The sequence below is a fragment of the Marmota monax genome, unplaced genomic scaffold (genome assembly GCF_021218885.2).
Source record: "Marmota monax isolate L192 unplaced genomic scaffold, Marmota_monax_Labrador192_F-V1.1 WCK01_AAM20220418_F8-fsc00018, whole genome shotgun sequence".
NCBI lineage: Eukaryota > Metazoa > Chordata > Mammalia > Rodentia > Sciuridae > Marmota > Marmota monax.
The window spans coordinates 18,990,945-19,279,302 of NW_026692201.1; the positions used below are offsets into that span (position 1 = coordinate 18,990,945).

General features: G+C 33.4%; 1 long non-coding RNA gene across 1 annotated transcript; it reads left to right on the top strand.

Annotated features, from left to right (window-relative positions):
• Positions 1-91,325: 91,325 nt before the first annotated feature.
• Positions 91,326-217,436, top strand: LOC131423580 (uncharacterized). The gene is made up of 3 exons (XR_009225309.1): positions 91,326-91,458; positions 143,098-143,178; positions 217,076-217,436. It is a non-coding gene; the product is annotated as an uncharacterized LOC131423580 (long non-coding RNA).
• Positions 217,437-288,358: the final 70,922 nt, after the last annotated feature.

Sequence of the window (288,358 nt, forward strand, 5' to 3'; positions counted from 1 at the left end):
AGTGGGAAACAAAATAAATAGATAAGCAAACAAATAAGCAAATAAACAAACAACAAAAAATAAATAAATAAATAAGAGTCCTGATAGAATGTTAAAACAGTCTAGAGGAATCAATAGGAAAATGAGCTAGAAGAGTCCAGTTATATAATATCTACACAAAGGCAATTACACAGGGAAAGTATAAGAGCAAACCGTTTTCAGGAAAATAAACCAACACACTATGATTATGTGGATTTTAATTTACAAATGTAAGAATAGCTCAAGATCTCAAAATATGCTGAGGTAGTTTCTTAGCACATCAAGCACTTTCTTACCCAGGACATCCCCCAACCCTCTCACAGTTTGAAGGCTTGAGCCTATCATCAGGTCATCAGGTGTCTGCTATTATGTCCCCTCTGCAGAGAGGTTTTAATGGACTTCCTCTGCCATTCTCAAGGAGCACTTCAACATCTCTCTCCAACCCATTTATCTGCATATTTTCTCGTCTAACATAATTGCTACGTAACTCTGTACCATTTATCTTTATATTATTTGTTCATTATTCCTCTACTGAAATCCTAGGTCATAAGAGTGGTGACTTGGGCTCTTTTAATAATGGCTGTTATCACCAACATTAGAACAAAATGTGGCATAGAGTGAGCATTCAAAGTAGTTTTGAATTATAGATGTGTTTACCTTCATAAACATGCAAAATGCAGCTGCTATAATTTTAACACCTATTTTAAAAATAGGAATCGATGAGTAATTTCTTATATATTATTATTCCACAAGTCAGCCTCAAGATTAACGAAGAAACACTAGCAGTATTCCTATTACAATTAAAGTCAAGAACAAAGTAGAAAAGTTGTTTTGTTTTTTGTTTGTTTGTTTGTTGTTTTTTGCTTCCACACTCATTTTTCCTTTACTGGAGCAACTAGGCAAAGGAAAAGGGTATGGAAATTGAAAAGGGTAATTCATCTGGAAGATCTAGGGATAAAAATGAGAAATATTACAACCAAATAAGAGCACTTAGAATTTCTAGATATTAAATTATTAGTCAGAAACCAATGCTTTCACTACATACATTTAATAACAACTTTAAGGAAAAAATTGTATGAAAGATGCCATCTTTAAATATGAAAAATGAATACTTATGAAGGAACCAAATATAAAATATTTAAGATATATATGAGAAATGTTTTAAGCTACTAGAACTACTCTGAAGACAAAGAGAGAAATGCAAATGCATACCAAGTTCTTAGGAAGATGTACCTTAAAGAAATGAGTTCTCCTTAACCTATTGATTAAAATTTATTTCAATGAAAATACCAAACTATGATTTTTAAAATGAGGAATAATGGGGTAAAAATATCTATTTTTCCTAAACAATAAAAAGTTCATGGTGGAAGCCAGCAAGCCCTATCAGATAATACATAATGTTTACATTTTCCCCTTTATCTAGCCAGTGATTCTTTTATTAATGTTTACTACCTGGAATTCTTCAATGAATTACATATTTATATATCTAATTTTCCATTCAATCTCCACTTTGATATCTAGAAGGTATGCAATCTTAATTGTCCCCAAATAAGTTCTTAACATTTACCTAACCCAAAATATAATCTTTCCACCATCTTTCCCATCTGAAATAATAACAAAATCATACTTCCAGTTTTTCTGACTATAAACCTTGAAGTAATCTTTTATGCCTTTCCCTCTTTCACATCTAGTCTATCATCAAGTAAGGTGGACTCTACTATAGATAAATAAGTAGTGAATTTTGATGATCTTTGACCATCCTCACCACTGGTCAAAGTCACTATCATATCTTTCCTGAATTATTACAACTGCTCCCTGGCTTATTTCCAAGATTTTACTCTTTACCTACCCTCTACAACCATTTACCTAATAATCTACTGTTAATACAGTGTTCCAGTAATCTTTGTTTTGGGACTAGAAAACTCAAGGTAAAATTGGGAAGAAGAGTGCATTTCTTTGGAATTTGTAGATTTAGGGGAGGATATTGTAAAACAGTATGTGTTGGCTATTTTTGCCTAAAATTGGCAAGACACAAGAGAAAGTTAAGCTCAGTGATGAATTATCAAACTTTCCAGTAGATATGAAAGAGAACAAACGTAAGTCTTTGGTCTTATGGATCTTAACAGGCTAACTGCTTCTGGAATGTAAATGGCAAGTGATAAATTCAAAAGTGTCACAGTCCAACTAAAACTTTTTAGTTGGATAAAGTAATAAGGAAAAAAATATCAGATTCAGGATTTCTCTGTGCAATAAAGGGACCAAGTAAAAAAATCAGATCAAGGGGTACCATCTCCTACTATTGTTCCAGCTAGTTTGGGTGTAGCCATCATTGCTTCTAGTTCGAGAGGAGGCAGGCAAGAGGTAGACAGGGAGGATGGGGAAGGAAAATGTATGTGACTAACACAATTTATATATTATTAAAAGTAAAGCAATGAGATCTCTGCTATAATGTCACAGAAATAAACTGACTTTTAAAAAGTCAAGTTGACCTTTTGAGACTTAAAAAAACAATTATGCCCTAAACTTCCATAAGGCTTTGAATTCTGCATAGCATGCAAAGAAGTCAAGCTCCCAATATCCATCTGTGATGAAGACAAGTAAAAGCTTTAAAAAATGACAGATATTAGAACTACAGAAAGTAGTGGAAAGTGCAGAATCTTTACCTCAGCATAAACAAAACAAAAGCTAAGCAGTACTTTGAACAGTATGGCTCTAGCCAGAAAAGAGAGATCTCTGGAGTCCCTAGGATGGGGTAAAGACTATACCCATAGAAATGTCAACAACGAGATGAGCCCTAACAAAACCAAAATCCAAAACTCAACCAAACTATCCAGAAAGGCAGGAAGTTGGAAGTAGAATTCCACCAAGAGAAATGCAAGAAAAATATTAGGGTTTCTACATTTACACTATTGGAATCTCTGTTCAAGATATTAATTAGAAAATAAATAAATCAATAAAACAATTTTTGGAGAAATTAGCTGATGTAGTATCTGAAACATTCAGTATATAACCAAAAAGTATTACACATCTACTAAATGGAAAAATATAGCAATTTGTTTTAAAAAATAAACAAAAATTGACTCTAAGATACTTCAGATGCTGAATTTCATAGATAATAACTTTAAAGCAACTAATACACATTGTGTTGTATGCTAACATGATACTATGTAATAAATAAAATATAATATTATATATTTAAAGAAAAATATGGTATTAACAAATGAACAGACTGAAACTTCAGCTGAGAAATGAAAACTATTAAAAAAATTCAGATGTGAAATTCCAAACTTAAAAAATGTGACAACTGAAGGGGGAAAATAGATGATGACCTGATTATTTAATATCAGATTAGAAATGACACAAGAGAGCTGATAAATTCAAAATATCCATGTAATTATTCAATTTTGAATATAGAGGCTTAATATTACGCTCTGTTTAGACTGGTTCCACCTTATTGTTGCTGTTTAGTGTTTCCTAGATATTCTTGCAGGTTTTTATTTAATTGTTTGGGATTTTTGTTGTTGTTGTTTAAGTAAAAATCAAAGTGTTTCCTTTTCTGTAATTTATATCTTGCTTGCTGGGTTAAGAATTTTTTATTTATTTATTTTTTAATTTTAGTTTTATTTTTTATTTTGTGTCTGGAATTAAATCAGGGCCACAGACCACTAAGCCACATCTCCAGTCCTATTTTGTATTTTATTTAGAGACAAAGTCTCACTGAGTTGCTTAGTGTCTCACCATTGCTAAGGCTGGCTTTGAACTGGAAATCTTCCTGCCTCAGCCTCCTGAGTCGCTGGGATAACAAGCATGCTCCACTGCCCCTGGCCTGGGTTAAGATCTTTAAATATTTATACCTGAGGAGAGCTTTATGTCAACTGCACCAGGTACAACTCAGTTTATCCCCAGCAACTTATTATTGAGAAAGAGAAGTAACTATCCCTTGCCATGAACTTTCCCCAACCCATTAGGGCAGATGCCTATGTGAAATCACAGGACAAAGATAAAGCTAAAGAGGCTCAGAGAGTATATTGTTTTTGTGAAGAGAATCTCCATCCATGTATGCTAGGGACTAAATGGTGCCCTTCCAGAAGTCATATGTTTAGGTCTCAATCTTTAGTGTGATTACATTTGGATATGGGGATTTTAGGAAATAACCAGGATTAAATGAACTCATAAGGGTGGGGTCCTAATTCAGTAAGATCAATGGCCTCTTATTCTAGGGGTGGGAGGTGGGGGAGTAACCCAGGATTGAACTAGGAGCACTTGACCACTGAGCCACATCCCCAGCCCTATTTTGTATTTTATGTAGTGACAGGGTCTCACTGAGTTGCTTAGCGCTTCACTAAGTTGCTGAGGTTGGATTTGAACCCTCCATCCTCCTGTCTCAGCCTCCCAAACCGCTGGGATTGCAGGTGTGCACCACTGCACCCTGCTCTATGGCCTCTTAAGAATAGAAAGAGAGGGCTGGGGATGTGGCTCAAGTGGTAGCGCACCCACCTGGCATGCATGAGACACTGGGTTCTATCCTCAACACCACATAAAAATAAAAATAAAGATATTGTGTCCAACTAAAACTAAAAAAAAGAAAGAAAAAGAAAATAGAAAGAGAGTGTTACAGTGTCTGTATGTTTTTTCTCTTCCTCACCTTCCTTATCCTTTCCCTCTTCTTCTCCATGCATACACTGAAAAAAGGCCATTTGAAAACACAAGACAGCAATCCATTCCCAAGAACCAAGTTGGCTGATACCTTGATATTTTGGACATTCCACACTACAAAAGTGTGAGAAATGAATTTCCATTGTTTAAGCTAATAGCATAGAGTGTTGTCTTATCATAGTTCACTAATAGAATGTCTTCCTGGGATCAAACTAAGCATCTCAAAACATCTTGAACCACTTGGGTATGTAGTAGACTTCCTATATATATATATATATTTCTCTCTATCCTCCTTTAGGTTATGAATGTGGGTTAGTTATTATCACTCACAATATGTGCCTTTTATTAGCTATAAAAATACATATTCATAGTAACAAATCTAATACAATTCAGAGAAGATGCCTCTTTACTCTCTCCTCCCCAGGCTACCTTCTTGTAATAGTGAACTCAGCTGATCCTTCCTCTCACTGAAACTGAATCAATAAATCAATTTTGTCAGTTTCCCTTTTCACACTTTGTTTGGATTGTTATTCCTTATTTGAACATTTTTCCACGTTTAAAGCCATCAGCTAGACTTGAACAATTGAATGGAGCATGTTCTCCTCAACTCAGCACTCCATCACTAAGATTAATTTTACTCATTATTGAAAACATCTTTAAACCACTTAAAAATGACTTTAACAGTAAGATGTTTCTGTGTTTCTGTACTTAAGAACATCCACTTTTTCTAGCCCCTTGTTGACAATTTTCTAGACTTTCCTATATAGCCAAATATTTTCACAGTTTAATAATATCAGTTGTGATCCAGTTCTCAAAACTGATTGTTCTTATGTTTGAAAATTATCTATTTACAATAAATTTATTTTACTTGAAACAAAATTAGCCAAAAAAAAAAAAATTATTTTGGGTCAAGGTATTTATTTCAATAAACAAATTAATTACAGAAAAAATGTGAGAGATATTAATATAATTTTATTTAGAATTAATTTTTGTTAAATTCTTGATTGACATATATGTGCTTTGTGTTAATTTAAAATACCATTTAAAACAAATGTTGTTTGATCTTAGAAATGAAATATACTTTCAAAAGTTCTCCTATCTAACCCTATATCTTTAAATTGAGATGTTATTATAAAGTATCTTAAATCAATTAATTTGCTTTATCTAGCCATTATTGAAAAGCCAGGTTTTCTAACATCTCATACCACATGTTGAAAACATACTTAATAATTGTACAATCTTTCGGTATCAACAAATTCTATTCATATTTAGTTCTAAAATTCAATATTTGCAGAAAATCTACTCTTTATAAAAATCACCTTAGAATTCCAACTAAACCAATCTATTGAAAGTATTATTAGAAAAGAAGACTTAATGATGAAAGATGTTTATATTATTTACAAAAAGTATTAAATTCCTAATGTTTATAAAAATTGTGAAGTTATGTATCTGGGTATGTGTATTCACACACAATCTTTCACACACATATACACATGCTGAGCTACAATGTATTTGATGTATGGGGAAATCAATACAATCAATGGATTGTATCAATTTAAAGTGGTAAGTTTATTACCTTATCTAAATGTTTCTTGTCCTAAAGATCACACAAATTGACACTATTTATGCTTAGTGGACTTGGGAGTCTAAGGGCTACAATTAGTGACTCACATAGTCTTTAGGTCATTAGTTCAAATTCAATTTAAGATGTTACTGCTTGAATTGTCACTGAATTTGAAAGTTATTCAATGCTCTATTTCCAGTTAAAAATTTAGTGCTTTAATTTCATTTTAAGCTATGTTTTCACAAGGAAAGTGCATTATTTTTTCTCCTAATCATCTTTATCTGCTTCTATATTTCTCACATAACTAGCTACACAGAAAATAAAATGTAATCAATAGGCTTATTCTGTAGTAATAAAACTTTCTAATTCCTTTTTTAAAAACAAATCTTATGAGAGGACTGCAGATAAACTTCTTGCACTTTCTGGATTGCTGGCAGGGGTGAAAAGGTGGGGGAGGTGGGCTAGTTGTTAGCTTTTTCATGTGGTAGAACTATGTTAGAGGGTTTTTGAAACTCTACTGAATATAAAACTTTTTGGAGAGGTGACAAAATGTAGCTGAGTTGGGGAGAGAACAATTCTTCATCCTCTCAACACGGATCATAGCTTTTGTACTCTTGAAAACAAAGGTGACTGTAAAGAGTACTATTTTTCCTTTTGCATGGAGAATGGGAAGGAGGGCAAGACTCCAGGAGTACTACAATAAAAGATACTGAAGAATGAGCAACCATGGGGGAAATGGAAATGCTGGCCCTCCTCTCCACTGTATTTAGAAAAACTGGGCCCCAGTGCAAACTAATGTATGCAATGAGTAGATGTTCACTTGGTGGTCACAGAGTTCTATCAGGGTGAGAGAGCCAACAGAGCAAAGATTCCAAAAGTACATGTAAATTCACAGGTGTTCCATCTCAGTAATAGTATAATTCTTTTTTGGCTTTATAATAGAAATTTATAGCAGTCAAGAAAAAAGAGAACGACTTTTTTTTTTAATGTGGAGTAAGTTTACGTTAAAAAAAAATTGTTTTGACCAAATGTGAGCTACTTTTTCAGTTAAAAGTTCAAATTTTAAAATGATAACCACAAGAATGAGATACACGTCCTGTCTCTTTTTGAACAAAGAAGAAGCATGCTATGTTTTTTGTTGTTGTTGTTGGGTTTTTTGTTGTTGTTGTTGTTGTTGTTGTTTTTTTTTTTTTTTTTGATTTGCTGGGATGATAAACTTATGTTTGTAAACTACATCCAATCCAAATCCAATCCAAATGTAAATGTGTAATTGGAATTCAGCAGGCCTCAAACTGCTTTATATTATATGAGTTTTGTTATATACGATAGAAACTTGTCACTTAATCTTTCTTCTTTTTTAAATTAACTTCCTGTTTGCATACTGCTGGGAAAAATTATCCTAGTAGGTGTTTGAACAGCTTGAGATCTGTTGACCTGGGAATCATTTTCCTGTGATCTAAGCACTTGGCTTAGAGATTAAACATTTCAATAGATTGTTAACTAACATCCTTTCTCTAATCTTTTGTCCTTGTCTTTTTCAAAACTGGATATATAACGGATTTTGAAGGTCTATTTGTTTTCAAGTACAGTGATTTTTTTTTTTTTAAATGGCACTCTAAATTTACATTGGCATTTCCAGTCACAATAGCATAGTGAATCTGTAAACCACAATTAAAAAATAATGCCATGGGGCTGAGGTTGTGGCTTGGAGGTAGAGTTACACATGTGAGGCACTGGGTTCCATCCTGAGCACCACATAAAAATGAAATAAAGACATTGTGTCCACCAACAACTAAAAAATAAATATATTTTTTTAAAATGCCATAATTTTATAGTGCAAAAGTCTCAATTTTCTCAAGAGATATTAACTTCTGCCAAGAAAGTCATTAATTTTAAATATAAATAAGTGCAATAAATGTAAATAAAAGGTTCATTTGAGGCTTTTACTGAATGGATTCAAATTATCATCTTATAGAATAGAATTTTAAGTAAAAATGTGCCTCTTTGTTCTATTTAGAGTTATTTTTTTAAAGTACACACTTAAAGACATAACTATATATTTAAAGTGTAATGATGTACAACAATCACTGTAACAGTGAGTAAAGCAATAAAACAGGGAAAAGATTATTTAACACATGGAGAAAGTTATTTTCAAAGCCTGACCCATTAGGTTGGAACCAGAAGTTTCCAGATATATGCCCACATTTTCATGAAAATAAATATTTTACATTATTGTGGTAGCTTGGTACTTATTTTAAAATGGATGGTAGCTTTGGATCTGAAAGAAATGGGGAAAAGTGACCTGCTAAATTATATGAAGTCAAGTAGCTTGGAGAATAGAAAGCATATCTTTACCAAGGACACAGCTACCTAATCTGTGTTCTCACCAAAGATCCACTGATGCAGGGCCCACTTGGGATATTGAAGCAAATTCATGCAGCTGGTCCAAAGTCAGATTTTTTGCCAATTCCTTCTTCTTTTACAATATGCTTTCATCATTGGAACCATGGCATGTCTAGATGGAAGTTAGGCACAAAATTCTTGGGCGGAAAGGACCACATTTCTCTTGTGAGCTGCAAAAATCTTTCTCACGTTCAGTGCTGCTTTTCTACAGGTTCTAAAACTATTTTGGAAAAGTTTATTACATTTTAATTAAAATTAAATTACCAAAGAGAATGAAAATATTGTTGTTATTTTGCTTAAGTCTCCTAAACTCAGATTACTATACAAACATTCATTTTCTTTAGTATTTTTGCTTCACAGGAGGGTCAGTGCATGAGCTTCAATAGGAGTTGGCAAACTTTTCCTGCAAAGGATCAGCTAGTAAATATTTTAGGCACTGTGGGCCCTGCAATCTCTGTCACTTGCTATTCAACTCTGCTGAGTCCGTATCACAGACACTCAACTTTGCTGTTTTAAGTACAAAAGCAGCCAAAGACTATCCATAAACAAACGAGTGTGTCTATGTTTCAATAAAACTGAAATTTGAATATTTACATGTCAAAAAATTGCCGCAGTCCGGCTGCAGCAAAATAACGGGGGGGGGGGGGGGCGAACAACTTGTGTACGTTGATACAGCAGGAGTGGGAGCCGTTTATTGTAGGACAGGAGCGGTATATATACATTCCACACAGCTTATCTAATTAACATAAACTAGATACAGCAGTCAACCAATAAGGAATCTCCACACTTAATGGCTCACTGGTGTCACCTCACAAACCACTCCCTCTGGCATTTTGCCAGGCACCATCCAGACTTGTTTACAGACTCTAACAAAAAATAGTCTTCTTTTATCAACCATTTAAAAATATAAAACTGATACTTAGCTGGTGGACTATATAAAGACAGGTGGCAAGCTGAATTTGGCTGCTGGTCTCTGTCTGCCCACCCAGGAATAGAACACCATAGTGTTACAGAGATGAAAAACAACAAAAATATTTCTTATAAATCTGTACTCTTTTGATTAGGTATTTAGTCCCATTTGGATTTGTTTTTGCTAATTAACTCCTAAAATGTGTCATAATTTTGGCTTGAATTTCAGTTCATAAGAATCCCAACTCACTGAAGCAGTTAGTATTAAGTTGCAATGTAAAAATGTGAAACTCACCTGAAAGACTCAAGTTAGAGTTATTAGGCTAATCCATTACATTAAATGAAGGTCATTATCATGTTTATATATTTTGACATAGAAAAAAAGACTATTTGTTCCTTTTGTTTTAAATATGAAATCAAAATGTTTACTAAGATTACCTAAATTTAGAAGAAACCTCGACCCTTAGCCATCAATGAGACTGCATAATTTTACTGTTTTGAATGTTGCATTATATGTCCAGTGTTTTCACTGATGAAGATTCTCTGCAGAGCCTTCACGATTCTTTCACTTAAGAATTACTTGTCACTATGCATTTATATTTGTGATTCTTCTTTCCTCATTACATTCCTGAGACACATTGAAAGCATTAGAAATTACAGTCTTTGCTGGAAACAAAGGCAGGAGATGGTGTTAAGCCAACCAAGCCAGGAAGCCACTTCTGAGTGGATGACATTGGCTGAATAAATCAAACCTAAGTTAATAGGGGACAGGATCCTTGCTCTAAGTGTTTCGCCGGGCGTAGTAGCGCATGCCTGTTACTCCAGCTGAGGCTGAGGTAGGACGATCAGGAGGTTCAAAGCCAGCCTCAGCAACTTAGAAAGGCACTTGCAACCCAGCGAGACCCTGTAAAATATAAAAAGGGCTGGGGATGTGGCTCAGTGGTTAAGCACCCCTGAATTCAATTCCCAGTTCCCAGTACAAAAAAAAAAAAAAGAGTAAGGGTCCTGAAAGGATTAGTCAAGTACTTTACAAAAGTTTCAGCATTTTTAAAAGTTTTTAACTAGGTTTGTAAACTAAAATCAAGGTGCATCTCTACCTATCAAGGCTTCTATAACATGTTTGCTCTGATGTCTGTTTTATCAAATTCTTAGCATATATTACAGGCTCAAGGAATATTCTTTCATTTTTCTTTCTGAGATGAAAACTGCCTAGCAAGTTGTTGCTCACACAGGCCTGGCAGATGCTCTATGATTGAGCTACACCTTTGGCCCCAAGGAATGTCCTTAAAATGATGGATTTCTTTATTGGAGTGAGTTATTAATCATTAACAGGAACAAATATATGTATTTATAGAGCAGAGTGAAAAATAAAAATATGGAGCATATTGTTCAAAGAGCAGAAAAAATTGCCTAAAAGGTACTTAAATGTTAAATTTCTTTCCTGTCTTTTAATTTCTCTGTAGACCTCTCATACTGTTTTCATTTACTCTTCTGTGTTATGCTTCCTATCAAATGAGATATCTGGGTGCAAACTTCAAACCCCCAAAGGTTCCCAGGGATCCTTTTCCCCATCACACTCGCTGATGCACTGATGCATGATAGGATGAAAATGCCCCTTCCCATGGGCGTGATGCCCCAATCTGTAGCAGACAACTACTGGATCCCAATGGGATAACAACTTCCACATTGGGATGAACTCTGTACCTGGGTAAGGGTGTCCATACAGCCTGCAGTGTGCTGCCATACAGGGATTCTGCTGCCACCACCCGCCAGAAGCCACAGTGCTCTTGACTAGTGCCAACTCTCCTCACTCTTACACCCCACCAAGGACTGTACAGGGGATCAAAGACAACTTTGGAATGATGGTTGGGTGTATTAAGCATCTGTCGCAGGGAGCTAGGGAAGCTACAGAGGCACTAAGTTTCCCAGAGCTTGCCCCATTATCCCATTGTACTCTAGTTACAAAAACAAATTCAAATATAAAATTATTAAGAATTTCACAAGAGTGACCCCAATCATGGCCCTTTTATGAACAGTGGTCATTTGGTTGCACTTGCTGTGCACCCAGGAAATCAGCCCTAAGGATTACATGTTGGAATCCTATCTACTAGCAAACTAAACTACTCATTCCATGCTATACCTAATTCTCACAAGTGCTTCATCTTGTAGATATCATTAACAGCATATATTGTGCAGAGAGGAAATCAAGTCACTAACACATTTTTAAGTAATGTTCCTAAAGTCATTAAGTTATAAGTGGTGATGCCAGGATAGTACTGCAGGCAGTCTCGCACCAGGATCCTCATAAACCAGCTCAGTTTCTCATATAGTAACATAGCTTTAATAGCCATCTGTGATTTTATGCTTGTACCCCACATATCCAGGAATTTTCCTTTTTCATATGTTCTTCATATGACTTTTTGAACCCTCATTAAAATGTACTAGTTTCTTAGTCACTTAGAATATAGAGAGTGCTCAATAAACTTCTTCAATATACAATAATTCTTCTTGAATGTATGATAATTCTTCTTGAATATGTAGTACTTAAAATAACTTTATGAGGTAGATACTTTAATAACACCCATATTGTGTAGACAACAAATCAATTCACAAATAAACTGTCATTTTGTAAACATTACAGAATTGGTCCATGGCGACGCCAGGATCCTGATGCAGACAGTCTGATTCTCGGGTCTTCATTCAAAGACCGCACAAGATCTCACATGGTAGAATCACTTTTATATTAAGTGATTAAGTCTTTTGATATCAAAAGACAAATTAAAGTTAGAATTCCATATAAAATGCTTGCATTCTAGCCAGTAATTTCAATCTTCTTTAAATTCTCTGCCGTATATGGGATAATGTTTTAAGAACTTGTTATAATAAAGATAATCAATATGTAAATATAATTATTTTACAAAAATGATTTGACATCTGACATCGAGTCAAATAAGATTGTACCCCTGTTTTTAAGTACCATCATAGCATCTGATAATGGGGTTTTCTTTCCACATATTTCCTTTTTTTGTTTTGTTTTCTTTTTATTTACTTTTTTTTTTGGGGGGGGTGCCGGTTATTTGAACCCAGGGGTGGTTAGCCACTGAGCTACATCCCCTGCCCTTTTTTTATATTTTATTTAGAAACAGTGTCTCACTGAGTTGCTTAGGGCCTTGCTAAATTGCTGAGACTGGCTTTGAACTCCTGATCCTCCGGCTTCAGCCTGCCAGCCACTAGGTTTTCAGGGACAGCCACAGGGACCAGCTCTCCCTGCATGCCCCCCCAATTGGATACTGAACCTAGGACACTTTACCACTGAGCTACAACTAAGTTTTTTTTTTTTTTTTTTAGTATTTTGATACAGAGTCTTGCTATTTTTTAAGTTTGTTAGGGCTTCCCTAAATTGCTGAGGCTGCTCTAACTTGTGATCTTCCTGCTTCAACTTTCAGAGTCACTGAAACTATAGGCATGGACTACTGCGTCAGGCTTTTCTTTCTTTCTTTAAAAAACTCCTAACCAATACAATTTAGCACCAGCTAAAGTGAATTTCAAGCAGCTGCCTGCCCAACCCACAATCACTCTTCTGCCATAACCATGTGGTATCACTTTCCCTGGAAGAAGGAAGTTCTATTATATGGAGAGCAGGGTAAAAATCATTCTTATTTCCATTGCCTGTGATTCTCACAACTTCTCAGATTAAAATCCACTTCAATTTTACTTACCCCATTTAAAAATTAGACACAATGTAAAATGTGAAAATATTATCACTTTATGTATACTTTAATGTGCTTAAAATTTTTCTAAATTAAGATAACAGAGAAAAGTTCACATTTAAGTTAGTTGAGTTGTTCACTTTGCTTTGTTTTAAGCTTGGGGAAATGTATCCTTTCAGAATGATTCACATAACCTTTTTCTTTTCCTAGAAGATAGAAGACTTTCAATGGAAAGGAAAATATATTTGAATTTCAAGAAACACTTTTAAACAATCTACACAAATAAAGAAATCAAGTTATTTTCATTTTATTTGCAGTTAACTTTTATATGATTTACAATTTGAGATAATGCGCAATGATGCTGAATGGGTGGGTCAGTGTGTCCTATCTAGAGACCAGTTTGGGATTCTGATTCTGAAACTTTACAAAAAGGTAGTCTGAGGCTTTTTAACTAAATATCTGAACCTTAGTTTGACTATGTGGAAAAGAGGGATAATGATATCCATGCATATAGAGCACTTGACATACAGAAGTACTTTTTCTGTGGTAGATACTGTTATTAATCTTGAAAGAGTTGGCTTTAAGAAAGATAAAGAAAATTTTATAAAGACACAAAAATATGCATTCCAAGAATGTAGGTTTTGTGTGATTGCAAAATTTGGCAGAAAAATACACAGTGATAATAAACTTATTAAAAATGACAAGATATCTGAATATATCTGAAGAAGTGAATCAGATTGTCTTTTGAAAATCAACTTTGGGTCAGATACTGTTAGGAATTTTTTCATATGTTCTTTCAGGTATTCCTCAAAATGAAACTGAATCACACAGCAAGTAAATGAATAGAGCAAGGAGATCATGTGAAAATCTGCATGTCCTCTTGTGCTGTTGGATGTGCAACTATTAACAGGGAATAAGAAAAAGTGCACTACACAACAGTTAAAGGGATGAAAAATGCTTTGTTTTTGGGAAAATGATAATCATTATAGTCTTAGCTAACCAAGAAAAATGTACATTTCATCACAGTCATCCTGATATTTCCATTGGGACAAGTTATTCTAACATGAGTCTCTTGAATATCCCTTGTCTTTGATATGACAAGAAAGGTATTTGCACATGATACTTTTCTTGCCACTCATTTAATTATTATCTATTTTCATAACAAAGACATTTAAAGAAAAAAGACAGAAAAATCAGTATATCCTTGTATAGTGCAGATTTTTTAATGCATCTATTCTAAAAACCATTCTTCAGAAGACTGGGCTTCAAATGTTCTTTTTTCTGTCAATTTGTAGCCATTTTCTATTGCAATTTCTCTCACCTATCATTTTTTTTATATCTTTGACAATATTTTAAAGTGAATTGCCTGGTTTGTAATCATTCTGTTTTAAATCTGAAATTATGGAGAATATTATAAAATAAAAAATTGAATTATTGATGAAATTATATTTTACTATGCAAAACTATTTCCAGCATCTATATTAGAATTTTATTGGATAATTGTTTGTTACCAATATTCTTTTCGTATTTCTAAGCATTATAAAAATTATCAAAACATTGTCAGATTTTGTTTGTGCAGATTTACTCTTTATTTTTTAAAAATTTGCATGACATTTGAACTGATGACAAAATTATGCCTTTTTTTTTACTAGTTTGAAGCCAATAGAGGGTGCATGAAAATATTTTCTTTCATCATAATTATAGCTTATGTTATTCTTTACAATATTAAATAAAAGTATGCTTCAGAAAATATAGGCTCAAATTTTTAAAAAAGGATTAATTTGAAAAGAATAAATATCTGTCTTTATATACTTTCAAATTTATTTGAGTCTTAAAAGTTGTTTCATATATATACATATAATTTATTTATATGTGGTGCTGAGAATCAAACCCAGTGCCTCACACATGATGGGTAAGCACTCTACCACTGAGCCACAACTCCAGACACTCATATTTTTATATGACACAAAACAACTCATCTTTGATTTTATGGCATCATCTACCCATGTGTTCTACACTTAGGGAGAGACCAGAAAAGTAAGGACTTATACTTTTAAAATAGCTTGTGGAGGATGAAATTGTATGATTGTGTAACTGAAAGCTCGGTCCTCATCCTGGATGCCAATCCAATAATGAAGACAAGGTCTTGAGAATAAGAAAAAAGAAGTTTTATTGCTTTGCTAACAAAGGAGAAACACAGGGAACTCCTGTCCCAAAGGTTGTGATTCTGCCCATCCGCTGGAACAGGGGGCTTGTATGGAAGTGATTCAGAGAAAATGAGATTAGGGAGGAGAGCTCTGGAAGGAGAAGATCAGAGAAAAGAAGATCAGGGAAAAGTTTAGGAAAAAGGAGATTGAGATAAAGAAAAAAAAATGTAAATTTCAAAGCCAGAAGGGATATAGTCAAAGCATCAAGTGAACCCCTGTTACAATTTTACCTCTAAACACTTTTCCCATTAGAAGAGAGACCTTGAGAATTGTAAGCAGTCTAACTTTCTTGAAACAAATGGAATTATCAAAAATATAAAATAGGAAGCTGGAGCTGTGTATCAGTGGCAGAACACATGCCTCATACGTGTGAGGCACTGGGTTCGATCCTCAGCACCACATATAAAAATTAAGTAAAATAAAGGTCCACTGACAACTAAAATAAATATATGAATATATATATATATATATATATATAAAATATGATTATTAAACTCTACATGTATGTGTACAATATTGTACATCTACTAATAAAACAAGCTTGAGAAAAGACATGGACATGGTGGTGCAGGTTTGTAATCTCAATGATTCAAGACAGCTTAGTCAGGAGGACTGGAAGTTGAGGTCAGCCTCAACAATTTAGGGAGACCCTGCCTCAAAATTAAAAATAAAAAGGACTTGGGAGGTATCTCAGTGGTAAAATGCCCCTGGGTTCAATCCCCAGTACCCAAACCAGTACTCACCCACCCCCCAAAAAAATATCTAATCTCAGCCTTAAACTTTCTCATTAGTTAACAAACATTTCAGGAATACTCTGGAAGATTCTTAGTTTGTTCCTTTTTCAGTAGAGTTGCTGGCAGAATATTTCTGAAAAAGGTATTAGATATGAGAGAGAACAAAGGGAAGGCAAAAGTACTTGTGTATTTTTATTTTAAAAACTACCAGATCATTTGTAACAATGGTCCATATATTTTTATGCTTTGAATGTAGACTTTGCTACTTTGTCACTGCAATTTATTTTTAAAATAGACATGTTTCTTTCCCTTCCTCTCTCTCTGCTCCTCCCTAATCTCTCCCCTTCCCTAATCTCAGGGGAAAACAGGATTACCTTTCTTCCCCATTTTAGCAGATTTATTTCTGCTTCAGCACACATCGACCACAGGAATGAAGTGATCCAGACTATGGGGATGGGACCAGAAGATCTCAGAAATGAGTATCTCCCAAATTAACAAGTGAATTACCACTCCAGACAGAGAACACATGTAATATAGCTTTGGAATCACTTCTGTTTCTCCTGGTGAAGAGAATCACAGCCTGTGGGACAGGAGTCCATGGTGTTTCTCCTTTGCTAGCAAAGCAATAAAACTGTTTTCCTTTTCTCAAAATTGTGTCTTCATTATTAGATTGGCATCAGGGACAAGGACTGAGCTTTCAGTAACAACAATTAGATAGCATAAGAAAAACAATAAAACTTATTTTCTTTCACTAACCATGGAATGATTTCATGATCCTCTACTAAGAAACACAGAGGAAATAATAATATAATGCACTTATTTGCATATATATATATATATATATATATATATATATATATATGCAGAGCAGGGAGGGCTATATTCAAAGCATAAAGAAGTGTGTGTGTAAAGATATCTATATCTATATCTATATCTATATCTATATATATATATATATATATGTCCATAGTGTGAATAATGAAGTATTATAGGTTAAGTAATATGGAATAAATGGAATAAACCCTAATATTACAAAAGTTTTTTCATTGTCCATAATTTCAATCCAATAAGAAGGACACAGTTTTGAGAAAAAGAAAAAAGGTTTATTGCTTTGCTAGGAAAGGAGAAACACAGGGGACTCCGGTCCCAGAGGCTGTGATTCTGCCCATGGTGGGGACAGGGGACAGGGGGCAGGGCGGGAGGGGGACGCGCATGCCTGTGTGGTGTGTGTGTATGTGTGTGTGTGTGTGTGTGTATATGTGTTAAAGAGCTGATTCAAAGGGTACATTCCATCTGTTCTCTGGAGTTGTAATTCACTTGTTAATTCAAGTGCTAGTCATTTCTGAGATCTTGTGGTGCTATCAATCCCCACCCCTCCAATCTGAATTACTTCATTCCTATGCTGGGTGTGTACTCAAGGAGAGATAATTCTACCTAGGATGAGGAAGAAAGGTTATTAGGGAGGGGGAGAGATTAGGGAGGAACTGGGAGAACAAAGAGAAAGAAACATGTCTATTTTAAAAATAAATCACAGTGGCAGAGCAGGGAGGGCTATATTCAAAGCTTAAAGAAGACCACTGTTGCACTAACTTTTAAGGCCTATTCCAGATATAAGATGCAGTGTATTTCTAAAATAATAATTTAAAAAGAAAGACTAAATCAACAATAGATTGTCCACAGCAAACTTTGGAAACAGGAAAAAAGGTAACACATATAAAGACATAACTTCTTTAATGTTGATATTGAAAAGAACTTAAAAGTATTAATCACAGGGTTGGGGATATAGCTCAGTTGGTAAAATACTTGCCTCAAATGCCCAAGGCCCTGGGTTCAATTCCCAGCACACACACAAAAAAAGAAAAAAAAAGTAATAATCAATCGCAGTATGCTGACAATTTTATTATTTAGATTATAATATTTTCAATAAAAATTATTCAAGAAAATAAAATTCAAGAATGATAAAAGTATTGAGAAAACATGTAGGTCTGAAAAGGATTCTGCATAGCAGCACAAAGCAAAATTGAGTCCTATTCTACTTAATCTGCTTTTTGCTTTATATTAAATGTTTTATTTGGAATAAAATTTATTATTTAATAGGTGGCTATCAACTGTTTCAAGAAGCAACATAATTTACAATTAGTAACATCAACTGAATCAGCATTTCCATATTTTGCATCATCTTGATATAATATTTCTGTTTCTTCATAAAGCTAGAGTAGCCTTTCCTGGTAACCACAACACCACAGAAATGTAATATGTGTGTTCCGTATCGTTTCCTGCCTTATGTGTGTGGGTTGTGGTTGTTGCTTGAGTTCCCATGACTATTGAGTGAGGAAGTTGGGTATAATTCCTGGCAGTGTAATAGTTTATCCATTACATTAAAGAGCAGATCATATTTCAAAACGTTTTTCTGAGATCATTACAAAAATAAAAAACAAATGGCAGGGTTATCAGCTCTCATTACCAATTGCCCAGCAAATGTTTAAAAACACAAGCACACTAAAAATAACCACAGGAAGCAATAATTTCTATGACAAATTGTTAGGCTATTTACTTAGTGTGCTAAGTAATATATTTTTGATCAAAGATAAACAGTTTAAAAAGTTACATTTGGGTTGTTGTGGAGAGGAGAGGAAATTATTATTCCCTGAGGGCTTATGTACCTTGTAAAATAATCTGTCTTCAAACCCAGAATGAAAAAGAGCCAAAATAGCTCTGAATTACATGAAGGGACCCTGGAGATGTCATTCATTACACAATTTGCTGTAGCAGCTTGCAGATGTCTCATTTTGTGGGTCAGATTATGCACTTTGTTTTCTGTTTGGTAAATTGTGTTGGAAAGCATTAGTTATAAGTTTTTTTTTTTTTTCTGATTTCTGTCACCATTTCTATCTACACAGCACAATGTCTGTTTTGAACAAACTGATACATTGCACTCTGTGCTGTTTCAAAACTGTGACTGATGAGAAGAACTTCTGCACTGGTTCTGAAGCAAGTAAGGTACTTTGTAGAAAATGGCCCTTTTATATAGTGCATCCAACTATAACATCGGAAGACTGGACTTGTAACCACTTTATTGAGAAAGTACCCAAGAGTACACGGTGAGCTGATCAGCAAAATGCCAAACTCTAAGCTGCAATGAGGCGGTGATTTCAAATGACTCATTTTGGCACATTTTATTTTAAGGATGTAATCCTGTAGTGCATACATAGTCTTTGTGCTAAAGTTAATAAAACTCTGTTTAAGCTGAGAAGTCTTACTCTGAAAATACTGCATTCACAGATTTGTTCGAAAGTTGAGCTTCTGATTTTAACTGAGGTCATATGCAAGCAATAAAGACTCTAACAAGGAAAGCTTCCTTTTTTTTTTTTTTAATTTGGGTAAAATGTCATTATGCCTTGGGAAGTATTTTAATATTTTTGTAATCATCTGCAATGCTCATTAGTCTTCTTATTATATCTGAAGCACTTGTATTTGTTGAAGTAGAAGCAGCTGAGATAAAAGAAATTTGAAAGTGAAATCATTACACATTTGAGTCAGTGCCTTTTTCAAACTGGAAGCCTGCTCTATTACTCCTAATGAGCTGGTGCCCCAAATACTGAGAATGGATTTATATTTTTTTAACCTCTTTTGAACCTCTGATTAAAAACTATGATGTGAATTCATAAGGAAAAAAAGGTCAATACTGATTTTTAAACTGTCTTCATTTGGGAGACCAATGGACAATCTTTTTGGGGAGGAGTGGGGAGGGGGTACTAGGAATTGAACTCGGGGGCACTCAACCACTGAGACACATCCCCAGCCCTCTTTTGTATTTTATTTAGTGACAGGGTCTCACTAAGTTGCTTAGTGCCTTGCTTTTGCTGAGGCTGACTTTGAACTCATGATCCTCCTGCCTCAGCCTCTGGAGCAGCTGGAATTACAAGTGTGCGCCACCGTGCCTGGACAAATGATAATCTTTACAAATTAATTGGGAATAATATGTAACCAGGTGTAAAATATGTAATGAATTTATTGAGTAGAATTCTAAAGAAAATCCATTTTTGTAGTATTTTCATGATAAACTACATGTAATATTCATAAGCATTTACTAACAAATGTTTAAAATATAAGAAAATATGTACATGTTAAAATTGAATATCAATAATAGTTTACAGAACTAAATACACATACACAAAAATGAATACAAGTAAAACTGTGGAAAGCTGGATAAAATTGGAAGATTGTTTCAACATCAGCATCCTGATTGAATATTATACTATGGTTTCTCATTGTTAAAAAGTAGGTAGCGGTGGAGCTCATACTTAGTAGGCACAAGGTATTGGGTTTAATCCTCAGTATTGTACACATAAAAAGAAACCAGGCAAATTGTGCCCATGATCTCTGTATATTTTAATCTGCATGTAAATATACAATTATCTCAATCAAGTTTTAAATTAAAAAGTAAATTATTTTATTTATCAATATACTCTCTATTTACATAAAGGATAAGTATTTTATAATAATTTTTAATAACTTCTAATTTTATAATCACTTTTAATTTTTTATAATAATATCTTTGGATGTTTTGGTAGATAGTCCACAGTAAGAAGATTAAACCCAAACTTAGGCCACAAGAAATCAGGTATGCATAGATCATAAAATTCTGTAAGCTAACAAAACATAATGTTAGTTTAGAAGTAATGGAGAAGGTGGGTTTCCATATTTGAAAAATAAAACTTTCTCATTCCTGGATACATTTTTACTGCATTGTAAAATCATTGTTACAAATCACTCAAAGCTACCTAGTAGTGTTGATTTGATTTGAAGATAATGCAATCCAGCTTTGTATCCTATTTTATAAATCAGAACAAACATGGGACAGAGAATGCTTTCACTACAGATCCAAGTAGGAAGATTTCACTCTTAATTAGAAGCACTAAAGTGATATACTGTGCTGCAGAAAAAGTACAAGATCAGAAATGAAAACATTTATGTTTTAGTACTTTCCTTGTGATGACCTTAACTGTGCTAATTTGCCTTTGACAAATTGTGCAGGTGATATCTACTAAAATGGTCAATATACTCATTATTTAAGCAATACCACTTTGTAGTAATAATCTTGGATACGTTTAAGACATAAGCCCTTTTCAGAAGTTAGAGTCTAATAAGCTCTACTCAGATCCCTAGAGTGTATAGTGCTTAATGACTAGATTCTGGATGGGATTACAATCAAGTTCTATGAGAAAGTTAAATAATAGACAAATTTCAGAAATTTCAGAAACACAATCTACTTTGATTACATAATAATATTATTAATTCTCATTTATTTAATATGCTCAAGTAAGCTATGTACCTAAATAGAAGATTCAGAACCTGTAGTATCTTCTGGTGTTTATATTTCATTACTCTCTCTATTACTAGCACAAGGATGACATGCTGACCCAATTCTCATGCTAAACCAATAACATCCTATTAACAGCAACAAGAGCTGTTATATCTATGGTAAATCCACAGGTTGATATTTTATAGCAGTGTAGGAGAACAGAACCAAGGAATTGCCTTTTTGGGTGGGCATTGACATTGAGTCCACACAACTGGAAATAACAATCAGTTTTGTTTAGATGATTTCACACTGATGTTTACTTATAGTTAATCTCCTTTAGAGGTTTCAAAGATTAGACCAGGCTGCATTTCCCTGGAAAATTACTGAGGAAAAAAATTGTAAATCAGGAAGATATTATTGACACTTTGTAATGTGTCTGCAACTATGCCAAAATTGCAGAAGAAATGCAAAGAAAAAATCCAAACAAGTATCCAAATGATATTCAATACTCCATATCTAGATACTTTGGAAGGTTCATATTGCAAGGTTTACAGTTATTAAGATTGCTGAAGTTTTCAAAAATTAAATAAAATATTGTAATATATATGTATGTGTTTATTAATGTATACACATACATACTCTTTGAACTTTCAAAAAATTTTGTTGAAATAACTCTTTTGAGACTAAAATGTTTTTTCTTTTAAAAATAAATCTATATTTAGCATCCTACTGATCAGTCATCCAGAAGATTACATTTACTTTCAAAAATAAAAAGTAAAAGCCTATGGCTTTCCTTTATGGTGTCCTCTAAATTACAATGGTTTCTTTATACCTCACTCCAAAATAGGCTTTTTGAAGATTAAAAAATATTCCTTATTTATCTTCCAAATTTTTAACACCCTGTAGCAACAGTAGTGTACCAAGCTGTCAGTGGTAGCTAAAGAAAATGTACATTCAATTTTAAATTATATTTGTGTCACTGAATACCATCTATCAATCTATGTGTCATACTTCAAATGTTTATTTAGCATGTTAGTGATGGATTAAATTAAATTGATCTTCTGATTTGCAAAAATATTCTAGCATCCTCATGAAATTCAAGCATTGTTTCACTTACCAATATTTGACTATTACTTAAAAACTATCCATAGAGGGGGTGATTAATTGAAATGTAGTTTTCTCTGATGACCCATTAGCATTGACCTGTTAGTTAATTACCTGTGTATATAAAGACATTTAACAAAACTTGTTGTTAGGTTTGAACTGTATTCCCCGAAATGATGTCAAACCATTGTACCTATGAATGTGACCTTATTTGGGATAGGGTTTTGGCATATGATTAAATTAAGATGAAATCATTAGTCCAATATGACTGTTATTTTTAAAAGGAGAAAGTTAGACACAGACATAGAAAAAACACAGTGAGAATGCTATGTGACACCTCAGACACCTAGAAATGCACTCAAAAGCCAATAATGCCAACCATTGCCAGAAAACTGACAGAAGCAAGGAGAAAGGCATGGGACATATTCCCTCACATTCCTGTAAAGAAATCAACCCTGCTGACACCTTGATCTTTGACTTCTAGCCCCCAGAACTGAAATAGTAACTTTCGGTTGTTTAATCCACTAGGGTTTGTAAACAAATATAACTATAAACTAATATTAAAAATAAGTATTTTCTTAACCGCTTATTATTTAAGGAATATATAAATGACTAGGTTGACTAAAGTCTGAATAGTTTCTTTTGAAAGACTTCCTAGAATTAACCATCATTAGGAACTTGCAAAGAGAAAAGTCCAATTTGGGGAGAAGGCCTATGCAAAAGCAAGCACCCTAGCAGGAATGAGACTGGGTGGGTTTTTATGATTGGTTTTAGCATAGATTGGGATAGCATGAAATAATGACAGGTAAAAGGATAGAGAAGATCCTAAACCTTTTAATTGTGTCCTTTTATTCTCCCCTCACTCCACCATTGCTTTTTCCTACCATGATACCTGCCAGAGAGATCATATGGGCGAAGCCTCTCTGCTTCTAAATTAGCCCAGAAGTTAAAAAAAAAAAAAAAAAAAAGATTCCTGGTTTGCTTTCCTATGAAGATTTAAGATAAAATGTAAAGAGCAAGCAAGCGAACTGATACAGTGATGATAGAAAGACTAGACTCAGATTTTATATTTTTTAAAAAGGAATTTTTAAAACACATATTGTACATGAAGAGATGTAGCAGGGTACTAATAGTGTAGGCCTTTTAGAAATCAATAATTGGTGTTAGTAATAAGAACTGTGCTGACAACCAGCTGTGAAAGTGCCCTCATTCCTGCAGAGCAGAAGGGAAAGGAACCAGCCGATGATTACCAACTCCAAGTATTGCTTGCAGTCAAAGCTTCATTAAAAAAATTAGTAAAATACTCTTTTTACCTTAAAATATGTGTCCCAGTATTGAAAGAGGTTCTATATAAAGAGTTCAGAATAGAACTGCTGCAAACTGTTCAAATCAAGGGTATTTCCCAGTTGGGCTACCGGCCTACATTGTGGAACTTACTCTTTAGCAAAAGCTCTTCTCCTCCCAATTAAAGAAAAAAGGTTGGGATGCCCACAGGTCTTTGCAGTATGTTTGGTGTGACTTTTAACCCCTCATTTCACCTTCTGTATATGGCTCTTCTTTATTGCACCACCTGACACAGGAGCCAAATCTAGTCTGTACTACAAATTAGGCTGTTAGCATCTCTTTCACAATTTTTAAAAGTCAATGTAGAAATTCACTGCTGGCCCTTGCTGGTCTCCTATGCATGCATGCTGCCTGTGAAAATCCAGTCATTTATTTTTATTCAAATCAAAGAGAGACATTTTTGTTATGAAATAAGTTATTCAAAAATGTGCAGCAACAGATTTCATTTCTTAACAGCATATTCCTGCACGTCTGAAATCCTACATGAATTATCTTAATGAGGAAATATATCTAACTACTGAATAAGGAACCTTACTTACATTTCCAGCTTTGACTTTTAGCTGCAGCTCACTTGCTCACGACCTTACAAAATCCCTTAAATCTCCAAGAGCCCATTTCTCATTTTCCTCTGTGCTCCCATGGAGTTGATCCAATGGCTTTTAAGGGAGCTCTGAGCTTGGACAAGCTCTGAAGGGCATGGGGCAAGGCAAGCAATGGGCCCTGTGTTCCCTGCTTATCGTCCTGGAAAATAGGTATGATAATATCGGCCTCACTGGGGTCCCATTGCAATTAATGTTTGGAAAATGTTTTGAAATCCCAGAGTTAAAAAAGGCAATGCTAGTGCAAATTAGTTAAGTATTTTATTTCTAAAAAATTATTCAGATTATTCTAAGCCACTTTTGAAAAGAATTTGTAATGTAAAGGTATTTATAATACCTGGAAGCTTAAATTGATATAGTAACTTAATGATCTTTTGAAAATTGCCACAGTAAAATATTTCTTTGATCTGAAGCATCTTGCTACATAAGGCATCAAAATTTTGTGGACTTGTCTCATCACTTAAAAGCCAAGGAAATGAATCCATGGGAAGGATGCTTTTCTTTGTGGATCTTGATTATAATTTCCGAACTTTCTGGAAGGTGGTGATGCTTCTCTTGGCTTGGTTTCAAAGTTGAGGAGGAAAGAACAAACAGTGAAAATGTTGGAGGGAAAAAAAGAAAAGAACTTAATTTTACATTTTGTTAAGGAAAGAGAAAAGTTTTACAACCAATGGCCTTACAGAAGTTCTGATAAAAGATTCTTGTTTTGATAATGGTACAATATTGATGTCTTAAATTTTTGCTGCATGTGTGTGTCTAAGTCCAACATCCTGGAATTAAAAATTGTTTCCAAAAATGTCTCTAAACAGTGTGTAAAAATGTTATTATTAGGAGTCTCTGAATATATAAACACCATATTAAGTTTAAAACAGGGAAACCAAATTGAGAGCAAGTGGTTATAAAGATGAATCTATTATTTGAATTTATTATATACAAGAACTTATTATTTTAACTACAAAGGTTTTCATCATACTTGGTACAAAATATAATTGAAAAGTTGACTTACATGTGCAGTCTATTATATGTAACTAGGAATAGACAATGCTAGGTGCAAGGTAAAAGAGGTCTTTGAAAATGTGTCTATTAATGCTTTATTACTGACAAATGTTCAGCTACACCATATAGTGTTCATATATCCTTGTAATTTAGTGTTCTTTTTTGCTTTATTTGCAGTTTATTTAATATTTGAAAATACTTTTTGTATCAATTAGCAAATTAGCAGTTTATCTGGGTGGAAAAACCCCATCTGAGTTACTGAGTTACAAAGTGAATTGTTCTGCAGCTGCAAAATCAAGTGCCTCAGCTGAGTTAATGCTTTTCATTTCTTTTGCATGTGTCAGCATTAATGGAGGCAAGCTTCTATGAAGCCTTGCGTGTGAAGATGGTGCTGAGCAGACTAGATTCAATTCTGTTAGATTCAATTCTGTTAAATGCTTTTTGCATTTTTTTCTTTCTTTCTTTTTTTCTTTTCTTTTTTTTTTTTTTTTTTTTGGAATAAGGCACAAAAGGAGACTTCAAATCAGGCTGAACTTCAAGCAAAAGTTAATGCTATTCTCTTTTGGGTTCAACCACCCACTTTGCTTAAGGTCACTAGTTGAAGCTAATGCAGCTCAGAGGGGCTGCAGTAAACTTGGCATCTCCTTGATTAGGCTCCCTGCTGATCTAATACACATACTAGCTCACTTGCCAAGTCAAATAACACATTTAGTGAATTGGAAATAAGATTTAAGTGGGCCAGCACAATGCGGCTTGCCCTCTCATCTTTTTACCGAATCCTTCTCTTTGTATGCGAGGCTGTGAAAACTGCTCTTGTTAGAGGACTTAATCTTCATTTTTTTCCTGTAGATTATTTGGAAACAGGTCAATTGAATGTTGGAGCTGCTAACTCCTCCCACTAAAGAAAGAAACTGCTTGTGGCATACTGATTGCATCATTTAAATGAAAGGCACCTATTATTAAAGAGAAAATACTATAGTACGAGGGTCTGTTAGAATTAATAAAAAGAAATCCTGATATTAAATGCACCCCTTTTAACAATGTGTTTATTTCTTTGTCTTATAGACTCTTTTCTAAAGTGTGCCTTGTATTAACTGCTGGTGAGTAATGGATGGGGTTGATCACATCAGTATATATTCATCTCCCGTGGCTGTTCTGCTGCAGTTAATTCTTAAATACAGTAGGTTATAATAGGGTGACATTTCTATAGTGCCTTTCATAAGAGTAATCTAAAGCATGTCACATAATGTTTGACTTTGAACTATTCAGTTTTTTAGTGACACAAATCTCAGGGTAAATTTATGCCTTTGAGGTTTGTTTTCTTTTAAAAATATGAGTCATTGTATTTGTTATAGTTTGAAATTTATCATAGATTCACCATAGATTATCAAGCTATCCATGCCATAATAATCTGTAACTGTCCTTATCTCTGTGTTAGATGTGCTGGGTTATGATGTGTATGGACTTTTTATGATCTACTTATCTCTTCTGGTCATATAGATTTATGTGTATCTCTATTCTGACTAAATCTGAAATCAGGACTTGCATTCTGAAGAAATAAAATATGTCTCTGTAAAATCTGAGTATTATTCCCTGACATCTGAAAGTTTAGAGAAAAATGAACATAATATCCTCTACAAAATGCAGAAATATATATTAATTGCTTTCTTTACAAAGTAAAACTTTAAATATGAGAAATATATAACATACAATTAAATTAAACAATGTATCCCCAGTTGGTTTTTTTTTTTTTTGGAATTATAACAACTAAACCTTATCAATGTCAGGAAACATTTTAAAATTTAAATATTTGCAACAGTTGTTTCTGAATAGAAAGGATTTATTTACCAACACAACATAATGAAATGTGAAACATATTATACTATTTATATTGTTTAATCATTACATTTCATCCATCAAATTGAAAACCAGATCTCTGTACTGTATAATATATTTATCTTGAGGGTCTGTAAAACAATGTTATTAATAATAATGAGGAATTAATCCACATAGCATCCCAATCTGGACTTCAGTTTGCAGTTGTTTCTAAAGTATTTTTAAGTTCTAGGTAACTACACAAATATGAAATCATTGATGGTGCTTGTCATCTCACTCACTATATTTGTGCTCGTTCTTTTATTTATTCTAAATCCTGGAAATGTGAAAACTCATTTTTGATGGAAAAGTAGGAAAACTGACAGGATTATTCATTTGAAAAATGACAGTTAAACATGAAAATAATTATGAAAATTAGAAAATTCTCAATAGTCTGGGGTTTTCCTTTTCTTTCATGCTGAAAAGAATTGCATTGCTTTTAATGCTTTAGCTACAGATAGATGGTATCTATATTCCAAGTAAGATCCTGCCCCCCACTTCCCCCAAGGTACTTTTACCTCACCATACTTTGTCAGTTGAGATAAAATGTAACAGAGGTATACTGATGTTCCACTGTTTAGAAGATATCTTTCTCCAAGCTTGTGATTTTTCCTGTTTTCTTGCAACTACCTTGAGAAAATTTGGGGACATTAAGACATCAGTAGGAAACAAAAACTGATGATTAATGTTTTTAAGTACCCATCACAACTCTCTTTTTTTGGATATCTTAAAAATGTGTCTTCTGTTGACATTCAGATGGTCAAAAGGCAGATGACATTTTAAACTTTTACACTAAGAATGTTCAGGAAAGCAACAGCATTAAAAGAAAAGACAAGTTTTTATGCCTTGGAAGGAATTAACAATTAGTACCTTAGCTATCTCTTTCTCACTAACACACATCTGCCAACATTTCACCTATTTAATTCTTAGCATCCTAGCAAAACAATTTTCATTAACTGTATTTGACATATTTTTCTTCCTTTTCTTTTTTGAGATAAATATTATAATGTGAATAGAAATAAATACAAAAAATTGCAACACAATTACAAAACAGTGATTTATTTACAATTGTGTTTACATTTGTTGACCTTTCAGACAATTAATTGCAAACTTGCCTTCCTAGACTAACTCCTAAACTTCGTACATTTAATCTAAATCTAATTCCTCACAGTATTTTTTTCTCTTTTCTATCCCCACAGAACTACTCTGTTTTTTGTGGTTTAGAAAAGGGTATTTCAACTTTATTTATCTGTATAATTTTTCACTCTCTCCAGAGGCAAAGTATGAAATCATATTTCCTAATTGGTATGTATGGCCATCATGTACAAAGCAATGACATCAGGATTGGTATATGATCTACATGTCCTTAAAAGGAGCATAGGCCAGTAAGAATATACTTCTTTCATACATGATTTGAGTCCCTAGCAGCAAAAGAGCAAAGATCTAGAATTATACTCTCTTGATTGCAAAATTCACAGGAGCAATTTGAAACAGTCTGCTATTATCATCACCCCTAACCAATTAGTTTGTGCAAAAAATAATGAAAAATTGCTAAGATAGTGATGTATATTTTGTACAATATGCAAAAATGATAACCCCCCACCAACCATGAATATGGTTACTAAAAATATAGAAAGATGTATTATTAAAAATAGGACCCAAACTATAGGGTTAATTTTTTTTTAACTAGTCGAGTGTTGATAAAGCAACTAAAGTTTACAAAAAGTCAAAAGTGAAAATGTTTAAGTTCTCCTGCCAAGAATGAGTCTTCTAAATTACAATTGGAAATTGCAGGCAGTATGTTTGTGCTAGCTCTACTCTTTTATAACTCTATAACTCTTAATGACCCTAAATATTACATAGAATAAAGGTTTATGCAAAAACACTTTAAATGATTCTTTTACTTTCACCATTAAATTGGGAACAAAGCATGTATTTTGGTAAATGTAAGATTCCTTTCACCTTGAATTCCTTTATTATGTCTCAAAATTGTCAAGTAGACATTTTGGTAATTAAGGAAATGTTTTATTTTCATGGCAACTATTTGTTTTATCTGAAATATGTAATAAACTGAGTCTAATAATAAAAAACATGTAAAATATAGTTATAATATTTTCAAACAGACTAAAATATATAAAGATTGAAAAATATCATATATTGCTCTAAACTTCACTTTTCATTTTATAGACATCTATTGCATATTCATTATGATCTAGGTACTGGTTTTACTTCAGTTTTTTTTTTTTTTTTTCACAGTAAGGTATTTAGGTAGACATGTAGAACAAAACCTGCTTGACTGCAGTGGCTCTATCTTCTTATTATTTATCTAGGCTTCATTTATAGTAAGTTCTAGTCTCTGGTAGTTACTCTGTATACTATTAGTTATTTGAATAGTAGTTGATTATATGGAATTGAAAATTCTTTATTGGAAACACAGTATTTGCCTCAAAACTATTCACAATTTACCCTGAAAAGAAAAAGAAGCATAAAAGTAGTTGAACTGAACTCTAATGATTTGTGGGGGATATATGAAATAATAAGACTAGTTTTTTAAGTGTTTATCGTTTAACTTAAAGAAAAAAAAATATTAACAATTATAAATATAGACTTAAAAAATTATGACCAAAACCACTGCATTTCTTATTCACAAATTGAAAACTTCTTCAATCCAGAGTTCTGCACTGTAAGAACTCATTATAGCTGGGAGCAGCTATGCATTCCTATAATTCTAGGGGCTCAGGAGGCTGAAGCAGGAGGATTGCAAGTTCAAAGCCAGTTTTAGTAAGGTCCTAAGCAACTTAACAAAACCCTGTCTCAAAATAAAAAATAAACAAAAAGGCTAGGGATGTGGCTCAGTAGTTAAGTGCTCTGGGTTCAATGCCTGGTACCCCATCCCACCAAAAATCCTCTTTACTTTTTAAAATACAGAGATATAAAATGCATATCATATGTAAAGAGTATGAAATAAAGATCTTAACTCAAACTCAAGCAATATTCTATGCAGCAAAGAATCATTTTTTTCTTTGGTCTGATCTATAATAGTGCTTTTCAGAACTTAGGGTTTTTTAATTTATGAAGATTTCTAATATATGAAATAACAGGAGTGATATCTTTCTTAACACAGAATATCAGAACAAAAATTGAGCATGCTTCCTTTGGATTTTATTCTATTCCTGAAGTGGATTTGACATTTAAGAACATTCTAACTACTCAGAAACCAGTTTGAAATGCATATATTCTATCAATTCCAGTGTCCAGTTTTTCTATCATCTGTTTTATGGAAAATCATGCCAATAATCTGTATTGTACTGATAGGTCTACTTTAATACAAACTGTATACCACATTCATTTTTCATCAAAGAGCACAACTGGCTAAAGATGGGTAATAATGAAAACGGATATGGCATAGACAGCAATAGAATTATAATTCTCTCTATGCAAAGGAATGACCTTCTTTACTCACTAATGGAAATATTTTATGTCATAACACTTTACCCTATTATAGATGCACTTATTTCTTTCCTCTCTCGCCATCTATTCATATGTGAGTAGTACACATGCTAGCAATATGAACTCTTTTCAATTTACAGCACTGTAAAAATGTACCTGCATTTCTTATTATCTGAGTCGATGGATTAATTAGAACTAGTCAAGGTTATATCCATGTGTATCTATGAAAAATGTTTCTAATTGGCCCTGAGACTAATATTCAATTGCAAATCTTTTCCATTTGATTCATTCCTTTCTTTCTTAGAAAGGATTATGTTGATGGGATTCAGGTAATGGAACTTGGTGGCTTAGGATAAGCATTAAAACATCCTTCCAGCTTTCAAATAATGTGATTAAGTTTTATGAAGTTTGTTTTTCTTCTTAAAATCTTATTGAGGTCAAGTGTTCATGTGATTCTCTTAGAGTAGAGCTGAGAAGTTGGATAAGTTGAAGAGGTGTTACTAATCTTTTAAAATGCACTCATTAAAGTTCTAAAAAGATTTCAAATACTCATTTCCCAGTACCACAATACTTAAGTTAATAAATGAAATACATAATTCCTCTTACTGAAGTCCTCATTATAGACTTTGAACTGATATGTTCTACAAAATACCTAGAGAGTTCATGTGTACAGTGATTAATGAACAAAGAATGATTAAACAAGAACTTAGTTTAAAACTAAGATAAAACAATATGTGTGTTGTCAGTAACCTAAAATTTTTCTCTAGTTATTTATCAAGCCTATAAAAATAGGCTTGCATTGTTTTTTTTAACCTTTAAAAAAGCAGCAGAGATGTAACTTTATATTTAATTTTATGTATGCACTTAAAATTTGTCAAAGATGTTAAGCAATACACATCGTTCAATATTTCCATTTTTGTGTGCAAAGAGCTTGAATTGCACGGTATCTTCTTTCCCCTTGAAAGATGAAAAAACAACGTATTAGGTTACAACTGGAACATTTGAAGATTTAGTATCGAGAAATTAAATGTATCATGAAACGATAGGTGGAGTTTAATGTACACCCTATCAGTGTGGGTCAGTGACCTGGAACGTTTTCAGGATTAGTATGAATAGAAAGTATTCCCTTCTATTTTCTCTCCTTATAGGAACCTATTTTAGTTTCTCTCCCAGTAGGTCAAAGGCTCTTTCCAGTGATTCTAAATAGGAAGAAATTTCAGAAATCAAATTATATTAATGAAGAACCCCAATGCAAAAAGCTGTATGAAATGAATGTCACATTTGAATGTAAATATTTATATATAAATTCATCTATAATTATTACATATCAACATTATGTGCCATATGATTAAGAATCTATGTTTATGCTTACACATATTCTTTTCCAAAAATGACATATTTTTAGAAAGAAAAATATAGAGAGATATTGGTAAAATTCTTAACTGAAGCATATGTGGTGGATAAATCTGAAGATAGGTGCAGATATATTTCATGAAGAATATTTAACTATTGGTCATATTTATAGGAAACCTCAGTGTTCTGATTTATATTATATATGCTGTGTATAGGATCACTAGAAATTTTTTTAAGCCAAACATTCGTGGAGCTTGATAATTACCTTTGAGTGAAAGGAGGTACACGTCTCAGAGGAATACCTCTCTTGCTTTAGAGGAAATATTAATTGAAGTCAATTTTGGATTAGACCCAAAATGTTGTAAAATTTTCTGCCTCCAAATCCTGATTTTTAAAATGAGGACCATTCTAATGATTTCCAAAGCAAGGTGACACATTAATTACATTAGTGCAGTACCAAGCAGCAAAACTGGTAAGCAGTTTAATACTTGAAAATATAGGGGTAGTAAAGTAAGAATTTTAATTGTATAATTTAAATGTTTCTATTTTCCAGTTTTTTGAATTCCAAAAATAAAATAGTTTATTTTTCTATTAATTTTCAGAAAACTTTCTGTGATTGGTTTACTTATAATGCTAGTTTTTCAGCTTAGAAAGATATTTCTAAGAAAAGTAACAACTTTGAACTTTGATCTGAATTAGATTCTGACAAACTATTGCTTTCATTGGAATGTATTATATTACCTAAATAGTAAAGCGGACCATGGGATATATAGAAAAAAGAAATAATAATTATTGTCTCTAAGCTGTATGAATTGCCTAAGCATTTAGCAAAATTAGCAAGTTTTAGATGCCTGTGACTGTTGAGCCCAAATTTTGACTCCATCATGTAGGCCATATTACATAAAATAATAAAACTTCTTGTTTTCTCAAATACAAATATTTTTGAAAATTTCGTTTTTAACTTTGTGAATCTTCCTACTTACAGTTTCTGCAAAAGCCAATAGCTTATGAATAAGGCATGTTTCTCACTAACACTTGCTTTGGAAATGGACACTGGAGAACTGATGACCTGGAAGATTGCCCAAGCTGCTGTGACAGACATATAATCAACTGTTTGACCACCCTGTGTTTGCTTTAGATCCCATATTAGTCTTGTGTTTTTTTCTTCACAAAGCTGTAGAACAGCTGTTCTTCAAAAGAACATATGTTGAGGACATGGTAACTAAGTTTGCCTTCACTAAAACTTGAATTCTTTGCGAAAAATATGCCAAATGACAGTATTAATCCTTGAATCACCTCTGGAATCCTCAGTGTCACGTAGATCAAAGAGTTCAGTGTGTAATGTTTATTTAAACTTAGCCTTTTATTTCCCCCAGCAGAAAGTTTGTATACTGTCAATGTTTTTGACCCTAAGGGTGGGGGAGAAAGAAAGAAAATTTGAATGGAATGTTTTTACTCTCATATATGAGATAACAAAGAAGAAATAAAGTTTAGATTTATTTTTCTAGGATGTATATTTTGCTTACATCTCTCTCTTTGACAATCCATTTTTTGTGATATTTTGTTTGTTGCCTTGGTGTCATGCACTTTCGTGACATTAAACATCATTTATTTAAGTTTAGGCAACATTTTAGCTACAGATAAGAAAGGTATTTAATGACATAGTTTCTAAATAAATGCAAAACCAAGCATATCGAATAATACTTTAATAAAATTTTATCATCAACTAGGACAAGAAGGCATTAACTGCTTTGCCAAATCTAGACCCATACATACTGTGTGTGTATGTGAGCAGAGACATATATACATATACACACATATGCACATATGCATATACACACACCCCTGTAGGGAATGGTTATGGCAATGAACAGAGTTTGCATTCCTCTTGAATTGGGCTTCTAGGCACTAATTTTACCATTCACAATATATGTTTCATTTTGAGTAAATAAATCACGACTTTAACATCCTGATTAAGTGAGTTAGGTTGGAAAAAAAAAAAAAAGAAATCACCTGTTTCTTATTGTAAACTGTTAAAATCTCTTCCCCAGCTTTTGGATGTAGCATTTGTCCACAGAACCTTTTCCTATTGATCTACTCAACCTCCTCGTCTCATTGCTGACCATTTCATAAAGTTTACTGTATTCCTAAATATTGTGCCATGGACATATAGTAGGTGATTATAAACATTATTTTCAGACTAATATCTAGGGGTAAGTTATTGATAATTATTGGTAACTTATTTTATATTAACAATTCAAGAATCCTGTCAGTGCCATTTTTCCTTGCTCTTTGGGGCACAAGTTTGGAAACATGAAGATTTGTGTACTTTTCATGTAAATATAGAGCCAGGAAGTATGATGATTATTTACTGTAATTTAAACAGCCTTGGCATCATCTCCATATGAGAATACCTTCCCAATCTTCCTTGGAAAATTTATACATATTTCCAAAAATATTTGAAATTTCCTGAGCATTATCAAGTAAAAAATAAGGAAAAACAGAAATGAGAAGCAGAGTGTACAAATCAACTTTGAGATATTATTTGTTTGAAGAAATCCATTAACATCCAGTTAAAAGCAAAAGCAAGACAGCCAGGCAGTCAGAATCAAAGGTTAAAGTTGACATTTCCTGGAACCAAAGCAAGAGCACATAAGTAAGAGGTCACAATCTAATAAGTCAGTCTTGCTTGTGGTTACTGTAATGTGAAAAGTGTTTATTCTTGGCCCTGTTGGCTGCTTGCAATAAGTCATCCTTTAAAATAGATATCAATAGGCTAATAAGTTAATACAGTAAACTACCTCCAAATAATATGAGTGGTATTCTAAAACACTGTATAGAAACAACCATTTTGGAATTAAAATGAGTTATTAAGTTAAACCCAAAATCTGTGTTGCTATTGACCTTGATACAAGATAAAAAGGATTTTAATGTTACTCAATAATGTGCACTGGTAATTTCCAGTGTTTCAGTATTTGCTATAAGTTATGTCTATTTGGAATATTTTACAGAAGAAATTTAAAGGAATGAAGATAGGAATGTCATAGAATCTCTAAAGTAAAATAAAAAACAGACCTAAACTCTGAATTAGTAAAATTAATGTTTATTTCAACAGCAAAATCAAGTTCAAAGCAAGAAAAAAATGCTTTTCATCATTAACAAAAAGTTTACATCAACCCAAAGTAATTTCCAGACTTAAGGCCATCCTTATCAAAATGCCAATGAAATTCTTCATAGAACTAAAAAAAAAAAAAAAAAAGCAATTCTAAAATGTATATGGAACTACAAAAACTTTGAATAGTCAAAGCCATTTTGTGGGAAGAAAAAAAAAGCAGGAAGAATTTCACTAACTTCAAAACATGCCACAAAGCTGTTTTAATCAAAATAGTCTGTTGTTGGCATAAAAACACACATAGATCAATGGAAGTTTTAGAATAGAAAGTCTAAAAGTAAACACAGGAATCTACATCTGTTTTTTTTTGTTGTTGTTGTTGTTGTTGTTTGTTTGTTTGACAAAGATGCTAAGAACATACATAGGAGAAAAGAGTCCTTCAATAAATGGTATTGGTAAAATTCAATATCTGCATTTAGAAGAATGAAATCAAACACCTAGATCTCACCTGTTATATGTTCAATGAAGAATTGATTAAAGATTTAAATGTAAAACCTGAAACTATGGAACTTCCAGAAGAAAAGATAAGAGAAATGCTTCAGTTCATCGGAACGAACAGGGGATTTTGAACAAGACCCTGAAAGCACAGAGTGAAAAAAGAAAAAATAACAAAAGTAACCAAATGGGGTTATCAAACAAAAATACTTCTTATTCTGCAAATTGGCAGAATGCAGGGACAGTCTATAGAATGGGAGAATATATTTGTAAGCTACACATCTGACAAAGGGTTGATATGATTGTCAAATACTCAATATCAACTAAACAAATAATCTGATTACAAATGGACAATATAACTAGAAAGATACAAATGGTCAACAGGTACATAAAAATATCACTGATTATCAGAAAAATGCAAATCAAAACATTACACAATGTGTATTTCAAAACATTACCTGTTGACACAATAATATATACATTATTTATCTTGTCATGTGTCAGTTAAAATAAATTTGAAATAAAAAATCTTCAGGAAGCAACAAGTACTCTAATGCCGAAGTTAAAAATGCTTTTAGAAACACTTTCAGTAATTCAGTCAATGTCAATACAAAAATGAAAATTTTCAACCTCTGGAAAGTGGATCTTGAAACAAGAAAGGAAAGGAACAAGTAGGGAAATAGGTGCTTTGTGTGTTTAAAAATTAATTTGATGACTTCGAAATATTAAATATTTTAGCTATACTCATTTTTTAATGATTTTTATTTGGTGTTGGTATTTCATTAATGATGGATAATAATTAACAGGATAACTTTATCTTATTTATTATCAAATATCTACCGTTGATAGACATACATTTAACATTATTGAAATTTCTAATCTTATTACAGTGTATTTGTGCATAATCATAAATGTGCATTTCTTATTATTGTTTATTTCATATTAAAAACTTTTGAAACTTCTAGTATAACTCTAGAACATAAAATATTTCACTGTTTCTTATTTTGTTTAACCATTAATACTTAAAATACTTAATTGATATGAATGACTCATGATCTCAGCAATCCCATGAATTTTTTTAGAATTCCAGTGTTTTGTTCTTAAGACCTGAAGATTAATATCTGTTGGAAATGGAAACACTAGACTAGGATGAGTTCCAGCATTTTGTTTGTGACCTTGTCAGGTTCCTTAAGGTAAAACATGACTCAAAACGATAACTAGTTAAACAAGGCCAGAGGCTTTTTACACAATGACCATGGTTGATTCATTCTGCTTCCGAGTTGTAAGGTTCTGAGTTTACAAGTTAGAATTTACCTCTGCTATGAATACTTTCTATATGTTATCTTCAGGTAGGAATCCTATTTATTTCAGGTATGCATTTCTTTAGTACTTGCATACTGTTTCATGTTAACAAATGATAGCAATGACTACTTGTTTTTCTAGTTATCAATGATCAGAGACAATCTGAGGTTGGAATCCGAAATTGGGTTACATTTTATGTAAACGTAAACCAAGTTCACATTATTATTCATAAAGATTTTAATCCTATTGTACATATAAAGTAAGATGTATTAGAAGTTGAAAATTTCTCCCTGAGTTTACAAATCCACTATTTTAAAGAACTGATTGCAAAGTTGCATATCCATCAAAGAGAAGTGATAAATTATCATCTCGAATATTTGAAAGCTGCCAAAATGTATCCTTTGATTAGTCCGAACAATGGAGTAAACACAGTCATTTCACTTTGTTAGTAGACCATTTTATAGTTTTCAACTTAGTATATAGTTATTAACCATACAATTTTCTTCTAGTTTATACTTCAAAGAACCAAGCTATGATCAATTTATTTTCTTGCATCACAAAGTTTTTAAAAATGTCTTCAAGGCAATTTTTATGATAATAAATTTACTTCATAAGAGAGGTAAACCTAATTAATGATTTTCAGAAAATTACCAAGATAATTTTCCTATATTATGTTTATCATTATAAGCTCTTCTGTAACAAAATATGCATTTGGATTAGAAAAAAATGATATATTATAGTTCTTCATAATCCACAAAATTTGCATCACAACAAACAGAAATTGGTACTATGATTGCTTTCTCAGGTCTGCATGTGTTCTTCTGGAGTCAAGATTGAGATTCATTGACATTTCAACTTAAAAATGCTTGATATTTTACCCTATTTCTGGCTCAAGCCATTTTACCCCTCTCCCCAAGCCCAATTCCATCCCCCAAACAGCAAAGAAAAACAAATAAAAAACAAAACAAAAAATGCTATATCTGTATTGTTTAGCTTATTAATCTTAAACTTTTCTTTTTCTTTTTTTTTTTTTTCTGAGAAAGGAGCTCACTAATTTCCTGAAGATCTCATGAAGTTGCTGAAGCTGGCCTCGAATTTGCAATCCTCCTGCCTCAGCGTCTGGAGTTGCTAGGATTACAGGTGTGCACCACTGTGCCCAGCTATGATAATTTTTATTCTTGATCATCTATTAGATGTTAACATGTCCATTTCAAAAGGTATAGGTGCTATCTTTGTAAATCTCACAAAACCCATCTTCTTTTCTTAGCTTTATTTCACAGTCAGCCAGAGTCAGGCAGAGTAAACCCAAATTCCACCACCCATGTGGGTCATGGGTAAGAAATATTTGTTTTTAAATTTAAACAATGGGGGTTGAAATTGTGGCTCAGCAGTAGAGCACTCACCTAGCATGTACAAGGCCCTGGGTTCCATCCTCAGCACCACATAAAAATAAAATAAAGATATTGTGTCCAATCACAACTAAAAAATAAAATTAAAAAATTTAAAATAAATAAATTTAAACAATGATGCTGGGTGCAGTGTGTACATCTCTAATCTAGCAACGTGGTACACTGAGGCAGGAAAATCACAAATTCAAGGCCAGTCTTGGCAACTTGGCAAAACTGGTTACAAGAGGGTGTGGCTTAGAGGCAGAATGCTCCTGGGTTCAAACTCTAATAAATACCATACCACAAAAAAAGAAAAAAAGAAAGAAAAGGATAAAGAAAGAAAGAAAGAGAAAAATTCAAAGAATATTTTAAATAGAAAATCATCAGTGAGTAATTCTACTATAAGTGTGAAGCATATCTTACATGTCATCAAATTACTGTTTTCCTTGTCCTACTTAAGATAACCCAGATACCTACCACAGACTAAAATTGCAACAGCTCCCATCCTTATAGATGTAATAGTGTTCATGCCAATACAGGGCTAGTCTTTGGCAAAACTACCATTATCAAGTCAGCTATCATTCTTCCTACAATTTCAGAATACCCACCCCATGTGATCTGTTCTTCAGATGTATCTTCTATATTTCAGAGATTCATTTACTTCTTTCCCCCATTTTTTTGGAGAGGATACCAGGGATTGAACTCAGGGGCACTCGGCCACTGAATCACATCCCCAGCCCTATTTTGTATTTTATGTATAGATAAAGTCTCACTGAGTTGCTTAGAGCTTCATCATTGCTGAGGCTGGCTTTGAACTTGAGATCCTCCTGTCTCAGCTTCTCAAGCCACTGGGATTACAGTCATGTGCCATGGTGCTCAACCTCATTTTTTTTTTTAATTAGAAAAATATTTTTCTTTTAGATTCAATTCTAATAGACCCACATTCACTCATTTCCATGTTATAAATGGCTGCTTCAGAGTCATATGATTCACAAAACCTCAAATGCTTATTTTCTAGGCCTTGCAAAACAAGACAAAAGATGTTTGCAGATGCCTATCTAGACCGGTCTTCTCAAATTTGAGTATACATGAGGGAGAGAGCTTAGTATAATGTAATTAATAAGCCCCAGCCACATGGTTTCTGATCCGGGGCTAGGTACAAGAAGTTATATACCTTACATTTCTAGGTGATTCTGATTTTGCTGGGGTAGGGACTCCCACATTGAGAATCACTTTTCTAAATTGTGGAGGTGATCTCCTCTTGTGAAGAAATTGTAGAGGTGCTCTGTGCCATACGAGCCAGTAGGAGTCACTTTGAGCAGATGGACATGTTGGTTTTCTTCAAATAGCATTTGCCCTGCCTTCAAGCCTGAAAAGATAGCATTACTAAGAATAATCTGAAATGTAACCTATAAGAATTGAATTTTCAACTCTCTTCCTTAAATGACTTTAAGATGTGTTTTTGTTTGTTTGTTTGTTCAAACTTATTCCATAATAAATGCACTCTCTTAACCTTGTAGTCAATTTATATATTTATGACATGGTGCTAGGCACAGGATCATGTGAATGACTGTAATCCCGGCTACTAAAGAGATTGAGGCAAGAGAATCACAATACAATGCCAGGCAATACCATTTAGGGAGACCTGTCTCAAAATAAAATAAAAGAGCCTGGGGATATAGCTCAGAGGTGGAATGGTTGCCTAGCATGTACGAGGCCTTGTGTTCAACCGAGAGCACTGAAAAAAGAAAAAAAAAAAACTCTTTGAGGTAGATTTGTATCCATTTTATGAATGGAAAAGAAAAAAAAAATAACTATAGAACTTGCTATACTGAAGTGATTTACTGATTAACTGGGGAATACTATATGATTTGAATGTGTCCCCCAAAGTTCATGTATTAGAAACTTTATCCCAAATTCAAATGTTGAATTTGAAAGTAGGTCCTTTATAAGGTCATTAAGATTAGATGAAGTCATGAGGGTGGGTCCCTCATATTGGTGTTCATAACCTTGTAAGAAGAGAGACCTAAGCCCATACTTTTGCTCTGTCCTGCCACGTGATTTCCTCTACCATGTTATGGTGCTGCAAAAGAATCTCATCAGTTGCCTGCCCCTTAATATTAGACTTTCCAGTCTCCAGAAACATGATTAAATAAACCTTTATTCTTTATGAACTCCTCAGTCTGTGGTACTCAGGTATAGCAACAGAAAATGGACAAAGACAATATATATAATTTGAATATTCTAAATTTTAGTCTGGTATTAGTCTTCAGTAGATTTTACTATTGTTCGAAACTGATCTCTTAAAACAGACAAACATATGTGCCATCTCGGTTAAAAATTATTTTTAAAAATGGATTAATACTGAGCTGAGTATTTGAACTTTCAGTACTAAAGATACTAACCTATAACAAATATGAATCTCTCATAAACTATTGCTCTTGCAGAAAAAGAAAGGAAGTCAAATACGAAAGTGTGGTGGCTGTGGTCAATGAAAATGTGGTTTTCTACACTACGATGTGCAATTGGGACCAATAGTTTATTGTTATGATAGAAGCATCCTTTTGCTGGATATTAACCAAATGTCATTAGGCAAAAGCAATTGTGGAAACAGCGGTAAGATGCTCACCTTGGTTAATGATTTGGAAAAATATCCCTAGAGATTGAAAAGTGGGTGCAGTATATCCGTTTCTTTTATTGACTTTGATGCACTATTGGAAATTGAAACCACTTCAGATGAATAAAAACCAGTCTATTAAAGTATGATGGGGGGAAAAGGCTTGAGTGAGATTAATATTTAAAGTGTTCACAGCTGGTAAGTAGTTTAAAATACACTAGCAGTAGCTTGGTCTCAGGCTCTTTATTTTATTTTTTAGGTTACAAATGTTGCACTTTATGAGACTATCTTGAGGTAACAGTTGTATAGTAAAATTATATGATAGATTCTCCCATTAGTATGTTTTCTCACAGATATGTATAGAAATCATTATAATAGTGGGGGCTTTCTGCTTTGTGATAGCTTTCAAGGAAGAATAAAGAGTTGTTGTTGTTTTTTTTTTTTTAGAGTTTTCCAATCTTTGCTTTATAATGAAGTGAAAATTATAATAAACTAAGAGAAATAAGTTGTATTGATATTTTAAATTCTTTTTTTATATGTTTCACCTTTAGGAAAATGCAAATTAAGCAAAATTTCATTAGATAATTTGTTCTATTGATTTGTTATTTGTTTTGAATACAGAATAAAATATACATTATTACAGTAATTCTAAATGAAATATGAGTAAGGCAATAAGAAGCAGTAGAAAATATCTTAAACAAGAAATCAGAAAATCTGAACTCTTCAGGTTTTTCCATTCACTGAAATTATAACCTTAGAAAATCACCTAGATTTTGAACCAAATCACCTCAATTTTTAATGTTATTATTTCATTATTTGATGCCTACAATTTCCTTTTAGAAAAAAGTCTTGCGATCACATGAGATATGATTCTGTAAGTTCCTTCTTTATGACCTGATATTAAATTTGCAGTATTTTCTAAATACGGTTTTAGAGGTTAGTTTTAAATATCATAAAGTATCAGTTAACTTTCCAAAGTTGGATACAATATTCCCACCAACTCCCCCAAATTAATTTTACATTATGAATTGTCAATTTTCATGCAGAATTAGAATTGTGGATCTGGGGCTGCACATGTGAGCTGCAGCTGGTCTCTGGCCAGCAGCATATGTGTCCCCTTGTCTGGTATCCCATGGTGTAACCTGTCTTTTCCTTTTTCTCAGTGGAACTGGTGCCAAGATGTAGATTTTTGGAAAAACCCTTCCAGGGAAGACCATCACACTTGAGGCTTAGCTCTCCAATACTAGAAAATGTAAAGGCAAATATCCAGGATAAGGAAGAGGATTCCTTCTGATCAGTAAAAACTGAACTTTGCTGATCAGCAACGGAAAGATGATGCACATTCAAAAAGGAGTCCACCCTCCATTTTGTGCTGAGGCTTCATGGCAGTGCTAAGAAAAGGAAGTCATCTGTATCACTCCCAAAAGAAAAAGGCTAAGAAAAGAAAGAAGGTAAAGTTGACTGTCCTGAAATACCATGAGGTGGGTGAAAATGGCAAAATTCATCATCTTGATCAGGAGTCTCCTTCAGAAGAATGTGCTGCTGGAATTTTTATGGACAGCCACTTTGACAGACATTATTGTGGCAAATGTTGTCTGCCTCCTTGCTTCAACAAACTACATAACAAATAATTGTGTATTAATTAAAAAAAGATGTGAAAAGACAATGAAGAATTGTGGATATGATGATATGAAAATATATAAATGCTTATATATATGTCAGTGGATATATAAGTACCTCCCAGATATATATAAAGCCTGTAGGATAGTGTATACCACCAGCAGTAACTTCATGACCCATGAGATTCTAAAATTTACCATGTGACATTTAGAATTTGATGATCTTTCTTTTTCATTTTTCTCTTTAGATATAAATGACAGTAGAGTGTATGTTGTCATATTATACATACATGAAAGAATTTGATGATCTCTCAATCTTTCCTTAGGTTCTTCAGTATCTAATGAGTAGTCTTAGTTCTAGAAGCTCTCAATTTGGAATGTAGAATCACAACTGTGTATTCATAATGATTAGTGAAATATACATTACTTTCATTTTCTAAAATCGAGAAATAAAAATTATTTTGTGCTGGTTTATTTATTTGCAGTGCTTGGAATCAAACCCAGTACTTTGTGTATACTAGGTAAGAATCAGACTTTAAATGAATAATCAATGATGGAAGATTAGTTCTTATTTTTCATGATTAATTCTATTTTTATTCATCCATTGGGTAAGAATTAGCTAGAAACCATAGCTTTATTTTATTTTCTATGTTTCAAATACAACTCAAGGCAAGGTATTTACAATCCCTGAAATATTCTACCCAACATTGTGACATCTTTTAGTATATACATATTAGAAGCCTCCATAACACTCATAGGGGAAGAAAATGGCTCTGGTTCCTTGTTTGTGCCTACTGTGGTGTGTTCTTCTCTGTGTTGTCCTGATTCTAATGTGAATCCTCCTGCCTTCCTTTTATTTCCCTCAGTAATCATGAGCACAAGGCTAATGCATGTAACAGAATTCTGCTGAGGATGACCTTGTTCCACAAAAACTTACAGGAAACACTGGACAATCTCCACGCCTTGTGAACTGCAAACTAGTAATTACTCCAAGTCTCACTCCGTGGCCTCTGCAAAGGTCAACTAGGCCTGTTAGGGTCTGTAAACAAGTCAAGATGGCGCCTGACATTTTGCCAGAGGGAGTGGTTTGTGAAGTAACGCCAGCGAGCCATTGACTGTGGAGATTCCTTATTGGTTGACTGCAGTATCTAGTTTATGTTAATTAAGATAAGCTGTGTGGAATGTATACATACCCCTCCTGTCTTACAATAAACAGCTCCCACTCCTGCTGTATCAATGTACACAAGTTGTTCGTCACCCCCCCCCCCCAGGTTATTTTGCTGCAGCAGGACTGCGGCATAGGCCTCCCTTTCTTCCTCACATTCGACCCCCTTTTCCTTCTTGGTCCCAAAGCTGTCCCCTATTTCTCAGTCCCACCCTTCTCACATTACCTCAGATGGTCAGAATTTATCATAAGGATTGACAGAGAGAAAAGAGACACCAAAAAGGCTTCTGTAGCCTATGTGTTAGGCTTTATGAAGAACTGAAACCACTCAGCAAGCCCTCAGGGGTGGGCCACACTAAGCCCTACTCTGGCAAAGCAATCATGTTAGATGCTCAGCTCTTCTAAGGTCCCATCTACTTGGCCTGTTCAGCTCCATTGTGAAACTTTTCTACCATTTTCTCTAGCTCATGTCTTAGTCTACTTTATGACTTTCTAACTTCTCTACAGAGCTTTTAGGTCTATTAATTCCCTCTGTGTTATAATTTCTGTGCCCCCAATTGTGAATCTCAATTCTGTAATCTCTTGAAAATGAGGTCTGATTGCCTCAATCATTTGCAGTGACATGGAAAACATTCCTTTTTCATAGAATTTTCTTTCAAGGCTACTTTGTAGGCTTTTTTCCCTCTCATGTCTGGAATTTGGGGCACATTTAGTTGAACTAATACTGGATCCATTTGTTGATGTGTTCATATGATGAAAAACATTGCAATATGTACAAACACCTCAGAGCGTTTGACTTACAGATAAGTGACTGACTTATTACTCAGTGTTTCATGGATTTTCTTCCATTTTAGAGTATAATTGGATTGTTCAACTCTACGTGAGCTCGACATATTTATATTTTTTCAGAATTTTTATTTTAAAATCACCAATACCTGGGAGAAATTGTATAGTTATGTGAAAGATATCTTTCTAATTTTTAAGAAAATAATTAAAATTTCAATTACTTCATGAGCAGAAGTAAACTAGATTTTTATAGAAATTTACTAAATTCATAATTTGCTGTTTCAGCATACATTTATTTCTTCTTTAATATCTCATTTTCAAAATTATGAATAAGGACCTTAGGAAAGTGCTTTATTGTATATAAAGTGGTATTTAAAAATATTAATGAACTCAAAATTTTCAAGATTTAACTAGCAAAATTTCATAAATAAAAACAATTATTCTCATAGAAAAAGTAATAAGAAAAATTAAGAGGTTAGTAATATGTATTTGTATCATTATAAGTCTCAAAATAAAGCTTTTAGGAAACTCTAAATGAAAAATTCAGTGAATGTAAACATATCATTATAAACTTCTGAATAAACCAAATAAGTGGTAACAAATTGGATGATAATGATGCAAGTAACTGCGAAAAAAACTTGTACTGCTAAAAAGTAAGAGAGCTATTGATTAGAATTCATGTCTAACTTGAAAATATTGATGGTTCACTGTTCGACAAATATCATTCCAGAGAACTACAGGAGTTTCTCAGTTTGTTTGCAAATTTGTAGCATGAACTTTGACATGCCATGTGTTTTGAGCAGCCACACTTAGAATTCAGGATAAACTTCCCAGAAAATTCTATGACTATTTTAATTTATAAATATCAAATTATTATTATTTTAAAACAATTAAACTAATAGGTTAGTAGGAAGTAGCCCTTACTCATATTTAGAAATAAAAAAACTAAGGCCCAAATTGAAGAAATGCTTGTTTTTTTCTTGTAAGCTTTGGAGCCTTATGAATAGGATCCTCATGGCTCAGCAATGAGCAGCAGAGATTTGGAACTTTCATCTCTAGTAAACGTTATTAGATCAAGAATGTCTTCTTTGACAGCCTTCTAATTATAGTTCTTCAAATCAGAGATGTTAATCAATCAATAGAGGTAGAGAGAGTTTTATTTCTCATCAGCCCTACATAGTCTTTTTAAAAGCTTTTTTACATTTCTCAAACTTACAAGTGTTTTTGACTTCCATAAAAGCCTGTAAACCATGCTTTCTTTCTATTCCTGCTGTTGTTTAAATCAGCAGCTTACAAAGTGAATTCTATGCTTTTCTCTGAGTCCCCTTTCCTGTTGAAAAAATGGCCAAGATGTACCCTAAGGAGAATTAATTGGTAAAAACCCATGTTGTTGGTCCTTACTGGTTTTAACAGAAAGATAGAAATGATTTGCACTGAGACCAAAACTAAAAAGCTGGCAAAGAATATTTTTCAAAGAAACACTTAGATGGGAAAGGAAGTAAATTTCCTTGGGAATGTGGTTCAAAAACATTGCCAACTGCATCTGGTGATCATATGCCAAATTCCTCCTCTACTGTGAAAAATCACTTGCAATTGACCACAGTCAATTCTTCAGAAATGTTCCATTAAGTTTTTCTTAGAAACAAACGCTTGACCAAGTTGCTTATTCTAATGACCTGATCTTATGCTTTTCATGTGATATTTAATCTAAAGATATACATTTTAACCTTACTTATCTAGTTATAATGCAGTTTCTCACCAACCAGAATGAAGGACATTTTCCTGGCCCTTCGCCCGAATGTGGTTCTAGTGTTGGAAGGAAAAAATGCTTTGTATTTTTATAATGTGCTCCTTCTTTGTCACATGTAGAGGTGATGATTCATTTGTTATTTCTACAATTGGGGACTTTAAAAATCAAGATGATGCTTTGTCTCCGTGCTCCTTCGCTTCCTGGGATTCTTAAACACCTCTAGAAGAAAATTGGGTTTCTTGTTAGATTCAGTGGAAGAGCCTGAGGGATCTGTTTTTCAAGGAAGTCTATTGGGTTTGCCTCTTCTACCCCTTTAGGCAGTCCAGTAATTGTGACATTCTAGTTCAAGACAATATATTAAAACTATTCTCCCTCTCTTATTGCACTGTATGTCTCTCAATGTACACTAGTACTTGACCATTAGATTAGGTGTCTGGGAATATTATTTGTTGTTCTACATTTTCTCTTTTGTAGTCAAGGTTTACTGGTACTTAATTTTAATTTCAAAAAGAAAAAGAAAGGAAATAAACATCAAAATTAAGACCAGAATAATGTCACAGATTCCATAGGTAATATATATATATATATATATATATATATATATATATATATATATAATTCCATAGGTAATATATATATTCCACAGGATATATATATTTCTCTTGAAAGACCTGTTCTTTTCTAGAGACGTGTCCTTGAAAATATTTGACAAAGGTTTGTTTTTTTCCTTGCCACTGAAGTTTGATTCCTGTAACTTGAAATCATTCCCTCACCAAATATTTTCCTTGAGTTTTGGTTCTAGAAACTTTTCTAAAGAATGAATTACACATTATTCATGTGGCCTTTAAGCCTTTCAAGTGCCATAACTCAGTGGAAATATTTAGGGTCACATTAATGTGCTATAATAGATATATCTGTTGGCTGGCTCCACCTCTTCTCCTCCTTCACCTCCATTTGCAGTTTTTAGATTGATGGTCATAGAGGTCAATTTTCCCAACCATAAGAATCTTTGCTTGATTAATTTTGCCTAAAGAATGCATGATAATGATATATTTGGACTTATATGGAATTTGGGCATTAATAAATATATTTCAAAATAAGGGTATTTTACCTGACAATATAAATGTGCTTTAATTACCTGAACAGAACTATAGTCAGATCTTTGAATCACTACGGATTAAAACATCATTTCACAGCCAAACAGAAACATGTTCCCAATCACTGCACTTGAATTATTGTTATGTAGCTTGAGGCTTGTATTAAAATCACTGAATAATTGCAATCAGATTATTATAATCAAGTACAGGAACAGTAATTACAGGTTACAGTCACTTTAAGCTTCCCTGGAAGTCCTATATTCTGATCATATGCATATTAAAAGTTTATGTTAGTGATAAAATTAATGAACAGGACTGTAAGCATTTGTCAGTAGGAAAGATGTCACATATCTTACCATATAGGGAGTTATGTTTTCACATCAAGGACAAGTGTATGCCTACATTATTTTTTCTTTTTTCTTAAGTTAGATTACAGAGAAAATAAATCAAAGCCAATTTTACAATCCAATAATGGTTGTTCTAATATTCACCTTTAATAAATTTACCACATTTTTTGGTGATTTGTATTTTTAGTTCATTATTCATTTTATCAATTTATAATACAAAGGAAATTATGTGGGCTGTGTATGTGGAAAGAAACTGTGTTCTCAATGAACTATAATCTTATAAGTCCTTAGCAAAAGGAAAGTTTGTCTTTTTATTCTCTGATATCCAAGCTAGGGAAAAAAACAGAAAAGTAAAATGTATAATATTTTTCAAATCATCTGATCTTGTATAAAAGAAACACAAAATAAAAAGGTCTTCTATAATTGTCAAAAATAGGATTATCAAAGACAGATATCTATGTTGTGTCTGAGTTCCAATTAAAAGACCAATCTTTTTTTTAAAAAAATTTAATAACCATGTTCTTTGATTCAAATAATGATATTGCACATAAGATATGACTTGTATGTTGATCGTCAGGGTCTAAAATTAGAACCTGAAACAGAAAGAAGCCTTAGAGCCCTAGGGGTCCAACCACAGGGAAACGGCTCCTGCACACATGTGCCAACCACTGAATCATTTTATTACACTTTCTGATTCACAGTGGAAATGAGAACTAGGGTGAACACACAACCACAGAAAGTAAGTAGAAAATATATAGCATTTGATTGGGCGGAGAAGTTAGAAGGGGGAAATGTGAAAAGGTTAAATGTGTAAAGTGACTTCCAGAAAATTTCATTAAGGTTTCTTTTCCAGATGTATTGTGGAGGAAAACTGCACAACACCAAATGAGGATAAATAGGAAGTGACATTTTTTTTTTTTTTTTTACAGAGAAGACAGGCCCACAGACAAGGAGACAAATTCTGTACCAGGTTCACAGACTTTCTACAGCCACCATGACAGACAACATAAGCCAAATAAAAGGCCAACCAAACACCCAGATGCTGTTGCTGGAAAATTACATACTGGAGCTCAGCATCTGGGTCTCACAGCTGCCAAGTTCACCCCATGGGTGCCCATGCTACTTGGCTTAGATACTGGGCCAGACAGAAGGGGGGTGGGCACCACAGAACAAGCTGATCACCACAGTGAACAAGAAAAAGATAGACAGCCAAGTGTATAATAAAATAGCATGAACCTGCCAATATGGTTTCAAATGCATAAAACCACACTTTGTGTTCCAAACATAGTGCTGAGTGCAGGCTTTTCCTCTTTGGTGTAGAGATGATTGAAAAGGCATTGATTGCGGGCCTGTGGTTACACTCTCTTACCAAGTGAAGGATGTCAGTCATAAAAGAAATGATAATCATAACTAGACAATGGATTGCAATGCCCTGCCTTTATATCTAGTTAAAAATACCTAGGAGAACAGCTAAGCTGAATGAGGAGAGGCATTTGGTGTTAGAGCCTATATCAATAGGGTAAAAATGTACCAAATCAATATATAAAACAGCATGTAAAATCCAAGATGGCAACAGGGTAATGAAGTGAGTACTGCTGCCTCCTCTGGTTTCACCTCAGGATTCTAAAACCCCATCAATTTATAGCAAATCCACACCTCACTGTAGATTGTGTCCTTAGGAATCTGCAGCAATATAAATGTATGATGAAAGAATATAATGAGAATCTTCTTTCCAGGCGTGTGAAGCTTACTATGTAGATGTTGATCAATAACCAAAGAAAGTAAATAAGTGAATATGTTTTCTGACTGATGTATTTGTTTTCATTAAATGATTATTTTTCTTCTCCTGATTTAATGCTTTGTTTTCTAGCCTTAGAAATGACCTAAAAATATCTTATGTGTTTATTTTCAGAGTATTTGCAACCAAAAATGTAAACTTTCACTCATTTGTGTATCAGTGTGTAGACTAAAACTTCATATCATCATATTTATATTTCTAAATATTTTATTTATTTATTTACTTGGTACCAGGGATTGAACCCAGGGGACTTAGCCACTAAGCCACAACCACCACACATTTTTAAAAAAATATTTTGAGATAGGTTCTCACTAAGTTGCTTATAGCTTCTCTAAGGTGCTGAGGCTGGCTTTGAACTTGGGATCCTCTTGTCTCAGCCTCCCAAGTAACTGGTATAACAGGCATGTGCCACAGCACCTATCTTAAATATTCTATATTTAAGGATCTGAGATATTATCTGTCAAAAACATAATAAATAAATTAAAAGTAATCATGTATTTGACTATTTAAATAGGAAAAATGTGTTCATTAAACTATTAATCATAATGGGTATTTTTGCATATTATTAGTTTTCTTGTGATTAGAAATTTTCTTTTTAAAAGAATTGTGTGCCTTTCCATGTTTTATACATTACATTTGAATTATTGCTTTTAAACATTAATGTGTCTGACTTTATTTATGTATTTATTTGGTTATTTTTGAAGCTGAAGTTCAAATACTTGGGTATAGCAGGGAAGTATACTAACACTGAATTATATCCCCAGTTCCATGTTTCTGAGTTTTAAAAATACTTCAATATGGTTACATGTAAGAAATAAAACATGAATATTCATTATAAAATATGTTAATCCATCCAACATTAATTCAACTATGGCTTTCCATAATATCAGATTATTCTAATTATAATTAATAATGCTGACAAATTAAAACTTTTAAAATATGATTGCACAGTTGTTATGATGATTTGGAATTTCTGTCTCAGGGCATAGGCCAATGGTTGTCTAACAGGGATAGGGTTATGTATTCAGTTTTCATCATTGCATCCAACTTCTTAGCAACATACCACTGTGCCCAACACATAGTAGAAGCTCTATCATTTTTGGATGATGGAATAGATATGTCTTTTATTAGGAAAAAGCAAAATTATCCATATCATTTTTTTGTGATATATTCTGGACCTTCTTGGGTCTCTAATTATATATTAAAAATATGTATTTCCCAAAGTAGCAGTTGACAAACTCTCCAGGTTTTAGGACTCATTTCTGTCCTTCAAAAATACTAAGACTTGCAAAGAGCTTTTGTTTAGGTAGGTTAAATCTATTAATGGCTACATATTAGAAATTAAAACTGAAAATTTTTGATTTTTTTTAAAATAACAATAATAAGCCCATTAAAATAAATGAGAAGAATGAAATCACTTTATATTTTCTCAAATCTTTAAAGGTCAAATTTATAGAAGACAATGAAATTCTCATATTTGCCTCCTCATTTGATCTGTTGTAATTTGTTACTTCAGAGGAAAAATATGAAAACAACCTGGCCTCACATAAATCTATAGTTGAAAAAGGGAGGACCTTGTAAATACCCAAAACGTTTCTGGAAGAACCCACAGTTCCTCAATCACACAACTTCTTCACTCAGATCTCACTGAAATCCATGCAGCAACATTTCATTCTGTATTAACTGAATTGAAACTTACAGGTGAGAAAGTGAAAAACTATTTTGTAAGAATTCTCATAAATAGTTGTTTTCATTATAAACTTATAGCTATTATGATAAATGGATTCTGTAAAACTCTAACATTTCCTTAAACAGTTATGTAAACAGGTATCAAAAATGTTTCTGTTAATAAGTGGCAGCCACTTGAGGTCTTTGGAGAAGCAACTATGAAGTATAATACCTTTATTGATATAGAGTGTTTGTATATTGCAGATAATAACCTTTGAGCCTTTGAGGCTCTTTTATTGGAAAATTTTCTTCTTTAGTTTTAACAGTGTTACTCAATATTTTCAATTTAAATGATCTCATTGTTTTTCTGACCAGGAAAAAGCCATCATCATCAACAACAACAATAAAAGATTTAGTAGGCAAGCTAGACATGTCAAAACACTCAATGCATACATGTATGTATTTCAGTGTGAAAGTTGAAAAAACGAACTATGGATTGATGGGTTGTGATTGCTTTCATCATAAACATTTATTTTTAGGATTTTCTATCTATTTTTAGGGATTTTAGATACATACACACACGCACGCACACACACACAAACACACACACACACACACACACACACACATATATATATATATATATATACATATAATCTCCAAAATATTCTTAGGGCATACAGAGAATAGATATTAAGGTCAGATTGATCAATATGTATTGAATGAATGAATGAATATGAGTACCATGATTCAAGGACCAAAGATGGTAGTATATTGAAACCCAAGGATTATGGCAAATTTGATTCTATGATCCTGAGAAGTGTACGTATGTATGTATGGCAGATGTATACATGCACATTTTTTTTCAAGGAGCTGTGATAAGTGTAAAAAGAAAAGTAGAACAGATATAGAAACTTATGGAATATTCTTCTATATTGAGTGCTTATATACAAGCAAAATTTTGTGCATATTAACACATACAATTTACCTAGTGAGCCAGCACTATCATATGTCACTATTCTCATGATACCGAATAACCAGCATTATACTGATTTCAATGCTGCTCTAACAGTACAGCAAATGAAATGAAAGTTGTGAACTTGGCAATCAGAAAAGTGTGGAGCAAAAGTGAATTATGGCATGTGCTGGCTAAGTAGCAATGACAAAAAAGCTTCTACTAGATTGTGTTTTTGTGGAATATTATTTATTTTGCAATTTTTTCCAATAAATAACACTATAAAAATCATCATGTCTCCCATACACATGTATGTGAGATTGTGTAGTCTTGTCTTTGTGGGAATTCTAAGGAGGAAAATGCCCCCAAATAATTTCAGGAACAGAAATAATTCTGAATTCCACATCAATTTGTGTTTTATCTTAGAGATACAGTAAACTATGCAACTAATTTTTGGTTTATATTGTCAAAATGCACAGAGCCAACTTGGGGTTATACTTCTAATCAATATGGATCATTGAATTCATTTCTTTTGTAGCAACCAGGTTTCCATCATATATATCTATTTGTATTTATCTTTCCTTTTTTTTTAACCTACTGTAATGTACTCTATTTTACTGTATTCTATTAAATCAACCTAATTTCTTGATTCTAAAAATATAAATACATGTAAATAATGACTTTATCAGGCTTTATGTCTATTGTTGCAGGTAACTTGCCCCCTTATCTCCATCCAAGTATTATGGTAGAAAGACTCATTTTGCTTGTGTTCGTGTGGATGTGTGTGGGTGAACCCTCCCCCGAAGAGGTGTGACTCAACCAATCAATTAAGGTAACTGAAAATAAGCTAAACAAAGGCTCAGTGTGATGTGAAAATTTATCATTTGTCTGAGAGTATATTTGTTCAATATGGACTGTCAAACTGTATAGAAGGAAAAGAAAATTAACTGTAAATAAAACCTTACCTAATATATAAACTAAGGACCAGTGGTAGTCTTCTCAGCACTAAGAAACTAGTCTGTTCTGCAAAATGTCTTTTTAGAAAGGCTTAGAAGTTTCCACAATTTTCCTTAAACACACGTAATAGAAAGACTTTTGAGAGACAACAATTTTTTTCATTAAATCTGCAAATAATAATTATATTTATGCCCTTTTTCTGAAGCGATAAAATAATTTTCTTTCACTTTGCCAGAAAACACATTCTCAATCTCCAGCTTTTCTTTTAAAAATGATAATAGAAATACTTTACATTTTAAGAACACTATTATTTTTCTTTTTAGTGCTTTCTTCTAAAGAGCTCAAAGCATTGTAAAGTGCTCTTAAAAAAGTTATATTCACATTTTCCTTCCTTTGATCCCTATGATGAAATGCAACCACCTCTCTAGTGAAATACGCTACTGCTTATGACAGTGAATAACAATTCCATACAATTCACGAGAAATAACATACCCAATTAAAACTGTAAAGGGGTCTTAGAAAGACAGACTTTAATTAGAGAAGCTGGAATGTAGCCAAGCAAAAAAGTACCATGAAAAGTGGTCATGACCTCATTTTAACACTCTGTCTTATTCAGAAGACCACATCTAGAGTAGCCCATTGCATCAGGCTGACTTGGGGCACTGATTGATTCAGCACTGAATAAATGGGAACAATGTCACATACTTAATCATCATCTGCATTTATCAAAGCAGTCGGAGATTTTCCTTGGCAAACCTCCTCCATCAGTTAACGACCCTGTGCATGTCCATTCATGGGTCATGGAAAAACACCAAATCTACCTTTTGTAACTTTCAGGAGATAATATGTATGCTATCAAACACAAAAGAAACACAAATTTTTATATAACATTGTAAGATCAAAAGCCAAAGTGATTTCAATATAAACATTAGACATTCAAATATAATTAAGCACTAAAGATTTTAGAAAACCATTTTTTAAAAAATGTTACAAGCTAAATCTGACTAATTTCTCAAATCAGTCTTCCAAACTCATTAATTTCATGTCTATAGTAGGTGAAGCAGCAAATGCATCAAAAATAAAAACAAGAAAGCTAGTCTTCATCACTTAAACATAATTCAATGATATCTTTTATTTAGAGAAAGTATTCTAACCTGCTTTCTTAAATAATAAATATACAATAAAACCTAATATATTTATATACATGCTGTATATATACAAAACTTTCTGTTATTGGATTTTTGATGTATTATAGAATTTTATGCCAGTTTTATTACTTAAATTGCTATTGTAGAACCAGTTTTCATATTTTTTTTTCTCGTTTGTTCTCATGGCATACATCGCAAGGACAGACTTATAGAATATTTCAGCATATTTATAGAAGCATTTCCAGCTGCCCCATTTTTTATCAACTTTGCCCTCAAAAATAATAATTCTATATTTCTCTATTCAGCAATTACTCTCCTAACACAATGAAGGAATAGGCTGGCAATATCAATGGTTCACATTCATCTCTTTTGCCCAAATATTTAACTATGTTAAAATATACCATACTTCAACAACCGCATTTTTATATTATGTAAAAGTGATCTGAAATTTTATTCCTTCAGAAATTAAGTTTGAGAACACATGTGGCTTAAATGCCCAAAAGCAACTCTATAGTCAATTCTTTTGTAATTGACTTTATTGAAAGATAATTTTGTTTCATTTTCTACATCATTCCTTTTCCCATTGGGTAATAACACTGAGTGTCGTAGGCTCAGGGGCTACCGGTCTGAACACCCTACTCTTACCAAGGATTGTGGATGTTATCCAGAATTAGCCAATATCATACTCCGTAGTTTCCTTCAGATGACGTGTTGTGAGGATGTGTTCTCACGATTGTTAGCAATCATGGCCTCATCGACATAAGTATTTGAAAGCCAAAAAGATATAAAAGAAAAGAAGTACAGTATATGGACATTGAGAAATCCCTGAATCTTGGCCACAGAGAAACCTACCATACCTTTATTTCTCCATGGTTGACTGTTCAAGCCAATAGATCATCTTTTATTGTAATTTGAACTAAGTTCTTATCTTGTAAAACCAAAGAGGACTGACCCAAATGTTAACCGTGTATACATGATGTGTGAACACTGCTCAGAATGGGTGTGTACACGGTGTGCAGGACAGTATGATATCCTTCCTCATGGAACTAATACTCCAGAGGTAGGGGGAAGATCAACAAGTAAATAAACAAACACATAGTTAATGAGAAAATGAGACATGTTGGAAAGAAAATAAACATAGTGTTGGGATAGTGATAAACAAGGGAACATAGGCAGAAGAAATGGTCAAGGAGACTCACTACGGAGAGGTCATACAGGACTAATATATCAGATGTTATATAAAGTTAAAGGAACTTTTAAAAGGATGCTTTTGTTCAGATCCTTTGCAATCTTTTGAAGTGCCTACTCCTTTTGAATACTAATAACAAATGACACTACCTTTACTAAGTAATATTTATTTATACCTGCTATGTCTTAGTCACCACTGGATGACTTTTATATAATTTATCCCATGTAACCTTCAACACTTAATAAAGTTAGAATTATTATCATATTTAGCAGAAGGTACTTATATTAAATTCCACCTAATCAGAAGAAACAATGCTTGACCCCCAAAAGTCTGAATATAGAATGTGTTCACTTCAATACTATCTTCAAAGAGTGAACCACACTACTAAATTTCTGTATTATATATATTTTTAAAAATATTTTTCTCTTATTGTAATTTCTTTCCTTTGAGATAAACATTCTTAAGCATTTGGGGCATGCAGTAAAAGACATGTCTGTAATTTGTTTTCTCCCAAATGATGTCTTTGACATACATAGTTAATTTTTATGTTAAAAAACTCAATGTTATTCAACCTCAATGCTTATTTTAAATGTGCACAGAATTGTGCACAACCATATCATCCTTTCTGATGGCTTATATACATTAATTTTTGTAATTCTAGAATCTCTCAGCAACCCTTCTTTCTCCTAAGGATTCCTTTCTTGAGGTTTTACACTACCTGAACACTAAGATACAAGTTTGCCCAAGAGTAACACTTCAAAATTAAGTGGAGCTTTTTAACAAGAAAGACTACCATCTTCTTTTATTTTGTCTTTCCTGGCCTCTGATTATTATACTCAAGGGAAGCAGAGCTTCTTCTTAGGTTCTCAGTCTGAAAGAAGAAAATAAATAGAAATTGTCAATATTTACAGAGTTCTTGCTATGTGGAACTTGCACACAGCACGCTCAGCCCTGGACTCAATGGTAGGTAAGGCCAAGGAGAGTTCATGCCTGAGAGAACTCAATTATGAAGACAGAAAGGAGCTTGATTTTGTAACTTTTCCCCCATTATGCTTACTAGAATTAAGAAAAGGAGGCAGAAAAGGCAGTATTATTACTTTTTCTCTGTCTTTTTCTTTCTTTCTGTTTCTTTCTTTCTTTCTTTCACCTTGCTTATTTATTTTTGTTGTTGTTGTTTTCCTATGACAATGTAAAACTACTGGCAAAATACTTTAAACAATGATTGAGGAAATTCTGAGTTTTCCTTAGCTATATTTAAATCCAAAGAGCCCTTCATATATAATAATGAGTTTGATTTAGGTGAAAGGGTGTTTCAGCTTGAGTGGCCAAAGCAAATGTTCTTGATATCTGGTTGGACTAGATGTCATTAAGTGTAAAAGTCTATTGCAAAGCTCTCAAGGTTATATTATGGCAGTGCAAAGCCTTGGGCTGACAAGAAGAGAGACAATTCACAGAGGGCTTTCAGATGAGCACATTATACCGACTAAAGTGGGAGTCTTCAGTATCATTTTCTCCACAACTTCAAATCACCATGGGCTTCAAGATTATATTTGTTACTCAACTTGTGAGGTGTAGCCTGTATGGTTAAAAAAAAGAAAGTGTTAGTGATTAATTTTGTTGCTCTCACTGTGACTACTTGCAAACTTTATCAATATAAGTTCCTTTCTCAGGTTAGTTTTTTTTCCATGAGCTCTCTGGAACCACTTATTTCATTTTTTAAAATGCAAGATAACAAGGAACACATCACTTCATATCTATATTGTCACATGTAGTTTCTTTGATAAAATTACAACAGAAAGAAAAATTGCCTCCACATATGTACCCATGGCAGAGGCATCTTGTAGTACTTTGATATTTCATGATATGAAATATCATGAAATATTTCTGACCTTGCCATCTAAACACCTCTTAACCTATTTTAATGCTTTATTAAACTCTTACTATGTGCCAGGGAAGAATGTGTACACCACCTCCTTTCAGGTTCACTGTGAACAAGACGTACGTGTTATTATTATCTTCCTTTACAGATAGGAAAACAAAAACTTAACAGGATGATCTTACCTGTAAGACACAGAGTTACCATGTACAGAAACAAGGACATAAGTCGAGCAAGTGGAGTCCAAGTGTAGTTCCGCTTGCTACTAAGAACTGGTTTGAACTATTACACAGGTCTGCATCTAGCAAGTATGCATATAACTTTCTGAATGTGTCTATGGAAAAAAAGATATGTTTTAAAATATTTTACATGAAGAAGTTCTTAAAAGAATGGAATTAAATTAAAACATGGAATTTTAAATGAACATTTACTATTATTTAATCAAATACTCATCAAAGAGGACAGTAGTAAATGGACAATCTAAATTCTACTCCACTCACAGCTATTTCATTGATCTTGGGTCACTGGGCCCACATGTGTAAAGTGAGGCAGTAGACAGAAATTTTGGTTACAAAGACCCTTCCCAAACCGAAACATAAAATTTTAAATTAAATTACTTTAATCTCATAGAACTTCACTATTCTTAAATCTGCAGATAGCAGCAGTAATAGGGAAATGCTATAGGGAATGAAGTTGCACCCACTCAACATTCTATGGATATGAGTTTACGGACCCATATTAAAGAGCAAGATTATTGCACTTATTAGAGATGGTTTCTATAAGCAAGTAAAATTAGGAAGATAGAGGTTGCCTCTATTAGAAAGAGTAAGAAATAAGGAACCAAGCTGAATTCCATTTATTTTAGCTTACTGATTTTCAGGTTTGTTTACTATGTGCCAAACACAACTTAAAATTAAAGTAATAATTTAGAAGTTATTGCTTTAAAGCAAAGGAAGAAAAGGGTCTCTGCGGGAAAGTGTTTCCCTAGAGTTTTCCTAATACTGATTAACACTAGTTTTTGAAATGTTAATTAGTTTTGAGCTTAACAGCTAGTCATTGTCTAAAAGGGCATGGCGCAAAACTTTTTCAAAGTGTGGACTAAGGAATATTTAACTCTTTAATGCCAAGGACTGGCCATTTACTCCATTTCTGGCCACTGAACCATGGGAATGCCAGGACTGATTAGCTGTGGTGATTAGCAGGCTGACGTTAGGACTAGAATCACTTGTCATTCGCTTACATTGAGAGACTACTCAGGAATTTTCTAACTTTTATCAGAGCAATGCATTCCGTTTAGCAGTGTTATGGGATGCATATTTTTAAACCTTTACAGACTATGAATAGACTTAATATAATCTATACTACTTTTGAAATAAGATCGAAAATTACTATATTTTAGTGATTGGCTCTGTTATTTAATTGGTATAATGGCAGAAAATAGAGCTGCTTGTTTCTTAGGCTGTATCTTAGAGCCCATATTAATACTTCTTTTAAATCTGTGCCATCTAAATTTCATATGTTCCTATTGTTTTTCAGTGAAGCAAAACACTCATAAAAGTATAGTCACTAAAAACTTCATAAAAGAGAAGAATACTTATGGAGAAATATGTCTTTATAAACACCAGTTAATAATCAGAATAAGACAATGGAAATCAGAAAGGGTATATAGTAACAAATGTTTGCCCTACTTCATGATTTTATTTATAAAGCAAAATGGCCTTATGTCTAGGTAATCCTATGTATGACTTCACCATCATTCACTCCATTTTACTACCCAGGAACAGAGTTAAGAATTTGCACAAAGTTTTAAAATTAAGTAGTAGTCTGTATTTGAAAATGTTCTTTCTATTACTATCATCATTTTAAGATTTAGTAGCAATCCTTCATGAAGACTTAAAAATACACAAATAGCCAGCTGTGCTGGCACACACCTGTAATTCCAGTGACTCTGGGAGGCTTATGCAGGATTGCAACTTCGAGGCTAGCCTCAGCAACTTAGTGAGACCCTGTCTTAAAATAAAAAGGGCTAGGGATGAAGCTCAGTGGTTGCATGCTCCTGGTTTCAATCCCTAGTACCCCCCCTACCCCCCCCACACACACACCATAAACAAACAAAAAAACACATCCACAGGTATTTTCCCCCTTGGAATATAAATTTTCTTTAACCATATTTGGGACAAGAATCTAGTCTTCTGCAAATGGAAAACTCTACATTATGGCATGGAAAAATCTATTGTGGAACATGTTATTGAAGTAGCTGCTTAAGTATTAAACTATGAAAAATTAATACTTTATTTTTTTTCAAAATAAGGCAACATTATAGTACAGAAATTAAGGCAAAAAAACAAAAAAACAAAACAAAACAAAAACCCTAGGTGGACATTTTTGAGAAACATCTTAATTCTGAGAAGGTATACAGCAAAGCTAAGGTCACAGATAGTGAGAAATAAAATAATAACCAGAGTAGATTGTCATCCAGTGAAAGTGATGCTTGTAGGAGACTATTCTGCCTGATAATATAGCATTTGCAGAAAGACCAAAGTCTGTGAGAAAAATAGGGGAAGCATAATTGGTACTCTGAGGGAAAGTTGATTCAGGAGCACAGTAATGCAATAAAAGGAGAATCTTAAGGATGCTATTAAAAAAAAAAACCTCAAATTTAATTTTGATATTAGTCTTTTCACATAACATTCTAAATAATGTTGTTTTTTTTTCTTTATTTCTAAATTACATTAAAGAGAATCTTTTTAAAAATCACTATCCTTTAGATTTATTTGACATTATTATTATAATTTTCCAGATTCCTCCATAGCCTTTTGAATCATCTATTCCTGATTCTTTTCTTTTGTAGGAATTAATATGCATTGTTCTTTCATGTAGAATTCTTTTCTTTCATTTCAGTTTACTTGTATTTTTCTCAGCCTCCCATGGAATTTGATAAATTTATTAATATTTTATTTCTTTTTAATAGCACAAATAAACATTTTAGTCATCTTTTTTGCTCCTGTGACTTGAAAAACCAGACCAGAACAATTGTAGAAGAAGAAGTTTATTTGGAGGCTCAGGATTTCAGAAGTCTCAATGCATTGATGACAGGCTCTATTTCTTAGGGCTTTAGGTGAGACAGAACATCATGGCAGAAGAATATAGTGGAGGGAAGTCGCTCAAATGATGATCAACCACTGGCCAGATACACAATGTGTTCTCCAAAGGCATGCCCCAAGGAACCCAACTCCTTCAGCCATACCCTACCCACCTTCAGTTACCACCCAGTTAATCCCATCAGGGGATTAATTCACTGATTGGGTTAGGGCTCTCATAACCCAATTTTTCCTCTAAACCTTGCATTGTCTAATGTGAGCTTTGGGGGACACCCCACATCCAAATCATAACAATAAAGGAACTACAGAAACTAAACCAGGCATGAGAATAGGGCCTTAGATCTCAGCAGCGTAGGTGGTAGCCACCGATGAAGAGACCTGATAGAATGGTTAAACCCCTTTTCAGGAGTCTCTCAAAGCTGAGATGCTCAGTAAAGGAGCCAAACACACTTAAAGCAATTTGATTGTGTTACCTTACCTTCCACATCTTGTCATAGAGTTTACAAACTACATTACTTATGTGTATGGTAAGCTATTGCTTTTATAGAAAAACAACAACAACAACTACACTAGAAAGACCAAATTATTCATGAACTAAGCTATAACCTGCACAACACATTGAATAAATGGCAATTTTCTGAAAAATCTTTTTAATTTACACCAAGCACATTTTCCTCACACCAATTAAATCCATTAGCCCACAGTTTGTTGAGTTTAACATAATAACATAAAGAACTACCAATGATATACTAACAAATCTGTACAAGGAATGAACATGTGTATATGAGAATGAGACACAAAGCAGGGGTCTGTATAATTACATAATTAATTAAATGTTTCTTTGATTTTTGCAGTTACCTTTTAAAGTTATCATTAATAAACAGATATTTCAAATGACTTATCATCAAGGGGAACATTTTCCAATCAATCTTATATTCACTGTTATTGGAACTAAAAGTATATGTAATGAGAAGCCTTTGATGATTATCAAAGTGGAGACTAAGTACAAGTCCTAACACTTATGCTCATGAGACCTTGGGCAAGTACCTCTCTGATCAATGTCTGCAACTTGAAGATAAAAGCATGATTCAAAAAATTTAAGTCAGCAGATAGTTTTGCATGCACAGACATAAGGGGTTCATATTTTGCCTTCTGGGGATAGTGTTACCACTCTCACCTAAGAGTGTGACCATCATAGTCCAGAAAGTGAACACTCTGCTGTAAAATCCATTTTCTTAACACCTCCAAAACAAATTAATATTTTAGGACATTAATCACATGTATGAAGCTTTGAAGAAAGCTCTATATTAATTAATTAACAAAAAATAACTGACATAGGGAATCATTATATTCTGTATTTAGATAGCCTGCCCAAACAATTTCTCCTTATAGACAGATTTATGAGTCAATTCATAAAAAGAATATTTATTAATTTACAATGAAATAGCATAGGTTTCAAGTAGAGGTCCATTCCCTATCTGCAGATTAAAAAGTGAAGCAAAACAACCACTGAAAATTTCCTTTGTGAATATAAAATCAAAGCAAGGGGGAATTAGATTGATTGAATGCTTTAACACCATCATGCTAAGACAGCATGATAAAGCATCTATGTCTTAATAGAGATGATTTTAATAACATTAGCACCTAACACTTATGGAACATTTCCTATGTGCCAACTATTTTTCTAAGTACAGTGTATGCGTTAGTTCATTTAATGTTCATTAAGTCTAGTGTAAGAAGTCCTGTTATTATCTTTGTTTTATAATGAAGAATCTAACACAGAAGGGTTTGTTAACTTGCATATGATTGCAAAGCAAGAAATGGTAGAGAGAAAACAAACCAACCTAGGGGACTTAAATTATCAGTGTCTGTTGGATAGAATGAGTTGCTGTCTTATAGAATGCCTTGTAAATACTAACTTAATAAATAAAGCTGTATCATTTTCAGACTAAAATGGACTGAGATAAAAAGTATTTTTAGTGATAAGATAGGCATTACACACTACTAACATTTTTTAATTAGCCAGGAGGGTACAATTGGCATATCCGATCTCATGATTCTCATGCTCAGTATTTCCCTAGAAGTAGCCTCTATTTTCAAATTGACATTGTTTCTTTAAAGGTGGTTTATTTTTTTTTTCAACCAATATTTATAGTGTGCCTACTGTGTACCTGGATCTCTATCAGGTACTCTGACTACAATATAACAGAAAAGACAAAAATACCCACTTTCATGGAACTTAGTCTATTAGCTGTAAACACTAAGTGAATGAACAGATAAAATTAATACAGAAGGTAAGTGGGTAGTGAAAGAAAAACAAGGTGCAAAAATAGAGAATACAGGTGGGAATCTATTTTCTACAAGGCAGTCGAGGAAGATTTCTCTATAAAGTTACATTTGCTTTATTAAGCAGCAATCATACAAAGATTCAGGAAAAACACTTTCTAGCAAGAATGAACGGTGAGTTCAGAGAGCTGGGTGCAAAAGAAAAGAGCAAAGAAAAGAGTGGAGTGCATTCTAGGTGTGTTATATCTATTCAACTGGTTCACAGCCAAATGTTGCAAGGCTGGGAATCACTGTATCTTCTTGGCATATCTCTACTCTGATTTAAATATTTTACTATCAGAGAAAAATTATATGAAAATAAAGTTTGCCAAAATGGGTAAAATAAATATGTTGATTGAAAAAGACAAACCTAGAATATAAGGAAATCGGAAACAGGCAGCAAAACGGATGGGAAAACATATCACACAAATACTAACTTAATAAAAATGAATAAAGCTATATCATTTTCAGGCTAAAATGGACTGAGACAAAAAGTACTTTTGTGATAAGGTAGGCATTACACACTATTAACATTTTTTAATTAGCAAGGAGGGTATAATAATTCTCAAACTACTGTGAAAGTAAAATGCAGATTCAAAATACATGCAGAAAAAAAAATCAAATAAAACTGATGACAAAAATGTTAAAACCAGTGTGGCAGTGGGTGATAGTAACAAATCTCTCAGTGATAGATCAATAGGCAAAATTCCTAAAATGGTCTAAGAGTTAGAAGTAACAGCAGACAGATGAATGAAGCTAAATGCCAAGCTTCTTTCAGCAACTACATAATAACCCACCCCTGACCAATATGGAGGAAAGTTTTGTAAGAATTGATCATATGTGAGGCCAATAGCAATTCTAATGGAATTTAAAAGAATTGATATCATACAGACTGTATTCTTAGAGAATCAGCAAAGCATATTAGAAATCAATGAAAATGAAAAACCTTAAAATATATTAGAAATTTAATTAAAAATATCTCATGCATCAAAGCAGAAATTATAATAGAAATTAGGAAACACTTGGATGTAAAAAAAAATGCAAATAGCACCAAACACCAAACACTTGTTAGAAGCAGGAAAAGCAGTAGAGAAAGGGAAAAGCATTTGCTGAATTATTTATGTTAATACATCTAAAAGAAAAAATACATTAAGAACTTAGGAAAAGGAAATATAATAAATGCAAAGAAGGTAATCATAAAGAGAAATTGAAGAAAAGATATTAATGAGATAGAAATTCAATATTAAATGGACAAAATCAATAAAGCCAAAACCACTACTTTGAAAAGGATAAAAATACAAAAGCCTCTAGAATCAAAAATAGGAATGGAGACAGAAATAAGTCATTTCTACAATGATAAAGGAAACATAATTTTAGCTTCAGTCAAGATTAGAAGTATGGAGAAATATCAGTGATGTCATTAAATTTGAAAACTTGTTGAAAAGGACATCTTAGAAAATCATACATTACTACATCTGACTCCAAGAAGAATGGGAAAACTTGAGAGGCACCATAGCAGAGTAAATAATTTAAACATCTTCCCATTTCAGGAGAAATCCCTTAGAAGGTTCCTGTATGGTCCCTGTTTTAGTCAGTGCTAGTGTTCTGAAAGAAAAAAAAAATCATCTCTGTTTCCTTACACTATGAGAGTGGCAGTTAGAAGTTCCCCAAAACGATTTTAGTTTTTGCTTTTATTTTGTTTTAAAGTCTATAAAAATAGTCCAAGAAATCAAGAGCCAACTTTAAATATCTACCTAACTCTGTACACAAATCATGTCATCTTATAAGATCCTTTCTTCTATATTATTCTTCCCACCAGGAAAAAACAGTGAAGGGATCAGAAACCAGTTCCTTGAGTGGGGAGAGGAGCAGTTGGAGCAAGCAAGGAAAGAAGAGTTGCAGTTTTCTCTGTCTCACTATGCTCAACTCCTTCTTTCCATAGCTTCCTCAGTTAAAGGAGTTATATAATTATGCCCCATACTGGACATTTTAATTTTTGAAATAATGTTACTTTTGAGATGAATCTAAAATCACCTTAAGTGGTAGTGGGGTGAGGGCAGGAAGAAAAGGAAAGGAAAACATAAATAAATAAATAAGGACCAAAGTATAAAACAATTTTGAAACTCTGATCAAGACTCCATCAAAGGGCTAAGGAAAAAATATTCCAGAAAATTGGTTTATAAGGTCATTAAAACCAGAAAATATTTTTCTTGTATTTATTTTAACAATATCATCTTCTTTAGTAAACTTGTATTGGCAAGGGGTTTAATTGTGTTGATCCCAAATTCTTATGCTCAAGTTCTAATCCTCAATATCCCTGAATATGACTTTAGTTGGAAATAAAATCCATGCAGATGTAATTAGTGAAGATGACATTATACTTGAGTAGATTGGGCCCTTAATCCAATATGACTGGTTGTTTTTATGAAAAAGAGAAAATTTGAACACAGGCAGGTGGATAAGAAGAAACCTGTATAAAAATAAAGAGACCATCTACAAGCCAGTGAGAGAAACCTGAAACATATCTTCACCCACAGCTCTCAGAAGGAACCTGTTTTACTCTGTCTAGGTTTATATAACAAGATACCACAAACTGGTTGTCATAAAGAGGAGAAATTTGATTCTCCAAAGTCCTGGAGGCTGGAAGTCCTAAATCAGGGTTCCAGCAAAGTCTGGTTCTGGGAAGGGTGCTCTTCCTCTCTTGTAAGACAGCTGCCAGCGGGGCTTTCACTCTCTCTTATGTAGAGAGAGAGGAAGTACTGGTCTTTCATACTCCTTAGCAGGATACCAGTCCCCACCTTTATGATTTTATCCAAACCTAATAACCTTCCAAAGACCCCCACCTCCAATAACATTAAATTAGGGGTTAAGACTCCAACACATGCCTGTTGGAAGGACACAAATTTCTTTTTTTTTTTATTGGTTGCTCAAAACATTACAGTGGTCTTGACATATCATATTTCATACATTTGATTCAAGTGGGTTATGAATTCTTATTTTTACCACGTGTACAGATTGCAGGATCACATTGGTTATACATCCATATTTATACATACTTCCATACTAGTGTTTGTTGTATTCACACAAATTTTGAGTCAGAATAGAAGTATCCTCCCAACATCTTAATTTCAAATTGCTAGCCTACAGATCTATAAAATCTATTAATGAAGCCTCTTAGTTTGTTATGACAACCATAGCAAACTAATCCAATTGGTTATCCAAGGATATGATTGCTTTTGTTTTAATTATTAACTAACAAATTTTAGCCATTTTCTTTCCTATTTTTTTAAGGGATAGAGTCTTGCTATTTTTCCCAGATGAGCCTTAAACTCCTGGGTTCAAGCAATCCTCCTGCCTCAGCCTCCCTGATAGCTGAAACTACAGGCCTGTGCCTCTGTACTCAGCTTATTTTCTTTTTTAACTGCTGGGAACTTTGGCTCAGTAATTTTTATCATTTTGCTCAATATTTTAAAAGGCCTATGTATTACTTAACCTTTATGAGCTTCAGGTTTTTATTTGAAAGTAAATTCAGATTGTTTGACAACCATACTCAAAATCCCCTAGTGGCTTCTGATCACAGCAACAATATCAATATTAAAAATTGAGCTTGTAGCAGCCCACAAGACCAAATAATCTGGATAGTGTCTATATCTCTAAAATCAAATTCTTCTTTCCCCCTCCTTTACATTAATCCCTTCATGTGTATTGCCCAAACAACCCAAGTTCATTCTGTTCTCTAGATTTGCACACATAACTTTCCTTCTTTTATTTCTTGTTACCAACCATAGCTATTGAAATTTTATCTTCCACCACTGTTAATGCTACCTCATCATCCTGTCTTCCCCTCTTCATTTGTTCTGGCCTAAAATAATCTTATTTGGGGTTTGAGTATTATCTCCTCTCCTAGAAATTAATCTTGAGGATAGTGACTCATCATTTTTATTAATCCCTATATATCCTTTTGTCCCTGAGTTCTTAAAAAATGTATCAAATTGAATAATCAAGTATTTATTTTTCTGTGTTTATGATGTTTTACAAATCATGGCTACATGGACCATAATCCTGAAAGACTTGAAGAAAAAGCAGATAATATTGATAAATTGCCTAACATAAATAAATGAAAATATCATGCAAAAAATAATTTTTAAAACACTTAAAACTTTAAGAAAAACATAGTTGTAAAGGTCATCTTTTGATAATTTTTAAAATGTCTTAAAAATAAATAATCCATACCTTTACCTATTCAAAAGTACAAATAAGACTTGAAGTTAGTAGCCTTTAAGAAATGTTTTGACTACAGTTAAATAAATAACATTTATTTGTGAAAGCACACAAAGAGAATGAAATAAGCTTATTTTATTAATGGAAGTATTTGCAAAATACATGATATAGAAGATGGTGCACAGAGGTCTTCAATTGTAAGCCTCCCTAAACATGTTAGTTCTGCTAAAATTAAATTCACAATAGAGGAAGGAGAGCTTGGGCAGAGCATTATAGCCCACATTTGAGTAGTCTCCAGGTCTTTTTAAAAATGTCTAGTATTTCTGGCACTTTGCTGACCTAATGCCTTCTCCACACATATGGGATATGTAGACCAGTGTTCCTGTCTCTCAGATCACCTATCCCAAGAAAGCATTCCTAAATTCCTGATCCTTTACCATTCCAAAGCCAGGGTCTGGGCTGGAATCTCCTGGAAACTGCTCTCTTGGGCGAAGGTTTTGAATTGCCTAAATTTTCCCTGTTTGCAATTTGCTTCTTGAAATTAAAGTATTATGAACTGCCAGGGGCCTCCAGTAAAACACATGGTGACTTGGAAAATGTATCTCTCTGCACTGTACATTCACTGGTTTTCATGAATATTTGAACCAAAAGCAGGAAATAGTAAAGGTATCTATCCTAAAATCAAGCTAAATAGCTAACTATACATCGCCAGTCTCAAGGTAGCAGGGTTCTGGCATAAAACTCCATTTTCTCTTAGAATAAGTTACATTGGGATTATGGGCTAAATGTTAGCAAAGTGTCTAAGCTTATATTATATTATATTGTATATACATATATATGTATTTATATATATATATATATATATATATATATATATATGTATGTGTATATATATATATATATATATATATATTTTTTTTTTTTTTTTTTTTTTCTTTTGGTACTAGGGATTGAACCCAGGGGCTATGATTCTTCATGAGACTGCACTTTGGCATTTAAGTGCAACATATGCAAGCCTAACTTGTAGGCTATGTCTTTACATTTATCCAAATTCTCTACATGATGGCAGCCAACTTTTAATGAAAAGCATTGCTGCACAACATGATTTACTTGCTCTTTGCATTTTTTTTTCTAGAAAGATTTTGCTTTACATTAAATAGAAACTGAACTTTTACTAAAGCTTCTGCTGCTGATTAAAATTTGTTTTATAAACCAACAATCTATCCAAACACTGAATCCTATGAAAAAAATAAAATGATAATCAATATAATTTGTTTTGTTTGATGCTATAATAACTGTTTAGACTACACAAAATTACCTTCTCTTTGTACGAAAATCATATTTCAAAAGTCACTGGATTTGTATTTCTTGTGGTGAATCATGCAGTATTTAAACAAAGCATGGAAAGACAAAGAGAACAAGAAGGGAAATCTTAAAAAGAAAACAAATTTAGTAAAAACAAGAGGAGGAATAGAGAAAAGGAAGCCCACTAGAAACTGCAGAAGCTGCATTATCTGTATATAATGTGGCTATAATACTACATTGGTCAGCAACTATAATGTAAAAGGTAATGTGTAAGAGTCTTTATATGCTTTTCAGAACTATAAAGGGAGTATGAGTGGATTTTAAACATTTTGATTAGCACCACAAAGATTTTAATGCTTTATTTAAACAGTTTGCTATAGGGCAAACACATTTGGTAGACAAGTAAAATGAAAGCACAGGCATCAGTTTCTCTGTTTTCTATTAAGTAATGTTGCGAAGTAAGCAGAAGTTGGATTCAGATATCAGATAATTATCTCCACACTGTGTGTCACAGTAAATAATTTTAATTGGTTTAACTTCAGGGACCATTACTGGCCTAATTAGAAACATGAAAAGGCTACAAGTATTAGGAAATATCCTGAAGGAATGAGAACATTAGCAATTCTGTCAAGCCATTTTTAAAATAAGTACACAGTAGCAGCCACATTTCAGTGAAAGGCAGGGTACTTGAAAGGTGCTTTTAGGAAAACAGTGCTTGTGAGTTTGTAATAAGACACTGTAATAGGAAGCATAGAAATTGGGTAACAGACTGACATGTATGCTATTTCTGTGTTAAAAACATTCTAATCTTGCTCAGATTGCTGTTTCTAAAAGATGCAAGTTAGTGTTTTCAAAGTAAAGGAACAATAGTTGAGGTGAGCTGTATGCATATCAAGAACATATTGACTTGCTAAAAGAGAAAAGAATTTTTGAATAAAATGACTTTACCTAAACATCTTCTGCATACAGGGAGATGTTCCGAGTGAAGAACTACATTGAACTCTTATTATCATTTGTTTTTCTCTTCAGTTCTCCAAAATTCATTAAAAACACATGGCTATTATTCTGGGAAAGACACATATATGTGTTATAATTACTACACTGGATACCATAGTTTGTATCTAGAAAATGGCTATATTATGAAAGAAAATTGAGATACTGTGACCTTTGAGCCAAAGATTATACTAAAGAAATCCTTTTTACTTTCAACACCAAGATCCCCAGTTAAGTGAGTGAAATTTTGACATTATATAAGATACCTAGAATTCCATAACATTTTTAAAGGAACAAATAATACCAGGAAATTTTTTTCTTTCTTTTATGGTATTAGGGATAGAACCCAGTGGTACTTTACCATCAAACTACACTCCCAGTCCTTTTAGTTATTTATTTAATTTTGAGAGAGGATCTTCCTAAGATGCTTGGGCTCCCACTAAGTTGGAGAGTCTGGCCTCAAACTTGTGAACATCCTCTCTCACCCCTCTGCGAGTCACTGGGATTATAAGTGTGCACTATCATACCAGGTATACCAGGAGCTTTTAAACAATAGTTATATTGCAAAATTTTGATGTTTATGATGTAATCTAGTTTTTAGTTTTCCATTTTCTGAAATGGCTGATGGTAATATTAGACCATGTTATTTGGGATAAATAGATTTTAAGTGGACCACAATCTTGAAGTTATGAGAATCAAGAACATTTGGGGGCTGGGGTTGTGGTTTAATGTTAGGTGCATTTAGGAAAACAGTGCTTTTAAGTTTGTCTGGCATGTGTGAGGCAATAGGTTCGAATCTCAGCACCACATATAAATAAATAAGTAGAATAAAGGTCCATTAACAACTAAAAAAACATTTAAAAAATAGTCAAGCACATTTTTAACCTTTATTTATTTATTTTAAATACAAAGGGTAAGAAAGGAAATAGAAAAATAGTATATGATAAACTACAAATAATTTTGAAGAAAGGACATATTACTAAATATGAGCAAATTGTGTAATTTCATTCCTCTTGATAATGTGGGTACACTCTCAAATATAATATAGCATCAATGTAATTGAGTATTTAAAAAGTTGAGAAAATCCACAGCTCCACCAAATCTTTAAAAAAAAAGCCCAGTCTGCCTAAGAATTCACACTACAGATTTTCTCAGGAATATACTCCCAGACAATTCCTCATGGGTCCATGCTTATTTATGTGTGCATAAAATCCCATTTCTACCTTTTGCAGTACCTTTACACTGAACATTCTAAAATAATACCACCAATTATCATAACTATATATTTGTATGTTGCTAAATTTTGGCAAACTTATTTGACTGATGCACATATAGTAATTTAGACTTGAATTTTCTTAACGAGCTTATAACATATTCTCTCTGCCTTCATGAAAGAATATATAACATATGCACACAAAGAAAATGGGAATAATTCATATGGAATAATGTGTAACTACAGAATAGATAAATTGCTTGTAGATTTGCTAAGGGAAACACACACATAATTGTTGATTATTATCAAATAATACTTACTGCCTGCCCACCAAACACATGTTCCATATTTCAAATATCTTCCAAATGTAGAGGGGGTGGGAGGATGAGGGGGAGAATAAAAATGTGGTTGCTTATACAAATATACATGCTCATATACGTACACAAACATACATACATATGTTCATATATTTCAGCTTTGCCCATATGTTCTGTAAATAGCAGCCCGGAAAATTTGTACCCAACACATCCCACTCTCAGAGTGAGGATACAAATGAAGACAAACTTTCCTAGTAGTTTACCTAAGTTACTCAACTGCATAAAATCCCTTAGGACACTGCATTCTTTTAGACCACTGAATGCTGTCTTCATACTCACTCTATTTTTCAAAACACCAGTTTGATCCCTTAAAGAAGTCTGAGAATATTTTCTTTGATCTCCTGTTCCACAAAATAAAATATCTGTCCCCACATTCAAGGATCCACAAAAATGAGTAAAGAAGCAGATTGTCTCATGAGCCTCGGTTTCAGAAGTTTTCTTAGAAAACATTGAGAGGATCCCTGGGTGAAGGCAAAAATGATTCCATCATATTTCTGTGCTATTCTCTGATAATTTGCATAGTGTCTGATAATGTAAATTATTAAAATAATGTTGTTTTTGCTTTGGAACACACCACTGAACTCACAAAATATGAATCATGTAATGGAGTAAGTGTGTCTTTTTAATTAATATTCCTGGTTTAGATGCCTGACTTCACCTCTTATGTAGCAACTAAACATAAATTTTCTTATTTATGCAATGGCGGTAAAAGTTGAGCTGCTGGGTAAAATCACTGTGTATAAAACACTTGGCTTACAATCTGACTAAAGATTCCCATTAATTCTGTTATGCTGTGTTATCTTTAAGGATCTGTTTCTAAAATTTAGATGCAATCACTCATTGAGTGTAAAATCCTTGCTCATGCAGCACAGGCCAAGCTACTTTAAATTCTTCCATTTTATCAGGTAACCAAGTTTCCTATAGAGATATCATTTCATAAGAGAAGCTTCATAGTGATTTCTTTACTTTGGTCTTGGCAGATCCTTCCTAAATCCCATGACATCCCATGCAACCATGTATATACCATTCCATCTCTATTTACCTCCTGATTCCTCACTCAATCTCCTGCCAGTAGCCCCCATTCAGTGGTCTAAAGGTGAGAATTAGATCCCAAAGTGACAAATTCAGTTCTCTCTTTCAATCTTCTAAGACCTGAAAAAAAATTATTAACCCAAGAGAAGGGTTGTCATTTCTGAAGGAATATGTACTTTCTCATACACATACAAACCACACACACACATACATTATATATATATATACATAAACATTATCCAGAAAGGAAGCAGTTGGCTAGTCAGGAGCAAAAATAAAAGGAGAGTGTATTGTCTTGGGGTCCCTGAAGTATTCCTGCTCAACTGTGAGACTGTACTTGTCTCCTTATTGTAAGCTCCAACCCCCTTTCACTCCCCATTTTTTTCTGCTTTTGTTTGGTTCTTGCTAACTAAAGAATTTCTGCTTCCATAACTATATGTTAAACTTTAGCATAAGTATCAATGAAATAATTCTGTAAAATGAAATTAATTTACAAAGTAATTTTAATAGCAGAAATAACCTACTTTCTTTTTATAATGGTTTGGTTTATACTTTGCAGCCAAGTAAATATTAAAATAGAATTCTTAGGTTAAAGCAAGAAACTAATTGACCTCTAATGTAATCTCAAGTTTTCTATGGGGTTTTCCCAATTCCTTGAGATCTGGAAAACTCATGGATACCAGCATCCCTGTAAATTTAAGTTTATAATAGTATGTTAAACTTTTAGGATAGAACTTAGTAGCAACAGAATTTATTGCATGGGGCAATGAAGCTTCCCAATTAAAGACTCTCTTGGATAACTTAGCAACTGCGTTAATATAAGAGTCTACAAACTCTTCTCTGCTTCTACTCTCATCTTGTACAAGAAGAAAGGTGATGAGTAATTTGAGTTATAACCTTCTTGAAAGTCTGCTTCTTGTGAGTTTTAAAAATTGTAACCAGGAATTTTCTTATATTCTTCCAGATTTGAAAAAAAATCTTATTATTTATTTATATATACAACTAAGCTCTGAGTTCCTGACTAGGCATCTTGCAAGAATACCTTCTTGAGCACTGAAACTCAGATTTCAGATTTGACTGTGCACCAAGGATTATCTTAAAAGTTTAAAAAAAAATCAGATATCTGAGCCCTACAATCACAGATGATCTTTCATTATTTTGGAAATGAACCAAAGAATCTCCAATTTTCAAAAAGTTATTTAAAATCCAACACTTTACAAAACAGTAGAGTATCTAACATGATGTTGTGAACACTTGAAAACACTTCAAATACTATATAAATTACAACTAACTATACATAAGACTTTGATTGCCCAAAAGAACAAGTTCATTGGTTAAATAGAAATTTTAAATCTTGGCACATATTTTCATTTGATGCCACTCAGTTATCTAAACAAAAGAAATAGCAAGATTTGTTCTTTTAAAAAGGATTTATAAGATTATTGTGCTGCAGTTAAGGACATGAGTGCTATACTTATGTTACTTTCAACTGACTTCATTATAAATAATATTAATCTTAAAAATAGAAGATTCTTATTTGATCTAAAGTTTTGAAAGATGATATTTAGTTACACTTTAATACTACAAAACACTGTTACTATTATTACTATAATTATCAAAATTAATTATTTTATTTATGTATACAAATTATGAAATATAAAAATAAAAACTACCATTTTAATTGTTTTATCAATGGGTGACTTCTATTCCTAAAGGAACTTATTTAAATCATCTTTTTGGTTGAGGTCTATATTGCAGTAATAAAGTTATGCAATAAAGTTATTAAGACTTTAATTTCATAATCCCTAAATAATGAGTTAATGTAGAAGTCATAGTAATGTACTTTCATTATATTATCTAAAAAGAAATAGAATTTAATTTAAATATTATATTTAATATATTAGACTTACTTTAGAACTTCATGGATATTCAGCAAACTAGTTATATATTCATATGCCACTTAATAATTAATAAATCAGCAGCATAAATTGAATCCTTGCATTAGGTCAATATTAAAGTGAAAACAAGTAAAAAGTTACTTTTTTTAAGTTGATTTTTAAAAATTATAATCCATGGTTACAGTAAAATAACTTTGAAACTTAATATGAGGTATGAGCACATTTCTATTCCATGCTAATGTTTAAATATAACTTAACTCTAAAGCTTATTCACAGCAAATAAAAAAATCAACAGCAAGAAGAGAGAGCCCACAGAATGGGAGAAAATCTTTGCCACCTGCTCCTCAGATAGGACATTAATATCAAAAAGCCTGACACCAAAAACAAATAACCCAATCAATAGATGGGCAAAGGAACTAAACACATACTTCTCAAAAGAAGAATTATGAACAGACAACAAATGTATAAAAAATATTCAACATCTCTAGAAATTAGAGAAATGCAAATTAAAATTACATTGAGATTTCATCTCAATCCAGTCAGAATGCCAATTATCAAAAATACATTTAACAATAAATGTTGCTGAGGATGTGGAGAAATGGTCACTCTTAAACTTGGTTGGTGGGACTGAAAATTGGTACCACCACTCTTGAAAGCAGTATGGTGATTACTCAAAAACTAAGAATGGAACCACCATTTGACTTATTTATCCCACTCCTTGGTATAGATCCAAAGATTTAAAATTGGCATTCTACAGTGAAACAGCCACATCAATGTTTATACAAGCAAAATTCACAATAGCTAAGCTATGGAGCCAACATAGTGCTCTTTAACAGATGAATGGATAAAGAAAATGTGGTATATATGCACAATGGAGTATGACTCGGACATAAAGAATGACTTTATGGCATTTGCTGGTAAACAGGGTGAATCTGGAGACAATCATGCTAAGTGAAATAAACCTGTCCCCAAAAGCCAAAAGTTGAATGTTTTCTGTCATATGTGGAAGCTAACTCTTAATAAGGGAATGGGGTGGATGATAAAAATCCATTGGATTAGACAAAGGGGAATGAAAGGAAGGGTGGAGGATGAGAAAAGTAAAGACAGTGGGATGAATCTGACTTAACTTTCTTTGGGGCAGGGGTGTGCAGAGGCAGTTACTGGGAATGAACTCATGCACTTGACCACTGAACCATATCCCCAGCCCTATTTTTTATATTTTATTTAGAGACAGGGTCTCACTGAGTTGCCTAGCACCTTGCTTTTGCTGAGGCTGACTTTGAACTTGCAATCTTCCTGCCTCAACCTCCTGAGCTGCTGGGATTACAGGCATGTGTCATTGCACCCAGCTCTGACATAACTTTCCTATGTACATGTATGACTATACCACAGTGAATCTCACCACTATGTACATTCACAAGAAATTAATTTAAAAAAATAAATTCAACAACTATGGGTAAATGGCAGAAAGAACAATAGAGAGAAGGGAATAGGGGATGAGGGGAGGAAAGGAGAAGGAAAGAAGGAAAGGTATTGGGGACTGAATTAGAACAAGATTTATTCCATTCTTTTATAATTATGTAAAAATGGATTCTACTATTAGTCTAACTAAAAAGAAGTGATAAAAATTTAAAAAAATTGAAATCATAAAATCATTTTTAATTATCAGGTACGATAGTGTTTCTTGGTTTTTACTATCATAAACAGTACTGTAATGCGCACCATAAATGTATACACTTAGGCAAAACTCACCTGATTATTTCCTTATATTCTAGTAAGGTATTTACTGCATTAAAATATGACTATATTTTAAAAGTTTTTGATTGCTTATGATTGGAATCAATTTTCATCTTCTTAGCTAATATTTTAAATGAAACTGGTCTATTCAATCAATAATATATGTTTGTGTATCACCTCTCTGCTGAAGTTCTGGGTTTATTTATTATTTTATGTTTAAGGTGGTAGGGGCATTTTCTTTGTGAGATTGAAGATCATTCTTTTTTTTAGCTGCAGAATCATGTAGAGTATTTGACATACACTTGTGTACACACTGAAGTGTTTATACTTCAAATGGTAGATTCAAAGCCAGGGGCAGTCACACATACCTGTAATCTCAGCAGCTCAGGAGGCTGAGACAGGATCCCAGCAGCTCAAAGTTGAGACAGAAGTATCCTAAGTTCAAAGCCAGACTCTGCAACGTAGCAAGACCCTGCCCCCCCCCAAAAGAAAGGCTGGTATATCAGTGGTTAAGTACCCTGAGACTCAATCCCCAATACCCACCCCCCCAAGAAAAATGGTAGATTCAAACATGAGGAAGGTGACACCCCTATTACCCTGGAATGTGGTCTAAATAAGGCATGCTTGAAGGGGAGTGAATGGGTATAATTCACTGAAATAAATCATGGGAGGAATAATTAACAACAAATTTAAAAAGTTAGGCAACTGCCAAATTACACAGGGCCCAAGTGCAGGGTAAAGGCTTTAGTTTCATGTCCCATGTCTTGAAGGTTTTTGAGCAGGCAAGTGATTTGTGATGTTTTAGATAGATGATTCTAACAATATGATAAAGGGTATATTACAATAAGGAATAGAATAAAAGTGGAGGAATTACTTAAGCTGTTATCAATATAATACAATTACAAGGTAACTAAAAGTAACAAAAGTGACATTGATGAGAGGAAAAGTATGGATAAACAAGCAGAAAGACAAACTTGGAGGCATGCTGAATAAAAGATTGAGAGAAGGACAGAAAGTAAAACATGATACACAAATGATTAATGTGAGTAAACATGAAAAGGAATATAACCTGATCACAAATGGTGAATCAGGCCTGGGGGCAGATGGACTTGCTTTTGACCTATTAATTTGAAGCAAGAATGTGAGCCTGAAGTTGGAGTTGTATTCCAGAGACCAGAACTAAAAGAGGAGATCAAGTCTGTTTCTCCAGAATCACCCTGATCGTACCACCAGCAGACTGAAATTACATAAGATCAGCAAGAGAAAAAAGGGAGTTATATGATTAGATCTGAATCTGGAGAAATGCTTTGGGTGATAAGTAGGAAGAAAGAATCAAAGAGGTGGGAAGATGACTACAGCATGTGCAAACATGAGTGATTCCTATCAGGCGATTCAAAGGCACCCTGGAGATGAATTTTTCTGTAACATGTGAACAAAACAGTTACTGGCAAAAGTAATTCTGCTACAACTGTATATGGGCCAAAGCCACCTTTTATTGCTTTCACTCCCACAAAAGAAAAGGTCTACCTTCCTGGAGCTTAGTGTATGATCTCGGACTATCCGAAGCATATCTGCAGATCTTGACTAAATCTTGAGTTTCTCTGATTGTCAAATTCCATGATATTTCTCTTTTTTTCTATTTTTCAATATTGTCAATGAATTAAAGAGGAATTCAGATTATTCTGAATCTCAAATTGACATTCAAAAAGATCAGAGACGCTGGCAATTTAAATAATCTGGAGATGATATAATGACACACTTTCACTAATGGAGGAGGACCTCTAATTTGTGAAGTCTGACAGATGCATCTTCGAGCTAGAAATCTATGGTCCAAAGCCATTTGTCAATATAGCAAAGCATAGCCAACATTAGAATAGTGTGTACCAACCTTCCCACTACGTTTTACCATATCAATCCTACTTGGTCCAGTCTTGTTATTAAAGTGGACCATATCTAGAAAGGGCTTTGAATTACTACAGAACTAATTTGGGGGGCAGGAGTAAACAAAACACAATCAAAAGTAACAGAAACAGGAAGAGAAGAAAAGGTATAAGCCATGAAAAATTTAGGAAATAATGGCTCCCTATGAGACAGGATATTCATCCCTGAAATGACCAATCATGGAACTCAAGCTGGACAGTGAGAAAGTGCAGAATGCACTGGACTGGTTGAAAGGTACTTAAATTCAAAGTTCTTCAAGTGGGTACTGTGCCGGTCATTGCATGTTATCAGTGGAAGTGTATTAGGAAAAACAATGGGAGCTGAAGATGAGAGCTTTGTAATTGCAAGTACTGTTTTAAGGTAAAGAAGTAAAGGATGTGGTCATGTTGCTGATAGGCAGAATGAAAATAAAAGCTGAATTAAGGAAAGTGAGGAAATATGAATATTGGGTCATATGACTATCGATGGAAAGCACTAAGGGCCTTCCTGTGATAAGATAAACTAGGATGTATTTCTTCTTTATTTATTTGGTTAATTGTTACTCTAAGACAATAAAAGCAATGCTTTTAAAATAAGTTTCCCCAAAGTTTCTTGGACAATGCATAAAAGTAAAAGCTTATGTTTTCCAATGGATCAGAAAATAATGGGATAACAAAGAAAATTAGATTGTTTCTGTTCTACTTTCAGCACTGTTAATTAATTAACATTGTGAAACTCTAAGAGGAAAGGTATGATTATATTTTGCTTAGCAAAAACAATCATATATATATGTATACATAAAGGAATTATATATATATATATAACATATATATTCTTCTTTTTTTTTTTTTTCCTTTTTGAAGACTCCAGCTTCTGGGGTATTGGATGTTGATACTTTCAGAACACTTCCCCCTACCTATGCTAACCATAACCAAAATGTCACCTGCCTCCGAGGATATTGTCCCACCCAGCAGGGAATTATTTATGACTATTCCCTGGGTGGCTCTCCCTGAATCGCCCCTTTCCCACCTTTTCACTTGATGGGTTGATAAAGGGAGCCGACCTGAGATGTAAGAAACCTGGAAATCATAAAAGAACAGGATTCATCCCTGCCTGAACACCTAGTTTTGGGCCCCCTTCTCTGCTGAGAAGTCTGTGTTACTATTCTTTAAATAAAACTTGTTTTCTACGACTGCCTTGGAGTTTCCTCAGTGTTCAATCTTCACACTGGGGAAATGGAACTTGTCCTCACCAGTAACATAAATTGCTCTGAAGAGGTTGAAGTTTGTGTCCTCCATAAGAAAGGACAAAATCAAGGCTCTCATGACAGAGATCACAGTAAGTTTGACATTGAATCTAGGGAAAATATATAGGAAAAGGTAAAACAACAAAGGCAAGTTTCTACTCCTTTGCAAAAAAATGAAATAATTTTTTGGTCACTGGGCAAAAAAGAAAGATGCAGTGGAGAGATTGCTGGAAAAGAAGGACTGAGGAACCCAGGAGGCTAAATAAACTCTGTTCAACTGAAAATGTAGGTAGCAAGCATCAGCTATGAAAGTTGATCGAAACCTAATTGGGTAGAAGGTATATGAGAATACACCGGTCCAAAAATGATATCATTGAAAGCATGACGTGTTTTTTGACTGAAAGATTATATAAAGTACACTTACCATTTATTTAGATTATATAAAGTACACTTACCATCTTATTAAGTAATTCAGCTACCTAAATATATGCTTATGTCTAAATCACTTCCAAACTTATTGTTTGGAATAGCTCTCAGAAAAACTGGGGAACAACATTTCAGGTCATTATTATCATCGGTGGATATGTAACATAATTCGATCTTCTGAAGATCAATGCTGAGAAACATGTTTTTCAGCTTTGTAAAACTGCTAACTCAAATAAAAGATTTTACTATTTGATTCTTGTATTCAAGTTCCCATTTTAAAACATAAACATTACGTTAGTTTTCACTGCTTCTTTGAGATCATGCAGTTTGCCTCTGTAAAGTGATTCACGGTTTTATGCAAGATTTTTCCAAATGCTCTAGCAGTGTCAATTGAGGTTTATATCTGTGACTATCTCCAAGTTTCTTTATCTATCCTAGGCAGCAGGTTTCTTATCTGACAGCCTTATAATTATGGAAGAAGCTGCATATTAATGATTCAGTACTTATATAAACAACTGGCCTTGGAGAAATCTAACAAACCAATTTTGTAGGATTTGATTTTGCCTAATTAAATGTAAATAATGTCAAATGTTGTATATGCCAGAATTTCTTTAGAACCTTATGATTTTTTTATATACACAAAGCATTATGAATTCAGAGTTTTTAACAGTTATCTTCCAATTCAGCTATTAAGATAATATGCTTTGACATCAGATATGCTTTATGAATGTGAGGTATCAGCACACATGTGCACACTAAGTGTTTATGTATGCAAGGTACAATTCTCAATTGTTGAGTTTTATTTTTTCCTCTTATCCTTTGAAGTTGGCAGTTTGTACATTTTTATCTGAAGGTTTGAATCTACATCATGCTTTGAAGGAACAAATGGCCTCCATGTGGTGTTTAGCTTTGCCTTGCCCATCTCCATTACCCCATATCAGTATTAAATGCATTCTGACACGGTTTTTTTCACTTAAGCATATGCACCTGATCCTTTCATTGGTCCTTTTCAAACACATGCCTCCATTTAGCATTATGTACAATAATTAGCTTTTAAAGCAAGAGAGTAATGTCATTTAAGAAAGAAAGTGTACATTAAGGTTCCAGATTATGATAAATACTATATCCATATTTGTTGGGGTAGTAGGGTGGGAAGATAACTTAAACTTTTCTAATTTAATAAATATATATAATATATATTATAATACCTGTGCTACAGAGTGCCTAGTTTCCAAAGCAGAAGTCAGTACATAGAATTTAAAAAGTATTTCCCAACAGAAGGTAAGGCTAATAACCATCCTTGGAGTAGCTCTGAGCCATTCACCATTTCTTATTCAATGTCATTTTTTGAGCAACTGCTTATATGAATGCCATGGTTATATGGATGCAGTAGGCCATAAATGAAACGGAGGAAACATTTTGTGTAAAATAATAATAAATCAAAAACCTCACTTCCTTAGCACTGGGATGTCTAATGAACACAAATAGTCATCTGGTCTTTATGATCCTATTTGGTTCTACTTAGGAAAAATTGCCCATCAGTGAATAATCTGTTAGTTTTCCAATAAAATTTATTTATTGCCTTTTATAGGACATTCTTTTGTTTTTAGAGTGAATGGGTGAAAAAAAAGGGGGGAGAGTAGAGAAAAAAGACAAAGGCATCAGAATAGAAGATTGAGTTAAAACAACTTTAAACATGGAGAATGATATTCATTTGATATTTTTATTAATCTGTCTCACAAAAATCTGTGAGATACAGTGAAAAGTTAACAGGTAAACATAGTTCTCATTAACTAGCAAACTTGTCCCAAGCATGTCACACACTTTCTCTGTCATAATGAGGAATTTAATTATATTTTCTAAGACTCAGTTTATTCACCTATAGAATAGAAATATTATTGCTTATGTAATTATGTTGTAATTTTGTTCACAAATGAAATAACATGTTAAACGACTTAGTCAGTATGTAGTATACATACAGATAAAGATTTTTCACTCTGAGGGCAAACCTGTCTACTACAGCATACTAACATATCCTACTATTGCCATTAGTCAACAGCCAGGTAATACTAGGATACCATTGCATTATATAATGCCATAGAGATAAGAATTTCCTGTGTCAGGTTTTATTCTGGAGACAATTGTTTTTAGAAATATATCAAGACAGGACATGAAAGCTCTTTAAACTGGACTAATTCCTTAAAATGGAACAACTCATCCTTAAGAATGCTTAATATACAATGGACATTCATTCATTCATTAATATTCAGTACATGTTTGATATTGTTGAGTGGTTCCTATCTCCAAAATAGTATTCCAGATGATGGGCCACCAGCAGTGAACAAGATGGGTAAATTCTCCATTCTCATGGAGTTTGCCATCCTGTTGAAGAGATAAAAATAATAAATGAATAGACAGTGACAGAGCTCTGAAGAAATTAACTGCAGTAAGAGAATAGAAAGTGATTGGGGAATTGTGGTGGTGGCTGTTTCAGATGGTATATCAGGGATAGTTAGTTGTCAATGGAAGTGACATTTCTGCTGAGATCTAGATAGTGCAATAATTAGCCCTGAAAAGATAAAACATAAAACTGCTTCTGACAGAGAAAATCAAGTACAAAAATTTGAAGGCAATGGTAAACATGGTGTTTTGAGAAATGGAGAATAATAGCTTGTGTGGTTTCAGAATGAAGTCCAGCATGGAGAGGAATGAAGTCTACTTTCCTATAAAGTGGAATTGAGTTCATTTATCTGGGACATGGAAGGTCTTGGTAAGGAGTCAGAATTTTGTTCTAAGATGTTAAGAAAACTAGTGAGATGCTCAAGATAAAGAATAAAAATTAGGAATTAACATTTGCTTTTTATATTTTATTTTATTTTAAGGTACTGAGAATTAAACCCACAGACATTCAACTCCTGAGCTACATCCCCAGCCCTTTTATTTTTTTATTATGAGACAGTGTCTTGCTAAATTGCTGAATTTACAAGTCTGAACTGTCTCAGACTTCTACCACTGTGCCCAGCTTATTAGCCTTTCTTTAAAAAAAAAAATCTCACTACAATAGGCAATGTTGGGACAGAGAAAAAACAAAGGTAAGATAGAAGTCAATCAAAATCCAAGTGAGAGATAAGAAAGGCATGAAACTTGGATGGTATTACTGAAAACAGTGAAATTTTTTTGCATTTGAAATATTTGAAAGGTATTATTGAAAATGGTTTGAAGATGAATCAAATTTGGCCAAAAGAAATACTAGGATACCATTGCATTATGTAATCTGAAAAATCTGACTTCTAAGATTTGGCCTGAGTCACTCAGTGAAAATTGATGCCATTACTGAGACAAGTTGACTTGAGCAGTCATAAAGCAAATACTTTGTTTTGAATATCTTAGATTGGATGAACTATTAAAAAGTTCAATACATGAGTCTTAATCTCAGTAATAAGATTAGAGCTAAAAGTATACATTTGGGATTCATTGAAAAATAGATGATATTTAAATTGATGGGATTGGATGACATCACCCAGAGAGAGAGGGAGAGAGAGAAATCAGTGTTAACATCAGATTATTAGGAAATTTCAACGCTTAGAGGTTCAGAAGAGGAAAAGGAGTCAGCAAAAGAGTGGCGTCCAGTGATGTTGAAAGATTACAAAGAGAGTAGAGGGAGCCAACTGAAGAAAGTATTTCAAGAATAAAAAATATTACCTGTGCTTAAGAATGAATAGAGATGAATTAGCTTGAAAACACAGAACCAAACTCTGGGTTTGGCAAGATGGAGACTGATGATTACTTTAGAAAAACTTTTCAGTAGTCTATTAGTTGTTAAAATCTGATTGGTAAGGAGTAAAGAAGGTTAGAAAATGGAGAAAATAGTTTCTTCAAGATGTTTTGTTTTTAAAAAGGAGTAAAAACTGAGAGAGATGGGGTCAAGGGAGTTGTATAAATGGTATTTATCATAGAATGTTTGCACAATGAGGGAACATGGTGGAGAGAGAAAATTGATGATACGTAAAGTAAACAAAAAATTATAAGAGTGATTTCTTTGATTAGGCAACAAAATGAGAAGTGGGTGGCCTCAGATAGTAGCAGAGCAGTTAGTTTATCCATAGTAAAGCAACAATGGATAGAATATGAGAGAAAACTTCATGTGGCGTGTGGTTATTTCATGCAAAGAGGTGACTTTGTTGTTATAATTGGTTCCATTTGTTTCACAGCTTTACAAAAGTATTATTGGCATACAATAAATGACATGTATTTAAAGTGTACCATTCAACAATTCATTCCACAGTGAATCCATCACTACAATCAAGATAGTGAATACATTCATCACCCTCAAAAGTTTTATTGTGATCTTGTTATGGTTTAGATATGAAGTATCCCCCAAAAGTTCACGTGTGAGACAAGAAAGTATAAAGGTGAAGTGATTGGATTATGAAATCTTAACCTGATCAGTGCATTAATACACTTGAATGATTAACTGGCTGGTAACTACAGGTGGGTAGTGTGGTTGGAGGTGGTAGGTCTCCTGGGAACATGCCTTTGGGGCATATATTTTGTCCCTGGTGAGCAGAGCTTTCTGTGTTTCTTGATTGTTATGTCCTGAGCTGATTTCTTCTGCCAAATCTTCTTCCATGATGTTCAACTTCACCTCAAGCACAGAACAATGGAGTTAGCCATCTATGGAACATGACCTCCGAAACAGTAAGCCCCACATAAAATATTTCATGTATAAATTTGTCCTCATCAGCCTTTTGGTCCCAGTGGTAAAAAAACAAAACAAAACAAAAACCCCTGACCAGACACTTCATAAACTATCATAGCCCTTAGTTCCTCTCCATCTTCCATCCTATCCTGCTGAGCTACCACTAATTAAATTTGTCACCATAGAATCTTGTGAATTTTCTATAGTTTTGAACAAATCATTTTCTATAAATAGCATTTCTGTTTGCTTCTTTTCTTCAGTATAATTATTTTGAAAACCATCCATGTTGTTGTTGTTATTGTTTGTGTGTGTGTGTGTGAATTTACATTACTGAGTTGCATTTAATTTTATGGACATGTTGCAGTTTGTTTACTCACTTGTTGGTGGGCATTTGGATTGTTTCCAGTTTTATTTTTATGATTGTAATAAAGCAATTGTGAAAGCCCATACAAATCGTTGTATATATTATATATTTTATCTCTCATGAGAAAATATTCAATAGAGAATATATAGGTAATATGGCAGATATGTGTTTACCATTCAAAGACATGGGCAAACTATTTTCCAAATGGTTATGTCAGTTAACATTTCCATCAGCAGTATATGAAAGTTTCAGTTCTTCAACATTATCAATACTTTGTGTGGTCATGTTGCTAACTTTAGCCATGCTAATACATGTGAGGTGGTAAGTGCATGGTATTTAACTACATTTCACTAATGACTAATGATACCAAACAGCTTTTGATGTGTTTATTTGGTGAAGCATCTTTTCAAATCTTTTGCACACTTTTTAGTTAGAGTATTTCTTTTTTTTTTTTTTGTTAATGAATTTTTAGGACATTTTAAGATTTTATATGTGTGTGTGTGTGTGTGTGTGTGTGTGTGTGGTGTGTGTATGTATGTGTGGTGCTAAGGATTAAATGCAGGGGTGCTTTACCACTGAGCTACATCTTCAGCACTTTTTTTTTTTTGCCAAGTCTGGCCTCAAATTTTCCTGCCTCAGCCTCCTAAGCTAGATGTGGTATATGTAACCACATTTGGCATATTTTATGTTCTTGAAGCAAGTTCTTTATTGGAAATTTTCTTTGCAATCATATTCTCTCAGCTTGTAGTCTATCTTCTCATTCTCATGACTATATACTTTTTTTTTTGCAAAGGAAGACTTTTTAAAATTTTGATGAAACCTAATTTATAAATTTGTTATTTTATAGATTGTATTTTTGATGTAATATTTAAGAAATCTGTAACTGAAAAGATGACAAAGACTTTGCTGAAATTAGCTGTGCGATGTTTCGTCCATCTCTTTCAAAGAGGATTTGGCAATTTCAGGTCTTTGCATTTTTATGATTTTAAAATAAAATTGTCAGTTGTACAAAAATCATGGTGGGGGGGCTCCTAAAATATTTCCTGGGATTTCACTGAGTCTGTAGATAATTTTTAAATATTTACATATTAATAATATTGTTTAGTCTATGAACAAAGCAGCATTTATTAATATAATTATCCATTTATTAAGGCCTTTTATATAATCCCCCAGAAATAGTCAGTAGTTTTTAGTATTCAGGTAAAGCACTTTTTACAGAATTATTCCCAATTTTTAAAAATATTTTAAATAATTTTTAATTAAAAATTTTGATTTTTGATTACTAGTATTTAGTATTTAGAGATGCAGTAGTTTATTTTTAGTTTAATCATTATATGTTTCATTTCTTTTTAATAACTTTAAAATCTATTGCGATGTTACCTTTCTCATTCTGGACAGTGGTAACTTGTTTTTTCTGTCCTTTTTTTCTTAAATGACTTGCCTGGCAGTTTATCATTTTCTTGGTATTCTAATGGTTCCACTTGTTTCCTTTCATTTTCTTCTTTTTTTCTGTTTACTTTATGGACACTTTTTTTTAATACTTTTCTAGTTTCTTAAGTTGAAATCTTAAGTCACTGATTTGAGAGCTTCTTTATTTCTTAGCATAAAAACTTCAGTGTTATTAATTTTTCTTAAGTGCTTTAGCTGCTCCCTACCAATTCTGATGTTTTCATTTTTATTTTTTAAAATCACTTTCTAATTTCTCTTTTGATTTCTTCATTGACCCATTTTTATTTAGAAATGTGTCATTTAGTTTCTAAATATTTGGAGATTTTCCTGAGATCCTTGTCACTAATTTCATATTTAATTGCTTTGCAATTTCAAAACATATCTTTTATTTTGAACATAACTTCTATAAATTGAATCATCTTGAGTTTATTGAGATTTACTTTATGACCCAGATTATGATAAATCTTTATAAGTGTTCTGTGTGTACTTGAGAAGAAAGTGTGTACTGTTTTTTTCAGATGGGATATACTATGAATGTTAATTAGGTAATATTGGTTGATAATGATGGTCTATTATAATCCTACTAATTTTTGTCTACCCTTTTTTTTAATCAATTATCAAGAAAGTGATATTGCAATCTAATTGTAGTTGTGAATTTGTCTATTTTACTTTATAGTTCTATAAGTTTTGTGTTTCTGAGGTTTTGTTATTGGGTGTATAAAACATTAAAGAATATATAATCATGTCCTCTAATCATGTCCCTCTGATTAATTGACTCTTTAAACAAAACAAAACAAAACTAGGGTTTGAACCCAGGGGCCCTTAAACACTAAGCCACATTCCCAGCCTTTTTTAATTTTTTTTATTTTTAAACAGAGTCTAAGTTGTTTTTATTTTTAAACAGAGTCTAAGGTGCTAAGGCTGGCTCTGCACTTGTGATCATACCGCCTCAGCATCAGTCTCTGGTATGATATGTATACACCACCATGCCTGGCTAATTGACTCTTCCATCATTACAAATAATCTGTTTTCATTATCTTTATAATCTTACCTAATTCTGAAGTCTGTTGTGATATTAATATAGTCACTTTAGTTTACTGTGTTTGCCGCAGTCCGGCTGCAGCAAAATAACTGGGGGGTGATGAACAACTTGTGTACATTGATACAGCAGGAGTGGGAGCCGTTTATTGTAGGGCAGAAGGGGTATATAAACATTCCACACAGCTTATCTAATTAACATAAACTAGATACAGCAGTCAACCAATAAGGAATCTCCACACTTCATGGCTCGCTGGCATTATTTCACAAACCATTCCCTCTGGCAAAATGCCAGGCACCATCTTGACTTGTTTACAGACTCTAACATTTCCCCCTTTTGTTCAATTTAAATAACGACCATAGTGGTTTTTACACAAACACCACAAACAATCTGCTACAAGCAGAAGGGGAGGATACAAAACGCCACAATACCAAGCCAATTGATGGCTCCATGCAAGAAGCCCTTGGAAAAATTATACCAGCAATGACACTGTTAGCAAAGATACCAAGTTACAATTTGTTGTAGATTACAGTTTGTTGTCTCAGTCCAGGTAAAGCAGTGTCTCAAGAAATTAACTCACAGTCCAGGTAAATCACAGTCCAGGTAAGTTCTGCAGGCATCTAGCTTGATCTGAAGTCTCCTCTGATTCTCAGCAACACTGGAAATTCTTCCACCTTCCTCTTCACTGGCTGGCACTGGGACGAAGGCAGGAACTCCGGATGGCTAAAGAAAATCCTGTAGCATTCCACTAAGAAAACAACCTTCTGAACAATTTAGTACATTATCTCAAGGTTTTTTACATTTGAAATAAGCCTTAATAGTGCTCATTACTCATTAGCTTCCAGGTGTGGGAGAACCATTGTAGTTTAGTTATTGGCCTTGGAAATGATCAAACTTCAGGGACGGGGGCCATCTTCCGCCTGCAGCGTCCTTGGCAGCCCCAGATGGCCCGGGGAGTGTTCCCAACTCAACTGTCACTGGGCACAGGGAGCAAGAGCCTGGAGACTGTGCCTCTGGGTCAGGTTTGGATTTGGGCTCTAGCAGCGGCGTCCTGCATCCCGCTCCCCGGGCGGCGCGGGGGGGGGGGGGGGGGGGGGGGGGGGGGGAGAGCGGGGGCGGGGAGCCGGCTTGGAAACTCCTTGCTGTACCATTACCGGCTTGTGCGTGCAGCTGCCACGCCAATTCTCGCACCCTCCAGTAACGAAAAGTATTCAGTAATAGCCTTTTGCTGCAACTTTTTTTCTGATAATCCTTCTTCTTCTGAACTTTCTTTTTCTTTCTGACTAGAGTTCCTGGGCGTTTATCAACACATGCCCTAACTACTCTTGGTTCCATTGGGGTGCCTTCTTCCCTTAGTAATTTACTTCTCACCCCTTCCATATTTTCGTCACAAAGACAATATGACATTTCAAGACAAAACAAGACACAAACATACTGTATCAATCTTCTCCATTTTCTCAAAATGGCCATTTTTCCTCTCGCCCTATCTGCCTAGGGACGAGCAGATTTGCTCCCGTCCTATCTATGGACGGGCAGCTTTTTTTTTTTTTCATCACTTACCCCCGAGTGTCCCGAGGCTCCCCTTATGGGCCACCATCTGCCGCGCAGTCCGGCTGCAGCAAAATAACCAGGGGGGTGACGAGCAACTTGTGTACATTGATACAGCAGGAGTGGGAGCCATTTATTGTAGGACAGGAGGGGTATATATACATTCCACACAGCTTATCTAATTAACATAAACTAGATACAGCAGTCAACCAATAAGGAATCTCCATATTTCATGGCTCGCTGGTGTTACTTCACAAACCACTCCCTCTGGCAAAATGCCAGGAGCTATCTTGACTTGTTTACAGACTCTAACATGTGTTTTTTTTTTTAGAATTAGAATTGTATATATTTTCTATTATTTTACAGTTGGTTTTAGACTATTACTTTTTCTATTTTTTTCATTTGTACTTTGTTTTTTTTCTGAGTTTTATCTTAATTAGAATGAACTGAGTATTTTTATCACTATTTTCTTTTGGGGAGATGTTTTTTCCTATGATTTCTTTTGTTAATTTAGTTAATTTAATTTGCTTTAGTATACATCTTTAATTTATTACATTCTAAGGTCAATTGATATTGTGTCACCTCATGGTTGGTATAAGAACCTTACAACACTATCCTGTCACTCTGCCCTCTTGATGTTCTTACTTTTGTTGTTATAAATTTTGCTTTTACATGAACTATTCCCCCATATACATTGTTATGTACATTGTTATACATTGTTATACATTGTTGATTTAAACAGTCAATTTCCTTTTTCAGAGTCTTAGGTAAGAAATTCCTGATAAGAAAAATCTTTTGAGAAAAAAATCTTGTACATTTACTTGTAGTTAAAATTCCATGCATTCTTTATTTCTTTGTGGTGATTCTTATTTCCATCTGACCCTTATTTTCTTATTGCCTAATAGACTCTTTACAATTATTTGCAGGGCAAGTACGCTGTTGATGAATTTCTTTATCTTTTATATCTTTGAAAAATCTTATTTTGCTTTTTACTTTTAATGTATTTCCACTGTGTCTAGAATTTTAGGTTGTCAATGGTATTTTTCTTTGTCAGTAGTTAAAAGATAATGATTCCCTAGCCTCTTGCTTGCATTATTTTTAACAAGAAATCTTCTGTCATCCTTTTCTTTGTTGCTCTGTTGGTGCTTTTCTTTAAGTCTTTTTATATTTTTCTTTTCTCACTGGTGCTTAGCAATTTTATTATGATATTTCTTAGTGTGGTTTTCTTCATATTTCTTTTCTTGTACTTGAAGTTTATTTAACTATTTTAGATCTGCAAGTTAACAATTTTAATACACTTAGGCAAATTCTCAACCATTATGTCTGCAAATGTCCCCCCATACCTATAATTAGGGTTCTCACATGTGTGTTTATTTCTCACTTGAAGTTATCTCACAGTTTTTTTGAATATAGTTTTATTTTTAAAGCTATTTTTCATATGCATATTTCATTTTGGAGAATTACTATTGTTGTTCAATTTTTAATTTCATTAGGTATTTCTTCTAAAGTTTGATTTGCCTCTAATCTTTTTCAACATTCTTTGTTTGTTTTTTTTGTTTATTTGTTTTAACCTCAGTTATTTTAACTTAGGTCTCCACAAGTTTGATTTGGTTGGTTTGTTTAGTTGCAGGTGATTTTATGTATTTTATACCTCTACCTGTACTTAACTTTTTTACACATATGAAAAACAACTATTACAGCTTTTTTATTTCCCTTTTCTGCTCATTATAGTGTTGTGTCAATTCTGGGTAACATTTTATTAATTGATTATTCATTATGTGTCTTGTTTTCTTGCTTGTCTATGTGCCTGGAGATCTTTTATTGGATGAAAAACATTGTTACTAGTTGCATGCTGGGTATTTCATAATAGTAAAATTATATTTGAGCTTTGTTTGGAATAATATTAATTTACATGGAAAGAGTTTGATACTTTCAAGTCTTTTATTATAGTTTTTGGGTTTTTTAAGGCAGATACTGAATAGTGATTAGTCTAGAGTTAGCTATCCCCCTCACTGAGGCCAGACTTCCACCAGGTTCCTCTGTGTGCCCTATGAATCGTGAGTTGTTTCAGTCTAGATGGTGGGAACAAGCATCTTCCCTAGTGCTGTGATCTTACACTGGTCTCTTTAATCCTTTTTTATTGTTCTTTCTCTGGCCTCTCACTGCCACATGTTGTTTGATTACCATGATTTTCAAAATTTTTAAAAGTGTATTTTCTGTTACTTTGGTTTGGAGGATGTCTCAGTCCATTTTGTGTTGCTATAATACAGTACCACAGACTGAGTAATTTATAAACGATATAGGTTTATTGGGTTCATGTTTTTGGAGGCTGAGAACCTCAAGGTAAAGAGGTCATACCTAGGGAGGGCCTTCTTGCTGTGTCATAACATGGAAAATGGCATCACATAGGGAATGATCATGTGAGAGAGGGCAAGAATAAGCCAAATTCATTTTCATAGCAAACACAATCTTGGAATGATGATATTAACCCTTTCATGAGGCTGGAATCCTCAAAACTTCCCATTAATCCTCATCTCCCAACTCTACTGCATTAGGGATTAAGTTTCTAACACATAAAATTTGGGGGACCCATTTAAACTATAGCAAAGGGTTATCATAACCCTTTTATTTCCTGTGGACCACAGATAGAAGTACATTATTTGAGAATGGGTTGAAGGCTTTTGGTTTAACAAAAGAAGTAAAGATAGGAAATAGTTCTCTCAAAGAATATTAAAACAAAAACAAAAAAGAAAAAAAAAAGAAAAAGAACAGCAGTCACAAGCATGCTTAGTCACAACTGGACGAAATTGATAAAGACCATCATCTAGAGACAGGCAGAATAATGGCTGGAGTGTGATAACAATGAGCACCAATTTGGAACTGTATACAAACCACTTGTCCTGCCTCATCTGAGAGCTTTTCTCTGAGGACATCAGTGAGACTGGCCACATTTGCTGTCCATCCCCAGATCGACTTCATAATTCTCTGATGTCCAACTGTCTGCTGGAGAGAACCACGGATAACAACAACATCTGCTCTTTGGCTAAGAGAAGTTGTGTGGCATCAGAGGTACTTTGTGGCTCGTGGTTGCCCTAGGATTGTGTGATGTGCTTGTAGTGTTTAATAAGTGTGCATTAAATGCTAGTTGGGGTGCTCCAGCACACTCAACACTTTTTGCATTAAAAAAAAAAAAAAAAAACTGCATTTGAGTTTTCAACATACTATGTTGTAGTTTGGATCTGGAATATCCCACAGACTCATGTGTTGAAGGTTGGGGCCCAGCTGCTGGCAATACTGCAAGGTAATGGAAACTTTTGGATGTGGGACTTAACTGGAAGAGGTGGATCACTAGGATTGTGCCCTTGTAGGATGCATTTTTATTCCTGGATCCTCTCTCTCTCTCTCTCTCTCTCTCTCTCTCTCTCTCCTTCTGGCCACCATGAAGGGTGTAGTTTTGCTCCACTGCATGCTCCCACCATGATGGAGCTAAATGTCTTCGGTCTCATCCCACAATGATGGAGCTAAATGTCTATGGACAAAAACCTCTGAAATAGTGAAACCTTTCCTCGTTTAAATTAATTTTCTCAAGTTTTTTTGGTTACAGTGATGGAAAACTAAAAATATATGTAAAGTTAAATAGTTTCAAAATAAGGGTTTCTATGGAAAGATAGTATACATAAATTAAAACAACTTGAATTCTTCATGATAAACCTGCCTTGGTGTAATCTGAAGCTTAGTACCAGGCCTGGAATATCCAGTTCTACTGCAGTTTAAATGAAGAAAGATTTAACGATTTCAGTTATTTAAAAAAGAAATGTTTTCAGATGTCAAAATTTGGATGAAAAAGTAGTCAATATTTTTAACAAATATTTTATTATAAAGATATAACTTTTAACAATTTGAGTAACTAAGTGAAGAAAATGTCAGATAAATAATTGGATGCCTTTAAAATGACTAGTTGCTGAGTTGATGGAGTAAAACAAAAATGCATTTTTGAATGAAAGTTATTTACCTTCCTGTAATGAGACTGAATTCCATAAGAAGCATGTTAGCTCTAACTGTTACACATAATGTTAATTTCAATCTTTTTGCAAGATGTATCTATCTTTTTATATTGTCTTTAAAACATCTTTTGTTAAGTCTATTTTTTTCATTTCAAGAATGCTTACTTTTATTATTTTCCAGATGCCATGTATATTAGCAAAGCAACCTATATTGGCTTCTGATTTACATCGCCTTGGCTTTACTATCACTTTAGTGTTTGTAGACTCACTTTGAGTTATTTATTTTATGACATTGAATCAAATGAAAACAAGTTGAGCTTGAGGAAATATTCATTTGGATTTAGGAATCTCACATCTTTCTTAATTCTTTTCAACACGTGTAATAAATATTCAACCATTTTATATATGTATTAATAACTTTACAGTTTTGACAAGTTTCCTGTACTCCATTTATTTTTAAAATTTTGATTGATAAAATATGATAGTTATATATGTACACCATAACAGACATACTTCTGAGAGACAGTGGAATATAACTCTTATTATGGAGAATGTGAGGAGTAGAGAGAACATCCCAGGCAAATAGGTAGAAAGGCACATAGTGGGTCACACAGAAACTGGGGGGATGCTTTAGCTACAGTAGAAAGTTTGAACTGGGAAAGGATAATGACAAAGATGAATTTGGGTAAAATCATGAAAGGCTTTGGATTCTGGCTAATGTATGCCTCAGACTGCTTCAGAGAAGGACTGAGTAGGCACCAAGGGCTCTTCCAAGTATTACTATGTGAAAAACAAGTCACTTCACTTTAAAAAAAAAAAACAGCAAATCATTTATGCCATCCACGGGCAGCTGCAGGTTAGTTTGGTCAGTCTTGCCAATTTAAAAGCATCAGTCCAGCTAGGTCCTTTCCAAGCTTACCATGTGATATTTACTTCCCTGAATTCTATAAATCACCCATTAAATATATTCATGGGCATCTTGATTTAATCTAGGAATAGATGGCCTTCAAAAAAAGAGTTTTCTATCTTCCTAAATGTTCACATCTATTTAAAAGATTTAGCTAACCATTTATTTCTCTTTTAAAATGTTTCCCAGCCTTTATTATATCTTATACTGTGAAATGAGAGCTGCAAATGACATTGCAGAAGAACAAAGCCACTTAACAGTTGGGGAGCAAACCCAGTATGTTCCATAATTTTCTGCTCTGAAGAGAGAAACTGATCGATGATATGCTACAGTGGTTTTGCCAGAAAGATTGTTTATTGCTTTGGCTTTAGCACATTAAAACTAGCAATGGTTCAATTAGAAGGGGTCATGTTAAGAATTTTCTTCCCAACTATGAAGCTTCTTATTGGTTGTCTAGATAGGGACCCCCCCAACCCCCATACAGGAAATCTATGCTCAGAAGGGAGGTTTCTGAACCCAGGGGAATACTTTTTGTTTGAAAAACTATGAAAAAGCCCACAACACAGTGAAGGAAACATCAAGAAAATGTAAACATCTTTATAGTGCTGGAATTCCCTAAATATAGTGCAAGGTTCTTGTTATACAAAACAGCTGTTTCATGTGTGTCTTCAACTGGGCACGAAGAAAAATGCTACTCAGACAACTTTGGTCATTTCAAATCCGTTTAAAATACATTTGGTGCCCTTAAATATTAATGAAAGTCAACAAGAGCATTGGAGACTTTGCCCTTCAGGGACAGTCACTGGTCAGCTCCTTGCTGTTTGTTTCCGAGTTAATCCAATTACTATATCATTGTTGCATTCATACCCTCTACCATTAATGATGTCTTTGGGAAAAAAGCGGATGTTCTTGGCATAATGGCATATTAAGCCTGCAGGGGTGGAGGAGGGGGTGCTCTTTTGCCTAGATTGCCCTCGTGTGAAGTAGAGGTGTAGATGAAGATCAGTGGCGGAAACAACTTTAATACATCTGAAAACCACTTCAGGTCACATTATCGCAGTCTGACAGGAAATACACATGCAAAGAAGAAAAAGAAGCTATGACGGGAAGAGTGTAATGATGTTAATTTCTTAATTTGCTTCCTCTGGAGTAGGATCTAGACATTAGTATCATTCTTAATTCATGTGGTAGTCACTTCAGAACAATTACTTCTGCAGTGGAACTAATTGCTATCAAAATAAAAAATATATATGTATGTTCTGAATGATACTGATACTACCTATTTGTACTTGACAAAACATATCTTTCTCCCCCCCAGCATCAAAATGGTTAAAACGAAGAAGCCAGGTTATTACACATTTCAATTCCAGAGTCAAATATAAAAATTTCTATTATAGGGACAATTAATTACATCTCAAAATGGCAAATGTGCATCCTTGTCAGGTAGAGTGTACTCTGATGGCCTTTCCTCAAACACTGAATGTGGAGATTTGATCTCTTCTAATGGTGCTGAGAAAAGGGTAATTACGCTATGGTCAAAGCTAATTTGCTTTCTGCCAGATGAACTGTTGTATTTTATTGTACGCTGACATTTTAAAGTAATTACGGCACTGTTGACCTTAGACAATTCCAGTTGTATCGCTGTCTACAGCTGCAGCACTCGGTCTACCTTTGGCTGGCAGACAGTGGCTGTAACGAGGTAATGACACGGACAAAGAGCACCATATGGGGCTCCTTTGAGATACACAAAGCCCAGTGAAAGGAAACAAGAAAATTTTAACATCATCATTACAGTCACACATCTTTACAGCTATAAAGATCCTGTCCACACATGCTTCTGCGCATGCACATGCACACATGGACACACAAACAATCTAAACACTTTGCCTGCTTATATCTTAGGTGTGTGCATGGGTGTGTATGAGTATGTCAGAGAGAGAGAGAGAGAGAGAGAGAGAGAGAGAGAGAGAGAGAGAGAGAGAGAGAGAGTCTTTTATAAATGGCAGCATGCATCAAGAAGAAAAAGAGGTCAGGTAGAACTGAACGTGACGGACTGGTCTTCCACTGACATGAGTTCAAAGGCTAAAGACTATTGATTGAGATAAAAGCCCAGGTTCTTATCTAATGTTAAAGACACTCCTTGTTGTCTGAAAACTGTGCACATAATTAGGCAGAGAGAGGAGCACTTCAGCCAGAAAATCACTATAAACTGAGCTTCATTAAACTTAGATATTAGTTCATTTAAAGGAAGAAGTTATTATTCATTGATATATTTTAATGAGCTATCTGGCTGCCTTTTTTGTGGTAAGAAATAAAAACGTGTTCAGAGTTCGGTCTGGTTAATGTATCCCCACTAAGATAGCAAAATAGATTAATATCACTAGAAAAGAATAATGCTTCATCCCCTTCAAGCAAAAATGTACCGTATATTGAACCATAGAATTATTGTCAAGAAGAGGTGGAAGAAAGCTGAGCTTTATCACCATGTTAAATATTTTATTCTTTTATTAGGATATGTGAAAATGGACTTAAGGAACTGTGAGCTTGCTTACAATAAGCTGTGGCTATTGCCTACATCATAGCTTAGGGCCCACTTACGTGACAATTATGTTGAGAAAAGGAAAATCAATGTATTTCCTTTTGAACTACATTTATATTATTCACTCCCTGCCCCCTTAGTAATTATTGGAAGACTGCATGTATCATTACTTCACTGAGGAAAAAAATTAATTAAAATTATGTTGTAGAAATGAATAGATTGCTTTAGTATCCTCAGTTTAAACTACGAGGTTTATTAGTTTCTCTGTTTCCTTGCTTTTTTTTTTTTTTTTTTTTTGAGTATTTGGAGTTCTATACCAGTAGTTTTTAGCTTTTTTCATTTCTTTCTTTCTTTTTTCTTTTTGTTTTCTTTTTTTTTTTTTACAGACAGTTCATTTGGCAGAATTGCTAGAGAATAAGATTGAAATTGTACAGAATTAAAGGATATGGAAACTATCATTTCTGAAATGTTTACTTTGTGGCATAACTGGAAATTTACCTATTTCATGATGACTTAACTATCCTGGCACTGTTATTTAAAATAGATATATCCACACAAAGTCATATATTTAAAAAAAGATTAACACATTTTAGAATGTAGAGGAATAAAGATGTGAAAATGTTCTAAGTATATGAAGTAGTACATTAAAAAAACAAAATTTCAATACTTTATAGATTCAGACCTGAGTTCCACAGCAGGAAACACAACTGTAAATTTAATCACTTAGCCTATTTATATTCTAATTTTTAATTGTTGCTAGAGACATTAACTCACAACTAAGAATTACTTGTTTCATCTTGCAAATATCCTTGATTTGAAAGTGTCGCTGTATTTATTACTAAGTAATAACGTGGAAGCCTACCATCTCATATTTTTGGAAATGTGAAATAATTCTTCAGAAGTGTACACAATGATGTGGAATTGGTATTTTACTGTCTAATTCTGGCTATTCTGCAGGTTCAAAACAGTAGAGCAAAGATAAAGAACAATTTCCAAAAGCTATTTTCAAAAAAAAAAAAAAAAAAGAAAAAGAGGAAAGAAAGAATCTGGGTCATATTTCTCAAAGAGGAATGGAGTAAGGGAGATGCGTGAGGCCAGAGTAGTCAGAGAATCGGGAAACGAGTTCTGATAGATTGAGAGTGAGTGGTAGAAAGAAAGAGAGTGACAAGAAGTAAGAAATCACTTCCTCCTCGTATTAAGAGTGAGCGATGCAGCTGGAGAAGCAGAGAGACAGATAGATGGAGTTTGTTGCACAGATAAGGAGAGAGCTACACTATAGAAGCAGAGAGACTGTAAAAGACCACTGCATAACACAGAAGTGCAACTGCATGCAAAATGGAACATTCATGATGGTATCTGTGACTCAGTCTTTAAGAACATCCCAATTATTTGGAAGCCAATAGACGACTAAGGAAAATGAATGCATGAAGGAAGCAAAGCAAATAACATAAGTAAACAAACAAAAAAAAGAATGAAAGACGTGTGTAATGGCCCTGAGTTCTAATTCTTACTGCTGATTTTTACTGTTACTTATGCAAATCTTTCAAGATGACACACAGACTTCAATTCTTCCATTGTACATGAAATGGAATGGGAAATAAAACTGAGAAATTCTGAAAAAAATGCAAGACTGTGGCTTGAATGCAACAACTCATTAATTCTGCTGATCCTTTTAAAAATCAGAGTTTTTCATAATGATAAAGGATGACAGACTGCTACTTCTTGCCTATGTAATGAAGGTGATAAAAACAAGACCAGAATTGGAGAAGAAGAACAGATTTCAGGAAGGTTAAAATTTTAAAGCAGGCACTTCAGAATCTTTAGAAAACTTTTAGGGATGTGTTGGAGGCAAAATGATTCTCTCAACTCCACTTAAAATAAGCTAGTTTTCCATGCAAAGCTATTTTGAGCCATAAAAAGACAGTAACTCTAATCAAGTAGATAGATTCATTAAGGACCATACTAGATCGAGGTCAAATATGTGACCCTCCAATCTGGGTGCACTTAGCTGAGGCAATACTATCTCATCATTACTATCTTGAATTTATTGTCCATGAAATAGGCTGTTGCCTGCTTTTGTATCAAAACAAATATAAAGCCTAATCCAGCACGTAAAAATGTAAGTCAGACTATTGAATCTTTTTAGCTGGACCGGATATGCTGCAGAGCAAAAGAAGTCTCCATAACATTTAAAAAAAATATATTCCGTAAAATAATATATTTTCTCTTCTAAAGATCTATTATGTAGAGAGACTTTCATTAATTTCAGGAAATGGAAACCAATTTTGTATATCTGCCTTTCTTTAAATATCATCTGTGAAGGAAAGTTTTAAACAGCATCAATATTTTCCTGTCCAGATCAAAATGTAGCCTGGAAAATAAAAACATGGAGTTCTGAGGAAAATATAAGAGATTAAAACAGCAATGCTCTCAAAGAGACTGAGTGCAAAGGTAAATATTAATGGTTTGAAGAAAATTTTACCATATCTTAAAAAGAAAAAAAATATATGTATATATTAATTTTCACATGTTTATATGTTTAGTATTTCTAGTTTTAAGTTTTAAGAAGAACAATTCTGTTATCAAGACTTCTTTCAACAATTAATGGCTAGAAAATAGTTTAAGACTGATACAATTAAAATACTACATTTATATATTATTTTAGCATTTTTAGATTCAATGCCTATATTCAGTATCTATATAAGAGAATAAAAAGAAGAAGTAATTTAAGATTATTACAAAGTTAATTAAATTAAACCCAGTCTTCAATTACTCTTAATCTCCTTTACTGTATGAAGTTGGCCCTTCCGTAAAAACTTCTTGCCTTTTCTATCACAAGGCAAAATATTTCTTGCTGTAATTTGGGCCAGCTGCAACTATCAACTGTTTCAGAGAATGGTTCCTACACTGGTTGTTACTAGATAAAACATTTTACATAGATTAGCTTAAATTAAGAGTCAGAAAGAAAATCTTTCTTCCATTTTATTTATTTATTTTTCTTTTTCTGAATGATGAGCAACTGTCAGCGTATGGATGCCTCATTTCAAGGAATGTGTGAAGCTGTCACCCTGCTGTATCTGCAGGACAATCCAGATGTTACACAATATGAAATCTGGATCTCAGCATCGTGATGATTGTCAAATGAGAACCACTTAACTGTGCGTCTGAGTCCTAGTAAAATGACAATTTGGGAAAGATTAAAGAATGTCAATAGCTTTCAATATTTCAAACCAATGTCTTTTCTCTGTTAAGGGTTTACTATATTCTTCTAGGAAAATATTAAAATATTTAAAAATCTATTTTGGAATAGAATGGACGATAATCAGTGATCAGATTGTATTAGTACATATGAAGAAAAAACAATCTCATATTTTAGAGGTTTTCTCTAATCACAGCTATGAGTATAAGGAATTCTGAACGGAGGATAGTATACGTGCCATATTGGCATCAGAGCCTGTTTATGCAGGTAATGGCTGGTTTAGGATACCTCTGAACTGTCACGTACCATTTGAATTAATGAGGCCATACAGGTCTAAGGTCCCTAAAAAGGCCTCTCTAGATTAGGGTCTATTAAACCTGCCACAAGCTGCTCAGTGTTAGAAAAGTGACAACAGAGGCTTTTTTTAGTTCAGCATTTTGTTCTTCTTCTTTTTTTTCCTTCATATTTCCTTTTGATTTTAGAATATTGGGGAAAATTTTTCTTCCATTCTTCAGCAAATACCCTGCTAACCTACTATGAAGAAACTCCTATAGTGTATTAGACAATCAAAAAAACACCAATACTCCAAACAAAATACAAATTAGACATAAAAGCAAGTTTAAGAAACTGAATGGTGAGTTAATAAACGGACCAATTAATATCATCTTGTTTGTTTTGTTTAATTTTTAAGATTATTAAGTATGGCTAAGCTTTAGCAAAGTGAAATAACAGAAACTTAAAAACTAGCCTATATAATCAGGGATAAATAGAAAACATTATCTTTGTTTAGTCAATTCAATATTCATTTAAGGGTACAAAATATCATGGTACCTTCATATGAAAAGCACAAACATCATCAAATAAAGAAATGATAATTAGCTTTCTGTAAGGAGTACATTTACTATCATTCTCCTGACCATAACTTTATTGTCACAATACTGGACTCACATTTTGTGTGCATCTTTTGTTTGCTTCCTGTATGATTTCAAAACTCTCAAAGGACTATGGATTTTTCTGGACTGTGAGTATTATTCCATTTATAGACTTTGGTTTTGCTTTGAAAATTTTGAGCACAAAATCAATTTAACGTTCTCAAATCTATTAGATTCTTAGCCTTTAATTTGCTGCACATTAACATGAAATGGTCAAAATATGAGGGTATTTTTAGAGTGATTATTATGATGGTGATAAGGCCTGACACTTGCGCCACTTCAAACACACAACCACCAACAGTTCCATTACAACAAAAGAGCTCCCAGCATAACACATTTTAATAGTCAGAAGAGTTGTGAATTCACAGCTTTGCACAGCAGGTGTGGCTGCACATCTTTGCACCCCTAAATACACTTGCTCATCTAATCTGACAGATTAGACAATGGCACAAAACCCCCATCACTGATGTCCAAACAAAGACTTTATTTCGGAAGAGACAAAGCTTCATGCAGACTGTGTTGCCACTAATAACTTTTCCAAGCAGAAAACAATGTATATTTTATTAATGAAAAACAAATTGCGGCAGGGAAGATGAATGTCTTGGCTTTTCTGACATTTTAAATAATTTGCTTTCTCTTCCCTTTTGTGCCTTTAATATTTACCTACATATCAATCTTTATGCAATGTTGTTAATTAGCTATTCTGCTGGCAGCAGGAAAACGGAAGACGTCACAGTCTAGGACCTTAAAACCCATGTTGCAAGGGCAAAACAATTTTGCTATCTTTTGCCAGTAAAATGTATCGAAAGCATCACCTTTAATTATAGATAAAGTTAAATTGGACTTTGGGACACACACACTACAATGAAAAGGTGTTTGGCAAAGTGCTTCGAGTTAGGAAAAAAACACCTGATTTACTATTCAACTTCATCACAGCTGAGCATTAAAAGTGAGACTAGAGATGTGCATATTTACCATAAGGGAATGGACTGAGTATTAATGGGCTCGGGAGGCTTATTTGGAGGCAGCTGCACTTATCATGAATCAGGAAAAGGAAATAGCAGCCCTGGTGTGCTGTAGGTCAGTCACAAATGTCGACTTGAGAGATTCATAAATCTCGAGCATGACTTCAGCCAGTGACTTGCAGAACCTCCTTCTAGCGTTTTCCTATAATTTAAAGATTAGGTAAGGTATATCGTGAGTGTGTTCGATGAAAATATTAATTTAGAGATAAATCCTGGAAGTGCTCTGAAGCAGGGGCTTCTGCCATGCAGTTACACTTCAAACAGGACAGGCTGCTAGTTTTGTCAACAGTAGGAGGTCATGGAAGGCTGCCAAAGAAAACAAACCTTTTTCAATAAAATGCTTTCGGTTCTTCATAGTCACAGAATATCTCCTGAACTATTCTATTACTAATATCTAAACTTTGATATATTGTCCTTTGCTGACAATTTCTTGAGTCAGAAATCTTCATCATAAAAGGAAGTGTGATACACACACACACACACACACACACACACCAGAGAGAGGCAATTAATCACAATAAACTCTTTCTGGCAAGTTCAAATAACTTTCTTTCTTTCTTTCTTTCTTTTTCTTTTTTTCTACAAAGAGAGGGAGATTTGGCAGTGTGGAGTGGTAAAAGTTGTGGTATAAATTGTGTTCTTTTTTTTTCTGTCTTTTCCTGAAAAACATAATATATACTGCTATGAAATTCTTGAACTTTTGAATAAAATGACAAAATTTAGCCATTGAAGAAACGGTTTTTAAAATTTTTTTTTGTAGTTGTAGATGGACAACATGCCTTTATTTTATTTGTTTTAGTTTTATGTGGTGTTAAGAATCGAACCCAGTGCCTCACACATGCTAGGCAAGAGCTCTGCCACTGAACTACAGCCCCAGCCCCCCAGAAACAGTTTTAATAAGGACAATAAGGTACAATGTCTTTTACATTTGTCCATGTGGTATTAACTGATCCTAAGAGAGATGTATACTTCAGCTGCCTCTTTGTGTAACTGCATACATATTTTAAAATAGAGAAAGTGCTCAATGGATAGTCTGCTTTCTCATTTACTTAATAAATAAAATTGGAAATTAATGTACTCAAACATACAGGATTGCTCAGGTAAAAAAAGATAAAAGTTGATATAAATGGTTTCCAAACCTATCTCTCACCTGTAAGAGAAGCATTCTGCTAGAGAATCAGTTACTGCAATTTTCATTTGCATTCTCTGACTTGAATTTGCAAAGATACCTGTTTTGAAAATAGAAATCCATTACTGACCTTCTATCCGATTGGTTGGAAAATAAAATATAGTGACTATAGTTACACCAAATTCTATTATGGGTTCAGGGTACTACCAAGTACATATTTCATTGTGATTCATAATGAGACTTTTGTTTGAGTTTTTCATTTTTACCTGTTAGTATTATTCAAGTCCTAAAGATACATAAGAACAAATGCAAATTAACAATGATATAAATGAGAATTTCACATATTCTTAATGATATCCTGGAATTGTAAGATATAATTAACATTATAGAGTGCCTAAAGAACTTAAGGTGAAACAAAATGAGAATTTCAGCTTCAGTATTAGAAGAGTGTTGAGGCAAAACTCACAGATCTCTCTCACTCTCTCTCCTGCTCCTTATTTTCTTAGAGCATGGTTCAAGTGTTTTAATACTTTCTTGATATCTTGACTGGTGGTTTTTAAAGTAACCTGTGCATGGAGAACTCTGGCACCTCTGGTGCAAGATTATCAGCTCAGCAATATCTGTAAGCTATGCATGGCCTCCTTTATTGTTTTACTGTTTTAAAAGCTATGTTCCACTTTAAAATTCCATTAAGAATATAAATTTCAACCTCAAAATTATGATTCCGTACGACAGAGGCAGAATGTGTGCTTTGTAGCACAAGATCCCTTTCATTTAATATTAAGCATTCATCCTCTCACATTTTTTCTATTTTTGAAAACCATTTGAAATGAATAGACATACACCATAGGATTCTAGACCCTGTAGAATCCTAGGGCCCGTGGCAGACTGAAGCCTAGCAGCCTCTTGTGCAGACACTGCTAGCAGAATATTTGAAGTTGATGCAGCTTAGGAAGAGGCTGATCTTCACAGAAAAGCCAGAATTTCTAAAAAAAAAAAGTTTTTAAAGCCATTTTACCCCTAATCATAGACAAGCATTAAAGATCTTAAAACATGACTGTGATCAGGCAATTTTTTTCTGGCATACTTTTTAAGTGAAGACTACTGTCTGCACAATTTAGGATGAAGGCTTGATGTCCTTATAAATCTGTATAGTCCCCTTTTGAAAGCTATCATCTATATGATGTTCCTGACTCTTAGCCTGTCCTATTTGTTAATAAAGTTAAAATTAATGGAAAAGCACAAAAAATTATTCTGAACTGATATGAAACAAACTCTGTTCCACATGTCCTATGACATGGCTGAGATTGGCATCATATATTCAGTATGGTTCTTTCATGTTAGACTACACACAACAGCGAGCCCACATTATTTCTTCTTTTTGTCATCATCATTCTTTACTTCTAACTACATGCATTGGGAAAGTTATCCATTAAGATAACCGAGGCAATGAAAGATCATATTCTTCTTGATTACTGGTTCATTAAATCAGATAGAGTTTGAGTTCAAGTTTTAGCTGTGAGTGAACTCTGCTTTAAAAGTTTTATGGTATAAATGAATTATGATACTGTTTTATTTGGTTGGCACATAATATTCTCTAATATGATTTATTTAGTATTAAAGATATCTGTTTTGCAATTTGAAATAATTTCTAATTGTATACCATTAAGAGATTTTGTGCTGTTATGATGGAAAATTGAGTTTAGAAATGAGTACCAAGAAGCAATTAAACAAGTTCAGTATTTACTTTTTGGAAGATTCTTTTAATACAGCTATAATACCAAAAATCTCTCTTAATACAGCTATAATACCAAAAATCTCCACTGGAAAAATGTAACAATGGTTAATCTGATAGACAATTGGTATTCTATGATTGCCGTAACTTGACTGGGAAAATACTGGGCACAAAAGAGAGTAGAAAGGATAGCTATAGTATAATAGTTTGGGGGCCTAGATGACAAGGGAAGAAACTGAGGAAGTTTTAACTATCAACGAATGTCTGTGAATAAGAATTACCATCCTATGAAATAGATCAGCATTTCTTCATATAGTATACAGTGGTTGTTCACTAATTAGCGTTCAGGCAGTATTGTATGCTACCTGTTGAGGTTTAAAGCACTCAGATATAGGCTTTATGTTCAAGATAAATTGAGTTTAACCAGAAATTTCAGAATGGTTCCTGGATCTCCTCTCCTCAGTTCTCTCCCATGTTCTTTACAATCACTTTTTCAAACACAGTTCTTTCTCTCCAACTATCTACCCTAACTCCAACGTCTCACTCTCAAAAAATGACCTTTCCTCCCACTCTGTGGAGAAAGCAGAAATCATCACAAGTCAATTCCTTTAACTTGGTGACATCCAGTGGATACCTAACCAAAGCCATCTTTCCCCTCTTTCTGCCATTGCCATCACTCGACCAAAATTCCTGTCACCAACGCAGCGCATGGGTAATTTTCAGTCTTCGAATTATTTGACCTTTGTATAAACTGAAACTAGAAAGGATTCCACCCTTAATGAAAAGTTTCTCTGCCCTCACACTCTCCCTCCCACTTCCAGGCTTATTTGAATACTACACTTTTTAAAAGTGTGGTCATTCCTTTGGTCATTCCTGCTTTGGTCATTCCTTCTAGGGAAACTTTGCCTAGAGTCTTTCCTTTGCTTGGCTTTTAAATACAGATTTTTAATGTGTTTTCTATTTTTTAAACACATGAAATGATTATTATAAAGTCTGGCATAGCAAGAATGACAAAGATTTATTTTGTTAATGGTTAAACAGAAAAATAGGAAAAGCCGGTATCATGATTTTTACTATATATCAATTATTTTTGCAGTTAATCACAATATTCGATTCGTTCTCATTGTATACAATGCACAGAACTATGTATGAAAGAAAAATAACACAGTCTTGAAGCCCTGTCTATAGAATTAACTCTTCGGTGTATTACATGAGGCTAACACTAAACCTTTGTAATTATTACTAGCATGTAGCAGTCCTCACTTGTGTAGCACATCAACTTTGGATTTAGTGCAATTGTATACTTTGTGCTAAGTCCATAAATGTTTTTTTTTTTTTTTTTTTTTTTATAAATGCTTCCAATTTTTATGACATGGGTATATCCACATCCATCAAAACCAAAGTTTTTACCTTAAGACTTTGTGCAGATTCTTTGGAAATTATCAGTGTATTTTAAAAATAAAAGAGCATAATGCCATTTATTAAGTTCATTTCATCTCCCAAAGATATTACTTTAAAAAATTGTGATGGGTATTTATTAATGACCATTCTTTTTTAATACTTAACACTTTTAATCAAGTAGGATATTAAAATTCCCCCTTTGGTGCTTCATGTTGGATCAAACTTCAGGGGTAGTTGGAGTTGGTAATGAAATCCCATAGCACAGAAACTATCATAAAAAGCTCTTATAAGAATGTTCGTATCATGGATTGTCAACGTTGTTTTTTTTTACTTCATTCATGAAGAGAGGAGTTTCTTAAACATGACGAGAGGAGTTTCTTAAAAACACAAATAAAAAATCTATCTGTATTTTAAATATTAAGACAAGTACAGATTTTGAGTAACTGATTAACTAGATGCTCAGGGCATGTACCCAGTAAGATTTGCCAAATTAAATAGGTTTTACTCTTTTACTTTGGGAACTTCTGCAACAGATTTATCAGCAGGGTTATTTGTGCTGCTTTGTGACAGCAAAATATTGAACTGTCAGTATCAGTGGAAAGAATATACATTGAAGAGATGGAAATGATGGCTGGTTCCTTTTGCAGAACTGATGAACTCATAAAATTTTTTTAAGGACAAAGAGAATTAACAGATGCAACAATAAAAATTTAAAATATATTTAGAATATCATCTTTTGAAAATCATCAGAAATGGGAGAGGTGCCCACTTGCATGATTCTTGTTTGTTGACCAGGAAGATATTCAAAGCATGTAACATGATCACTGAAAGAAAGGAAGACTCAACTAAAATTCTGTAAATCAGTGACTCTACCCTGTACAGTTAGTGTACATGTGTTTTACTCTCTTCACTCACCAGAGCCTGACAGCAGGCTTGGAGCTAGGGAGGTAGGCAAGGCGAACTGGAGAAGTAAAGATAAAACCTGCTAGAATGGAGGCAGACACAGTAGAGATTGTGTTTTCCTTGGATGAACTTAAGAACATTTTGTGAAGTGAGGAAAATTAAACTCAGAAAGTCAAGGATCATAGGTTTCCTCTCATATGTGAAAGCTAGAGAAGAAAAAGTAAAGAAAGGTGTGTGGTGGGGGAGTCTCATGGAAGTCGAAGAGAGATCAGTAGAATAGAATAAAGGGACAAGGGGGAGAGAGGAGGAGAGGGAAAGGGGAAATCCTAGGAAATGATATTAGCTGAATTATATTGTTACATTGCACACATGTACAAATATATAACAATAAATCACACCATTACATACAACTATAATGCACCAATAAAAAAATGTGAAAAAATGAGAATGTACTTTTCCTGTCTTTGTGACATTTAGCAGAAAAACTACAGCAGGCACCACCTTTGCTTTTAACTTTCTCTAAACCTTTTGTTGTACTATCTTCACTGGGTATGAAGGTAGAACAAAGAAGATGCAGGTTGGTAGTGATGGGGTGGGACAGGTTCTTACACCTGTTTCTAAACCTCAATCAGTATGGTGAGGATTGGATCAAAATAATAACCTTGTTAGGAATATGTACCAACTGTGGCACATTTTATATACAGTACCAGCAAATAATTACATGCTAAGTTTAGTTTTACTATTTGTCTGTTTTTCAAGTTATTGACCTAAACTTGAATGTCTTTAGAAAGTGGTTTCTTAGAAGTATAAAAATGGTAAGTATTACCAAGGTGTTTCAAAAGGTAATAACTAGAAAAAAATATCCTGTTTTATAGAGTATTTCTATGTTAGAAGGTATTTTGAGAGTTTGGAAAAAATAAGGTCCTATTTTTAAAATATTCTATACAATGTAAGTGTATTAAAGCAATTCTGAAAAAAAAACTCTGAAAAGTATTTTATAGGGTTGTTATAGGATATTATTAAAAAGGTACACTTTCATGAAGAAGATATGTGTGGACAAATAGGAAATGATGGCCATAGACATGGAAAAAAGCAATCAACAGAAATTCTGAATAAACATGAACACTGGACTTACTAGTCTTTAAATATGCTACTTCCAAATGTATTCAAAGATTGAAAGGAAATGATGTCTAAAAATCAATAAAAGTATGAGAGTGGTATCTCACTTATTACAGAATACATAATATGAGTCCCAGAGAAGGGAAAAGGGGGAAGAGAGAGAGTGTGAAAAAATAATGACTCAACAACTCCCAAATTTAATGAATAATATTGATCTACACAGCCAAGGACTGCAAAGATTAAGAAATGAGACTTAAACATAGACTCTTTATAATCAAACTTTCAAAAGACTAAGAGAGAATATTGAAAGCAGTAAGAGAAAAGTGACTCAACACACATGGGGGGTGGGTAGGATAAAAGTTCAGTGGATTAAATAAAAGGGAATGAAGTGAAAGGGGGGGTAGGAATAGGAAAGACAGTGAAATGAATCTGACACAGCTTTCCCTTGTACACATAGGAAACACCACAGTGTATCTCACCATCATGTACATCCACAAGCCCGGTATCCTAATTGGAAAAAGATATACTCTATGTTGTATAAATATGTCAAATAGACTAAACTGCATTGTAGATCTAAAAAGAACAAATAAAAAGAAAAAAAAATAAATACTTGATTTCTTATTAGAAACCATGGAGGCCAGAAGGCAGTAAAAGGACATATTTAAAGCAGAGAAATAAAACAAAACAAAAGAGAAATAAAAAACTGTCAATCAAGAGTCATTTTACTCCATTCAAAATGGCAGCTATAAGAATCCAACAACAATAAGTGTTGGCAAGGATGTGGGGAAAAAGGCACACTCATAAAATTGTTGGTGGGACTGCAAATTGGTGCAGCCAATATGAAAAGCACTATGGAGATTCCTTGGAAAACTGGGAATGGAACCACCATTTGACCCAGCTATCCCTCTCCTTGGTTTATACCCAAAGGACTTAAAAACAGCATACTACAGGGACACATCCACATCAATGTTTATAGCCTCACATTTCACAATAGGTAAATTGTGGAACCAAACTGGATGCCTTTCATTAGATGAATGAATAAAGAAAATATGTTATATATACACAATGTAATATTACTCAGCATTAAGAGAGAGTAAAATCATGGCATTTTCAGGTAAATGGATGGAGTTGGAGAATGTCATGCTAAGTGAAGTTAGCACCAATCCCCAAAACCCAAAGGCTGAATGTGTTCTCTGATAATTGGATACAGGTCCATAACAGGGATGGGGGGGAGCATGGGAGAAATGGAAGAACTTTGGATAGGGCAGAGGGGAAGGAAGGGGACATGGAAGTAGGACAGATAGTGGAATTAGATGGACATCATTACCCTAAGTAAATGTATGAAGACACGAATGGTATGATTCTACTTTGTGTACAGAGACATGAAAAATTGTGTTCTATATGTGTAATATGAATTGAATAATATTCTTCTGTCATATATAACAAATTAGAATAAGTTAAAAACCGAGATCTACATCTGATAGAACTAACCTTCCAAAACTCAGGAAAAATTGTGGCATTTCCACTAGTTTTCCTTCTAGTGCAGACATCTGCCCTACTAGGAGTTGTTTAGATCACAAGGAAAGGATATTGGACACTAGCTTGAATCCATATAAAAAAATTGTAACTGGTAAAGGAAACAACACAGGCAAATATAAAACACAGTATAAAAAATTTGTATACTTAAAAACCCTTTGATTCCAATTTTATTTAAGGAAAATCTGCATAAACCAATAATAAAAATCTGTTGTTCTGCAGAAAATGTATATGAATGTAATCTTGAAAAATAACAATAGAAAAGCAAGGAAGAATGAAGCTATAAAAAAGCATTTTTTTGTGTAGTATTCAAATTAATTTATAATTAATATGAACTAGAATACTATAAGTTAAAAATCTTATTGTAATTTTCAGTATAACCAAAAGGAAAATAATTAAATACATGTAATGAAAGATCTGATAAAGGAGTTAAAATCATATGGAAAAATAAATTGGGAGTGAAATGATGGAAAAAGGTATTCCATGCAAACAGTAAGGAAAAGCAAACTGGAATATCTATACAAATAATAGACAAAATAGACGTTTAAAGGCAAATGTTGATAGAGACAAAGAGGGACATTCTATGATGAAAAACCATCAAGAAGACACACAAACTCAAAATACATGCATGTGTAACAACAAAGTTCCAAAATACCTGAGGAAAATCCTGACAGAATTGAAGATAAAAACAGGTAGATCAAAGAATTGCAAACTCCACTTTCAATGATAGAACAATTAGACAGAATATCAATAAGCAAACAGAACACTTAAACAATTATAGGCTTGACAGATCAAATAGGCAAAAAAATGTATATTATTGTCAAGAGCACATGAAACACTTTCCAGTAATGACTCTGTGTTGGATCAAAAAATTCAAAAAGATTAAAGCCATAAAATTATATTTTCTTACAGCAATGAAAGAAAACTAGGAATCATCAACAGGAGAGAATTTGCAAGATACACAAATGTATGAAAATGTAAAATCAGCTTATTCCTGAAAAAATGATGAGTCAAAGAAAATATAAGAAAGCTAAAAAATATTTGAAACGAATAACAGAAACACAGTAAACCAAAGCTTCTGAAATGTAGCAAAAACAGTGTAAAAGGAAATCTGTAGCTATAAAGGTTTAGTTTAGGAAGGAGAAAAAATTTCAAATCACTAACCTAATATTCCATCTTTAGTAACTGGAGAAATAAAGAAGAAAACTAAACCCAAAGCAATAAAGGAGAGAAATAATAAAAATAAACAGAGAAATCAATGGAACAAAGTTGGCTTTTTAAAAAAGATGAAATAATTAAGCAAACTTATAAATAAAATAATGAAGAAAAGATAGAGATGACTAACAATATCAAAAATGGCAGTGTAAACTATTCACCTTATAGAAACCAACAGGAATTCAAGGAGAATACTATGAAAAATTATGTTCCAATTAGATCTGGACAAAATGCACAAATTCTTGGAAAGACACAAAAACAATTCAGTAAGAAATAGAAATTCTGAATAGAACTATTAGAAGCAAAGATATTGATTTAATAATTTAAAAAAATTCCCATCAAAGGAAAGTCAAGGACCAGATAATTTCACTGGTGTAATAAATTAAATATTTTAAAAAGCATCAACACCAATCCTTTTTAAACAGCCAAAAAATAGAAATGGTGGAAATATTATATTTCTTAATATTTTCTGTGGGGCCATTATTACCTTAATACAAAAGTCAAAGACAATACAACAAAACTCTGGACCAATATCCCTATGAATGTAGATGCAAATATCCTCAATAAAATGCCAACAAACTGAGTAAACAGTGTATGAAAAGGATTATATACCATTGCAAATAGGTATGTATCCTAGGAATGCAAAGTTTGCTCAACATATTAAAATAAATCAATGTAGTATACCATCTTAATAAAAGAAAAAATATGATCATCTTCATAGACATACATACACAAAAATAGAAAAAAAACAGCACATTGTATAATTTTAAAAAAACTCAACACACTAGAATTTTAAGTATAACCTTGACCTGACAAAGGGCATCTATGATACACCCACAACTAAAATCATATATAAGAGTGAAAGACCAAAAGCTTTTTAAGACCAGGAACTTCACAAAAACATCCATTCTCATAGTTTGTTTTCAACACTGAAAAGGATGTCTAATCAGGTAGCCAGGGCATTTATGCAAGAAAAAGAAATAAAAGTCATCCAGATTGGAAAGAGCAAGGTAAAACTATGTGTTTCAAATGACATGATCTTATATATATTTTTAAAACCCTCAAGAATACAGATAAGTAGACCTAATCAGCTATACTAAATAAGTTTTGTCAAGTTATAGAATATGATAATGATATACAAAAATTTAGACATTTCTGTATGTTAACAAGTAATGATCTGAAAATAAAAAATTAAAAAAGTTCTATTTATAATAGCATTGAAAGAAATAATATGCTTATGAAAAAGTTAATCAAATAAATGCAAGATTTGTATGTTGGAAACTGCAAAATTCATTTAAAGAAATTAAATAAGAGTTAAGTAAATAAAATAACCTCCTTTATTAATGAGTTATAAGGCATAAAACAAAAGGTGTAATACTTATTTTATCAAGATAGTAATAATTCAAAAATTAATATACAGGTTCATTATAATCCCTGTGAAAATTTCTAGTTCTCTTTTTGCAGAAAAAGAAAAGCAATCCTAATGAATTATAATGAAATTCAATGGATCCCAGATAGTAATACCAATCTTGAAAAATAAAATAAAGTTGGAGGCCTCACAACTTCCTACTTCAAACCTTACTGCAAAGCTACAATTATCAATACAGTATGGTACTGATATAAGTTTAGACATTAAGGCAGTGGATTAAAATTGAATATAAAAATAAACACATTTGTCTTTGTTTTTTAACAAAGGTACCAAGATATTCAAAGGAAAAAATAACATTTCAACACAGTTGAAAAAACTGTATATCCACTAACAAATAAAAATTGAATAAAAAAATTAACCAAAAAAGGATAACAGATCTAAATGTAAGAACTAATGTTATAAAAGTCTTTGAAGGATGTGCACATGTTTATATGCATATGACTGGTTTTGGCAAAGATTTCTTAGATATGCCAACAAAAAAACACAAGCAACAAAACCAATAATAGATTGGACTTTAAATATAAAAATTTTGTGTTCAGAGGATATTAAGTAAATAGACAAGCAAAGAATTGGTAAAAATATTTGTAAATCATCTATCTGATAGGGATATAAAATCCACGATATAAAATAATTTTTACAACATAAACTATAACCCAAGTATAAAATTGACAAAGGACTTCAATAGACATTGTTCTAATGAAGATACACAAATGGCTAATACACACATAAAAAGATGCTTAATATAACTAGTCTTTAAGGGAATGCAGATCAAGGCCCCAGTGAGAAACCACTATGTACCTACAAGTATAAAGAGGGAAAAACAAGTGTCAATGTTGATGTGAAGTTGGAACTACATATTTTGCTGGTGGGAAGGCCAAATAGTGCAGCCCTGGAAAACAGTTTCATAATTCCTCAAAAAGCTTGCCATAGAGATACTCTGTATTGTCACAGTTATTCCACATTTACATAGTCGTGCAACAATGTGTTCAGCAATGTTCATAATCATTTATAGTATGCAAAAAGTGGGAACAATCAAAATTTCTGTCAATTACTTAATAAACAAATAAAATGTGGTATATTGCATAATGGATTATTATTCTATCAAAAGGAATGAAGTACTTATATTGTGCTACAACAGAAAGAAAACTTGATAATATTTAAGTAGGTAAAAGAAGTCAGTCACAAAGAACTTTCTACTCTGAGTCTATTTATATGAAATGTACAGAATAGGCAAATTATTAGAGATAGAAAGTAGATTAGTGGGCTAAGGTTGTAGCTCAGTGGAAGAGCACTTGCCTGGTACATGTGAGGCCTTGTGCTAGATCCTCAGCCCCACAGTTAAAAAATAAATAAACAAAATAAATTATATATATATATATATATATATATATATATATATATATATATTTAAAGAAAGTAGATTAGTGTTTGATGGGGGTAAAAAAAGTGGGAATTAGAACTCACTGATAATTAAGTGAAGCAGTGGGGCTGTGGGGATGGGAAGGACAGTGGAATGAGACAAACAATATTACCCTATATACATGTATGATTACACTACTGGTTTGAATCTGCACCATGTACAGCCAGAGGAATTACACATTGTGCTCCATTTGTGTACAATGTGTCAAAGTACATTCTACTGTCATGTATAACTAATTAGAACAAATTATAAAAAAATAGAAAGGAGACGAGTAAAATAGGAGAAGGGGGTTGGGGGAGGGAAGAGAGAGAAAGTGGAGGTGCTAGGGAATTAAAGTGATCAAATTATACTGTTTTATTGTGTGCATGTATGAATATATTATAACAAATCCCACTGTTATGTATAATTATAATGCGCCAATAAAAAAAAAAAACAAGAACTCACTAATAATTGATCTAAGGCATCTCTTAGGAGTGATGAGAAATGTCTAGAAATAGTGGTGATTGTTGTTCATCACTGCAAATATCTAATTATCTAAAAATGAATGAATTGTACACCTTAAAGTGGTGAGTTTTATGCTATTTAAATTTTGTATCATTAAAAAGATTAAAAAAAAACAATGAAACCTCCATCAACCCAGATTCATAGTCATCAACTCAAATGACTATGAAAAACAGAAACTTTCTGTCATTCACATGATGATCAAAGGAGAAATGAACTTCATTTCAAGGCCCTTAAATTTGTGGTTGTATTACTGTAGCATAAAAGAATCTATTTTACTGATGCAGTCAATGAATAGGAAGTGTCTATCTTTGCCTACAGATTAATTTAGAAAGTCCATGCTGACCTCTCAAAATCACTAGACAAAGTTCAGTCATCATATATACATCCAATCCCACATTCCTGCAGCCTTTTGGAAGGAAATCCTGATTTGAAATGCATCTCTATATGTAAATGAATATATTTGTATTAGTCAGATGTTCATAACTGTGACCAAAATACCTGGCAAGAACAACTTAGAGACAGAAAGATTTATTTTAGCTCATGGTTTCAGAGGTTCAGTCCATTGTCAGCTGGCTCAAAGGCTGGAACATCAAGGCATGGTGGAAGGAAGTTGCTCAGATCACTGCAGCCCAGAAGCAGAAAGAGAGACAGAGAGAGAAAGTGAGGGAAGGGGAAGGGGAGAAGAAGAGAAGAGAAGAAGAAGGGGAAGGAAGGGTAGAAGAGGTCCTGAGAGAGGGAGGAAAGGACTGGGGACAATATAAACCCACTCAGGGCACGCTTCTAGCGACTTACTTCCTCCAACTAAGTCTAACCTTCCAGTTTTTCATTCAGGTAGGAAAAAACAACAACAACAACAACAAAAAAAAAAAACTCCCAGTTGTTCATTCATCTATCAATGGATTAATCTACTGATGAGATTTAGCCCCCCATGATTCAAATTCTGCCTAAAAACCCCACCTCGTTGGAGCCTTGCTGCTTTGGAAACTATGCTTTTAACATATGAGCTTTTTGAGGGACATACCAGGTTTAAACCATAACAATATTACAACTATTTAAAGTGCTATGGAACTTAAGTTAGGGCTGAAAATATACAGTAAATATTTGGAAAATAAATCAACAATTCTTTTTGCAATTTTACTTTTATCATCACCTTAGAGAAACAAAGTAGGAAGATACATAAAAAATTTGCTATTTTGAAAATTAAACCTCTTCCAAACATTAATATTGATATATGAATGTCACAATATCACATTTAAAGGGAATAAAAAGTGATCCAAATTGAAATTGTGCAGATGTGGAGGGAGATTTATAGTACACGCATCTGCCAATCTTCAATTTTTTGAAAATCATTTTATGCTTCCAAAATACATTCATTCTTTTTTTTCAATTTTGGAAATCTTTACCTGTCAAAATAGTAGGGAGATGTAAGTGTGTTTATGTTAATTCCAGGTCTTAATTTTCCCCTTAAAGCTCACAGGAAGATTTCCTCTTAAATTGTATGTATATCAATTAGGATTTTCTTTCCTAAAGACAAAAATTATGTCCCAGAATTTTAATATGTCCTTGAAGTGGCTCAGTCAGTGTCACAATTTTCATTCCCAACAAAGAGTAGAATTTTCTGTATTTTCCATTAATATCTTAAATTATTGCTGTTGTTGCAGTCATTTGTTTGGCAAGGCAACTCTAGTATGTATTTAGATAGAAAAGTGCAAATAAATCAGTTTGCATCACTGTTCAGCTTAAAACACTTCAATGTGCTTAGATAAATATCCACAAAACTTAACATGATTTACATAAACCTGCACGGTCTAGCTGCTGCCTGTGCTTCTAACCCCATTTCTCTCCAGAATTCTGAGCTCCTTTAAATCTTACGACCATCCCCTTGTCTCATGTGTTCATAGTTCCAATCCAGATTCCACATGTCTGATTCCATGTCTTTGTGACCTCAGGTCAAATATCTCCTCTTTACAAAGAGGACTTTCTTAACTACTCTAGCAAGAATATTTCATCACTTTAAATAGCAACATTCTGTTTTGCTATTTTTAATGCACTTATATGATAAAATTAAGATTTATTTAGTTTTTTTTTCTTTAGTTTACTGGTTTAGTGTTGGTATTGTGCTACTAGAATAGAAGCTCCATTAGAATAGATGATGCATATTCAGTGCCTAGAACAGTGCTAAAATTGTAGCTTGAATGAGATAAATGAATATTGCCTTGAATATTTCTGACACACCACATACAAATGATAGTTGATGTACCCATACCCCTTCTAGTGTGTGCATATTTTCTCCACATTTTTCAACAACTCTTTTGTCAAACAGCTAATCTTGAACATTCTCAGATCAAAGGGGTTTCTGAATGAAAATCTATTCTAAAATATATTAATAACCATTCATTTCTGCCATTAATTCATGTGCAAATAAGAACTCTGAAGTCTAATTTTGGGTATTGGGTCACTAAATCAAATATGCTTGTTTTCTCTGACCTACTGAGGATTCTCTACCCTAGTCTGAGGGCAGGATTTGGCCATATGTGGTTAGTTGATTACAACAAACATATGGGGAAAATGGCTGAGAATGCTCAAATATTGAAACCATATGTTACTGGATGGGAAACTATGCCTTATTAAAAAACAAAACAAAAACTGAGAATCCAGCTAGAAACATACAGTTCAGAGCTTTTGCTTTCAGAGTTTAACGGCACTAAATTTGTTAGAATGAAGACTTTTGTTTTAGATTGAGCACAATCTTTGTATCTCAGATCTGCTACTTTGTTACAATATTTCTTGACTACAGAAGGTTACAAACATCAAACATCTTGCAAAATTTAAAAAATCATTTAAAAGTATCTCAAATCCTGTGAAATTAAAAAGAAATCTATTTTTAAACGTTATAAGGACTTCACAGGATTTTATGTGTACTATTTATATGAATAAACTGTTCAATTCCTTTTCTCAGTTAATATGACAATGGCACACTTATGAGATACTAATTGTGCAATTAAATTTTAAGAAAATTCAGACCAGAATTGAATTTATAGCAGAAATGATGCTGTCTCATTGGAAGACAATATACTCACCCATATTTTTTCTGTTTCTCAGATACTGACTTCACTTACTACCCTTCATCTAACCTAAGATGCCATTAATTTTAACACACACTAACACTAAGAAATTAAAATGCTCCTAATTTAACTCTGATGCAATGCTCAATGTAATATGCATCTTGATTTCAAAGAGTATAAGATGTGAAAGCATGCATGTTAAAACAAATGAAAAATATGGTAATTATACTTAAAAGTTGGCTTCATATCTTAATATAAACTATCAAATCTGAAGGGCTTCAGAAATTCAAGAAATGTATTGTTTTTGGTGATGTCACCCTTCCTCCATTCATTTTGGTAACTATTCCTTTAGTTAACGAACTCAGCATTCCCTGAGCATGCGAGTGTTGGCACATGCAGACTCATTCATAGTCCTATCTTCAGGGTGGCCTTTCTGAGCTTTACATTCCAAGAAGCGCCAATATTCCAGAATTTTCCATCCCACTTTCTCTGTCTTCACTGTCACTGTTTAATATTGATCTAACACATTACATGGGGTTAGGAAATTATATAGTCAAGGGTAACCATATGTTATCATTTTAACCATATTTGCATTTTAACTATGATCTCCTTGAGTCACAAATTTTAGCCAAACAAACCAATCTATCAGAGTGGGTTTTGAAGTATAATCACAAGTTATGTTTTGAAATGAAAAGATAATTCTTTGCAGGGGTTGGAGTTGTGGCTCAATGGTAGAGCGCTCACCTTGCATGTGCGAGATCCTGGGTTGGATCCTCAGCACCACATAAAAATAAGAAAGTTAAATAAAGGTATTGTGTCCAACTACAACTAAAAAATAAATATTTTTTTTAAAAAGGTAATCTGTGCAAATTATATTCTTTTCTATATGACCTATATTGTAGTAGAAAGAGCAATATATATACATACACATATATGTGTGTGTGTGTGTGTGTGTGTGTGTGTGTATCATCAAACTAGTGAACCAGGCCTAAGTAATATGGAACACCTAAGCTATAATCACTATACTACAAACCATTAGCTGTCATTCTTGATAGTTCTCTAACTTTTCATGTGTTAAATATTCTTGTGTAAACATAAAAATCTTTACTCAAGGATCAAGGAACTATTTTGTATCATGCCAATTATTTTAAATAATTTTATTTGTTCTGAAATAAATTAAATGAATATTCTATATCACTAAGGTATTTTTAAATATTTGCTCATGCTTTCCTTTCTACATAAGTTTCTCTTATTATAATTAAAAATATATTGTTTAGCAACACTTAAGCCCTATAGTGAGACTGACACACCTTTTAGATCTTTTGATTTACACATTTTCTTATTATTTTCATCTTTCCTGAGTTGCTATTTTTTTCTTATCCTGTTAATCCTTTACATTTTCTATTTAATTTTGTCTTCTTTTTTTCTTAATTGGAACTTCCTACTTAACTTTTCATCATATTCTCCAAATTTCTAAGGTTTTTCCTCTTACATCAAACTGTGAATCCAATAGATGTGCACTTATTTTTAAACTTATTTTTTTCAAATAGTTAAGAATAAAAACCTATCTATAATATATCTTTGTTGACTTTTTATAAGGTTGTGTAAAAAATTCTTTAAGTGTATTTAAATTCTCTCAAATTCAAAATTGTTCAAGCAAAAATGGAATGTTTTGAAGAAACAGAAGGTCAACTCTAGAAAATTCTGTTGCATGGAAATACTGCTACCCACTGAGCAGGCTATTAGACACTAAGACTCAGGGGGATCACAAGAAATGAGAGAAGTTGGTTTTGACCAGCAATCAGAATCAGAGTCCTCTTAACAGAGCTGACTGCTTAATCACTGACTCTGGGGCCAGACAGAATAAGAAGAAAAAAGAAAGCACAGGACACAGGTTTAAAATATAATTTGATGGCCTTTCTGGAACCAACAACAACAAAAAATGTGAGTATGATATAAATGTGTATACCAGAAATTTTTATCCACCCTAAACCTTAAGCTAGAAACTAGCAAGAATAGACTGATTTAAGATATAAAAATACCTTGTTATATTTTTAGATATGTTCCTAAACCTATATGAATAAATAAAGCTTTTCAGTTCCTTTATAACTAAAACAATGCTTTATCAATTATCTGATGTTTAAAAACACTTTTTGGAAAAATTTCTTAGTTACTATACTAAGTGATATAAAAAATATATTTAGGAACACAAGCAAGATCCATATTTTGAGCTGGGCATGGTGGCGCACACCTATAATTGGGAGGTTTAGGCATGAAGATCACAAATTTAAGATAAATTCAGGAAACTTAGTGAGATCCTGACTCAGAATAAAATAAAAAAGATGGGGATATGGCTCAGTAGTAAAGCACCCCTGGATTTAATCCCCAGTAGCAGAGAGAGAGAAAGACGGGCGGGGGGGTCTATTTTTGAATAGGTTAAAATTTGTATGTCTTGTGTACATTCAAACAAGTGACATAATATGCAAATCATGATATATTACAAGAGCTGAAGTTCTAAGAAAACAAAGTAATTATTTGGGTTGAGAAAGAAAAGTCATGAGGTATTAAAATTCAAATTTACAAGGTTACATGTTTTTTCCAAAGCCAAGAGAAGGAACAACAAAGACAGCAATTTTAAGGATTATCTATACTTGAGGACAAAAATCATAGAAAAAAATGTCCAATTGTTTGGAGAAAAGCCAACATAACATTAGTAAGGGAAAATATCAGGCTTTGTGGAATATCATTGGAAAAACGAAGCACAGAAAAATATGAAGGAAAAGACAGTAGAGGATTGTTTCACATTGTACTGGTAAGTCCAGGAGAACAAAGACTGTCAATTGTGGTCCCAGAGAATTAAATTTCAGTATGATGGCTGAAGTGAAATAATATGTTTAGGAAGTAAAAGAATAAAGGAAAAGAGAAATAAGAAAGAGCAAGACTGGTTAGTAAAGTGAAATCATTTTTTTAAATGAAAAATATTAGAGGACAGTATAGGCGATGATACATTTGCCACTGGATAGGGAGGACTTCAACGTTTTAGAAGGAACAGAGTAATTGATGGAGGAAGGAGGACAAAATTATGGACTTGACAGTCAGTTTAAATGTTAATGGACAGTTCCTGTGTGTGTAGGAGCAGCTGCTGACAGAAACTCAGGATATGTCAGTTTTAACTATCACCCCTAGGCAGATGAGTCCCAAATACTGTCTCTTGACTTGACCTCTCTCCTGAACTCCAGTTTGGTGGGTGGGCCTGTCACTCAGGCAGATACCACAAGTGCAGCAACCATGTTCCCATCCAGCTCATTCTGCTATTATTAGTCTACAGACACACATCTATTTCTGTCTGACAATTTGTCTCTTTTAGCTTCATGATACCCCTACTTTTCTTTTTCCACTTGCTTCCCCCAAATATACTACTTAATATGTTGACAGTGTCATTACATGCAATTTGAGACCTAGAACCTAGAAAAGGAAAAAAAAATGTTGAATGGATGAATGAACAAATGGATGGATAGATGGGTGAGTGGGTGGATGAATGGGTTGATGACAAAATTTATTGATCACTTACTATCTACCAAGTGCTATCCTAGTCTCATCACAGACTCAAACAAGAAGCAAAGTTTCTGCCTTTACTTCACTGTCTACATAGACTAAATAAGTTATTATAATAAGATCACAAATAAAGCTTAATGAGAGGACTGATGATAGAGGACTGCAAAGGTGATTTTAATTTGATTGATTAAGATAGGTCTCAATGAACATCTGACATTTGGACAGAAAAGTAGAGGAAATGGGAGAATAAACCTTATAGACATTTAAAGAAAAGATTTTTCCAGGTAGAGGGAAGGCCATGGTAGTTTGCTAAAAAAGAGTAAGTAAATGAAACAAGAAAGACAACAGAGTGCCTGTTTAATCACAAAGTAGGGAGTTAGATTTAGCAAATAATGATCCAGAAAGACTAAATTTTAATTTTTATATAAACAGCAAGTATTTTCAATACATGTATGTCCCAAATATTGCAAAAGACATATCCCCTTTTTTGAAGTATTTTTTTTGCTCGTAAATGGACACAATGCCTTTATTTTATTTATTTATTTATTTTTATGTGGTGCTGAGGATCAAACCCAGTGCCTCACATGTGCTAGGCATGCACTCCACTGCTGAGCCAAAACCCAGTCAAAGACATATGCCTTTTAAAAGTATTTTGTTAATTTAAAGTTTATATTTACCTGGGTGCCCTATATTTATCTAGGAACTATTATAGTGGCATTTTTTTCTAACTTTTGTCAGATTGAGAGGGAAAAGTGCTGGGTGCTAACAAAGCAGTAGAATAGCTAGTTCTACGGAACACAAATCATAAAGTGCTAATGATAAATGCATAGAGCCTGACTAGGAGTCTATTGTTATGGTCAAGGCAAGAGATAACAGTGGCTTGCCAGAGGGGTAGTGGGAAAGGAAATTAGCCTTAGAAGGTAGTAGGGAAGGAGATAACTAGGAGTAGGGTGACATTATAGAAAAAGTGGAAAAGAAAGGATGAGTCAAAATTATTTTTTGCCTAAATTATTGTAAAACAGAAATACTAATTACTGAGATAGGGAAGACTAGAAGAAAAAAAATGGAGGCATTGTAAGACTGGGAGTTAAGTTTTTTGGTTGGTTGCTTTTTGTTTGTTTGTTTGTTTTTGTTTTTGTCTTTTGTTTTTGTTTTTTTTTTAACAACAGCCTTATGGAAATATACTTTTCATTCCATAAATTTCACCCAGTTTAAGGGTGGGGTTCAATAGTTTTTAGTAAACAAAGTTGTACAACGGTCACAATCCAATGTAATTTCAGAATATTGCTGTCACACCCAAAAAGATTTTTTGGATGAGTTTGCAGTGATAACTTACTTCCACTTCAAGTCCCTGAAAGCCACTTTCTGTCTGTATAGATTTCCCTTTTCTGTACATTTTATGTAAATGGAATCGTACAATCTGTAGTCCTTTGTGTCTGTCTCCCTTCACTTGGATTTGTTTTGAGGCTTATCTGTTTTTGTGTATATCAGTATATTGTTCCTTTTCATTGTGGCATAGCATTTCCTTGGAAGGTTGTATCTTCAGTCAAAATGCTTTCAGTTTGGGGCTATTATAAATAAGGTGGCCTTGAAAATTCATGTACAAATCTATATATGAAATTTTTTTTCTTAGATGGACACAATATCTTTATTTTACTAATTTTTTTTTTAATGTGGTGCTAAAGATTGAACCCAGTGCCTCACACATGCAAGGTAAACTCTCAACCAGTCCTAGACCTTTTTTATTTCTAAGTAGATTCCTTGGAGGAAAAACTCTGTGTGGCATGGTAAATTTAGGTAGAGATGTTGATTTTGAAATAATATCCAAGTAGAGATGTTGAGTAGATAATACCTGATATATGGGTTTAGAATTCAGAAAAGAGTCAAATATAAAATTGGAATTTACACAATAAACATAATTTTAAATTCATTGGACTCAGTGAGATCCCATAAGTAAACGTAGTTAGAAGAGAGAAAAGGTCTGAGGATTAACTTCTGGGACACACCAATTTAAAGGCTTGGATAATGAGGAGGAATTGATGAAGAGAATAAAATACAGCCAACACAGAAAAGGTCAAAGCAGGCACTCTGTCCCATGTATCATATCCCCTTGACCAATCCCTAGGCTCAGGTAGGGACAATTTCTCTCCTTGTTAACAACCTCCCAAGTTTTTCTGCTTCATTGCCCCAAGGTTTTTTCTAACTTTGAAAAACTCACTCAGCCCTTGTGATGGTGAAGAGATTCAAGGGCCCCACAGGCAATTATCAATAATGAGAAAATGGAACTTGGGATTATAAATGCCCTAGTCTCCTATCCATTGGCAAGATAATTTTGAGATTGGTTTGACACATGAACGTTATTGGTGATTTTGCTACAAGCAGTTTGAGAGCAATTAAAAGGCTGATTGGAGTTGATTCAAGAAAAAAAATAAGAGGGAAGAAAAGGGGAGAAAATGAGATGTATCTATGATCTATTTCTAGTTTTGCTGCAAAAAAAATGTGAAAATATGGTGGTTAGTAAACAGGCAAGAATAAAGAGAGCTCAGTGGACGGATTTAGTGTTAACAATACAGAGAGTGTTGAACTGTGTTTGTATAGTGAAGAAAACTGTGAAAATACAGGAGGCAGGCAGAGAATGGCTGAGGTGATATCTGAAAAGGTGAGAGGAGATGTGATCAGGGCCCAAGTGCAGGGTTTTCCTTATGGGTACAGATTTTTATGTTTAACAGTTTTTGGATATAGATGAACACATTGAGTTATGAATATACTGATATATTTAATAATAGAAATGTGTTTGATCTTAGAATTGACAAGTTCCCTCTTGAACATTTGGATAATAGCCCACCTTCTACCTCAACCTACCTAATGACATTAAATTCTTGTATTTTTAAAATGGCACATTTCATTTCAGACAAGCCTAGAGGGCCAATAGTTCTTCTCCATGGTACTGAACCAATGGGTACAGGGGAAAGCTGAAAAGTCTTAGATATATATGGGAAAAGTGCACTCACTGCAAAGTGGAAGCAGCTGTTGCAACAGATGACGATAAGGCAAATATCCTTATCCATCAGCCAAGACTAAGATTAGGAAGAATGTTTGTAGGAAAAAAAATGAAAAATATTTTTGATAGTCACAAGTGTTAGCAAATTTACCTATAAAACACAATACAATGCAACTTCATCACAGATGTGTCAGTTGTATTTTACTTTACATATGAAATTCTCACAGTATTTATTGTTTTTGAGTTAAGTACTAAGGTAAAGCTCTTCATACACAAATCTTAATGGAAATGAGTCTTGAGCAAAATCAAATAGTAGATAAAGCTTTACAATAGAAAGTGGAGAACTGGTCACTTTTGTTCTATTTCTGCCATAGTCAAACTCTGTTGACTCTAAAGAAAATGACATGTGTTAATATTCAGTTGTCATCTGCTATGGTCAGACCCTGGTAAGTTCTAGAGATAAAAATGAGTTAAACAGTTTCACCCACATGGAACACACAAATAATTTCAGCAGAGTATTATTTTAAAACAGTAAAAAAATATGTGGGAAAACCACACATACATACAAAAAGGTTTTAATATATGAAGAGATTGACCCAGGGAAACACAGCAAACAAATAACCAAAGCCTTTCACTTCTTATAGACTTACTTTTGTGTCTGCATAGGATTACACCAGGGCTTTTAATTTTTTATTCATTTTTTATCTTTTTGTAGTTGTAGATGGACAGCATAACTTTATTTTATTTAATTTTATATGGTGCTAGGGATTGAACCCAGTGCCTCACATATACAAGGCAAGTGCTTTGCCACTGAGCTATATAGCCCCAGCCCATATCAGAGCTTTTCAAACTATTTATTGAGTCCTTAATAAGCCATAGTATCTGGAAAGAACTTCATGGAGGAGGAAGTCAAGATGAATGATTTGAGTCTTTGGCTTCTCACTTCTACTTTAACCTGAAATAGCTGTGTGAAGTCCAAGTGTTCCATTAATTTGAAGAAACTCACTTATGAGAAAAGAGTGGGTTATGTGATCTCTAAAGTTCCAGACCTGACAATGAATTGAAAAACCTGAATGAGTGCTATTATAAATCTGATTGCTGTTATAATTATTAGTATGATTTTGTTGTTTTTTTTCCATAATAGAAAAACAATGTCCTGAGGACTGCAACATAGCTGTCAATTTTGATAGGGAATAGTGGTAAAGAGGTGAAAGGAGAAGTGGTGGGTCTTGTAGGGAGCAAAATGAATGAAGGCATTGGATGAGTGTGAGAGCAATTGCTGAACTATAAAGCAAAAAGGAAGTGAAAATACATTGCAGACACACTTTGCTTATTATCACATTTTTGTCTCTGAAATGTTAATTAAAATAAGATTATGAACTTGTAAAATTGGTGCACACATATGCGAACATTCATATATGTGTGTGCATATTGTATATAAGTACCTATAATTTATAAAATTCTAACAAGAAAGAAAAGTAAAACTTTATGCAAGTATGTTGCCCATGCTCTCTAAAAGGAGTCCAGATAAAAAATAATAAAATTAATTGTTTGAAAACTTTATAAAACATTCACAGAAGAATGATGTTTATGGGGTATTTTTAATATTCCACTTATTTATAATATAACCCAACTCAAATAGTCAAGTCTTTCAAATAAATACCTTCTATCTCCACAAACAAAGTACAATTTTAATTATAAGTTGGTTTTCTATTGGTCATGAATTCTCCTTTGAACAAATTTCCAGCTGGTCATGATAAGACACACCTGTAATCCCAGTGACTCTGGAAGCTGAGGCAGGAGAATTTCGAGTTCAAAGCCACTTTCAGTGAGGCACTTAGCAACTCAGCGAGATCCTGTCTCTAAATAGAATACGAAAAAAAAAGGGGGTGAGGTGGGGATGTGGCCCAGTGTTTAAGCACCACTGAGTTCAATCCCTGGTACCAAGAGAAAAGAAAAAAGAGATACCCAATCTCCAAAAAAATTTAAAAAATTAAAAATGATGGGGGTATAATGCAATCATTCGTAAGGTGCCCCTGGATTCAAACCCTCATACCAAAAACAACAACTACAAAGCAAAGTTATGAAAGCCTTCTTATTTCTTAAAATAAATAAGTAAGTAAATAAATAAATAAGTAAACCGTTTTTTTTTTAGATAAACCTGGAGGTACAGTGTATGTTTTAGTGTTGTTCAAGTAAATTATTTAATGTTCTATAGTTTTTATTCAGTGTCTACTTTTTGATGCCAGTGGCCACACAGTTTATTTTACTTGAATCAGTCAAAAAGTACATAGGTAAGAAACCTTATGCTCAGGAGCTCACCTTTTTTCCCCACTTTTTTGTAAATATGGAAAAACATCCACATTTTAACAACATTCCTTCCCTACTTATCTTGCTAAATATTATCATTCTACACATTTATTTTCCTGATGGAAACAGTTTTTTTAATTTATTATATTTTTATAGTAATATAATGTTGATTTAAAAATTGTGTGATCAGTGTGGGTAGATTTCCTTAAGACACATCTCCATATTCACAGCAGGTCAGCTTTTATGTTCAGTGCCATCATGTGTAGATACAGACATTTCTTTTGAAAAATTCAATTTGCCTCATAAACTTATCAATGACTGTATTAATTTATCCTAGGATTCTGGTTCACAAAGTATTCCTTGTCAAGAGATTTAAAATAAACATAAAATGTCTTGCATTGTTTTTATCATGAACAAATAGCATTGCATACACTTTGGTGTACATTCTCAGCATTTTTTTCCCCTGACAAATAGCAGTAAAATAACCATGGTATACAAAAACTGCAGAGATTATTATACTAAATACCAACTAATTTTATCTTATTTATATGTGCAAAATGAGTGTATATATTTGAAAAAAAAGTTAAAAATTTAAACATATTTTAAAATTTATATTTATATGTTATCCTGCTCTGCTTATCTCTGTACTATTATATTTTGTAGCTACACTAACTTCATGACTTTGAAAAGTGTTCTTCACATTGTTTTTCATATGACATCACTTCCACTGTGTATCAGGGGTGACTCAGAAACATTTTGTTTGTTAAAAATATTACAGTAAACAACCATCCTCCATGCAATTTTCAAATAAGAGTCAATCAAATCTTGGGTGGTGATGTGCAAATTTTCAGTCAATTTTAACTGGTTAAAGGTTAAGGTGGTTTAATGGTTGAAAGCACATTATAGTGCAGCTAGCTGCAAAAGTCAAAGGGTAGAGGATTAGGACTGCATTCCCTTTTAGCCATTGCCATGTCTGTTTTCTGTCCAAGCTGCCTCTTTCTGCTATTTAACCCATGCATTTAAAGACAAGAGGGGTTGAGAACTTGTGGGCCTCTGGCTTCATTTTAACAAGGCGTCGCTGGCACTTTGGTACATAATTTGTCATATAGGTCAGAGGTCACTGGATGCTCGAAACCTACAGCCAGCAGATGGTCATTATGACAGCAGTTATGTTTCAAAGTCAAAGGATGTTTTGTGGTATTTACTTTAGTGTGTCAGTGTTACACCTCAGAGTATATCTGAGAAGACTCTTGTTTAAATCAAATCATCCTTGTGACTGACTGTGCAGGAGACAAAAAAAAAAAGGACCAATTTTCAAAAGATATTCTATTTGGTTATTCTGATGAAAATTCATACCACATAATATTCCTTTTCTTTTTTTTTCCTCAAGTACCACTACTGATTTTAAATTTCCCAGATCTCATATCCGAGGAAAACCTATAAAAAATAAATTAAAAAACACATTATTAAAATGTGTTAATGTGAATGTTGGTATTTAAGCATACCACTGAAATTGTCTAAAATTATAAAAATTATAGATTAATGTCCGCTCTACTGCTAAATATCATGATCTGATAGCATGATCAAGCAAATACACTAATAGATTCTATTATATTGGATTTCCTAATTTGTAGGTTTAAGTTTTAGTAATTTGTTCATTATTTTGACCGATATTTTACATGTGTTATTTTATACTAAACAATTGTTGGCAGGTCATGACACCTAAAATTTAAAAGTAAAACTCAAATTAAAATTTATTTTCATTAGCTAGCAGAATTAAAGAAATAAGGGTGGATGTTAAATAAAGAGATCCATGGTTTTTCAAAATATCTTGGTTATATAAGGATGAGCTTAGCAATAAGAAGCTTTAAAAAATAAACCAGTTAGTCATGTATTTCTAATGAAATTCATGAGAATAAAGACAGAAGCCTGCTTGAGACCAGTTGAAAATAAAAACAAAAGAAACTGTTCTGCTGTCCTATGGGAAGTATCCTTCTGAATACCTGAGCATACAGAGAATGTGAATGATGATTTCCTGATAGAGGTGATATCCTGGACCTGGGTGAAAATACTGATAGCGGCCTAGGCCTTCATCTACAAATATACCTGTGTGAACATCAACTCCATTAAAACTCAAACTTCCTGAGAGTATCTTCACTAAGGTTGCTAATGATTTTATCTCACAAAGGGTAGAAAGGGCCATGAAAACTATTAATTTGAACTTCACTTTGATCTATAAGGAAGACCTGTTTAATAATCTAGAAGTGGCCACAATCTTGTTTGAAATTAATACATATGTGTAGTGAGAATTAAGGTTAGTTACGTACAACAAAAAATCCAAATTATCTGGTTTAGTGCATGCTATTTGATTCTTTGCTGTAAAAATTCAGAAGTCAGCTCTACATGCTTACTGTAACAATATTAGAAATTTGTGCAGACCCAGGCTCTCTCACCTTTTAACTCACAACAGAGCAGAATAGGTTAAGAGCATGGATTTTGAGTGCAACTTCACCACTTCCAAGTTATTTAATCTTTGGCAAGTGATTTCATCTCTTTATGCCTCTATTTCTACATCTGTAAATAGATTTATAATCACTAACTAAAAATTACTTTAATGGAAATTGTTAATTGGAAGCGTGGAGAGCAATTTGTAATAAATACTCAGAAGTAAGACTAGCTAACATTTAATGAATGCTTCTCATGTCCAGACATTATTCTTAACACATTACTCCCTAAGTAAGGTGCATATTGTAAAATGCAGAATTGAAACACTAGCCTAGGAAATGTGCTTCGTGATCCTTGCCTTTAAATACTACTTAGAGATGAGAAAACTGAGATCCTTACATCATAAGATTGTTGTGTAGCATGTGTAAGTCCATCTGTGTAACAATTTTTGGCATAACGCTGCACTGTCTGTTGGCCTGAACTTTTGCCATTTTCTTCATTGCTACCATATTTCTGGTGGGGACCTCTACAGCCTAGTTCAAGATGGCTGCTAAAGCACCAGTCACTGCAGCCTCATTACAGGAGGAACTTCATGTCACCCTCCTTTAAGAACACTTTCTGCATACATGAAATATGCAGAATGTGTCCTGGTATAAATTCTGACATTTATCACTCAGAAAATAAAGGAAAAATAATATTGAGCAAACACTGTTTCTACCTTATGTCATCTAGGAGTTCATAAATGTATAAAAATGGTTTAGTGGAGATTCTTAGAGGACAGTTACCTTACATTTTTAGGAAAGCATTTATTGAAAACTTAGGGGAAATTGTGCACATAACCTGATATCAAGAACCCCCTTCAGTCCTGCCTTCCCCCCGAAAATGATTTTTAAGAACAGAATGACTAAGTGAAACAATGCATGAATAAATACAGAAGGAATATCTTAAGATATTTTAGATATTGGTTTTATGGGTTCAGATTTACAAGTAAAAAATAATGTCATAGACTTCTATGATTAAGAGCAAGAAATTTGGAGAGAAAAAAAAGGTGAAACACAGAACTGTCTGTGTCTAATTCTTTTTGTGTATGTGCAGTACTGGGGATGGAACTCATGGGCACTCTACCACTGAGCTACATCCCCAGAACACCACACCCCTTTTTAATTTTTTTTAAATTTTGAGGCAGAGTCGTGTTAAGTTGCTGAGACTGGCCTAGAGCTTGCAGTCCTCCTGCCTCTGCATACTGGGTAATTTGGATTATAGGTGTGCACTGTGGTACCTGGCAACCATCCCTTGTTCTTTATCTTCACCCTCCAGTGTAAAAATTCTTCATACTTAGATGTCAAACATTATTAAGAGATTAAACTACCTTCTGTGTTTTCCTTGCATGGTGCTTGACAGAAGCTGTTTCTACTCTCTGGAAGAGCTTTCCTATCTTCTTGACTCAGGAAACTCCCACACATCCACCAATATGTAGTTCAAACAGTCCTAGAAAGCCCAGAAGACACCTGTCAGATGATATCCAAGATCTTTTCCACACGCGGCTGGGTCTTTTCCACATGCGGCTGGGGTAAGGCCAGCTCAGTTAGCCTGATGAGTCAAACTCATATTTTTAGTCCCATGTGCCAGAGCTCCTCCTAAGCAAGAAGGCCAGGAACAGATGGCTTTAGCACATAAGAAAATGCCAAAATGGGGACAAAATGGGAAACAAAGTCGCATATCAAGTCCAATGAGCTGAAAATAGAGTAAGAAACTCTCTATGTTAGGTGGAAATGTTGTGAAAAGAGAGCAAGTTTGTAATGAATCTGATATGAACTTTAGTGATTTCCATGTATGTCTTAAAAATGCCTTTGGATATCTTAAGTTGTCTTTTCTAGTTGTCAGCTTGAGTTTCCTCAGTGTCAACAAACTTTTTGGACAAATGGTGACTATTAAGAAAGGTGATGAACATAAAGTACCCTGTTTTTGTTTTGTTGTTTTATTTTTGTTGGCACAAAATTCTTATTCTATGCTATGTAGTTTTAAAAATCATGATGGAGTTTATGATCTTCCTAATATGGAATGAATCAACATTGTCCTGATTTTCAGAAAGGAGATGGATTTATCTTCACCTGAAGAACTTGCATACCCAAAGTTAAAATAACAGTTTCCTTTCACCACCTGACTCCCAAACCAGGTCCTCCTTCTGACCTCTGTCTCTATCAATGTCTTCATTTCTCTGGGTTATCCAGCCTCAAATATTCAAAGTCCTATTTGATTCTTTCTACCTTATCCTTGCATTCATTCATGTGTCAAGGTATGTAGATTCTAAATGTTCCATGTCACTCATATCCATTCCCATTAGCGGAGTTCAAGTCCTCATTTCTTCTCTCCTGAAACGTTTAAAACCATCCTAGCTGCTCTTTCACCTTTTTTACCTCCCCCATAATAATGTATCCTCCAGAATTCTTACTGTTGAATTTCATCTCATTTACTTTAACCTATCATTTCAACCTGTCAGTTTCATTCAAAATCTTAATTCTGTCACCTACTACTTTCTGTCCCTCTTTTACTTTAACCCTCACTCTTGCTTTCTATATAATTTTCTCAATCATACAATTAAAAGTATGCAGTAAGTAGTCTTCCCATGAAAACTGAAGCCATGTCTGAGGCTCGTAACAATTCTAACCAACATAATAAAATAAATATTTATCAGTTTCCTTTCATCTACAAGGTGGACAAGTATTTTATTGTCTTTTCTAGCATATAAGTTTGGTTTTAAATTCTAGATTTTAATTTTTACCAGTAATTTGGAAAGGTATTTTAAGTCAAGCAAATAGACAGAATGGTGTCCTTACCTAAATTATAAATTTTAGTGTAAATAAAAAATTTCAGGAAAATAAATCTAGTTCAATGTTAAAAATATTTTGTGTTTAATACACATCTTTTTTTAAATTAAGAATTGGGGGCTGGGGATGTGGCTCAAGCGGTAGCGCGCTCGCCTGGCATGCGTGCGGCCCGGGTTCGATCCTCAGCACCACATACAAACAAAGATGTTGTGTCCGCCAAGAACTAAAAAATAAATATTAAAGAAAAAATTCTCTCTCTCTCTTTCTATCTCTCTCACTCTCTCTTTAAAAAAAAAAAAGAATTGGGGCTGGGGATGTGGCTCAAGCGGTAGCACGCTCGCCTGGCATGCGTGTGGCCCGGGTTCGAATCTCAGCACCACATACAAACAAAGATATGTGTCTGTATGAAAACTAAAGAATAAATATTTTAAAATTCTCTCTCTCTCTCTCTCTCTCTCTCTCTCTCTAAAAAAAATTTGAAAAAAATTAAGCATCATGCTATATCTGCAAAGATGCAAAGAATGAGATATAGCTCCTATTCTCAGAAAAAAATATAGTGGAAAGGGATTATCAATATGATAAGAAAAATGCAAAAGTATTAATACAAATCCTGAATGTGGTAAGTCTAAGTGAAATGTAGTTCTGGTCAAGGTAAGAAGATATCACACCAGTCTTGAGGGCAGGGGTGGTTGCTCTTCCTGAAATTGATTTGAAGGCAGTTGATTTGAGGGGAATTTGTGAAAGATTTTAAAGAAGAAATTTAACAGTTAGGAATAGACATTGACAGGACTCAACAGAGAGAAGACTCTATAGACTATTTTATAGGTACAGGAAAGAAAGACCAGTTAAAATACAATAAAATTGCTTTTATATCTTACTCAGTGGTTATGCTCCATTTGACACCATTGGTCACTGCTGCTTTCTTAATCTTTTCCTTCCTCTTTTTCTTCTTCACACATCCTTTCAAATTCTTGTTTCTGAATTTTTTTCTTGACTCTGATCTTCACTATTGATGTTTCCCAAGTTCTGCCATGAACCTCTTTCATGTAATTACATTTATACTTTAATTAAGTGATTTCATCTGGACTCAAGGCTTCAAATTCTGCCTATATCTTGGCAATCCAAATGGTAAGTTTTTTTGTAGAACTCCTTTTTGAGCTAGAAATTTGCGTTCATCCACCTCCTAAATTTCCACAATTGAGTATTCAGTCACTTCTAACTCAAGTTTTTCACCATCTTCAAAATTAACCCTCAGGCATTTATTTATTCAGAACATAGTTCTGAGCATATATTATTACCAAGTACTATTATTTGTATCTTGGCTTCATCAATAAACGGAGAGACCAATCCTTAGAGAATTAGCATAAAATTCACCCTTACAATGGATATTTTGGTATTGTATTTCCCCCAACTTTTTCTAACTCTTCAGTTACTCCAATGTTTTCAGTATAAAATCCAATCTCCTAAAAACATTTAAAAATATGTAGTAATGGGCTGGGGATGTGGCTCAAGTGGTAACGCGCTCACCTGGCATGCGCAGGGCGCTGGGTTAGATCCTCAGCATCACATAAAAAATAAAATAAAGATGTTGTGTCCACTGAAAACTAAAAAATAAATATTAAAAAAATTCTGTCTTTCTCTCTCTCTCTCTCTTTTAAAAAAATATGTAGTAATGTACCCTAACATTATCTACTAGGATTACTTTCTGTTATATTTTGCAATTTATACAACTTGCAATTCATCATATGAGTAATGCTCTGGCTCACTCTTAACTTTTGCCCTGCTATTTCTTCTATCTGGAAAGCTTTCTCTTTCTCACCCATCTAGCTAATGCCTACTCATCTTTGAAACTCTGCCAAAGTGTCAGCTCTGCCTCCATTTCCTTATACTGGATTAAGTTATCTTCTCTATTTTCTAAGTATGTTTTATATTTTTCCACCTTCCCCTTTACCTAAATGTATTATTAATACTTACTTTTTTTTAAATCTCAGCTTAAGTAGTTTCTGAGCTAATGGAAAATAAGGACTTTATTGTTACTCTGTACTTCCTATGCCAGCTATCATGTTATCTATTGCCTCTCAGTTCCAAATCCTTTCTTTGCCCTTCTTTGTAATACTATACTTGGACCATGGAAATTTTTCTCTTTTGCTAGCTAATCTGATGTTAGACTTGTTGGGAAAAACTGGAATAATATAGGTAAAATTAAAGTACATGCTTTTCTTTGGCACCAGTCCACCTACACCACAGACATTTTTTTTCAATCATTTAGTAACCATTTTGTAGTGACTAGGTCTGGCTTGACTACACTTTCTAGCAGTCTGTCTGTCAGTCACTAGAGGGATATTTCTAAAGCTGAGAGTCATTCTGCCCCATGCTTGAGTAGGTTTCTTAGCCCCTCTTGAGTTCATTCTTGGGGTTCAGCTAGGAGCTTTTTTCTCTTTAGCAGGATTCTCAGCCACCAGAAGATCATGTGTATCATTTTTTTCCCCAAAGATCTGATTCTTATCCTCTGGGGCTACTTCTCTTCTAAATTGTTAGTGTCTTTTTCTTCATTCCACCTTAGCCCTAGACGTAGTAACTGCTTTCTGCATTTGCCATTTAATTAGGCTTAGAGTATTCTGTAAGTCTGATTTGCTACTTCAAAGTTCTTTATATTAAATTTTCTAGTTCAAATTATTGGGGTGGTTTCTGTCTCCTTACTGGACTCTGACTAATAATTTTTTTAGCAAAATGCTGGACACATTTTGGGAAACAAATACAGCATGACTGGATTATCTCATAATGGTAATCAAAGGAGACTCAAGGTCCAAATTGCAAAATCAGCTGAGAAAGGGCTAGCTTGATAGTCTTTGAGGATTCCAGCTTTAATTCAGAAGGCAACCAGTTACATATCAGGAACAAGATAGAGTCAGTGACAATGCCGAATTCTGAAATCAAGTCACTGACACAGTGGGTTAACAGGAATAGTGTTAACAGGAATAGACAATTAAATAGAGAAATTCCTTTGGAGTGAAATTTGATAATATTTAGTGATTGATTTTTGAAATAATATGTTTATCTCTTGAGAAAGTGGCATTTTCTGGGGGTATATCTGATATATGTGCTCCCACTAATCAAGCAACACTAATTGCTAAAACATAGAATCCAAAAATCTCAATGAGTGGCTTAGTGGGAAAGATGCCTCTTTCTTACTCAGATCATAGTTCAATACCAGTGTTTGACTTAGAGCATCTCCAGGGGAGATTCAGAGATCCAGGCTCCCTCTGTCTCATAGTTCTTCCTTTCCCTGGGAATCCTCTGTTGGGGCTTCTGTACCTGACCAGAGATGAGAGGTAACAGTGAGAGAGAAAACTGGCCAGTAACATGTTCAGATGGGAAAGAAAAAGAAGAAAGATGAGCTTACACCCATTAAGTCTTATTTGATTATATTTATGTATCCAGATTTGTATGAAATTATTCCAAGTGATAACACTGTACTATATGTGAGTAAACAAAAACTTCTTTAAAGCAATAACATTTTTGGTCTTGGTTTATAATTTGGGCTCATTTGTAAAATTAGTTAGCTACCTTGCCTCTAAAATAATTATTCCATTCTGTGACAGTCATGTATATTGCGTATAACTTACAATAGAAGAGTTATCCTAACTAAATGATTGTCACCAATAAGAAATACTTAAACTATGAATACTCATTATGCAAACATCCTTTACATCAATTCAGGAGAAAAGTTGCCCAGTTAAAGTTTGGATCTCAAATGTAACAATAGTCACAGTTATTGAAACTTCACTCTATGCACCCCATGTCATGAGTGAAATATATGGATTATTTTGCTTAAGGCTTACAACTGCCATGGGAAGTATTGTTTCCATCCTCATTAAGATAGTTGGAAATGCATTTTTTTCCAACGCTGGGAACAGATGGAACCTCAACTCTGTATTCCACTTGAGTACTTTTTCTTTCTCTGCTTAACTCTTTGTTGCACTATAACTTTTAGACACTGCCTAGAAGAATTAAATATTTGGGACGAGTTGTGGGAGGAAATGTCACTATTTTCTTTTTCTTTTCTTTTTTTTCTGCTGAGAACATGCTTTGTTTTTGCAGGTATGAATTTAAATTAATTCCCACAAAGAAAAGATAAAAATATGCTGTTTTACAATTATAAATATCATAAACACAATGTTTTAGTGCAATGAGATCTGATGAATATTCTACATGTAAATAGAAACAATAATAACTTACACTTAATGCTGTAGAGCATTTCACATGGGTTTCCATTGGTTTTGGAATTAAATTCAAAATATTTAATAGGAATTTTTCTGCATATTATGGCTACTGAGCCACATCTCTAAATAAATTTTAAGTTATTGTCTGATTTTCTTTTTTTGCTTCAGTTATAGAGGTTGTTTTTGCTTTTCTTTTCCCTCTCTCAAATTCTAGAATATTCTTAGCTCTTTCCTATTTCAGGAACTGATTATATAGCTTCTTTTTTTTTCCTGAAAAGTTTAACCTTTTAATCTTCCCTTCCCTGCTTCTTCCTTTATTCTGTTCTGACTTAAATTTTACTTCTGAAGAGACGTTTGCCTTGTGCAGTTCATCTAGAGTAGATAATCCTAACGTTTATTTTTCATAATTTTCTCTTAATTTAGTTCATATCATTTATCAAAATTTATTATAATACTGTTATTGTATGTGTTCAGTTATTTAATGAAAAGCACTTATCCTATTCCAGCTTATATTCATTCATTTAATGTAGTGAAAGAAAGAGAAGTAATGTTATAGTAAGATCTATAGAATCAAATATTTTGACATGTATCAGAAACTTTTGAACATATTTGTTCCAGGTATGTAATGATGTATAATGAATTATCTCATAATTTAGTAGCTTAACAACAATCACCATTTTATTATTCCTCTTGATTCTGTGAATTAATAATTTGGATGGAGAATGGCTAAGTGATTCCATTTTTTAAAATGTGGCATAAATGGCAAGAACATGTTAATATTATTCAGTTGATGGATGGGCTGGTGTATAAAATCCAAAATGGCTCTACTTACATATTCAGAACCATGTTCAGAATGAATGGAAATATGGAAGGCAGGGCTTAGAACTGGGAATCTTGACTGGATCATCTTTATCATGGATCAACATGAACTAAAAGTGTTGTTGATCAGACTTTTTACATAGAAGCTCAAGGCTCCATGAACAAGTATTCTAGGACAGAGGAGAAAACATCTTGACATTTTATGAATTAGCCTTAGAATCCCTATAGTGTCATTTCTAGTAACTATATTGTTCATAGTTGGAAGGCTACCTCGATTAAATGAGAGGGGAAATTGACCAATCGCCCTATTAATAAGTTTTAAATAATTTGCATCCATAGTTTAAAAATTCCATAATATTCACATTTTCAAATATGATGTTAATTGAGCTCTAGGAGAACAAGAATCATACCAATACTCTTAAGGAGTATATGAGAAAAATGGAAACTTGTTCTATAATAAGTACAGTTTAGGGGGAAAATGTATTCCACAGAGTGTACATTATTCCTACATGGATATCTGGAACATTAGAGAAAGAGCATCTCTTCTCCTCCTGTCTACTCATCAAATTCTATTCATCTTTTAGACTCCTGATTATATTTTTAATCTTATAATCCAGATTAATAAACAATCCAGATGAAATATAGACAATTGTAATTTGAAGTATTCCCTAAGTCTTTAAGTCAGAACAAATTTATTTTCCCACTGTATCCCTCAAATACTATAAATTCATAGAAAATTACCTTATGATTTATCAGAATACATTCTATAATTCAATTTACTTCTGCTCAACTATGCATGCCTAGTAATCATGGTGCAATATTTTCATGTCACATGCAGTGAATGAGCATGCACAATAAATATACACTCAATGAACAGATATTAAATAACAAGAACTTTGTACAACAAAGCACAGTAAGTTTGATCCATAAGTTTAGCAGAGAAAACCCAAACTGTTGGTTAGAGGTTTGTTTTTTTTTTTAAATACAAACTGTATTTATAATAGCATTTCTGTGTAGAAATCCAATTCAAGTTCCAAATTAACAAGATGGAAACAAACATTTTAAAATCCAGAATTGTTCAGTTTATGTGCTATATATAATTCACCTGGAGGGGCTAGTTATACATTAAGATACACATTCTAGGGGCTTTCAGAAAACACACAGAGTGGTTTAGTCTCAAATAGTGAATAAAACATCCATTCAAGAATCAAACTGTCTTACTCAAATTAATTCTTCAACACTTCCAAACCTTCTTTTTAGTTTAATTTCTCTACCTGTAAAATGAGAACAATAATAACTATTTCATAAGACAGTTGTGTAAAAGATATGTGATTATTAAGTTATAACCCTTACAGCAATAACTGACCACAACAAGCATTTATCAAATACACTCCATGATTCTTTATATTTCAATCAGATCAATTAACAAACTTAAGGATATGTTTAATTTTACTCTCTATTTTGAGACCTTATAGATAAGCACACTTGTCTCATGAAACTCACTATCCCTTACTGCATTTTAATAATGTTCTATGATTATATTTGCATATTGTTTTTCTGTTTTCTTATGTTTATCATTTGTACTATTTTTAAAGATGGCTATATAAGGGGTCAGAGCATTTGACCCTTTTAACACTAGATCTGAGCATAAAATTGTCCATTCAAAAAGAATCATCTGTTGGGAAATTTGTACTAAACAATTTCTAAAGTAAGTTTTGGAATTCTATGATTCTTGGAATTATTTAAAATATTGAAATAAAGCATACATATTGAAAAAGGCACAAACAATAAATTTGAGCTTGATTAATGATCACAAATTGAACACATCTGTGTAGTCAGAATTCATATTAAGTCCTGATAAAATTGTTATTATTTATAACTAAAGTATTGATTTATATTACCATATCTTCTCAAGTATAAAATTATCTGTGTTTGGTATTTATATTTTAAAGTCAGAGGCAAATTCTCTTCAAAGATAAGAATAATCAAACAACCAAAATGGTAAGTATATTTACACATTCACAGTCTTGCCATACACATAATTGTGAAGGTGTTTTGTACCAAAAATAAGTGTTATAAGATATTAATTACTAATATCCTTTATAGTTTTATCACTTCTCATTTCAGAAGAAAAACATATGAAAGAAGCCTTATCCAATAAGTTATCAGCTGTATAACATATGTATTAACTCACAAGTAATGATAAAATATGCTTTTATTTTATGCTTGGATTTTCAGTAATTAAATTCAATCATTTTTATTAATAGTGTTTCCCTTAGAGGCTAATCACCAGTCACAATACTGAAAAAGTTAATAATGGAATTTAAATGACACTTGGATATTGTGGTTGAATCCCTCCTGGACATTCAAGTTTTATTTCCCATCAAGACAACTACCTAGAGAATCTTCAAGATTATAAAACACAAATACCTTGATATTTAGTGTGTGTAGGTGGGGGGAACTGTGTTTCTTTTTTTCCAACTTAAACATGGTCACTCCAGTCTCCTGTTATACATATTATGAAAGACACCTCTTCAAGCATGGATTTCCTTTTCCCACATTAAAGCAAAGGAAATAAAATGATACTCAGAAAGATATTCAGCATAGAAATTAAAATGTGAAAATAGAAATAAGTTGTGTTGGAGTTCCTATCTCACTTGATGTGCATGTTCTGTATACAGTTTATTTCTACAAAACAAACTACTTTTCTTCAATTAAATAGCATCCAAGTCTCAGCTATAACATTTACCATAGATTTCATAATGTGTTTTGTAGAAAGTACTAAGGAAAGAGAACTTAGAGAAAAACAAAGAATTACAGGTAGGTTGTCACTAACTAATACAAAAAAAGCTCTAAATACCTCTAAATATTTAGGTTTGATCATTTAAATTAAAGTGGCTATTAACAGACGAGGTTATTAGGCCTGTTGGAGAGATGTTCTGTTCATTCATGGAGCAATGCAGGTTCATCTGAGCAATACTGTGAAGGGAAACAATGAGTAGGGGCAGCCCCACTATCATCCATTCTCCTCTCCTGCAATACCCCTTGTTCCTAAAAGTCCTTTCAACTATTTCTTAGTCTGGATATTTAATTTTTCTACCTCGGGCTCTTTTTGCTATCTCATGCATTGCGTTTCTAGCTCTCTAGCAAGCCAGAGTCTAGTCATGACCTAACAACAATCCTGCCACTGGCAAAACCTCAATCCAAGGATTCAGCAATTTTGTAAATTTTCACTTTCCACAAAACAGTAACCAAAGGTACCTTATGCAATCTAAGATAAAGTTCTTGGAGAAAAGCATAACTGTAATAACAAAGGAATGTCAAAAAGATTTCAGATAGATTTTTCCCCATAATCTTTCAAGTAATCAAACATGGGCAAATAATACCACTTGCATAATACAGAAATAGAAGAATCCGTATCTTAAATTTGGCTTTAATTTTCTGGAACTTTATATAATTCATAATATTAAAAATGTGAGATAAATGAATATTTATATGGTATTACCCTATGAAATCATGTATATAAAATACTTTTCTATGATGCATGGCATATATATTACATATATGTGTATGAAATGCTATACATATAGTACATTTTAAATAGATATTGTGTTAGTAAAGGAAAGGGATAGAGGACTTTTAATTAATGCTACCCCTAAGCTTTTCATCAAGAAAATTCCAAAATTCAACAAATTTCTATTTTTTTTTTTTTGATAAATACCATAATCCATAATCGAGTCAGGGAAATACTTAAAATAATATCATGTGGAAATGCCAATATTTATGAAGGTTTATACACATTGTCTGAATCATTTGTGTAAAACAGAAGAGATCCTATTCATTAATTTAAGTATAAACTATAGTATTATTTAAAAGGTATTTTAAATAAAAAAATACTGGTTAAATCTATAAGAAAATTTCTCTTTTTGGGGGGCAGGGGAAGTACTAGGGATTGACCTCAGGGTCTCTTGACCACTAAGCCACATCCTCAGACCTATTTTGTATTTTATTTAGAAACTGAGTTGCTTAGTGCCTCATTTTTGCTGAGGCTGGCTTTGAACTCTTCATCCTCCTGCCTCAGCTTCCCGAGGTGCTGGAATTATGGGTATGCACTACTACACCTAGCCAGAAAACTTCATTTTTAATTTTGCTTAAATTACAGATCATTGTATATAGTGAAAATTACTAGCATACTAGTCCATAATTTTTTGTTTTACAAAAAGAATTGTTTATGAGAACCAGGTGTAGGAAGGAGGGGAGGCAAAGGGGAGATACTAGAGAACAAAACTGACCAAATTAGACTGCTATATGTTGTGCATGTGCCAGAATTTAACAACAAATCCCAGTATTATGTATGATGCACCAATGAATAATAAAAATAAAATCTAAAAACATATGACTTTTTAATCATAAAAAGCAAAAACAAAAAATGTTTTGCAGGTTTCAGTTTTTTAAATGAAAAACATATTTCGAGTTCTATAGGAATACAAATAATAGTAATCAAGATTCATAATAGCATTATACAATTATAAGATTGTGGAGTTTTCAGTTACTCCCTTTGATATAAAAGTTAGAATAATTTTCTCATATCAAAAAAAATTTTATTATTTCCCATACCTCCACCTTGACTTTTCAAATATGCCCATGTTCAATCTATTACTTAGCTTTTGTTTTTGAAATTTTTACTTACTCAAGAATTTATCTCTTTAATCAGTAATAAAAGAATTACATAAACACATTTGAAAATTTCACCTTTTTCTATTAAACACGTGGCTCATATATGTGCTTTCAATTGGGATAACACTGCTCTTCCAAAATTTTGAATACTTTCAATAAAGCCCATGTGCCTGGAAACAAGAATGACCCTTAAAAGTAGTCATAAATTTAGGCTCTGGGAAATGAGAAAGCTTCACAGATGACTTAATTTGCTGTGGGAACCTGCGCTTCCTCCATGTGTAACCCCTGCATTTTGCTGTCTGTGACCTTCAGCAACATCCACCTGCTGGAAGCCATGTTTGATTCTCTGACCAGGGAAACGCCTGCTTGACAGCAGAATGGTATCATAGGACAGTGTGGTGGAATTTTTCTTTCTCTGTCATCATTAAGGGGGTTCCCCCTATGGTGAGGGGAATGAAAAGTACGATTTAATGTTCTCTGGAGAGTGGCAGGGGGAGAAAAGGCTCAAAGCTTCACATGCTGCTTTCGGAGTAGGTCATTTCAGTCCTTGTGGCGAATGGGATGTCCCAGTGGAATTTGCCATAGACTGGTCTGAAAAGAAAGGGATTAAGACCCTTTTAAGGATGGAAATGTAACAAAAGGACCACTTTTATAATGTAGCAGCATAAAATAAGGGGCTCTATTGTGTAACTGATTGCTAAAGATCTTTGAATTGGGTAGCCTAGCCTAGTAGGCCCTGTTCCCTGAGGGTTTAGAGGCTTGTTCAGAATGATATGTCTACACTAGAATCAGAGTTCTGCTCTCATTTAGGGGCAAGTAAGAGATTATCAGTTTGTTCCTACAAGATTTTTTTCCACACCTACGGAAAAGTGGCCTGTAGGGAGATTATACTCTAGTGAAAGTTGCTGCTAATTAAAACAAGTAATTAGTGTTCCTCCAGGCTTTGCGGTTTCACTCACTTTTGCCTGCCAGACAGCATTAGTTTAAAAGCAATCCAATTTCTAGCAATAACAGACTGTAAAAAAGTCATTTAACAAGTATGTAAGTGTAAGGTTACAGTTCAGGCACTGATTTATCTCTTCTGGTCTAGTTAGAAATACTGTAGCAAAGTTGAAAAGAAAGAAAGTTAAATAGCTTTAAAAAAAAAGTTAACATTAAGACAAGAAGAAAAAAAAAAAAAGACCACATGTCTCAGTCCATTTACCAAAAAAGAAAAAAAAAATGACAAGCAAAAACTGGGAGCATATGAGACTTCCTAAATTGCAGTAGGAAACCAAAATGGGATTTAATCTGTTTTCTCATAGAACCCTCACTTAGCATTTTGTAAACAGATCATTTCATTAAGTCCTTTTGTTTCTTCTCCCGCCTTTGCTGAAACAGGGACTTTTTATTGACTGATTCTCATTGAAATGAATTGGAGCAGTAGAGTTGAACATAACACATTATTACCTCCTTCTTTTTCACAATTTCAAAATGACTAGGGTGGCTTTATTTTGCATATCTGGTAGGATGATTTAGTTATACTAAGGAGACCAGAGAGAGATTAAAATATTTTACTATAAAAAAGTTATAACAGAAATAGAAAAAAAAAAAAAAACATAACTACACTGAAATCATGCCCTCCTAAAATTTTTGTCTAATTGTTCCGTTTTTGTAACCTGACATCCTTTTATAATTGCTGCCTTTGCTGTTTAAAATGATTTATCTCTGAGTTTGATATTATCAAAGACATGTGCTGTTGTGCAAGCAATGCACTAAAGCTCATCATTAAAATCAGCTGTAACTCTACTTTCTCCTGAACAAATGAATTCATGCTACTTTAATGTGAAATTTTCATATTTGTGTGTTCTTCAGTGCTATTTTTTTAAAAAGAACACTAACTATTCTATAGAAGTCAAAAATACTTTGCTATTCATTTTGCTTAGTGTTATTCATATAAATTATGTTGCATATGGAAAACATATTTATTATAAACCATTAATACCATAAAATGCTAGCTATCATCTCATATTCAACTAGTGGATTCTGAATGTAGTTATCTTTTTGAATGGATTACAATTAATGAAGTTAAGTAGCCCCTTTCTCATTTTGGTTTTTAAAAAAGACCATGGAACTATCATATTTAAAATTTTAATTTGTAGTACAACTATTTCTTTTATAAAGTCTGGCATCTTGTTTTAATTAATAAATTTTTATCATGTAATTTATGAACTCTATAAACTGTAATTTAAGAGTTTCAATATATGCTTTTCCTCCTTTCAAATTTTTCTGAGTAAGAATTTTGCCCCCTGATACTCAAAAGAGGAAATTTTGCATATAGCATAGAGTCAGTAAGTACAATTAATTTAAATCTCTTCCTAACTTTTCAAAACATTTATTAGGAGAGAATTATCTGGTAATAGCTTGTTTATTTTTGTTTGTTTATTTGTTTTCCCCTAAGAAGAAATAGGTGAAATAATCATAACTGCTTTCATTACTAAGGACATTTATTCTGTAGGTAATTTTTCTAATGGAAACTCTGATATTTTGAAATTCTAAAATCATTTATAATACTTGCAGAATGACATCTGTGGTATATTGAAAATATTACCTCCATATTGTGTCTTTTTCCTGATATTTATAACTATGCCCAACTGGCATGTTAAGATAGTTATTTTCTTTCTACTGTTTTTGTTTAATGGAAGAAAGCCTGTTTTCAAAATCAGTCTTTGATAACATTTTCTGAAATTGAATTTAGGCTGCATCTATCAAGTGTCCTTTTAAGCTCAGAATTTGCTTTTTATTTCAGGGATGATGAGCTAGAGAATGTGGTGTGGCAGCACAGGCCTGGGGCACCAGAGGGCAGACTGTGGAGAGACCTGCGCGGATGGTATGAACTTTTTATGGATCGTGATGGAACCATAAGGGACACTGTAATAGCTCTCATTTTATGTATTAAGCTGTATTTGCACAACAATTCCATTATAATACCAAGATAATCTTTAGAAGTAATTTTAAAACAGCAAATGTATAAATGCTGAGTCTCAAGTAAAAGAAAACAATTTTCCTAAGCCAAATGTCTTTCATAAGAGATTTCAATTGTCATTTGATTCTATTTTAAAGATAATTTGACCTTATGATTCACCCATTTCTTAAATGCATGTTTCAAATATAATTGTTTTCATTTGGAGTTGAAGTTAAGGAAAAAAAAAAAAGAAAACAGCAACATAACCCTTTGTGATTTGTTCTACTGTTCTGCAGTGCTTTTGTCTAACCACAAGGAACTCTACACAATTATTAGTATTAAAATTAATGTTTCCAAGAATTCATTATAAATTTTGTTAAAAATTATACACTGAAAATAATGGCATATCCAAGTCCTATGTGTATTTTTAAAAATATTTATTGCAATATGCCTGTTTAATCTAAGTCCACCCAGTTTGGCCAAATGGTCTTTTAAGACAGGGATGAGATGATCTTCATACAGTATAATAAAGGTCAATAAGTGTGTATTGAACTTAATAGAATAAAATTTCTTGGACACTTTGATCACCATTTTACTAAAGATACAGTGATAATAACTTTTATTGTAGCAATCATTTTGGAATTTCTATAAAAGATAAAATATATAAAAGATTGCATAATTTGTTTAATTATGATATTTGAGAAGAGTGGTCATGAACATGGAGACAAAGAAGAAAATAAATATACAATATAATGTTAGATGTGGTAAGGATATAGAGAAATTAAAAATGTAAGTTTTAATAATTAATAAAATATTTCTTCAAGATGATGACATAATTTTCCATATTATTTTGAATTTTGGATCCCACGTTAAGACCTTTACACTTATTTTTATTTTATTCAATTCATAAATTTTATTCAGCTTTTTCCAGGCTTTAAGCTAATTTTCATTGTTGACATTTTTATTCTCTGAAAGGCCTCTGGTCACACAGATCATACCACTCATGCCTCTCAGACCAAGCCAAATTGTACTTTTCCAGGTCCATTTTATTCTTGAGAAATTTTGAAAGTTATATCAATCCTCCCCCTGCCCACTCCCCAAAAATGGACTTCTGGTCTCATTGGTCCCATTGACCTTTGTCCCATACAATTTGACTTGCTCCCTTCTCTCTGCTGCTACTTGTCTGATCCTGTACTTTTTATGATGAAATCATTTGATTACTTGCATTTCTTCACTCTTAATATGAAAGATACCCTCTGTTGAATGCCTACTGTGTGCCAACTACTATTTTAAACACATTCCTTTTCATTACATCTCATGTAATCCTTCAATTGACATATAAGAAAAAAATATTGCTGTTATCATCAATTAGGGATATGAGGTACAGAAAAGTCATGTCCCTAAGATCATACTGTTATCTAGTAAATGACAGTACCAATAACTTTGAAGAAGGCAGTTCAGTGGTTTCCTTATCAATTTCTTGTTTCTGAGTGTTTTATACCACTGGAGCCATTTTGAAATGAATAGCCATGGAATCAAGTCTCATTTTTCCTTTGGCATTTAAATTTTCTCTGAAGTACAGGTTAAACTACACTCAGTGTTCCTTTCCATGGTTGTTTCAACTTCTCAGTTAGTAATATCCCACCTCACTATGTTTTCTAATATCACTTCCCCCATTTTTCAGTAGAAGAGAAAACAGCAAAGTGGAAAGGGCACTGGCTGTGCAGTCAACCAGGATCCCATTCATATCCAGCTCTGTGTTTACAAACTGTGTTACTTTGGGCAATTTATTTAATTTCCCTTATGCTCAGTTACTTTTTTTTCTCATTGAGAATAATGTCTGTTTGGGGGGAGTCGATATGGGAATCAAGTTAATACAAGTAAAATGATTTGACATGTGCTTTGCACACCATAGTTTTGACTTTATTTGGAATTAAGATGGAACTGGAATTATTTTCATTCTTCCTTAAAAGTTTGAGAGGGAAAATTTCTCCAAAACTTGGTCAAACTTCACCACATGCTCTCTTTTTGATATCCTGAATTGTCATAGTGTGTACAGAAACAGCCATATATTTAGGCATTATTCATTCAATCATTTATTTAGCAAGGAAAGCACCAAACAAGCATTATAATAGAATTATTATAATAGGCTCTGTGCTAAACAACAGGGGTTCAAAGTTATGTAAGAGCTGGCTCCCACAGTTAAGAAGTTCATTTTCACATTATATGATTGAAATATGTGAAAAGTCAACAGTGGAGCTAAGATTATGATGAAATATATAATGCAACAGCATTATCCATATCTTCTTTCTGGTGAGGTGGTCTGTGCTTAACAACCACTTCCTTATATTTATTTTCGTCTGTAACATTATGAAGTTTATCTATATGCCCTTATAAGATCTAGTTCCTCAAATTTTTAGACCTCTATAATCATGTCATAATCAATTCTCTCTCTGTTTTAATTCCTACTTAAATTCCTCTTATCATATTTTTACTATAATGTCTGTAGAGTTTATTGGAACCAGAATGCCTTATTTACAACCAGAATCACTTTTTACCCTTTCTAGTAGGCTAGGTTTACACTTTACTTTATGTTTTAAGTACGGTCTGATTTACCTGATATCTAGCTGAAAACGTAAGTTTTTAACAAACCATCTCCTCTATTTTTCCTAATGATTTATGGGGGTCTTTGATAGTACCTTTCTTCTTTCTTCATTATTCCCACTCTTTTTCAAAGTCTCCTGTGTGATAGTATTATCTGAGCATTTCTTCCTTCTAAATTTTACAAAACTAATACTTTTTGCTAGGTATCATGTTGGACTGAATATACACACAAGAATATGGAAATAGTTGAAACACAGGGAACATCAGCACACACTGGAAGACACACTGGAAATTTCAATCATGATATCCTTGGATTGAACCTTTAAAGAGTTAAGGAAGGATAAATGGACATAATGTTGTCTGCGTGGTATGATCTTACACGAGCAAATACATAGCTGTGGTGACAAGCCACCACAGTCCAACATACATGTGACATAGAAGGGCTTCGGGTATTTACTTTTTAGTGTTCTCTAACTTCCATATTTGATAATTATTTTCCTCCATTGTGTTTGTGACACATGTATTTACTTACTTATTTATCATACTCTTCTCATCTACAGGAGAAGAAAGTTCAGTTACTATAGGACTATCAGGGAATTCCTGAAATACATGAACTGGACAATACAACACTTAAACTATAATGAAATCAAACTGTTAAACTGTTTGCATTAGTACCATACAGTGTCTGGAGATATTACTTTTTTTTTTTTTTGGTATGGGGGATTGAACCCAAAGGCACTCTACCACTGAGCCCTATCCACAGCCCTATTTTGTGTTTTTTTTAGAGACAGGGTTTCACTGAGTTGCTTAGGGCCTCACTTGACCTCATGATCTTTCTGACTCAGCCTTGAGAGCCACTTGGATTGCAGGCATGCATCACTGTGTCCGGCTGGAGAAATTATGTTTTAAAAGAGAGATAATTTTGACATTCTAGAGCAAAACAGTTTTGTAATTGTGTGATTTTAGAGTTGGAGTCAAGATTTCCTGTTTCCCTTGTGGATCCAATTTGGAGTATGTTATTTCACCTTGCAAAATGTTTACTATCTTGGGAACTTTATCATTACAGTCTCATGAATAACCTTTAGAATAAAAACTGCAAATCCAGTTTTGTTTCATTCTAATCTTTACACCAATGATTTTATTCCTGAACAATTTTCTATTGAGGGTCTTGTGTGTAGTAAGCACAGAGGTCAGAGTCGTAGATTCAGAAAATAAAAAGGTATCATCATTGCTCTTGAGTATCTTCTAGATAAACAGGATAAGGAAATCTATAGTTGAAGTAGAATGTGGAAGGGGCTAATATATTAACATAGCATAAAATTAGATTCCTAACAGATTGGAGCAAGGGAGGACAGGAGAATCAAAAAAGGACTTCAAACTGAGACTAGTAATGAATTGAGATCTTAAAAAATAAAAAGCTATACAGGATGATCAAATTAATTCCAATAAACACATAATAACTTATTTACCATGTTTTTTATACTAGAAAACAACCTGTAATTCATGAATTTTGTTTTAAATGTAGGCACAAACTGCACTCTTGATATTTAATTCATTTCATTATTTCAGCAACACAATAAGAACAATGAACCACACTTTGAAGCCACTGTCTCTTACAGGTAAAGATCCTGTCTTTATTTCCTTCGTGACTTCAAACTCTAAAAGGCATCCTCTATACTCCTTATGATCATTTTCTTTTGGCTAAATTCAAACTCTTTTTGAAAATGCTTTCAACATCAACACCAAAATCTTTCTCAAAAGGGACTCAATACTCCTTCTAGACTTTTTTTTCCTTGCTTTTTTTTTTTTTTTTTCTATTTTTAGGACTTCTCTTGTGTTGGCAGACCCAATTGACCAGCATGTCCTCTTGGATAATTTTTCTAGTCCTATATTTACAAATTTGTTTGTCTTTCTAATGATTTGTAATTGGTTCCCACCACTATTCAAGCTATATAAAAATAGGACTTTTATCCCTTTTGTTCTTTGATGTATACCAAACTCTAACAGCAGTGCAGACTCACCCAGGAACTCAGTAAATACTTGAATAAATAAATTGTTCATTTTTAGTATTCACTGCGGGTTCCCACTTTTTTCTGCTTTTTCTTCCTGTCCTTTGCACTAGGTGTGTGTTAATTATTTTGCTATCGATATCACATAGGAGGGATTACTGAAATTTGAAGAGAAATACAGGATCATTGAAAAATATTTAGAAACAATAAGTATGTATAATCTTACCAAAATCTAACTATTTTTATGTTTCAATATATGTACTTTACTTTTTTCTATGTATGTATAGTAGATTTAAATTAATTAAATCACAAATATATAGCTGGAAAGATGATAGAATATATTTGGTGAAAACAGAAAAGTTCAGCAGAGATAAAAGATGATAGTTTTTTCAACATGTTAACTGATATGAGAAGAGATCAATCTTTGCCTTGTTATTTAAGATTTTTTAAAATAGTAAAATCTGATTATTTTACCTAACTTTGCTGGTAGAAAGTATGAGTTTGAAAGTTGATTGAGAGGCTATCTTAGGAAGATTGCATTAGTTCAGGCTGCTGTAACAAATCACCATGTGCTGGTGAGACAAATCTCTTTCTTGCAGTTCTAGAGGCTGGAGGTGTGAGCTCAAGGTGCCAGCAGAGTTGGTGCTGCTGAGGGTACTATTTAAAATTGGAGGAGGCTGATTTTTCCGTGTAACCACAAACTACCCTCTCTAGTCTCTTCCTTTTTTAAATTATTTTTTAAAATTTATATATGACAGCGGAATGCATTACAATTCTTATTACACATATAGAGCACAGTTTTTCATATCTCTGGTTGTATACAAAGTATATTCACATCAATTTATGTCTTCATACCTGTACTTTGGATAATAATGACCATCACATTCCACCATCATTTCTAACTCCATGCCCCCTCCCTTCCTCTCCAGCCTCTCTGCCCTATCTAGATAAATACCCCAGTCCACTTCAAGAGAACTCCACTCTCATGAGGTAATTATCTCACAAAAGCTCCACTTCCAAATACTGTCATATCAGGGATTAAATATCAATCTGAGTATTTTGAGGAGTCACAAACATTCAGTCTTTATCAAAGGTTAAGCAAGATCTTAATTTATCTTGCCTGTTTAGCATGCTAGGACCAACTGAGAAAATTGTGCTGCTGCACAATTTTTACTTTCTTTTCTTTTCCTTTCCTTTCCTTTCCCCTCCCTCCCTCCCTCCCTCTCTTTCTTTCTTTCTTTCTTTTCTTTCACTTTTGGTATTGGAATTGAACCCAGGGAGCTTTAATACTGAGATACACCCCCAGTCCTTTTTATTATCTCTCTTTTGAGTCAGGGTCTTGCTGAGTTGCTTAGGGCCTCAATGAGTTACTGAGTTTGTCTTTAAACTTGTGATCCTTCTGCCTCAGCCTCCTGAGTCACAGGGATTACAGTTCTACACCATGTGCCTGACCTATTTTTTTAACTTACTGTTAAAATCAAAAAAGCTATTAAACAGTTTATTCTTATATCATCATTAATGGAACTGCTATTGATTAAGCGCATCAATGAGTGTGTAATTTTTCTTGAAAATAATTGAGCCCAGGCTGGGGATAGAGGTTCTGGGTTGGATCCTCAGCATAACAAAACAAGAAAGACAGACAGAAGGACATGAGAGCCCACTTGACAAAAATGTTCACCATAATCCTTAAAAACAGTGTTTATGAATTTTCTAGGAATTTATGAGTTTTCTATTTTCATGTATTATAGAAACCTACCTACTAAGTAGTTACCTTGATATCTTTTTCCAATATATTTGCTAATAAGAAGTATATGATCTGATTCAATCTTCATTTTGACATGTAGTTCCCACTCTCAATAACAGATTGTACCCTCCTAGTTGTTATTGTAATGAATTTAAAGGCCCAAAGTTTTGAGAGTGTAACAAATATACTTTCTGCCCCTCATTAAGAATTTACATATTCTCTTCCCCAAGTATTCACAATTTCATTGAATGATTCACATCTACTGAAAACTTTCCAAAATATGTGCTTTTCTATTTCTTTGGAAAAACCCATAGTTATCTTCAGAGCATGACTAAAAATCACTTGATAAAAGCAGCATTGCAATTGACATCCAAAGACCAAGATCCAGTGCTGTTTCCTATGTTTTGTAGTCTTTGACATTAAGCAAATAATTCATTTTTTCTAATTTTTCTGGCCTGAGACTTGACAAATGAGAATAGAAGATGAGATCATCTTTGAGCCCCTATCATTTTTATATTTTATAATCATATTATAAATCACTCCATATTACAAAGATCTATATGCAATTCTGTTTAGTGAAGTTTCTTTTGAGCTATTGTTTTTATTGTTGTACCTATTTTTCTCTGTTTCTCTGTAACCACTTTGATCAATAGGAGTCTCTTTATATGTCCTTTACAATGCTGCATAATCTTTAGCAATTTAATTTAGTCAAGTTGATATAACTCATGACTTCCTTCATATTAGAAGTTTTGATGTGAAATTTGTACCGTTAGGACTTGACCAATGAAAGTTTCATAAAATTCAGTGTTTCCCCATGGATGGGATTCTTTTTACTTTGGAATTTTTCTAACAATTTGAACTTTATCTGAACCAATTGTTTAGAGAATGACCTAAAAAAATCTAAAGAAATATAAATTGGAATTTATATTTGTGCTCTCCTCCATTAAACATTGTGTCTTAACAACGCTTTCTAATATGAGGTATACAATGGATAAATTCTTGAGATTTCAGTCCAGTTCAGTAAAGAGTCATCCACCTGGTAAAACCTTGAGCCCAGAAGAAATGGTCTTCCATGGTGTTGTTTTCTTCTAAGAAGCTCATAACTCAATTCACCCAAAACCGTATTAGTCCTTTATACTTTCAAAAAAGCTTCTACTGATTAAAGATAGGCCCTACTCACCTAGTCCCATTAGTTTATGAAAAAGACCCTAAAGTCAGCTTTATTTGAGAGCTCTAATATGGGATTTAATAAGACAAAGAACCAGGAAAATTGAAAACAGCAAAAACTTATGGTATTCTCACATTATAGGGCTTGAAGGCATTATTCTTCCTCTGCTATATTAAGCAATCGTAATTTTAAATGACCTGACAAAGAGGAAAACAGCAAGTAGTGATTATTTTTAAGGAATGATTTGCTTAATTTCAGAAAATATTTTGAGTTATTTATTAGATCAAAACAGAATAATTCAGTTTCAACACCCTAATAAAATATAACTATGGTTCTGAAAAGATATAAGTGTACATAGTTTGTAGGTATTTGATATATGTCTAATGATAATGAGTATATTGACAATTTTAACTATGGAGTAATATGAAAACAGAAATTGCCCTCCCTTGTGTTATGTTTATTTTTCACATTTGTAAAATCTAAGTATTCTCATTACGAAAAGATATGTTAACTCAGAACACAAGAACAAAGTTATCTAACTATGTATTTAGAATCACTAATGTTAAGAAAAACTTTCTTTGATGACTTGTTTCATTACTCAAAATTCAGAAAAGTAAATCCAATATGAATATAATGTGGTTATATTTTTTCCAACCTAAATGTTAATAATTATGTGAAATTTTTCAAGGCAAAGTTTTGCACAATCCTTTGAAACAATTGCTAGAATGGTAAGATTCTTTGCCTTCTTTGAAAAATTTTGCATAATTTTTGTTTTCGTTCTTTTTTCTCTTTCCCTTGAGTTTAAAGGATGAAAATGAAAATCTAAATCAAATATTTAGATTTTAGTGTGGTAACCAGCTATGGAATTCAGTCTCTCAGAACTATATCAGGTTTTTGTTTTAATTTTTTCTTCTTTTTCACTTTCTTTTCTCACCTCTTATTCTCAATTATATGATAAATGTGTATTATTTCTCACTAAGACTGCAATACTAGATTTAATGAAGTTGCTGAACTTTTAACCTTTGAGCCCAATACACTAGAAAACTTTCACCAATATCTAATGCACTTTTTTTCCCCCTGCAGTTCTGTGTCAGAACAGTGAGGATAAACCTTTTAGTGTATGGGATTTCATGTACCCAAGTTCCTCTAATAACAGAAAATGGAAAAAATTTATTTTTTTCCCACTGGTCTTTTCCCCAAATCTGGAGAATAACATAATGCTGAGGTTCCTAGCATCCTCTCCGCATCCTGTTCCTCTTTTGGTAACCCATCTGCAAATAAAAACATCTTAGGTGTTGGTTACCAATAAAGTATCATCTATTCATAATCAGGTATCAAATTTTCCAAAAAAAAAAAGGACTGGTCATCTTATGTCTTCTAAACTCATCCTATGTATTCAGCTGCTCTGTCTCCCTGCAAGACAGGGAAAAGCAGCATTTCTTAGAGCTCCATCCCTGAACAAATAGTTGAGATGTTTTCACAGAGATCAAAAGGCAGGAACATTTTTTAAAATATAGAATATATATTAATCCTTTCTTCTTTGTGCCATTGGATACCGATAAACATCACTCTAAAAATTGTCTTTCTATGGGAAACCAAAAAAGAGTCAGTTCTCTTTCTTACTTGTTGAAGGAATAATTTGATGAGCAGTGAACACTAGAGGGGGAGCTTACCCGTTCAGGAGAGGGAAAGCTTCACACCCTCTGGGAGAGGATTAGGATGATACTAGAGCAACTGATTAAACCAGGCGAGCTAAGATTCTGTCAGCCATGAATGTGAAGTCCAAAGGTCAAGAATGGTAGGTAGCCAAGTCCTCATTTTCCAAAGAGGCAAGAAATCATAGCAGAGTTGAGAAGTTTCACTGCTGCTCATGCAATGATATGGAATATTTTAAAATCTTCTCTGGAGGCAGTTTTAACATAAGGAATAGGATTACAGAGGTTTGATTTCCTCCTTACTAGGACTGTCTGTCATGTAAACGTTGAAGGAATGATGGAATGAATTATCATAAAATTTTGACAAATTTGATGGCTCAAGCAAAAGGGGGGGGGAATAGGCATCCCAATTATTAGGTTCTAATAAGACATGACATTTAAAATGAGTTTACATGGCAGTTAGACCTTTGCTTTTTTTCCCCCTTTGATTTAAAAACACTTGGATCCTTTTATTTGGAGAAGAAAAAATGACTTACTTTAGTTTTTTTTTTTCTTTCAAGTTTAATAATTGTGAATCCTATTTATGTATTATACATTTCCGTACCTTAAAACCATAATCTAGTTATTTTCCATGATTTGCCTAAAATTGAGATAAAATAAAATATACCCTAAAAACAAATAGAATATGTTAGTATAATATATGCTTTTAGTATGAAAAATCATAAGCTCTTCTTTGATATTTTATGATTCCGTGTTTTTTTTTCTGTAGCATCTTACAACACAGTAGATAAAATGTATTGATTTAAAAGAAAAAATTTTATTTTCTGAAAAGAAAAACTAACAATGGATTAGGAGACACACTGAAAAACAAAATTGATTTTCTCTGATGTCACTCACTTCCATTTCTTTATCAATCAAATATGAAATTCTCCTTGCAATAAGCTATCTCATTATCCCATATGAGCAACTCTTATGATGTTTATATTCTTTACCAGAAGGGTTTGTTTCCTTTTAAAAATAACTCAATCCAACTTTGGGAAACACCCTGAACTTTTAGTTTAAAACTAAAATAGTTTATGGAAATTTTAAATTATGTTCTTTTTAAGGAACTGATGTTTCTGCTAAAAAGGAAAAAAATTAAAAAATTTAAGAAAACTTTTTAGATTGAGTTCAACTTTATAATATATCACCAACTTAAAATGAAGCAAAAATATGGCACTTGATTTTAGTAAATTAAACTGTGTAGGTGATGTAGAACTGATTAACTCTGACTTTTCCTAAAATTACTTTGTTTATAAACAGAAAAAGGGAATTAAGAAGGGTTTTTTTTTTTGTTGTTGTTTTTATTTATTTTTTTCCTAGCAATAAATAGAAGTGTGAGTTTAATCTTTACTTTCCAGGGGATTTCCTAGAACTGTTGTAACTAGAATTTAAAATTTCTCTTCTGATCCTGACAGTATTTTCTCCAGAGATTTGTTGAAGGCTATAGTCATCCCCACAGACATGAATAGCAACACTTACTGAATTTCTTTTTTTATTTACATAACTAAATAACAGAGTGGAGAGAGTTTAAATCAAACATATTAACTAAGATTCTAGACTTTTGTGTTTTGGAAGCCAACTGTCAAGCTGCTTGGTAAATCTGTCTGGAGGCTGTGATCTGGCTCTAGATTTAATACCTCCCTTATGCTCTGCCCACAGGTAACAGTACAAATCATGTGAGTGACAGAGCAATACAGATGCCTTGATCTTGGACTGTGCAATCTTGAGGTTAAACATTTTGAAGGGGAACATGATCTGGCCAAGTAAATCTAACTTTTCCCCTGATCTCTTAGGACAAGAGCCATGTTAGTCACTCAAGACAAGTGTCCAGCTAAATACTTTCTTTTTTCCCATTCCAGAAAAAAAAAGTATATGCATATAAGAAAATACTGTTATTTGTGAATATTAACTAAATTTTACCAGAACATTGCAGTACCTTATTTCTTGTAAATATGTGGAAGGCAAACAGAAAAGGGACTGGGTCTGAGAATAGACATAATACACTTGAAATTTATACACAATGTGAATCATATTTGTCCTTAGACTCTCAATCTGTCCCCATAGCTGAACTCTTCCTAATAAAATTCATTTTCTAATATTTTCTTTATCTATATTTCAAGTGATCGATTTCTTTTAGTGCTCTTAATTTTTTCTTTTAATTTTAAAATTTAAAAATTTCCTGAATTTTTATATTTCCCTAATTTTAACTTTATGCTTAAATAGATTTATTTTTACTACCTTTCACTTCTTTCATTTCCATTTTAATTTACAAATTTGAAAATAATCAAAATAGAAAGATACCTGAGACACTCATATTCACTTTATAAGTTTTATCACATGAAATAAGTTCCTTTTACAAACTTTGTTATGCCACAATTGCAGACATAAAAACATTACAACAAAATTATCCATTAAATGTATAAATATCACTTCAGATGCATAAAATAAGTTAGAAACCTAAAAGGATAAAGGGAGAAGTAAAATACAATGTCTGACCTTAGAAATAATTTAATAGAAAATTCAATAAGTGTTATGTTCATCTGACTTGGAAAAATAATAAATTTTCATAAACTTTTTTCTTGATTTAGAAGAACACACAAGATAAAGTTCACTGTTAATTACTACTAATATAGAAGGAAATGCATGTTAATATTCTAACTTCAAGATTTTGAGAGTATTATTCCCAACATTTCATGAAAATGCTCTGCTTTTTTCTGGAGCCTGCTGATGATATATTTCACTTTGAAATGTCTTCAGGATGTGTGAGTGTGTGTATGTGTGTGTGTATGTGTGTGTGTGTGTGTGTGTGTGTGTGGCAGAGGGAGTAGAGAGAGAATATGAAACAGAAAAATAAAAACAGATTACTGAAGATCTGAAATGAAATTAATTTATTTTTAAGATACTTCATTTGATTGAAGCCAATTTTCTACTTAGAACTGTGTTAGGAATGTGGTTGACAAGATGGTAAGAATATGGTAGACAAGATGGAAATTTATGTTTTTAATATCAAATTCTCACAGAGGCCAGTAATTCCTTGATAGATTGGTTCATTCATTGATCATTCATTAAATAGATATTGAATATCTACTATGTTCCAGTAATGTATTTGTCTAGCTTATTACTGTGAACCAAGCATGAGAGATGAGTAATTTTATAATGCTTACAACATAGTACAAGTTCAGATTAATAAATGGTCAAATCTGATAAAGCAAGAGCAGGTTAATATTGCATATCAAAGGACTCCTTATAGAGATTTTATTTATCATGGAAGGATATACAGGAGAATGGCAAAATTGGTCTGAATGGATAAAAAAGAACTAAAGTGGAAGGTAAGGGGAGAGGTATAAAAGAAATAAGTTTTAAGATAAAAGAATGAGAGGGTGCAATGGGGAAAGAAGAAATGGAGTGAACGTACTAGATCAGCAATGAAAAGATGTTGTTAGCCAAGTTTGTCTGAAAGTAGTGGAGTATTATAAAATGTTGTTAAGCAAGGGGATGTTCAAGCTGGATTTGCATTTTAGAAACCTCATTCTCACAACCATGTAGAGACAAAATTTGAAGCAAGGGATTCAGGTAGAAGAGATAACTGTGGTCTAAACCAATCCAGTGATGGATGGACAGAAGCAAACCTATCCAACAGCCAGTTAGAAGGCAAAACAATGGAATATTATTCAGCATTGAAAGAAAATAAAATCATGGCTTTTGTAGGTAAATGGATGAAGCTGGAGACTATAATGCCAAGTGAAATTAGCCAATCCCCCAAAACCAAATGCCAAATGATTTCTTTGATTTAAAGATGCTGATTCATAATACGCTGGGGGCGGGGATGGGAAGATTAAATGAACTCTAGATAGGGCAAAGGGGAAAAGGGAAGGGAAGGGGCATATGAGTAGGAAAGATGGTGGAATGCAATGGTCATCATTTCCCTAAGTACATGTAAGAAGACAAGAAAAATGTGACTCTACTTTGTGTGCAACCAGAGATATGAAAAATTGTGCTTTATGAATTGTAATTCATTTTGTTGTCATATATAACAATCAAATTTTTTTAAAAAAAGGCAGAACAGACAGCATTATCTTACATTGGATATGATAGAAAAGAGAAAAATAAGAGTCAAGAAACACATTAATTATACCAAGTTATTCCAAAACTGCATTTCATTTAGTTATGTGTATCAATATACTACATACCCCAATGTAGGGAAATTATATTAAAAGGAAGAACATGGCATAAACAAAAATTTACCATCTAAATACTCTACAATCTTGAATACCATTATGATATTTTGACATGCAATCAGTTTTTCTCATTTTATTGAGAGCATGATTCCTTAACTGTTTAAATTTTACTAGTAATTTCCACAGTTAGAGAAAATTATTATATTTTACATAAAATTACATAAAAATATTCAATAACCTATTCTTTTTTGCAATTTAAAAAATAATGACAGTATTAAACCAAAATAAAAGCATTTTCTATAGAAATATTAAAATATTTTCCAACCTGCATTTTTATAATTATTTATAAAAGTATATACAATAGTGAATGCATGAGTCTTTTAATTTAATTCTACTTGCTTATTGACTCATTCAACAAACTGTAATTTTATGAAATACAAATATTTATGCAAATTCTATTATATAAAAATATAACAGTCAAGGGTGATATGTTGGTTTGTAAGATTCCCTTATTTTTTGTTTATTATTTTTAAAATTGTTGTACAATGAAAGACTGAGAGATAAGCAAGTGAAAAAGGGAAAAACAATTTAGTCTGCACTAAGTAACTCTTCTGCATTCTGAGCAACCAACCTGGGGAAAAGGTGAGATTATTCAGATAATAGTGAAAGTAGAAATTTGCTTAAAGCATTTGATCCCAGAATTTACAGTTTTGACAGCAGTACATCAGTGATTCCTTAGAAGAAGACTGGGAAACAAAATCCTCTGATCTGGCAGTTTCTTTGGTTTCATAATAAACATTCCTAGTGGTTTAGAAGAAAAGTAGAATGAGATGGGGTTAGAACATAAGGCAGAATGAAGAGTGTGGAATTTTGTTAATTTCCTGTTCATGGTTTAGATGTCTAGTACTCACTGGTCTGATTAAGAAAATATTTTTAGTGCCCTAAAGTCAGAGCAAAATTAGTATCCTTTGAACCACTTCTGTCACTTTAGTTCTTCTAAGAGGCAAGACGAATATTAGCAGAATAAAAGTACACCATGGACTTGCCAGTTTACATTTTCTTAGGATCCTCAAACAAAATTGCATATAAAATTTTAATGGCTAAAGAAATTCTGTAAAACAGGACTAAATATTCTTGGAGTTCTGGTAGAAACAAAGTTGACTGGAAACTACTGGCTATGCAAAAAGCTGAAATAGGACTGGAGATGTGGCTCAAGCGGTACCACGCTCGCCTGGCACGCGAGGGGCACTGGGTTCGATCCCCAGCACCACATAAAAATAAAATAAAAATGTGTGTCCACTGGAAACTAAAAAATAAATATTAAAATATTCTCTCTCTCTCTCTCTCTCTCTCTCTCTCTTTCTCTCTTAAAAAAAAAGCTGAAATAACATTTGTCTTGTGAAAGAATGATTATTCCAACAATTATTGAGGCAACTTCTACATCATTTCAAGAAAGGTCTCTTTGGGTGGGTTACTATATGTTATGGTTTCCCCAGGCCACATTATGTCTACTTTTTGTCTTATTAATAATATTGCTCTTTCATTCTTAAATGTCTTAGACAAGTTTAGATGATAAAACACATTGTCACCCCAGTAACAGAACTTGAGGATCATAGACATTTTGGGCAACGTTGGCATAGAGCTTCTAGGAAGGATCTCCTATTTTAAACATTATAATAAAGGTACATGGAGTTCAATATTAAAAAGTTGCATTATACACTTGATGTATAACTGCTTCTAAAAATGATGTTAATAAAGACAAGAAAATCATGAAATGTTGAAAAGTTAAATGAAAATCATGTGAACAAGGCACTGAGTATACATGCTTTGTGTAACTTGTGAAGATAACAGTCCCAGTTACTTAAACTTTATTGGTTATTTTCATGATTGTATTATTAAAAGAAATAAGAAAGTTCCATAAGTGAGATCCAAAAGTGTGTCTGACTTGAAATTCTGAATAGTGAGTTTTGGGTATTTCCATTATCTCTCAATAATGGTAAGAATAGTATTTGCCCATCAGTATCATCTTTTGTCATTCACCACAAAACTTTAAACATCAAAATATCATTGTGCACTAATAACCCATTGATAGGTGCCACATACATTATCCTCAACTCATCCAAAGGAGCTCATGTGAGTAAATAGTTCAAATTGGGAAATGAATTTCATGAAATTTGAAAATCTTCAGTGAAATTGGTAAGGAAAGAAATGAAGATGCCCAGCAAAAGATCCAGTAAAATCAATGGCTTGCAATGTGTTAAACGTGTTTATTTGCACTTTCAAAGTTCAGATTTCCTCATACATTTTCATACTGATGGAGATAAAATGCTAAAGTCTTAAATCCCTCTATGCCATGCTGAGTTGCTAAGGGCTGTTGAGTTTTTGTTATTTCTCCTCTCGAGTTAGCTCTGATTACGCCTGCTGAGTGAAAAATTTGTATTTGCCGACAGAAATAGGAGCCACCCCACGTGCACTTGCACTCAGCAAATGCTCCAATACATCACAAAGATTTGCTCAACCCACCTTCAGAGGCCAAATCGAGCATGTTATTTTCTGTTTAGATCTGATTCTGGAGCCTATCAGTCAGGAGTGTTTTCCAATCTCTGATTAAAGCAAGGCCTACAAAGCTGGAAGTGTTCACACACAGTCTCATTAGAGTGCTGGATAGAGTGACCCAGGCCTTCTAGCACAAAGCTCTGAGTGAACTTCAAATATGAGAGTGCATCAATCAAATCCAAGCAAGGCTTTTATGTCATTTTTCTACTTTGCCTTTAAAGTCCTATAGGAATGCCCTTTCCAGCTGTACAGCCGAAATGCATTCAATAGAAACAAAAAAGCAAAGACCCTCCAAACCCCTGCCCCTTCCAAATGGGTATGTTTTGCCTCCCCCACCAAGCATTAGAGTCCTCTCTGCATTTTAAATTATTTAGCATGTTCAACAATGCAACTGAGAATATATTCACTTCACTCAGTGGCTCTGTATTAATTATTAGTGCCCATTCGAAAGGGAAACCAATAAGGTCAAAGGCAATGAGACTGCATTATTGTATATTTTAAATAGAGGTAGATGAGAGACTGGGGGGTGGGAAGGATAAAGCAATGCTCATGAAGGTTTTTCATATCCAGTCTTCAACCCTCACTCCCAGCTTCAATTGTTGCTGTTTTATGTTGGCTTTACCATGAAGAAAATAAAAGTAAACAAAAACCCCCAAAGCAGAAAGTGATAAGGAAGCATGAAGAATCTGGGCAGAAAAGATGATCAGGTGAAAGTCAGAGAAAGAAGAGTCAGGTGTCAGTTAATGTTGGTTCTATATGCTGCTCAGGGCACTCGAGTCATTTTCAAAAACATATCACTAAAAGATGAGCATAAAGCCAAACAATATGAAATTTCCCACTAACAACATTATAGGAAAATGCATGGGTGCAGTTAGCAGCGATTATTAAATTTAGGTACTTTCATTTCAAACATCAGGCCAAAAGGTATTATAATACAACTAACATCAGTACAAATTAAATAAAATCAACTTCCGAATCCTGAAAAACAAAATGATTTAAAAGAAACTAAATCCTTACTATAGTGTAGATAAAGTTTCCTGAATTTTATACCTCTTTTCAACAAGTGAATAGTTCAACTACTCAGGATAACCTGTATGGATCCAACTAAGAACAGCAATATACTGAAAATACATTGTATAGTGCAATGCTGGGCAGATATATTGTTTATTCAAGGGGATTCCCTGTGTGTGTACATTTGTTTTCATTTCTGTATTTCCAGGCAAATACTAACCACAAATAGTACTTCACCCACTCAAATATATTGCAGCATGAGTGAATTTAGAGCAATATATATATTTTAAATTTAGCATGTGTTTCTTTACAGGGCTTCAGATGTTTAGAAGAATTATGCAGATTTTATAAATGAGTACTAGAGCATTATGCTACTTGATAGTGCCCCATCTGTGCTTCCCATGTAGTGTTTGACGGGGCATCTGTGTAAATTGCCTTTTTTTTTTTTAGTTAATTAGTTTATTGCATAAAACTTAATGTACTACCTGATATTAAAAAAAAAAAAAAAAACTTTGTTTATCTCAGGACTTTTCCAGACTGAAGCTGATACTCCTCTGTAGTTCTAGTCAGTCTTAACTTTTTCCTTTGTAGACTAAACTGAAATAATAAACAATTTTCCCCCCACTCTCTATCATTAAGGGCATAATAGACTATACTTGTGTGACAGTAAATATGAAGATTATAACTAACAGTTTAAGTTGATCACCCCAATATTTCTTATAGTTTAACATAGCTCCCTAATCAAAATAACCTGTAATACATTTTAAGGGGTCTTTTAGGATAAGTTTATTGCTGTTGTTGTTGTTATTTATTTTTTAAGCCAGATTTCTAGGGAACAAATGTACACAGTCATGTTATGTTCACAATCAATCCTTTTCTCTCCAAGGTATTCTTACCTCTTCTTAAGTTGTTTTAAGTTATGTCAACACAAGAAAAAAAATCTTGTTGAAATGTTATAAGCAATAAAAACCAAAAAGCATGTTATTAAAATTAGCTTGTCTCTTGTTTAGGAAAAATAATAAAAATCCCATATTTTGAGCTACATTTTTTACTTTTATCTTGATATTTCTTCTACAAAGAAGCAAATTTAAACTGAAGGAAACTGGCATCCAAGACAGGGAAGAGAAATACTGCAAAATTTTTATAGGCAATGTAGATAGGTCATTGGAGAAGGGAATAGGTTCTGAATCCTACAATAGGAACTATGTAACCTTGTTTTTCTTTCTTTTTTTAAATAAATGTATACACCAGTTTCCTTATCTTCAAACTGATCTCATAATAATATTTGCCACATGGAGCTCTTATGAGTATGAAATGAGTGTATATTTGTCAGTGCATAAAACAGTATCTGGCTCATAAAAATTAGTCACAAAATGCTTGCTATTACTTGTTAATTTCAGTGAGAATAAATACTTTTGGTAAAAACAGGGTACATTCATTAAATTAATATATCTAAAAGAAGTAACCACTATTTTTAATTAAAACATTTTAGTAAAATAAGATTTAATTTAAGAAGAATTGTCTTTGATATCATGTAAGAGATATCCCTTTTTAAAGGGATAACCAAGAGGACAGTGCTAAATAGAAAAATCTTACTTTATGAATCTTTGAATTTATCTTGGCATATAGTTTGCCACTGTTGCCTAGGAACTTAGGTTTACACCTATTTGTTTCTTTTTGGGTCATTATGGTCAGAGTACAGGTGAGATCAACAACTTTTAATTGCCATGATAAATGAATGTTTTTGCACTTACAGAATCATATGAATTATTTGTCCATTGAATTAGTGATTTATTTAGTGGGCTCAGATATCATAATTGATCTGTAACATGGTAAAGTAATATTTGTTCTCTAGCAATTAGATTTTTTAAAAAGAAGAAATAAAAATAAAGATTTGAGTTTGGTCTTGAATTTACCTTACCTAAAAATTTGGAAAGCCTGTCAATGAGATGCACTCTTGTTCATCTAAAGAAATCAATGCAAATGAACTAGCTAGAAAGTAGAATTTGGAAGAATGTTTCAGTATGTGAAAATCAGAATCAAAATGTCAACTCCTCTGACTTGGAGCAAACTGAGTTATGAACTAAACCCTCACACTGTATAAATGTTTAAGAACTCAGAAAGCTTCAAGAGTGTTCTTATACTCACATATGATGTCTATTCTGTCCAATAGTATAAAAAGTTTAAAAGTCATTCTGTAGGATAAAAATACTCATAAGCATCTTGCCTCGAGGTTTAAAATATAAAATGTTCTAACTGTTGCTTAACACCTAAGGGGTAAAGGGAAATATCAATTTAATATCAGTCATAAAAGCTATTGAAGAAAAAAACAATGTGTAGTCATAGTATTTCCTATATGGAAGATACTATTTCCTAAAACCTTAGTTGAGACGCAATAATGATTTTTCAAATTAGGAATATCAGATATTTCAAAGTCCATCCTCTACATTTCCTCTTCTTGGTATGTTCACCTTAACAAAGATCAGAAAATGAAAATAACACACACACACACACACACACCCTTCTCTGAAACATTAAAACCGAATGAAATATTCCTAAAGTTCTCGAGCCAAGTTTGGGGAGGTTTAAGTGATAAAATTTTTTATGAAAATCAAATCTATATATGACTTCCAAGTCATTGACAATTCTCAGTGCCATGTGAGACTGAGAATTACTCAGCTTTACCTTGATATAACAAAACAGTTATTAATCATATACATTTCCTTAAAATAGCACATTGTGCTATAAGACCTGAGGATGTCTGGATTCCATCCTTGCAATGTAAGTGTTACAAACGCACACTATTTTGGTAAAGTTAGACCTTAATTTTTATGAACTTCATTCTATCTACTTGGCAAGATATTCAAGCTCCCTGGAAAATATGTTAACGCAAATATCCTCTTCCTTAGGAGCAAAACATGTCATAATCATAGCTCTGACATCATTTCCATGCATTAGTCAACCAGATGAATTTCACTTCCCTAATAAAATCTCACCATCACTTAATTGCCAGCTTTCTTAACAATTTTAAAGATGGTATATCTATTCTAAAATAATACTACTTAATTTTATATGTATGATAACACATAATTTTGTGTCTATCTCTAATATTATCCCTACGAATTCTTTTATCTAAGGGAGAAAAAGAGATTCATTTTTCAGAAAACAGGTGCTCTTGCTCTTATCAAGTAATTGGAACTGGTCAAATGAGAGATCAAATACTCACACCGCCAGTAGCACTGACAAAACAAAAAGTATCCAGCCAAACTTTAAGAATTTCCTAAATTTGCTAATCATTAATTTTTAGATCAAGTTTCCACCCACCTACCCCCACCATTATATCAGGTTGAAGAGTCTAAAAGAAGATAGACCCAGAAGAGCACTTTAAATGCTTTAATTTTTTTTTAATGTGATACTGTTCTTTTTAAGGGTTCTTTCATATGTGATCAGTCAGAGATACTGACTTTTGTGAGTTAACACAAAAGTGAAATAGCACTTTTAAGTGCTGTCTCTCTTTGGAGATTTAATGTGCTTTGTAATATCTCTGAGATCAGTCAGGGAGAGACAAGAAGAAAGAAATTTGATTTTGAGTCTGGACCAAAGCTCAGTGACTTGAGAGGCACCTAAACATAATGAAAAGGAAGAAGTTTCAAAGAGAAAGTTGGCAGCTATGACCAGAATCCACAGGGCCAGCAGGACTGACATCAACCAGAGGCAGATATAGAGGGGTACCCTATGATCTCTCTTGATACCATTGACACTGCAAGACCCAGTTTCATTGGGGAACAGTCCAGTAAAAGAACATCTCCAAAGGACACAGCATGGTTGCAGTGTTGAGAAAGACATGAAAATGCCAGCACCAAGGGCCTAATGCTGTCCTTTTCTCCTCCGAAGATCACATACATCTGGGGGAAGCAAAAGTCAACATCTGAGACGTGCTTTTTTCAAGCTTGACTTGAATGATATAAAGTTGGCGGTATAATAGTTAGATGCTTACCTTTGTGACCTAGGTTCAGTCTAATCTAAGAACAAGTCATTAGCTGAATCTTGGTAGTCTTTACTTTCCTCCTGGTGAATAACTTTCTACCGTACATTTCTGTTTTTTAAATTTTTTAAATTAAAATTACCATCAGCCAACTATGTGTGAAATATGGAAAAATCACCCCAGACTGCCCCGATCTCTTTGTTTTTTCCCAATATTTTCAACAATCTATGGATTTCTCCGGATTCTGACGCTGTAATTAATGCTCAAATGATTATGTTTAGAATACAAATTGTAACTTTATATAAATGATATCTTAACAAAAAATAACAATAACAGTGAATTAAGGAAATCAGATATGTTAAGCTTCAATGGGTGTGTCAAAAAAAGACATGGGTGTCTGAATTCTAAAGCAATGGAATTATACAAGAAAATAAAAAAAATATAGAACAGCTTATATTAAAATGTGATATTTGTAAATTCTAGGTAAAATAGGTTATTTATGATCATGTCTATTCTAAAATGTCATCTCATCCTTGCTATATGGACTAAATTATGATTGAATTGTGGTACAGAAAATTTCACAAATTTGCTTGCATGATAATTATGGTCAAAATAAATAGAGTCACTGTCAAAATTTAAAAAAATTATCAGTTTTATTCTAGAAGTTCAGACTATTGAGGAAAAAATCATAATAACCATTTTAATATTGTTTACACTTAAGTTCCTTATAAAAAAATCATTGCTTTAGAATATATCTTCATGAAATCCAAAATACCTGATCAATTTCAAATAAAAATAGTCAAATTTAGGGAAAAATTAGCCTGGAGTTTTCTTTCATAGGACATTAATTGAAACTCGGCTTTAGGATACTATGCTAGCATTTGGTGGGCAATTTCAAAGCTCTTTAACTGGAGTACTATTTTAAGAAACTAAAACTTCTACATAGTAAAATCAGTATTACTCCTTTACCATGTCCTATTTTGTGAAATCAGTTTTGGAGGAATTATTGAGGCACCCCTACTATTTGAGACTAAAAATTTTGTTTTCTTTAATTATGAAATGAGGTGGAAGAGAATATGTGGGTTTAGTTCAAGAAGTAAGTGCAGTTTGTGGGATTTCATTCCTTGTGAAAATTCAAACAAGATAAAAGCTAGAAGGTATGATTAGTATGTGGTCTTCAGCTATTATAAATAAATGTTAAATATCAATGATGTAATTGGTGAACTAATATTATGAAATTGGTCGATTGTGAATCACATGTATTAAAACTCAAATAAGTCTGTTTACCACCTGATGTCCAAACCATCTATATAGATTAATAAAAATATATTAACAGGAGGAAACATAGTCTTGAGAAAAAATTTTGGAATAATAAGTGGATAGCAGTTTTTATAACTATTGATATGAATTTTTATGTCAATTACTTTGTTCCACAAATATTTATCCAGATTCATTACATTTAAGGTTCTAAGGTCTAGAGATGAACAAAAAAAGACTGTATGCTGTATTCCCATCCAGTGTACAGTCTGGTGAGAATAGACAAGTAATAAATGTGTAAGCAAATGACCATATTTGTAAATGCTATGGATAAAATGAAGGCAGGGCACAAAAATAGAAAAAAAACCTGGGTATACTTATGCTCTATTTTATGATCCAACCAGCATTAGTGTGATCTTTCTCCGGTTGAATTTCCTCTCATGACCTGTTTGTATCTCAGTCAGGGTAAATTTTGTTTTGTATAGTATATAAAGTAGGAAGAAAAAACAAAGAAAGTTAAACAGATAAAAAACTAGTTTTATAAGGCCTTACATTAAATTGGAATCTCAATGTTTTATCATAGTTCATAATGACAAAACTTTGAGATTCAAACAATACATATAGGATAGAAATATGCTAAGTGATTTAATTTGCATTTACATTCCCATTTACTTAAATGTATCCTAGCGTGGTTTTTTTTTTTTTTTTTTTTTTTTTTTTTTTTTTGGTGGGGGTGTTCCTATGTAATGATAAGTAATTGTGATTTATATTTTATAAAACATTATGTGATCAAACAAGTTAACACTTTGTCCTTGAATTTCTTCTGTTGCTGCATAGTTGCATTTGCCATTACCAGGCAATGCAATTATTAGATAGTATTGATCCATGTCCTCCCTTCAGTTTGGTGGTTACTAAAACTATTGAAAAAATGCCTGGCCAGGAATTCATTTCTGAGCTGTAATAACTTTAATATAATAAATTTTCCCTCACATTTTTACCTTTAAAATGACCAATATTTCAAATTAAACAGGATCTTGAAAATAGCATTGTGCTCCTTAATTTCATAAAATAATGTTTATTTTTGCCTCTAATATATGAAGGAAGGTGATAAAAAATATTCTGGTTACTGAGTTATTTCAAATTGTCTCCAACATAATCCACCAAAAGGAAAATGCTTAGTACAGAGGATTCACTATGACCAATTTCTTTTAAATTTAAACAGTCAAGATAATTAAACAACAAATATACTTTTTATGAGTTTTGATAAATATCATTATTACTGTTTGCAAAATATGCCAATATATTTTCATGAACCAAATCAGTAAGCTCCTAACTTTTCAAGTAACTCTTAAAAACAATTCAGTAAGAACTTTGGAAAAAGAAGCAAAAGTGGCAAGAAGAGCTGCTTTATAACTTAGGGCCAAATATTTAAGTAATTACATTAAATAATTAAGTTAAAGTGAAAGCAGTTCCTAAATCTTAATCTTTATCACTTATCTAATAACTGTATCCTTGGGTTCTACATCCTTTAAGTGATGGTAGCTATGAAACATGTTTGAACATTTAATAACAACTTCATTCAATATAGAATTGTATAAAAGCATGGAAAGTATACTGCACCTGTCATCTCATTAATCCTCCCTATAATCCTGAAAACCATTTTAATTGTACTTTTTGAAGCACTTAATTTGAACCAGTATCTTCAGCTCTTGTCAGTGAAGATGGTATGGAAGAGACTTTATTTCTAAGAGTAAATCTGCAACGTATCTTTTGTACTTTATAGGAAAAAAAATGGATAAAATTTCTCAAATGATACTTCTCAGAACATGGGATTTGGGCTCAATTTCTAAGTTCAACATTATCTTAAACATCAGATTTTATTATGAAAAACATGTTTATAGGTCTGTTTAGATTGCTATCTTTCTGACTTTTTACTGTCCTACAAGACAAAAATCTTAATTAGAGAGGACTTGCATTAGCCTGGGCTTACATAGGAGGAATTTTGCATATCATGACCAGAAGGAATGCAGAAATTTCTAAACTATTTATTTTGGTTTGCTAAAAATATTTGTTTAACACAATGAGCCATAGATAGTGACAGATTTTGTGCCACCCTTCATAGTTGTATCATCTACTGTTTGAGGCCAAGAAGTGAATAGTTTCCATAATTAGGAACAGAAATGGAAAAACTGGGTCAGCATTGATAAGTATATATTTTTTTTTCCAAGAAGAAAAGCCATGTAATCTGTATGGCCCAGCCAAGTGCATTCACTTGATTTGTTCTTTTATTTATTTATTTATTTTATTTATTCTTTTAAAGCACACAATTATGTCATGCTCATTTAACATAAGTTACAAAATTTTGAAGCATAGAATTTTTTTTTCATTTACCGGGAAATTCACCCAATTCTTTTCCATTGACTTAGAGTTTTCGTTGAATAAAAATATACTCAGTGTTTAAGTCCAAAGTAAATTTAGAGCAAGATTTTAAAAAAATATAAGGTAACTTCCTAATAAAACAAGTTGAGAATCAATATACACATTATAACATTGTGAAAAGATAAGGCTAATTTGATTCAGATTTGCTTTTGAGGTAAAGATTTTCTTTTGAATGAGTATCATATATAAATATTACCTCAGTAATACTTATTCACATTTTATTCTCACATTTTATTGTATAGTAAAATGGGTTTTGCTTAAGGCAAAACCTTAAAGTACTGAAAATTTTGATGATGCAATGAGGAAGTATTTCAATTATTGTTTTAAAATCATTCATTTATTCATCAATACAGCTGATATTAATTGAATGTCTATTGTGTCCCAGATTCTGGGGATAGAAATGTGAACAAGACAAAATTTTTGCCATAAAAGAACCTGTAGTCTAATTCCAAGGAGGGAATGGGCAATTACCATTACCTAATTTGAATTGAAGGTTTTTATTTAATCCAAAAATTTCTTAATGTTTTAATTAATGTTGAATCCTTGTATTAATTCAATAAGCTACATTAGTTTCCTCTGTCTAGGGAATGACAACTTGAGGAAATATTTAAAAACCCACTGTTAACCAGGCATGATGGTGTATTCCATGCCTGTAATCCCAGCTACGTAAGAGATCAAGTTAGGAGGATCCAAAGTGCAATGCCAACAGGGCAACTTAATGAGACCCTGTCTCAAATTTTAAAAAGGACTGAGAGAGAGTGAATCTGTTGCCTCTGCTACTTTTGAAACTATCTGACCTAAGGATGGCTATGAAAAATAATGAGTAGATAAACTTTGCTTTACCAGATTCTTCCTAGTTGACTCATCAATTATCATCAATTTTAAAAATATTGTTTAAGCATTTAGTCTATTCATGAGTTTTAAGAAAGAATAATTCAAAAGAACTTGTGGAGCCCTAAGAAATCAGGACTGTAAAAAGGTTATATTGAGGATGTCCTATGACACTGACATTTGTAAATTCTCATTGATGTTATATCTGTAGAAAATCTATGGGACTCTGAACACCTTGTGGGATACACAATGCATGTAGGAATCTTTACATAGGAATTACTTAGTGAATTGTACTGTCATTTGTATAATAGAGCAGTTGGTCTGTGGGAGTTTATTCTTGACTACATACATGTGTTTTTATATATATTCATATGTACACATATATGTAAGGAATAGAAAAGTTAAATTTTGGGGGCCCTTGCAAATTTTAACATTTTTAATAGTTTTTCCTTTTCTCTACAGTCTTAGCCCTTACTCTATGCACCATTACCTAGTTGGCAGCAATAGTATGTCTGTTAATATTATAAGGTCATTCCCAGAAATATCATCTGAGAGAAGCAATAGCCTTGGGCATACTGTTTGAACATGGTAGATAACAAGATTACAAGGGACAGAGTGGGGCAAGGCAAAATGGGGTGTTTTGTGTGATTCCATTTTTTAGAAATATCCTAGTGGTTTTATGATACAACTATGAAATTTTAATAGTAGATTGGTTAAATGTTTTCCAAAAAGTTTGATTTTTTAGAGGAATGAATTTTTGTTCATCGCATTACTAAGTTTTTATATAACATTATCAATAAGTATATTATTCTAATATTCTATGCAATATTTTTATTCTCAGTGTATTAACAATGTACTAATACATTGGGGAAAATATGTAGATTTGCTATCCATCTACATTCCTATATAACTCATTTTTTAGTAGTTTGATTTTAACAATACACAAAGAAAAGAATACATTTTAAAAATCCATATATTTTTCATGGTTGAAATCAGTACTTCTACAGCTATTCTTTTGCTCCTCCAGAAATATTATGTTGACTTATATACAGTTTCCTATGATAATAGAAATCATAGTTTTCTTTTCACCCAATAAACATTTAAGTTCTAAGTAGTTCATATAGTTACTGGTTAGCCTCTAAATGAGAACAGCAATGCTGTAGACCAAAATTTTCCTTTGATGTAATTCACCTCTGCATTTTTAAAAATATTTCTTATCATTCCCATCCTCAGATGCTTAGTAGCTTCATAGCCTCATTGCACACCTTCTTATATGAATTCACAAAATTTTCAGATAAACTCCTTTAGAGCTAGTTCTGTTAACTTTCTGCCAGGTATTTACATTTTATTATATTATCATGTTTTAAACCAATATAGTACATTACTGAGGATGGTATATCCTTAGACACTAACATAAAATCCTCCAGGAAGAAATAATTTATGAGCAGGTATGTGTATAGGTAGAAATACTTTTTTTAAATGGTTCAGCAAGCATTTATTTGGCATGTGCAGTGTGTAAAATACTAAAAATGGCTAGATCCCACACTGTACACAAAGAGTCCTTTTGTGACACAGTCTCAACTGTACATTCTAAATTACTCTGAATGTTACTTCTATTGAAATAGAATTGATTTAATTATGCATATAAATTTTAACAATCTGATAAAATACACATCACAACTTTAATTTTGAATAAAATATTTCACTTTTTCACCCATTCATGCCTGTGTGACAGCTCTCTATTTGACCAAAATACCTAATAAGAACAATTTAGAAAAGGAAAGGAATTTTGGCTCACTATTTCAGAGGTTTCAGTGCATGGTCAGCTGGTTTCATTGTATAATTGTGTTGTGAAGCAGAATATCAGTAGAAAGATACAGTAGAGGTAAACTTCTTAGCTATGGAAGCCCAGGTAAAAAGAAATGGGGTGCGTGAAGGGCCAAGGACAAAATATAGTCCTCAAGAGGATGCCCCCAGTAACCAAATATGCCATAGCAGTCTACAGTTTCCACCACCTACAAATAGTCCACTAAACTATTAATCCTTCAAATGCATTAATCAACTGATCAGGATAAAGCCCTCATGATCCAAACACTTTTCAAAAGCCTCACCTGGAGATATTGCTGCACTGGGGACTGAGTCTTCAATGCATGAGTGTTTTTGTGAGACATTCTAGATCCAAAGCATAGCATCCAAAGCATTCAATCAGGTAAACCATGCAAAGACCCATATGCAAGGTTTACCTGATTGAATAGTAATTTTCTGAGCTCATTGTGAAGATATTTTATCTATATTACTAATTTTTTTGCTTATGGAATGTCACAGAAAAAGCAGGTTTCTCTGTCGCCATTTTACTTTTTCATATTTAATTTAATGATCTAACTTTTAAAGGGGTGGGATAAAAAATGGAAACCTAGGACCAGGTTCAATTCTTATAATCCATTTTATGCTGCTATAATAGAATACCTGAAAATGGATAATTCATATAAAACAGAGATTTATTTCTTACCATTTGGGAGACTGGGAAGTCAAGGTTGAAGGGTCATGTCTAGTGAAGGGGTTTATTAGAAGGGCCAAAAGAGGACCAGATTGAGCAAGAGATGGAATTTACAGCTTTAAACCCTTTCATATTTGGCCATCATTCCATCATAAAGGTGGTTCTTTCATGGCCTAAACACCTTTCATTAGATCCTACTTCCCAATGCTGTTACATTAGTGATTAAATTTTCAACACATGTATTTTGGAGGGACAGGTTCAAACCATAACACTGAACATATTGTGTCTGGAGAGAGAAAATGATGAAAGAGAATAACCTGGGTAATACATTCATTATTTCTTTCCCTCTTCTGCAGAATAAAGATTATTTAATGAAAAATGAAACATTAATGTTTCCCAAGGAGATATCTGCCTGATAAATCATAGTCTGGATACCATTAGAATGAATGCCCTAGGAGAACTGCAGGGCAATTGAGGAAACTACTTTCTCTTGATTAAGGGACACCTAGTTCTTTAAATAGTTATATTATGAATTCTTCTGATTTGGTTACTCACTTTGAAAGCATCTCTTGCCTATACTTAACTCCCAAAGGGATGCCAACATAGGTTTCCTATAGGATTGGTTTTTCCTTCTACTCTCAGTACTTCCTACAGAAAGAGAATGTGCTGTGTTCCTTTCTTTTTCTCTGTTCCAAACTGAAGTAATTGTGTCACATAAGCATATCTCAATGTGGAATATCAAAATATTCATAGTGATAACTCACCTTAATAGCTGACCAGCTAAGAAAACCTTTTCTAAAAATTTTGATGACAACATAAGTCATTATTACAAGTTTTCTAAGTAATTCTATCCTAAATGTTTGTTTCACAAACAAGTTCCAGGCTTCGGTTCTTTAAGAGATTGATAAGAGAAAAAGAAGGCAGAAAGAGAAGTGTGTTGAAATGGGCTTGGGAAAAATCAAAGGACAAAGAGGACTGATGCTCACTGTTCACACTTAATACAGTATGCAGAAAAGCAAAATGATCTCAATGTCATCCTCTCATTCAGGAGAAACAGTCCAGGAAAGGAAGAGTAAAGATGTCTCACTGAAGTTTTTTGTCAGATGTCTTCAACAAAAACTCAAAGACCCCATGTTCCTGAAGTCATAGGGATAGTTGGAAGCTTCCTGTGACCCCAGAAGTCGCAAGAATATTGCAGCATCTTGGGCATCCAAGAGGTTAAAATGGCTGGGAGAGAAAAATGGATCTCAAGAGAGGCTGAGTAGCACATAGCGGGCAAATGCAAAGTAGGTATGTCCTTGTTTCAAAAACCAAACCTAATTAGGTAAATAGATGCACCTGCCCATACCAGTTTACATGAGGGCAATATTCGTAGACAAGACACTAACCTGTCCCCAAAGCCTTGCCACTGAAAACCCCCAGAAATGTACACAAAACACAGGGATAATAGAGGACATCCCTGAATGGCCGACATTATCTCCAAAATTAGGGCTTAAAGCAGAACTTAAGTTCAATTATAGAAAATTAACATATAACATTTCTTAAACAACTGTGATTAAGGTCTGAGATTCAATCCTGCTACAACACTGTCATTCTATACTAAATTATAAGTTCGGCTAAGTGGATAGACAAAGGATTGGATTATAAGGAGGGATTGTCCCAAAAGATATATTCAAATGATATGTTCACAACTTGGTATAGAAAGGCTGCCATTTAATTATGTATTGGGTCTTTGTTTGCAGAAACCCACATAACTATGAGGAATAACAGTTTAATCAGACACTATAGCTTCAACCATGACTTGTTCATAAAATTGGATTATAAAAGAATCCATGTGATTTTCATGAATCTGTATTTCCTAATCAAATTTTTGCATCCACAGCATGGGTGCCAATGATGGCATAAAATGTACAACTGGTTTCCATAAAGATAACCAATACTCTCCTGGGGTAAAATGTAAAAGGCCTTTTTTTATTTCTTTCATAACTTAAACATATTATTTGCCATGTAAGGGTTAAACCCAGGTCTTCAGTTACTTCAATGAACTGTTTGGACTTTAAGAAAAGAATATCTTCTTTTTAAAAAGAAAATGTAATGCATTGCACATTCAAAATATCAAGAATTATAGCTTGCCTCTTATGAAAAATATAGGATGCATGTGTGTTTGCCTGGTAACCACTCCCCAGCTGCTGATGGTAGGCTATTTACAATTCATTAAATGAGCCATAGTTTGGAGTATCTACATAAATGAGTGTATAGGTAGATATATGATATATATGTATATTTATATGTCATATGTATAATATACACATATAATATTAAATATATATATGTGAAAACGTTGGAAATTTTACATTGTATCAATTAAAAATAAAAAACAAATGTACATTAAACCAAAATGAATCTATAAAAAGTATTCCACTTAACTTATTTTACACAGTGAAAATTTTGTTAATAAAGAATAAATCCTTTAAGTGTAAATTACGAACTAATGCTTCAAATGCAACTCCAGCTTACGCAACAAATTGAAATGGATAATATCAGACTTTTATTGAGAGAAAGTTTTATTGTTAATAAGAGCAATGGTAGGGCAAGTCTGAAAGCAATGAATGCCCAAAAAGTAATTATAAGGGGAGAGGATGAAGGCTGAAAGTTGGGGTGATGTTGCAGCTAGAGAAGATAATGTTGCCGTGGTTAAATGCTATAATTAGTCATATTAGCCAGCCATGGTGTGTCTATGTCTTTGTGCATTTTCTGTTCCTATAACAGAATACCTGAGAGTGTTTTATAAAGAAAATAAATTTATCTGGATCATATTTCTGGAGGTTGAAATTGCAAGATTCCGGGGCCACATTTGGCAAAGGTTTCATGTTGTATCATCTCATGGAAGAAAAATTCAAGGGCAAGTATGTGCACAAGAAAGAAAACACAAGGGATGTTCATGTATTATAACAGTTTAATCTTGCAGAAATTAATCTGGCCTCACAAGAACTGTCTTAATCCCTCTCAATAATCTATCACTTTGAAGGTCCCATCACCACTTAACTGTAGAGTGGAGACCAAATTTCTGCCGACTTTCAGAGATATACAAACATGATTGTCAATAGTATTTTTTTTATACCAAGGATTGAACCCAGGGGCACTTAACCACTGAACCACATCCTAAGCCCTGCTTTTTATATATTTTATCTAGACATGGGGTCTTGTTTAGTTGCTTAGGGTCTCGCTAAGTTGCTGGGGCTGATTTTGAACTCGCAATCCTATTGCCTCAGCTTCGCAAGCCACTGGGATTACAGGCATGCACCACCATGCCTGGCTTTCAATAATTCTTGGACCTTCAAATTTACAATCATGTTTTATTTTTTCAATTTATTTATTGAGTTTCTACAATCCCTTGGGAATTCAGGATCAAGCAGTGAACAAAATCAACAAAACACTCTGCCCTCAAAGCACTTACACTTTGACCAGTAAGTGCACAGGCAAAAGATATATTTTGTCAGAATTAAAACTGCTTCAGAGATAATTAAAGCAAGATACCTTGAATATTAATGAGTTTATAATTTTATACTAGGCAGTGGTGGGAGGTATACAAAGTGAATACAGGCCTAAAGAGACAACGAAGCAAGCCATGCACGTATCTTGGGGAAAGGCGTGTTGAAATTTCTCAAAATCCTGATGCTGATCCTAGTTTCACTGAGCTGCGCATGTTGACCTCCCTGTTATCTATAGTGCATTTGAAGTCTAGGATCTGTCACTCTGTTCTTATAAATGCATATATTTATATATACACGCACACACTATATACGTATATACATATGTACACAGTACATGTATGCATGTGTATGTATGGATATCCTTACAAACAAATATGTATTTGTGCTTATTTTATTTATCAGAGTTTTTTTTTCATGAAAATCATTTCAGCTTATCTAATAGAAACAAGTTAGACATAATATATTACCATAGAAATGAAATCTTTCTTTTCTTTCTATAAGATCTTTCTTAAAAAGGAGTTTTAAAACTTATTAGTATTCATTTTAACTTGGAGGGTAATTTAAAGATTAAAATGAGAACACCCATTTTTTATCCCATTAAGTCTTTTTTAAATAAACTCTATAATTTAATAGTTAAAGACCTAATTCACATCATGTACAACCACCACAAGAATGGGATCCTAATTAGAGTAAGTTATAGCCCATGTATGTATAATATGTCAAAATACACTCTATCGTTGTATATCTAAAGAGAACAAATAAAAAAGGCCTAATAAATTTTATAATTAGGAACTATCTTGATTATTTTAACTTATCTTTATTTTCATTTTTCAGATGAAAATTATAATTCTGTAATTTCTTCCTAGCTAAAAGTATTATATATGTGTATGAATTTCAAAGGATGTTGTCAACTTCAATGCTTGGATATGCAATCTTGTTTGTCTTCATAAGGACAGTCTGTCTGTTACACTTCACCTTACACCCTACAAAAGGGATACATGTAATATTAAGGGGGGTTTGCAGGAAAACACGTAGCTTAAACCTTTCTGTAACACATTTAATGTATTCCAATATGTTACCCAGTCGCTGTGGTTAACTAAGGTTTGGGAGATTTCATGAGAGAGAGAAGGAAATGAAAGCAAGAGGAGTGGGAAGGAAAATTAAAAAAATGATACTGCCGAGCTACAAGCTGGAGAGGGAAATTAATATTCAAAAGGTTAAGGTGTCTGTGAAATGTATGTAATGAGTAACACTCATAGTTTGTTACTATAGGTTCATTGCCTCTAATGTTGAGGACGGCACATGGATAATTTACGATTCCCATTGTCCCCTCTGCAGGGATTAATTCTGAATTATTTATGTACCTATATACCCACAGAACTGAAACATTTTAGTTAAAGTCAGCCACTCACTCATAGTCTTGAAATTATGCAGCCCTTGTTGCTAAAAATGATGTTAGCCTCTTGTGATTTAAGTCATAACATTTTATTTTCAGTCCCACTGAGAGAGAAGCCATACAGGAGGGGAAAAAGATAAATTTTTCTAGGATAAATCTCAGAATTCAGTTTTTTAAAGATGTAAATAGATAATGGTAATTTTGTTGAGTCAAATTATTGTTGTAGAGAGCATGTAAATAAACCTTTATTTTATTTATGATTTGTGATTTTATATTGGCACATACCAAGACTTGTTTTTATGTGGGTTTCTTGACACACAAAACCTCTGCATTTCCATAAAGGGATCCCCACCTATGTGTTAATTAATCAAAGAATGAAATTTCGTTTTTGGAAAATTGTTCTAACCCATTCAGATTTCACACCAAACTGTTTCATTTAGTCAACTGAATTGAGAAAATGTACTATTTCTCTTTTAACTCCAGTGATTACTCACCACTATTAAATGCTTCTCTGACTATAACAGGATTAATGAAAAAATTCAGGTATTACTCCTTTTAAAAAGAGATTGTATTTTGGACTGACAGTTCGTTGGGTAGGTGTTTAATCTTGTTGACATGAGAAAATCTTACAATTTTTAATAAATTGAATTTTAAAGCTTTGTTTATATTTTTGTTGTAAACTATAGGATCTTGCATATTAGTCAGATTTCTTTGAGTGAAAAAAAAAATCCAAATGTCCCATACACAATCTCTTTAAGAAAAAAATCTGAATGGGGGAAAAAGTCTCCAAACAAATGACTTGGGCTTTGGAATTCAGATTATCCATTCTCTTCTAGTCTTAGAATTTATGTTTCCTTATTAATTAGGGTGCCCCTCAAGAAGACTCAATGTCACATAGGGTATTGAGCATGAAAATAGCTAAGAAATTAGAAATATTCAAGAAGTGAAAGGGGAAAATACACATATACATATATATGCACACATATAAGACATCAATTTCTCTCTTAGCCCCCCACCCCATACAATTTGACAATTGCTAATAAATTAGGAGGAGGGGCATATTGATGTACTGCTTGACTATAACACAAAGAAGTGTAGTTAGCAAAAAGCTGCAGTGGGTAATGAACAGTATTTTAACTCGGCAGTTTAACCTCCGTGTCTGTCAGCTGTGACCTTTTACCAACCCCAATGAGAGTCTGATTTCTCACTTTTGCTACTCACTGCTGGATGAGTGAATGTAGAATTTGACAGCGAGAGGTTTTACATGAAAAGGAAAGGTACTTAAAAAGCATGTTTTGTGATGATAGGCTACATTTATTCACTGTTCATTACACTTGGTGCAGCAGCAGCAGCGTTGGTGGATTGATTGGGTGTGAGCAGCTTGTCTGCTATGGAAGTGAAGAGGCGTTATTGACCTGCATGGGAGCTGAAGTGACCTCTAGATGACCCCCCTTCACCTGAAATTGACCTTGAAAACAACCTAGGGTTCACTCCCATTTAAATAGAAGGGAAATTCTTCTAACAGCATGTAGATTATTAGAGTTGATATATTGAGCATTTCCTTTTTTCCCCCCATCCTTTTTACTTTTACAGAGGTACATGCTTGTGGGGGGTAAGGCGAGTGCTGGCTTTTAAATTTTCAGACCCTGCAGCTGCTCTGCTTGGTGTTTGTACAGATTTATGAAGGGGGGTACCCAGACTTTGGACTGCTTGATGTAAAATTTTACCATTCATCATTATTGATTAGAGCCCACACTCTATGACAGAGCCCAAACCTTACTATGACAATTGCTATTTCAGTTGTTATGGGCCATAATGGGCCATAGGGATGATTTAAAGGAGCACAATAGCTATCTGTAATTACACATGAATAATCCATGAATTCTACACCACAATGCTTATGATCAGACCCTAACAACCAAGGCTTGAGACATTTATTCTTGTTTTCTTGTTGGCACCTGTGCCAAAAGTTGCCCATTTATGGAAATTTAAACACAACAAGCTTACTTTCTCTCATGTTCAAAGTTAAGTTTTAATTCTCAGTTAAAAATGAATTACACACATGAAAGTGATAATATATTGCATTTTTACAGATGATTTCATCAGTAATTGAACTTACTCCTTATTAGAAAAGGATGCTCATTATCATTTCATCCATTAGCATCAAGAAAATATATTAGAAATTTTCCTCATTGCTGATACAACCAGAGGAAGAAGAACACTTATTATTATCACAATTTTTAAAGCAACATTTTTTGAAGTCCATTATTTTATTTGGCCAAGAAGTTTAGAGAAAAATAAACCAAGACCAAAGACAGGTCTTATGATATGAAGGAGATTTCATAGGTCTTATATAGGTTTATGGTGGAAACTAATATGCTAACCAAATGATTCGTATGGTGCGCCTCAATAGTAAATTATTCTCTAATTTTATGTGCAATGGAGAGATGGAAAAGCTGTTTAAACACTGAGCTTCTTCACATGTGTAGCCCCTAAGTTTCAGAGTGCTGGCACAAACACACCTAATAAAAGATCACATTTATTCATAGCTGCTTAGGAAATCCCCATATCCATAACGTGTCTTGGAATGGATTAAGGACATTTTTTGACATATCCATTTTTTTCACTCTTTAAATTTTCTTTCTTTCTTTCTTTCTTTTTTTTTTTTTTGTAGGAGGCTATCTTGTATAGATCCAAAACAGGGAAACCTATGCAAAGTTTTTGTAAGTTCACTTCTTCTAGCTCTTAGAATATGTGTAAACAACTGATAGTATGTTTCATTTTCATCCTGACAATTATGAAGCAATTTGGGGGTAGTGTTTTTTGGTTTATCTACCACATATTCCAGAAAAGTGTCCCTTCTGCTTGGTTTATAAAATTTCAGTAGCTTAACCTATTTGAGGCATAATAATGTTGTTTAACTCAGATGCATTTTTCATACTGTTCAAATATTTACATGCAGGGATACAGGCTTATTAGCAATCTGGTGAAGTATTTGCAAATCTGGATCAAAAATTTGACAGGATATTCATTGCACTGACTTGACCTATTTTTCTATCTAAAGCTCTACTCCATAATACTTGTTTCATTTTATGTTAATCCTATGCATAAAAGGCAGTGACTAGGATATTTGTACACAATAATACTCTAGCATCCACACAGGAGGATTCTAACTAATCTGACTTCATCCCCACCTCCCCCAGTGCATGAAGTGCTTACACCTATGATAGTTTCCAAGCTCCTCGAGGCCTTAACTTAACCAATGCATGTTATCTATTACATCTTACTTTCCTCCTCTCTATTACATTGATGAACCCCTGCAAGGGTCCTCAGCAGGTTAGAGAACTTGCAAATTGCAATTATTCTAATTTAGGATCATACCATGCTTTTTAATCCTTGAGAACATTCCCTCCTCTTCAAATTGTTCTAATTTTGAAGTATGTGTTAGATATACTGTTAAATTGGCTTCACCGTAAGAGTGAAATATAAATTTTTTAAAGTGACTAATATAAAATTAAATAAAACAAGATTTTTTCCAAGTCATGTAAATGACTTTGTTTGAAATATTATTTCCTCATAATTGCTTACATTTTTTTTGTACATCTGATAAACACAAAGCAGGATATGTTTTCTTCAACAGCATATTCTTTACAGAATACCACAAAAATAAAGGCTTGTAATTGGTATGACATTAGAAACCCATGTACTTATCTAGTCAGCCTCCATCTCATCTTTGTTCCTACCTCTCTATAAAGGATAAGGCAGTTTTGCCCAAAGGAAGAAATAAAAGGGAATCCTCGTTAAAAGGTACATTAACGAAAAAAGAACAGCTTTATTGGGGCATGTGCAGAAAGGGATGTTTGAGTAGTAAATGATAATTTACTTTTGAGGTATATTAAAAAGGTTTAATCTTACTGATCATGAGTTAAATTGGATGTTTTAATCAGTTAGCGAGTGCCAAAAATAATTATGCCAGAGCGCTTAGTCTGCAGAACATGTACACAAAGCATATAAATCCTTTGCTTCCCCAGGGATTTCTCAGAATAACACACAACTAAAAGACAAAAGCGATATCAAACTCATATAAATTAACATTGCAAATGATCTGAAAAATACAATAAATAACATGATCCCATCACTTTGAATACGCAGCACAAGGAAGGGTGTCCAACACAAATATATGCATTAATCTCCTGCATCCTCCTAAACTTTTTCAGTAAACTTTCCTTTCATTTATTTCTGCAGTTCAACTCAAGGTCATTCTTTTCACTGGCAGAGCTGGACTGGGTGACCAAGCATAGTAATCTGTGTTCCTTTTAGAAATGGATGTGAAAAATAGGATTATTTTCCTAATGAGCTTTTTACTGGGGAAGTAAAATAAAGAAATTAGACCGAAGAACCTTAAGAATCCTTTGAAGTTATAAAATTATATGATTTTAAGATTAATATTTACCAAAATTCAAGGTAGTTTTGTGAGATGAAAACTAGTATAGTAGATGAACCAATGTTTTTAAACTCTCTGTGTGAATACCTCTCACAAATGTCTTTAGAAAATGTATATTCCTTATAAGTATTTGATTTTAAAATTGCATTTTGCAGCAAGCTTTAAAACAACATATTTTGTTTTCTCTGTGACCAACTCCTGATATTTTGATTCCATCTAAAGGAAAGTAGTAGATTATAAAGACAAACTAAAAAGCTGTGTATAGATAAAACCATTTCTCCTCTTGCATTATGAGTTTGGAACTGGATTGTTTCTAAAATATTAATAGTTAAAAAGGCTGAAATAAACCATGGGCCTTTTCCCAGTGGTGTGAAAAATATAAATTTTATATATAATTTTTGCTATATCCCTTAAATACTAATTTATATTTCTTGTTGATATCTTTGTGAACAAAGTACATCTTTGTGAGTGATACAATTACAATAATATAACTTACAAATATTAACTCCACCATTTCTATTACTGACAACTGACAACTTTAAAGCTATCAATAATAAAATTCTTTGGGCCATAGATTACTTTCTTGTCACTGATATAAATTATTTATTCAGGTGTTAAAAAATGAAGTTCAGGTAGCCACAAACAAAAATTACAAGATTTATAAAGTGTGTTTTTCTTTTAATGGCAGATTTCACTCTGGAATATATGTTCAAATCTGATGTAAAATCTCCTCATTTTCTGGAGGTTGATGATCATTGAAAGCTAAAAGAAGAGTAGGCTGAGGTTAAGTGAATCATCAGTTATACATCTGATGCTTTTCCCATCATGTGACTTAATTGGTTTACACTGATTTTGTACTGGAGTATTTAGGGACAACATGGGGGCTTTTCTGCAGATCTGAACAGCTGCTTGATTTGTTAATGAACAAGATTATCAGTAGCCAATTGCTCACAGCTGAAAAACTGCATGCTCCTAGCTAGGCCATTGGAGAGAGAATGTTTCAAATGTGGTTTTTGTGTTTGACACTGTAGACTACTGAGTGATTTGGGTAAATCTGCTTGTCCCTTTAGTAACCAAGTGTCATTATATGCAAATGGGAAATACTACATACATATTTTTTTACACTCTGTGTAACAGGTTACTGGTATATAGAACTTCTTCTCTTACATACATAAGGACAAATGTAACCCAATTATTATGGACTTATGAATTGTCATTATTATTTGAGGGATCAAAGGTTCCTTTGAAAAACTTATAAAGAGTAGAGATATCCACCCAAAACAGATGTAAGTGTGTAGTTTTCATGCACTTACACAATTTTGCAAATAATATGAAGGTGTTTATATACTTCAGGTTAAGAGACTCTGCAGCATAAATAAACTTTCGTTAGTAGTCAAAAAAAATAAGTTAGAGAAAAGAGAATCTTCTGTTGAGTCACATGGAAAAGAGCCAATCAGGTACCATATTCAATATTTTGCTCCAAAGAATGGGCCATATCCTGTTGACATAAGAAACATATCCTTGTGAAACGATTATAGACTTTCATTAGCATTGCCTTGTCATTGAAGACTATTTTGTACTTTATTTCAGGTTTGTTACTTTATTGAATTTGCAGTTTTCATTTTTCTAAATTTTCAGCATAGTTTCAATGGTTAGCTAAATATTAGATACATATGAATATGGTTCTAATATTAATACTAAAAATAAAATTTAGAAATGAGGCCAATAATCTTCAGTGTGTTTTCCATTATACTTTTCTATCTCAGTGCTTTTCTTATATATTATCTGAAGCAGAAGAGGTGCTTCACATGATTGGTCAGTTGGAGACTTTGTTTCTGAATTTTATTTTATTTTACCTGCCATTTAGTTAGTATGTTTCTATTTAAAGAATCCAGACAAATAACCCAACTGCTGAAATAGCAAAGGTGATATCCCACTGAAGTTCTGAAGAAGAAATGATGATAACTTCAGAGAATACATTTTAATTTAAATCCAATTCAGTTTTCAATTGGATTTTTATTAAGTATCTTATTATTAATGAACACATTATAATTATCAACCCACTTCCAGAGGATGGTATCCTTGTTTATGTAAGTAAGAATTACATTTGATTTTTTAATATTCAAACTAAAGTTTTAAGAACATATGATAAAACAACCTACACAATGGTCAAGGATTATAATCGTCATATTTCTTATACCCCTAATTCTCTTACCCTCTCTTGACTCTGGTTACATCCAATTTTTGTCTCATACCACACTACTGAATCTGGGCTAGAGAAAAGACTACATTGTACAGCTGTCTCACTTTATACCTATGTCCATAGTCTGCTGTGTGCCTTTAATGATGCCACATGATCCCTGATTACATCTCCAGTACATTCACACTTATATCCTTCTGGACAAGTGTTTCACATCCTCCCACTTCTCAAACTTCAACATTCTTTCCCTATCTTCACCCTCAGATGATGACATTTTTTTCTTTCATTCTTTCACCAGGAAAAAAAAAAAAGCAAAAACCAAACTGAAGCAACTAGAAAAGAACCTCAAGAACCTACCCTCCACATTTATCCATACATGTACTCACATACTCTGCTTTCCTGCCTGATGCCATTTCCAGCACAACTTTCAATCTCTTTTCTAAATCAGTCTGACTTTCACATAAGCTTGTATCTTCCCTTTCTACTTAAAGACATGAATCCAGGAAATCTGTCCCTCACTCTCTCCTATAATACCTATTATTCACAATTTGCTAAATATTCTGTTATTTCTCAAAATATAAGTTGAGTGTTCTTTCATCTTCTTGTTGTCTTTTCTTCAGAACTTCTCAACAGGCTTTTTTATTCTGTGTCAAACTCACTATAGTCTTGATCCCCTGCATCACCACCACCACTGCCTAATACTTTACCTTGATCACAATACCCTGATTCTAAATCCAGAGATCAATTCCAGGTCCCTGTCCTGATTGATTTACCAGCATTCAGCACAGTTGATTACTCCCTCTTCTTTGCATTTTCTTCATCTGGTCAGTCTGTTGGTGTTCTTCCTCCTGTCTGATACCTCCTGTCTTCTCCTTTAATGATTCTTCTACCTTTCTGAAGCCTTCTACCTTTCTGAAGCCTTCTACCTTTCTGAAAATTGTGATTCCACAATTTTCAAAACTTGTTCCCTGATCTCCTCTCTATGCTCCCTTCCTTGTTATCTCTTCTCATTCCATGATGTTCAGTGATATCTGTATGCTACAAGTCTCAGTGCATATTCCTAGGTTAAACATCTCTCCTAAATGGATGCTCTGATGTAGTCACATACATGTTTAATAGACAAATCCAATATATTTTCAAATCTAATCTTCCTCAAACCTGCTTTATATTCAGTCTTTTACTACCCAATGAATGACAATTTTATCCCTCAGTTATCTAGGCCAAAAGTCAGGTATAATCCATCTGAAAATCCCCCCAGCTTCACCTTAAAATATGCAGTTTTTAATCCATTCTTAATACCTCTACTACTGTCCTTGTCAGAGGCACAGTCTTCTCTCTTCACCATTGCAGTACCCTTTTAGGAGGTCCACTCAGTTTCTCTCTTCTCCCTTCCAGTCTGTTTTCACTACAGCACCCAGAGTGACCCAATAAAATGCAGTTATAATCATGTCATCTTACTGTCAAAACTAAGCAACTGCACTGTGTTTAACTTAGTGTAAAATCCAAGGGCCTTACAATGACCTAAAAACCCCAATGTTAACAGAAAATTCTTCCTGCAGATAAAAGTACTAAATAGCTGGAACTTTTTCTTCAAGAATTTGCTCAAATCTCATCTATGAAGCCTAAGAAGAATTTAATACTCCTCCCTCTACTTTGATTCTTTCTTATTTCCATAGCACTTGTCAACTTCTAACTCATTATAAAATTTATTTATTTATTTGTTAAGTCTATTTTTAATGTCTGTTTTTTCTTATTACATCAGAAATAGTTAGTCCTATTTTTGGTTGGTCACTGACACAACATAACTTTTAAAATTCATTTCTAATACATACACAGTGAAAATCCTTTTGAAGAAATATGTTTTTAAAGAGAAGGAATTTAAAAATTATGTATATTTAATATCACCTTGAAATAGTTTTATATAACTTCAAAATTGTATAGTTCAGTTTGCAACCCTAAATCTTAAACCTAAACATTTCAGTTAAATAATTCATTTGATTCAGTTCTCCAAATACTTATTAAATGCAATCGCTATGATAGCAGGATCTAGACTCAGGGAATTCATATGCAGGAAGCAGAAAGGGATACAATTTTCTGGTAGCATCTACTATAATTTTTGCTGCAACAGAACATGCACAGGATATTTTGAAAACATGAACATTAGGGACATTACAAATGGCAACAGGTAAATTTGACTTATATTGAAATCAGAGATACCAAGTAAAAGTTTATCTAATTAAATGTGACATCAATCAAGTTTAGAGGTTTATAGCTCCATATATATTATATGTGTGTGTGTGTGTGTATGTATATGTATACACACATGTATATGTGGTATACATGTACTTTTTTTCAAATAAACGTTTAAAACATAAAATAACATTAAGGATTAGAAAAAAAACTAAAATATAATCCATTCCTCTCTCCCAATTCCACTGCAGAAATATTTCTAAGATTTTGGACATTTTTTCTCCATATGTGTATGAACAGATACATGTGTTTATATGTACATATTAGAATATGTACATTTGAATCAAGTGCTAATTTTAAGGACTTTATATAAAATTCATATTAAATAAATTTAAATAATTTAATGCATTTTATTAGTATTACATTATATATTTTTATAATGGAATCTACTTTTATTCTATGTTTTAATTTTTGAAGTGACATATTTCTCGTATTTTGTAAGTATGCATTCAGATCTTTGATATTTTTAAAATGTTATTGTATTTTTTATACCTTTTTTTATTTATGTTTATGTGGTGCTTAGGATTGAACCCAGTGCCTCACACATGCTAGGCAGGCGCTCTACCACTGATCCTTGATATTTAAAGTTTATCAATAACAGAGCATAAAGATAAAGGTGTAAATTTCCAAGTTTTTCATAAAATAGTTTATATAAAATACACTGAACAAATCAGTGAGTTAAAAAATTGATCACACTAGGTAGAATTGAGTGGCATCCGGCAGTGCGGTGCTCCCTCAGAGAAAAACTGAGAAAAAGTAAGAATCATCTCTTTGAAGGTATTAGAAAACTGAAGCATTGTCAATATCCTAAATCATCTCTTTGAAAGTATTAGAAAACTGAAGAAGCACCAAGAACTGGAGGCTCCAAGACTCCAGAGAGTGAAGAGTCTTGAGTGAGAGAACTGACTTTTGCAGCTGATTTTACAGTAAGGGCATTTCCAATTTTTGGCTTGGACAAGAATGTGAGAATTAAGGTTTAAGACACCAGAGTGGCACTCTGAGGAAACAGAAACTTAAAAGTGCTTTAGGTAAGACATGGAATAGAGGCTTAAGTCCGGGACTGGGTTTCACCTCAGAAGAAAGACTAAGGGCCAGGAAGGTGCAGAGTAGGAGGCTTTAAATGCAAATCATAAAATCTCTGAAAGCTAGAATCTAAGATTTTCAGCAGCTTCAAAAAGTGAAAATTGTAACGTAAGATCTTCCATTAGAATGGGAACCTGACCTCTCCATCTACCCCCTTGAGAACTCGTAAGGTTCAAATTGAAACAGGAATAGGTTAAGGTATATCAGGGCTGAAATGCAGCAGCAAAACAACATAGTATTTGATTTAAGGTCATCAGTTTTTACTTTTGTTTTACCAAAGACAGATCTTTCTAAAGAAAGATAATGTCATCTATAGCCGCATATGTTTTATACATAATATCTAATATTTGATCAAAAATTACTTAGCATGCCAGAGACAAAACCACAAGCCTGAAAACCAAGAAGCAAAATGAAACAAAATATAAAAAACATGGTCAAAGATTATATAATTATTTGAGTTAATAGATGGAATTTCAAAAATAATTATGATAATATATCCATAAAAATGAGAGAAGTGAAGATAAATGAAAAATTTAAAAGTAAATTAAAACATTTAAGGAGAATCAAATGGAAAATCTAGATTAAAAAAGATATCTGAAACTAGGAGTATATTAAATGAAATTAACTGCATATTTGGCACATCAGAAGGGTTTTTAACACAATGAAATATATTTAGATAAATAGAGTATGCCAAAATTGATAAGCAAATAGAGGGGTGTTCAAAAAAGACATACAAAAAAACATTAAAATGTGGGACAAGTGGAAAAAAATATCTAACTTACATAAAGTAGGCTTCTAGAGAAGAGGCAAGTAGAAGGAAGAAAGGTAAAAGAGAGAGAATTAATAAATGAAGATATATTTATTAGCTACAAATTTTCCAAAACTTATTAAAGACATGAACTCATATATTCAAGAAGCACTATGGATCCCATGCAGAACAATTACAAAGAAAACCATACCAAGGCACATCATAGTCAGAATCCTAGAAACCAAAGGAGACTAAAAATTAATCATTAATGAGAATGACTAACCTATGTACGCACACGTGCACGCGCGAACACACACACACACACACAAACACACAAAAACATCTCAGAAGCTAAAAACACATTTTAAATGAAAAAAGCCAGGCAGGCATAATGTTGTATGTGCTGCATAAAGTGCACTTACAGAATGTCTAAACATTCTAAACACTAATCTTTTTTTTTTTTTTTTTTTTTTTTGTACAGCTGGAGAAATGAAAAGTTGCACTGCAATTTTATACAATGAATCTAAACACTAATCCTTATTGTTATAAGTCAAAAAAGCAGATACTAACTAGGGAAAAGACACACACAATGTTGTTTGGGATCTAATAATGTTCTATTTCTAGATCTGGTTGATGCAGGTGTGGTCACTTTTCACCAATTCATCAAAATGTACATTCAAAATCAATCACTTTTCAGGATATGTCTTATACTTCACTAGCAGTTTACATTATAGAAAACTGGACACCATTGAAAATTCAGTCCCAGGTCAATAGGATGGATGGAAAAGTGCAGCTACCTCAGAATCAGATAGAAAAGAAAAATTAAACCCGTGGGGATTATCTATCTGAAATAGAAAACAGAAGAATTCAATATTCATATTATTAAATAATCTTGGGATATGTTCTAGTAAATTCTACTGCCTGTGAAGGATATTTGGTTAGTCATTTTATTTAAGCCTTGTGAAATTCTGACTTTAGGATATTGACAATGCTTTAAATTAAGGTGGGAAAGAGGGCGGAATATTGTTCAATGGTAGAACACTTGCCTAACATAGCAAGGTCCTGGGTTTGATCCCCAATACCACAAAAAGAAAGGAAGAAGATAGAAAGGGAGGAAGGAAGAAAAAGAGGAAAGAAAGAAGTGAGGGAGGGAAGAAGGAAGGAAACAATAAAGGTGATAAAGAATACTTTTTTTTTTTTGAGGCAGGCAGGAATTCTAAGATTTGATACTTGTCTATTAAAGCAACAAAGGAAAATAAAATAATCATATCTTGGTTTTAAAGTAATAAACAATACAGTTTTATCATTCTCCAGGAGAATGCTGCCAACTGTGTAATTTTTCTAGTTGATTTTCTTCTTTTCAGCCTTTCTAGAGTATTTGACAGTTTTTGAATAATGGTATCAGAATTTAAATGAAAATAGAAAACAAAATGTGAAATGCACAAATTAGTGGGGGTGTATATATTTAGGGATAGAATTAAGGAAAACTTTTTTTCTAAAAGAATATAATTCTAGCTTATTTATAAGTATTAAAGATATGCTACATGATAAGGGATGTGACAGAAAAGCTGGTTCAGTAGCAATAATAGTAGGTGACATATTAGCAATATAACTAAGTGCCAACCAAAGTCTTTCACAGTTACTATGCCAAGACTAAAATAGAAATCAGACACATGTTTCTATCAGATGGGGGTTCATTGGTAAGATGCAGCTGTTGCCTTCAGCACAGAAATTGAAGATGAATAGATTCATACTTTAAGAGGTTACAGAATCTCCTGATCTAAATTCAAGTTACATTTTAAATAAACGAGACATTAAATAATATGAAGTTGGACAATTTCAAACACCTTATAAGTTTTCATGATTCTCAAAGCACATGTCAGAAAACTCTACATGATTTCTGTTTAATTCAACTAATTCTAAGTACTGTTGAAGGCTGATAAATGCCTCTCAATATCATTTTGCTCTTTTTGTTTAGCAAAAAATCCTCACTTTTAATGAGCTGACATGTTCTCAGGTAAGAGACTACCATTCTCAGCTTCCTTGTGAGGTATGGATGCATGATCAAGATTGGGTTCCAAGATTAAAATGTAGTATTATATAGTGGAAATAGTACCCTTTCTCTCTTTTTCCCTTCTGTTGCTGCCGAGAGCACACAAGTGATAACCAAAGTTCAAGTGGTCATATAGGATTCCAGGGACACACTCTAAGTGTGACAATGGGATTAGCTGAAAGAAACTAGGTTCTTGAAGCAATTTATGGAGCTGCAAACAAGCCCTGTTCCGTCGATTAATTATGCACAACACCAAAAAACAAAACAGTCTTTCTTTAAAACAACAAATCAACCAGTCTTCAATTTATGTGGTTATATATTTGTATTTTAGATTTAAAGTGAGAAATCCTTAAGACTATGATTTCCTCATGAAATCACTACCAATATTGGAACAAATTTGGATCCTCTGCTTTCTATTCCAATAAGTTGAGTAGCAACAAGGAAATAGAAATTACATAACTTAAAGCACAACTCTACTACACAAGAAAAGATGTCGTAGAATTCTGAGAGTCCTGCATAACTCTCTTCTGCATCTGAGGAAACAATCCATCTCTGAGTTTATTTAACAAAGAAAAATATATGAGTAGGAAATACTTCTGGTTCACACTGGTTAAGAATAAAAACTCTGGTTTGAGTGGAAGGTTATTTTGTAATCAAAACACTGAACAATTTGTTATAAAAATGAAGAAATATGTGTTCCAATCATATATGTGTGTGTTTGTATTTTTGTAAATATTTATGTGAATATATGCATATATATACACATATAACCATATATATATATATATATATATATATATATATATATATATATATACATATATATGCTGCCATGGGAAAATTTCTATTTATGCCACATAATAATATGTGTTCACTGCCTCTGATACCTTTATACCCCAAACACTAAGCAACTATGCAAGTAGGTGTAGGAGGTACACTTCAAACATTTACCATAGGCACTCACATTTTTTCTCCAAAATTACTCTAGGTTTCCCATTTTTTAGTTCTAGTAAATATTTTTATAAGTCCTTGGTTTTCATGCTCATTATTAACTTAGTACTTTTGGGCTATTATATATGGTAATAGACTCTTTGCAATTCCTCCCATAAAAGCATTAATTTCTTCCATATAATGCATCCAAACAAGTCTTGTGAATTGCTTTGATTAATATATGGTAGGAGAAGTTCTGTAAATTCAGAACCCTGGTCCTCAAAGCACCTTCCAATTTCTGCCTTTGCCCTCTGAAGATATTTCCCTCGGACTTCCATGTGAGGTGTCTGTGTGATTCCTGGAAGAAGAGCAGTCATGGAGAAATGAGGTTCTGCATCCAACAGCTTGCACCATATGCTGGATATGAGTGAGACCATCTTGGGCACTGTACCCAAGAAGATTCTCCAGTAGAATGCAATTTCATAACAAATCAAGAGACAAAATCAACAAAGGAACTGCCCTCTAATCACAATAGATAGTAAAAAATAATATTATATTTAGAATTTTAAGCCATTAAATATTTGGTTGGTTTGTTAGGCAGCAAAAGACACTAGTTGCAGTGCTTAATTTTCTTCTTTCCCAATAGACCTTTAGATTGTTGATCTGTGTTTGGACCATTAACTTACTTCTGATTTCTCATAAATATTTACTATCAAACACAACTTGAGAAACATTCTTTCATCATCTTTATGCTCTATATTCATAGTAAATATATCCCGTTGCTGCATTGGTACTCACCCTACCCCATCAGTTTTAACCAGCTTTTTTCACTGCTGTGACTAACAGACCTCAAAAAACAATTTTAGAGAAGGAAAAATTTATTGGGGGTTCACGGTTTCAGAAGTCTTAGTCCATAGAAGGTCAGATCCAATGATTGGGGTTTGAAGTAAGGTAGAAGAGTGTAAAGAAACATGGTCAGAACTCGATCAGGAGACTGAGAGTTCTGCTCAACAAGGACAAAACGCAAGCCCCAATGCATGTCTCCAGTGACCCACCTCCTCCAGCCACACCCTACCTGCCCATGGTTACCAAGTTAATCCCTATTGGGGGATTAATGCACTAATTAAGATCTCATAATGCAATCTTTTCAACTCTTTCTTGCATTGTATTACATATGAACTTTTGGGGGATACCTAATATCTAAACCATAACACCATCCAAACCCTGGGACTTTGCCCCATCAGTATTATTTATTATTTACCTTCTTACCTGGAATAACAGACCTGTTCTTCCCAGACACCAGAACAAAATTTCCATATGGCAGTCAGATTCACTTCATTAGGTTCCTCTTCAATTCCATTAATTATATACTTGAAAATATCCATAGGTAGGTGATTCATAAGAACAAATTTTAAACTTTGAGCTGAACTACTGAGAATTTATTAAATATACAATAAATAATAGATTATTTAAGAATTATACATGTACAGGTACATTAAGTAAATACCGTTCAGGTATTGATGAAGTCATTAACTAGAAGACCTCAAGTAACTCCTCCTCACTCTTTCAGTGTTGAAAACTTTTATTTTATATATAATTTTTATATATTATTATGTAATATATTATTTTATATATTATTTTATCCTCCTAATGCATTTCAACCTTCTATTTCATGGACCAATATTCTGTTTGCAGAATAGACTACCAGCAATTGCTCAATAACTAGTCTCACTTTCATAGATATCGTCAATCAAGATACCATAGTAGAAACTATTTGTGAGGTTGAATACCATTGAGTACATTTATGTAATTACAATAAGTGCTTTCATAATGTGCCAGGATTTCTGCAAAAATGTTTCCTTAAAAATGGCATTTATGAAATGACTCATGTGATTTCAATACTAGAGGCTCTATAGTATTTCAACTTTTCTATAAGAAAAAATATATTAAGCTAAGTGAGACATTGAAGAATTTATCATTTACTCATGGGTTCTTTCCTTTGTTTTTTATTTAAAATCAAGTACCCCAGATTTAAGTTTAAATCACGTGATTAGCTGCAGTCTTGCCACATAACCACTTAACAGATTATGTACAAAATCTCATTGCTACTTCCCCAACCAATTGTCCATTCCACACTAAACTAGCCAGTGTTGTGCTTTTGTGAAATTTCAGTGTATAACTAAATGAAGCTGAAGACATTTTTAATAATCTCTTCCCTCCCATTTAGTAAATCCTTAAATATTTCCTCCATTCATGGAGTCCGGGGAATGTTTTATGTAGAAGAGAGGATATACTATATAGAGAATCATGTAGAGCAATTTACATATTATACAGTTCTTTGGCCAAAATGAAGGTCAGGTAATGATCTACGAAGTCCAGAAATATAATTATATTTTTTAAATCAAAGTGGTCCATCCACATTTTGCATTTTCAGTAATGGGAAGACAAGATTAGGGCCTTTTTCTGCAAACCTCTATTCTGCACATCTGGGCCAATTTAACAATCAACTCTGCCCCAGTTGCTAAGTTAATTCCTATTTTTCATCAAGGGAAGGATATGGACCCTACCCTAGTGTAATGTCATAGCAATTTTACATAAAGTCAGAACTGATTTTTATGTGTAAACCAGGTATGATCATTGATCTCTGAACATTTTTCTTAGCCTAGGATTCTACCATATTCTCAAGTTTTAAGAATTAATCCCTTCCTAGAGTTCTTTCTCCTCTGAGAACTAAATTCTCTCTTGCTGCTTTCAAGCCTTCCAGAGACAAGAGTAAGAACTCCAGACACAAGTTCCCACCAAGATCAGATTCTCACAAAGTCTCTATTGTCAGATAATATGGTGCTGGATCTGCATGTCCCACATAACAAGTAAGCTGTTTAGCTGTGACACATTGTTGCCATATAAGAAAACTAAAACTGTTACTTTTCTTATCTTCCAACTATTTCAAAAGAAACCAGAAATCTGTATTTTTAAGAACAAAATTTCTTGATCTTTTCAACCTGACCAACTAATACAATGATAAAAATTTTGATCAAAAGGACACACACACACACACACACGCACACACACACACAGAGGCACACATAAATCTGCAAGCAGGGTGTTTGCTTATGAACTTCACTTTGCAAATCCTCAATTAGAACTTTTTCTTAAAAAATTCCAGCTTTCTCTTAATAGGATTCTGTACATGAATAAAATATTAATAATGAGAACTCTTTTTTTTTTTCAGAAACATAGAGGTGTTTTCAAGTTAGAAAAGAAGTAGACTCTTTAAATAATTACACATAACCCGGGAGCAGCAGCAGTGCTTCAGAGAGGGCCCCTCTGGAAATTCACTATTTGTATCCAAATTCTGATTTTCTTATTCATCATTTGACTTGAGACAAGTTAGTTTAAACTTTTTGTGTCTCAGTTTGTTTCTAAAGTTGGTTGATATAAAAATAGTAGTACTTACCTCATAGGGACTATGTGAGGTAATTTTTGTTATTCTGTTGGGTCAGCGACTGACACATATGAATTCAATATGGATGTCTGTTGAATGGATGGATTTCACATAACTGCATGAGCTTTGAACCACTTTTGTATTGAAAATCCAGAATAAATAAGATTATCCTTGTTAAATAGCCTGGAAATTCCCACTGGGACCAGGTAAAACATGTTAATCTATCATTTTAGGTCCGTGAGTGAAAATTTACAATGTAAGTGTTTCAGTCAACTTTTTTGATGCCATAAAATATCCAACCAGAAAACTTGTAGAGGAGGAAAAGTTTATTTAGAGGCTCATGGCTTCAGAGGACTCTGTCCATAGGTAGCAGGCTTGATTCCTTGGGGCTCGAGGTGAGGCAGAACATCATGGCGCCAGAAGAGTGTGGTGGAAGGAAGCAGCTCACATGAAGCAGAAAGAAAGACTCCAGTCAACAGATACAAAATATATACCCCAAAGGGATACCACCAATGACCCACCTCCTCTAGCTATACCCTAACTACCTTCAGTTACCACTCAGTTAATTCCATTAGGGCATCAATTCACTGATTGGGTTAAGGTTCTCATAACCCAATCATTTCTCCCCTACACCTTCTGGTACTTCTTACACGTGAACTTTCACGGGATACTACACATCCAAACCTTAGAGTGAAGGAAAACCATGTCACAAGGAACCTCAGCAAGAAGGTCAGCATTATTGTTTTTCCCTTCACTAAGGTGGAGGCTAGATTGTTTATCAGTATATCAACCAGCAAATCCTTTAGCCAACCAAAGGACAGTGTATTTAACAGGAGAGTGAATGGAAGGGGGTCTTAATTTATATCTCAAAGGAAGTCAGTCTTTGAATCTATGAAGTGGTTATGTTAATGGGTTAGAAGAAATGGAAATAATCTCTTCTCTAGTGTCTACCTATACTGTCAATATAATCAAAGGAGAAAAATAAGCAAAGTCAGAGATAAGAATCCATAAAAGACAGGGAAGCCACCCACCACTTGCAACATCACCATGGGAAGTTGTAACAGAGAAATGCCTATTCTTATAATCAGTATTCATTTCCCACATGCATCCTTGATATGAATAGTTTCTTAGGTAGATTGCTAATAGAGCAAATCTCTGATTTTATTGAATGTTATTGAAAAATATTGATTGAAAATCAATTTACCTATATACAATTGTGAGACTAAGATTCAGTGGTTCTTAACTAGGGGTGATTTTGCTCCCCAGGAGACATTTTGGTTGCTACAGTCAGATGGGGAGGTGCTACTGACATCTAGTGGGTAGATCCAGGGATGGTGCAAACATCCTTCGATGCAGAGAACAGTTCTCAGAACAAAAGAATAATGTGCTCTCCAACTGTCAATAGTTGTAGAGATAAAACCCCTAAAGTATAGGAAAATAAGGCTTATCATATAGCCTAGCCTAAATTAGGAAAGCTAAAAATTGTATTTCACCACAGTTCTACTACATAACATTTAAATTTAACGCACGTAGTTGATGTGAAGCAAAGAACTACTTAAGGCAAAACTTGTTTAAATTCTACTGCCTCCATTTATTATCAATGTAAGGTTGGACCTGTCTGTGCTTTAGTATTCTCACGTGTAAAATGAAGATAATGGTGGTACTTACATCACTGAGTAATTGTGAGAAATAACAGGTTGTGTGCAAAGTGCCTAGAACAGCGCCTGGCTCGTGGGATGCACTGTATATCTGTAATCTCAAAATAAGTGAATGATAAATTAGCAAAATGGAAGTAAAATGCCTGTCCTCCTAGGTCAGTTCCTCCTTAGTGTGGAATAGGAATATGACATTTATTTTAGTCATAGCAAGTAGGACTGAATATTGGATTTGTTCTTTTTCATTTCTTTTCATTGTGTGGCAGTATGGCTCATCCATAGCCATGTATGCTTATCAAGTATGTGCTATTTGCACAGAACTAAATGATAAAAAAATGACTAAAATGATTCTTAGGTCTTATTTCTACTTTTCTCCCTTGCTCAGAAATTTCTAATTGTTGAAAATTTTAGTCTCTCACGAAATACTTCCTACTGTGTTTCTTTTATCTATGGGTCTAATCAAAGAAATGGTCGGATTTGACATCATAGCTCTGCACAAGTGTCTGTTGTATTTGCAAAGAATGTTTATTTTAGTGGAAAGACCTTGAAATCTACAATATACTTCAAATTGTTTTTTTTTTTTTTAAGTAACTGGTTGAATTTTTCTGGAATTTCTACTTTTCTTCATTTTTCACCTTGACCAGTGCTCTTCACAGTACAGCCCTATCAGATTTTTGAGTATATTTTTCTTTTTCTGAAGGCTGAAATAAGAAATAAAAAGTGTAATGAAACAGCCATGATGATGTTTCTGGTAGAGTCATGTTCTCTTTAACATTCATTGGGAATAAAAAATCTGTTTTCTCTGCTGGAGGAATTAGGCTCTGAAGAGATTGTTTCAGTTCTCTTTGTTTATGATGATTTGTTAGCTCTCAACTGCAGAAATAATTTTGTTGTTTACATTAATCTATGGTGGCAGTATTAACTTCACATCATACATAAATATAATTATTGATCATTACCAGCTGTAATTCAGTGTTAGAATTACAGATTTACATAATTGTGCTATTAAGTATAAACTTGAACTTCATATCTGGGGTCACAAATAACTGGAGGCAGTAAAAACAGAAAATTCTGATTATATGTCATTCACATTTTAATATACGCTATTGCAATTTTGATCAGTGTTAATGTAAATATTTTTATGTACTTTACAGCAATGAGATGCTAATGGGTGGAAATTACAGCAATATTGATCTAGCTAATAAAATGTAATACATTAGTAAGGAAGGATATTTATTATATGCTTCAACTATTACTATACATTATCTGCCTAAGGAACATATGCTGCATCATAGGAGAAAAAAAAATGAAACAAACCCTATAAGCATCTTTCCATTTACTATCACATTTTTTTCTGCTCTGAATCTTTCATACTGATTTGGATTCAAAAAGGGCAATGTGTTTCTAAAACATGGAAAAATTCTCTCATAATATAATCATTACACAGAAAACAGTGTATTGAAATGAAAAAAAGAGAAAATGTCTAGAAATATTCTTTAAGAAGCTACAAATGTCTGTATTATTGTTTGTTTTCATAAATGTACTATTTATAAATTATGTAGTTATGTCCTAATTTCTAATCTTATAATTCAGTGAGTTAAAATCTCTCTCTCTCTCTCTCTCTCTCTCTCTCTCTCTCTCACACACACACACACACACACACACACCCCAAACAAAAAACAATATTTCACAAGCAGAAATTCAATTGAAACAGTTTAGGTTATGATGTCAAAAGCTCAGCAGACTTCTAATTTTTTGACACTAAGTTGTGACTTATTTATTAGAGGTGTTTTCTTTGGATCCATGAAAGCAAAATGAGAAAGGAATCTAAATATTAGATATTATTTTTTTCTAATTTCTCTATTATGTTGAATTTTATGAGACTACCATTTTGTGAATCATAATTGATGAAATGCCAATTATTGTTGTTCAATCCAGTCATATATCTATTGGTCTAGCTATAAATTTATTTATTTATCTAGACCAACCTACCTAATTATTTTTTCTAAAGTAAAGACAATATAGAAAAAAAGTAAACACATATTTATGAACCAAATTCCAAAGGATGTCAAAAGTAAAAATAAGTTACTGGGTACAGTGGCACATGCCTGTAATCCCAATGGCTTGAGAGGCTGAGACAAGGAAGATCAGGAGTTCAAAGCCAGCCTCAGCAAAAGTGAGGTGCTAATCAACTCACTGAGACCCTGTCTCTAAATAAAATACAAAATAGGGTTGAGAATGTGGCTCAGTGGTCAAGTACCCCTGATTTCAATTCCCAGTACCCCCCCACCAACAAAAAAGTTATAAAGATAATATGAAATTAGTTCTCCCACTTCTTCTTTATCCTCAATTTTCTGCCCTAATTCAATGTTTAGTTATGATTCTTTTAAAAATATATTTATTGTTTAGTTGTAGTTGGCACAATATCTTTATTTTATTCATTTATTTTTTGTGGCACTGAGGATCAGACCCAGGGCCTCGCATGTATAGGCAAGCACTCTACCACTGACCACAATCCCAGCCCTAGTTATGATTCTTGATTGCATAAATAGTGTTATACAATGGTTATTATTCTGTATTGTTTTAATGAACTTTTTCATTGCTGAGACAAAAAGACCTGATGAGAACAATTTTAGAGGAGAAAAAATATATTTGGCACTCATGGTTTTAGAGGTCTCAGTCCATAGACGGACTATAACATTGCTCTGGGAGAGAGGTGATGCAGAACATCATAGCAGATGGGTGTTTGCAGAGGAAAGCAGCTTAGGACATGAAAATAAGGAAGTAGAGAGAAAACTTCTCTAACACAGAACAAAATATATACCACAAAGCCATGCTTTGAAGACCCATCTCCTCCAGTCACACCTTACCTGCCTACTTAACTGCCACCCAGTTAATCCCTATCAAAGGATTAATGCACTGATTAGGTTAAAACTCTTATAACCCAATCATTTCACCTCTAAACTTTCTTGCATTGTCTAACACATGAGCTTTTAGGTAACACCTAATATTTAAAGCATAACATCAACATTTTTCATTTTGTAAAAGTATACGTAATACACCCTAACCATTTTCATCATGTAGTTCTAAGTATTAAGTACATCCACATTATTGTATTTTTTTAATCTTGCAAAACCCAACACTCTACACTCAGTAAATAGCACCTCATTCCCCTGTGCCTAACAGTTGCAGTAAATCACTATTTTACTTTCTGTCTATGAATTAAACTATTCTAGTTACTTCATATAAGTGGACTCATAAAATATTTGTCTTTTACAAGTGCACTTAGAAAAAATGACATTTATGTGGTAGCATGTCAGAGTTTCCCTCTTTTTTTAAGATTGAATAATCTTCCACTACACACACACACACACACACACACACACACCATATTTTCTTCATTCATAACTCTACATAGAAACTTGGATAGCTTCCACCCCTTGATTTTTGCTAACTTTCTGAACAAAAACAAGTATTTCTTCAAGATCCTGCTTTTGATTCTTTTGATTGTATTCCCAGCATTGGAATTGCTGGATCTTGTGGTAATTCTACTTTTTAATACCTAATTTTTTGAGTATTTTTATCTTGAAAGTGTATTGAATTTTGTCAAATGCTTTTCTGCATCAATCTAGATGATCATGTGTTTTTGGATTGCTTACTCATTTGTTTCTGCCTTCATCCTCTTGATGTAGTGTATGAGGTTGACTGATTTTCATATGTTGAACCATCTTGCATTCCAAGAATAAATCACAGTTGATGATGGTGTGAAATCCTTTTAATGTGCTGTTGAATCTTCTTTGCTAGTATGTTTCTGAAGAATTGCTAGCACTTTTCTGGGGAATATTGTTTGCAACATTATCCCATAAGGCATATTAGTGTGTCATGTCTTGAATGTAGTTTTTTTAGCTTTGTATCAGAGTAATGGTGGTCTCATAGAAAGAGTTTGGAAATGTTCCTTCCTCTTCACTTTAAGAGTTTTGAAGAAACTAGTATTAATTCGTCATTAAATATTGGTAGAATTCAACAGTGTACTTAGATGGTTCTGGTATTTTTCTTTGTTGAAAGGCTTTCTGATTGATGATTAAAGTTTCTTATAGGTTTATAGGTTTGTCCAGATATTCCATTTCATCATGATTCTGTCTTGGTGTGCAGTCTTCTCCCTGTTTTGAATTTTGATATAACTAAGTTTTTTTTATAACTGTATGTACACATTACCATTTTCTCTTTTGGTAGTTGCACATAATTCCACACTCTGTGTAACTTTAATGTATTTTTCTGAAAGAGGATTCTTTAAATCCTAACATTCTTTAAATCCTCTTTCATAAGGTTTTAGATTCATTTATAGGCAAGTTTATTAAAATGTAATTGCATGCAACAAAACTTATTCTTCATAAGCCTATGATTCAATGAGTTTTAAAAGATATATACAATTGTGTAATCACAAAAACATCAAGTAGATAACTTGGAATTCTAACACTTAAATTCTTTTCATGCCTCTGCTTTAGTTTTTTTTTTTTTTTCCTTCTGGAAACCACTGATATTTTCTTGTCTCTACAATATTGGGTTTTCCAGAAAGACACATAGTAGATTTAAACAGCATGATGTCTTTTATGTATGGTTTTCTTTGTTTCTTTTTTTTAAATTTATAAAGAACAGAAATCTATTTCTCACAATTCTCACAGCAGCCCAAGATCAGGGTGCTAGAAGGTTCAACTGTGTGAGGAGGACTGCTCTGTGCTCCTGAGAATGCACCTGTTTGCCTCATTCTCCAGAGGGAAGAGTGTTGTGTCCTCACACGACTCTTCATTTAGCAAAATGCGTTTGAGATTCAATTATGATGCTGTGTGCATTTTATTCCTTTTGTTGTTGTTGTTGACTATAATTCTATTGAATGGTTGCACCACAGTTTAACTGCTTAATAAACTACTTAATTGCTCTCTAAACTATTGGCATTCTCATCAGCAATGTATGAGAGAACCTGCTGCTGCACATCCTCACCTGCTCTAGACAAATATATGTCTTTTTAAAGTTTTATAGCCCTTCCTTCTAATCAAAGTGTTTTTATTTTATTTTCTTAATGATGAATGATGTTGAACATATTTTCTCTTGTCTTTTTCCCATCAGCATATTCCTTTATATATTTATTTATTCATTTTTCTTTGTCGTTTTTAGATATACATGACAGTGGGGTGTATTTTGACATATATTATACATACAGGGGTTGCAACCCATTATAATTTTGATCTCATTTTTTCTGGTTGAACACCATAGGGAGTTACACTGGCTGTGTATTCATATATAAGCATAGGAAAGTTTTATCCAATTCATTCTACTGTCTTTTTTATTCCTGTACCTTCCCTTTATTCCCCTTTGTTTATATTCTTTATAAAAGTATTTGTTCAATGTTTGGACATTTTAAAATATATATTTTAATTTTTTACTACCTGCATTGAGTTGTAAGAGTTCTTTATATATTAGAAATTCCAGTTCTTGATGATATATGTCTTAGAAATAAATTCTTTATTCCTATGAATTGCCTTATGTTTCCTTAATTGTGGTTTCCAAGAAACAGATTTATTTTTATTTTTTTTAGAGAGAGTGAGAGAGGGGGAGAGAGAGAGAGAGAGAGAGAGAGAGAGAGAGAGAGAGAGAGAGAATTTAGTTTTCGGCGAACACAATATCTTTGTTTGTATGTGGTGCTGAGGATCGAACCCGGGCCGCACGCATGCCAGGCGAGCGCAATACCGCTTGAGCCACATCCCCAGCCCCAGATTTATTTTGTTTAGATAGAATCTAACATTAATGCTTTTCTTTCATGGTTTATGTCTTTGTGTCTTGAATCAAGAAATCTTTGCCTCGTGTTAAGTCACAAAATTTTTATATGTTTTCTTCTAGAACTCTTATATCTCTCTTATATCTAAATATATAAATAATTTTTAGTTAATTTTTATATGGCATGATGGAAGGTCTAAGGTTTGTTTGTAAAAGAACATACAATTTTTTAACATACTATATTTTGGAAAAACTACCTTTGAAAGACTATCTTTCCCCGCTGATTAATCCTGGCGTCTTCATTAGAAAAAAATAATTATCTTATTATATATAATTATTATAATATGCATTATTATATATTATTTTATATATACATATATTTGTGCAATTTTATATCCTTTATTGCTAATACTTTATAGTAAGTCTTAGAACAATTGAATGAGTTCTCTACGTTCATATTTATCAAAATCATCATTGGTATATTCATAAAATTCTAGAGTTAGGTTGTCAGTTTCCATAAAAGTAAAAAGTGTGTGTGTATGTGTGTGTGTGTGTGTGTGTGTGTGTGTGTTTTAAATCTGTAGATCAACCTGGGAACAATGAACATTTAATATTATTGAATGTTCTGATTCATGAACATGCACCTATACATGCATCACATGTGATGTCCAGTGGGGGTGTTTGTGGGGCATTAATATCTTTTTTGGCCCTCTCCCAGTGACAGAAGACCCCAGATCTGCCTAGTATCAGTGCAGAACAGGAATGCAATTAAGGGGCAATGTTTATAATCCTACTCTGGTAGATGCCTGGGGGTGGTTTCAGAAGAGATTTTTAATCCCATTCTCAACAGCAGATTGATTTTTCTTTTACTTCTACTTCAGCAGCAGTTGATCTCTACCTTGGTACAGGTAAGTTGAATTTTCTGCCTCACCCCAGTGACAGGCAACTTGTTTCATATAGGCAAAAAATGTCACGTGCTAGCAAGAATTTTAGTGTCTCCCAACACCATCAGCTCTCTTACTTCTTCTGCCACAGTTGTATTATGTTTCCTGGATTGTCCTTAATCTTCATGAATTTCCAGCACAGGATCACAGAAAAGAATGGGTGAGTGCAGGCTCTGATCCAAGGTATAACAAATTGTCACAATAACTCAAATATAGGGTTTAAGAATTTGTTAATTTTTCATGTCTCCTTGTTACCTACATGCATGGCTGCTGCCTCTTCCTCCCAAGCTTGGCAAAAGATGAAAGAGTTTGTATGACAAGTCACTCAGTGGAGAGGACCTGGTTACTCCTTAAATTCAATTGACTTTGTGTCTTTGTGCTCTTCCTCTTCAACAGTTTAAAAACACATCAGGATAAAAGTTATACTTTATGTATGCCTCTATTTTGTGCATGAAAAATAAGCATTTCAGGGCTGGGGCTGTAGCTCAGCGGTTGAGCTCTTGCCACATGCGTGAGGCACTGGGTTTGATCCTCAGCGGCACATAAAATAAATAAATAAATAAAACAAAGATATTGTGTTCATCTACAACTAAAAAACTTTTTAAAAAGCATTTCATTTGTTAAAAAATAAAACATATTAAGATTTTGTAGATTATGTTAGTTTTTACATTATTAGGATAAATGTAAAGCTTTCTACACTCTAAGCAGAAACAAAAGTCAAAAGTTGATTTTTAAATTTCCAAATGGATTTTTAAATGTTCTTTAGTTAGTATTAAGAGATTTCATTAGATATCTACAAAAATTAGATATCTTATTTTTTTTCAAATTTTTCGATGGACACATACCATTTGTATGTATTGATGATGTACCAAGTGACATTTTGATTCATGTTACATTGAGTAATAATTTATTTATATATTTTTTTAATTTATCATTTCAAACCTTGGTTAAATGAAGGCCTTTCTAGGTATATTATGAGATTGTAGTGTTAGTCCTTCTATAAAGTAAATTCTTAGCATTAGACAGACTGATTTAAATAATGTGTGTACTTTCAATTTTGGTTTATTTATACTCCAGAGTTTTGCATTTATACTTCCACCAATAATTTTGAGGTTTTCCACTTTCTAGGCTCACCACCATTAAATATAATTAAAATTTTTATAATTTGCTAATTTTACTTATTAAGAATTATATATGATGATGATGATGATTTTATTTCTTTAATCATGACTAAAATTAAGCAATTTTTCCTCTATGTATTGGTCAAATATAGTTATTCTCTGCATTGCTAGTATATTACATAATTTTCTTATCATTTCTTACCAATTTATAAAAGCCTTTCAAAATTAAAAAGAGACTTTGATTTTATATATATGTGTGTGTGTGTGTGTGTGTGTGTGTGTGTGTATTTTTTTTTCCTGGTCCTAGGGATCAAACCCAGAGCTTCGTGCTTTCTAGGCAAGGCACTCTACAAATGAACTACAGTGCCTCCTGCTTTTGATTTTCAAATTCTCAAATTTATCAGTTATTTACTTTTTGGCTTTGACTTTTATGATCTGCTTAAAACGTCTGCCCCTCTCTAAGATTATAAATAAATTAACTTTTCCCATCTTTCTTCCAAGTAATGTCAATGCCATCATTTCACACATTTAATCTCCATATATAATTGTTAATTTTTTTAAATCTAGGGTCAAAAAGTCTTATTTATTGGAAATTTTAATTCTTCTTCCCTACTCCCTTCTTGATATTCTCACCATCCAGAATTTTCTTGCACAGTAGTCTCTCCTCATCCATGGTACTTTCTGAGATTTCTGTTACTCATAACCTAACATGGTCTAAAAATACTAAATGGAAAATTCCAGGAATAGAATAAGTTTTAAGTTGCAGGTCATTCTAAGTAGCATGATCCCAATGTCCTTCCACGCCATTCCTCCTATGTGACTTTTCTCTTTGTCCTGGGTAACCACACTGTGTATGCTACCCATCCATTAGCCACTTAGTAGCTACCTCAGTCATCAGATCAACTGTAGTAGTATCACAGTATTTGTGTTTAAGAATCCTTATTTTACTGAGTAACAACCCCAAAGTACAAGATTAGTGATGCTGGAAATTCATATATGCCAAAGAGCAACCATAAAGTGCTTTCTTTGGGTGAGAAGGTGAAAGTACGGTTACATTTTAGTTTGTCTGAATGTTTGTTTTGTTTTTTATTTTGAAGTGCTGGGGACTGAACTCAGGACCTCATTCATGCCAGGGAAGCACTTGACCACTGATATATATGCCTAGCCCCTAGTGACATACTTTAAAAGAAAGACAGACAAAGCTTGGTATTTCTTGTTACAAAGACAGTAACTCTATGAGATTTGGGCCCCAATTTCATGACCATATTTAACTTTAATTTCCTCCTTACTCCAAAAAAATTCCAATATGACTCAGAAGATCATCATATGAATTTGGGGGTGCACAATTTATTCCATAGTCTATTCACTTCTTATGTGACTATTATAAATGGGATCATTTGTTCCATTTTATTTTATAGGAAAGCCATGAACTGTTCGTAGTGATAATGAGAAATCTTATCATGTTAGCTAAATTATTCTCCCAATATTGTGGTAAAATACTCAGGCTATCATAGGTATAAAGTTGTAAATTTGAAAATGAAATTTTTTCTTATCCAATATTTTAAACTTATATTTTCTCTTATCTAATTTTATTGCCTAGTACTCCATGAACATTATTAAAACAGTGATGATAGTTATTACTTTTATTTTCAACATGAAAGGAAAATGAGATCTAAATAAATTTCTCTTCATTCAATGATATATATAAAGTTATTTTCAAAGAAGAAAAATACTAGCCATGTGCAGTGATGTACACCTGTAATTCCAGGTGTACATTCCGGAGACTGAGGCAGGATGATCACAAGTTGATGTCATTTAGTAAGACCCTAAGCAACTTAGACTGTGTGTCAAAATAAAAAAAAAATTAAAAAGGACTAGGAATGTAGCTCCTTGATAAAGCGTCTTTGTGTTCAACCCTCAGACCCCCCCCCCCAAAAAAAAGAAAAAAAATGCTATATTATTAGGTATGATTCATCAATCTCCATGTTGTTGATGCATTGTGCTTGAGAAGGAAAAAACTTTGACTAAAAAACATATATGCATAGATTTAAGTCATATTATTAGAAAAAAGACTTGGGCTCTTAATTTTAAAATTAAATTTTTTCCAAAGCAAATAAACCCTATAAAGAGAATGAGAAACTCTAAAATGGTTCCTTGTCACTCATGAGACAGTAAAATAAAAAATGCTTAGGTTAGTTCTACTAAAAATCTATTTTAACCAAAATGGTTATCTCCTGTAATAATTACCTCTCAATTTTTCCAAAACTAGCAGGTAGCTGGCAAGGTAGGGCCAAGGACCTTATATGGCTTCCACTCTCCATTACAGGAAAACTCTCCAAAGGAAAAAAGTGCAATTTACCACTCCTTCTCATTTGTTCTCAGGAACGACTATAGAATGTACTATAACTTTAGATAAAGGAGCGCTGACTGGAACAGTTAGATTCTGTTCAGTGTCCACTTCTCCCAGAAAAAGGATGTCCTTTAAGGCTTTTGCCCAGAAAGTCTTGTTCCCTGGGATATAAAACTCAGGACACACTGCTTTCCAGGTCCCTCTGCTTTGGTACAAGTGGGGCATGCAGAGAGGAGACTCCAACTTTCCTGGACAGCTCTCCAGAGGCTTGTGGGATTGAATCGCAACTAATTTTTTACCTGGACTTCTGTGGTACCTTATTGCCCACCCATTTTGTGTAACCTGTGTGCATTGGTATTGTGTCTCATTGGACTAAGACAAGTTGGTTACCAGTGTGCAACAGACTTATCTCACAACCATTAATTCTTCTCTTCATCATCAATACTTTTCTTTTGTCAAGCAAAGTTTTTGAAATATAACTATAATCATCGAACAAATGACATTTAGGTCTTGCAGTATGCAAGGCTTTTGGGCTGGGTACCATCTATAAGAATAAAAGTAAAAGGTTCTCTATAAAACTATAAGAGTAGTTACTAGAGCAATAAACCACAATGATGGGAAAATAACAATATATTACATTTATAAGATGTATTACATTTATAAGAGTCAGTGGACACAGTATGTATTTAAAATTGTTAAATATGAATAAAGAGAACACTCTGGCACTGTAAACATTTGGAAAACCACTGAACTCTTCCATAACACAATTACTTTCACTGTAAAGCAAGGAAATATGATACAACCTAAAATATGATTCCATTTTCATAGAGGTAGTTAATACCCAATTTTAAATCTTTTCATTTATTTGATCTCATTATGTGGATTCCAAAATTTTATATTAGCCTGTGAATTTTAAGAGTTTTTAAGAGTTTTAAAATTCTCGGCTTTACTTTTGGTATTGCTCAATTGATCACTTAGTGCTAATAGCTGGAGGAAGAAAGGAGGTAATACAGGCACAATAAAATAAAGGGTAATAAGATAAAATATTTTGCCCGTGGTTTGTTTTGTTTGTTTGTTTGTTTTTGTTTACTTGATTATACTATTTAGGGCTTCCTTTGTAAAATCAAGTAGATAGGGAAGATAAAGTCTAACCTCTGTAGACCTTTGTGATCTTTCTCCTTTACTACCAGACAAGTGGTTGCCAGCACCAACTATCTCATCAATCACGTCTGCCCATACACTGGACAGCCACCATTAAAGCACTCTTAGTTTTCTAGATTGTTTGGGCTTGTAGGTTTTCCACTAATTCCTCAAACCAACTGTCCATCCACTCCACATTACAGGCTTGCCAAATCACTTGCTGTGCTCTAACAACCAACTCTGCTTAGCATGTGTTCTCCACACCTCTGCATTTCTCACTTTAATTCCCTACATTCTCATCCTCTAGTCCTCTTGGTTACCTTAAAGTTCTTCTTTCTTACTCTCATTTATTCATTTTACATATTAAATTCGAATGCTACTTCATCGTTAAAGCATCCATGACATCAATATCTCGAATAAAAACATACTGACCACCATTTTCTTCATGTCTCATCTGTTATTATTCCATCCCTCTGGTATCATGGTGCCAATAATATTTTTCCTTTATCCAGTGGAATGTACACTACACTAAGGCATTGAATTTTATCTTTTTGTTCACTGTTGTATTCCCTGAAACTTTTCCTGATAGACAGTAAATGCCAACTAAATATTTGTTGGATATTGTTCTAATTTGTTTACAAGTTTATATCCTTCCACTAAACTACAGTCGCTTGAGTACAACAACCTTGTCTTGTTAATTTTAGGGTCTCCCTCAGAAACCCAAACATAAATAAGTGATTAATTAATGCTTGTTGAAGTTGTTCGCTTAAAATAAACTAAAATTATTCCATAATATTTTGGAAACTCTACTTAATTTGCATTGAGCTTATAAACCAAAGAGACTTCACTGAATTTTCTAGCCTCATTAGCGTTTGAAGTTATTTTTTCCCCTTTGCCTTATATGAAGTTTTAGAGATGCTCCAGAAAGGACAGACCTCATTTCTGCTGATAAGACTAGTGATTCTTCCAGGAGGCTACTCAATTCACCATTCAGGTGGGTTGCTCACCATTTCAGACTCAAAGTTGCAATGAAAGTTTATTACAGGAGACAAAACATAATGAAACTAAGGAACCTCACTTTTCTGTTCCTTTCTCAGTTTACTAGTTTTTGGAAAATGTATATATGATATAAAAATTCTACCTAGTGTATGGGCTTATTACTCTGTTATACTGAACCAACAGAACATGAAAGCAAAGTAATTTTTTTTTTATAAAATATAACATCAGACATGCGTGAGTCATGCTGAAGATTTTTTAGCTTCAACCTGATTTACTAGCTATGTGAATTACTGTGTCCTTTGTATTTAAAGTTTCCTCATTTGTAAAAGGGGATAATGATGCAGACCTCTTCACAAGATCACTGTGTCACTTAACTAATTAATACTGTAATTATAAAGTACTTAGAAAATATAATGCACTGTACAAATGCCAAGTGTTGTTATTAGAATCATTTGAGCACTCAGCCAATCTAGATTTACTACTTTAGCAAGACAAATAATTCTAAACAGTAAGAAAGCCTCAACTATACATACTAATTAATCCAATTTAAACATTTATTATGTACTGTAAACATGCCCTGTTAAAATATGCATTTTAGTTAAGGCCACCATTAAAATCATCTTTCAGAGATTGAGTTGAGTTGCTTGAGGTCTGCATAAAATGAATTCTGCCTTGGCCTTTTCACATGATGGTTTAGATTACATTTATCTTACAAATAATTTCTCTGTTGATTTATTTGTTTGTTTGATTGAATGTTGATTGCCAGGGATTCAGCTAATATTAATTTTTAAGGGAGAATACAGGGAAGGAAATTAGCATATTCCCATTGTCTCTAGTGGAAGATTTGAAAAGAAACAATATATTTTAACTGCCGTGCTATTATTTTAGTCTAATATTCATTAGGGGGACTTTTCTGGAAAGGAAATGCCCTAGAGTGTAAGATGGAAGTTTAATGTGTGCTTTAGGGAAAACTTGAATTTGGCAGTAAGAGCCACATTATCTCTATAGGTTAAGTCTGAAGGTCCCAGAGTTGATAGGAAATTAATAACACTGAATCTATGTGTAGATCCCTGTTGTAACAGTACCTCAAAAGGCAAAACACAATGACTAATTTTCCACATAAAAAGATTCTGTGACTATTTTTGTTTTATATTTTTTGTTTGGTCAGTTTGGTTTGGTTACTTTTACTTAAAAAAATCAACTATTAAAAAACATAAAAAAGATGAACTTGTGCCGGGTAATAGCATTTTACATAATCTCTATGGTCAAACTTTGAATTCTGTATTTAGCTGTTTCAAAACTTGCACAAAATGCAAGCTCTCTGGTTAATTGGATCCATACCTAATTCTTTTTTTCCATTAAACTCAAAGTAGAATTTCTATTGCTGAGTATAAAATACACTCCATCCCATGGAATATTGTCTTCCCATGCTTATAGGGGACTTCCTTCTCTCAGAAACATAAAGACATACACTAACAGCACTAAAAATAACAGTAATAATGAGAAAATATAAAAAGAAGTGACTTGAGGCTTTCCCATTGGCCTTATACACACAAGTACTATCAATGAAAATTTTGTTAAGCCTCTAATTATTTACATTTCCTAGGGTGGATAAAATAACTGCCCACACAATTTTACCAATGAAAATTATAAATAGGCCAATAAATGAAATTGTCTCTCTATTTACTAATTCTTTTCTAGCAAATATTGTTCTGTCACACAATAACCACCGAGTGGACATGGTTATCCCTTTGTATGCACACAGTTAACTTTGTACTGGAGGCATCAATCACACAACTAAAATGAACACTGTAATGAATGAAACTTTGATCATATTTACTTCTTTATCTTTTGATCACCAGACTCATCACATAATATCTAGTTATTGAACCATTACAATGAAAGAAAAGCAAATTCTGTTATCACTTCAATGTACAAATGAAATGTGATTTTGAGACTAAAAGGTAATGTAATAGAAAACGCATTACAAAGAAAAATCACATTTTAGGGATATTAATTGTGAATCCTAAGTAATAAAATCAATATATTGATGCAATTCTCTTTGGAATATTTTATAGGCATTGTGAAAATAAAACATCTGAAACATATTTGCATCGATCTTTTCAAAACTCTCCCTATCATATTATCTTCTATTTTTAGAAAAAAAATGAATATGTCAAAAGAGACTGCTTTTGAGTCATTCAAATGTGTAGAAACTAGTGCTACACATGCATTCTTAAGTAAATTTCAAAACAAAATTGCAGGAGTGAGCCTTGAAATCACCACATTTCACTTTTATCTTTTATTCACTTTTTGAACACAAACCTATATACCAGTCTTCAAGACAGCTTAACCTCATTCAAAAGCCATAGTAGATAACACATTACTTTGATACAAGAATATGTCAAACTATTTATATTTTTCAGCAACATGACATCTCCATTGACAGTCACAAACCTTTTTATGATAACTAATATCTGAGGTATCTAAAGGAGTATTTATCATCAAATTTGACTACTAATTTGATATATATATTATTAAATAAAAAGAAAAATTTGCCATTCAATAATAAATAATTTATGTAATATTAGTTCGTTTTACTCTCTTCATTTTTTTGTGCTGGCCTATTATTTGTGACAGGGAGTTGAAGGTCTGCAGAGTGATTTCTTCATTTATAAATTACCTAGGAACTGAATAGCTACATAAGAAGTTAAAGCCAGGTGCAGTAGTGCATGCCTGTAAACCCAGTGGCTCAGGAGGCTAAGATAGGAGAATTGAGAGTTTAAAGCCAGCCTCAGCAATAACAAGGTGCTAAGCAACTCAGTGAGACCCTGTTTGTAAATAAACAGCACTGAGGATGTGGCTCAGTGGTTGAGTGCCCCTGAGTTCAATCCCCAGTACCAAAAAAAGTTAGGAGTGTCAAATAATAACCAAAACAAAACAATTATCTCATATGACATATATGACTTTGTTCTAGTAGTCATAGTTGTGTGACTATCTCTAAGCACAGATTATTTGAGACAAATGAAGACACACCCTAAAGAAGCCATGAGTTCTAATCATTTGTCTCCAGTTTAAACTATTCTTCACCTTAAGCTTTGACTCTCCCAGGGATGATCTTTATTTTTCCTTGTGTTGTTTTTTAAGTGCTGCTTCCAAATAAAATGAGAAATACTTGATTATTTTTCTAGGATTGTGCTAATTGGGCTCTGAATTCTGCATTTTGTTTCTAAGATGACTAAACCAAGTCTTATGTGCTACACAACCTCGCTAGGTCACAGTATGATCAAACCAAGGGTCAAACCCACAGATTTTTCATTACCCCATAATGATGTTCAGGGTATAAGAAAGAGAACAAGAAAGAGAATAGAAATGCTTTTGTTTATTTGGTTACTGTTATGATTTGTATCTGAGGTATTCCTCCTGAAGTTTCTTTTTTAATGCAGGAATGTTCAGGGATAAACTTGTTGGATTGTGAAAGCTGTAACCTAATCAGTCTATCCTAGTTTAAAAGACTGAGTGGTAACTATAGATGGGTGGATCATTGCTGGAAGTGAGTCACTGGGGGTGTGTCCTGGAAGGCTGTGTATTCCCTATGGCCCCTTTCTCTCTCTCCCTCTGCTTCCTGACCCCACAATTAGCTGAGAAGCTTTCTCCCCACTAGGTTCTCCTGCCATGATGATCCACCTCTCCTTGGGCCCAGAGCAATGGACTTGGCCCACCATGGACTGAACCTCTAAAATCCTGAACCCCAAATAAACTTTTCCACCTCTTAGTTGGTCACAGTATTGCAAAGGCTGACTAAAACTGTTAAATCATTTGGTAGTGGTTCCCTGGACATTGGTAAGGTATCCTAAAGGCAAATCTGCAAGTTTATCAGCAGCACTTGCTGGAGTAAAGAACTGCTTTTAATCTTTCATGGACTCCTCTTATCTTCAGTTTCTCAAAACATATGTACTCTAGCTCCCACCACAGCCCTATTCCTCTCCCTATGACCAGTGCCTACTGAAACCACTAGAGAATGTACTTGAGCTGATTGGGAGACTAAAAGCAGCTTCCTTCCTCTCCTCTTTTAGAACCTCTGAAATTTGGTACACACATTTTTATTTCTGTTCTTTCTCCCCAAAATAAATTTATCATTAGTGAATCCTCTGTGTAAAGAAACCATTATTCCACTGGCATTAATTTTTACTTTTCTGCTTAGAATCCTCAAGACTAATAAAATATATATTTACACAGTATGTACAAGGAAGACTGTTCTCTATACTGAAATAAGCCAAAAATACAGAAGTGAGACAATAAGGGCTGATAGGTAATAAACTCAAAACATCTAAAAGAAAAGGGAAATTGTATAGCAGACAGTGACACTCTAGAGACTAGAACCTACATGTGACTTTAAATCTTGGCACATTGCCAGGGCAGTTGATTATTGACATTTCATAATAAACTACTTGTGATTGATCCTTAAATTCTCTAGACCATTTCTAGTTATAGTCCAAATTATCCTTAATTACTCCTACCCCTGTAAATTTCAAAAAAGTGCATGGCAGTTTCTATCACAAGAGGGAAAGGCGATGTGTGAAAGTGGACTGGGAATTGAGAAAGACTAGAGAGGTACCATCCTCTGAAAACTCATTTAGTGACATCAAAACAATAGCAAATCCTGTATAGAATGATCACTCTTCAAAACAAAATATTGTGAATCTATAATGTAGAGGATTTCAGTCCAATGTTTTATCTTCATCATTTACATATACTCAACTACAAACTTCAAATACTGAAAAGAATTTTGATTTTTGAAAAGTACAACAGAAGCCTCTGAAATTATGGAATGAATGCCAAAATATCCTTGGGCAAGCACCTTTTAGATTACTAACACAGTCTAATACTACTTAAGATGCAACCAACTCTTAAATTCCAAGGATATGCTTTTCCTCCAGGCACGTTCTTTGTAAAGGGGAGACACTGCTGGCTTCCTTACTGCATTAACTTAGAATTTGTATCACTCTTTTTCTAAATGCAAGATTTAAGATGTAAACACATCTTTTTTTCTTCCCCTTGAATATACTTCTATAAAATCTGCCAAATCCCATCTGTTACTCTTTCTTTAAAAATCAGTAAGAATCATTACTGTTACCCAGCTACTCTAGTCAAGAGCTCTTAGGTTTATAAGGTTAGTTAGTTCTATTGCCCTAGCAAGTAAACTTAATGATTTCTAAAGGAGACCTCAAACTGGCCTATGACTTGATCTATGAAAACAGCAGTAGAGACTAATACTGTTTAAATCAGGCTTATCAGGAATTATGAAAAATATTATAGTAGCAATAAAACAACAATAATAAATAATGTTTTGTAGCTCTCATAATACACAAATTCAAAGTAAGATCTGGTTTAATTTTCCAACAATCCTACATGTTATGATTATAACTAATTTCAAAAATGAGAAAATTAAGAATCAGAGAATAGCCCAAAGTCATATACTAAGAAACAAACCCAGGATTCAAACTCACATTCTATATTTAATTTCCTAATTTATGCACACTCTCATTTTTGTCTAGGTTTCTGGTTTTAATAAAGAATATTTTGGAGCTTGCAGCTAAAGACCTTGATGTCTCTAGACATAGCATGATCTATTTTTGTGAATTTATCTGAAAAATATTCAATGCCAGGTATATACAAAAATCTAAACAGTTTATCAACATTCAGTCAATTCAATATTTATTTAGTACTTCTTTACTTTGCATGACATTGTACATTGGACTTTGGTTTATATAAACATTGAACAGACCATGAAAGATATAAAAGCTCAAATACATTTACTTGTTTATCAATAAATGATTATTAAATACAAGCAAGCAAATAATATCCCCAAGAGAGGGGATGTAGCAAGAGAGAGCAAAGAGGCCCAACACTCTTAAAAGCCACAGATAATGGACAAGGGAAGGAGAGCAGCCAAGGATGGGAAGTAGCTAATAAATCAACCAAACAAACTTTACCATAATTTCTGTCTCTAAGTTGTTGAGCAAGGTACTAAGAGGGATATAAAATAATAAAAGTCATAGTCAGCTATGATTTATTTTCCAATAGAAATTATCATCTAAAATAAGAAACACCATCAAAAAATTAGCTTTTAATAAATTTAATAAATTTTGTAAATTTTATCAATACATACATTTAAAGTAGTGGTTCTCAAGAATGCATTACAATTTGAGTAAGTTGAGTAAGGTGGTTGAAAGGAATAATATCCTGAGCTCCAATTCAGATTTACAGACCCTGAAAGTATAATTAAAGAGTGTCCACCTCACTTCTTCCCCTCTTCTTCCTGATCCTTCCTTTCTTTCTTTCTCCCTCTCCCCTGTCTATCTGTCCTTCCTCCCTCCCTTCCTTGCTTTCCTTCTTCTTTGTACTTTCCCATATAATTCTAATGATGAGACAAATTGGAAATGCCAGATTAGAGTTCCACAAAGATACATATTTTGCCAGAAATAGAACCAAGAATAAGTTTTACATTAATCTAGAATCTTCAGTAGAGCTTCACAAAGAAATGGAATCTCAGAGTTTTGGAGGTTAATCGGTGGGGAAATAGATGAGTGCCATAAGTGAGAGGATCAGAGAGGAAAGTTTTACTAATATTGACTTTGTAATTAGATGTCTAATTTTTAATGCATTGTTGATGGAATTCTGTGTAGTGCTCATCTAAGGAAGAAAAAAGCAAGGTGATAGACTAATTGCTTTGACCTAATGAGAATACACCCAAATATAGATATGATTACTATATAGAATTACTCCATGTTCTGACACCTGAGGAGCAAATGTATCATTTTTTTTTATTTCCAGAATTCTCCACTTTTCTGAAAATATTTAGGGGACACAGTTGGTATTTTTGTTTAAAGTTATTTCTATATTGCTTCAGAATGAATATTCTGGGACTTTCTTATAATATGGAACACCTATCATAAGGTGTTGGTGTGAAACTGTACAGAACCCCGAGATCTTTGGATGAGTCTATTTGTGAAGAGAACTCTACTTTCGATACAATTGTCAAATAATTTTGTTGTAAACAGATGAAGCAAAAGGCAATAAACAAACTTTTTTATATATTTTTGTTTTCAGAGCTTATATAAATGCCAGAAAATGTTTAAATGGTGATACAATATTAAGAACTATATGCCAATGGAATTACTGTTTTCATTTCAGAAAGTAGACCGGGAATACTCACATATGAAGCATGGTAGATAATATTAAGTTAATTCATGTGGAATAGAAAAAAAAAGTAGCTAACAAATAAAAAGTAGCTTGGATAATATTGGAAAGAACACCCACGAATCATGGAACGTTTAAGCTAAAAGTATTTAGCAAGGATCTAGCTAGCCCTTTAAAAAATGAGCATGTGCATTAAAAATTGTCCTTTAAATCCTCAGTAGTTAAGAATGCACTTATTATCTTGTTGGAAAATTCATGACCAAGAATATTGGCGGTATAAAAGAAAGGGGAGCTTAATAGACACAACAATTCTTTAGCAGATATGGGCAATAATAAGAACATAATCTCATTCTGTTCCGATGTCTCAAAAATAAAGCTCCCAAATAATTTCTGAAGCAAACACTTTTAAATTGGATTAAATAAATAATCACTGCACAGAATTATTTTTTCCCTTTAATTCTAACAATCACTACAGGGCATGGGATAAACTCCATTTGTTTTTCTTTCAAAAATACTTGTGTTCTAAAAGGAAAACATAGGCCAGAGGAACCCCTTTCCAGGCCATGGGTGATTCATGTTTAAATTCAAGGAACAAGAGAAAATATGCTTTATCTACTGTAGTCACTCTCACCTCTCTTCCTTGAAAACTGCTTAGAGAAAGCTCTGAAGCTTTTCGACATCATCCTACCATCATTCCTCCTCTTCCTCCAGGTTAAGGAGCTCTTGGTGATTCTTTCAAAGGAAGATGCCTCACAATGTAAACATTAACCAAGACCGAGATAAATCCTACCATAAACATGATTGTGTTCCCTTGATGCTGCCTTACTCTTGTCCTAATCAAACCAGAATCTTTCCATTCCTCCATCTTTGTAGTTAACTGAAAACCACTAAACTAAGTAGTTCAGAAATTATCTGAGGAAAAAATAAAAAAACAATAACAACAATAAACAAAAAACAAACTTGACTTTGGAAGTTCTTGAGTTTGGATTGTTTTCTGATGACATGAAGATCTAATCTCTACCCAATTACTTTGGTTACTGAGTCAAAGACTGCCTGGACCACTCGGTGAGATCCTATCTCAAAATAAAAAATAAAAAGAACTTGGGGTATAGCTCACTGGCAGAATGTCCCTAGGTTCAAACCCCTGTCCCCTACTGCACTGAAGGGAAAAAAAAAAGATATAACTTGTATTCTTTTTTCTTTAAAGCTTTATCGAACTTGAGAAGGTGGCACTTGAAAACAATTTTTTTTCAATTAAAGCAACAAAATTTTTCACACTTTTTGTTCCCAGTGGTAATTCAAACATAATTCAGTATTTATAGCACAGCTGTTCACACTCCATAAAATAAAGTTTCCCAGAGCTTAGGTACCTATGAATTTATCTTCTGGTAGGTAATTTGTAAATGTCTATCAAAATAAATGATGTGACTGTCTCACTCTAGAAATGGCTCACATTCTCCCTCAAATGTATATTCTCTGCTTTCATCTCCAAAGTTTCCCATCTTCAGGAAAGCCTGCATTCTCCTAGGAATGTGTATCTGTGTTCCTAAATAAATCTGTCTGTATCTCAGGAAAAAAAAATATATATATGTACTTACCTTTTGAAAATAAATAAATGAAATGTACTCACTTATATAAAAAATAAACATAATTAACAAAGCGTTTCTTGCCAAGTGTTAATTATTAACCACTAGAATGAATTTAATTTTATAAATTAAAATAATAAAATAACAGATTCTGATTGAATGCTGCAAGTGTGGACCTATGGACACCATTATAAATTATAAGCATAATGTTTTACATGATATTTATGTACTAATTTCAGAAGTAATTTTTATAAAGAATAACACATTGTTAAATTCAGTCATCAGAGGTTTTGTGATGGTAGTTGTTTTTATTTTGTTATGTTTCACATTAAGTCTAAAACCTGGGATTATGTGGAATTAAAAACATCTACATATATATTATTATAACTTGTATTAATTAAATTAATATTTTATGCTAGCCTACTTAAAATGATAAGTAACATCTTTAATTGTTATTGAATCCAATATTTATACATTTGAGAGTAAATCAAAATCCTATTATAAAATTCGGAATTTCTCTTTTCTATAGGATTATCTTAAGATTTGAAATTTAAAATTCAGAATCAGAATCTACTGCATGGATTGCCTATACAATTCAGATGCAACACAAATTCCATCTCTTTTGTCCTTATAATTTGCAAGGTTTTATAAAAACTTAGATCTCAAAAATATTTGTGAAATTGAATAGCTTGCTATTAATATCTTATTTTATACTATATCTGATAAAATTCTTATCTAGTAGGGAAAAGAATTTTAAATTGAACTCATGTGTTTTATTTGGCTTTATTTGTTTTTATAAATAATGTACCTATTATTCTTGGTTTAGATACTAGGTGTTCCTAAAAGTTCATGTGTGAGACAATGCAAGAGGTTTAGAGTGAATGATTGGGTTATAAAAGGTTTAACCTAATCAGTGCATCAATCACGGATAGGGATTAACTGAGTGATAACTGTAAGCAGGTATGGTGTGGCTCTAGGAGGTGGGTCCCTGGGGGTATACCTTTGAGGTTTATATTTTGTCTTTTTTGTTCAGAGCTCTCTGCCTGCTTCCTGGTGCCATGTTCTGGAGCTGCTTTCCTCCACCACACTCTTCTGCCATGATGTTCAGCCTCACCTCGAGCCCTGTGGAATGGAATCAGCCATGAACTGAGACCTCTGAAACCATGAGCTCCCAAATAAACTTTTCCTCCCCACGTTGTTCTTATCAGGTCTTTTGGTCACAGCAGTGAAATAGCCAACTAAAACAGCTATAATTCACTGTTTTGAAAGCAAGCAATTTTAAAAGTCAAGAACTTCATGGCATACAAATTAACAGATGTCTTCCTATTATAATTTATAATGCAAAGAGCTAATACTGTTTGATTACATATTATACATTAAAATTCCTTTAAAGAGAATATATACCAACCATTTTTTACAAGTAAGGTTACAATAAATAAGAAGATAGTTTTAACAAATGTGTGTGTGTGTGTTTATAATGTGACCAAAGATAATTGCTTTGCAAAGATAACATTAAGCCAAGACCCTAGAGAAAATTATATATATATTTCTCTCTCTCTCTCTCTCTCTATATATATATATATATATATATATATATATATATATATATATATGGTAAAAACAGGGAATATTTAATGAAAACAATGACTGAAATTTAATCAAAATTCTGGAAACAAACAATTTTGTGGTTATTTTATTTAACATATTTTCTTAGCTCACCATAACCAATATATGCTCAAGATGTACTACTAGGGATTATACTTCGGAAACAAGCCATTTGCTTACTTTAACTTAGTGTCCACACAACCTTTTGTGTTCCGTCACCAAATAATATGTTTTCTTTCTCCTAAAATGAGTTGTATCCCCAGCAGCTGGAATAAACTTCCATGTGCACCATTTATAAGATGCCATTCTCTCTTCAGGAATTATACCCCCAAACTCCACTTCAATTGCAATATTTGTAGGAAAGACAGAAGTGGTCTAAAGAGAGGTGCTTAAGAGTATATAAAATGCAGTTATAAATATTTTGGCACTGATTCATTAGTTTATTCATCAAATATTAATTGTGTGCCTGCTGTATGCTAGGCACTGTGAGAGTTGTGAAAACTGCTGGCAACCATGGAGCACTGAAAAAAGTCCAGGTCTTTCCCACAGGTAGTTTGCACTTGCATGGAGGAAATAGTTCCAATCAGGACTGTAAATAATAATCTGGATGGCAATTTGCTCAACCAAAGATTACCAGGCACAGCTGCAGTTGAGCGAGTGGTGTTTACTATGTGTGGAGAGAGAGAGAGCACATACCTTAGGGTCATGCTGTATAGCTAAATAACAAATCATTAGAAAAAATGCATATGTGGTTCTTTTATTTATTTATTTGTTGTTGTTGGGTAAGATTGAGGAGATTGTAAGATTTAAGTGTAGTCATAAAGCAGGGGACAATTGTATGATTTGAATATGTCAGTAAATTTTATCTATAGAATGGGCAGGTTAGGGAAAGGTTAAAATTATACTGGCTAAAAAAAAAAAAAAAAAAAAAAACTAGTAATCATTGTTTAGGGGAAGAGAAGGTGGTGGTTGTTTTGAGAGTTTCTCAGTGACCCGGTTGATGCGAATGTTCTGGGAGATTTTAAGACCAATAGGAGTATAATGTGGCTTTGCTATAAGAGTTGGATCAGTTGATAATAACAAGGAAGCCTGTGCTAAAGTATCATATCAGTGCTCCAACATCAGAGAATGGTTCTTCTTTTTCTCATATATTATTCAGAAAATAAACAGATAAGGTAAAGAATATCACTAGGACTAATTTAAATAATGTGGCCAAAGATAATCACTTTGTGAAGATAACATTAAGCTAAGACCCCAGAGAAAATTATTTAACAAGCTTAGAAAACAATCTATCAGCCAAAGGCAAGGGGTGAGCCTGTTTGAAAACTAGAGAGGAGGACAGTATATCTGGAAAAAAGGTGAGGGAGAAAGGCATATGATTAAAGCCAGAAGAACAGGGTGATTTAGGTTGTGTGAAAGGGTTTGGGCTTTATTCTCAGAGTGATGGGAACCATTTAAAAGTTGTAACTGTGGGTTTATGTAATTATGGATTAGTTATTCCCAAAAAGCATAATCCCAAATCACTGGAGTGTTAGGGACTGAATTGTGTCCCTCACAAATACCAAAGTTGAAGTTCTCACCCTCAGTACTTCAGAAGGGAGTACACCAAGGCAGAGGTGTCAGAGAAACCGAGTTGATCAACACATTGATCTCAGACTGTCAGCCTCCAGAATTGTAAGAAATTAAGTTTCTACATTTAAGCCACCTAGTCTATGGTATCTTGTTAAAGCATTCCTGGACAACTAATAATGTTCTGTGTTATCAGTACAGTATGCTTTAATGCTTAAACCTTGAAATTAGAATAAAATTGTCCACTGAATCAGTGTCTGCTTCTGCTTCTAAAACAAAAGGTAACTAAGGACACCAAAAGAAATCATCACTTTGGTCTTCCATCTATAGTGAAGAGTAAGGACAAAAAAGGTGACTCCATTTCTGCTAACATTAAAGTCATAGCACATATACTAGGGGCCATTGGAATCATACTACCAAAAATACAACCCTGTATTTATACCATATCTTTCTTCCAAGGAGTTCAAAACACTTCAAAGACATTTTCATATCAATTCTCACAGCACTTTTGAAAAAAAGTACGTGGGAAATATTATCATTCTTATTTGACATTTCTATACACCTACTCACTTGATTATATGATCATTTTAACTGGATATGTAATTTTTTCAGGAAGAAGAATACATGCCCAGAAAAAAAAAGATGTTCATGAGGAAAATAGTATGATTTTTGGCCTCTAATCACTGTTATGTGTTGAATGGCCTGAAGATTTGGTAGCATACATAATGACCCTTGAGTTTTAGATATACTCCTTCCTTTTTATATTCTCTTGGAAAAAAAAGGTAGGGAATACTAACAAAAATGGTAGCTATATTTTTTTTAAGTAGCACCAAACTGAAGATAATTGATCTATATTTCTCTTGTACTCAAAATACAATATTTATTGCACATTTAAGTAGATTATTGATACATTATAAAGTCCCAAAAGGTAAAAATATCAATTTTTATTATTTTTTCTATTAAGTACAATATCCATATGTCTGATGATTTGTAATGAGAAGTAGACTTTTATTAGAAAAGTCATTTTTAAACAATAGTGAAATTTTAAAACTTTTAATATTGAAAAGCATCACTCCATATCAACTTATATGTTTTGCCTTTGAGAAGATAAGGACAAACATCCATAAATCATTGGTATTTCTTTCTTTTGACAGATTCTTCTTCTATCACACTTGTATTTTTTTATGCTTCAAATTCACTGTATTTCTTTTATTAATTTATTTATTATCTTTAAAAAATGTCATCTAAACTTTCTAAGTCATTAAGATAAAACACTAAATAAGATTCAATAAAGACCTTCCCTTCCTCGGAAATAAGTAAACAAATACACGAAATAGGTCAACATTGGTAGAGATGTTTCAGTGGTAATAAGCACCAACATATATGGAAATGACCAACAGCAAGATTTCCCTCAAAATGGTGGTTGAAAAAAGCTACTCTGAAAAGGTGAAACTTTAGCTAAGATCTAAAGAAAATGAGCCAGCTTGTTTATGAGTTGAATTAAAAATGAGAAGAGGAAAAATTTCAAATCTTCTGGATTTAATGCTGCAGTGACAATTTGGGTAATTGGGACAATTACAAAATTTAGCAGGATCAGTCCAGTGCAAAATGAAAATGTGAGTCTCCTTGTTAAAACATTAAGAATTTCAGTGCAGTGGCAGTACAGCATTGAACCAAGTATTGGCCTGGTGAGCAAGGCAAGCCATATGCCCATGACATCAGTCCAAAGAGCATGGACCACAGTAGACTGAAGGTCACCATGGACTACAGCACTTTGGAACGGAAGCATGAGGCCAGATGAGCGTTGTCTGGTGGGCCTGCTAAGTCTGATGACAAATGGATTGGAAGGCCAGGACTTCCACAGAATGTGGTATATAGGAATGAAGTAAGTCAGCCTCAAGACTTTGTTCCTTCTTACAACTGCAGCTGTGTCCAAGATCCAGGTAGTAGTTTTGTAAAAGCACCATTTTATGGGTTGTGTTCACAAGTGTGGAATAAACCTCACCTTTCACAGTAAATTCAACTTGACCATGATCTCCAGGGAGCTATGGACTGAAACTGACTTTTTTTTCCCCAGAGCACTTAACCCGTAGTAGATTTGCAATTACTTATTGAATTACTCAATCAGTGGCTTAATGAGTAAATAATTTCATGATGTATCAAGTGACATTCTAGAAATTTTTGGAAGAACTATTGTCAACATTTGAATTTTTTATATTATGAACTTTAGCTTGGGAAATAGCTTAAAAGAAGGGTAAATCACACATTGTCACTTTTTTTTTTGAGGGGGAGGGTCTGTTTATCAGTATGTGAATAAATATATTTGCCATCATAAAGGCAGACAACATGAACTACCAAAGTAATTCTAAGTACCAAAAGCTCTAGGAGGTTCCTGGTCCTCATTTTGTTTTTTTTTTTTTACTTATTTTCTTCCAAGAGTAGGGCAGTTAGTAATTAACATGGGATTATAAAAGTATTCCATAAGTGCACTAAGAACGATTAAAATATGATGACAGATCACTGACCCAATTTAACATTTTTCATGTAATTTGGTTAACCAAAGAAATGCAAGTCATTCCAAACATCTGCTAAAAATTACATAGTGAGTCCAAAGAATGTCCAAATTATTCTCAGGAATTGCACAAATAATTTAGATTATTCAGAATTTGTGACCTAAACTGTTAGTTTTCAACATAATGTCACTTATCTACCTTCAAAATCTTAGCCCCCTACATTGTCTTCAGGGCAAAAGATACACAGAAAAGTAAATATGATTTATCAAGTATGTGGAACTCTGACTATTCATATGTATTGGAAATACAGGCCGTACTTTGAAAGTGTTTCCCAATCAAGTCTGAGAATACCACTGGGATTCATATTAAAAAATGTAGATTTTCAGTTCCCACCTTAAAGATTCAAATTTAAAATGCAAGGCACAGAGACCAGGGAATTTGTCTTTGAAAAAAATATGTGAAAAAATGAGTTTGGCATTTCAAAACATAAATCTGATTAGTAGTTGAAAAGGGGACTGATGTGAATGTACAGATTACTCTGCTTCTATTTTGTCAAACAGATTAAAGAAATACCCATTAGAAAAAAACTAAAACAAAAATACCCTGATTCTTTTTAAAGATGATTTTACTAATAGTTAATTTTAGTTTGTCTTTGCAATATCTTCTTTGCTCATCCATTATGTTTCCCTTAACTTTGTTCAATAGTTAATGGGGCTCAAGTTTCTCTGACTGTATATGTTTCCTGGATGAACTGTAGCACTTATTCAAAATCAGTTTTTGCTTCCATATCAGTTAATTTTCTCTGAGCACAGAAGTCTAGAATGCCTACATACATACCCTTTAGGCTGTATGAGAAAATAACTGCTATTATAGTTGCCATATGTAGTTGGTATGGCTACATAAGAATAAATGACATTCCCCTAGGTTCTACAAACATAACAACAATGCTTGTGTAAAAACCTTTCTTACTGGTCCATATTACCAAGTGAAGAAGAATCTGGTTCATTATGTACCTTTATGTGTATATAAAAACTTCTATATTAATTCACTTGCCTGAAAGTGCCAGAGTCCTGAGTGCATACATTGGATAAAACCCAGAAAATTTGTATAGTAAGAAAAAAATTAATTTTCAATGTCTAGATACTCATTACCAATGGAAAAGGAGCCAGAATAAAGCCCCAAACTATAAAGTTTCCTTCCGGTAATATCCTCCCAAGTGGCAGTTTAGGCACTAATCACAAAAACTTCATTAGGGGCATTCAACCCAAGTCTAATATTTTATAGAAAATGCTGACAGAAATTAAGTGGTTTGTCATGAAGCAACTATTAGTGAATCTAGTATTTATGACTCAGAGGTCCCAGGTTTCCAGTATATTACTTAGCAACTGTATACTTCTTTGTTTTGTGTCTATCACATGGTGGGGGTGCTGTGACTATACCTCTGCAGTGAAATCAATGCAAGTAACCTCCAGAGACTGACAATCCCATCTTGGTCCCTTCCCAGACTTTCCACTTTTGAAAATACATTACAGGCTTCTCCCACAACTTCTTTTTCCTCTACTATTGTAGGTGCTATTCCAGTTAGTCTACTACTTGGGAATATTAACAACATAAAATTATGACAGTCATGGCTTTTTTTTTTTTTTTTACTTTGAAATGCAGATCACCAGGTTTAGCAAGTGCAGATTGGATTTGAAAGAGAAGAGATTCAAATGCAGTAATGCTGCCAGAAGACATAGCTCATTCTCTGATTTAGAATCAGTGAAATGTGTGACAGGAAAGACTATGTGTTGGCAATAGGGCTTGATACATGTTCAAGAGCAAAATTGAAACTGTCCTCCCATGGTTTGCAGCTATAGATCACTAAAAACATCTTCTCAATAGCAAAAGGCTACAGGCCCTGACTTCTCCTTCATCCTCTCTCAGGGTGGAGATATAAATTTCAAAATTACATGTGTCAAAGTGTTCACAATTCATTACTGAAGCACATGCTTTAAACTGTCTCTTATTGAAAAAAATATATTAATTATATTTCTGCCTTTTTATCATGTAAATTTAGAGCTTATGAAAGGAACCAGATGGACAGCTTTTGGAGATGAATCCTCTCTTTGATTAAAAGACAAGGAAGAAAGTTTCTACATCTTCCATCTCTGAAAAGCTACTTCCTAAAACTTTTAGCAGAGTTGAAATGATTGGAAACCATGAATGCCAAGTTTCTGCTGTGTGTGCATATGTGTGGGGAGTGATAACTGTTATTGCCCACAAACATCCTAAGTTTTCCAGTAATATATTGATTGGTTTCTTTCTTATTTTTAAAGATAAAGTCACTTTAATTCACAAATTACATATATTGTGTGAATTTAAGTCTTTATAAAAATTAACAAAATACCATTCAATTCTAACATTTCCAGTGTAATTCTTGTCATTTGGGAATCTCTAATTTATCTTATCAGATTGAGTTCATTTTTCAGGAATTTAGTTTCTATTAACATATCTAATTACAAAAATATAAATTCATTGCTTTTACCTTATGAAATATTTACTGAACACCCGTTCTGCATATGCCCTAGTGTAACACATCGGTGCCATGATACAAAGATACTATTATATTATAAGGGAATCTGCATTGTAGTCTAAAATGCAGACAAGCTGATACTGGGGAACATGTAAAATGCCGAGATGTTAAATTAAGAAGATAACTAACTCAGATTTGGGCATCAGAGAATATTAAAGGGGTAGATACAAGAACTGTGGATATTGCAACAGTCAACACAGCTAATCCAACTCAGATAATGACTGATAGTGAGATTGGGGAGTTTTAAGTTCATGGGAACATATTTTATGTTAAAATTCAGAAATTCATAGCTTAACTTTATTAATGAGGCTCTGATTCTAAGAAATTACTGCTAGGGTATCTGCATTTACATAAGTAAATGCATTATGAATAAATTACAATAAGGGAGCCCATCAAGGGCTTAAAGGAAAGACTACCAGGATATCTCTTTAAAATATACTGATATTCAAAAGATTGCACACATTCTTCAGTTCAGTGGCTTCTACTTTTCCTTTATTCTTCTTTTTGTTTCTTTGGTTTTTTTTTATTTTAATTTGTTTGTTTGTTTGTTTTCTTTTCATTTATGATCACCTTGACTTTGGAACAAAATCTAACCAGAGAACAACAATAAAACTATGCAAAATAAAACCAAAGACCAGGTCCAGATGAATATGCTAGCATTATAAAGTCTATTAGTTTATCTTATTTTATAGAGTTCTGCTGGTTATCAAAATGAGTTGAGTCTAATATTTAATTCTCTTGTGTTTGACAAAATGCTTAGTTAGATTTTGGTGGTATTCTGTTGTGTGTTCCTCTAAGGGAAGAAAATTGAAGCCTTTTTACTTGGTGACTTCTATTGGTTTATAGTGAGGTTCAAAATGTTAGTCCTCAAGTAGTACCTTTAACTCAGGACATTTAAGATAAAATGAATTATATACTTGATATCATCCAGTGCTTAATTTGTTGAGGATCACTTTTTCTAGAATGATACAACTTTCATCAATGGTGATTTGAGAAGTAACAGCATTAAAATATCTTTTTCACATGTTAAAGAAATACTCTGCCTTGTAACATGATGTGGTTTTAATTCTGAAAAGAATTTCATGAAATATTTCTTTGGTGGAATTGATTTTCATGGTATTAAGTATAGAAAATTATGTTTCCTTTGCACTATTTTCATCAGCATCATCTCAGAACTCTATATTTCTTAGTATGTGGCTTATTTTCTGCACACCCCTTCTCCCAAACTCCATGGAAGTTCCATGAGACTAAGAACCTTTGCTATCCTGTTCATCACTATGACATATAAGCATCGCTCCCAATACTTATGAAGACTAGTTTGTAATAAGTGCTCATCATACATTTTTATTTGAATAAATGATGGCTGAATGAAGTTATATATAATTATAGAGTCTAAAGACATTACTGTGGGTTTTCATTAAAAATAGCATTAAAATGAACAGGAAATTGATTTTAAATGCTGACAAAAATTCTTATTTTGCATTGTTTTTTGACTTAATATCATCCAACCTTCAAACTTAAATCTATATTGTAGGTGACAATCTGAGAGCACAAGACCATTGCAGAAGCACAGTTGGGAATCATTGAAATCTCTGAAGACAGTCACAGTGGATATGAATGAACTAGGACTTGGGAGCAGGATGCTTGGAGTTAATCTTGGCTGTCCTTTTTATAAGTGTGAGCCTTTGGGCCAGTTACTTAAGCTCTTGATTTTCAGGAGACTCATAATAGAGTTATTATGAGGATCAAAGGAGTCAACATTTATAAATTGCTTAGAACAGTGCCTACCAACTGGAAAACACTTCATAGATATCAATGTTTATTATTTCTAGCCAAGAATCCTTTCTACCTGAAAATGTTTTCTTTAAAATTTTCTTTATAATTTACTTTCAAATATGCATACATATTCTATGACAAATTTTAAAGCTTAGCAACATGTGCTTGCTCTAACTGCTATATTTAAGCACTGTATCATTTATGTTTATAGTTTTATTATGTTGATAATAATTTATAGGGATTTCTATATTTTTATTTAATTCAAAATATTTTATCTAGGAAACAGTGGTCAAGAGAATTCTAGATCAGAATTTTATGAGATGTAGCAAAAAAGCAAAACAAAAAAAAAAGGCTTTGTACCTCACTATAAAGTGTCAAATGTACATCTAAAGAAACTAGATTTATATTTTGTCTCTCAAATAGAAAAACAATGTTGTAATTTTAAATCAACTTTGGTGCTATTTGATAACTAGCAGCTGCAAAATTTTGTTAGAAATGAGAATACCATGCCAAAGATTTATAATAGATACACACATTTTTTTCAAATTTTAGTTGAAATCCATCTATGCTAACCCAAGAGTAATATTGCTCACTTCAAACCAGATTATAGAAGGAATCTAGTTTTTCAATTACTGTTACAGAGACTAAGAAGTCATAAAGTACGACTTATGACTTATACATACATACATATATATATATATATATATATATATATATAAATCCATAACTAAATTACAGATTAATTAAATAATTAAAATTAAAGTTAGGACCAAAGAAGTACTAAAAAAATTTAGGTACACGTTTTTGTAATTTGGGAGAAGGAAGAGTTTCCTGAGCATAATTATCAAAAAGAAAATACATTGCATTGAAGAATTTGGTTGATTTGTTTCTGTAAACATGTAATGATTTTATATGACAGACACAATTCTACTTTTTTGTGGTATTATGGAGTAAACTCAGGGGTACCTACTTCTAAGCTACATTCCCAATAAATTTTGTTTTTATTTTGAGCCACAGTCTATGTAAATTGCCCAAACTGACCTTAAACTTGAAGTCCTCCTTCCTCAGCCACTCTATCTGCTGGCATTAAAGGCATGCACCATCACACATGATGAATAATCATAAAATTTTAAATAAAAAATTATGAAAAATAATTGCAATCTATGTGAAAGGCAACTTACTACTAATATTAATAATTAAATAAATTAAGCAGGCAATACATTAAACCTAAATAACTCAACAAAAAGGAGCAAGATAAACAGGCAATTCTCAAAAGAAGAAAGACAAATACAACTAAAATATGAAGAAATGTTTAAAACACTTCATGGTGGGTAATACAAATTAAAGTTGCACTAATGTAATTTTGTTTAAATACATTCTATGTCATGTATAACTAATTATAACAAATAAAAAGATAAAAATAAAAATATATAAAACAAAAGTAAAAGAAAGAAATGCTAGGAAATTTTTTAAAAAGCTGGCTTAATGAGATTGAGAATGTCCATTTTCTTCTAAGGCTAAGGTAAATAGATATACTCATTGTATACAAATGGAAGCATAAGTTGGTAAAATATTTCCAAAAGTAACCTGCTAATAGAAAAAAGTAGATACAGACAAGCATAAGATATATTTGCATGTATATGTAATTTTTATTTTCTAACTCAGAACTTTAGAAATTTAAATTCTGAAAATCAGCCAACAAAGACGAGAATATAAAAAATTTTAAAAATAGAAAAATCATAACTTGTACAATAGGATATTGTACTTTGCTGAGGATTTTTTCATATTATAAAATTTACCCAAGTATTAAATTCACTTATTTCTCTAACTTTACCAAGTGATGGAACCATACTTCTACAGAATTTTAGATCATTTTCATATCCTCAATAAATAATCTTAGGTCTATTTACAGTTAATTTTCCATCCTATTCCCAGCCTCTGAAAATTACCAATCTGCTTTCTGGCTCTATAATTGGTCTTTTCTGGCTATTTCACATAAATATAATCATGCCCTAGGTGATCCTTCATTCTGGCTTCTTTCACTTAGTATGTTTTTGAAGTATATCCATAATTTACAATGTGTTAGTGTTCATTCCTTTTAGTTGGTGAATAGTATTCCATTACTGCTTTTTCTCAATCTATTCACCAGTTAGTGGATATTTAAATTGTTTCCAGTCTGAGGATCATTATGTATATTCCAACATTCCAACACATTAATAGCAATTATCTCTGAATGTTGGAATTACAAGTGCTTTTTATTTTTTTCTGCATGTACATTTTTCTTCTGTACTGAGGATTGAATCCTAGGAGGCTTTCCTACCCACCCACATCCTCAGAAATTTCTTTCTTTTTTTTGACATAGGTTCTTACTAATTTAAGCAGGATGGTCTGGAACTCGGGATCTTCCTGCCTCATCCTCCAGAATAGCTGGGATTACAAGCATCACTCACTAAATTCAGCTTCTACATGCATTTCCATATGAAAGTATTCCTTCTTAATAATCTTGGGATGGGATGAGGATTGGTATTGCCAGTATTTTTAATTATGTTAATGGGGCTTACTATACAATGTTGAAATAGCAGGATTATTTACAAATTTACATCCTGGTTGAATATCTTTTGCATGACAATTATTTTCTACATTTCTACCCACTTATGTCCAAAACATTTTATCAATTTTATGCAGAATTTATACATCAAAGACATTTGCAAATTCTAGAAAATTCTTAAAATAATATCTCATACCCAATTTGCCTATTGAATTGGATTGACACAAATATCATTGTTTTTAACCAGGCTACTTTAATTTTTAATCATTGTAAGTATTTTCTTAAAATTTGAGTATTTTAATAAGAATTTTTTAATCAGATGTATGAGTACATATATGCATATATAAATATATATTTATGAATATGCACATAATCATATTTATAGTGCTTATGGAATACATAATGCATAATGCAATCCATAGAAACATAACAATGGAAATAGAGAATTTTTCATAACATCAGTGGAAATTTGAATATTATTTAATGTTCAGTTTTGTTTGACTAGTTTTGATGTATTATAGTGTTTTTTTGAAAATTACTTTCATTTCTTATCTCCAAATATTAATACATCACATTCCTATATCCTAAAAATTTACTGTAGAAATGCAAATAGTTCTATCTCTCAGAGACCTTTAAGAGCTAAATTTATAAAAAAAAAAATTAACTTTCAAAATTATGAGTTAAGGATAAACAATAACACAAAAGTAGAGAGACTTAATTAACTGCTACATATTCTCTACTGCACTTTCAAATCAACCCCTAAATTCTAATTCTCATAGACTCTATTCAGTGAATCAATAAATTTTTCACCAATAATAAATTGATTCTTTGTATATTTATTATTATTATTGCCATCCCTATCAACATCATTTTCTAATTTTGAAAAGCTGCATACTTGAAGTTTGGGGAAGTGTTTGTTTCATTTTGTGTTGAAACCTGCCTTGATCATGCTACACTGAATTGAATATCACCAAAACCTCTTAAAGTTCATATAAATAAAGGGGTTCTTATAAAATTGGGCAATTGTGCAAGTCCCAATGGCTATTACTGTGAAAACAAAAATATCAATAATGACATAAAGGATATATCCCTTCTTTGGCAACTAACATACCTTTGGCACTTCATTCCAGAAATCCAAGTGATTTAGTGGTGCTGAATACATTATCTTCATTGATGACTGGGAAGAAACTAATGAGTTGAATTTAGTTCTATATGTAGAGAACTTTGAAAAGTTACAAGATTTGTAGGCTAACCTGCAAAGATGAGGCTTTCTTTTTTCTTGGTACTGGGGATTGAACCCAGGGGCACTTCACCATTGAGCCACATCCTAGGCCTCTTAAATAATATTTTATTTAAATGTAGGGAATCACTGAGTTTTTCAGGCACTTGCTAAATTGCTGAGGCTGCCTTTGAACTCAAAATCCTCCTACTTCAGCCTCCAAGCTGCCGGGATAGAACATCTATAAAATAAGCCAAGAAGAGACATACTTCACATTTTCCATGGCATGTTTCCATGCATAATTTTGAATATGTGATGAGAGATTAATTTTATTATTAAGAACTCAAAAACTTAATTATATCCATTCAATTTTACTTATCAGTGGACATAAATGTTAGAGTTGGCTAGTGAAGAACGATTGAGTATTTGCTCCAGAGGCAGGATTTATTTGGGAGACCAGATATACCCAGATAATGCTGGTACTGCCATTTATCTAGAAAGTCTGGCTCTTTCATTGGACTAACTGTGTGACCTTTAGGTTTTTTTGTTTCGTTTTGTTTTGTTTTGTTTTGTTTTGTTTTGTTTTGACTCTTTAACAGTCAGTGTCCTCATGTAAAACTAGCATGGTAGTAACTGACCTCACTAGGTGAGGCTGGATATTAACTGAAACCAATTTTAAAACTTTAAGCACAGTTTTCTGTTAATAAATATTCAATAAATGTTATCTATTTATTGTCATGAAGTACATTGAAAAGGCACAGTTGAATTTTGAGAGGATTTATTCTCTGTAAGTGTATATGCTAAAAAAGATGTGGAAATAGCCAAGGCAGCCTTTTGAGAACATGCATGGAGTCTGGATACTCTTATAGTTTCTTCAGTAGCAGTAGTATTACATCTGAAGAAATCCCACACCCATTTATATCAACATATTAACCAACAGGAAATACTATTTTCTGTAACAAGATAATAGTGAAACATGAAATGTAAGCCTCTATGCAGTTATAATATCACATTCAAATCAAAACATAAGAAATAAATTCCAAAAGTATTTATTTAAACATGACACACTTGCATATTCATTTCTTAGATTATTTCCTTTTTATTTTTCATTAGGTGACTATGTACTGAAAGTGAAATTGGTAAAAATCTGTTTCATTAGTTTAGTAAATATAATTACTTAAAACATTTTTAAAATAATTTAGACTCATAACAAGTTACAAAAATACTCCAAAGACATCCTAGGCATCCTAAGCATTCTTTTCTCATCTTTTCCTACTGTTGACATCTTCCATAATTATAGAACATTATCAAACCCAGAAAATGATTGGCATGGTACAATTAACTAGAATATAGATCTTACTCATTTTCTAAATAAATGTTTGCATTCTTTTTTCTTTTTAATACTGGGGCATTGAACCAATTACCTCTGAGCTATATTCCCATCTCTTTCTATTTTTTGTTTTTATTTTATTTTGAGACAAGATCCTGCTAATATTCTTAGGGTGTCCCTAGGTTGCTGAGACTGGTTTCAAACTTGTGATCCTCCTGCCTCAGCCTCCCAAGTCACTGGGATTATAGGTATGTGCCACCACATCCAGTGAATCTATTCATTTATTGTTTTGATTTAGTGTACAGTTCTATGACATTTTACTACATGTATATATTTTTAAAACCACCTCCTTAATCAAAATACAGAATCATTTCATCATTACAAAGCCCTTTATAGCCATACCCTCCTTACCTTCCATACCTCCTGGCAATCATTTTCAGTTCTACATCTCTATAATTTTGACTAATCTTCATAAACAAAATCATTTCAACTAGTAAATATTTAGTAGCAGCTCTTATTATATTTTAAAATGCATTTAAAGAAAGATTATAGATGCTTTGTTGAAGATGTGTGGAAATAGGGTAACATAGGTACAAAAATTCAGTGTTAAATTTTAAACTCTGGAAAGAATTCATAGGAATGCAACTTTAGTTTACAAAGTAGTTAGATGTCAATTGTCATTATTTCATTTTCTTGGGTGCAGGTTTATTTTTATGGGTCACAATCTCATATTCACTGCTGTCTGAGATGATTGGTATTTTTAAAAAGCATAGGAAAACAAAACTTAAGGAATGTTTTTTCATTCTTGAAAGGAATAAAAGAAACTCACCACTTTGGAAAACAAATAAATCTCTTTAGATTTAAATGAATTTTTTTTTTTTTTTTTGGTATTGATCCAATTTATAGGGACAAAACCCTTAGGATCATCTCACAGAGAATTCCACCTCCAAACACTGTTGAATTGGGGATTAAGCTTCTAACACACAGGTTTTAAAAGATATATTCAAACCATAGCATATAATTGTGTGCCCTCTTTAGAAATGAGGAATCATTTAAATTTTTTAGGTAATGTCAAATCATTCTTTAGAATCTGTGTCATACACCATGTCCTCAAACTTTGCATGGCAAATATAAACAAGCATTTTATTTGAGTTTTCTTAAACATAATCAAAGAAAACCCCACAGCATAATATTCAAATACAACCTATGAATATGATTTCAGGGAAGATAATAAAATTCTCCAAAATTAATTTAGAGCCACTTCTGAAATCAGTGGGATCTCAAATAGTGTCTTCCCTGAGCAGGGAGAATGATGAAGTATCCCCATATCTTCTCTCCCTTACCTGAACTAATTTCATCTAATTATGTTCTCTTCCCGTGGTCCACAGTGATCTAGAATGTGAGTTAAAGGTATTTTAATAAATGGCTGAATGCTTCCCTGAATGTGACTTTTGTTTTGTTTGTTTGTTTGTTTTTTAAAAAATAAAATAAAATAAAAAACAAACCTGTCCTGTGATGATTTTGTGATGCTGTTTATTTCACAACACATACATCTATAGAACTGGTGTCAATGCCAATTTCCACTTTCAATCATAATGATTTTAACTAATGTTCTAACCTGATTAGAAGAAATTTCACTACCAAACCAACAGTAAAGGCAGTATTTTCTTCCAGACTAGACATCCAAAATGTCATGATTTTGTCTGTTGAAATAGCTAATCACTTTATTTTCAACAGTTCACTCCTGTGGGGATATCACATAGAACACAGCATAACATAACTAGAAAATCTAGAATAGAATGAGTTATCTTCTTTTAATCCATGACATATTTCATTAGTTTATGAGGGACTTAATAAGTTTATAAATTTATCGCTGGGCTACTTTCTGTCTTCCAACTCTTCTGTTCTCAATGTTAATCATCTTGATGGTTGTGGATTTACATTCTTTCCGTGTTGTAGATGTCGGGGACAGGAAAGCACTAATTAATTCATGTCGGGAAAGAAAAATGCATTTATTTATTTCTAAAGGAAAAACAAAAGAACAACTCTTTCTTTCACAAATAAATTTATCACTTGGTGACAATACAAGATGTTCTTCCTTGATTTAGATATGAGGCTCTAAAAGGAGTATCAAAAATAAGTGACTCAGGTTATATGGAAATAGTGAAAACAATTTTTTTTAATCTATTATTTACAGGAAGCTGGATTCTCTCAATTTCACTGGAAAATTTTCCTCTTGTTGAGTGCCAAAGAAGTCTGTGCTCATGTGCCTTTGCAAACAAACATTCAAAGTCAGGCAAAAAGCTCAGAGGACACCCTGAAGAAGAGCTATCTATCTATGTGGAAAAAAAAAAAAGGATGAAACTTCCTGTCACATCTTATCAATAATTTCAATAATGTTTCACAAGAATTAAATCTAATACAACTTGCCTATACAGAAACTTGTGTTTCCTGGACAGATGATCTTTTTGAAGTGAATAAAATTTTTAGTGGTAGTATAATTTCAGGTAAATAATCTAACCTTGAGAAAATATAACTCTCTTATAGTCAGTTTTGTTTTTGCTCACTTTACTTTTACTTTTACCCATCTAGCTTAACTTTTTTCTTAGTATCCTTTCACCCTCTTTGATTCATCAAAAAAGTAAAAATATGCTCCAAGCACATGAAACCATCTGACAATTTTTGCTTGAAATCTTACAAACATGATTTCAATTTCCTCCACCACAAACTCAGAATTATATTGAACAAATTACTTCACCTTTTTGACCTCAAAGTTTTGTCTGGAAATTAACTAAAATTTCCAGACAAAACAAAGTTTTGTAAGGAAATTAATACATATAGGACAGAATTGTAGTAAGAATTAGACAATATGTGATCAAATTGCTTAGTGACTATAAAGTGCTAAATAAATTGCAGTATAATTAGGGTGTTGTTTTTTTTAAGTAATGAACTTCTATTGCCTAAATGAAGCTGCCCTCAGTGATAAAGAACTTAATTCCTAAGGGTACACTTTGGAGTTTCTTATTCTTTTATAAAAACTATGAGGAAATCCATAAAGCATATCCATGACCTTAGTTCCTATCACATAAACTCCTTCTCATTTGCAAATGTGTGCTATGAGATCGAAGTAATAGCTAGATGTGCTGTGAGGCCGGCAGCAGGAGCTATATGGAGGCACAGGGTACATGAAAGACAATTTAGTGCTTCCTCCTAGCCTGCATTTCATCTCACCCTTGCTGTCTATGGACTATTCATCAGCATTACTATGCAGAGAGATCTCCTTTGAAATTTTAATCAATTTAACATTGGTGTATCAATAGATTAGATGAAATAACTTTTGCTGTCTCTTCCAAGCATCTTTGTCATATGAATGGCTTACAACCCTCATATTTCTCAGTATGAATTTCTAGATATCTTTCTATTTCAATCTTGTTTTCAAAGGACAAGGTGGAAGATGAGAATGGTAATGAAGATTAACTGAAAGACTAATTATTTAGTCACTGGTGGGGGGATGAAGCATACAGCTAAATCTTTCTGTCACGAATATTCATAACTACTTCAGTTTAAATGCCAGATTTATGAGAGTAAGTGATCTATCTCTATCACACACCGGATGCTTTATTTAAGGTGGGTTCAGAAGAATCTTAATTTTTCATACAAACTATTCACCGTATATCAATTCTAAGACATTGCTCTCTTTCCACTGTCCTGTACGTTATACTCCACTTAGACTTAACCATAGACCTTTAAATAGAATCAAATGGTTATTAAATATTAAGAAATATCTTGTATTTTTGACACTAACAAAACAGTTTTTTAATCTGATCACAGGTCTCTCTTGATTAGTGAAAAATTGTGTGCCATAAACCCAACATGAATAGATGACTAATTTGGATATTTAATTGCATAAAAGAGGTCCTTTATTTTAATACTACTAACATTTGATACTGTGAGTATTTCAAGTATGGCATACATCTAATATTAAATTAGTGCATGATTTAAATGCTGAATTGGCTATAGGAAGTTTATACAAAAATCAGTGTAAGAAAATCTTATTGTAAACATGTCCATCATCAAGTTTATTTAATTATAACTATGTCCAATTAATATTGTTGATACATTGAGAAGATATTTTCTTCTTCTGATCACTAGATAATAGTCTTTTTTCATCATAGTAAAAACAGTAAATAAAAATGATTCAGGTATGTACATTAGTTATATATAAATAAAATGAAAATGAAATAGTTAATATGGGAGGATAAACGTCTATTGCTTAAAATGCATACTAAGCCATGACATTTCCTAAAGCTATGAGCTTTCCATTCCTTCAGGTAGGAAGCATTGAGAACTACAAGCAAAAGTTAGTATTTTGACCTTTCTCTCTAGTTAGTTTTGAGGCATTTCTGTAATGATAAAAATGGAACACCTGACAAATCATTCCCACAAACGTTTCTCTCAACTAATTTGTTCTCAAATAAGGGAGGGGAATCATTAATCTTACACTTAACTAAGGCCTTTTACACACAATTAAAGGTTCATAATGATTCCACTCAACTTTCAGTTTTTCTTTGGCAATGTGTCTTTTAAATTTGAGGTACTTCTTTAACTACTAAAAGTCCCCGACATTATTTTTATCAACTATAATAATTAACAAAACAACTCATGGTTTCAAATAGTCTATAAATCTCCTAGGCCAAAGGAATTCTTACTGTGTGTGGATTATACTTTCCTGGAAGCCTGGAAGGCTATGAAAGGCTGTTATTCTAATTCCCTCTGACATGCACATTCTTGAGCAAGTCATGAGGCCCAGGAAATGTCATTCCAAGTTGATCTCCAAGAAAGTTATCTGAAATGAGGCAGGATTTTTTTTCTCCTTTGGATTCCTCTCTCCTCATGATTTGCCTAATACCTTCAAACTTGTTTATGAACTTTGGAGGTTCCCAATGAATTGATCCCCCTTCATGTCTCTAAGCGAAACTTCTAGTGTTGTCCTCTCCTCCCCACCCCTCCACACTCTCTCATTTCTGGACACAGCATTGCTTTTCTCCTCCTAGGCCCATGACAAGTATTTACACTGATAGCTGACCACAGTGTTTCTTCCCACATAGCCTCACATGGCCTTAGAAGCTTGACAGCTGACTACAGTGCTTCTTCCCACATCGTGTCACATGGCCTTATAAGCTTTCGCCAAACTTGTAACCCAAGATAACACTATTATTTAATTAAAATCACCATGGAAGATAAAATATATATCCATCTGTCCCTTAAATGAAATAACTAGGTGGGGATCTTGATAGTATGTAGTGTTTGGTACTTATATACTGGAGTTTGGTTGGTTATAAATAAAGTTCAATGAAGAAATTTTTGTTCAAACATTCCAAATGTTTTATGAAATGTAAGAAGAAGAAAGAAAGGAAGTAGGAATGAAGAAGAAAGGAGGGATTGCTTGTAAAAATTTTGGTTTTGGCCTATAGATTAGTTTCCTATTGTCTTAGGAACAAATTACCGGAAATGCAGTGGCTTAAAACACCAAATCTATTTCTCATATATATGTATATATACATATATATATATATATATATATATATATATATATATATATATATATATATATATATATATATATACTTTTTTTTAGTTGTAGTTGACACAATATACCTTTACTTATTTTTATTTTTTTTAATGTGGTGCTGAGGATTGAACCCAGGGCCTCACACGTGCTAGGTGAGCGCTCTACTGCTGAGCCACAACCCCAGCCCCACCCCAAATCTATTTCTTTACACTTTTGTAAGACAGAAATCAGAAATGGCTTTCACAGAATTAAAATCAAATGGTTTCCAGGATTGTGCTCTTTATGGAAGCTCAAGGAGAAGAGGGTCTATTTCCTTGCCTTTTCCCACTTCTGAGGCTGCCTGAATTCTTTCACTCATAGTCCTCTTTCATCACCAAAGCCAGCAAGGATGAGCTGAGCCCTTTTCACATCCATCTACTCTGATACCCCTGCCTCCCTCTTTCACTTATAAGACCATCTGATTACATGGGACTGCCAGGGATAATCCCAAATAATCTCCCCATCTCAGAACCCTTACATTTGCAAAGTTCCTTCTGCTGTGTGAGGGAACACACTCACAAGTCTGGTAACCAGGACAGGGCACCTTTTGGGAGTAACTATTCTACCTACCACACTTTATCTACACAGCAGCAACAAAAGGAAAAATCAGGGCAAGGAAAACTTAATATGTAGAGTGGAGGAACTGTTTCAAATATCTCAACTACCTCTACCTCTAATGCTGTTTCTAGTAATGTAGCATATTGTAGTTGATAGCAGAAAGGAGGGTAAAGTATGCCTGCGTTGAACCATCTGTCCATCCATTTTCTAATCATGTTTCCTTAGGGCTAAGCCACTTAAGCTCTATGAGCCTCAGAGTTTCACACCTGGAAATGGAATGATATAGTTGTCTCAAAGGTTCATTTGAAGATTAGATGTGATAGTATATGAAAAGTGCTTATCGCAAATCCTTGTGCACAACAAAATTTGCCTTATCTTTCTTGAAAATGCTTTTTATATAAAGCCTATTCCATAAACAGCTATTAAATAAACATTATAACATATGACCTTGCTAATGATGCCTTTTTCCTTAATCATTTAATGATGCAACTCTTTTGGTTCTTCACTGTATAGTTTAGGAAATGGTTTAGAATGCTTAAGCTCTAGCACTGCAGCCATTGTGATGAATTCCATACAGTGAATAGAACTGCATATTTAACTCTGTTCTAGTCATTGCATATCTGGTAGACTAGATAGGAGTTAGAGATACTTTCAGATCAATCTAGCCATCTTAATGGAGTAAAACTTTACATCTTTAATATGTGATAAAACATTGGCAACTAAGGTAAAATCTTCATATTATTACTTGAGGCCTTATTAAGCTTATTTCATTAGATGTGGCATTAGCCAGTCAATATACATTTAGCTAACTAGAGCTTTTAAAGTTCATACTTCAGTTTCTTTCAGTACGACATTTTTCATATGACATCCAGCTCCAGGAAGAAATTTTTGTTTTGACATGTACAATTAATATTTAAAAACTGGATAGAATAAAATTAGCACCTCCATGGCATCAAAGCAAAGCCAATCAAGAAAAGGGGGGCGGGAGGTCTTACTTGTCCCTAGACAACTTCGATTAGCAACTTACAAAATTGAAATTTTTTTTTTCTAATTTTTGCCGTAAGCTAAGCTTTAACATATTCAATTGTATTAAAACATCTTAGAACATATAACAATAATTAATTTTACTTCTTGCTTACTCTCAAGTTTTACTGCCAGCCAAGGAAACAAAAGAGGCCATGAGTGCAGTTAGTCAAGTAATTACACTGAAGTATTCTATGGAATAAAAATAAAGGACTCTATGGCTCAGGAGGCTAAAGCAGGAAGATAGCCAGTTCAAAGGTAACCTCAGCAACTTAGAGAAGCCCTAAGCAATTTATCAAGACCCCATCTCAAAATAAAACATAAAAAATGGGCTGGGTGTGTAGCTCAGTGGTTAAGCACCCCTGGGTTCAATCTCTTGGACCAAAAAGAAAGACCGTAAAGCAGACCTGGATTTGATTCAAATACATCAATGTTATACATCCCTTTGTACTTTACTGTGCTTCATCTCTATCTTTCACAAATCAATACAAATCATACACTGTTTTCAGATGATATAAACTTATTTTCCCATAATTTAACTGTCTTGAGATTATTTTAGGGTTTTTCATTTTTGCCAGTGTCACTAGTATTTTGAAGTAATTACATTAATTAAATTATAAAATTATCAAAATATAATAATAAATGTTTCAATGACAAGAAACCAGATTATATTTTCTTGAGGTTTTTACAAAGAGAAAAAGTAGATATATTATGCAATTAATGTGGAAAATTCCCCTAATCTTTTTTAGGCTTGAAAATGAAATTTTAGACATTTTTTTGTCCCAGTGATTTTATTGATAGTGTTGCACAAATATGAAGAACCACCCTGTTTAAAGTGTTTCTTTTCAACATTTGGCCTGCACAAGATATAAAAGTCCACTTTGCTATTTTCAGTTGCATGAACTCTCAGGTAGGCTTTTGATGAGGAATGAGGCTCATAACTTCAAACAACCAGCTGTTGAAAGTTCTTACCATCTAAAATAAAGAACTTAAATTCCAGCCATGTAACCAGAATCTGAATTCCCAGAAACAAATCTATCCAAACAATTTTCAAATGGATTATATTTAACACTGGTAAATGTGATATTATAAGGCTAATGGAAATATGATTTAAATGAAAAATTAAACGTGTATGCTGGTAGTGAATACAGGTTAAATATAAGTAGGTTGACCTAATATTACATTAGTAGAAATATCATTTGTTACTGGAAATTAAAGTAATTTTCACTCATTAGAAATAACTAAACTTGAGTAGAAATTATTTTGTAAAAATTATATAATGCATTATTAAAGATTAGTAATATATGATTGATTAATTATATTAATGTATGGTTTGAATTATATACACATAATTGTGAGAGCTGTTTTCTAAATTATAATGTGTACAGGCAAGACAGGCTTAAGTGAATTGTGTTGTCACCTATTTTAAAATAATTAATTTATGTTTGAGAACTCATGGATGGAGATAGTATCTTCAGAGCAAGAGTATGAAAATTCTTTCAAGTAGAAAAACAAACCTCATTGGTGATGAAAAATTTTTCAACTGAATCTAAAATCCGATTCCAATGAACTTTCAAAGCAAAGCTTTCTAAGCAACTAATACGAATCTACTAGAATTGGTATATATGATGAGAATTATTTCTTATCCCTGAAATCAATTATCCTGCAATGTTTAAATTCCCTAAACATTCACCATCTATACAGTTGTCTTCCCATGAATCATCAGGCATTCATTGGATTGCTGCCAATAAGAAGAATGCTGTCAAAAAAGAAAGGAATATAAAGGAGATATAAAAGAGATATCAAAAGAAGATTGAAGGAATTTGGAGCATAGCACAGTGGTAGAATGGTTGCCTAGCATGCTCAGGACCTGCATTCAGTAACCAGTATCACAAATGCCATTGAGACATTTATGATCATTGTATTTTGATAATTTTTTGAATGAAGTGCAATTAATTCTACAGTAGAGGCCAGGATTCAATACCGAGGCCATTATTTGACAAGCATAAATTAATTATTTTTAAATAGGTGACAACATGCTTTTCTTAAGTCTATCTTAGCTATATATATTATAATTTAGAAAAACAACTCACACAATTATGTGTGTATAATTTGAATAATACATTAATAAAATATCATCAAAAGAAGGAAGAAACTCAAAGTGAAGCAAAGTCTTTGACACACTTGATGTTTTAATACATATTTTCAAAATAATGAACGTAAACTAAAATCAGCAAACTTCATTGAGTAATAATGGTAAGACAGATACTGTTCTAGATTTTAATGTTTATAAATAATCTCTTATAAAAGACCAAAGTTCAGCTTTCATGAAACTTACAGGATACTTAGGGGGAAAGACAGTAAGTAAGTAAGTAAATAAATAAATAAATAAATATGTCACCCTAGATTATGATAAATATAAGTGAGAAAAAGCAGAAAAGGAACTTTGAGCTTCATCTCTAACAACAGAATGATCTTGAAAGTCATCCCTACCTACATGACCAGAAAAAGCTCAATGAAATGAAAATAAATCTATTTTGTTGGAGACCCATTAAAGAACTGAAGTCACAAGGCAAACTGCCATCTTGAAATCTGGGAAGAAAGACACATACAGGCTTAGTTAGATACAGGGTCTCAATATAGAGCAGAAGCCAATGGACTCATAGGTTGGGAAAAAAAAAAAAACTTAAATGATAATTTTGACACAGGACTGGAGATGAAAAGTGAGCTGGCAGGAAAGTGAGAAAGTTCTGGGGACTGTCATCTTGATGTTGTGGACTTTTTCTCTGAGAACTCTATCAAAGGTTCATAATGAGGATCTAACAAAGGATCCCCTGTGGTTCTAGGAGATGAAGAATGCACTCATCAGTGTCAACTTTCCTCTTAGAATTGCCTTCATAGTGTTCTAGAGATTCTGGTATGTTGTACCTCTATTCTTATTCAATTATAATAATCTTTTAATTTCTCTTTTGATCCATTTATCATTAAAAATGCATTATTCTATCTTCATATGTTCATATCATTCCCATAGTTTTTTAATTATTGATTTCTAATTTTATTCCATTATGATCTGATAGTATTGAAGGAATTGTATCATTTTTTTATATTTACTAAAACTTCCTTTGTGGTTTAAGTAATGGTCTCTTTTAGAGAAAGTTCCATGAACATCTGAGAAGAGAGTATATTCACCTTTTGTTATATAAAATATTCTGAAGATGTCTGTTAAGTTAATTTGTTTTATAGTATTTTTAGGTATTAAATATCTTTACTGATTTTTCATCTGGATGACCTACTTACTGGTGAGAGAGGGATGTTGAAATGACCCAGTATTATGGCATTGGGATCTGTCTGAACCTTTATGTTGAGTAGTGTTTGCTTTACACACTTAGGTATAATAATATTGGGACATAAATATTTATTATCATTACATCTTGTTGATGGATATTCCCTTTACCATGACCTTCCTTTTCTTCTTTGATTAATTTTAACTTGAAATCTGCTTTTTGGGGGAATGAGAGTAACTACTCTTGATTTTGGACTCACTGTGCATGGAATATAATTTTTCATCCCTTCATTTTTAGCCTGTAGATGTCTTTGAGAGGTATGTTTCTTACAGGCAACAAATATTGGGATTTCATTTTTAGTCTCATATACTATTGGAGAGTTGAGATCATTTTACTGAGTATCAGTATTATTAAGGGAGATGTTTATATTTATTATTTCCTGCCATTTAACTTACTTCTAATATTTAATTTAATTCTGATTCTTATTTGCTTAACTATTCTTCTAATGAGATTTATTCTTTCCCAAACTCTTGTGTTTTTAAATTCTTTTGTTTGTAGGATTTTGTTTTGTATTTTCTGTAATGCTGGCTTAGTAGTGATGAATTCTTTTAGTTTATGATTATTCTAGAAGATTTCTACTTCTCCAATTCTGAAAATTAGCTTTGCTGATATAGCAGTCTTAGTTTGCAGTTATTTATTTCATCTGTCTATTTGGCACTTTAATTATAATGTGTTGTAAAGAGGGGTTTTTTGTTTGTTTGTTTCATCTATTCATTTGGAGTTCTAAATTCTTCCTGTATCTGCATGTGCATGTCATCTCCCAAGGCTTGGAAATATTTCTTTTATTATTTCATAAAAAGGTTATCAAGGCCATTCACCTATAATTAGTTGTTTCTTATTCAATGCAAATGATTTTTTAACTTTGAACTGTTAACATTGTCCCAGAATTCTTGAATATTTTCATTATAGTTTCTTATTTTTAATATCTCCTGACTCTTCAAGTTCAGCCACAGAATCTTTCTTTTACATTATCTAATTTATTGGTCAGATTTTCAACTGGATATTTTATTTGATTTATTGAGTTTCACTTACACGATTTCTCTGTTTTCACAGTCTCTATCTCTTTATTGAAATGGTTCTTCACGTCTATATTTTCTCCCTTAATTCATTCCTTAGATCTTCTTTTAATCCATTAAACACTTTAATGATAAATTTTAAAAATTCTTTGTGATTTTATCCACATTGTTATCTGTGAATTCAGTTTTTGTGGAGTTATAAATTTTTGGAGGCATTCTGCTAGCCTGTTTCCTTATGTTTTATGAGATCTTATATTTGATTATCTCTTGAAATAGATTCCTTTTCCTCATTCATTTGAGAGTCTTTTGTGAGTAATTTTAATAAGCCCTCATCTTGTGGTATATATATATCTGAAGAACACGGATGGAGATAAGAAAAAAGAAAAGTGGCATCAAGAGTGTCCTACTGACAAAATATGTAAAATTAGTTAGAACTCTAAAAAAATAAATAAAACACAAATGTGGGAAGATACTGTAATCAGTTTTCATTGAGTAGTTAATGCAATAAGTCATAAAGAAATCAGGTTTTCTTTTTGTTGGGGTTTTTTAAATGAAGACTTTTCTTTCTGGAGTTTCGGTTTTAGAATCTCCCAGTTATGAGGACTTGCACGTGACACAAACATGCTGTGTTTTAGTTCTCAGTGATGACCCAAATCAGCCACACTTGTTTAGGGGAGTCTGTGGGCTGAGCTTTCACCCTCCTTACCTGATAGCATCTCTTGGGGGACACTTATCCTTTTCAGAACAGATTTCACCTTCAAAATGGCTTTGCTATTCTGACTGGGACCAGGAGTGAAAGTTTGTAGGGCTGATGATCATCACTCTCACCCATGCAGCCTGTGGACTGATAGGGATTGTGCCTCACCCCTCATTCTGAGTACCTCAATCCTTGTGATGGGGAAGGTGTGTAATTCAACTATGTCTATCTTGCAAACCCTCTGGGCATAGGGGAGGTGGCATAAAGCCCATAGTAGAAGGTCACAGGGTCAATGCTTTCAACACAACTCAGATCTATCCCAGTTTCACCCCATCAGCCATGCTTCTTAGGACAGAATTTATACCACCAATATCAAATTAGTTTTTATTCTTCTCCCCTCCAAAGACTCATAGAACAATCCATGTCTCCTCTAGCCTAAACCTCCCTCAAGTCTGTGTTATACTCTCAGTCCTGTACCCAGAGAGACTCACAGCTTTAATACCCACTGATCCAGTGGTCCAGTAAGCCTAAATAAATGTTTAGTCTTGGAAACTCAAAAAGCAAGTATACCAAAAGTAAGACAAGAAAATATTATTTAAAAACTCAGAGCAAAAAAATAGAAAACAAATGCAAAATACAGGAATTTCTAGTCTTCTACTCAGGGAGTTCAAAGAACCTCTTAAAGCTGTTGCTGCTTCCCCACTTTCACTGACTCTGCTGGAGCATGCTAGAACTTTCTCCTGTGCTGTCTCAGCTTGCTATGTCTGAGTATACTTTCTGCTCAGATTGTAAATTTGTTGGAAAGCAGCTCCTGTTTTTCTGAAATTCCATCGGAAAATTTTTTTCAGCTCATTGGAGGGATCTTCTCCACACCACTGAGCCACTGCCTGCCCAGTACTGCCTGGGTCAATACTTTTCATTAATTCTCTTTCTATTCAAGATACTGATATTTCTGATTTTCACTTTGTCACTAGCTCTCTGAGTTGTCTACCAGCATATTCCCATAGCCTTCCTATCTCAATATGTGCAACAGAAATATTGTTTTCATTCAATCTCAGGGAGCTACTATGATATTTTGACTTTCAACTAGTTGATAATGTTCTTTGTAGTATGACAACATAATTTTGATGTAATTCAACTTATTTTGTTTTATGTGATTTTTGTGTTGTATCAAAGAAAAATTACCTAAACAAAATTCACAAAGATTTACTTATGTTTTCTTCTGACATTTCTGCATGTTTAGCACTTTACTTAGGTCAATAATTCATTTTAAGTTAATTTTTGTTTATAAGGTAGGGGTTCAAATTCATTCTTTCCATGAGTATATCCAATTTTCCCAAAGCAACTTCTAAAGATGTTCCACATTGAATTGTATTGGCTTTTATGCAAAAAAATAATTAGCCAGATGTGAGTTTATTTCTTTTTTTTTTTTTTTTTTTTTTGAGAGCTGATGGAAGCTTATGGAAGGCCCATAGGCTTGAAATCTTACATTTATTGATGTTGCTAGAGGTGAACATGAGTCACTGAGAAAAGGTTAAAGTATTCACAGTATCAGCCACTTAATATGGGAGAACATTTAATAGTTATTGTACAAATCTCGTAGACTCAAATGATACCTGTCTACTAATTGCAAATAGTATGTATTTTGTTTTTTTTTTTTGTTGTTGTTGTTGTTTTTTAATTTTTTATTGTTGGCTGTTCAAAACATTACATAGTTCTTGATATATCATATTTCACAATTTGATTCAAGTGGGTTATGAGCTCCCATTTTTACCCCATATACAGATTGCAGAATCACATCAGTTACACATCCATTGATTTACATATTGCCATACTAGTGTCTGTTGTATTCTGCTGCCTTTCCTATCCTCTACTATCCCCCCTCCCCTCCCCTCCCCTCCCCTCCCCTCCCCTCTTCTCTCTCTGCTCCCTCTACTGACATTCGTTTGTCCCCCTTATATTATTTTTCCCCTTCCCCTCACTTCCTCTTGTATGTACTTTTGTATAACTCTGAGGGTCTCCTTCCATTTCCATGCATTTTCCCTTCTCTCTCCCTTTCCCTCCCACCTCTCATCCCTGTTTAATGTTAATCTTCTTCTCATGCTCTTCGACCCTACTCTGTTCTTAGTTACTCTCCTTATATCAAAGAAGACATTTGGCATTTGTTTTTTAGGGATTGGCTAGCTTCACTTAGCATAATCTGCTCTAATGCCATCCATTTCCCTGTAAATTCTATGATTTTGTCATTTTTTAATGCAGAGTAATACTCCATTGTGTATAAATGCCACATTTTTTTTATCCATTCATCCATTGAAGGGCATCTAGGTTGGTTCCACAGTCTAGCTATTGTGAATTGTGCTGCTATGAACATAGATGTAGCAGTGTCCCTGTAGCATGCTCTTTTTAGGTCTTTAGGGAATAGACCGAGAAGGGGAATAGCTGGGTCAAATGGTGGCTCCATTCCCAGCTTTCCAAGAAATCTCCATACTGCTTTCCAAATTGGCTGCACCAATTTGCAGTCCCACCAGCAATGTACAAGTGTACCCTTTTCCCCACATCCTCGCCAGCACTTGTTGTTGTTTGACTTCATAATGGCTGCCAATCTAACTGGAGTGAGATGGTATCTTAGGGTGGTTTTGATTTGCATTTCTCTGACTGCTAGAGATGGTGAGCATTTTTTCATCTACTTGTTGATTGATTGTATGTCCTCCTCTGAGAAGTGTCTGTTCAGGTCCTTGGCCCATTTGTTGATTGGGTTGTTTGTTCTCTTATTGTCTAATTTTTTGAGTTCTTTGTATACTCTGGATATTAGGGCTCTATCTGAAGTGTGAGGAGTAAAGATTTGTTCCCAGGATGTAGGCTCTCTATTTACCTCTCTTATTGTATCTTTTGCTGAGAAAAAACTTTCTAGTTTGAGTAAGTCCCATTTGTTGATTCTAGTTATTAACTTTTGTGCTATGGGTGTCCTATTGAGGAATTTGGAGCCCGACCCCACAGTATGTAGATCGTAGCCAACTTTTTCTTGTGAGTTTATTTCTATATTAACAATTGTATTGCCTTGATCTATATATCAATCCTTATATGCGTGCCACACTCTCTTTTTTTGGTTTATTAGGGAATTTTGAAATCTGAAAATATGAGGACTCCAATTTTTTAAATTGTTTTGGCTACTTAGAGTCCCTTGACTGTTGATATGATCTTAAGGATCAGCCTTTCAATATATGAATAAATAGGTGTCTGAGAATTTGATAGGATAGTTTGAATCTGTAGACCAATTTGGGTACCATTTCTATCCCAAAATATTAAATCTTCCACTGATCATGCATGGGATGTCTTTCCATTTATTTAGATATTCTGTAATTACTTTTAAAAGGGTTCTATTATTTTGGGTATATTTATTTCACTCTTATTTTGTTAATCATACCTTTTATTATGGTATTTCAAATAGAATTTTATTTTATTAGAGTAATATTTCTTAAATTCATTTCTAGAATGCTTATCACAATGTATAAAAATACAATGGACTTTTAAAATTTACATTGTATGCTACAAAGTATCAGAATTCATTTTTTTTGGAATGATTTATTTTTTAGCCTATTCCTTAGAATTTGCTATGGAAAAGATATGGCATCTATAACTAAAGAAATACTTTCTTTTTCTTTTCTCATCTAGATAACTTTTGTTTCTATTTATTTTCTACATTGCCTAGGATAGGATCTCAGCTATGTAGAAGCATTGTTCCTGATTATTGAGAAAAAAGGTTTTTTCTTTCTTTCTTTTTTTCTATTAAGTATAATGTCTTTTGATATTTTTCACATGACTTTAGTGGTTTGAGGAAATTTCCTTCTATTTATTCAGTATTTTTATCCTGAAGAGATTTCGTATTTCAAAAAATGAATTTTCTTCCCTCCATAGTCTCACTTATATACCCCCACTAATTTCCATTAAGGAGGTGCATTTAACTAATCACCTTTTAGATATAAAAGCAACCTTGAATTCTGAAATAATCCCACTTAGTCATGGTATAAAATCCTTTTATATATGTTGTTGGATATGGTTTACTTCAGATTTTGTTAAGAATTTTTGCATTTGTGATCATAAGAAATATTCATCATTTTTAAATGGCTGGATGGCAGTAAGCAGAGGCAAGAAGTTGGGAAAGTTGAAAGCCTGACCCTGCAGTAACCTGTTCTGAGATCCAGAGTGTACATGGATCAGTGTGGCTGAAATAGGCAGAGAGGATTATGTGTAAGCAAGCCAGGTTGGGGATACCAAGGAGAGCTCCCTTTGTTGCTGGCTCCCATACAAGTAAATGGAAAGATACCAGTAACCAATCAGACAGATATATCTGCACTCTATGTCTGATCCTGGGTAATTTACATTCATGGTGGTGGAAAAAGTGAGACCTGTATAAGTTCAGACTCCTCACCTCAAAAAATGAAATTTTCAGTAGGCCCTTGAGACTGAGACACCCATGAAAGATCTGCTTCTGCCCAGCAACAGGGGGTAAAGACCTAATCTCAAATACCCTCCAACAAAGTTCCAAAGGACAACCAAGACTAACCCCAGCTTCTGGAACTTCCAATTTGGCACTCTGAACTACACCCACTATGGGAGTACAATATTCATCAGTATTCCCCAGTCTATCCTATCCTATACCATTAGATAAGGAGTTGAGAGCTACTATAAAAAGCTTTGGCAAAGGACACAATAGATGGCAGCAGGGTGAAAAACAAAAGAAATGGAATTTAACAACTCCTAGCTCTTTAACTTAGGGTTACAGTGCCCAAAAGTAAATAAAAAAAAATGGCACAAGAGCATAAGCAGTGATCTTCAATCTTTGCAATTGTATCTTTTATTTATTTTAGTCATACAAAATGTTCGGGTTCATTTTTATATATTATATAAGCATGAAATATAATTTGCTCTAATTCAGTCCCTAGTAATTCCCCTGCTCCTCTTCCCCCATTCCTTTCTCTCTACTGGCATTTCTTCTACTTAATTATGTATGTTTGTTTTTCTAATTCATGTCTTTTATATATACATAAAGAGGACATTCACCTTGATTAGGTCAGATTATTCCACCATTCTTTCCTTTTGCCATCTCTCCTTTCTCCATTTCAATTCTCTCTCTCTCCCTCTCTCTCTCCCTCTTCCTCTCCCTCTCCCTCTCCCTCTCTTTTAATTCTTTTTAGTTATATACAACACCAAGACACAACCTGATATGATCATAAAGGTATGGCACTCAACTTGCTCCAATTCAATGACCAATACTTGCCCAGCCCCCTTCCCTCCTTCCACTCTACTTACTGATCTCTCTTCAAAACATTTACAGTTTGCTTTTTTTTTTTTGTTAGTGTTCTGTGAATATCCCCAATACCAGGATCCACAGTGTTATGTACATGTACAAGCTCACACACACAAAAAAAGTGGAAACAAGCTTTATATTTCACACTAAGAAATTTTTTATTTCCCTCTTTTCTTTTTAAAACTTTTAAAATTTTTAATTTAATTTTAATTTTTTTAACTTTTCCGTTTTGTGTGATTGTGTGTGTGTTTGTGTGTGTATGTTATTACTATGTTGATAGGCTTGAGAATATATAAGGTATGTTTTTCATGTAATATTTTTCATTGTAATTGCTTTCTTCATCACCCACTTATTGTTATTTAGCCTTGATTTGATGTCAGTGGGGTAAAACTTCAGTTAGGTTTGATTTGTTTTTATTTTTTTATGTTTTTGGTTCATACTTTGGCTTTTATTCTTCTTATTACCCATTCTTCACTATCTTCCCCACTAATAGCCAAAAGTTTCCTGTTTCCTCTTATTCTTTATTTTATTCTGTAACATTAGTGATATTTCTACTCCTTCTTCTCTATAGCCATCATCTGCTACCCCTCTGTTGCTCCTCTTCTGTTCGTTTTTTTAAACATTTTACCTTCTTTCTGGCCCCATTTTCTCTTTACTTAAGGAAATTTAAATTCACCATCTGATAGGATTATATAGCTGATGTAATTCCTACCTAACTCATCTTTTGGGATCATTAATGCAGTGAAGCAGTATAAAAGTAATTCTAAGAGGAAAGTTTATAGCATTGAGTACCTACATTAAAAACAAAAGATCCCAAATAAATAACCTAATATTACATATCAAGGCTTTAGAAAAGAAAGAAAAAATGAATACTAAAATCAGTAGAAGACAAGAAATAATTAAAAACGTAGCCCAAATCAAAGAAATTGAGAATAAACAAACAAGGCATAGAATCAATGCAACAAAGAACTGGTTCTTTCAAAAGATAAATAAGATTGACAAACCCTTAGCCAAACTAACCAAAATAAAGAGAGGAAACACCCACATAAATAAAATTGGAAATGATCAAGAAGATATCACTGCCGACGTTTCTGAAATCCCAAGGATAATTGGAAACTATTTGGGAAATTATACTCCAATAAACTGAAAAACCTAAAAGACAGTCACAAATTTATAGACACACATGACTTGCCAAACTGAATTGGGAAGACATAGAAAATGTAAACAGTCCAAGTATAACCAACGAGATTGAACAGCAATGAAAAGCCTTCTGACAAAGAAAATCCCAGGATCAGATGAATTCAGCTGAGCTCTACTAAACTTTCAATAAAGAACTAACACAAGTCTTCCTCAAATTATTCTATGAAATTGAAAGGAAAAGAACACACCCAAATATGTAATATGAACCTAGTATCTCCCTGACACCAAAGCCAGACAAAGACACATCAAGGAAAGAACACTACAGACCAATATTCCTGATGAACATAGATGCAAAAATTCTTAATGAAATATTAGCAAACTGCATTCAAAAACACATCAGGAAGATAGTACACCATGATCATTTGGGATTTATCCCAGGGATGTAAGATCGATTCAATATATGCATACCAATGTAATTAACCATATGAATAAAATTAAGAACAAGAATCATATGATCTCAATAGACACAGAAAAGGCTTTTGATAAATTCCATCATTCATTTGTGTTAAAAATGTTGGAGAAACTAGTAATAGAAGAAACTAAACTCAACATTTTAAGGGCTCTATATGAAGAAATCCAAAGTAAACATCAATTTGAGAGAAAAACTGAATGCATTTTCTCTAAAATGAGGAAAAAGAAAATGATGCCCACTCTTACTATTTCCATTCAATATAGTTCTTGAAAACTTTTTTTTGGGGGGTGGGGGTGGGGAGTGGTACTGGGGATTGACCTCAGGAATGCTTAATCATTGAACTACATTCCCAGCCCCTTTCCTTTTTTATCTTGAGATAGGCTCTCACTAAGTTGCTTAAGGCCCTACTAAATTGCTGAGATTGGCCTCAAACTTGTTCTACACCTCCTTCAGCCTCCTGAATTGCTGGGATTACAGGTATGCTCCATTACTCCAAGCTAGTTTTTTAAATTCTTACCAGTGCATTATGGTAAAAGAACAAAATTAAAATGATACAGATAGGAAAAGAAAATGTCAAATTATCTGTTTGCTGATGACATAATTCTAAATATAAAAAAATCTTGAAAACTCTACAAGAAAACCTCTAGAGCTGATAAATGAATTCAGCAAAGTATCAGGATACAAGATCAACATATATAAATCAAAATATTTCCTATACTTCACTAATGAATCTGCTGAGAAAGAAAACAGGAGAATTATCTTCATTTACAAAACCTCAAATAAAATAGAATAATTTTAACCAAGGATTAAAAATATCTGTCCAATAAAAACTATAAAACACTGAAAAAAGAAATTGAAAACCTTAGAAAATGGAAAGACCCCCCCACACACACACACACTCACACATATTTTTGGATAGGCAGAAATAATGTCAAAATGGCCATATTGTCCATATTGTTACACAGCTTCAATGCAATTCTCATCAAAATACCAAAGATGTTCTTCACAGAATTAGAAAAAACAGTCTAAAATTTATTTGAAAGAATAAAAGATAGCCAAAGCAATTCCAAGGAAGAAGAGTGATGCTGGAGACATTACAACAGTGGACCTCAAATTATACTACAGAGCTATAGTAACAAAAACGACATGGCATTGGCACCACAACAGAACAATGGAACAGATCAGAAGACAGAGAAAAAAACAAATAGTGAAAGGATCCAATACTTGACGAAGTTGCCAAAAATATGTAGAAGAAATGTAGGTTTTTAACAAACGGTGCTGGTAAAACTGAATATCTGTGTGGAGAAGAATGAAACTAGATCCCTATCTCTCATTGTGCACAAAATTCAAATCAAAATGGAACAAAGTTTTAGAAATTCAAAGAGAAACTGCAACAAGTAGAAGAAAACATGGGAGCCACAATCCAACATAATTTTTCAGGCACCAACTTCCTTAACAAGACTCCTAAAGCTCAAGAAATAAAATTAAGAATCAATAACTGGGTCACCATCAAGTTAAAAATCTCCTGTACAGCAATGGAAATGATTTAAGAGTGTGAAGATTTTATGAGGGTAAAGAAAAGATCAGTGGAATAAACAAAGAGTTTGATGGGGTGTGAATTACACCTTTATATCTATAAAGCTTAAAAATAGATAGATAGATAGATAGATAGATAGATAGATACATAGATAGATAGATAATAGATAGATGGATGGAATGCCAGTACAGTAGAAGAGGGAGAATAAAGGACATGAAAAGGAAAGGGAAAGAGGAGGCACTTGGGAATAAAATGGAACAAATTAAATTCCAGGTAAGTATAATTTTGTCAAAATAAACTCAAGCATTAAATATAACTATAATGCACTAATAAAAGCCTCACCTTGGGCCCAGAGCAATGGAATGGATACCATGAGCTAAACCTGTAAAACTGTGAGCCAAAATAAACTTGTCCTCAAAAAAAAAGTTTATTAATTTGAAATCTTTTGTTAATTATAGGCATTTGTAAAGATGTTTATAAACAGTGTTTAAACCGTACTTCTTAAGTTGTTCCTGTTGTTATTGTTCTTATATTTAACTTCTAACTTACCTTCTAATTTCTTATTTTATTCATGGGTTTCTTAACAACTGTGTTGAATTTCTAAATATTTATTATTTCTCCAAAGTTCTTATTGCTTTCTAATTTTATTCCTATGTGTTTATAGGAATATTTTATATAATTTCAATTATTTAAAACATAATGAGACTTGTTTTATGGCTTAAAATAGGATATCCTGGAAAATATTCCCTGTGCTCTTGATAAGATTATGTGTTCTGCTGCTGCTATTTGGTGGAATGTCCTGTGGACACATGCTGAATCCAGTTGGTTTATAATGCTGCCAAAATCTCTTTTCTTTTGGTTTTGTTTTACTATCCACTATTGAAAGTGACGTATAAATTCCTTATCATTGTTGAATTAATTTTTTGTTTTATTTCACTCCATTCTTTATTCATTTATTTAGGTGAATTTAAATGTGATGTGTATATGTTTACATGTATTATTTATGTCTTTTATTGCTTGATAACACTTTCTATTTTAATATTTGATTAAAAAATGTTGCAATTGCACACTGAAATATTATTGTAATACTGCTTTAAAGACATTACCAGTTTATACAATTTCTGTCATCTTGTCATGGGTTTCTCCTGATTTTATTTTCCCACTTGAGAAGAAAATTTCTTTGGTTCTTCCTATGTCAAGGGGTTTTGCTTGAATTGTGATCAACCTAAATATTATATTCTGATATTTTGGGACATATAGGGAATGTTAATAATGTATTTTTATCCTTCTAGAGAATATGGTTCAAATTTCATTCTGGTTTTTAAATCCTTTGCAGTGCTATTTCTTTTTCTGTCTTGCATATGCATAAGCCAGTGGTTAGTCTCAGACCTTACCATAGTTTCATCTACTAGATCATGCTCAAAGTCTTTGGTATGCTGATTAGGAGTACATTCATGCACAAATAAATCAAGAGTTTATCTAGGAATTGGTAAACATAACTCTAGCTTTCCCTAGCTATTTTCTCTCTATAATCTGATATTTTTCAGTCCTCTGGGTTTCACTTTTTCAGCTTTTTCTTCAGAAACTGTCCTTTTCTCTGATTGCACAGCCATTAGGACAAAAAGAAAGAAAGAAAGAGAGAGAGAGAGAGAGAGAGAGAGAGAAATCTCAAGGGTTTGGCCAACCTATTTGGAGATGCAGATTTACCTGAGAGAAAGAACATTTCTCCTCCCTTATAGTTTTGAATGCTGAGAGCCTCTTGGCTCTAGAACGGAATGGAACAGAGAAAGGGGGAAAATGAAGTTATTTTTTCTGCTTTCTCCAAGCTTTAGGAGTTTCCTTCTCTACATCTCAATCCAGAACAGAAGGGTTCTTTCCTGGGCTCTCTTGTGTCCACAGCGCCCACTTTCAAATTAAGGATTGCACTATGTTCCTCCAAAGAGATACTGGAGGGAAAAAACGCAAAACTCATGGCCTGTTTGTCACTGGAGGAAGTCTGAGGAGGTCCTGGAGAAGAGAACCTTAACTCAGAATGACAAGGTCTTTGATGTACATGAGAGAAAAGCATTTCAAAACATGTTAGATGTTTAGGCAAAACGATTTATTGAGGAAATCAGGAAATACACATTCAAGGAAAAATGAGGCTTATATCAAGAGTGAGAGTTGTTTAAGTGTTCTGAGGCTCTTCTTCTAAAGGAAGCTTGGTGAAGTGTGGGAAGGTAGGTGAGGATGACATCATTCTGGTAATCATAATATAGTATATGATGGTCTGATGATTCTACGGCTCCTTAGGCTGATATTTTCTCAATTATCTCATCAATAATTATAAAAGTGACCTATATTATAAACCTCAGGGAAAGTACACTGAAGTATTTGTTTTGTACCTTATTTCGCTTAATATATTCTAAAATTACCTGTATTTGGTGGACTAATTAACAATACAGAAAAGCAACTTTCATAAAAGGGTGAATTTCCAGTAACTTTAAGATCATAAGTGAAGATTTTTAGATCTCCCGGATATTTGGAAATGAAAATTTGACAAAGAAAACAGAATTGGGAAGAGAAGGATGAGAAATTTTAACAAAAGATTTTTAGATTTTATTTCCTTGTCTTTCCTTTTATTTCATTTCTACCTTCTTTTTTCAATTTATTTTATTCTACCTGTCTATCAGTAGTCCTTCAAATTTTCATGTTCTTCACTTTTCTCTCTGCTGATATTTATTTTTCAGTATTCTCAAGTGTTATTGATGCAATTCATGTAGTTTAATAGCTGCATTCAGAGAAAGAAAATGTAGTATGTGTTTATTTCCACTGTAATGGGAAGACCATTATGCTAGTTAACTATTTGTTGTTTTGACTAAAATAACTGAAAAGAGCAACTTAGAGGATGAAAGATTCATTTTGGCTCACAGTTTCAGAGGATTCAGTTTATGATCTCATGAGGCAGGGCATGATGGATTTTCAACTCATGGAAATAAGAAGAAAGAGAGAAAGATGGGGGGAGGGGAATGCTGGGGGGGGAAATAAAACCTTCCTTCCATGGATCTCCCTCATGATCTACTTTATCTAGTCCCAACTACCAGTAGTCCATGCATCTATCAATGGACTAATGAATTAATCCTCTGATGAGGTAAGAACCCCATGATTCAGTAATTGTCTAAAAATCCCAAGAATCGTCACTCCAGATTTACTCAAAATTCCAATTCTACATTCTCCTCTGAGACTCAAGCAAACTATTAGTTGTGAGCCACTGAAAAAAATCAAAAAGCAAATTACGTTTCCAATACACAATGACATAGAGTAAACATTTCCATTTCAAAATGGAGAAATATAAGAATAGAAAGAAAGAATAGGGCCAAATCAAGACTGAAACAGAAGGGCAGACATTAAGTCCTGTACCTTCATACCCAGCATCTGGAGCACATGGTAGTGAGAAGTGGGAAACACAGACTTGGGGCAGCCCTGCCCTTATGAACTTGTTGACTACCACCAACATGACCTCTCTTAGGCTGGCTCTACTTGCTGCCTGGTGTTTATCTCAGCAGACATTCCACATTCCTGGCATCTCTAATTTCCTGGATTCCCCCAGCAAAGTTGTACTTTCAACTTTCAGCAAAGTTATACCTTCAACTTTGCTCTCAAAACTCCATGCATTAGACTAGCATGAGTTGCCCACAGGAATTCTGATCCTGCTACACACTGTCTGATATTCCGAGTCTTCCTTTGAAGTGTCAGAAGCTTCCCTGACCTGCAAACTCAAGCATACTATATTCCTGGAGAACAAGCACCACATAGATGATACCAAGGACTACTGCCAGCTCAAGCAGTACCCAGTGCCCCTTGGACCACAGCTACAGTGGAGATCTTCGAGGGTCTAGCATGGTAGAATAAATTCTGAGGAATAAATTTCCCAGGTGCCCCATGGTCTCCTCTTGAAGCAAGTATTTCAAATGAGCTTTTATGTTTATACCCATGAGACTGAGATAGGAGGGTTCTAACTAATTTCCGAGATGACTTCAAGTCATGTTTCCTATTATCATGTACTTAGCTTCTCTATACTGGAAATCTCTTTAGCATCCACACCTTCCTTGGCCCCAATTTTATACACACTTTTCTGCCAAACTGCACATTTTTAAAAACTTTCTGATCTTTATTTTTCTCCTGATTCTCAGAGCAAATCTGGCTAAAAGCTGCCAGCAATATTCATGCCACTGCCTGAATTCTGTGCTGCCGTAGGATTTCCTCCACCAGATTAGTCCATTACTTTTAAATTCAACCTCACAGAAACACTCAAGATATGAACAAAATGTAGACAAGTTCTTTGCTAGAGAACTTGACCCCTCGTTCAATTCCCAATAGAGTCTCATTCTCATCTGAAACCCCATGAGCACAATTTTTATTTTCACAATTTTTATTGGTGTATTATGGTGGTACATATTGATGGGATTTGTTGTTAAACATTCATACATACACACAATATAACAACATAATTTGATCGATATTACTACCCAGCACTTCCCCTCTTTACTCTGTGCATCCAACACCTTGGTCCCTTTCCTCTAAGGTTTTCCCTTTGATTTTTTAGGACATCCACTCCTGCCTTTGTTTTCCTTTTTCCTCTCCAGCTTCCTCATATGAGGTAAATCAAATGATCCTTAACCTTCTGAGTTTGCCTTATTTCACTAAACATGATGATATCTACTTCCATCCATTTTCCTGCAAAAGCCATAATTTAGCTGGGCAGAGTGGCACATATCTGTAATCCCAGCAGCTCCAGAGGCTGAGATAGGAGGATCATGTGTTCAAAGCCAGCCTCAGCAAAAGTTAGGTGCTAAGCAACTCAGTGAGACCTTGTCTCCAAATAAAATACCAAATAGGGGTGGGGATGTGGCTCAGTGGTCGAGTGCTCCTGAGTTAAATCCCCGGTACTCAAAAAAAAAAAAAAAAAAAAGCCATAATTAAATTTTTATTGATGAATGAAACTCCATTGCATGTATATACCACATTTTAAAAAATCCATTAATGGAATGGATTGATAGACACCACAGCTGGTTCCATAGTTCAGCTATTATAAATTGTGCTGTTGTAAACATATATTTGCATGTATCACTGTAGTTAAGATGATTTTAATTCTTCGGGGTAAATACCAACAAGTGTTATAGTTGGGTCATATGGTAGTTCCATGCCTAGTCTTTTGAGGAGCCTCTATACTGATTTCCATAGTGGTTGTACTAATTCACAGTCTCTCCAACAGTGTAAAAGTGTTCCCTTTTTTTTTTCACATCCTTCCCACCATTTATTATTTTTTTGTTTTCTTGATGATTGCCATCCTGACTGGTGTAAGATGAAATCTCATTATAATTTGATTTGCATTTCCCTAATTGCTAATGATGTTGAATTTATTTTTATGTGTTTGTTGACCATTTATATTTATTCTTTTGAGTAATGTCTGTTTGATTCATTCACCCATTTATTAATTGGGTTATATGATTTTACTTGTAAAGTTTTGGGGGCATTTTATATATTCTAGGTATTAATGCTCTGTGAGAATAGATAGCAAATACTTTTCTTCCATTCTGTGTGTTTTTTCCTCATATTTCTAATTGTTCTCTTTGCTGTGCAGAAACTTTTTAATTTGATGCTGTCCTATTCATTGGCACTTGGCATTATTTGCTGAGCTTTAGGGACCGGATTGAGAAAGTTGTTGCCTATGTCTAAAAGCTGGAAAGATAATCCTATATTTTCTTTGAGGAGTTGTAGAGTTTCTGGTCTAAATCTGAAGTCTGTGATCCATTTTGAGTTGATTTTGGTGCAGGGTGAGAAATAAGGGTCTAGTTTCATTCTTCTACATATGAATAACCAGTTGCTCCTTTATCATTTGTTTAAAAAGTTGTCTTTTCTCCAACATATGTTTTTGGCACCTTTGTCAAAGATCAGATGCCTGTATTTGTGTGGGTTTTGTCTCTGTGTCTTCTACTCTGTACTATTGATCTATGTATCTGTTTTTATTCCAGTACCATGGAGTTTTTGTTACTCTAGCTCTGTTGTATAATTTGAAGTCAGGTATTATGATGCTTCCAGCATTGCCTTTTTGACTTAAAATGGCTTTGACTATTGTGAGTCTTTCATTCTCCAAACGAATTATAGAATAGGTTGTCCTAGTTCTGTGAAGAATGTCAATGATATTTTGATGGGGATTGCATTGACCTGTATATTGTTTTTTGTACTATGGCCATTTTACCAATATTAATTTTGCCTATTCATGAAACATAAGAAGTCTTCCCGTCTTCTTCAGTTTCTTTCTTTAATGTTCTATAGATTTCACTGTAGAGGTCTTTCATCTTCTTGGTTAGATTTATTCCTCGTTTTTGTTTGGGTTTTTTTGTTTGTTTGTTTTGTTTTTGTCTTGGTTTTGGTTTTTGAGGCTATTGTAAATAGAATATTTTTCCTGACGTCTTTCTCAGCAGATTTATCTTTGGTATATAGAAAAGCTATTGATTTTTGTATGTTGATTTTGTAACATGCTACTTTGCCAGATTTGTCTATTAGCTTTAGCAGTCATGGTGGAGTCTTTTGAATCTTCTACATATAGGATTATATCATCTTCCAACAGTGATAGTTTAACTTCTTTTTTTCCCATTTTTATCCCTTTTATTTCCTTCTCTTGCCTAATTTGTCCTGGCTAGATGTTCTACCACTATATTTAATAGGAGTGGTTACAGTGAACATCCTTGTCTCATTCCAGATTTTAAGGGAAGTGCTTTCAGTTTTTCCCTATTTTCTATGAGGTTGTCTTTGGGTTTTTCATTTGTAGCCTTTATAATGTTTAGATACATTCCTTCTATCCTTAGTTTATTCAGTGTTTTTGTCATGGATGTGTGCTAAATTTTTGTCAAAGGCATTCTCTGAATCTATTAAATTACTAAGTGATTTTTGTCCTTAATTCTGTTAATGTAATGAATTGCATTTATTAATTTATGCATATTAAACTATCCTTGCATCCCTGGAATAAAACCAACACGGTTGCTATGTACAATCTTCTTAATATGTTGTTGAACTCGATTTGCTAATATTTTATTATGTATTTTTTTGCATTGAAGTTCATCAGGGATATTAATCTATATATTTTTTTTCATGTGTCCTTGTCTGGTTTTGGTATGAGTGTGATACTAGCTTCATATAATGAATTTGGAGGTGTTCCATCCCTTATTATTTCATGCAATAATTTGAGGAGTATTGGCATTAGTTCTTCTTTAAAGGTTTGGTAGAATTCATCTGAAAAATGCATCTAGTCCTGGGCTTTTCTTTATTGGAAGGCTTTTTATTGCTGCTTGTATATCATCACAAGTTCTTGGTCTGTTCAGGTTTTCTATGCCATCTTGGTTCAGTATTAGAAGATTTTATTTTATTTGTCTAGGTTTTCCAATTTAATCAGTGTAAAGTTTCATAATAGTTTCTCATGATCTGCTAAATTTCTGAGATGTCTATGGTGATTTGCCTTTTTTCACCTCTAATTTTATTAATTTGGTTTTTCTTCCTTTTTTCTTTTCATTAATTTGGCTAAGGGCTTATAAATCATGTTTATCTTTTCAAAGGACCAAATCTTTGTTTCATGGATCCTTTATATTTTTTATTATCAAGTTCACTGACTTTGGCTCTGATCTTAATTATTTTCTTCTGTTTACTGGTTTTGAAATTGGTTTGTTCTTCCTTTTCAAGAGCCTTGAGATCTATCATTAGGTTGTTTATTTGAGATCTTTCTGATATTCTTATGTAGGCAATCATAGCTATATATAAACTTTTCTCTTAGAATTGCCTTCATAGTATTCCAGAGTTTCTGTTATTTATCACTATTCTCATTTGAGTCTAAGAATTTTTACATTTCTCCTTTGATTCCTTCTCTCAGTCATTATTCAAAAATGTACTATTAAATTTCCATGTGTCTAAATAGTTTATGTAGGATTTTTTTTGGTGTTGATATCTCATTTCATTCCATTATGATCTGATGAGACATAAGGAATTTTATAAGTTTTTATGTATTTGCTAAGAGTTGCTTTGTGTCCTAAAAGATGGTCTATTTTGGAGAAGGTTCCATGAGCCACTGAGAAAAACATGCCTTCGGCTGTTTTTGGATAAAATATTCTATGTCTGTCTGTTAGGTTCATTTGATTTATAATATATTTCAGGTAAAAAGAATTCTTACTAGTTTTATGTGTAGATGACCTATTTAATGGTGATAGAGGTGTATTGAAATAACCCAGTATTATTTTACTGGGGTTTATCTGGGGCTTCAATTTGAGTAGTGTCTGTTTTATTTAATTAGTTATATCCATGTTTGGAGCATAAATATATATCATTGTTATATCTTCTTGTTGGATTGTTCCCTTTACCAATATGAAGTTATCTTCTTTGTTTCTTCTGGTTAATTTTGGTGTGATATCTGCTTTTTCAGATATGAGAATAGCCACTCCTGCTTGATTTTTGGCTCCATTGATATGGTATATCAGTTTCCATTCTATTGCATTCATCCTGTGGCTGACTTTGTCTCTAAGGTGTGTCTCTTGCAAACAACATATAGTCAGCTTTTGTTTTTTCACCCATTCTGGCAGTTTATGTCTTTTAATTGGAGTGTTAACACCATATACATTCAATATTATCATATAGAGATGTTTATTAATTTCTACCATTTTGATTTATTTATTTTGTTTAATTTGGTTCTGTTTCACAATTGTTTAGCTATCTTCAAATGAGATTTGTTCTTTTGTGAGCTCTGAGGTTTGTTTTTATTTCTTATGTGTGCAGAATTTCTTTAAGTAAGTTCTATAGTGGTGGTTTAGTAGTAATGAATTCTTTTATTTTCTGGGACAACATGAAGAGACCAAGTTTAATAATCATTGGAATTAAGGAGGTCTTGAAAGGTTTTTATTTCATCTTTAATTTTGAATTATAGCTTTGCTGAGTATAGCAGTCTTGGTTGACAGGTATTTTCTTCCAGGACTTGGAACACACCATTCCAAGCCCTCCTGGCTTGTAGAGTGTGTGCTCAGAAATCAGAAGCAATTCTGATTGACTTGCCTCTGAACAACCTGACATTTCCCTCTGGAGGCTTTTAAAATTCTGTTCTTGTTCTGTATGTTAAGAACTTTAAAATGTGCTATGAAGAGGTTCTTTTATGATTTTGAGTACTTTCAATTCTGAATACCTCTTGCATCTGGATGACCATATCATTCCAAATGTTTGAACATTTTTCTTCTATTATAATCATTTTATATGCCTGCATCTAATAGTCCTCATCAATTCCAATGATTCTTGTATTTGGTCTTTTCATGTTGTCCCAGAGTCCTTGTATATTATGATCATAGTTACTTATTTTTCTTTAATACTTTCTATATATTCAAGGCTGACCACTTTGTCTTCCATCTCTGAGATTCTGTCTTCAGCATGGTCTATCCTATTAGGGATATTTTCAACTGAACATTTTATTTTATTTCTTATGTATTTCATTTCAAAGATTTCTGTTTGATTTTTTTCAATATTTCTATTTCTTTATTGAATCTTATTCATATTCTTTACTGACTTCCTTAATTTATTCAGTTGTTTTTCTGTGTTCTCTTGGAATTTATTGATCATTTTTATAATGATTGTTTTGAATTCCTTAACTAATATTTCACCCACTTCAATATTTTGGGGGTCATTTCCTAGTGAATAATAAATATGAAGAGGTGCTGTGTTAACTTGCTTTTTCATTTTTCTTGTATTCCTTTATTGTGTTTCATGCAATTGCTGGAAAGGATTTCTCTTCCACTTTTATATATGGACTTTTATAGGGAACAGTCTTTGCTAGCCAAAGTGTCCTAGAGTGATCTGGATTGAACCCCCTTTAGGTGTGGTGTCTGTAGTCTTTGTGTTATTTCTCTTTTATTTTGTTACAGCAATTGATGACCATAAGTTATACCTATGGGCCCACTTCTACCTGTTTCTATTTGGGGACTTGTTGTTGTTTGAGTTTTTGTTTCTTTTTTTTCTTTATATTAAAGTATGGCTGAAGAGCTATTGTTATTAGGTGCACTCTTCTGGTTGAGTTTAGTTCAGCAGCAGAGTTTTTACCCTGTGAACTTGTAGTTTCCCTGTAGGATCCTAGTATCTCACAAAATAGGGGAGATTAAGCAATAGCAACAACCAATGTAAATAAATTAATAACCAATTAAATAAATTAATTAATAACCAATGTAAATAAATTAAATACTTGATTCCTATTATGACATCTGTAATTTTAATTGCCACACACAAAAATAATGGTAAGATCTGAAATTGCCAAGAAGAAAAATAATTAATAACCATGAATTATATCTGGCATTAAAGCAAATGTTGGGTGTCAACTATGTTGTTCAAAGCAGCAATAATTGCAACAGCATTAATGGTGGGGGCAGGAATTATATAAACCAATTTGTGCTAAAAGATGGTAAGCAGACAATTAAGAGATAAGAAAACTTAATAGAAAGTTAGAAAAGGGTTCGTAATTTCAAAAACTGAACATAAAGAATTTAGGATAGGTGTACCATGCAATCATTATAAGGAAGGAGAAGAAAAATAGAAATGATGAAATAAAGGGAGAGTAAAATAGAGAACAATAGAGTTTGGATGTTAGTAGAAGAGAGGGGAAAAAGACAAACAAAAAACAATGCAAAACCAAAATATACTAATCAAAAACTGTAACCCTCAAAAGACAAGGCAAGAAAAAAAAAGTATATTTTAAAAATGAGAAAAACGGAAACAAATCTATACATACACACATACACATTTAAAAAACAGAAAAGAAAAGAGAAAAAAATATTCTTAATGCAAAATTAAAGAATCATTTCCATTGAGGTGGTCAAAAGAGTCAATGAGAATAGATGGACACTGTCTATGCCGGGCTGTCTTTCTTTCTGTTTCTTCTCTCGCTTTGTGCTGGGAGTGAGAGTAAGGGCTAGGGATTGTTAACACCTTTCTCTTTGTGTTGCTCAACAAGCTGCCAGATGGAGTGGCCTAATTATTTGAAACTGGTTCAAATAATTCTTAGTTTCTCTTCTCCCCAGTATGAGGTAGGATGGGGTGGCAAGTACTGTCAGTTGGAATTTTGTTTTCACAGACAAATTGATACACTCCCAGGGTGGGGCCCTGCAAAGTTTTATGAGTGGAGTTCCAGAGGGTGGGGCTTAGGTCTAATCAGGCCTCAGGAGCTTTGCTGAGCAGTTTCTGCTCTGGAGAGAGTAGATCAACACATCCCTAGGGCCTGGCATTTAATGATCTCTTCTGGGAGACTCAATCTCTGCAGCCTCCCAAAGATTATATTATGGGGGCAGGGAAGTCAATCTTTTATACTCTCTGCTGCCCATGAACACAGCCTGCCCAGTCTTCATAATCTTGGTCCCTGTGCACTTTGTACCTGTTCAGACCCCTTCTGCAGGCACATGAGCTGCCATAGTCAAAGAGAGAAGTGAGTTGGGCTCCCCTTCACTTTTCCAACTTGAATCCCCCTGGTTAAAATGTTCTCTGTGCCTGTTTCACTCCTATTCTGCTAAGTACACAGAAGACATTTGCCAGGGCAGTGTTCAGATCTCCCAACTCCCACAGCAGCAGCTGCAGCATGGTCACCTCAAGATGATTCCTATCTCAGATCTCCATGGCCATTTGGGAAATACGGGGCACTTTTCAGGCAGCAGTGCACTGTGCAAACTTTGGATGAACTAAGGGCAGGCTGCTTTTCTGATCTCAAGTTTTACCATACTGAATCTATCCATTGTGTTTCTCTCTGTGCTCCCCCTTCCTCTGTTCTGAACTAGAACCACTGCACTTGCTGGTGCTGCTGCTGCTGTCACAACTGGCTTTGCTCCAATGTGGCCTTTCTTCTTTGTTTAATGTACCAAAATTTCTGAGTCTCTAAGACAGTCTGACTATCCAATATTGAGTTTTAGTGAAATTATTCTTTCACTCACCTCACAGAGAAGCAGTAATCCTGCTACTTGAATCCTGAGCCAGAAAGCACCTAGGAATGCAGCCTTCCCTTAGTCTGCCATCTTGAATCCTCCTCTAGCTCAGTTTTTACTGTCTGCATTCATATTGGCATTCTGGACTTCCAAGATCCTAACAGAATTGTCCTTTAATTCAACTAATTTTGAGGCTTCTGTAGCCTGTTTCTCCAAATTTTTCCAAACTCTCTCTGCAAGCCAATTCTAAAAAGCTTCTAAATCTCTAGTATAATAATAACAACAACACTTTTCAGTACCAATTTCTGTTATTCAACTTTTTGTTTCTGTAAACAAAATACCTGTCAAGAACAACTTAGAGAAGGAAAGATTTATTTTGGATCACAGTGTCAAAGATTTCAGTCCATGATTGGCTGACTCTGAGGCAGAAATATCTTCGTAGAAGGGTATGATGGGCAGTGGGAGAGCAGAGAGAGGCAGAGGCTAAGGAAAAGATAAACCCTTCCAGGGCACACACCCAATGACCTGCTTCCTCCAATTAAGTGCCACCTCCCAGTAGTCTAATTGTATATCATTGGATTAATCCATTTAATGTTCAGAGGCCAAAGGCCTCATGATCCAATCTTTGCCTAAAACCCCAACCTCTAAACCTCATTGTACTGGGGACTGTGCTTTCAACAGATAAGCTTTTAGGGGAGATTCCAAATCCAAACCATAACAACCATCCTTTTATAATTTAATTTTCCCAAAATTTCAGACCATCATTGAACTTTAATGTTTAATTTTCTTATATTTTGTGGAAATTTTCTTGAATTGGACTATAGATTGACTTCTATTATAATGATATAACATAGGATAAGATTCAATCTAATGTCATAGTTAAAACTCTGCATCAATCTAATGAGCTCATTCCAAATTAATATAGAATATTTCTATGATATATTCTGTCTTCTCAATTTCTAATTTCATCATTATAGGACTGCTTCTCTTTTAGAGACCTTAATTTTCATATTTGTTTCAGAGATCCAGCCTTCCACAAATGTCTACTTAGAAGAAGAGAGTGCACAGATTTTTATATCAGGACACATTCCTATTCTTATAGAAGAACAAAAAAAAAATCACATTAATTCTGCCCACTTGAACTTTTACCATTATTTAGTTCAACTATTTTCCTTTCTTTCAAATTTGAAGTAGGTTTTAGAAATTTCTACCTCTATGAGATAGGATTCATGTAGCCACTAACCTAAAATAAAGAAGTTATTCTAACCAGTATCTGATATCATTATTTTTACTTAGGTTCAAAGTCAAACATATTATTAGACTAAGAAATCCATTAAACACTCCAATTTCAAAGATTAACCCATTTAAAATATTTATCTAGCACTTGTATGACAGCTTTTGTTTCTGCATGGACATATACATACATAAATTTTTTATGCTAGAATGTTTCTTAGTCTCAATATATTCTACTCTAAATTTTAGAGGGGCTAAAAAATGTGGCCAACATTGTAGAGATAATAGCAAAAGTAGAATTAGATTTTAATCACTTACCATCCTGAAGGCTAATCTTTCCATTCAACATATGTCTCCTAGAAGTTCAGGTTTAAGAAAATTAAGTTGTTCACTGGTTTACAATTTTTCAGCATCATTCTTTTCTGCCATGAAGTAAATTATGACCAGGTATTTATCTTTATGATTTTAACTAGATGCTGGATTTTCTTAGGGAATCAAACATGTATGGAGAAAAAAAAAATGATATGATGAGCCTTACTCAGGAAAAAACGCTAAGAGCTCAGTTTAATCAATAAGTACATTAGAGCTTCTACTGATCCTACTCCTGCAAAAAAAATTCCATACATAAAGTTGCTCGACAAATTCATTTGATGAGTTAAATGAGAGTGTACCTTATAATTTGTTTTCATATTTAATTATCCATTTATTCTTTTGATTCATAGGCAGTAATTTCATACTGTTGATTCCCTCTTGACCTTGTGCTTGTAACTGAATCCTCAGATCTGGCTTGTGGCCCAGGAATATGTAGAAAATTGTTTATATTAGCAGCAAGCTGCCTTGACTGCAATGCTTTGATTTAATGTTATAACTGTACTAAAAGTAGCATAGCTTTCCCATGTACTCTCTATTCTGTTCAAATCCCTTGTCATTATAACAGATGTTTGGATTATTGTTCTGTAAACTATGTCAGAATTTCAATCTCTAGTATCTGTTTATTATTCTCCAAGGGTGATATTACAAATGTTCTCATGCACATTTAATACTTATAAAACAGTCTGCCTTATTTCCCATAAAAAAAACTCAGCAGAAAGTTTTTGTTAATCAGAGTAAATATACCTAATTTGGGGAAGATTTTTTTTTTTTTTTTTTTAGTGTGAGTGAACAAATGACTCCAGCTAAAAATGGTCAACATTTTAGAAGATGTTCCAGCCATTTAAAAAAATAAAACTATAGATTTTATGCCTCATGAGATACTGATTTTTAATAAGTATAAATGTAACTAAAATATAAATGTGCTATTAAAGAATTTCACTTTGATATTGAGATGTGATTTAATTTATACGAATGTCTGTGTAAGCCATATCAGCTGATAGAACTTCATGATTTTAAAGTATAAAATATCAAGAAAATAAAAAGAATTATTATAATAAAAGAGTGAGAGCTCAGATGCTTACAGATAACAGACATATATGGGGAGAACACAACTGTTTAAAGTTTGTGCTGAAGTGGAAAACCTTATTACTTTAAAAGAAAAAAACAGGCTTACTGACAGCCTTTTAAAATACATTTTTAAAGCTTGAACTATTAGTTTCCTCCTGTTGTTTGAATGAGTTATGGCAGCTTTTACAAGGGCATGAAATAAGATTTCCTGAGGTGACTTGGTCCAATTGGATGTTGACGAAGAACAAAATCTCTGAAATACCATTTGTTTCTCCTCTGCATTTTTATATTTTAATTCTTGCTTAAAAGAATTAATATGTTCTAAATAAAGCCCAAGTCAGATAAAGAAGCATTATGCCTGCTTATTACAAGAGATGTAAACACATTTCTCTGAGGAATAAACTGACTGTGTTTCTATAAAACAAGGTTTGTAGCTTGAACAGTTTGCAGTGACAACTGTTTACATGAAAATAAATGGTGTCTCTTATTCATAGATAAGTCTTTGTTGTTTCTAATTTTCATCTCTTTTTTAAAAAAATGTAAAAAATGGCATTTATAAAACAAAGTGTGGGAATATAGAGTAACCAACTCTTTTGAAATAATTTAGAAGAATGACAGAATTCTTCTGGGAAATAGAAGTGGGGAAGGGGGAGTTTAAGGAAAAGGGTCAATTAGCTACTCAATCAGCCCCATAGAAAAAAGGTGTGGTAGCTTTTACTTCATTTTAACTTAAGAGTAGAAACTATAACAAGGTTTAGAGTCTGCAAGAATACCAATGTGCATTAGGTTTGCATTTAGTATTAAAAAAAAAAAAGAAAGAAAGAAAAAAAAAACAAGGTCAGCTTCGGAAATGATGAATGCCTTTTTGCTGAAAGCTGTACTGAACGTCCTTGAGTTTAATCAAAACTATTTGTTTTTAGTCAGCTTTGCTGTTGTCTCTTTTACTCTTGTCCACTGATAGCTTGACATTAATGACATCATAAATCATGTGAAGTGGCGGCTTGGGTTTGGTAGCATTTCAAGTGTTTGTTGAGATGTCCTGGACTATCTGAGGGGCTGGTGCAAGGTTGGCTATCATCCTAGACTGAATCTTTAGTTTATGGTATTATTTGGTCAGTAAAAGCACAGAGTGCATTATTGGCATGATGGGTTTTCTTTAAAGAATATCCAGCCCCTTGTAAAATGCAGACTTTAGGAAGAAATGACTGAATAGATAAATTTATCTTTAATTCTTTTTTTTAAAAAGTATTTAATATTTGCCTTTAAAACCTCATTTTGAAATAAAATTTTCTATTCTTATTGATTGTTATGGCCATTCAATGCCCTTAAAGCAAAACATTTGCACTGCTCAGTTTGCTCATTGCACATCAACTGAGACTTGAACAATATGTGCAATTTGAACAACTCTATCACTTACACTTTTTAAAAGGCTCTTGTTATACATAAAGCATCATCAGTACATTAGAAACATATTCTATGAAAAATGTCTAGCATTTATCAGTTTTTTGTTTGGAAATGATTTCACTGAATCATTCCATGTTTATGCCTTCTTATCTGTGTGGCTTGTGTTCTTAGAGCATGCTTTTTATTATCATTGTACTTTACCACAAAGAAAACAAAACATTTTAACTGTTATTTATATAATGGTATTTCTACCAATTTATCTATAGTATAAGAATAATATGTATATCATTTACTTCCACTTCACAAGTTGATTAGATTAACAAGTTGAAGACAGTTCTTTGCTTTAGAAGGCAACTGGCAAAAAGAGAAGACTTTTCTTCAGTCATAAAAAAGGATGTCATCTTGAAGTGTACATAGCATATTGCAATAGGACACTTTTCATAGTTAGAGATAGTTCAGCCAAAAAAAATAAAGATACTGGTCCAAGTGCAGTTTTTCACCTAGATTCCAAGTGAATGTGTAAAATCAGTGTTTCACAATTCCAGGACAAGAGCTGAATAGAATGTCATTAAATAATATCATTCATTTGACAATTTGGATAATATAATCCATTGTTTTTAAACTTAAATTGAAGGGGTAAATGTTGGGTATGGGAGTAAGTACAAAGTCTTAAAACTCCCTTCAGATATTTAGTACCTATTTCTATATGAATGCTAAAAGAATATTTCTCCATGTATCAATGAAGATTTTTTTTACATTTACTGAAAATAATATAACTTAATATAGTATTAGAATTGTTTTTCCTTTTGTTCAACAAGATATATTGACAATATAAATAAGTTTAAACAGTATTTGTTTCTTCCTTCATTTAGGATTGGTTCCTGTTATAAAGATTTATTTGTTCCATGACTCAAATAGTGGCAGCATAATTATAATGATAAAGAAAATCACAGCTGAGCTTGATATAATTAGAGCAATATAGTCCTAGTCACAGTGATGTGTACCTCTGCTCCTATGGGTTTCTTGGCAAACACCAGGGAATATTATTATGAATTTTAGACTATTGTACAATTTGAAGAAATGCTGTAAATATTGTTATGTGGTTTCATGGTATCTCTCACTATATTCTGTGGAGAGAATTTTCTCATGGAAGGTTAGTTGTTTATATACCTTTTCCCTCCAAAACATCTCTTTCTTTTTTCCTGCACATCTGTTCCTCAAAGGAGAACAAGGTTGTTTGTTTTTCTTACTGAGTATTTAAGAATCTTTCCTTTGATCTTGTCTATGTGTGATAGATTCAGGAAGGCATTGTTTTTCTTTGGATCATAGCTATATGCTATGGTGAAAAGATTTAGATATTTCCTGATCTGTATTACTTACCTTCCTTTTACCATGGGAACAGAAGGAATGAACTTTAGCTTACTCCACAAAAGAGGATGAACATCCCAATGAAATACAAAATGTTTAGATTTCCTTGCAATCACTTCCATGGTTCATCGAGAAAGGTTTACCTTAGACTTCCAAGTGTCATTTTCAGTTTTCTCCACCCATCTATCTTGCAAATATTTGTACTGCACCAAATATGCATTTAGAAGCTCTCCTATTTCCTAATCACAAAAAATAACATTGCTCATGGTGGGCAAATATATTCTTCTGGTAAAAGAAATTCCTCATTACTAATAAAGAGCAGCATCAGATTGATTCACTTTTATTCACTGAATGGCTGATTCTAAAGAATTTTGTTTTCTAAACCATTAGTAAGAAAAGATTGGCAGACCTACTCAGAGAAACTACCTTTTACAAAAACTCTCAAACATGAGAACACGTTTGAACACACATTCATACTCACCTGTATGTGACCATGTTTATTCATACACAAAATCATATCAAGTGCTTGTGAAAGTACAGTGTTGGTTCAATGGTTTCATTCATCCTAAAAATGTCCAGTTTCTATTGGAAGTTAATAAGAAACTATGAACTTGAGTCTGTTCCAAGATGAACCAAACTCTTGGTCATATATAAATAGTGAATAATTGTAATTACCATGAAGGATCTGGGATATTATTTATTTATAACTAACAGCTCCTGCCAGTATTATATATCCAGTTATTATTAAAATCCTCTGTCTGGATGCTAAGCTGACTTATTTTACAACTAATTGTCTTTTACAACTAAGCGTGAAGTATATCTAAAGTTTGGTAAGTAAAATCATCTAATTTGACAAGAGACATTTAAAAGTGATGTAATTGTATCATAACATGTACTATAGCAGCTTGTTTTCATGATTGTCAAATGCAATTTCATAAATATGTTGTCATAGTGATATTTTAGGTAACTTTTTTCTTATGCTAAGATGGAATTTTTAGAAGAATGCATCATTCAAACTTTTAAAAATGTATTTTAGATTGGGAAAAACTCCTAATGTTTGAGCTATGACTCCAGACTGGCAGTACAGGTTAGCAGTAGTTACTATAGGCAAAGTTCTTTCAAAGGCATTCTTCTTATACAGACAATTTACTTCTAGGACCATTAATTCACTTTCATCATCAGGAAGTAACAAGCAAATCTGACAGATACTTAGTATTTAGATGTTTTCTATTGAAAAAAATCCTCTTTATCAAAACTTTCTCCATATTATTCCTAATTCATTTTTTTAATTGAAGTTGATTTTAAAAAGCCTACTAGATGTGGCCTATTAGTAACTAAAGGGAAGCAAGCAAGAATTCCCATACATCTTTGGACATCTCTTCACAGAGAGAGGGTCTGTGAAGATACCTAATCATGAGTGTGAAAGAATGTGAAATATAGCTCCCACTCCATGCATCCAGTCAAGCTGTTTCCTTTTCTATACTGGCTAAAGACAAATGCTCAACAAACTGGATACCTAGAAGGTTGTCTAAGAGTGTTTCTTTTTCTAATTCACATAATGATACATACGGATTATCAGAAGCCTTTGTGGAAAGATCTCCATTTCATTTGTTAAAACAAACCAAAAAATTTACAGCCAGTCTCAAAAGTAAATTTATACTTACTCTGAGACAATTCCTGACCTTTAAATGGCATAAAACTAGGAAATTTTGGAATGTTTTCTATGATACTCAACTTTTGAACGAGTGAGACACTACTATTTTCCGCTTACTCCATGAACTCTCTTAACCAAATTGCTTTACTACTTTGCAACTATTTGTTTTTTTATGACTATTGTAATCCCATTATATTTAAATCCCTTTTCACATTGTCATGTATAAATGAACCAACAGCTTACCAAGATCCACAATAGGGCTATTTAAAAAAGGTCACTTACTTTGTTTTTCATGTTAACAAAGATTAAAAAATATATATATATATATATATATATTAAGCTAAGGAAATCTCTGTGGGAGAAGAAACTTTCCAGAATGTACCATAATTTTCAAGTGAAGAAGTAAAGAACATAATTTGACCTTATTTCCTTGGTTTATTGATGTGCTAATGCTAATCTTGGACTAGGTCAGGGCTAACCCCAAAGAATAAGCTATTGAGCTTGGTTAATATCTTTGTAGTACTTGTCAATAACAGTGTGTCTGTGGCTCTGGTTTCTAAGTTTTAGTCTCAAATAGTGTTTTCTATAATAAGTACAATTAAACAATAAATATCTTCCCAGGCCCCATACAAAATACTTTTTCTTTATTAATTCAATTACCATTTATTGACATTCTATGTAAAGGCATTTAAAATTTAAAAAAAAAAAGGTTTATCAAAAGTTAATTTTACAGATTCACTATTCTCTCCTATCACATGAAGAAATGTTTGCCTTCGTTTAGTAGAAAATACACTTAGTTTCAGCTATATCATTTTGATAATTTCTTACTTTCAATGAGATAGTCATAGGACATTATTTTTTCTATTGAAGACATATTTGATGTTATTAAAACATCTTTTAAAATATGAAAACCTTTTATGTACTTGCTTGCCTCGAGAGTGCAAGTAAGTAAAAAAAAAAAATCACAAGAGGTAGATGACGTATGGACTCCAAAGCAGTATTTTACTATAAAAGCATGGAACCCTGCTGGCATATGTAATTTAATGTGCACCATGCCTCCCCTAATTCAATCAGGTCTCTACATCCCTTCTTTTATATTCCAATTGGATTCCATGTGCTAAAGCCATCAAGATTTTCAGGATGAAATGAATGCTTGTATTAATCCTGCAATTTCCATTTAAAACACAGCATCGATTTGATTAATAAGGTTTGATGCTGAATAATTATATGGCGAATATGTAGGTTATAGGAAAACCACAGATGTGACCACCAGCAAAAGCCTTGTGGGAGAAGGGGGTCAAAGGGAAGCAATGGCCATGACTGAGGTGATGAATTCTTAGGCTTTTCTTTTATGCAATTAACAAGCAGGGCTTCTATTAATTTGCCACCCCCAGAGCCTTGACTGGTCAGATGCGTCTGGGTCAAGGGTCACAGGGGCAGAGTTGGGGTCACTATCACAGCAACCCTGAAACAAAATGGGAAAACTAAAGAAATCCAAATGATATGTCTGAATATGCATTCTGTAATATGGAGAGGTTGGGAGGAAGTGCATCTCCCTAATGTTAAGATTGCTGTTTTAGAATAATAAAAATGTTCTCTGCACATTTAATTCAAAGTAATCAATCTAAGGTGCAGTGGTTGAGCATCCAATAAAAGAAAATCAATGTGGTCTCTACAAGGGAAGACAAACAATGCTCACTTTTACTAAAGGGATTATAGGTTAACATTTATTCAGTGTATTGTAATCTGATGTCAAGTGGTATAAAATCAAGCCAACAATCCATTACCACCCCTTACAGGTTAGGTGCTGATCTCATGCAAATTGACTTTTCATAGAACTTATTAAATCATTTCTGTGTTCTAGCTATGAAATATTTTTCTGCAGTGGTAAACTTCAGTGAATTTTATTTCATACCTTGAATGAAGGCACATCAAAAAAAAATTTGGTTATGATACTGGACCTGAATTTTTTTCTTAGAAATTCTTTTATTTCATTATTGCAAATGTTATTATACCAGTTCATGTACTTCTGTAACAGTGATAGATTGTTACGTATTTGGAAATTTTGATAGAATTATACTTATTTAGAATTTAAGAAAAATAATTCTTGCTCCATCAGTAATATGCATATTCATAATTTTGAGTTTATCTTGAATAGACTAAAGTTTGCATTTTACACTTTAAATATTGTGAAAACTGGATATTTTAAAATGTGATGTCTCATAAATAGATTATATGGTTCCACAATCTTGGACTTAATCATTGTTAAAATTATAAATATCATAAGATAAGTAACCTAATTCATTAGTAGCTCCACTATTTGCTTGGGCAATAAGGATTTATTGTAATTACCACCACCATTCTACCAAAATGCAGTCATCTTTTGAAGTATTAGAAAAAGTTAGTGATCTCTCATTAAACATAATAAAAACAGGCCCATAAAAGCTGTCAAAGTTAGCATTTTTTTCTAAAGCAACCATGCTTATTGTTAGAATTGGGACCACTTTAAAGTGTGAGGAAAATCATTACCACATGTTTGAAAATATTGGTGATATTTTGCAGATTGCATTACTCTACAGCTTGGTGCTACTTCAAAACATTTCAGAATTACTTGGTAGTAGAAAGGGAAATTGAATTTGACACTATTTTTATTATAAAAGCTAAGTTTAGTTTTACCACCCTTGCTTTGATGGGACATTTAGCTTTTATTTGTTCAGTAATAGAAGCTTGCTTATTCTGAATTCAATATAATAAAAATTTTAAAGTTTATTATTTTAACTATTAGAAACAAAGTCTAATACATGTATAAAATTGTTTATCATATTATTAAACTACTCAAGTGTTAACATTTCTCAGGAATACTGAAATTTATAAAATTTGTAGCTTTCATCATTATCTTTCTTACATATGATGATTTCCCCCCAATATTTAGATCAAAGTAGATACCTTTACTGATACTGTATAATTAAATAATCAAACAAAAAAAAGTTAAACTGTGTTTGTTATATTATGATAAACATTGCTATGATAAACAATTTCTATCATTGCTGCTTCATTTTCTATTTGACATAGCAAAAGGAATGTTTCAAAGACTCCAATAATTCATCAGCAAATCCTATGTATTAAACCTGAAATAAAAGTAAAATACTTATAAACTGGTTCAGGTCAGTAATCCAAAGGTACTTAGATAGGCCGCCATCTTTCCTGTCCAAAAACTGACTTTGATCAATCTATTACATATCTATTTACATGAAGCACTCTGAATTGATAAAAGTGAAAAAACATCTAAACAATATTAATTTGATGTGATCTTGTAACATGGCTTGAACTGGCTAAGTGCTTTTGTTCAAATGTAGAATTAGCCCTAAAATATTAAATTCTTGGCATTGATAATTAAGTTGAAAGTCAAATAAAATACCAGTGAAATTTTTACAAATGTAGGTATTCATATTCAGACTGTGAATCTGAACCTGGATTCTCTCCAGGATGTGGATCTTATCAGGATTTTTTATGAACCTTTAATTTCTTGTCCCATTTGCATTAATAAAATAGAAGTGCTTGCTCATTTCTACTATGCATAAACTGCATTGTGAATCTGCTTCCTTTCTATAGCAAAAATAGGAAAAAAATGCTTTAAATAAATAAATAATCAGACACCCCCCCACAATGCAAGTGAGCTTTGTGGAATTTTTTTTAAAGCTTCATTTTTATTTGTAAAAGATTACCTTGCTTTAGGGCATCTAGATAACATGAAATCACTTCTCAACCAGGAACGATGAAGATATGAATTCTAGGCTAACAATAATGGCAAAAATAATTTCAAACTGAAGGCAAAACCACTTCATTTTGTGCACAATGTCTGAATGTCTTCCAATGGACTTTAAGTAAAAAATGGAAAACATTTTAGCAAATATAGGGAAGCACTGAGTATATGGCACTGAGAGGCATTTTTGATGTTTTTGCATTTTTGTGCAGAGAGAGCCATAAAAGGTTGCCAATGGGGTATTGTAAAACCACAGTTAACAGTGAATTTTAGATAGATATAACCAGTTAAAGGTGATTGAATATCAAGGGTTGAGTAGTGCTTATTATACCTGCTGTTGGGAGACTTCAATTCATTATTGTAACAGAATGAAAACAGCATTGCTGCTGTCCAGGACATGCTTGTAGTATTGATTGGGTTTCTCCAAAGTCTTCTCTTAGGATGCAGAGTGCAGTCAAACATGCACAAACATCACTCAGTTCCCCTGATTCTGTCATGTGCTCCTTGTACCTCAAACTAAAGCAGCCTTAAGACACAGGAAAATGCTTCTTTATTTGAAGGCAGACAGGGCTCTAAGCCTGACTCCAGGGGCTATGCAGATGTGGTGACCTTTCTTCCAGAGACCAGATTTTACACTCAAATTGTCATTAAAGCTCATTTTTCCCTGGAGGTTCCCAGTCAACTTGTGTGCTCTCTCCATTAGGGTTAAAAGTCAGAGTGGCACCATGCCTACTACGCATACTAAATGAAATGGAACATAAATAAAAAGGGGAAATAACCCTCCCTCCTGGATAGATGGCATCATCCACAATCCAGCCAGATGTAGTCAGCCTTGGTCAGAACCACACACATCCAGCATACGACTTCAGCCAGAATTTCATAGGATGCTTTGTCTCAGAAAATGTGACTCTGAAGTAGGATATCACTCTCTCTTAATTTTCATAACCAGTAATAACAACTAATTCATCTTGTGTAAATCTGGAAATCTTACATCTTTTCATACACTTCTGTCTATATCTGTAAACTTAAGATTATTAGTCTGATAGTGTATGACCAAAAACTTAAAAAAAAGGAAAAGAAAGAGAATATGAAGTACAATGCAAATATGAACTTTTCAGGGCCTTCAAATTATCAGAACTCAGAGTAGCTGTGAACATCATGAGAAGCATCTGATGAAACACTTATTTTTCCTTTGCCTACTATGTAGGTTGTCTAAAGGACAAAATGACCTTAAAATGCAAGGATTTCTCAATCTAATTTTAATGCTATACCACAAAAGAAATTTTAAAAAATTCTCTATTATTACAAGTGAATCAGCCTAATACTTCAAGAATGGGAGCTGTTTTTTTTACCTATTGATATGCTATGTTTGTCCCACTGGTCTTAACCAAGAATTACATTTCCTCAAAGCAGGAGCATTTCTGCTTAATTAAGTACTTCTTGATTTGAGATGCCAATGTAAAGATCTCCATTTTTTCCTTTAAAAGATGCAGGAGCAAGAATAAAAATTGTTCATTAAAATATTTCTTAAGACTTTGAGAAACTCCATTATAAGGAAACAGAACCAGGGAAGGTATCTAAGTCATATTAGACTTGTAGGTTAAACTGCTACAACAGATATAACCCTGAGAGATGCTTCAAGATCTGAATATAAATCTATCCCAAATGCCTAGATTTGACCTGATCAGTTCAGTATCTATTCACAAATTCCAGGCAATGCTCTTACTTAAATGATATTCTGAGTAAAGATGCTGATCACATTTTATAGTAGTAAGAGTTGAATGGCTTATCATAAGACCTGAGTTCTAGTCGTCTCTTTATTATTTATGGTGTGACTTTGAGCAACTCACTTGCTTTTTTTAAACCATTTATTTTTTCACCTGCTAATTGACAACATATGCTTTGATGGCTTCTCAAAAGGTTTTTTGAGTTTATAATGACCTAATTTTCATGAGTTATTAGTAAACTGTGGAGATAATAGATGATAGATACATATAGATGGATACATCAATATATAGAAACTATCTATAGGCCTGATCATTACCTAAAATATAACCTTCCCCACATAAACAAAATTTCTCTTGCTGATTATTAGACTATTCATGGCTTCTTAAATCCTTTTTGCCTTGTTCTTTGCTCCAAGTTTCCCAGGAGCAGATTATCTTTCATGGTGTCAACACCATCTTTAATTAGATGATTTCCAAGGTTAAGGTCATCCTCTTGGTCCTTTGATCCAAGTCTCACCCTCCATGGGGCTTCATCTCCACATACCAAGCATGCCACCCTTCGCAATTATCTAATGAAGAGATGATCTCATATTATTCCCTTTGAGTAAACATTCTGCTTATCAGGCTTTTGGTTTATTTTCTTTGTATTAATGATGCTATGATCTCTACTCTGCCTCAAACTCTATACTTTTGGCTTGACTTAAGTTTGACCCTTTCCTTTTATTTCACAGTAATAAAACTAAAAATTGCCATTTTTGTAATAATGTTAATAAAAATTCAGGTATTTAATTTTTTTCACTATATTCCACTAGATTATAAGCCTAAAGCAGAAGGAAAATTTCCTTTTCAAATACTGAGCTTGGTATCACAGATGCCACCATGGACTATTCCAACCTTGTTGTCACAGACTATATGCAGTCTTTGTAATTATAGTCAACTTAAAGTTCACTCCAAATTTCCCATGTGCCATCACATGGAATGGAGCAATTCAGTCCCCTTCTGTTCAAATTATTCTTGTGACTTTTTTCTGTCATCAGAAAGCAATTGCACAGATTATATACATGTTTGGTCAACAAATACTACAATTTTATATGTAACTAAGCTTTGTTCACATTCCCGATCTCTCCCACTTTATCATCTACCACCCCCCCCTCCCGGACCTTTCTACCCTGTATTATTAAAGCAAACTTGTTATCATTCTTAGCCCAAAAAAAAAAAAGAAAAGAAAAGAAACTACAATTTATTGTCTAAAGTTCTTAGCACACAAATTTCCAATCTTTATCACAAACTAATTTTCCAGATGAGAAAATTTAGACTATAAAAGTTAAATAATTTTATCTATGCTACAAAGCTAGTAAATATCTGAGCTAGAAATTCTTAAATTCTTTACCAGGTCATGCTGACTCTGAAGATCAATATATTACAACTCAGTAGGTTGACTTCCTTTACTCCATATTGATTTCCATAACTCCATTTGGGAGGAATTTTTTAAAACTCTGTATTCCATGGATGGCTCTGAAGCTGACAACTGCTTATATTCTTATTCATAATAATCTCTTGTGATGACATTACAGTTTCTAAAAGCACATTTCCATACATAATCACATTTGATGCTCATGAGAAGCCTCAGGAGTGCTGGGCAGGTGCTATAACACACATCTTACCATCATAAAAGCCAAGACCTTAGGTTAAAGGACTCGCTCAAGCTATCACAATTATAAGCAAAAGTAAAACCATGGCTAGACTTCAGGTCTCCTGACTGCACTTCCAGGGCTCCAAAGATGAAAGTATCACATATTATTATGTGCATCCATAATAATAGTTTAAAAGTTATTAGTACAAATTTCAGTCCAAAAGTTCAGAAGTTCAAATGTCCAACTTTATTTTGTCATAGTTGAACTGAGTTTCTTCCTGAAAATCCCATTTCTGCTGGAGTACAGAAAACAACCTAGCGCACTTTGTAAAATTCCAAAATTCCTCATGACTCAAATAGCACTCTAGAAGGACAAACCTTCTGATTATTCTTTTTTCTCTGAACTGTTCCCTCAGCTTTTCCCCTTGACCTGGTGTCTGTGTGCTCTCATGACAAGAGATGAGAGCTGTCTTGGGCCCTCTTTCTCAACATGTACCCCCTTGCTGGTGAACACTAACTGAGAGGATACCAACCTCAGGCTTTCTGCTTCCCTAGGCTTCCTCAGGAAAGTAAATCATGGGTTCCTGTTGCTACTGAACCCTAGAAAACTTGTTATTTCTATCAGATAACTTCTTCCAGCAAGATTTGTTCAGTATAAATTTCACTCATTACTTAGTTATTTTTAACAAAAGTCAATAGAGCATTTATTATTTGTCAGGTGCTAGTCTAAGTACTACTACTATTATTATTAATAAGTCATTTTTAAAGCTGAGGGTATGCACCAATGACAGGCTCAGAAACCTGCCCAGAATCATACAATTAGTAAGTAGCAGAGCTAAAATTTAAACCTCAGCAGTCAATGATAGATGATAAGAGTGAGTTATGTGAAGTATGTTAACCATACCAGAACAATGAGGACCCTAAAAAGATGTCATTTATAAAATTTACTCAGATGCTCTTAGACATATAGCCACGAATAGACACATTGTATTTTTCTGAAATATTTGATGTCCATAAAACTAGTCATTATGGGCATGGCTACATGTACATATCAAGAGATGCAGTTGGTTCTTTCAAAGTTAGAAACCCTGAATTCATCATAATATGTTCTAAAATATAAGAGTGTATTCAAATAATAAATGTTTTATATTCAGACTCAATATAGTCATATAGATGATTATAGTATATATAGGTAGTTCTTAGAAGCATTTTATTTATTATTAGAAGCAGAGTTATTGAAAAGAAGATATAGAATATTATCTTTAATACCTTAGAAAAATCAGTTTTTATTATTTGTAACATTTTATAAAATTAAGCTTGAAGTTACTGAAGTCATAGATACTCCTCATGATTAAATTCCCCTTCCTGAAACACGAAATAATTTTTCAAGAAAAAAAAGAAAAGAAAATGGTATGAATATGTTTAAATAAATAAAATCATCCATCATAATATAATAGGGAATTTCATCCTCTTGCAAATACAAAGTTATTTCCCACATGAAATAACAAAAAGAAAAAATAGGACAATGGTTTTCAAGATATTGAACATCAGACTAAAATGAGCAGTAATTATTGAGAAACAAAAAATAAAAGAAGCAAGCCCTTTGGTTGCACTAGCTCACTGCATAGAGAAAGTTTCTGGACAATAGTTCAGGAAAAAGGTGGAGTTTAAGGGAAACTCGACAGCCTCCCTTAGTGAGATGATGGAGTGGAGAATCCAGGGAGATTATGACAGCTGAGGTTCATGGAAAGAGTAGCAGAAAGGAGAGAACTGAATAATAAAAAAATCCTGTAGATCTCCAGGAAGTCCACTTTGAGTATCCACTTGGGTACTGAGCAACACATGCATCAGGGGAAACTACCCAAGACTTTCAGGAGTACAGATAATAATAATGCCAGCACTCTCCCAGGTCTTGACTGGAAAAACTTCAAAATTCACAGGGCATTGAATACAGTAGTTCAAAAGGTCTTACCTCAGCAGTTGGGCTCCTTAGACTGAGCATTATTTGATTCCTGCTTAATAAATCATAAAAGCTAGATTCAAAATGATCAAACTATTACAAGTAACTTAACTGCTTTGTAAAATAAGTCACAAGAACGTTTTAAAAAATACAAAAATATCCAGTACCCAACAAGTTAAAATTAATCATGTGTGGCATCTAATCAAAAATACCAGCCATACAAAGAAGCAGGAAAATAAGACACAGGAAGAAGAAAAAATCCAATCAGTTATAATCCACCCAGATGTTAAAATTAGCAGACAAGGATATTAAAACAATTTGTTATAACTGTATCATGTTCACATGTTCAAAAAAACTAAGTATGCTCAAAAGCTAAGTAAAAATAGGAAGACTTCCAAACCTAATTCAAACTTACAGTATTGAAAAAAATAACAGGAAAAAACAAAGCCTCAGTAATCTATAGGATAACTTCAAGGCACCCAATGTACATATATCTGAAGTTCACAGAGGAACAAATTTTACTAATTGTTGGAAATAATATGTGGGAATTGGAATTTTTACAAACTGTTCGTGAAATCTAAAATCGTACAAACATATTCTAAGACAATTTCATAATGTAATGAAAAGTAAAATACATATGTACCATATGATCCAGTCATCCACACTTAAGTATTTTTCTGAGAGAATTGAAAGTATATGTTCACAAAAAGGTTTGTACTCAAATGTTGGTAGTTTTATTTGTAACAACCCCATGGAAACAATCCAATGTTCATGGATATACAAATGGATACAGCAATTATATCAGTGTGAAATACTACTCATCCACAAAATGGAATTAAATATTCCTTGGTACTACAACATAAATAAACCAAAATAATTATGTAAGTGCAACTAGACAAAAAAAAATACTACATACAATATGATTCCATTTGTAAAAAAATTCTAAGAACTGAGCCAGGTGTGGTTGCCTACACTGGTAATCCCAGCAGCCTGAGGCAGGAGGATTGCAAGTTCAAAGCCAGCCTCAGCAAAATCGAGCACTAAACAACTCAGTGAGACCCTGTCTCTAAATAAAGTACACACACACACAAAAAAAGTGGGGGTGGAGTGGCTGGGGATGTGACTCTGTGGTTAAGTGCCCCTGAGTTCAACCCCTGGTTCACTGCCCCACCCCCAACACTGCCTCCCATCCCCCCCCAAAAAAAATCTAGGACATGTAAACTCATCTATAGCTACAGAAAACAAACCAGCAGTCTTCTGGGGAGAGGGTACAGTACAAGATCAGGAAGGGCTGAGAGGAAGCAATTGCTATGGAGATATGGAAAAACTTTTAGGGTGATGGAAAGGTTTCTCATCTTGATTATGTGCATAATTATGTCTCATAAGTCTATGCATTCCTGGGAACTCTTTGCTTCTTTACCTTAAACGTATTCAGTTTATCATGTATTAATTATCTATTCATAAAGTTTATTTTTAAAACCATGTATATATTTTAAAAACATAAGATAAATTGTTTCAAATAAAAACACTTTTATAATGATTTTATCGCACACAATGGGACTAATTAAATTTGGTATTCTCCTTCACCTCTTCTACCTTGTACCTGGGTTTTTCATAATATAAATCAGATTAATTTAAAGATTTTTTTTACAGTGTATACACTTTTTTCTCCATTTTATTGGAAGTAGGTTGATTGGAACTTTCACGGTGTTTCTTTTTTAAATAATCAAATATGCTCATGAGTAGTTGACTCTTAATATTTCATGTTTTGAGTTTATATGGCTTAGATATAAAGCTCATGTGTGAGGCAATGCAAGAAAGTTTAGAGGTGAAAAGGTTGGGTTATGAAAACCTTAATGTAATCAGTTGATTAACCACTGATAAGGATTAACTGGTAGGCTGGTAGGGTGTGGCTGGAGGAGGTGGGTCACTGGAGGGCTCTGCCCTTGGGATTTATATTTTGTTCCTGGTGAGTGGAGCTCTCTCTGTTTCTTGGTGCTGTGTTCCCAGCTGTTTTCTTTCCCTTTCATCATTATGTTCTGCCTTACCTGAGGTGATTAATAAACTTGGCCAACTATGGATCGAGACCTCTGAACCTATGAGTGCCAAATAAATTTTCCTCTTCTAAAATTCTTCTTGTCAGATCTTTTTGGTCACAGTGGAAAATAAAGGCTAACTGAAACAGAGCTTTTCATGAGAAAGAAGTAGCATAAATTTCCATAATTATAATAAATATTTACCAGCTGTATCAGAATTTATTAGGAAAATAAATAATTTAATTAACCAATGCTCAAATAAGGAAAAGAAAAAATTCAAAACTTGAATTCAAGTTACAAATTGTGAAATTTCTGAGAAATTTTTGAAGTTTAAATATTCTTTTACGGCAAAATTTTGCTAAAAGACAGCATAAAGGCAGTTTAGAATTTTATGCATCTCAGTACAACAGGCCATGTCAACTGTGAATTCTTAGGTGTGAATGGTCACAAAGGGACTTTCATTCTTTTTACTAGAAGATAATGTTGCTGTTGGCAAATGATCAGTTTCAGAGAACATTTCTAATGGATGACAAAATCATTTCTGTAAAATCAATCACAATCTGTCATATGAGAAGAGACTTCCAATAAGGTTTTTCTTCCTCTCATCTCTCAAACAAGTTCATTTTTCACATTGCTTCCAGAGTTTCTAAAGGAAATATCTGATCATCTCATGCTCTATCCTAAAATCCCCATGATTTGCAGTGTCTAAGTTCTCACTTAGAGTACCTCTGTCATTATTTTTACTACATTTCCAAGTTTTTGCCACAGTAGACTGGGGTATATAAATGCATATATACTGACATTGTCCTCTTTTTGTTTTATAAAGATCACTCTTCTGTTGTGTGTGGGCATGGACTGGAGGAGAGTAGGAAGGAATGGGGGAACCCACAGTGTCAATTCTTGTAAGAGACCATGGTGACCTGGGGTTTTATGATGGCACTCTTCTTGCAGGAAACTCTCATGGACAGTTCCCTCTCTGCTATTCCACTTAAAGCCTTCCCAGATGGGATCCAGGGTCCTTCAGCAATGTCACCTTGTCTGTACCTTTTTTCCAACCGCACAAGACAGATTTCTTTTCTCTCCACTATGCTCCTTAAAATTACTATGTGCCTTCTTCTATCATGGTCCATTGTCTCAATTCAGAGTAGTTATTTTTTATTATCCTTTGTTTTCCAGTTTTTCTCAGAATCTCATACAATGATACTCACTATGTTGGTCAGGGTTTCCTAAAAACTAAGTAAATCACATATCACAATCAAAAACAGTATTTAAAGAGAGTTTAACCGCAGGCCTCTAATAAGGTCTGAACAATTACAGGAACAAGGGCAACACCCTGGGTTAGACAGCCTTAAGAGGTTGTTATTCACCTAGGACTGAAAGGGTAAGGAAAGGAGCAGCTACTAGGAGCTAGCATGAGCTATAGCCACAAGGTCTCATACTAAAGCCTTGGCAGAGGAATTCAGCCTTTGACAAGCCATAGCTGCTGGAGAGAAGCATAGGAAAATAAAGACCTGACATCACTTTGTACTGGCCTCTGAAAGCAAGAGACACTGACTGACCTGCACACAGGCAAGCCAGAGAAGATGGAGAATGTCTCTGGAGGGCAAATGTAAAACCTCCAGCAATTAGATGCATGAAAAAGAACGAGAGATTGACTTCACAGTTGGAAATATGAATGAAAATACATGGAAAGAAAACAAAAACTTGGGAGAGTTTTCATGTGTACCTTATTGTATGACTGTAGCAGGCCAAACTGGTAGCTGAAGATTAACTTCCAAGTCTCTAAAAATCTGTCAGTGCTTCTTAAAGTGCTTTCTTAAGAACACCTGCATCACGGCCGAGTTCCGGCTCCCGGAACTGTCCCGGAACCGCCCTGGCTCAGGGCTGCGGAGCCTGCGGAGGCTGCTTCTTGGACCCTGCTACTATCAGAGCAAACACCAAGCACTAAGCAGCCAAATTCCGGCTCCCGGAACTGAGCCCGCGGGGGCTGCTTCTTGGAGCTTACACTTATAGGAGCTTACACCGAGCACGGAGCGGCCGAGTTCCGGCTCCCAGAACCGTCCCGGAACCGCCCTGGCTCAGGGCTGCGGAGCCTGCGGAGGCTGCTTCTTGGACCCTGCTACTATCAGAGCAAACACCAAGCACTAAGCAGCCGAATTCCGGCTCCCGGAACTGAGCCCGCGGGGACTGGTTCTTGGAGCTTACACTTATAGGAGCTTACACCGAGCACGGAGCGGCCGAGTTCCGGCTCCCGGAACTTCCCTGGACCGGGGCTAGGAGCCCTCGGAAACTGCATCTCGGTCCGGGTCCTGCTGAGGGCCGGTCAGGACTCACCCGTTGCTTGGGTTGCCCGGCAAGGGGAACGAAATGCTGCCATTCGCATAGGATACCAACATGGCAGAGATCTGATGTCAGCAGAAAGCGGTGGAGGAGAGATCTTCATCAATACCAGCGGTGACATAAGCAGTTGGTCTCCTGGTAAGGGGGGTGAGGCTCAGTCACCCGAGTCTCCTCCATTTGTCCTCGAGCCAGAGGGGAGGAGCCGGGCCGCCGCCAGCCCCCGGAGCAGGCCCAGCGGCTCGCCAGCGTGGTGACCGCGTGACCCCAATTGGAGAGGGGGCAGAGCAGAGCCGCCACCCACACCCGCCAGGTGGGCAGACCCACGACCCAGTAGTACATGGGCGTGGTAGGAGGGGCAGGGCAGAGCCGCCCTTCGCGCTTGCAAGGTAAACAGACCTGTGACAGCCTGGCGGGTCAGGCCCAGTGGCCTGCCAGTGTGGTACACACGTCACCCCAACTGGAGTAGGGGCAGAGCAGATCCTTCTCCCACGCCCGGATCAGGCCCTGCCGGTGTGGTGGTCACGTGACCCCAATTGGAGTGGGGGGCGGAGCGGAACCGCCACCCGTGCCCGCAGGGTGAGCAGACCAGTGATCAACCTGCAGATGAGGCCCAGGGGTCCGCAGGCGTGGTAGGAGGGGCAGGGCAGATCCGCCGCCCGCGCCTTCAAGGTAGGCAGACCTACAACAGACCGGCGGATCAGGCCCAGGAGCCTGCCGGCGTGGTACAAACACCACCCTAATTGGAGTAGTGACAGAGCAGAGTCGCCTCCCTTGCCAGGAACAGGCCCAGCGTCCTGCAGGCAGGGTAGTCACGACACCCCAATTGGAGTAGGGGAAGAGCAGAGCCTCCACCTGTGCCCAAAAGGTGGGCAGATCTGCGACCGACCAGCGGGACAGGCCCAGTGGCCTGCTGGAACGACAGACACGTCACCCCATTTGGAGTAGGGGCAGAGTAGAGCTGCCGCTCGCGCCTGCAGGGTAGGCAAACCTGCAACCGACCGGCGGATCAGGCCCGGTGGCCTGCCGGTGTGGTACACTCGTCACCCCAATTGGAGTAGGGGCAGAACAGAGCCGCCGCCAGCTCCCAGAACAGGCCCAGTGACCTGCTGGCGTGGTAGCCACGACACCCCAATTGGAATAAGGAGAGAGCAGAGCCGCCGCCCGCACCTGCAGGAAAGATACGCAAGCAGTATGAAAAGACAAGGAAAGAAAGGACCACAAGCAATGCAGGTCAACGCAACTTTAGAAGAGGTAACAGCTGCAGCAGATGGAATGTCAGATAAAGAATTCAGGATATACATGCTTCAGATGATCTGGAGTATCAAGGAAGACATTAAACAGCAAAATCAGACAACGAAAGATCACTTCGACAACGAATTACGCAAACAAATCCAGGAAGCAAAGGATCAACTATACAGGGAGATAGAGGTTATAAAAAACAAGCAATCAGAAATCCTAGAAATGCAGGAAGCAATAAACCAACTTAAAAACTCAATGGAGAATACTACCAGCAGAGTAGAACACTTAGAAGATAGAACATCAGACAATGAAGACAAAGTATTTCAACTGGAAAAGAACATAGACAGCTCAGCAAGACTGTTAAGAAACCATGAGCAGAACATCCAAGAAATATGGGATAACATTAAGAGACCAAACTTAAGAGTCATTGGGATACAGGAAGGTACAGAGCTCCAAACCAAAGGAATGAGCAGTCTATTCAATGAAATAATACAAGAAAACTTCCCAGACTTGAAGAATGAGACAGAATCCCAAATCCTAGAAGCCTACAGGACGCCGAATGTGCAAAATCATAAGAGATCCACACCTAGACACATTATAATGAAGATGCCCAACATACAGAATAAGGAGAGAATTTTAAAAGCTACAAGAGAAAGGAAGCAGATTACATTTAGGGGTAAGCCAATCAGGATAACAGCTGATCTTTCAACACAGACTCTGAAAGCTAGAAGATCCTGGAATAACATTTTTCAGACACTGAAAGAAAATGGGTTCCAACCAAGAATTGTGTATCCAGGGAAATTAAGCTTCAGGATGGAGGATGAAATTAAAACCTTCCACGATAAACAAAAGTTTAAAGAATTCGCAGCTAGAAAACCATCTCTTCAAACCATCCTCGCCAAAGCATTACAGGAAGAGGAAATGGAAAATAACAATGAAAACCAACAGTGGGAGGTAGGACAGTAAAGGGGGGGGGAAATAATCAAAGAGGAAAACAAACAATGTTTAGTAACAGAAATAAACAAATATGGCTGGAAGAACAACCCATATCTCAATAATAACCCTAAATGTTAATGGCTTAAACTCACCAATTAAGAGACACAGGCTAGTAGAATGGATCACAAAACAAGACCCAACAATATGCTGCCTACAGGAGACGCATTTGATAGGAAAAGACATACATAGGCTGAAGGTGAAAGGTTGGGAAAAATCATATCACTCATATGGACTTCGGAAACAAGCAGGCGTGTCCATACTCATATCAAATAAAATAGATTTCAAGCCAAAGTTAATCAAAAGAGATAAAGAGGGACACTACATACTGCTTAAGGGAACCATACACCAACAAGACATAACAATCATAAATATTTATGCCCCAAACAATGGTGCAGCTATGTTTGTCAAACAAACTCTTCTCAAGTTCAAGAGTCTAATAGACCACCACACCATAATCATGGGAGACTTCAACACACCTCTCTCGCCACTGGACAGATCTTCCAAACAAAAGTTGAATAAGGAAACTATAGAACTCAATAACACTATTAATAACCTAGACCTAATTGACATATATAGAGTATACCACCCAACATCAAGCAGTTACACTTTTTTCTCAGCAGCACATGGATCCTTCTCAAAAATAGATCATATATTATGTCACAGGGCAACTCTTAGACAATATAAAGGAGTAGAGATAATACCATGCATCTTATCTGATCATAATGGAATGAAACTGAAAATCAACGATAAAAGAAGGAAGGAAAAAGCATACATCAATTGGAGAATGAACAATAGGTTACTGAATGATCAATGGGTTATAGAAGACATCAAGGAGGAAATTAAAAAATTCTTAGAGATTAATGAAAACACAGACACAACATATCGGAATCTATGGGACACATTGAAAGCAGTTCTAAGAGGAAAATTCATTGCTTGGAGTTCATTCCTCAAAAAAAGAAAAAAACAACAAATAAATGATCTCATACTTCATCTCAAAATCCTAGAAAAAGAAGAGCAAAACAACAGCAAAAGAAGTAGAAGGCAAGAAATAATTAAAATCAGAGCTGAAATTAATGAAATCGAAACAAAAGAAACAATTGAAAAAATTGACAAAACTAAAAGTTGGTTCTTTGAAAAAATAAACAAAATTGACAGACCCTTAGCGATGCTAGCGAAGAGAAGAAGAGAGAGAACTCAAATTACTAGCATACGGGATGAAAAAGGCAATATCACAACAGACACTTCAGATATACAGAAGATAATCAAAAACTATTTTGAATCCTTATACTCCAATAAATTAGAAGATAGTGAAGGCATAGATAAATTTCTTAAGTCATATGATCTGCCCAGATTGAGTCAGGAGGATATAGAAAACCTAAACAGACCAATATCAATTGAGGAAATAGAAGAAACCATAAAAAGACTACCAACTAAGAAAAGCCCAGGTCCGGATGGGTATACAGCAGAATTTTACAAAACCTTTAAAGAAGAACTAATACCAATACTTTTCAAGCTACTTCAGGAAATAGAAAAGGAGGGAGAACTTCCAAATTCATTCTATGAGGCCAACATCACCCTGATACCTAAACCAGACAAAGACACTTCAAAGAAAGAAAACTACAGACCAATATCTCTAATGAACCTAGATGCAAAAATCCTCAATAAAATTCTGGCGAATCGGATACAAAAACATATCAAAAAAATTGTACACCA